The following is a 288,358-nucleotide window of genomic DNA, read 5'->3' on the forward strand; positions in this document are numbered from 1 at the left end:
GTGTTAGGTTTGGGTCCGGGGCTCCTCTAAATTCTAGACTTCTTTAAATTCAAATTCCCCTCACCCAAACCCCCACTGGGGCAGCTTCCGCATTAAACATCTTCCTCACCCCACCTCCCCTCCCCTTAAGCAACTCCCCCCACCCTGGGAAGGTTCTGGGAAGTGTCCTTGGGACAAGGCCATCAGGAGGGACTCAAGGATTGGGAAAGGGAGACAGACAGTCTGTGACCAAGACCACAAACCAGGATATGCTAATCTGGGCATGTCCAGGTGCACCAACCCCTCACGTCAGCAAATGCCTGCAGCAATCCCTATATCAGACATCCCTTCCTGTAGCTCTCCGCTGATGCCACTAGGGTCTCAGCCCACTAGGGTCCCAGCCCATCTGTTTGCAGATGCATAATACTTCTTATAAAACTCATAAGGCCTCATGAATCCCTCCTTTGGCCGACCTAACACAGAGAAAGATAAATACCGTATGATTTCACTTGTATGTGTAATCTAATGAACACAGTAAAAAAACAAAGCAGAAGCAGATTCATAGATACAGAGAATAAACCAAGGGTCGCCAGATGGGAGTGGGGTTGTAGGGCATGGATGAAAAAAATGTAAGGATTAAGAAGTACAAACTGGTAGTTACAAAACAGTCACGAGGATGCAGAGCACAGCATAAAGATTATAGTCAAGAATAGTGCAATAACTATGTATGGTGCCAGGTGGGTACTAGAATTATCTGGGACTGCTTTGTAAATGATATGATTGCCTAACAAGTATGATACACACCTGAAACTAATATAAAATAATATTGAAAGTCAATTGTAATAGAAAATTATTTTTAAAAAAACAATTAAATTAAAAAAAAATTTTCATCTCTGCAGCAATTATGCAATGATAACAACTTGCAGCCTCCGTTTAATGAGTAGCCACTGTGGGTTGGGCAGTATCATATACTCTCAACAACCCCACAGGAATTATCTCCAGGTCGCAGACCAGGAAACGGACACTTCCGCATTCTCCTGCCATCCTCTCTTTAGCTACACTGCAATTTCCTCAGTCTTTCCATTTCCCCTGCTCTCTCTGCCATCTTTTTTGTTCTTGCTGTTCCTTCTGTCTATAATGCTCTTCTCCCAATCTACCTAAAAGTATAATACAGTTTAGAAATGATATAAGTGTGTATTATGCATTTACTGTTGTTTTTAAATAATATAATCTCCCACTTGATACTCTGAGGTCCACAAGAGCAGGGATTATTCGTGCCTTTGCTCACTGTTGAATCATCAGAAATTCGTGCAACACCAGGAACTCAATAAGATAGGTTGCATGAATTAATCTTCCCTAACTGTCAGAGCTACAAATAAGACCACGTTCTGCCAGGCTCCAATTGTACTGTGCTGCCTCGAACATATTCATGACATTTTAGGAAAAGAAATAAACCTTAAATTAATAAACCGCTAAAGAGAGCCAAAGAAATGGAGCTTGGCAAACGACAGAAGCACAGTTGTAAAACTTAAGTCGTAGGCTGAATGACATTACAATGTCTTTCATATTTGGAATTCGTGAAGATACCCTGCCTTTCCACCAGTCTTCTCTCCCAGTTCTCTCTCCATCTATCTATCTAGAAATTGGTGGTTTCAGTTTGCACCACTTTCTCTACTCCTCCTACCCAGACAATTTTACTGTCCTCAGTCTAAGTTTGTCACTTAGATAGATATAGATTTAGATATAGCTATATATATATAGACAGACACGTCTATAATCTTTCTGGAAAAGATTAAAATGGGCACCTGAGTCACAATGGAAAATAAAAACTTCAAAATTTTTTTCTTTGTCCACAGTCTGCTTTCATTTTTTTCTTAATTATATCCCTCGGTTATAATTTGAAACGTTAGTCTTGGGAACATCATTCTGTCACTTTTTGAGATCTTCGCCCTTTCCTGCTCACAATAACCACTGATATTTATTGAGCAACTACGACGTGCAAGGCACATAGCACTTCACTTACATCTCCCTATACAATATGACTGCCGTCTAAGGTCTCTATCAAGGTCCTCATTTTACAGATGGGAAAACTAAGGCTCCAAGAAGTTAACTGCCTGAGATGACACATCCAGAATGGAGCAGGACCAGAGAATTCCAATCACATCTGATCCTAATGTCTCTATGTTCTTTCTGATGCACTTTCAGATGGCTAGAACGTTTAAGCCCAATTTGAAAGAACTAATAAAACCCCCAGCAGCAGGGGCAGCTTGAACTTCCTGAATGCAGAAAGGGCAGACGCCAAGCTACACTCACCTTTCCAATCACTGTCTCGGTCAAACTTTCTCTCCCCCCGTCATCCTCCTCTCCTCCCTCTCCTACATAAAGAAAACTAAGAGCACCTGACTAAACAGTCACTTGAAAAATGGCTGAGACACTAATTCTATATTATCTCTCAGAAGAAAGATAAAAACTAAACACCATTTGAGTGTCTCCTCTGTGCCCAGTGCATTCCAAATGCTAACCCATTTGCAACAAAGCACAGAATGTTACTCCCATGTCGTAGATGAGGGAGACTTGGGCAGGTCAGGAAACTAAATCTTGGGATTAGTGATGAGTTTTTTATTTTTTCATCATGAACGTTTTCTGGGTAATTTAATCCACAGGACCTTTAAACCACCAGCTAAAGGCCGATTACTCCCAAATCTAACACTTCAGGTCCTACCCACATATCTCTTTGTTCGCAAACAGCAATTCTCAATTTTTTCAGTGGCTGCACCCCCATTACACCTTTCAAAATCATCGAGGACCCCAAAGAACTTTTGCTTAATGTAGATTATATATTTACCATGTTAGAAATTAAAACTAAGAAAAAAATTTCAACTTACTTGTTAATTTATTTTTTTTAAAAATCATCTAACTCATTACATGTTAATCATATAACATATTTTATGAAAAATAACTATATTTTCCAAAATAAAAAATACTGGAAAGCACCATTTCCAAATTTATACTTTGCAAACTTATTTTCTATATAGCTTAATAAAAATCATCTGGATTCTCATATCTGTTTCTGCATTCCATCTATTTAATATTGACGAAACTGGTGCCATACACATAGAAAGTTGGAAAAAGAAGTGTTCTAGCCTGACCAGGTGGTGGTACAGTGGATAGAGTGTCAAACTGGGACATGAAGGACACAGGTTTGAAACCCTAAGGTCGCCAGCTTCAGCACGGGCTCGCCAGCTTGAGCACGGGGTAGGTGGCTTGAGCGTGGGATCGTAGACATGACCCCATGGTCGTTGGCTTGAGCCCAAAGGTCACTGGCTTGAGCAAGGGGTCACCTGCTCTGATGAAGCCCCTGGTCAAGGCACATATGAGAAAGTAGTCAGTGATCAACTAAGGTGCTGCAACAAAGAATTAATGCTTCTCATCTTTCTCCCTTCCTGTCTGTCTGTTCCTAACTGTCCCTCTCTCTGACTCTCTCTCTGTCTCTGTTAAAAGAAAAATGTTCTAAAAGTTTCTCCTGTTTAAAATTTTTTTGGTAGTTGTAGCTATTCTTTATTGCTATTACCCCAAAACTCAAGTGGTAATTTCTTTTTCTTTTCTTTTCTTTTTTTTTTTTTTTTGTATTTTTCTGAAGTGAGCAGTAGGGGGGGGGGTGGAGGCAGACAGACAGACTCCCACATGTGCCTGACCAGGATCCACCTGGCAAGTCCACCAGGAGGCAATGCTCTGCCTTTCTGAGGCATTGCTCCATTGCAACTGGAGCCATTCTAGCACCTGAGACAGAAACCATGGAGCCATCCTCAGTGCCCAGGCCAACTTTGCTCCAATGGAGTCTTGGCTGCAGGAGGGGAAGAGAGAGACAGAGAGAAAGGAGAGGAGGAAGGGTGGAGAAGCAGATGGGCGCTTCTCCTGTGTGCCTTGGCTGGGAATCAAACCCTGGACTTTCACACTCTGGGCTGACGCTCTACCACTGAGTCGACCAGCCAAGGCCTCAAGTGGTAATTTCTTAAAGATTAGTTGCAATGTGAAATCTGAAACTATATCAATGGACTTTTTATACTGTTATATCTACTAGTCTATTGTGAATTTTTTTTTTTTTTTGTATTTTCCTGAAGCTGGAAACGGGGAGAGACAGTCAGACAGACTCCTGCATGCGCCCGACCGGGATCCGCCCGGCACGCCCGCCAGGGGGCAACGCTCTGCCCACCAGGGGGTGTCACTCTGTTGCGACCAGAGCCATCCCCAGCGCCCGGGCCATCTTTGCTCCAATGGAGCCTCGGCTGCGGGAGGGGAAGAGAGAGACAGAGAGAAAAGAGAGGGGGAGGGGTAGAGAAGCAGATGGGCGCTTCTCTTGTGTGCCCTGGCCGGGAATCAAACCTGGGAATTCTGCACGCCAGGCCGACGCTCTACCACTGAGCCAACCGGCCAGGGCCTATTGTGAATTTTGAATGGATCTTTTACTCATGCATGATTTTGTTGAAATTTTGTATTGGTCATTTGGAAAATATTCATTTACTGAGTTATGCAGATCATCTAAATGTTAACACATTTTATTACATAATATTAAAAAATCATGCTTATCACTATCACCACTGGTCTCATCAAAAAACTGTGAAATATAAGAAAATTTCTTCTAAATAATCATAAAAACATAATCAAATAACACATAACACATACTCAACATCATTAGTCATTAAGGTATTAAAACCACAATAAGATAACAACACACATCTAACACAATGGTTAAAATTTAAAAATTGAAGTCCTGGACGTTTGGTTCAGTGATAGATTGTCGGCCTGGTGTGTGGATGTCTCAGGTTCAATTCCTAGTCAGGGCACACAGGAGAAGAGACCATCCCTCTCCCTCCTCCTCCTTTTCCTCCTCCTCCTCCTCCTTTTCTTCTTCTTCTTCTTCTTCTTCTTCTTCTTCTTCTTCTTCTTCTTCTCCTCCTCCTCCTCCTCCTCCTCATCCTCCTCCTCCTCCTTCTTCTTCTCCTTCTCCTTCTTCTTCTTCTTCTTCTTCTTCTTTTCTCTCTCTCTCTCTCTCTCTCTCTCTCTCTCCCTCCCTTCCTCCCTCCCTCCCTCCCCTCCCCTCCTGCAACCATGGCTCAATTGGATCGAGCATATTGACCCCAGGTGCTGAGGATGACTCCATGGAGCCTCCACCTCAGGCACTAAAAATAGCCCACATGGCCCAGATGGTCAGAGAATCGGTCCCAAACAGGGGGTGTGGGGTGGATCCTGGTTGGGGCACATGCAGGGGACTGTCTCACTGCCTCCCATCCTCTCACTTGGGAATAAGTAAGTAAGTAAGTAAGTAAATAAATAAATAAATAAATAAGAAAAAAATCATATTAAGTGTTGGCAAAGATGTGGAACAATTACAATTTTCACATGGACAGAATGGGGGGAATGATCATAAAACTATTTCTAAGGATGATGGACATGTTCATTATCTTGAGTGTGATAATGATTTCATGGGGTATACATATGTCAAAACTTGTTTAATTTTATGCTTTAAATATGTGCAGTTTATTATATATCAATTATGCTTAATAAAAGTCAATATTCAATATAAAATGCAATGGTCCAACCTGGAAATTAAAGAAACATACTCAGGCCTGACCAGGTGGTGGTGCCGTAGATAGAACATCAGACTGGGATGCAGAGGACCCAAGTTCAAAACCCCGAGATCACCAGCTTGAGCACGGGCTCATGCAGTTTGAGTGGGGGCTCACCAGCTTGAGCATGGGGTTGCTGGCTTACGCATGGGAACATAGACATGACCCCATGGTCGCTGGCTTAAGCCCAAAGGTTGCTGGCTGAAGCTCAAGGTCACTGGTTTGAGCCCAAGGTCACTGGTTTGAGCAAGGGGTCATTTGCTCTGCTGTAGCCACTGCCCCCCACTCCATCAAGGCACATATGAGAAAGAAATCAATGAACAACAACTAAGGTGCCACAATGAAGAATTGATGCTTTTCATCTCTAATCCTTCCTTTCTGTCTATCCTATCTGTCGCTCTCTATGTCTGTCTCTCTCTGTCTCTGTCACACACACAAAAAAAGAAACATACTTAGAATATTTCTTTCTCTTATCTTCCATACTGCATATTGACAAGTAATATAAATTATAGCTATGAAATATAGTTATAAATTATCTCCATTAGTACTATCATCACCTGCAAAGACAAGACAATTGGTGAACAATGGCTGGTACCTGATAGAGGATCAATAAATATTTGTTAAATAAAAGAATCAATTTTCATCAGAACCCTTAGCAATTTTAAGTAAATGAATGAACTAAGTAAAATCACTATGGTTACTTAGAGCGTCCGCCTGGTGTGTGGAAGTCCCGAGTTTGATTCCCAGCCAGTACACACAGGTAAAGCATCCATCTGCTTCTCCACCCTTCCCCCTCTCCTTTCTATCTCTCTCTTCCCCTCCTGCAGCCAAGGCTCCATTGGAGTAAAGTTGGTCTGGGTGCTGAGGGTGGCTCCATGGCCTCCACCTCGGGCGCTAGAATGGCTCCTCAATTGCAGTGGAGCAACACCCCAGAGGGGCCGAGCATCTCCCCCTGATGGGCATGCTGGGTGGATCCCAGTCAGGAGCATGCGGGAGTCTATCTGCCTCCCCCTGCCTTCTGCTTCTCACTTCAGAAAAATTTTTAAAAATTAAAAGATCACCGTGGTTACTATACAATTGCAGTTTCAAGACAGACAGAATATAGTAAGAAGGGACAGATTAGTAGCTGCCTGTGGGTAGGGTAGGAGTGAGGGAATACAAAGGGGCCTAATGAACAATGTGGGGCGATGGGTATATTCTTCATCTTGGTTGCAGTGGTACAGGGTATACACGTTCAATAAAACTCAAAATCATACACTTAAAATGGGTGCATTGTATTATGTATGAATTGTGCCTCAATTTATTTAAACAGAAAAACTAGGTCATAATACAGAAGAAATTTGGGAACAATATTAGGTTTTAAAAATTGTTGCACTAACAAAAAATACCTGCAACAAAACTATAGAACATTAAATATTAAAAGCAAAGATTATCTGTAGAAATTAGAAAAAAAAAATTCATAGCTTAATGAAAGTGGTTCACACAAAAATTTACCCCAGGAAGGAGCCCTTAGTCCAAATAAGGTTTGCTCCAGGGGTTGCATGTTGTGGTTGTAACATAAGCTCAACTATATCTTGTTTCTAAAATTATATAAGTGCCTATGCTTGGACTACATAACCCACATGTAGCTGCAGTTATTAAGGGTGAGTTAGAAAGCAATTGTGGATTCTTCTAAGAAAAACAATAGTTGACAGTTTATAACATTTTTAAAAGTTTACCATTGTAAACTTTTACAATGAAAATATAAATTTAAAAAACACCACTTTGTTACTACTGAGCCAAGTGTATGCTGTAAGCAATAGGATGGTTGGCAAAAACATGAGGGTGGGAGCTGTCAATAACGTGGTCCTTCAGCAACGGGACGAACATGAAGGGGCGAGTACAGAGCTCATCATCTACAGGCAGCATTCATGGAAATGAAGTTACTTGTTTCACATTCATATGTCCATAATTTCCCAGTAAATTCGAATTTCACATATTCCGTCTAGGAATCCGACCATTTTGCTTTTTTGTTTAGAAACCTTACATCTCTTACCTCTTAAAATCTATCGAAATACCATAAAGTACTGTGTTTCTTTGTCACTGAATTGTGAAAGTACATGTGTTTTTAAATCTCTTCTCTCCTGTGGCAGGGACACCTAATAGAGTCCATCTTAAAGCGGAAGGGTTTATCTCCTGGAGGGCAGAGGTTGTCTTACTCCTCTTTGCACGGCCATCTGCACCTACCCGGCACACAGTAACTTTGCATTTTTCTTTTTTTTCTAAAAAAGGCAGACTGCCACATGTAGTGCCTCATTTCAACATGTCTGGAGTCTTAGAATTTGCCAAAAATGGACCTTGAGAGTTTATTAGGTAGCTTTAGGAGGAGAGCCCAAAGCCACTCTTATACCCTTGATTGAAGAAAAGTCCTCCTCTATCTCAGAAGGTAGTCCTCTTTGACCAAGAGGAGTGAGTAGCTTTTGGAGGGATGGACATGGAGTGGTGAGGGAGGAAGGAATACAAACCAGCCAGCCAGATTAGCAGGGTCCACCCTGGTGACCAATGCAATGAGAGAGGTCTTCACACAGATTTCAATCATGTTCCAGAAAATTTTCAGTGACTAAGCTAAATTATTTCCACTGGCCATTACACTATTGAAAAACAATCCATATTTCAGATAAACTGCCTCTTAGAGGAGAAAAAAATGCATTAGAAATAGAAATTATTCCATCACTTCTCAACCAATATAACTATTTTTCATTGTTCAAGCCTGAAAATTAGTTGTGTGACATCTTTCTCCATCATTAGGACAAAGCATAGCTCGAGTTCAAAGCCAGTATAAATACAGAATATACAATAACCACAGAAAGATGAAGCTTTTATTTATTGATTTTAGAGAGAAAAGAGAGAGAGAAAGAGAAGGTGGGGGATACGCAGGAAGCATCAGCGCATAGTAGTTGCATCTCATATGTGCCTTGACCAGGCAAGTCTGGGTTTCAAACCAGCAACCTCAGCATTCCAGGTCAACACAGTACCCACTGCACCACCACAGGTCAAGTTAAAGGCAAAGCTTTTAAAAAAAATTCTGCAACTACCTAAAAGTTTTTTAAATTACCTGTAACAGCATTGTTTTAGTTAAAGTTTTGGGGAAATTTTAAAAAGGAATTTCTCATTCCTTAGTTTATTTTTCTTACAAAGAATCTTTTTTTTTTTAAATCAAAGTTTTAACATCTTTGTTTTTATAGGAAAGAAATTACATGTTCCTTAATTTAAACAGGAAATGACAGTTGATTCTACAAGCTCAAGATAAATGTTGGGACTTTTCCCCAATTAATCTTATAATTGTTGCAATTTATTAAGATTTCTACAGCAAAATTCCCAATTGTAAAATATATATATTTATTTTAAACTTTGCGTATTGGAAAAGTAATTTATCATGTTGCCTGGCTTCCTTCTTAAGTCAATTTCCAGTGATGTTTTCATTGGGAGTCCCCTCAGTGTTTAGAGCTACTCTGCTTCCTTCGACTCCACTCAGTACATAGCCTGGCTGCAAGTACAGCCTCAGATGTAAAGTCAGAACAGGCCTTGAAACAAACCGCTATGAGTGGGCCACAGCACTTTTTTTTTTTTTAATTTTATTTATTTATTTATTTTTGAGAGAGGCAGGGAGAGAAAGACCGTGACATTGAGCTGTACCTGTTATGTACCCTGACCGGGAAATTGAACTGGCAACCTCCCTCCACCATCTAGAATGATGCTCCAACCAACCGAGCCATCCGGCCAGGGCTTAAATTATTTTTTAATTGATTGATTTTTAGAGACAGAGAGAGGAAAAGAGAGAGAGGGATAGGGGAAAGAGAAGCATTCTTTGGTTGCTTCCCATGTGTGCCCTGACAGGGATTGAACCTGTAACCTTGTCATTTGGGGATGAAACTTTTTTTTTTAAGTGAGAGGAGGGGCAACAGAGAGACAGACCCCCACATGCACCCGGACTGGAGACCCTACTGGCAAGCCTCCTATGGGGTGATGCTATGCCCACATAGTGCTAGAATCAGACAATTTCTTTTACTCCATGTTTTTTCTTCAGGTTATAATCATCTCTAAATATTTTTCAGGAGTGATTTAATGATCTGTGGAAATGACCCAATCTCAAGGTAACACAATTTTTTTTCCTTTTATTTTTTTCTCCTGCTTTTCCATTCCGTTTCTATGCATCATTGCCTCCCTGAAGCAGAATTCTGGTAGAAACACATTGTGATACACATATTTTTCTTTTTTTTCCAATTCACAACATATTGGTATGTACTCACATTTGTGTATGCTCACACGTGTTTGTGAGAAAAACACACTAGCTGTATCAGTTAGCCTGTGCTCTAAGTGTAAAACACACATACCAAAATTTAGTGGCTTAACACAACTAATGATGCAACTCATAGTTCTGTGGATTGTCACTTTGGACTGGGCTCAGCAGGGCAGTTCTGCTGCTCTCAGATGGACTCATTTAAGGGTCTTCCTTCGCTGCAGCTTAGCTTAGTAGCTGTGCTTTTAGGCTGTTAGCTGGAGCAAAGGGGCAACTGGGCCAAGGTCTCACCCTCCCAAAGGCTAGCCCGGGCTTGTCTGTGCAGTGGTTCAGGGCTGTAAGAGCAACAAGAGGGTAAGCCCAGTGCACAGTTGATTTTAAAGCCTCTGCTTATATCACCCATTGACCAAAGCATGTCACATGGCCAAGCCCAGAAGCAGTGTAGGGAAGTTCTTCCAAGGAATCCAGGGAGACATGAGCAATCAGAGCCTTTACTGCAGTCAATCCAGCACTCACTTCAATGCACTGAAAAAAGTCATGAAGCAAGAAAAACATTAATTTTCTTCTCTGGACATGAGGTCATCAATTACTGATGTGGATTCACCTGCTGGCCTAGAAAATCTCTAATGACAATCATGAATGTTGAAAATACCAAATATAAACAAAATCCTTATGATCCTAGAGTGAGCAGCTATCTATGGCATTACAAGGCTAGAATAATCAAGAAAAGTTTATACGTGGTACTCGATAAAAGTGTTCTTTCAAATCATCAAAAAGTATGGTCTGTATTTATCTACTCAACACACATTTATGAAGCCACCATTCATGAACCCATGTTGCCTAATCCTCTTACAGGGGCGTGGCGTTGCTAGAGCAGAACCGAGAAGTCAAGGCCCTCTTCTAGTATGTTTTTTTTTTCTTTTTTTTCCAAGTGAGAAAAGGGGAGATAGGGAGACAGACTCCAGAAGGAGATGTACAATACATGGATCATCCAAAGCAATAAATATGCATTTAATAACAAATGAAACAGTAAAATAAGTTTAGATAGTGATAATTGCCTAAGTACGAGAAAACAGACGACTATGATAGAGGAAGACTGGAGACCTTATTTGGATCACTCATGGAAAGCCTCTCTGAGGAGGTACTATTTGAGAGAAAAAAAACACAAAAAAATGAAAAGAAATCAGCTGAGCCAAGAGCAGAGCTTTCTCAGCAAAGGCAACACCAAGTAGAAAGGCAGTGAAGCAGGGACCAGCTTGGTCTGTTCCAGGAATAGAACTCAATCCGGGGCAGCAGTACTAAACCAGGAAGTAAGGTCAAAGGGGTGGGAAGGGGCAAGGTCACATGGACTTGGAGGCCATGGGGCGGAGTTCAGATTTAGATTTTTATCCCAGCTGGGGTGAGGGGGGTATGGGTGTGGTCAATCAGCAGTAAGGTTTTCAGCAAAAGAAATCAGAAATGCTATTGTGGTCTGATGTTTATTTGTAGAGATTACACTGGCTATAGGTGAAGAATGGACTGTTAGTAGGGCAAGAACGGAGGTAGAAGCCAGTTAGGAGGCCATCTGAGATATGTGAGCAAGAAGGGGTAGTGGAGATGCAGAGACTAAGGCAGAAGAACATCAGGACTTGCTGGGAATGGAAGGAGGAAGCAAGGGAGCAAAAGGAATCAAGAGTGGCCGACATTTGGCCTGAGACAACAATGGGCCTGCCAGACTTAGTACTTGCAGGTGAAGTTTGTGATTTATAATTACTTAATAAATGCTACTTGGTTAATGGACTAGTAATTTAGTAAAATTAAGTTAGAGTTTGATATCCCAGTTTTTTAACAATATAAAAGTCCAGGTAGGTTGAACTGCTAAATTTAATAAATAAATAATAGCTAAATAAATAAATTAGAAGGAAAAGGAAAATGTAAGTATATATATGTACAATATATATATATATATACTAAAAATAGGAAAGCTTTTTTAACATTGTGGTGTAAATAATAAAGAAAAATACTAATGAATTCACTATTTAAATGTTTAAACTTTTAAATGTCAAAATCTATGCCATAAACAAAACTAAAAGACAAAAAATACTGGAAAATATAATCACAACATATATGATGAAGAGTTGATGTGCTTAATATATAAAGAGGTCTCATAAATCAATAAAGAAAAAAATGAACAAAGAGTATAATAAACAGAAAGTAAAAACACAGGTAAGTCTAAAGAAAGAGTTTACTATTACAAGTAATCAATGATATACATATTTAAATAGAATATGAGCATTTTTTGACATGCCTATTGGCCATCTGTATGTCCGCTTTGAAGAAGTGTCTATTTAGGTTCTTTGCCCATTTTAAATTGAATTATATTCCCGGTGTTGAGTTTTATAAATTCTTTAGAAATTTTGGTTATTAACCCCATATTAAATGTATGATGTATCAGCAAATATGTCTTCCCATTGTATGAGTTGTCTTTTCATTTTGTTGATGGTTCTTTTTTTTTTTTTTTTCTGTGCTATAGCTTTTTAGGTTGATATATTCCCATTTGTTTATTTATCCTTTATTTAACTTGCCTGAGGAGATGTTGTGGCAAAAATATTGTTATGAGAGATTTCTGAGAGTCTCCTGCTTATGTTTTCTTCTAGAATTTTTATGGTTTCATGACTTTCATTTAAGTCTTTTATCCATTTTGAGTTTATTTTTGTGAATAGTATAAGTTGGTGGTCTAGTTTGATTTTTTTGCATGTCCCTGTTCAATTTTTCCAACACCATTTATTAAAGAGACTGTCTTTACTCCATTGTATGTTCTTGTCTCCTGTATCAAATATTAGTTGACCATAAAGGCTCAACATCACTAATCATCAGAGAAATACAAATTAAAACTACAATGAGATATCACCTCACATCTTTCAGATTGGCTTTCATTAAGAAATCAATACACAACAAGTGCTGGCGAGGATGTGGAGAAAAGGGAACCCTTCTGCACTGCTGGTGGGCATGCACACTCATGCAGCCACTGTGGAAAACAGTATGGAGATTCCTCAAAAAATTAAAAATGGAACTACCTTATTATCGAGCTATCCCACATGTAGAAATATGTACTAAGAATCCTAAAACATTAATTTAAAAAAAGATATGCACCCCATGTTTATTGCAACATTATTTATAATAGCCAAGATCTGGAAAGAGCTCATTAGTGTCTATCAGTGGACAATTGGATAAAATGCTGTGACACATTTTCACAATGGAATACTACTTGACCATAAAAAGAAGAAAATCTTACCCTTAGGGATAGCATGGATGGACTGAGAGATTATTATGCTAAGTGAAATAAGCCAGGCAGAGTAAGACAAGTATCATATGATCTCACATATATGTGGAATCCAATGAACACAATAAACTGAGGAATAAAATAGAAACAGAGGCAGGGTCACAGGGAACAGATGGACAGCTGTCAGAAGGAAGGGAGAAGAGGGAACTGGATCAAACAAGGTGAAGGAATTAGCCAAAAAAACATATAACACATAGATACAGACCACAGGGTAACAATAGCCAGGGGCAGGGGTGGGGGATAGGGGCGGAAAGAGACTTTGCATGGGGTATGGGGGCATGATGAGGTGTGCAGATGCTGTTATATTGAGTGGGACACTTGAAACCATGTCAACACAATGAATTAAAACAATTAAAAATTGTCCCTGGCCAGTTTCCTCAGTGGATAGAGCATCAAACTGCTATACAGATATTCTGGGTTTTGATAGATATGTGTATTCCAAACTGCCCTCTTGATGTTTTGCTTATTTGTCAGACCTCACCCTACTGGACTATCGCCCTTGAGACAGAGGAATTCCAGAAAGCTGATCAACCTGCCCCAAGAAGGAGCATTCCAGAAAGCTGAAATCCTAAAACCATAAAAGAGAACATACCAGAACCCTTGACCCAGTATCCCCTCAGGCTTTCCCAAACACTATATAACTCAACCATAGTCTGTAACCAGCGCTTTTCTTCCCCAGAAAAGTGCCGGGGCAGGGTTCTTTTCTTCCTTTCAATAAAGCTTGTTACTCTGGTCTTTCAGACTCCCATGGATTCCAACAGGTTTGATCCCCAGTCAAGGCACACATGAAAAGTGGCTGCTTCATTTCCCCTCCCACTACCCCTTCTTTTCTTCTTCCTCTGCTGTAGCTAGTTGCTCAATAGGTTTGCGTATCAGCCCCAGGCACTGAGGATAGCTTGGTTGATTCAAGTATGGGCCGCAGATGGGGGTTGCCAGGTGGATCCTGGTCTGGGCGCATGTGGAAATCTGTCTGTCTGCTCTCTTCTTACTTAAAAAAAATTTTTTTTAAAGAATATGATTTTTTTTTTACTTTTTACATTTGTAAATATTCAAAAGAATAACCTTTTATTCATACCATAAGAGTATAAAATTGACACTTTTTTGAGAGAAATTTTTTAAAACATATTTCCTTTCATCTGCCAACTTTATTTTTTTGAAATGTAGTTAAAAGGCATAATCAGGGTTGTGTGAAGTTACATATAAACATTTATTGGCGTATTGTTTATAGTAATATAAATTTCCACAATAAGGAACTAATTAAATAAATAATGGTATATCCATATGGTATAACATAGTGTAGCTAGTTAAAAATCACACTTCAGAAAAAAATTATGACTGACATATGGTAAATTGTTCATAATAAGTTTTATGTGATAAAAGCAGGTCATAAAACAATAAGCCAAATGTAGTAGCAGTTTGGTAAATACCCATAAAAGAACTATGTCAATGAAGACATTCACCAAATTGTTTCTAGCAACTACACTTGAGAAATAAAATTGTAAGTGATAGTTTTTCCTCTACACGTCTGTGTGTTTCAGAATTTCCACTTTGCATAGGTATAATGATGTATTTTTATATTACAAAATAAACATTACATTTACAAAAGGGTTAGTACTCAAAAACAAAAGGAGTCATTGAGACTCTAAGGGAAACCAGTTGCAAATCAGAATAAAGGTTTCCAGGATGTTTGCATAAAAAATGCAAAACAAAGTTGCCCTGATACTGATAGTAAACAAATGATCCCCACAGAGTGCAGACACTGGAAGGGAGCCCGGATTTGAACGATGATGTCCTGGAGCCTACGTGCTGAAGACACTGCGGGTCCTGTTCGTCATCATTCAAAGGTCAGCCCACAGCAGCAGTGGTTGTGATGCCAACATAGCAATCAAACCAATACTCACAAGTAACACCAGGTCACACTGTCTTCATAAATGAGGTGGTACAAGTTTTGATTGTGACCCAATAAATCCATTTGCCTGCTTTTACTAAAATTACCCAAAGAATGATAAATCTGATTGTTTCTGATCTCTATGTACCATAAGTTAACTAGATAAACTGACTGACTTTTTGAAATGCTGTATCTAGCAAACATGTGACCTGAAAATCTTGAGTGACAATCAATCTGTACATTTAACAATTGAACATTCAGGGCACAAGATATCAACTCTGCCTACTAAATTCATTGCAGGAATTATATTTAATTCCTTTTGACGGCTCCAAGGTTTATCCTTAAGAAACAACTTTTTTTAAAGATTTTATTTCTTGATTTGAGAAAGAGAGAGAGAGAGAGAGAGAGAGAGAGAGGAGAAGGAAGCATCAACTCATAGAAGTTGCTTCTTTTATGTGCCTTTACCGGGCAAGCCCAGAGTTTTGAACTGGTGACCTCAGCATTCCAGGTCGCCACTTTATCCACTGAGCCACCACACATCAGGCAAAAAATAATAATAATAATAATATATAATAACTTTTAAAAAAATTATTAAAGTTGCTTTACATAGGAAATGGGTAAAGCACCAATGATATAAAAAGCATTTTGTATTTCCTCAGCCTCTGTCATATGAGTGTCTCTAAGTTTGTGATGCCCTCCTGTTCTCCGGACTGTTCTTATTTAATTTTAAATAAAAATAAAAAGCTTTGGCATTTTGGTAGTTTTCAAGAGGGAACTCGTTTTTGGTTTTTTTTTTCCTGTCATTGTCTTTATCCATTTCTTTTTTTAAATTGAGGTGTAATTGACATATAACATTATGTTAATTTCAGGTATACAGTCTCATGATTCAATATGTGTATATACTATAAAATCATCACCATAATAAGTCTAGTTAACTAAACCTTGATGAGCCTTTTTGAAATTGAAGATACTGAGGAAAATCCCAAAACCCAATTAAATAGGTAAAGACTAAATTATTATTAATTTCCTCTTTTATACTTTATTACAATGGTTTTCAAATTTTGATGTCTACCTGATTCTTCTGAGAAATTTATAAATTTCCCTATAGTCTGGATAGACTTAGAGATTAGAATCAGTTTAATTCGGTGGTTAAAGCATTCATCAGAATGTCAATTCACTTTTCAAAATATATGACAAGGAGCTAGGAGAGTTTCTATCAGCTGATCCTAAGGGGAAAAAAGTAAACACTCCCAACATGCACTGAGGCACAGGGAGTGGCTCAGGTTTCTGACACTTCCCTGCGGTGGTGAAAAGAAGTAATAATTAACAAACAGCTTCTTGGGCTTGATGACCTTGTGCGGAGGAGGACTGCTGGGAGCGGAGCCCAAGCCGCGCTCAGGTGAGCGGTGGCGCCCCTCCTCCAGCGCTTGGCACGGACCTCCGGGACAGGTGAGCGAGCTCCGACTGTCCCGCAATCAGTTTGTGAGCGAGCGGAGAAGCAAACTCTCCGAAGCAAGTTCAGCCCAACAACTAAGGTAAAAAGGACTTTCTGCTCACAGTATGAATAACAAGTGAAAATGAGGGTAGGGAAAAGCGGAGTCAACAGGCAGCCACGTTGATGTGTTAGAGCAACTTGAAATCCGGACATTACTTTTCCTATTGATTTTTTCCGAATGCTCTTTCCTGACCTAAGTGAGGACGGGGAAAGGAGGGAGGGTGTGGGGCCAGGCGTGGAGGTCAGTGTGGCCACTGTGCCCCTCCTCCTCTTCTCCAGGGAAATAGTCCAGTGAGCACTTGACCTGGAATTGTGCTTACTCCCCGGAGGTACTCAACTCCTGCATGACATCCTCCTTTCTCTGAGTGTTCTTAGGGTTACAATATTGTATTGAATCAGCAGGCATGAAAGGTCTTTTTAACTGAGGCTTCAGCTAAACTTTTATTCATTTCCACAAAGCTGCAGAGACGTCTCCCCAAACCCCTCAAAATTTTTTTGAAAAGAATGTCTCATATAATTTAAGACTGCACCAAACAATGAAAGAATAATTGTAACTAATTCAATGGAAGGCCATGAGTTAAGGATAAAATTCTGAGGTAGCACAGCCACAGGTTCAAGTCTTCACTTTGCCACTTAGTATTTTGTCCCTTAGCAAGTTACTGAACTTATCCAAACCTCAGTTTCTCCTCTATAAACATGAGCATCCTGACAGCATCTACCAATAGGGCTTCAGTGGAAATTAAACACTTAGCAAGTGAAACCATATGATATAGAACCATATGGTATATAGAACCATATGGTATAAAACACTTACTAAGTGTTCTGTAAGTGGTACCTTCCACTAGCATTAAAAAAATTAGCTGCTCTGCTAAAGGGGTCAGATCAGGAAGCATAAGCCAAGCAGCGGAGACTAGTAGAGTTAAACTGGTTTCCAGAGAGCGGGTCCAGGACTTGGGAGCAGATCACAAGTAGGAAAAACATTACCTTTCATAGTAGCAATGAAATTATCTGGCTTCTTGCCATTGAATAGTGTAGATGGTGGCAAATTCCAATTTATTTGCTACTCAGTCGCTTTAACTTTAGAAAAGTCACATTTATATTCACTTGTTGTTTCTAAAAATAAATTATAATTTAAATAAGAGTTACATACAATCCCATATCGTGAACCCATGATGTTTGAGTTTAATATTATTAGAGAGATAGCTGGTTGAATAGCTTGGAGATAATCAGACCATAGAGTCCATGTCCTTACATTGTAGCATATATTGTATTATATTGAAGGGATGTAGATTCTCATTTGTGTTGATGGTCAAGAAATAAAAAATGATACCTGTTTTTTGTTGGTCCTTGCCTCTTAAACTTAAATTGTAGGCACCTGACCTTATTTTATGAAATTTCATTTAAAGGGCATTTTTGTTATTACTGCTGTTAATTTTATTAATGCTGATGACTTAGAAGAAGAGACAAGCTTGGTAGCTGTGACTAGCAAAGCGTTTCCATTGATGAAATTTTATCTTTTTATTTTATATAAAACGTTTAAGTGATGCAGTTAATCCTAGCTTAATAGCATCATTTTTGGAACACTGATACTACCTGATGTTTTTTACTTTATTTTTTTATTTTAAAATAGTTGGTATACAATCTTATATTGGTTATATTAATTTCAGTTGTACAATATAGTGGTTTGACATTTTTATACCTTACAATGTGATCACCCCACTAATTCTAATAATCATCTGTCACCATGTAAACTTATCATAATACTATTGACTGAAGTCTGACCTGTGGTGGCACAGTAGATCAAGTAATGACCCGGAACGCTGAGGTGGCCAGTTTAAAACCCTGAGCTTGCCCAGTCAAGTCACATATGGGAGTTGATGCTTCTAGCTCCTCTGCCTTTCTCTCTCTCTCTCTCTCTCTCTCTCTTTCTTCTCTAAAATAAATAAATAACTAAAAATAATTAAAGTTAAAATGTGTTTATAATATTATTGACTATATTCCCCTTCCCTTTTCACCCATCCTTCCCACCCCTTCCCTTGTGGTAACTATCTCTTTGGTCTTTGTTTTTATGATTCTGCTTTTGTTTTGTTTCATTCTGGATTCCATATATAAGTGTAACTATACAGTATTTATCTTTCTCTGCCTGACTTATTTCACTCAGCATAATACTCTCTAAATCCATTTATTTATCATAATAGGCAAGATTTCATTCTTTTTTTTTTTTTGCTGTATAATATTCATTGCATATACTGCGGAGAGCAAATGTAGGCTTACAGCTGTTTGTATGAAAAAAGACATGCAGGTTATGATGATCATGATAGTGAGTAAACTCTGTTTCGCGTATTCACAACTGTAAACCTACTTTTGCCCATTGCTGCATATACCATATTTTTATCCATTTATCTATCAATGGACATGATTCTTTATTCAAATTATAGAATTAAAATTCTTCAATGCACTTATAATTGGATATTGACTGGGGAATTGTGGATAGAATTCTAAAGCCAGCCAAGCTGAACTTTACTATATTATTGTCCTTTAGAGTCTGATTGCATTTTATGTGGTTTTAGTTAAAAACTTATAAAAGAACCAAATTCACTTAAAGTAAATTTTAATACCGGTACTTACTAAACATTTTTCAAAGAGAAAATATGCTTTTATATCAAATAGATATTGTTAGAACTTCTTAAACCAAGTTATTTTATTTATTTTATTTTATTTTTAGTGAGAGAGACAGACAGACAAGAAGGGAGAGAGATGAGAAGCATCAACTCATAGTTGTGGCACCTTAGTTGTTCATTGATGGCTTTCTCATATATGCCTTGACCTGGGGGTCTTCAATTGAGCCAGTGACCATTTGCTCAAGCCAGCAACCTTGGGCTGCAAACCAGTGACCATGGGGTCATATCTATGATTCCACACTTAAGCCGGTGGCCTTATGCTCAAGCTAGATGAGGCTGTGCTCAAGCCAGTGACCTCAGGGTTTTGAACCTGGGTCCTCAGCATCCCAGGTTGACACTCTATCCATTGCATCACTGCCTGGTCAGGCTGATTTATTTCTTAATAGGCATATGTCTCAACAATGTACAGTAGCCTTAATTGAGGTAGATCTACTTAACCATATTAGAGATTAATTTGAAGTTAATTTATTTAACCACATAACTGGGGATAAATCTTCCTAGTTAAAATCTGTTTTAGTATACATAAGTTTTTCTTCTATTTCTAATGCATATAACATTTTGTGATCAACTATTAAATGTTGAGAGAGAGAAAGAGAAATGACCAACAGGGATTAAGAAAAAAAATCACTTTTCAAATACATTCAAAATAATATAATGTATATAACATATCTTTTTAACGTATAATTAGAATACTTATAGCTGATATTTGTTTTAACTTTCTAGAATGAGAGGCATACTTTACTTTTAATTGAAATGGAAATCTAATACTAACAGTCAATAACTTGTATAGATTCATTGGTTACAATGCAGATAGAAAATTTAGAATTGTTAGAGATATATGGGCTTCATATAAAAGTTTAGGTTTTTAAAAAAATTCAATTATGGGTAAATTGAAAACACAACCTCTGAGAAAGAACATCTTCTGAATGTTCTCTCTTTGTAGTCAAGTCTAGGGTTAGAGAAGGTTAAGTTCTATTACAAACATGAATCTTATGTCTTTCAAAGCTATAAAGTATGGTGATTTCATCAGTTCATAACATCATCTCAAGTACCAAACTAATACTACTGCTTCTCGTAGTTGAACATGAAAGTGTGTTATTTTAAGTGATGCGGATGCTATTTTAGTAGTTGAAAGGGTTGAAGGACAACTTCTTTATCATCATTATCCTGACCCTAGTAAATTGAGCTCTAGACAAGAGAATCCCAATTCTTTTGCAGCCAACATATGAACAGGAAAGATGCTTGTGAAGCCAACCTTAGAATCTCCTCTTGGAAACTTAGGTGAAGTAGAAAATCCTTTAGCTGTACCACAGCAGCAATTTCAAAAGATGCATTCGCAAACTGACAGCTCCCTTCCAGACTGTGTGCTGGTGAGATGCTCTGAGTCCTGACATGGCTTAAAGCTAGCTTGCTTCTTCTACGGGTCTTGTTTCCCTCGCTTCCCTGAGGGAATTCTGGGGAGAACAAAGCACATGGCCTTAGCACCGTGTAAATATGCAATGGAATATTAAAGGCTTGGCACTTCAGATCAGATCCTACTGAAATTGAGAGCAATGGCATGCTCACTTGGAAGTCTGGTTGTTTAATCCACATCCTGTTTAGTCCTGTCTTAAATTCAAGCACTATAATACATTTTTGTTTATTTTTTTATCTCAAAACAAACATTTCCTAACTGCAATCAATATCACTTAATAAAATGATAGGTTTTATACTCCAACTCTTAACTTTTACCATCTCTGAAAATGAGACACATTCTTTAGAAAAGCTATGGAGCCAAATGTTTTCCCCAAACCATAATTCTCTTGACTCTTTTGGATAATGCATAGAATTATATATTTTTTTCCTCATTTCCTTTAAGTGAAATATATATCTAGATCTTTTCTTCTCAACTTCAAGATTCCAGGTCAGAGCTTAAAGAAAACTTAATTTTTTTAGAGCTCTATTTTGGAGCTGAATATATATTTGTAATTTTCCATTGCTTCTTCAAGCCAAAACATTATTTTTTAAAAAGAACTTCATGTATTCAGCCCTGAATATAATCTTACTTCATAATTGAAATATGTACTTGCTATTCCAATGTATTACTTTCTTCTTTTTTAGTTTTATGGTGTATATGTTCTTTGTATATGATTTTTAATATACCTTCCCACCCATGTATTGAATATATTCATTATTTTATATGTATTACCTATGTATTATATATATATGTATATATATATTCACTCTAGGTAATACAAAACTGAAATAAGCAATAATTCTAAAGGAATCAGTCAAATTCAGTAAAAGATACTAGTTAGAAAGAGAAATCAGTAAGTAATTAGAAAGCTACAGATATTTTCCTATGAAAGTTCAGTGGCAGGAAAAATTCTCTTTGGCTGGAGAACCTAGGGAAGTTAGCAACTGTTTTTTTTTTTTTTTTCTTTTAGCTTATTGTAAAATTATGACCACATTGATACTGCATACACCCCCGGCCTCAGGAACAGTGGTTGCAGATAGAGATATAGGCTACACTTCCTGTGGTTAGCATGGGAGTCGGCTCAGAAAAGGAACTCATGAAATATTTGTTGACTATACAAAGGAGTGAACCAAATTTTCTACTTTTAAATAAGTAACCATTTAATTAATCCATGCTTAGGCATAGAAAGGTACTTTAAATGACTGGCCCATTTGCGTTAATTGCAGCTTGGATTCCCCTTCCATTTTCTGGTTTCCTTCTGGTAACTGGCCAGTGAGGGCAAGCCCACATCTAGACAGAATACAGAACAGGGGGAGGTGAACTGCTGATTCTCTCGGATGCTCTCAGGTCTCGCAGTGATACCCACACCCAGCATTCCCATTCTGCCTTCTCAGGCTTCTGCTCTGTCTGCCTGCTCAGCCCTGCTCCACCTGCCTGGTCTCCTTCCTTCCCTGCCGAGCCACCTGGGCCTGTGTGATCCTAGAGCAACCTAGTACTCTCAGAACTGTTTCTTTCTCCAGAACTTAATTGCTGACCTATTTAATTATTATCTCTTGAGCTCCATTCTGTCTGGAAAAAATGGAAAAATAAATAACCGCACTTAATTAAATAAGTAATCTTATTTCATACACAATCTAATTCAATAAGCTCTGGCCCCAGGACTGAAGAGCTCTCCCAATAAAGTACATAGATTTGTAACACTGCCCTCCTCCTCAAGTCATAGTTTATTATAGTCTATCAAAATAATTGTGACTATCCAAAGTAAGAACTCTAGTCTTCTATATCTATAATTTGTGTTCGTAAATCCTTCATCTCTGCTAATTATGACCTCTGTTCTTCTCCTCTTAAGCTTTTTGAGGAAACCAGTTCAGACACTTAAATCCACCAAGTCTTTATAATTTAAAAAATAGGCACAAAGGCCCAATCAGGTTCTAATATGCAATGAATCAAAGGCTGATGGGAATGGAGAGGGAAAACTATTTGAATTCATAGATTTATTTATCACTTCAGCAATTATTATAAAATGAGACTTTTGCCAAATCACATTTTTGCTTTTCAGGCATTTAGACTTTCTGCATACTTTGCTTAGCTAATTTTTAGATCCAGCCACGCTCAACATTATTTTCTATTCAGTTAGGGTATACTGCTTATGAACAAAAATTTTATCCTGTTTTTATATTCTTCCCCAAATTCCATTCAATTGTCTTTCCCCTGAGGTCTAAGAATAATGTCAGAGCTTTGGAAATCCTTTCACCCCAGCTGAAATCTGCTTTGCTTCAGCATAGAACACGAGTTTCCCAAGCTGTTGTCTGTCATCTTTAATGATCTTAGCTCTTTTATGAATACAAATAGGAGGCTAATCAGGAAGCCTCTGTAGTGATCAGGAGCCCATCACTGTCAGTTTGCCCTTTGTGATGGTAAGAGGCTTCCATTGCTGGTTCTTCAGTTCCAACAGTTCCAAATACCTTCAACCTCTAGCCTCAGCTTAAATATCATTTAAACTAGGAGGTCTAGAAAACTTGTATAAATTATTTTTAATCCTTTGGGGCATATGTGCAACTTTACATTTAGTCAGTCACTCAGCAAATATTAATTGAATTTCTTCTATGTTCCAGGCAAAATTCTAACAGCTGGATGTGCACATATGTGCATACATTTTTAAAAACCCCTATTGTAAGAAATTAATGTTATAGTTAAGGAAGACGGACAATGTAAATAAATAAGATCCTTTCAGATACTGATATTAACTAGATGACAATAATATGAGAGTGACAGGGACTTGCTAGGGAAAGCCTCTGAGAGAAAGGTACGTGGGCTGAGATCTGCGTGATGGGAACCAGGCAGTTGTGTGACAACCAGGGGAGGGGCATAGAGGGAGGAGGTGTGTGCTCCATCTAGTACGAGCAGCCAGTATAAATCCCTGAGACAGGAATGAGCTTAGTGGGTGATTAAGAAAACGAGGGAAGACCAATGTATATGAAATGGAATCAATGAAGGAAATGATGAAGACAGTGAATAGTGAAGAGATTGACAGAGCCTTGTGAGTCGTCGTAAGGAGGTTGTATTTTATTCTAGTTCATTCTTGGAAGCCTTTGCAAGATTTTAATTATGGAATGACAAAATTCGATTCAATCTTTAAAATTATCATTCTAGATACTATGTGAAGAATGGAATGCTGGTCACAGTGTGGATGTAGGGAGACCAATCAGGAGGCTGATGAAATCATCCAGGAGAAAGATGATTGTGGCTTGGCTCAAAGTGGTAGCTTTAGAAATAACAGCTCTTGAGTTCAAGTTGCATATGGAGCTACAGTCAATATAACTTACTTCTGGATTGGAATCTGATTATGATGAAAGAAGGAAAAATAAGATTGAGTCTTAGTTTTGGTGCTCAATTGGGCAGACAGAGAAGAATGGTGCAGGTGGGAATTCTGGAGCATGGGAGGGAGAAAGTCAGAGGTCTGGTTCAGCCATGTTGATATTGAGATGGCTGTTAGACATCCAAAGAAATGAAATATGCAGTGATATGAGTCTGGAGCTCAGGAGAGAGGCTGGACTGGAGACGGATTAGATGATCTGGGATGGAGTATTGATAGAGAGGATGGTCAAGGACAGAACAAGACAGCATTTTGTATCTTTTTTTAAATTGATTTGATTTTTAAGAGAGAAACAGGAAGAGAGAGAGAAAGAAACACACAGAGAGAGAGAGATAGAGAAAGAAATGGGGGAAGGAGCAGGAAGCATCAACTCGTAGAACAGGCAAGCCCAGGGTTTTGAACAGGCAATCTCAGCATTCCAGATCAATGCTTTATCCACTGTGCCATCACAGGTCAGGCAGCATTCTGTGATTGTTAGAGAAGTCTACAAAGGAGACTAAAATGTTGAGGCCTATCAAGGAGCAAGAAAATAAGGCAGGTATTTTCTTATATGGTGATTGCTTTAAAAAGCCTTAAGGAAAAGAGTATTCCAGAAAGAGGCAACAATCAACCTTGTCAACCTGAGATCTGGGTGACTGTCAAATGTTGCTTAGGGACAGAGGAAGCAATGAGAGAAAACGGACAGTTGGAATGTAGGAGGAGAGGTACAAGGATGAGTAAATTTTAAAAATACATGGTAAATAATCTGGATTCAGGAAGGAGAATGTGATGTTTGGACAGCAAGGTGACCACTGGGGAAATCTTACCAGGTTACCTCTTTTTTTGTGGGCAGTTAAAATAACAAATATAGGGGCAAAATTTAGGGTTTAGAAACAAGAACAAGAGCTGTGTAACCAAACAACCCAGACTAATTCCTGTGAAAGAGTAACTGGGCTTTGCTGGGTTCACAGAGCATGCTGTGTCTCTGTCCCAAGGAGCCTAACATGCTCATGTAACTTCTGACATACAGAGTTAATGAGCTCAGTTTGCTGAACATTTGACCCTTCTGGCTTGAGTCCTCTGCATGACATCCCCTTCCTCCAAATGATGTGCTATGAAAGGAGATGATATTCCCAACCAGAGGAGCACATTCTTTCTTTGAGCAAGGTGATATGAGTAGAAAAGACATAAATCAATAGTAACCATGTGAGGTGGAATGCAGAAGACGGCATCACCACAGTGTAAATAACAGATAGGAGGTTGGATAAGGTCTCACCTGAGCAGGGATGAGAAGAAGCAGAAATCTGGACCTGCAGTGACAAGGGCCCTCTTGTGCAAGGGACTTGGTGGTTTGAGATTTCATTAGACTAGAAGGTCTGATGTTAAAGATAAGCTTCCATTTTGAGTTTGAAAAGGTAGACGGGTGGAATTGCAGAAAACCTTAATGTCAGCTTGAGGGGTGTAATGGTGTATTGCTAAGAATGAGATCCCAAGAAGGGTGTGAACAAGAAGATGAGGTGAGATCACAATGGTAAAAGCATAATGGGAAACTCAAGTATTCAGCTGAGAGAGTATTAGGATATGCCTGGTGAGATGTGCTCATAGCTTCCAACTAGATGACAGCATTCCACACTTACAATGTGCTATGAGGAAAAATATGCATCATAAATTTTGTGAAAATAGCTTTTCCTTATCCTTTTCTTTATTTTTGATTGTTTTATTTTATTATTTTATTTTGTTTTGGACTGCTGTTATCCTGGAGAATAAAGATACTTTACATCTGTTAACCTTACCCCAACCACAATAATTTGATTTAGAAGAGAGAGGAGGAAATTCTACTCCCCCTTGTTTAAAAAATAAAAAATTGATCTTTTCTCTCCAGCCTACCTTTTTATTCTGGCTATATCCCTTATGATTCCATAGGCTTGAAGCAATGGTAATTAAATATTTAATTTCTGCAAGATCAAATGACTAGAAATTATTATACCTAAAATCTCTGGTCATACCTTAATGCCATTTATGTGAAGACCTAAAGGAGGATAAGGAGGATATTATTCATGTCTGACCACAGTTTCCAGAGCCTGAAGGAGACTTCAAAGATGTTATACTACACTTAGTCAAGACTGCGAGTCCGAGCTTGATCTTAGCTGCTTGAAAACTGAAAATTGTGTTTGTGGGAATGGGTAGGGCTCAGCCAGTTTGGATTGTTGAATTTCTGTAATAGAAGGAATATGTTTCCGTGAACTGACTTTTACAAGAGAAAATTCTTTCCAGTTACACTCCGAAAACATTTACCAAATTGGCCTATCCTTCCTTGCGTTGGACCACAGATGCTGTAGTTTTTCAGTTGATGTAGTATATAGCTTTCCCTGGTCTTCACACCTCCAAACACCGCCCTAGAATCTCTTCCCTGCTGTAGTTATGTGGCATTCTCATTTTGCCACAAAAATTTCAATGATTGCAAAATACCTCTTTGGATCATAGAAGGCTTTGGGATTTAGTATCTTAAAAAAAAATAACCCTGAGCTGCTAAGTAAGCAGAAGTTTAAAATGGACTGAATTTTCTACAAGTTTCTGAAATTTTTCTTTTACAATACAGTAACAACAAGACATCTAAGTTTTTTCCATAAGTTTCTGGAAATTTTACTGTAGAATATAACCTGCAAGGCTTCAGAAACATTATTCCAGCACTGCAGAAGTCTTTGTGTGGCTTCTTTTTAAACTTCTCAATAAACATTGCTCTGCCCTGTCTGCGTTTCTCTCTGCCTCTCTGTCTCACAGTTGTCAGCCACTCAAATTGATTACCAAGGGAAAGGCCACTTGTGAAGTTATATATTTGTGGCTTACCTAATATTTATTCGTATATCTTCTTTATCATCTTTCATTAGAGATCATCAAAATTAAAGTATAAGTTTCTCTTCCTTTATTACTCTTTTCCCCAAATTATATAAAGAATATAATTTTAAGATTAAATTTTTCTCAAAAGCATATATTGAATAATAAAAACAAAGGGAAATACCTAAGCATCTTAAAACTTAAATGGATTGGGGCTGTGTAGGGGGAGACAGAGGAAACAACATATTATTACTTCTCCCAAAACAAATTATCTCATGACAATCATGAAAAAGAGGTTTGGAAGATGCCATTTAGAAACTCACTCAAAGTGAGTTGGAGTTAAAAACTCTGAACTCTTAAGCTTATTTTCTTACAACTGAAGAGTTTGGAGAACATCTCATTTGCCCTCAATATTTATTCCCTCGGACATAGAAAAACAAACCCTTTAAAAAGAATTTCAGGCCCTGGTCGGTTGGCTCAGCAGTAGAGCGTCGGCCTGACGTGCAGGAGACCCGGGTTCGATTCCCGACCAGGGCACATAGGAGAAGCGCCCATTTGCTTCTCCACTCCCCCCCCCCTTTCTCTCTGTCTTTCTCTTCCCCTCCCGCAGCCAAGGCTCCATTGGAGCAAAGATGGCCTGGGCGCTGGGGATGGCTCCTTGGCCTCTGCCCCAGGCACTAGAGTGGCTCTGGTCACAGCAGAGCGATGCCCTGGAGGGGCAGAGCATCGCCCCCTGGAGGGCAGAGCCTCGCCCCTGGTGGGCGTGCCGGGTGGATCCCGGTCGCGCGCATGCGGGAGTCTGTCTGACTGTCTCTCCCCGTTTCCAGCTTCAGAAAAATACAAAATAATAATAATAATAATAATAATAATAAAATAAATTTAAAAAAAAGAATTTTAGCATGGACTGATTTATAGAAAAATAAAAAAATTTAAATCTGTATAACCTTTTCCACATTACAAAAACAACATTGGTGAAAAGGAAAAAAGTAGAGGCCTTCAAGATATTCAAGTCTTGCCTCAATGACCCGTCCCACTACTTACTAAGTGTTTGAAATGGAGGCAGTAACATCCATCCCTTGCTGGGATGGTCTGAGGGTAAATGAGATGAGGTCCATCAAATGGCTCACATTCGGGGTGTAAGATCCATAGCGGGCACATGATAAAAATCTTCTTCCTTTACTCCCCCAACCCAACCCTCATGCCTGTACGTGCAAAACTACGTAAACACTCCCCCCGAATACTTTCACATACTAGGGACACAACAAAAAGGTTCAATTTAAGTCAGAAACTAATTTTAAATGCATCACAGGAACATACCATTAATATTATTCTAATATTTCAGGAAATCTTTACATGACCTCAGAAAAAGGGAAAAGGTGACCAGGATGGCTGACCCGTGCTCCTCTTGGATCTTCATCAACGAGAGGACATTCCTTACCGGGTAACTATACCCTGTCTTATATGTTACTCCAGACACCAACCATTCATAGATTATACCCCAGCACTATATCATTCTAAGCTTGATAGATGATCGATAAAATTAATAATATGAATCACCGTTTGAAACATTAAATAAGAAGTTAAGTGAATAGGCTCTTGAAGACTGCTAAGCCATAGCTTTTTATAAAACAGTCACTCATATTTCATAAAGGGTGGTCTAATTTCACTAAAGGCTAAATTTCTATTTTAGCAGTTGGTACAGTTCTGAGGAGCAGCATTGAATTAAAGGATCTAAGTCCACTCATAGATGATTTATCCAAAGAATTAGCCCAGGAGCCCAGCACAAACTTTCCTGTCCTCCTCTCTCTCCCTTGTCCTCAGGACACACTTCATTTTTATTGTCTCCCTCTAAACATTAGGTTATGCAATATATGGCCAACATCCAGCAGGTTTCTTATACACAGCAAAGAGCATCTTATGTTGCTTTGGGAATAATAGAGTAGGGATTTAAAAATTACAAGCGAAAAGATGAGAAGTGAACTTTGCTGAGCTAAAGCAGAAGCCGAGGAAGGGAAAGATGAGGTGGTGAGAGAAAAAGAGTGGCTCTGGAAGAAAACAAGGCCAGATAAACGAGAGAGACAAGTGATGGCAATGAAGCCGGACTGGGAAATGGGAAAGCAGGGGGAACAAACAGGGTCAGACACGGAATTAAAGCCATGGTTGGAGGAGAGTGCAAAGTATAAGAAGTAGGGAGAAGACGTAAAGTGAAAGACCATGGATTCATTTATTCACTCATCAAATACTTATTAATTGCTCCCTATGGACAGTTACGCTCTTGATCCTGAGCATTCAGCAGTAAACCAAACAAAGCTTTTACCCTCAAGGGTTTGCCTTCTAAAAGGGAAGTAGAGTGCTCCCTCCTTCCCCACAGCTTCACTTTCTGCAGTTACCTGCAGTCTGAAAATATTAAATGTAAACTTCCATAAATAATTCATAATGTTTAAATTGTGCATCATTCTGAGTAGTGTGATGAAATCTCACCATCCCACTCTACCCTCCCTGAGATAGGACTCATCCCTTTGTCCAGCATATCTAGGCTATAGAGATAGGCTCCCTACCCTTTGATCACTTAGTAGCTGTCTCAGTTATCAGACTGACAGTACCACAGTGTTTGTGTTCAAGTAGACCTTATTTTACTTAATAATGGCCCTCAAATGCTATATTGCAGTTCTGGGAATTCAGATATGCCAAGGAGAAGCTGTCTATGCTTCCTTTAAATGTAAATGTTTCCAATAAGAAAACAAAGAAATTTTTATGCTGAGATTGCTAAGATCTATGGTAAGAATAGATTTCCTATCCATGAAATTACCTAATTTATAAATTAAACTTTACCATACATATATTATGTATAGGAAAAACATAGTATATATATATAGAGAGAGAGTTTGACACTGTCCACAGTTTTAGGTATCCACTGGGGGTCTTTGGAATGTATACCCCATCAATAAGGGAGACTAATGTACAGTCAATCTGTTAACATAAATGAGTAACAATATATATTATCAGATGCTGAAAGGTATGAAGAATAAAAATAAAGCAGGAAAGGGGAGTATGAATGCTGGGAGTGGAGACCAGGCAGGTTGAGATTTTATGTAAGAAAGTCAGGGAGTCTTCAGTAAGGGCGTAACATTAGAATAAAAGCCTGAAGGGGTGAATGAGCAAGCTGTGCAGGTGTCTGTCTGTCTGTCTGGGGTTATCCAGGCAAAAGTTCACAGACCTGAGGCAGGCACTGCTTGTAAGGGCAGAGGAAGCCCGTGGAAGAAGGGAAGTAGGAAAGACTGTAGAAGTTGACAGAGACATAATGGGGCCAGACGTGGAGGGTCTCATAAGCAATTGTGAGACTTCGTCTTTCCTACTTACATGATGGGAAGCCATTGAAGGATATTGAGTACGTGGGGGACTGGATCAGTCTGGCTGTTAAGTTACAAGAGGAAGAGACAAGAGGAGAAGCAGAGAAACTATTGAGGAGCTGACAGTCCAAGTAGATGTGGTAGTGCCTTGGACCAGGTAGCAGCACGGGATATAGGGAAATAAAAGGTCAGATTCTGAACATATATATTTTAAAGGAAGAGACAAGGGGATCCCCTGAAGGTTTAAATGTGTGTTGTGAGAGAGAGAATAATCAAGAATGATTCCAAGAGTTTTGGTCTGGAAGAATGGAGTTAGAATTTTCTGATGTTATAAAAACTATAGGAGGAGTGGGTTTGGGGTAGAAGACCAGGAGTTTATTCCTGGACATGTTACAATTGAGAACGAGTAAGATCAGTAATGGAATAAGTGTAAACAGAGAAGATGCAAGATACAAGGCTAGAAAAGAGTGCGATAAAGTAGGAAAAATAGGAAATAAGAAGACAAGGCAGAAGTATGTTGGGTGAAAAGTAAGCAGAGTGACTGTGGAGACTGAACAGAGAGGTGAGCAGTTCTGTGGTGGGAAATATAGTATATATTATATATACCCCACTATATGTCTCATTCATAACATATACATATACACGTATGTATGTGTATATATGTGTATGTATATGTTATATATATATGTATATGTTATGAATGACATTACTCTGAGGTGTCAGGGTAACTGAATGAATGAGACCACTTCAGGATATCAAGATAACTAAAGCATTGATGGAGATACAAGGAGAAGAGGGAAGTTGAGGAGTTGGTTAACTGAAATGAAAAACTGAGAAATTTATTTTTTTTAAATATTAGGTACGGATGACTGACAATGAAGGTCAGAGAAGGTAGCCTCCCCATAAAAAAAGGGACAGAAAGGTCCAAGAGACTGGTCAGAGATGGGCGTGGTAACAAGCTGAGCATTACTGAGAGGACCTCAACATTGTTGACAGGAGAGATGGCAGTTTGGGGAGAGAAAAAGGGAACAGAAAAGATGAGAAAAGAACCGAATGATCTGCAAAAGAAGCAGGAGGCAAAGGAAGTTTGAGGTAGATAGATGATGGAGAAGACAGGAGAGCTTGCGAATAAGAAGTAAGAGGCTCCCGAGAGAGTGACAGAAGGTGAAGAATGGTGTAGGAGCCCAGGGAAACTCCCAAGAAGGTTTCCTTACCACATTTGCCTCCTCCCAGAGAAAATTACAGAAGGAATTGAGGTGTTTCCATGGCGATATCTCTGGGTCCACCACAGTGTTCCTATTTGCCTATATGTTTTTTTTAATTTTTTTATTTTTTGTATTTTTCTGAAGCTGGAAACGGGGAGAGACAGACAGACTCCCGCATGTGCCTGACCGGGATCCACCCGGCACGCCCACCAGGGGGCGAAGCTCTGCCCACCAGGGGGTGATGCTCTGTCCCTCCGGAGCGTCGCTCTGTTGCGACCAGAGCCACTCCAGCGCCTGGGGCAGCGGCCAAGGAGCCATCCCCAGCACCCGGGCCACCTTTGCTCCAATGGAGCCTCGCTGCGGGAGGGAAAGAGAGAGAGAGAGGAAGGAGAGGGGGAGGGGTGGAGAGGCAGATGGGTGCCTCTCCTGTGTGCCCTGGCCGGGAATTGAACCCGGGACTTCTGCATGCCAGGCCGACGCTCTACCACTGAGCCAACCGGCCAGGGCCCTATATGCTTTCTGTGCAGTGTAAGTTTACCCAACCAGAAAAACAAATTACCACACCAGGAGGGAAGTTCAGGGAAGGAAAAGTGCAGAGCATAAGAGAAGAATGTACAAACCTATAGATCTATTCTCCTGTTATTCAGCTCTGCATGACTCAGCTCAGCTCATGAAATCATGACTCCCATCTGCCCAGGCCAGTAGATTGCTAAACTACCCCTGGGGCCCTGCTTCTCAGATTACAACCTCTGAGGTGACAACCGTTGTCCCTTAGTCTACTTCAGCTGTGACACAGCAGCTCTACCTCTGAATTCCTGAGAAAGCAAGAACCTTTCTCACTCAAACCTTTAGACTTACCGTTATGATCAGATTAAAATATACTCTGAACAAAGATCAGGTAACCTCAATCCACAGTCCCCTGTCTGCAGGCCCTGGCATCAATCCCTCCTCCCTGACAAGATCTCAAGGCCAATGTCGTAGAGCAGTGGTCCCCAACCTTTTTTGGGCCACGGACCAGTTTACTGTCAGAAAATATTTTCACAGACCAGCCTTTAGGGTGGGACGGATAAATGTATCACGTGACCGAGACAAGCGTCAAGAGTGAGTCTTAGACGGATGTAACAGAGGGAATCTGGTCCTTTAAAAAAAATAAAACATCGTTCAGACTTAAATATAAATAAAATGGAAATAATGTAAGTTATTTATTCTTTCTCTATGGACCGGTACCAAATGGCCCATGGACCGGTACCAGTCCGCAGCCCGGGGGTTGGGGACCACTGTTGTAGAGAATCTGTTGTGCCCTTCCTCACTCCTGTCTGCTCTTAGGAGTATTATGCTCTGGCTAACTCCCACCGTTTGTATGCGTGCATTTTCTCTTTACTCCCTAGGTGCTTTATTCTCCTGGTCCTTTCTGGAGGACAGTTTCCTTCCACCTTTATAGAGCCCTCAGTTCAGTTCTAAGAACATTTATGTCAGTGTCACTGGAGCCATGCTCAGCCAAGGGAAGCTTCTAGCCGAACTCACCACGTTCTCTTCTTTTGTTCATCTGTGTAATCACAGTATGAAAATCATTAGTGTTCACTCACATAGATGCGTATTCCAAACAATGGTAGTTACCAAGTCAACTTCTGTTTCTTTTGTAATATTTTATTGTTTTCCAGTCTCAGCTTTTCACTTTATCCATGAAATCACCCCTGAACTGCAGTAAGATTTTTATTAGCCTGTGTTAATTACTTGTGTATTTGTTCTTTTAAACTACTTATTTCCTAATAATGAAATCTGATTATTTTGATAAATTATTATATTTTGTATATTTTTATTTTATATAATTATAAAAGCTGAAACAATATAGGAATATACAGATTGAAAAAATAAATATCATCCATAATCTCACTACCGAGGAAACATATATACCGTTTAATTTTGTTATATCCTCCATATTATAAGGATTCTATTTGCCATAGTTAAGATCATACTTTATTTTGTTTTGCACACTTGTGTAAAACACACTTATGTTAGAAATATTTTATATACCTTTCCAAAATATTAAAAAAACCTTTCCAAAAATGATTTTAATGACATTGTAGCAATCAATGACACAGAAGTTTCATAATATAATATAATCATTCTTTTAACTTTAACCTTTAAGATGACTCCAGTATTTGGCTGCACAAGGAATAGTTCATAGAAGTGTAATTACTGGATTAAGGAATACAAATAAATCTAATGTTATTGCTACCAAAATTAGCTTTCTAAAAATGTTTGATGAGTTTTCTCTCTCATCGACAGCTTAAGTCTCCTGACTCATCTTGACTGTCTCGTAACAGATGCTTGGCTTCCCGAGATAGGCTGTAGGCCCCTTGAGGGGAAGCACTAAGCATCTTTTGCATCCTTTTTCCCAAGCTTTGGTTCCTGTATGATTTTAGATGAAACACAGATAATTGATTTTTATTTGAACACTTATGGAAAATATTAGAAAAATATAATTAGCACGTGAAAATTTTTATTTCACAAACATTATTGCTCATGAAAATGAAAAATTACTTAAAAGAGGAGTCAATTAGAGAAACATTGACAACAGATGATACTTGGAGTTAGCCAAAATTCATGACAGCAGTACGTGAATAATTAGCCTGAACAGCAGAGCCACAGCTCCAAGCCAGAATGTTTTAATCACTTTTCTACAAAATAGCCTTAAAGTCTCTGTAATATTTTTTACCTTTGAAAATAATTTTTTGTAAATACTGTCTAATAATTCTAATAACCAGGCATATAAGCGGAGAAAGAAAACTAACAAAATTTGAAAATCTATATGCCTTACCATTTTATAATTGACCTGTAGTAATAATGAATGTCACAATGGAACAATTAGGGGAACAGGAGCAAGGAGACCTTGATTCTTATATTTTTGAGAGAAAGAATTTGATTAGGAGACAAAGTACATCAAGTAAAGGAAGAAATTACTTGCTGTGCAGGAAGAAAGTCAGAGAAAAGGGGAACTTGGAGTGAGGTTCAGGGGGTTAGCCCAGGATGAGCTGCTGCCACCCACTGCTCCCTTTGTTGTAAGTCTTGTGGGGTCCCTTCGAGCTTCGAAGAAAGAGAGGGGCAAAAAATGTGCCTTGTGGGGAGAAGAGAAAGAGGAGTGGAAAGACTTGGGAGTGCTCCTGGAAGGGAGAGCACCCTGGGCCCTCAGTCCTAAGGGATTTTTAGGGTGGGGATTTTAGGGGAGCTCTTAGGGGAGGATCTCAATAGACTATTCAACAGCTCTCCAGGTGTGTCGTTTAGGGTCATGGTCTTCATTGACTGGTAGGTGCCAAGGCAGGGAGGGGGTCAGTAGTCAGTGCAGCTGGTCCTGAGGTCAGCCTGGCTTTCCTTTGTCTGGTTTTGCTGTTTCTCTGGGCCTGGAGCTGAATGCTTAATCTGTATTCTCCTGCTTTCTTGTTTATTCTTCCTCTAAGGGGGTCTAAAACCACATGACTAGTGATATGCCAGGGCAGAAAAGGTCAGGGGAGGATCCAAACCCAATGACCAGTGATATAAATCAGAGATCTCTGCTGCATGGCCACCTAAGGGGGGACAGGTCCCCCTGGGGGCGAGATCCTTGGTTTCCCAGTTTGGCCCAATGCTAGGCACCTGGAGGTTTCCACCCTGGTGATCTTCTGTTCCTGGCCCACCGTGCTTGCTAGGCACCTGGAGGTTTCTACCCTGGTGGTCTTCTGTACCTGGCCCACAGTGCTTGCTCTGCTCCTGTCTAACTGCCTACCACAAAACTACATGTTTTGGGTGAGGATATTTCCAAAGAAGGATCCGTGATTCTAGTGGCCGTTTTTTTGTGTGTCGTATTTTTAACTGACTGAATTGAGGCCTTGCAGGGGTCTCAAACTCGCAGCCTGCGGGCCGCATGCGGCCCGCCCACCAATTTTGTGCGGCCCGCAGATTAATCTACGAAGTTTGATTAGTCTGCGGGCCGCACAAAATTGGTGGGCGGGCCACACGGCCGCGAGTTTGAGACCCCTGTATAGTTTTTCTTCTCTAACCCAAAGGCTCTTTCAGGCCTTACAATTCATGTGTTAATTAGAACCCCAGAAGGTAAAATAAAATATGATCGTGTTTATACAAATATACATGGCTTGAAGATAATACCTCTTGAAATATGGTCCATGAATTACCTGCCTCCCAATTAGATTTTTTGTTAAAAAATGAGGATCCTGGGTTCCACCCAAGACTATGTCAGTGATTCTGATGCATAGTGAAGTCCAAGAACCACTGACTAGAGTGGGAAAGGATTAAAGTCTGAGGGTGTCAGACCACCTGAAATAAACAAAATTCCTGGAGCCTGGGGAAATCTTTACAAAGTAATAGCCAGAAATGACAGTGTCACTGACCACCTATGATATCCAGCGGGCAACAAATCTGGTAAACACCTCCATCCATTTATTCACTTAACAAGTAATTACTCAGCTTCCACGCTCGACTAGTCACTGTTTTAGCAAACAGGATAGAATTACCAACTTATTAAGGGATTTTTATTTTTCTGCACAGAAATAATGGAAATTAATAGGACAACAGAATCTGCTTGATAGAAAATTTGGATTTAGCAGATTTCACGAGCTTAACATATGATCAATAAATAAGAGGTTTTAATATTAATAGCACAGCAATCAATATGAAATTTACGTCTTCCTACTGGATGAGAATTCCCTGAGTTGAGAAATTTCCCCAGGTGAAAGGTGTTGGCGTTAGTTAGCTTCATGCTTAGATGACTAAGTTTCCAGTGGCTGTTTCATTGCCTGGGGTCATCACTACTTTGTGGATTCGCATTGTAAATATTCTAAGTGAGCTAAGTTAAAAATGAAAAAAAAAAAAATGATTCCACATGGTTGCTTTTGAAGTACTTTGATTTCGGGTCTCAGACTGAAATAGGGCAGTTTAGAGGTGAGTAAATGCCAACCCTCTGCTTGAAAAAAGTGCGAATTCAGTTTTAGAATGCAGATCAGATTTCACTCTCTCGGAACTCTCCTACCTAGGAACCTAATCTAAACCCTTGCGGCTGCAGCTCTTCCAACAGCAGCCCACAAGGCACGTGTACATTCCTGTCCTTAGTAAATAACTTTAATTAGTATGATGTAATAAATTTGAGCAGAAACTGCATTATTCCAAACAGTTTCTTTTTCCAAGCTTGTCGGCTAGCACCCTTTGCTGAAACAAAGGAGCCAGCCACCTGCGCCTCTAAGCAGCAAGTCAGCACAAAGAAACCAGTGTTCAGAGGCTGCTCCTACCTGGCCGGCGAAGCCGGAGGGCAGTATTTGCCCAAGTTCACAGCCAGGGCCTTCTCTTGAGCAGAGGAACTGGAGCGAACACTGCGTGCCCCAGCATGCCCTGCAGGCAGGCTTATCAAGAGAGGGCACCATTTTCCTGACGTCCACTGGGCTCTCGTCTTTGATACAGGATAAGGGAGCCCATGCTCTCTGACAGATTTTTATAAGGAGTTGGGATTCTAAAATAAGCCAGGGACAAAACATTTGAGGCATGTTTAGGACCTTTTTTTTTTTTTTTTTTTTAAGAATGAGAACTTTTTTCTATGTGGAGATTGTTCTTAAAAATTTATTTTAAAATTCTTATTTTTGTTTGGTGAACTAGCAAAAACAGAAGAAAATTTTCATTAGGGTAAATTGCGTATCTTATCTGTTACTATGTCACAAAAATGTCAATTATATGTGAAAATGGTCATTTAAAGCTTTACTTATAGCAAGTTGTTTTCAATGAGCATATATTGTCAACAGTCATTAAACATTTCAAGATGTCTATTATTTCCAATAAAATGTATTTAGTCCACATTTACCCATTTTATTACTTCAATCCATTAATAAACAATAAGATCATCTATCTGTCCAAAATACAGTGAAAATATATTAATAGAAAGTCTGCTAAAATAAAAATCCAAATATTCTAGAAATATAGTAATTTATGGAGTTTACTTGAATTTCTGGATATTTTTAGCTATACTGGTGGAAGATTTTTTTTTCCCCTCTAAAATAGGTGAGGGATATGGAAAATAAAATTTTCCATATTTTATTTCCTAAACAAGTAAGTACTGAAAGAGTACTTCAAGCCAGAAGCTGTCCTAGAAGCTGGGGTGTGAGATTTTGAGCAACAACAGACAAGGGTCGTCTCAAGCTACAGATCTCCGACTTAAGCCTTCATCAGAATCACTCGGAGAGCTTCTTAAAGACTGATGGACCGCAGTCCCCGAGTTTCTGATTCAGTTGGTCTAGGTTGGAGTGGATCATTTGCATATCTAACAAGTTCCCAGGTGGTAGGGATGCTACTGGTCTGGGAATCACACTCTGAGAACCACATGTCCAAAGGCCTGATAACAAACTGAGGGTAAGTGTTCATAAGGAAAGGAACCCAGTTTTAGGAGAGAATAAGCACCAAGCTTAAACAGGGGTGTTTCAGAGTATGAAGGAAGAGGGAGCTAACAAGTTTAAGAGCGTGAATAGGAGAGCATTCCTGATACTGAGAGTCAGCCCAAATCTTGATGGGCAAGAGGAGCATAGTTCCAGCAAGTGAAAGGTACCCAGTGTGGCTGAGGTGCAGGACACAGGGGAAAGCATCGTTTGAAAGGAGGCTAAAGAGAGAGACCAAGCAGGACTTTACATATTGTGATAAGGATTAGGGGCTTTATCCCAAGAGAAATGGGAAACATTTAAGGATGTTAAACAAAGCGATACTGTAATGAGATGTATTCTATATACTCTGTATAGACTAGAGTGTGGAGAATAGTTGAATGATGCCCAGAAGAGAAACAAGGAGTTTGCTTAATGTATTCTTTTCAAATGTAAGAAAGATCAGTGGTGGCCCTGGCCAGCTGGCTCAGTGGTAGAGCGTAGGCCTGGCGTGCAAGGGGTCCCGGGTTCGATTCCCGGCCAGGGCATACAGGAGAGGCGCCCATCTGCTTCTCTACCCCTCCCCCTCTCCTTCCTCCCTGTCTCTCTCTTCCCCTCCCGCAGCCAAGGCTCCATTGGAGCAAAGATGGCCCGGGCACTGGGGATGGCTCCTTGGCCTCTGCCCCAGGCGCTAGAGTGGCTCTGGTCGAGGCAGAGCGACACCCCGGAGGGGCAGAGCATTGCCCCCTGGTGGGCAGAGCGTCGCCCCCTGGTGGGCGTGCCAGGTGGATCCTGGTAGGGCGCATGCGGGAGTCTGTCTGACTGTCTCTCCCCGATTCCAGCTTCGGAAAAATACAAAAAAAAAAAAAAAAGAAAGATCAGTGGTCAAAGTCAGGGCAGCATTACAGAAGGGGGGAGTGAGGAAAGCCCTGTCTTTAGCTCACAGTCACAAGGACGACCTGGAAGATCACTGACCACCTGTTGTGTTTTGGGCACTCTTGTAACAATCCCAAAAGTCCAAGGGGCTGGAAAGCTTTATCAGTAAAACAACCGAGACTTCATTAACAGAATGGATAGATAACATCTCCCTGTCCCAAAGGAACAAGTGGCATCAGACTCTGAAGTCCATGCAGGCATCCTAACAAGCACAACCCCCCCAGCTGTTCATAACCAAGGGATGTTATTTTACAGCCAGCCTGCATCTGTTCTAATAATGACAGGTGTTGCACAGCTCAACTGTGTGTAGTTTTCAATTAGCTTGAAAAAAATCAATAAGGCATGTATTAGAAAAACCTGAAGTGAAAGTTTAACTCATGGAAAAATGAGAAGCAAGACCCCAAAAGAAGTTAGATACCAATCTTATTGCTCCATTCCCTCATTTCCATATCCAGCCCCGCAGCAAGTCCAATCAGCTCCACCTCCAAAATCCAACCACTTCTCACCATCTAGTCTGAGCCACCAGGATCTCTTGGCTGGACAACTGGAACAGCCTCATATTTGGTCTCCCTGCATCCATTCCCTCCCAGCAGCTAGACGTTTCCTTTACAGTGGAAGTCACAGCATCTTGCTTGAACCCTTACAGGTTTGTAGTGCAGAATCCTTACCATAAGGAGTTTCTAAGGCTCCACATGAGCTGGCCTGGAGGACCTTTTGAACATCATCTTGAACCACTCTTGCTCTTTTTTCCTTCAAACCTGCCAAGCTCAGTCCTGCATATAGGATGTGGCACTGCATCCCTCACTCGGAACACTATCCTTGACTCTTCATGGCTGACTCCATCACTGAAGTTTCAGGTTCATATTTCAGGCCTTCTGGTCAACCTTTCTATAATGTCCTCTTCCATGCACCACATCACATAATGTTGTGTTATTGGTCTCACAGCACTTATAATTATGTAAAATTTGTGGGTGGAGCGCAGAGCGCATTCCTAGCAGCTGCGGCTGATGCAATGCTGTGAGAATACTACAGCTCCCAGAATCCTCCTGGGCATACCCAGGAAGGAAGCTCGCCTGCTATAAGGAGGTGACTTAGCACCAACCACACAGCTTCCTGACCTTTTCAGCCATTGGCTTTGAGGAACACACTGTAACACCCTCTAGGCTGAACCTGTGTGTATAAGCTAGCTTGCTTACTGAATAAAGTGGATCTGCGTCACTGAACCTGGTCCCCGTTGTCGGGTCTTTGCACCTCCGTCATCCTCACACCTGGCAGGACTTGTCCACAAAAAATTAGCATATTTCTTTATTTACTCTTCTTTTTTCTTCCATTGCTTCCACCAGAGAGTAAGTCCTATCTCTGCAGGTGCCTCGATTGGTTGTATATATCGCAGTCCCCCTAACATCTATTATGTTGTGTGTTCCGTAGTAATTCCTCAATAAATTTTGAGTGGTTATGAATGAGTGTGGGGATAATCTACCTAAAAAAAACTAAATCAAGAAGTTGTATTTGGATTTGACATGTGTTACCCTTAAATACTGATTCATATCTAAAAGCAAGGTGATTATCTACATTAGGGCTTCTCTCTACGTTTGTGTACATGCAAATTTCCTTAGGATCTTCATTAAAATACAGACTCTATTTCTAACAAGATGTCTCCCAGGAATTCTGACACTATTTGGGTAGGAATCACTCTTAAATCATATGATAAGCAGGACAATGGCCTCTCAAAGATGTTTACATCCTGATCCTCCAACAATGAATATTTTACATGACATGGCAAAAGGGAATTAAGATTGCCAATGAAATGAAGGTTGCTAATCAACTGAGATTAAAATAAGGAAATTATCCGGATGGGACCAGTGTAATAATAAGGGTCCTTAAATGTAGATAGGGGAGCTATCTGAGAAGAGTCAATGTCAGAGTTTTTCCTGGTGAAAATGACTCAGTGGCCATGGCTAGCTTTGAAGGTGGAAAAGGGAGCTGGAGCCAAGGAATTGGGCAGGCCCTGGAAACTGAGCCACTGAGTGTGTAGTCATTTCTAACAGCAATAATAGGAAACTAGAACAAACCTTCTGCCAGGAATGTCTGAAGGAACAGTGTTCTCCCGCCCTTCAGAAATATAGGGGGAGGAGCAGAAGTGTTAGTGGGCCGGTTACATGTAACTACCCTAGTTTAAACTGGAATGACCATCCATTTCAACCTGCAATCTGCCAGTAGAAAAAAATAATATTACATTGATTCTCAGTACTCTAAGATCTAAAAGAATAGATTTCCAAGTGCGATTCCCTAGCCTAGCAGCATCAGAATCATCCAGGAACATGTTAGAAATGAAAATGATCAGAACCTATCCCAGACTTAATCAAAAACTTTGAGGTGCCACTCACAGCCTGTGTTTCAACAGGCCCTCAGGTAATTCTGATGCTAGCTCCCGTGTTAGAACCACTGACCTAACATAAGTGTGTTCACCATGTGTTTTATGTTACCCACATGTACAGGGACACACATTTTTTTTTTGTAGCTTTCACAAGTTATTGAAATGTTTACCTATTCTCTCCAAAATAATCAGCAACTATAAGAAACAGATTCTGTTGCATCAAAGCGGAGGGAGTTTCAAGTCCTTACTGTGGATTAGAATAGAAATATAGAAAAAATGGTACTGATGTGTATATGGTGTTAGGGTTGTGAACCAGAGACCATAATTCTCTGTGTTTCACGCCAGACAAGGAGATTATCAAACACAGGCTTCCCTCATCCTTCTTCCCTGTTTGCAGGCTTCTTGGCCTGCTCCTAGAAAGTCAGCCGCAGGTGATAACAGAAACCAAGGTCTGATATGGAAGCAGCTCACTGAAGCCACCAACAAGGATAATAGAGTTTTTTTTAAATCTCTTTCTTAAAAATCTTTAGAAGCCAGACTATATAGAGAGAAAGGGAATCGATAAGTGTCTTCCCTCATCTGAGGTTGCTGGAAACATGCTAGTGTGTTAAAATATCAAATACTGAAATTTACCCTGATAAAGAGATTCTCTTAGGAAATCAGCTATCAGATCTAAAGCACATTCCTGTGTTCTTCAGAAAACTAGCACTTTAATAAATGATAGAATACTCCTTTGCCTCTCCCTTTTCATCCCCCCTTCCATGTCTTATCAACAGCTAATGACATTGTTCTGGGTAGCTAAAGCTTCTCTCTTAAACAGTGGAGTTTTCATATTTGGGTGTTTTCTTTCTTTTGTGCCTACTGACTAGCCATCACTTCAAGTTTCTTCTTAAATACTGTAAAATTATTCCTTAATCTTTCATCTTGTTGCTTGAGTCTGGTTCTAGAGGACCTGAGAAAAGCTGACACTTCTGTCCACAGTGGCTACTGGGCCACATTTTACAGGGGTGACCTTGAGAAGGTGAATGGCCACAAGAAGATGAAAGCTACAAAAATCGCCAAAAGCAGCCAGAGGGTGGTTGTGTGGTGGCGGCAAAATATCTCTGGTCATGTTACCTTATTGATTCGTTTCCTAATGAATTTCATGAAACTCCCAGATCCTTCTCTTCTCTCTCTCTCTCTCTCTCTCTCTCTCTCTCTCTCTCTCTCTCTCTGTTTTCCCTTCTAATTTTAAAATTATTAGTTGTCAATACTGAAGAGGAAGTTAGAGTCTTAAATAGAACTGCTTGGAAAAACAAAGCAAACAAATGACAGGCGCCCTCACCTCAACCAGCGGCGGTAATTAATGGTACCTTCGCAAAGTTGCTAAAAATGTTAGAACTTTTCCCTTCAGAGGAAGTCAGGAAGATTTAGGCACATTTGGAGCTCCCTGATCATTGAGAGTCTGCGTTTTTACCTCAGTCAAGATAGTCTTCCACTTTCCAACGTCTCAGTTTTCAAACTGTGGCACCCAACCCCTTCATTTGCAATGGAAATGTGAGTAACCTACTTTGCTAGCTGGGGAAGGGCTCCAAGCTAAGGTTGAAAGGTGTTCCTTCCTCATCATCTGAGCCAGGAGACGAGGCCAAAGGCAAAAATGACCTGGGGTTGTGGCTGCTTCTGGAAGAGGGGCTGCAGAAGTCTGCGCTCTTAATTTCAGGATTCGAGTTGACAGTAATGGAGGATAAAGTGGGTTAAGAGAATTCTGCTCCTGCCTGCAGACATCAGGAATATGGAATGATGGTTTGACTTGGCAGGTATCAATGATAAGCCTATATTTATTCTGTTACCCTATTTCCTGGTTCCACGCTCCCCAATCATAGAGGCATTTATGCTATGTTTTTATGGAAGTAAAATTATAAAAACATTATTAATGTATTATGCTCTTACAGAAAGTTTGAAAGGTATACAGAACTACAACACATAAAATAAAAAATCAAAACCTTAATTCCCAGCAAATGATCAATTTCTTACTTTTACATGTTCAATTCATATTTTATAAAAATATACAATAAATTTAAATGAGGTGTTGTGTGTTTTTTTTTTTTTTTTTGAACCTGACATGAACTTGTTAATCTCATTACTAAAATTTAACATTATGAACAAAATCATCAGGGGAGACCTTTTTAAGAGTAAAGCAACTGTATAAGAGAGCAAGTTAGCATTTTTATTCTGCCTCAGTTTTTTGTAGCTTTGAAAAGACTCAAATGTTTTAGGTTCTTTCTCTTAAATAAGGCAACACACGCAGTAGACTTTTGTGCTAGTGCTGCTGTCACAATGCAATCCAGTGGCTGCCGGGATTGGAGCGTGATCATTTTTCAGCAGGACTCCAGGAGACAAGGGAGCAGACCCAGGAAGCCTAGTCCTGGCCAAATATGCCTTTGGTAGCTACTCTGCATTGTAGTTTCCACCAAAGTTTATTTTGTGTCATGTGGCTGTCTCTGAAATTTGTGTTAGAATACAGCATCCAACACTATTTCCTGTTTGCCTTCAGTGAATCCAAACTGTCAGAATCACTTAGTAAAGAATGGGGCAGGGCTTTTTGGTTTCCAAGAAAGTAATCTGACATCCACCTAATCATGCCATAAGTCATTAGGAAAACAAGAGAGAGAATTCTTATTACAACTAATATTTGACATTCATTCTATCTATGCAGAGCACAACTCATTTCCGCACATCATGCTGTCCAATGTTCATACATATTACAGTTTTATAAAATAAAATTTGTTTGTCCTGGGCAGCTAAATAGCATGATGAGAGTGAGAAACTCATTTCTTGCTAAGTCTATTATTCATGACAAACATCAGACTGTGGGTAATTCCCATCTGCCGAGCAGCTGTAATTCAGGCCACAGAGTGCAAAGTGCATCTAAGCATTTTACACTGAACGCTGGGTCCGCTATTACTCATGAAAACTGCGCTGGGAGCCTTAAAGGAACAGGAGCCTTGGGTGCTCCTCTGCGCCTCCCTCTATACCTGTCACCTCCATGTTAAGTCTCTCCCTGGCTAGCACTCTTCCAGGAGCTGTGATGACTCATTCTGGGTGTCCATCAGCATCTACCGGTGTTCTTTCTCTGCACTGCCAGTGCACAGTGCTGGTCTCTGTCCTGGGGAAGCTTAGGATTCTGTGTTCATTTAGTCAGATGTCCAGCTTACATGGTAACTTGCCATTCCTTAGTTTTGTAAAAACACTATCCAGATTATATACTGTGTCATGTTTTCTAAAAAACATTCATATCTTAGAAAATCAATTTCTTATGTATCACATGTAACGTGTACAGGCTGTTTGAACCTTTCATGTACTTCTGGGGTATCCCAGTGGCTTCTGTATCGTGAGAAGATTAGATATAAACTCCCTTTTTTTATCAGCCATGTTACAGCTTTGTTAGGGCAAATAAACAGTTGCTAAGCAGTCTGGTTTTGCCTGGGTGAATTCTTTGGGGGCTGGGGTGGAAGGGTGCTCTCTCATCTTTTTGGGAGGTTCAATATAACATTTGAGTGTACCCTAAAAGTCTATAACAGTTACCATTGACAAGTCACAGTGTATATTATATCAGTGTCCTCTTTCCTGACTAGGGACTGCCTAGATAACAGTTTGGTGATTACCTTTGGATTTTCTAAACTACATAATCTCTATACTTATTTTAGATCCCTTTCATACTTTAGACCAGTGGTAGTCAATCTGGTTACTACTGCCCACTAGTGGGTGTTCCCAGCTTTCATGGTGGGCAGTAGCAGAGCAACCAAAGTATAAATAAAAAGGTAGATTTAATTAGAGTAAGTTGTTTTATAAAGATTTATTCTGCCAAATAGCGAAAATCTAACATAAAGTACTTGGTAAGTAATTATTATTATATGCTTTAACTTGCTGTACTTCTGCTTTATAAATTTTATAAAGTAAAGTTACTTCCCTACTTTATAAATCACCATTACTGTGGAACCAGTGGGCGGTTAGAAAATTTTACTACTAACAGAGATACAAAAGTGGGCGGTAGGTATAAAAAGGTTGACTACCCCTGATTTAGATCCATCCATACACGTGGGACATCTGATCACCTTTGTGTGAAACAAAGCCTTGCTCTACCCCAATACTGTTGTGAGGGTCCCACTCATCTTGTTGCATCTTGTCCTATCTTGAAATATGTTTCCATAAGTTCCTTAGTGGCCCTTAGCATCATCATGACTTTTTCTCACCAAGAACCTTCTGTAGCCGCCCATTGACGGTGGGGTTAATTCTAAGCTTCTTAAAATGGTTCACAAAGTTCCTGTCTGCTTCTTCAGCTCATTGTTCACCACTTCCCATTTTACATGTTATACTCTTAGAATCCCGACCTTGAACTTTCTCCACAACTATAGTAAAAGCTACACGTCCTTGCTAGTATTTAGTTTGCCTGGTAAGCCCTCACACTCTTCTGGTTTAATTCTTACCCTCCAAAGTTTGCTGTAGCTCTATTCCTCTAAGTTCTAGGCCTCTAACCCACCCTCAGACTATGACTGAGGCCTCTTGATTGTGCTCACACAGTGTATGTATGAATGAATGACTGTTAGCACAGGTCTTCTGATCAGAGGACATAATTTGTATCAGTCAGTGATCAGTTTGATGATAACACTTCAACTTCTTGTGCCCCTAATATCTACAAGTCAAGTTAGAATGTTACAGGCTACATTTTATTTCATGTTGTATTAGACCCATTTTTTCATCGGCTGTATAAACGAATCATCTTCAAAGTTCCTCTGGTCAGGTGCATACAATTAAAATGTGATGATCTTTTAATATTTGGATTGCACTCACCACTGCTAGCGTTGTTCACCTAACTTCTGAATTCTCTTTGCTAATTCCTCACTTTATTGCACCCTTAACTTACCTAATTTTATCTCAACATTATTTTACTGAACTCTTCTTCCACATGCCAACATCCTTCAAAGTGCCTTAACAGTCAGAAAGATCCTGCCTGTGGTGAAAGAAATATGGAAGACTTCTGTGGTATTCAGTTACCCTGTGTTACACATGGTTACAGGTTGGCCGACTTTCTCTGTACAGGGCCAGATGATACAGAATTTAGGCTTTGCGGGCCATCTGGTTTCTGTCACAACAACTCAACTCTGCAGCAATATCAGGAAAGCAGCCATAGACAATAAGCCAACAAATTAGTGAGGCTGTATTCCAATAAAATTTTATTTACAATAAAAACAGATGGCCCGAGACCACAGTTTTGCCAATTCCTTGGTCATTTGGAAGCTTGTTTCTGTGGAGGAAGCTATAATCAGGTTTTGTTCAGACAGAAACATTTTACAAATAGTTTGTTCCCAGAGAATAATCTTTCTAATTACACATAATCCTGAGGTAAATACTTTGAAGGATACTTGTACTATACCTTATTGTGCAGTTTTATCAGAAACAGAAGCTGAGGAGATAAGATTATGTAAAAGTTCATTTGCTCTAATAACAACTCTCCCAGCTCAGCATATCAGGAGTTGCATCCCAAGTGAACCAGAAATTTCTGTATGATGCCCTGGTACTTAATAATGAGAGCTATAAAAATGTTTATGAACTTTATTGGTATTATAATTTTTAGAAAATATCCCACAGCAGTGATTCCAAGGAAACAAAATCAGTGTGCTCAGTGATATTTAGAACAGAAATATGTATTAGCACTAAAATCCTAAGGTAATCCAGTTAGGAAGTGGAGCGATAGCATGCAGGAATTCTGTAGATATTTTTTATGTGGTGATTGTGTGAAGTGTATTGATCATCGGAAACATGCGCATGAAGAATGACAAGGGAAAAAAGTGAAATAGAAAAAGAATGTTTACATAATCTTACACATGTGAAAAATAATATACATGAATCTTGTCATTCAATATTCAGTATTTATTTATTTATTTTTAAATTTTCCCATTGATTTAAGAGAGAGAGAGAAGGGAGAGAAAAAAAGGCATCAACTTGTTGTCCATTTAGTTGTTCCACTTAGTTGTGTACTCATGATTACTTCTCCTATGTGCCCTGACTGGGGATCAAACCCAGTATCTCGGTGTTCCAGGACTATGCTTTATCCACTAACTCACTGAGGCCATGTTCAGTATTTATTGAATAGCAACCTACTCTGAGCAAGTCTCTGTTCTAAGCACTGCAAAGACAGCAATGAATAAAACATCAAAATTTCTGCCATCATGGAGCCAAGATTCTTATGGAAGAGAGACAGATTGAGGATCAAAGGGATTTTAGTGATTGATATATTTGGAAATTTAGTATCATGAGATTTCTCCCTTATAAAACATTATATTAAAGAAAAAAGACTTTTCCACTTTCTTTGGTATATTTTGTTTTCTTAGCAATAAGATTTTCTCTGAATACTTCATTTAACCAGCATTTGCTGAGTTCTTACTATGTGCTGGGTTCTTTTCCAGCCACATGAAACATGGTGTGACCAGAACATACAAACATGCCCATTCTCAGGGACCTATAGCCTAGAGAGGGAGACAGACTGCAAGACAATATTATATACATAAGATTATATATGCTTATGTATATTATATTATATTATAATATTTTTTAGAATATATAATTATGTATATTACAAGAATATAATATAAGTAAAATATATACAAGGTTAAATGGTGACTAAGGGGCAAAAGCAAGGAGGAAATCAGAGTTTGAATGTTTGAGAAAGCTGAGTTCTAGAATGAATGATCAAGAAGGACTCCTTGAGAAGATGACTTTTTGAGTCAATATTTATATATATATATATATATATATATATATATATATATATATTTTTTTTTTTTTTGTATTTTTCTGGAGCTGGAAATGGGGAGAGACAGTCAGACAGACTCCCGCATGCGCCCGACCGAGATCCACCCGGCACGCCCACCAGGGGGCAACGCTCTGCCCACCACGGGGCGATGCTCTGCCCCTCTGGGGGTCGCTCTGTTGCGGCCAGAGCCACTCCAGTGCCTGGGGCAGAGGCCAAGGAGCCATCCCCAACGCCCGGGGCATCTTTGCTCCAATGGAGCCTCGGCTGCGGGAGGGGAAGAGAGAGACAGAGAGGAAGGAGAGGGGAGGGGTGGAGAAGCAGACAGGCGCTTCTCCTGTGTGCCCTGGCCAGGAATCGAACCCGGGACTTCTGCACGCCAGGCCGACGCTCTACCACTGAGCCAACCGGCCAGGGCCTGAGTCAATATTTTTAAAAAGAGGGAATGTGCTAACATTGCAATGGTGCTGGCTGGGGGAAGATCATTCTGTTCAATGGATGGGCAAGGGCGAGGGCCCTGAGGTGACTGTTCCTACAGTGCTCAAGGTACTTCAAGGAGGCCAGTGCTTGGGGTGTAGTGAGTGGAGGACAGAAAAGTAGGAAATGAGATCAAAGATGTGACTGCAGACCAGATCCCATCTGGCTTTTGAAGGAAGGATATTGGGATTTATTTTATAATGGGAAGTTCTGAGCAAAAGAGAGATGTTGAAACCATAAATATTGGTGTTGGTGCTGCCTGTCACAACTCAGCCAAGTAAGTAGAGACAGGGATTTAATCTTTATGGGTGCTTTATTCAGATGGCTGACAATCTGAGGAGATAGGGTTATGAACCCTAAAAAGCCATCTCACTCTTCTCATCTCAGCCCACCTTTTTTATAAGGAGAAATAAAGATAGGTAAGGGGTTGTGGAAATCAAGGGGAAAATGATTAAATAAAAGTTGCATTCCAGAAATATGTTAGTAATTTTTTATCTGCCTGTTAGTCCGTGGGCAGGTGTTCAGTTCCTAGAGTACAAAGTCTCTGCTTGCAGGCCCCTGGGGCACAGAGGTGGATTGCTTGCAGTCCTCTGGGGCACAGCTAAGTTCCTGTGGGCCAGTTCAGGTATCCCAATTCCTGGAACGAAGCTTTTATTTGCATTAACCTTTAAGCCAGTTGGTTATAACTAGAGCTACTGTTATTTAGCTAAAATTTTAATTCTTGAGTTCCCCCATCAATAATGATCAAGTGTGCGTTAAAATAACGCCTGCTGTTGAGAGTAGACAACAGATACAAGAGGCTTTAGGAGACTGTTGCAATAATTCAGGTGAGAGACGATAGCTTGGACCAACAGAGTAGGTAAGATAGGCATTTTGAGCTGCAGCGGCACAAAGGAAGGATGGAGGTGTGGCAGGAAAGAGAATATTACACACACACACACACACACACACACACACACACACACCCGTCACAGCCCACCTGCACCTGCACAGAAGAGGAGGAGCAGATACTCCGGAGCAGTGACACTCCGGAACCGTTGCTCTATCCACCGTGGGAAGCACAATGTCAGGCAATTTCTAAGTGCTTCCCTTAGGTTGGTTAAGTGTAGCAAAACAGGAAAGGATATAAAACCAACTATCTATTTCATCGCTGCCTTCTGCTGTAGCACACTCTCTTCACTACTTTTATCTTCAGTTATTTTCCCTTCTTTGGAATTTATTTACAGATTATCACCTTTAATGTGTATTTCTGTCTTAAGAAGCCTTGAAGTTTCAATGACCTTCAAGTTTTATGTTAAAATAACAGAACAGTAAAGATTCCATTGCACCATTTCCTTTTATCTCATACCTTTATGAGCTGGAAAGAGCATTATTGCCTTTCACCATTAAAGAGCCTAAGTCTGATTGTAACTGAACGTACTTTTTTTTTTTTAGGGAACAACTTAATTCTTTATTGAAGACCTATAACACTTTTTATGCAAACCAGGAAAATCTGCACATTTCATATGGACAGGTAAGTCCATCAAAGAAATGAAATACAATTGATTCACGAAAAAAAATTCCATAGAGGTACCGAAGAGTCAGGATGAGTTAGAGTCCATAAAACAGCAGCACAAACGGTCTGTGAAAAACAGTTTAATCTTTAACTTGATCCTAATTTTTTCTGTATCACAAAAATCCCAATCCTGGGACATCTATGATTTCCTAAGCACTTTTGGGAGGATAGGAAAACATTTAAAAAATAATTCTAATGAGATATTTTCTTTCTACTTTTAAAAGAGTGTATGAATATATTTTGAACAGCCATTCTACTAGAAATCTATGCTAATACTTTCTTACAAATGCACCAGGATATGTACAGAAGGATGTTCACAGTAATATCATTTGTAAAGGAAAAATTTTGAAGGTATCTTAAGTCTCTACCCATGGAGAATTGCACAAATAAATCATAACATATCTATAAATTTGATTTGGTTGTTAAAATGAATGAGTATTAAAATGAATGTACCATGTCATAATAATACATTTTAAAATGCTAAAGAAACAATTCAGGAAAGTCCTGAAGCTAGAAAGCATTTTTAGGGATGCAGCTGGCAGACCTCTCTACACACTGACCTTGATCTCTTCCTCCCTCCTTCCTTCCTTCCTTCCTTCCTTCCTTCCTTCCTTCCTTCCTTCCTTCCTTCCTTCCTTCCTTCTTCCCTCCCTCCCTCCCTCCCTCCCTCCTTTCTTTCTTTCTTTCTTTCTTTCTTTCTTTCTTTCTTTCTTTCTTTCTCCTCACTCAATCTGGTATTCTGATGCTGCTTGCTTCCCATCTTTATATTAAATTCTTGGTCCCAGAGAACATTATAGTTTTCTAATATCTGTTTTAAATATTCAAATTTGATGGTAGAGCATTGACTTCAGGCCACCATGATTTGGCTAAAATCTGCAGTTGGCACAGAAAAATATTTACAAACCACTCTGATGTGTACTAGGGAGCTGAAATAATTTAATTCAAGTGAATATTTGAATTACCTTCCCAAATGTAATAAAATACAGAAGAATAACTAATCCTTTAAAAAGAAATAGACCAAAATTTAAATTATTTTAATATTGACCTATATCTTAGATCTCTAATATCTGTAATTATAAAAGTATAAAATTTAGGAAAAGACCTAAACTTTAAAGAAAAATGATTTATATTTTAATTCAATAGTTTCCACAAAATCCATGATAATAAGAAGTTTTCTTTAGGAACATGTTTGAATTTTGATGTTATGAACATGAACATACCAGTTGAGGCAGGCCCTTTCCAAATTGTAGATCAGGATATAATTTGCAATATAAAAGTCATTTAATTTTTTTTTTCTCTGAAGCTGGAAACAGGGAGAGACAGTCAGACAGACTCCCGCATGCGCCCGACTGGGATCCACCAGGCACGCCCACCAGGGGGTGACGCTCTGCCCACCAGGGGGCGATGCTCTGCCCCTCCGGGGCGTCGCTCTGTCGCGACCAGAGCCACTCCAGTGCCTGGGGCAGAGGCCACAGAGCCATCCCCAGCGCCCGGGGCATCTTTGCTCCAATGGAGCCTTGGCTACAGGAGGGGAAGAGAGAGACAGAGAGGAAGGAGAGGGGGAGGGGTGGAGAAGCAGATGGGCGCTTCTCCTGTGTGCCCTGGCCAGGAATCGAACCCGGGACTTCTGCACGCCAGGCCGACGCTCTACCACTGAGCCAACCGGCCAGGGCCTTATTTAATTTTTAAATAAGATCATGTATCATATAATTTTTAAAAATTATATGAAGTAAATATACAGTGAGAATATCAGATTTCCATCTTTACCTATACTGGTCAACAAAATTAGAATCCAGTATTTTCTAAATCATCTGACTTACAATGATGGACACTGTGAAAAGGGGCAGTTAATGGAGGATAACATGTAGCTTTCTTAATCTCCAGTCAATTAATTAAACAAATATATTATATATTGTCTACCAGGTGCCTGACACTGTTCCATAAGCTGGGGATACAGTGATGAAAAAAACTAGATAGAATGTGTTGCCTTCATGCTGTTTATATTCTAGTGGGCAGACAAGAAACCGAAGTAAGATGTAAAGTCTGTCCGATGGTGACAATGGCTGTGGAGAATATCAAAGTGGGGGGAGAAGCAGGCTCTGGAATCTAAGTGGCGTGGGGAGGAGGAGCATTTGACTAAAGACTCTGAAAGGGAACAAACTTTGCAGAACTCTGTGGGACACACATTTCAGCAAAAAGAACAGTCCGAATAAAAGTTCTGAGTCTGGCGAGTGTAATTTAGGTACAGCAGGAAGCCAGTACCGCAGGAACCCTGTAAGAATGGGAATTAGTAGACAATGAAGTTAGAGAAATAACTGAGAAAGGAAAGGCCCAAGAAGGTGTAGGGTCTTGTAGATCATTGTGAAGACTTTAAATTCTACTTGGAATGCGATGGCAAGCCACTAGTGAGTTATGAGTAGAACAGTTTCATTATCTATAAGATCATTTTAAAAGGATCTCTCAGGCTACTGAGAATATATGGAAGAGCAAGACAAGAATGAGGTAGATCAGAAAGAAACTTTAAATAATCTAGGTCATCAATGACAATGGCATGGAAAAGAACCATGCTACTGGATGTGGTGAATGTGGCCATTTTAGGGATACATTTTTCAGGTGGAGTTAATAGGATTTGCATTGAATGTTGAGTATGAATGAAAGATAGACAGTGACTGTAAACCTCTTAGCCTGAGCAACTAGAAGGATGGAAGTGCTATTTACCAAGCTGGGAAAGACCGAGAGAGGAAAATTTATATGGAAGAACTATCAAGAGTTAGTTAGGAACAAATTAATTTTGATGTCAAATGACAACTGAAGTTCAGGGCAGAGGTTTGGGCTGGAGATACAAAGTTGGCAGCTATTTGTTGAGAGATGGCATATAAGGGGCCTTGAAATCATCAAGGATATTTGTGTTGATGGAGAAGAGAGAAGTCTAATAATTGGGACAGAAAATTATGTAAGTGTAAATAAGCCTTCAGGGTGAATTATTTAATTAATCTGCAAAAGAGATGTTTTCTGTAATTAGAAAATATTCTGATATTCTTTCCATGATAGTTGGAGTATTTCTTCTTAAAAGCAAGATTTATATAACCTCAGAAGAGCAGTTAGTCTTTGAATGTTTAAAGTAAGGGATTAACTGAATTACAATTAAGCAAAGAAAGGATGCTATACATCAATAATTGAAATGTGGTATCTGCATCATGTACTACCATTTCAAAGAAAAAAAATTGTTTGGTTGTTAAAAACAACTGATTGGTAACCTGACCTCTCAGCAATCTGAAATATGACCTCAAAAGTGCGGAAAGGGGCAAAACTGTTTCAGGAGTGACTCCGAAGTAAGTTTACCAGCCAAAGGAATAATAAGGAATAATATTCATTGATCATTTATTACATATCAGGTCCTATGACTTAAGGACTACTGTGATGTTCATTCTTCCAGAGAAGCAGCCCAGGTTTAAAGGTTTCATCAACTTGTTCAAAGTCACACAGCTAAGAAGCAGCAGACTCAGTGTTCAAACACAGGTCTGTCTGATTCCAGAGTCTGGAGTGTTCACTACACTTTCAAATAAGAATTGAGTCATTTATGTTTTCTAATAATTTATTTTTCATAATAACAGTAGTTATTGGGATGGTTGGAATATGACTCTTAGTTTCTATATTTTCCAAATTGCCTATAATACTAACACATTACTTTAATAACACAAAGACGTATATATACAAGAGAAAAATAGATTAATAAGTTCTATGGGAATGCGCTTTGGTATTAATACATATTTACATCCACTAAGTAAGTAAATATTTAATAGATCTTTGCATGGAGTTTCCGTCTTCTGTTATAATATTTCCAACTTAAAATAAATTATTCAAATGCTATTGGTTTTTTTCAAAATGACATTTCTGTCTTATGTTTTTACACTGTTTTCATTTACATTATTTTACATATTTTGCATAATAACTTTGTGAGTTAATATTTTCCTATTCAGAAATGAGAAAAGAACCATTAAATCTCTCAACAGTTTTTCTGATTTCCAGATTAGTACAGTTTTTAATTCTAGTTAAATGTTAAGTCAAACAGAATTAGAGAATTAAAATTCCACTGAATTGAATAATCATAGAGTTCAGAAAGCATTTTAACACACCATGCCTTCTGATGGGTATGTCATTACTATTATGACTTACTTTGCTGGTTATAGCTATTTTCAAATATAAAAGAATGTTTTAAAAATAGAATTATTTTGTAGACAAAATTAAAAAGCCAAACAAGCCCACTTGAAAATTTATGTTTTAATTTATTAAGATGTCTTATTTAATTTCTACATCTTCAGTTAAAATATTTACCTTCTACAAATTACAAAAACAATATTTGAGATGATTGGTTTCTTCCCTAGACTGAAGATGGAAAACTAATTGTTGAAGGAATGTTGGACATTTTCTGGGGAGTAAAACGGCCTATACAGCTGAAAATACAAGATGAGAAACAAATCTCTTCTTTTACTGTGAAGTCACCAGATGTTTTTTCCAAAGTGTAAGCTATCATTCATGTTTTTAACTCTTTAGATAATCTTTACATTTACCTTTATTTATGCACTCTTAAAGATGGGAGCTCCACTAAATGCTTGGATACAATCTCGTTTAATCCCTCAGCAACTTTATGAAGTAGGTTCAGAAACCAGAGCTCTGAGAGGTTAGGTAATTATGCAAGATCTTCAATCACTATGTAGCAGAACTGGACTGAACCTCTGGTGTACAGGCTTGAGAGCCTGTGCTCTTGACCTTTCTGTTATATTGCTTCTCTCCTGGAAAACTGAATTTCTTCATTAAAAAATAAAATGTAAAGGCAAGATTTCATTAGCTCTAGTCTGATCTCTCTCTCTCTCTCTCTCTCTCTCTCTCACACACACACACACACACACACACACACATACACAAGAGATGATAAAATTTACATTTCTCTTCTAACAAAACTCTTTCTGCTTTCTGGAAAGGAGTCTTAATTATACTCCCCCAGTTGTTCTGATTCTGTTCAAGGTACAGCGAAGTATGTCTGAAGCTAAATAAATGCACAAAACATTTCTCTGTGTGGGCTTATGCAACTGTACTTTGACTAAATTGGGCTGATTTTCTCAATATCTTTTACAATCTTTAGAAAAACTCATAGTCTCAGAAGAAATCATATGTATACATTTTTTTGCATTTTTTTTCCATTTTCTTCCTCCCTCTCTTCCTCTCTTCTTTTTAAATTATTTTTTAATTAAAGTATAATTGGTATACAATGTATTAGTCTCAAATGTACAACATAGTGATTTGACATTTATATATCCTACTGTGTGAACATTACACTAAGTCTAGTAACAATCTGTCACTGTGCAAGCTTATAATACTGTTATTGACTGTATTCTCCTTCACCCTTTTCACCTATTCCTCCATCCCCCTCCCTGCCCGGCAACCATCAGTTTTTTCTTTGTTTCCATGAGTCTGTTTTTGTTTTGTTTGTTCATTTCTTTTGATTTTTTTTGAAATTCTATTTCTGACTAGTCTTCCAAACAAGCTGAGGATTGCCAGTGGGCAAAGGATCCAGGACTTAGGAAGGGTAGAAGACGAGACCACAGGTTTAGGCAGCCTAATGAAGCCCTGTATCTTTCACCTTCAGGGATGACGGATGGGGCTGTTGATTCTGAGTGAGTAGCAGCATCACTGAAACGGAGAAATTTCCCATGAGTCCTACTTTTAGAAAACCGTACAAGATATGAATTTGGCAAAATTAGCTATCATTCTTCATATTACCTAAGAACTCACTGCAAAGTTCTCTGAGCAGTCAGTTCCTCTTGACGCATTTTAATGATTTGATTCATAAAAACTTGATAAGTACAGAACATTATGGGAAGATGTCAAGGGAATGCAGTAAGATATTGTGTTATCACATTAAGTCATCATTGTTTTGAATATCCCAAGATATTTTTTAATGTCTCAATTTAAAATATAAGAAACTTGTTCCTAGAAGTTCTGAATTTTGGGATAAGTGTCAAGAGCCCAAGTAGACAAGGTAATAATGATGCCTCTCCATATACTGTGGCAGATTATAAATTAATATCCTCATAATGTATTCCCACGGGCTCCATTTCCATTTTTCATCGTTTATCAGAACATTGCTGTGAATCTAACAGGAATTATCTCCTTTGGTTTAAGATTGAAAAAGAATTCCCTAGAAAACTGTGCTTGATTTTTACCATAGTAATGAGACCTGTGGGAGAATGTCTGAGGGCACACTCGCTGTGTATCAGATCTTTCTGGTGGATAAGAATTATCAGAAAAAGATTCCACCCCTCTCTTTCACCCACACAAGAGCAAGATTAGATTCAGCTGTGATTAATTAGCCAAGAATCTTTCTTGGGAATCAACTGAACACTCATCAGAAAGGTACAGCATAATTAGGAGTGTCTATTCTCTGGCCTCTAGTTTCCTAGTTGGGTTCATAGCTATCTAAGGTACTAGTCTTTTTTCAGTCCAATCCCAGACACCCTCATTCATTTAAATACTGAGCCTCAAATGAAATTGTGAAAAGAAATGGACTATTCTCAGTCTGTAAAATTTCTCTCATTTTCCCTTCCCCATACTGGGTTTCTATGAACAGGACTTACATCTCTACTGTCACAGGATCACAGATTTGATATCTCCAGTAGGTAATGTGGAGTAAAGAAAGTGGAAGTTGTGTAATCAGCTGCAGGAAGAGCTGCCATCTTGTCTTTCAGTTCACCCTTTGAGAGAATCATCAGTTTGTCATGCTTGTTTGTTTCAATTATGTTTGCAATGAGTCACACTGAGTCAGCGTCATGGGAGTGGTGGAAGCATAAAATAAATCCGTTTGATTGCTTGTAATCTTTTATGGAATAAATTCCATGAATAGTACTTTGATCTCTCATATCTGGTCCAAGTATTTTCTTTCAGAAATTTTTATTTAAAAAAGACAGCCTTATTATGTTTGCTTGTATTAGTTTTTATTTCTGCTTTTCTTACTTTTCCAAAGTTAGCTTTGGCACATTTTGGACAAGTCATGGTGGATGAAATAAAGAGCAGAAACTGAACAGGTATACATTTGAATAATATCAATAGTGTTTTTTCTTTTTTACAATATGAGTGGGAAGTGACTGCATTCTATTTGTTTATCAAATTTCTACCGCTTTTTTATTTTGCAACTCATTAGAAAAGCTCCCACAGTTTAAATTTGCTAATAGCACACATTCTGAAGCTCGTTCAGAGCTATGCAAACAGTCTCATACTGGGGCAAGTTAAACTACAGTATTTGATATTTTGTAAAGCTCTAATCAGTTTTCTTTGGAAAGCTCTGGGGAACTGCCCTCAAACTTAGTCTGCATAGTTGTATATGGTGACACTTCAAATTGCATAACGCAGAGCTAAAATTGGTGTAGTCTCCCAGGATGGTAAGAAGGAAAAGCGATTAAGCACTGCATATATTGAGCTATCCTGTCTCCCTGTAGTAGTGTGACACCACTAAGCAATAAGAAGTGAGGACAGGCCCTGGCCGGTTGGCTCAGCGGTAGAGCGTCGGCCTGGCGTGCGGGGGACCCGGGTTCGATTCCCGGCCAGGGCACATAGGAGAAGCGCCCATTTGCTTCTCCACCCCCCCCCCCCTCCTTCCTCTCTGTCTCTCTCTTCCCCTCCCGCAGCCAAGGCTCCATTGGAGCAAAGATGGCCCGGGCGCTGGGGATGGCTTCTTGGCCTCTGCCCCAGGCGCTAGAATGGCTCTGGTCACGGCAGAGCGACGCCCCAGAGGGGCAGAGCATCACCCCTGGTGGGCAGAGCGTCGCCCCTGGTGGGCGTGCCGGGTGGATCCCGGACGGGCGCATGCGGGAGTCTGTCTGACTGTCTCTCCCCGTTTCCAGCTTCAGAAAAATACAAAAAAAAAAAAATACAAAAAAAAAAAAAAATAATAAGTGAGGACAGGTGTCAAGTCAGCCAGGGTTTCTAAGAATTTATAGTACATCACTGGGCCCGCATTCTCGGCCATTTTCATCTCCCCCATATGAAATAACATCAGGTTGCTTTGCCTGTTTAGTTTCTGCTTTTCTTTGGTATTCTGTTTTTTCAATTACTACCCCTTTTTCTATAATAATTATATCTGAGTCCTTTGTTTATTAATCATTTATAGATTGGAGAAAATAAATAATCTCATCTATCATAAGAACAACTGGAAGATTCTGACTCGGGACCTAAATACTTCTCCTCTGAGTTAAGTTTACTACCTATTGTTCTTGGACATTATAACATTTGCTTTGACTGGCTACATGCTAGATAGTAGAGTTCACTGAGAAATTAATTAAATATATTCATATTTTTTTCTCTCCTTCATAAGGCTATTTGAGGCTCAAATAATATAAAAATTGTAAAAAGACTTCAAAAAATTCAAAGATCAAGGGAAAAAAAGAACTACATTTATTTATATTCACCACCACTAGTATTTTTAAATTTTTATTGAATTGGGGTGACATTGGTTAATAAACTATATAGATTTCAGGTGTACACTTCTATAATACATTATCTATATATTATATTACGTGTTCAATACCCAAAGTCAAGTCTCATTTCATCCCCATTTATCCTCTCCTTTATCCTCTTCTACCGTGCCCCAACCCCTGGTAATCACCATATTGTTTTCTGGGTCTATGAGTTTTTGATTTTTGGTGGGGTTTTTGGGATGGTTTTTATTTTTTTGCTTAATCTCTTCACCTTTTCACTCAGCCCTGTAATCCCCTCCTCTCTAACAGCTATCAGTTTGTTTTCTGTTATCTATGAGTCTGTTTCTATTTTGTATGTTAGTTTATTTAGCTCATTAGAGTCTACGTATAAGCGAAATCATATGATGCTTGTTTTTCTCTGACTGGAGTATTTCACTTAGCATAATACTCTCCAGATCCATATATACTGGTACAAATGGTAAGAATTTTTCATTTTTTTATAGCCCAGTAGTATTCCACTGTGTAAATGTACCACATCTTATTTATCCACTCATCTCCTGATGGGCACTTGGGCTGCTTCTAAATCTTGGTTATTGTATACGACACTGCAGTGAACATAGGGGTGCATGTATTCTCTCAAATTAGTGTTTCAGGTTTTTTGGATATATTCACAGAGTTGGAATCACTGGGTCATAAAGCAGTTTCATTTTAAAATTTTTGAGGTAACTCCATACTGCTTTCTACAGTCGCTGCACCAGTCTGCATTCCCACCAACAGAGTATGAGGATTCTCTTTTCTCCACACCCTCACCAGCACTTGTTGTTTGTTGATTTATTGATGATGGCCATTCTGACAGGTGTGAGGTGATATCTCATTGTGGTTTTAATTTGCATTTCTCTGATGATTAGTGACATTGAGAATCTTTTCATATGTCTGTTAGCCATCTGTATGTTCTCTTTGGAGAAATGTTTATTCAGCCCTTTATAAACGTATCATTGGCAAAAATGTTCTCCCATTCAGTGAGTTGTATTTCAATTTTGTTGATGGTTTACTTTGCTGTGCAAGAACTTTTTAGTTTAATGTACACCCATCTGTTTAAGTTTTCTTTTGTTTCCCTTGTCCAAGGAGACATAGGAGAAAAAAATATTGTTATGAAAAATGTCTGAGATTTTACTGTTTATGTTTTCTTCTATGATTTTTATGGTTTTGAGTCTAACATTTGAGTCTTTAATCCATTTTGAATTTAACTTGGATATAGTATAAGAAGGTAGTCTGGTTTTATATTTTTGCATGTATATGTTCAATTTTTCTAACACCATTTATTGAATAGACTGTATTTATTTCATTGTATGTTTTTTCCTTCTTTGTCAAGTATTAATTGACCATAAAAACATGGGTATATTTCTGGGATTTCTTTCATTGTTGAGATGTCTATTTTTATGCCAGTACCATGCTGTTTTGACTACTATAGCTTTGTAGTATAGTTTGACATCAGGTAGCATGATTCCTCCAACTTTATTCTCCTTTCTCAAGAACACTGTGGCTATTTGGGGTCTTTTGTGGTTCCATTTAGATTTTTGGAATATTTGTTATACTAATGTAAAATACACCATTGGTATCTTGATATGAATTGTGTTGAATTTATAGATTCCTTGGGTAGCATGAACATTTTATTGATATTAATTCTTACCCATGAATATGGTCTATTTTTGCACTTATTTGTATCTTCTTCAATTTTTTTCTCCAGTTTCTTATACTTTTCCAAGTACAGGTCAGTCTTTTACATCCTTAGTTAAATTTATTCCAAGGAATTTTATTTATTTTTAATGCAGTTATAAATGGAATTAAATTATTATTTTTTCTTTTTAAAAATTTATTTATTGATTTTAGAGAGAGAGGAAGGGAGAGAAAAACAAAAACATTGATCTGTCCCTACATAAGCCCTGACCAGGGATTGAACCCACAATGTTTGTGTTATAGGACAATGTTCTCATCAACTAAGCTATCTGGTCAGGGCTTAGTTTTACTTACTGATAGTTTACTATTGGTGTATAAAGATACAACTGATTTCTGGATATTTATTTTGTATCCTGCTACTTTACTGAATTTATTCATCAGTTCTAGTGGGTCTCTGGTGGAATCATTATGGTTCTCCATATAAAGTACCATGTCATCTGCAAATAATGACAATTTTACTTCTTCCTTTCCAGTTTGGATACCTTTTTTTTATTTTTTTTATTTTTATTTTTATTTTTTTCTGAAGCTGGAAACAGGGAGAGACAGTCAGACAGACTCCCGCATGTGCCCGACCGGGATCCACCCAGCACGCCCACCAGGGGCGACGCTCTGCCCACCAGGGGGCAATGCTCTACCCATCCTGGGCATCGCCATGTTGCAACCAGAGCCACTCTAGCGCCTGAGGCAGAGGCCACAGAGCCATCCCCAGCGCCCAGGCCATCTTAGCTCCAGTGGAGCCTTGGCTGCGGGAGGGGAAGAGAGAGACAGAGAGGAAGGTGCGGCGGAGGGGTGGAGAAGCAAATGGGTGCTTCTCCTGTGTGCCCTGGCTGGGAATCGAACCCGGGTCCTCCGCACGCTAGGCCGACGCTCTACCGCTGAGCCAACCGGCCAGGGCTGGATACCTTTTATATTTTATTTTTGTCTGATTGCTGTGACTAGGAGTTTCAGTACCATGTTGAATAAGAGTGATGAAAGCCGACATCCTTGTCTTGTGCCTAATCTTAAGGAAAATGTTTTTCTTTTTTCATTGAGTATGATGTTGGATGTTGGTTTGTAATACATTACCTTTATTATGTTAAGGTATGTTCATTCTATAATCAAGTGAGAGGCAGGGAGGCAGAGAAACAGACTCCTGCATGAGCCCTGACCACATCCACCTGGCAACCCCCATCTGGAGCTGCAGCTCTGTTGCTAGCAATGGGACAACTCTAGTGCCTGAGGTGAGGCCAGGGAGCCATCCTCAGCACCTGAGGCCAACTTGCTCATTTGAGCCATGGCTGCAGAAGAGGAAGAGAGAGAAAAGAGAAAGAGAGAGAGAGAGAGGAGGGGTGGAGAAGCAGGTGGTTGCTTTTCCTGTATGCCCTGATGGAAATCGAACCTGGGACTTCCACACGGAAATTGAACATTATGACTTCCTTTTGGTCATAAGGAAAACAGACATTATGAAAGAGAATCATAATAGGACTAAGACTGGTCTTATCAATGATAGCATATGTTAACCTAGAGTGATCCAGGAATATCTTAGATATGTAATGGTCCCCAGGCCATCATGAAGTAGATATAGTACTTGTGATTATGATGATGATGATAGTGAAGATGAAGATGATTATGATCATTTAACACATACTGAGTGCTTACTATGTGTTGGGCACTGTTTTAAAAATTTCATGCAAATTAACTCAATCTTCTCAACCACCTTATCCTAGCTCATACTGTTATCATCTTCACTTTATAGAAAAGACACAGAGAAAATAGTAACTTATCTAAAGCCAGATAAACAAAATAAAGATGAGAGTTGGCCCACCTGGAAAAAATAAGCAGTTGCCTGGTTTTATTTATCCTGGACTTTAGAATGCATTGACAATTGTTAGTATCCCTTGTCAATTATAATTTTCTAGAAAAGAAGTTTCTGTACATTTTCCTCCTTTTAAATTGCACTCATCATAGTAAGTAGTCAAGGCCTTAAAGATAGGCATCAAATGTTATTATTTTAGAACCACTTTCCTAATAAAATGCTTTGAAAAAGGAAATATAGGAACTCAGTGCAAATTGAACGAATGAACACTTTTATACCTAAACTGTCTTAAGTGCATTATGAGATCTCTGTATCACAATGGATTATGTTGTTTTCTCCTAATTCTATTTGTACATATGTTTTACAGAATCTATACTTCCTTGTGTTCCAGTGTGTAACTGATTTATTGTGTCAAAATATGATCAAAATAAGTAAAGTATTTAAAACACATGATGACCACTCTGGTATAAATATTATTGCAATAATGTAATATTGTCATAAATTAGGGTGATATATGAACCTACAGAGGCCCGCAGTGCTGACATAAATACTGTAAGTCTGAAAACCATCATAGAACTCATTATGAATGGAGTTGATGTCACTTACAAGGTTTATTATTTTTCAGGGGAATGACACGCTGGGGAGAATTTGATGATCTTTATCATATTGGTGACCTGGACAGGACCCAGATTCCAGAGTCGGAAACAATGAATTCCCAGGAAGGTCAGTGTCAAACTGTTATTAATGAGGAGACTTTAAAGGATGAATCACAAATGTTTCTCTGAAATGTAACGTTTTATACACTGCTACATAATAAACCCGTTTTTTTGTTTTGTTTTGTTTTGTTTTTAAAGGGTCTTAAGCACACAGTAACTTAAATTACTACAGTTCTGGTATGATGTTTAAGAATGTTACTTGGCTATATAAAAATATGATGATTTTTAAAAATTACATCAAGTAACTTACATTTATTAGGGTAGGAGATCTAATGGTTTGAATAAAGTTTGTGTTCATAAAATTGTTCAATACTTTCCCTAAAAATTAGGATAATTTATTATACTCAGTAGCTTTTTATGTTAAGCTATGCCTCTCAGAGTGAACTCCACATTTTCTTACAAGTTGAACATTTTAGTTATAGATATTTACATAGTATTACTTCTCAGAAAAAAAAGCAGATACAGTATACTAAGGTCAATATTTATATTGATGTAGTTGTTTCAAGCATTTGTTTTAAAAAGAGAAAAATATACCTGAACATCAAATGAGTTTCTATCAACTACCCAAACCAATGGAAAATGCTAGCTCCTAACAAGTGATGTCAGTAGTCATAATAATAATTATGTGATAGTAATGATATTAATGGCTATCATTTACCAAGATTCTACCGTGTCAGATGTGATATCTTATATTTTACATGGATTTTGCATTTTATATGTAATATATAGAGATCTACAAAAGAGGATGACTGAGGTGTGGGTTATATTGCTGGGTGGTGATAGTACCAAACTGGCTTTAGACTGAACAAGGATTTTTATTGGCTTTACCTTCCTGAGTTGACCAACAACTTCCAATGTTGCTTTAAAACAAACAAACAAACAAACAAACAAACAAAAAACCCTTAAATTCATATTCCTCTGCTGTCACTGTAACAAACCATATTTTATAATATACATGATATTTCTTCTAGGATTCCCTAATCCTTGTTTTATAGCCTCTGGACATCTTTTAGATAAAAATCTTTTCAATTAGCCCCTTTAAAAAAAATTCTCATCTAAACCCAGGGGAATCTCAATATTTTGACACCAATGATACCATAATGATTTATTTGTATTTGAGGACCAGTACTAAAGAAAGGTGAACTATCTCTGGCCTATTTCATCATACTCTAATTACAATAGGACATTATTTAAAATCTCAAGGTAAAATGGAACACAAATGCCACAAGCAGGTCTTATTCTTACACAAAAACATTGCTACTTCCCTGCTATTTAAAAGCATTAGAGTCCATTGCCTCGGTACTTATTAAATATATATATATATATACAAATCCACCTAGGATGCAATGAGGTGGGCGGCTAAATGATATGGGTTTATCATCTTTATTCTTCCCAGATTATTTATCTCATCACAGCAGCACTCTGAAACCTCATGCAGATGAAGAGCCAATATCTCCATTGCTCTATAGAACCATGAGTGAAGCAACCCTGGTGAGAAAAAGGATGAAGCCTCTAGTGATGGACAGAAGAGACAGACAGAAACAAAGAGCCTCTATTAACGGACACTGTTATAACCATGAAGTGAGTTACAATTCTATTGGTGTCATTAAAATAGCATTGTCAGCCTTGACTGGGTGGCTTAGTGGATAAAGCATCCATCCACCCGGCACACCACCAGAGCTATTGATTTGACCCCCAGTCAAGACTTATATGAGAAGCAATCAATGAATACACAACTAAATGGAACAACTAAGTGAAACAATTTGTTCATCTCTCTCTCAAATCAATGAAAAATTTAAAATAGTGTTTTCATTTATGCTAACAATACCATTCAATTCTTTTTAAATGGTGATAAAAAGAGTAGTATACTTAACATTTATGGAGTACTCTCAGATATTAAACTGTTTTAAATTGATTTTTGATGAATTATCTTATTAATCATTATGACAATGATGAATTGGGTACCACTATTTCCCCTACTTTACATATTTAAAGTTAATTGAGGTTCACGGAGGTTAAACAGTTTCTCTTAGGTCATTCCGCTTCTAAGTAGTAACTTTGAACTTTCACCCAGCTCTGTCTGACTTCAGAACCCACATTGTTAGTCACGGTGATAGATGAACCCTAAGTGGCAGGTACTGTGTCTAGCACTGGAAATATAAAAATGAATCAGTCGATACCTGTGCCAGAAAGGAGAGCAGGACAGGTCCAAGAAACCAATACGTTGACAAATGGCATTGGAATAATGTAAGTGCTAGAATAAAGTTTGATTTAAAGTACATTTGAACATTAACATTTAAATAACATTTACTTTTTTTAAGTCCTATTTACAACAATAAATCAAATTTCTCATTGTGTGGGTTCCCTTCCTGGTCTTGTATAAATACACGTCATTTTTTATACAAGTATAGCTGTAGTTTAGATATACTGAATATGTTTTAAATTTACATGCGCCTTTTCATGCTTTTTGTAAGACATTTCACTTTACTGAAGGTAGAAAATGCGTCATTTTTCTAAAATAAGTATTTTTCTGTTCATATATTTTAGCAATTATCCATCTACTTGTTGAATAAATATTTCAAAAGCACTTACTCTGAGCCCAGCACCATTCTAAGCCCTTTAATACAAAATATGAACTCATTTCTCTTAAGCTTTTTCCTATAGGGCTTTTTACCTTATTTCTTCTTCCGTCCTTGTGAGGGTATCATTGTTGTGCCTTTGGTACTGATGAGAATAAACCTTTCTTTTGAACTTTTTGTTCAAGTTAGATATTTTGGGGGGTTCAAGAATTACCATCCTGGCCACAAAATAATTTTGACAGTCCCCAACAGATGTGCGACTGTGGATTGCCCTGGTTTCTTCTCCTTGGAATTATGCTGTGTGTGATTGTCCTGTGGGGTGACTTGTGTTATAGAAGGCTAGGAAAGCCACATTGTACAAAATGATTGACTTCTAGATGGGATCCCCTGTGCTAAGAATAAAATGACACTAAGTTGGCTACATAGCATAGTGGTTAAAGGATTCAGTTCTTCTTCTGTGATACAGCTTGATGACCTGAGCTCAAATTCTTGCTGAGCAAAATCAAAACTCTTAGCCTTAGTTCTTTCATTCTTCCTACTTTAAAAGTTGTTGATGGGATTAAATGAAATAAGGTGAGTTAAGCACAGGGCCTAACACAAATGAAAGAACTTAATTGACTTTGGCTTTATTGTCGATTAATAGAGATCAAGCTGAAACTACAGATATTTCATACAGATGTCATTCACTGCAACTCAATAACTAGAAAAACAAACAAACCAAAACCCAATGCACTCTATAAGTAAGTTGCAATTATGAGCATGTATAAACTTAAATTGATACCATCTTTAAATATGTTTTTATACCATGAGATCTCTTAATAATGCCAGTATTGTTAGGCTGTAGATAACACGCACATTAGAGGTTTACATTGTGATATATGTAGATAAGTTATGAGTATGACTTGACCTGTGGTATATCTCTGTCCATGCAATTAGAAATGATTTTATAAGAGGGTTGCATTATGTGTTTTGGCCAACAAGATTGATATAGTGCCGGATGCACATGTAGTTCTCCAAGGCTTCATTGAACTCATAAGTACTGCTTATAAGTGTCACAGTGACTCATTCATGCCTTACAATGTCCACAAACATTGAATTTTCTCATGCTTAACAAAAGTTTATTTCAAACAGCTTCCATATATATTCTCTGAAAACATAGTTCCATTTCTAGATTTTTATTTACACAAATGCCATGCAGATAAATACTTTGATGTTTATTAACTCATCTCCCAATATAGCACTCATCTATCTAACACTCCATTAAACCACACCAAAACCCATTCATGTCCATTTCTGTTGAGCACACCCCATTTCTACAGTCTTGGAATACTTTGAAACTGCACATATAAATGAGATATGTGGAAATAAGCCTTTGCTTAGTGTTCCTTTTTATTTTAAAGTATACATTTTATGCCATTCTCCTTACATTCTGTTACCTAATGAGTAAGAATTTTTTTTATTTTTTATTCTGTGGCACACATGGAGTCATATTTCCTTTGGGTGTCATAAGTTATACATATATTATTAATTACCTAATTTGTGAGTTTTTACACACTATATTTTTAAATTTGAACACATATTTGTATAAATCGAATTTACAAATTTAATTTTGCCTATTTATGGTTGTTATAAAGACTAAATTTGTATTTACAAAAGGCTTAGATTAGATCTTGGAGCATGGTCATGATTATGTTAAATTAATAACTACTTGAGAATTCTATGTCATTCTTTCGAATAATATTCCTTTTAGGGAGTACATATTCTGCCTAATAACCACTAGTTTGCTTACATATTGCCTTACTTACCTAAATACTACATCAGCTCTTGCCTAAGTACAAACACAGCTTAATACCTGTGCACATATGTAACCAGGAAACCTGTACAAGTTAGGGAAGTACTAGCTGAAATTATTCACCAGGATTTCCCAAAGTATATTTCATTGACTATTAAAAGGTATATTTACAAGGGATATTATTTATAATAAAATAGGAATAATAATCAAATTAAGAGTGAACAATCTACTGACCAGGCAGTGGCGCAGTGGATAGAGCATCAGTCTGGGACTCGGAGGACCCAGGTTTGAAACCCCGAGGTTGCCAGCTTGAGTGCCAGCTCATCTGGCTTGAGTGTAGGTTCACCAGCTTGAGTGCAGGGTCACTGGCTTGAGCGTGGGATCATAGACATGACTCCATGGTTGCTGGCTTGAGCCCAAAGGTCACTAGCTTGAAGCCCAAGGTCACTGGCTTGAGCCCAAGGTCTCTGGCTTGAGCAAGAGGTCACTTGCTTTGCTGTAGCCCCCTGGTTAGGGCACATATGAGAAAGCAATCAAGACTATACTTTCAGGGATCATTTCTATAGTTTATTACTTGAGAAAGCAATCAGTGAACAACTAAAGAGACTAAGGAGCCGCAACAAAGAATTGATGCTTCTCATCTCTCTCCCTTCCTGTCTGTCCCTATCTGTCCCTCTCTCTCACTCTCTCTGAAAAAGAAAAAGTGAACAATCTGTGGTTATATTTGTTATAACATGTTTTGTAGCACATTACTAACCCCCAAGAGGTATGTCTCAGACTTATCTGATAGCAGAAACCTCCACCAAATATCATCTGGAAGGCAGACTCTTGATTAGAGCAATATGTGGGAAATATTGTTCTAAAGTTTCAACTGGTAGCACTTTTACCCCAACCCTCAGTTGAGATATAGGCTGAACCATATGAAATGGCCAATGTTGGATCATTTCTGACCAATCAAAAGGGTTCAAACTAAAAACAATTTAGAAAAATTATTTCTTAGTAGGAGGAAGCTGTAGCATGTAAGTTTAAAATGCTTGTTCATGTTATTTTTTGTGTGTTTAGTTATAATAGTTAATTTATTATTTGTTTTGTTTTGTTTTAGTGAGGGAGAAAGAAAGAGACAGAGACAGACAGGAAAGGAGAAAGATCAGAAGCATCAACTCATAGTTGTGGCACCTTAGTTGTTTATTAATTGCTTTCTCATACATGGCTTGACTAGGGGGCTCCAGCTGAGCCAGTGCCCCCTTGCTCAAGCCAGCAACATTTGGGCTCAAGCCAGCAACCATGGGATCATGTCTATGATACCACGCTCAAGTTGATGAACCCATGCTCAAGCTGGATGAGCCTGTGTTCAAGCCGGCGACCTTGGAGTTTCAAACTTGGGTCCTCAGCATCCCAGGTCAACACTTTATCTGCTGTGCCACCACCTGGTCAGGCAATATAACAGTTAATTTCTTTTAAAATCTTAAATTATACAAAAGAATGGTGTGATTATCCAGTGAAAATATTTTGGACATTTAAAAATTATTTTTACCTAATTTACTCTAGAAACAACAGAAGGCTTCTTAAAAGAAGACACAATATTCAACAACAGCAAAGAAAGCAGAAAGAAAGAGAAAGAAGGAAGGAAGGAAGGAAGGAAGGAAGGAAGGAAGGAAGGAAGGAAGGAAGGAAGGAAGGAAGGAAGGAAAAAAGTTTTTACCGGGGATCTTGTTTGTTTGTTTTTTCCCAAAAACCCAGCTTCAAACTGACTTATGTTAATTTTAAAGATTTACATAACAATCTTTTCTTTCTTTTTTTTTTAGACATCAATTTTTACTCCAGCCTTTGGATCAGAAACTAAGGTCAGAATAAACAGTAACATGAATACTGAAGAAGTAATAAAGCAACTTCTTCAAAAATTTAAGGTAATTTTAATCACTGAACTGAAGTTTAAATATTGTCGTGGCCCAGCCACAATGAGTCTATTACAGGGTCCTTGAATGGGAAAAGGTATGGAATTAAATAAATAATAGAGAATTAAAGATATATACATAAAGATGAGTTCGGGAGGACAGCACAGTGAACAGTCACTACTGTTCTTAAGCCGATGCAATGGTGGCTCCCATAAGCACATCCATATTTATTTAGGGAAAAAATGTGGTCCATTAGCAATTCAATTGTTTCCAAGACCACTCAAAGACAACCCCCACCATACCATTTAGATCTAACTTTACACCAATAAGAAACTAGCTTCCAGCCTCTTTCGGAGAACATGGGTGGGATGAGTGAGAATCAGGTAACTAGGCAGGTGAGGTGGAGGGTTAGGCCCAGCACCTCTGTGCCCTGGATATCCAGATTGTAAAAACACCCTGTTTATATTTCAGTCCCCAACAAAATATCATGTATATGATTTAACTGCAAATACATAAATGCTCTTTTCTGAAAAAGACCTATGAACAGGGAAATCTAAATCAATGTTCAGGTCTGAAGGATTCTTTCCTACCTATGACACCTTTTATTAATTGTTGACAGCATTATTCCTAGGAAGCAGAGAAGGTTTATGTCTAAAAGTAAAAACTGAAAGTTAGAAAATGTATACGTAATTTGGGTCTAGTTGGCTTAGAAAACATCATATGACAACAAAGAATTTATGTCTGTTCATTTTTTTCCACTGATAGATTGAAAACAGTGCCCAGGATTTTGCACTTTACATTATATTTTCAACAGGAGGTAAGAAAGCATGATCTCTCTTCTTAATGTCTCCATGTGTTACAGGTTTTTTGCCCATAGAGAAGACAGAAGAGCAGCTTACCTCATTGTGGGGAAAAAAGGGAGAAGAGGAAGAAAGGAGGGGAGGGTGTTTTAGAAGAACCAAGACTAAGGTTCCCTAGATGAGTTTTTTGGGGGGTTGTTGTTATTTATTTTATTTGTTTTTTTAACAGAGACAGAGAGAGAGAGTCAGAGAGAGGGACAGATAGGGACAGTCAGACAGGAACGGAGAGAGATGAGAAGCATCAATTGTTTGTTGTGGCACCTTAGTTGTTCATTGATTGCGTTCTCATATGTGCTTTACCAGGGGGCTACAGCAGAGCGAGTGACCCCTTGCTCAAGCCAGCAACCTTGGGCTCAAGTCAGCGACCTTGGGCTTCAAGCCAGCAACCTTTGGGCTCAAGCTAGCAACCATGCGGTCATGTCTATGATCTTACGCTCAAGCCAGTGACCCCGTGTTCAAGCTGGTGATCCTGCGCTCAAGCAGGTGACCTCGGGGTTTTGAACTTGGGTCCTCCATGTCCCAGTTCGACACTCTATAAACTGTGCCAGGCTCAAGCCCTAGACGAGTTTTAATAAAAAAGAGTTTGCTTGTTGCTCATTCAGTTATCTGAATGGTGATCAGAGCCCTCAAGAATCCATGAAGTTTCCCCAAGAATTGTTAAGCTATATAATAAGTTATTGTTGTTCTCTGTTCTCCTTTCTTTTTGTCTTTCCTTTCTCACTGTAACTCTTACTGGAGTCATCATTGCATATCATTTTTCTCCAGTCTTGTTACTATATCTCTTAGCAGAGTGTCTGGCACATTATAGGCATGTTACCTTTCCTCCGTAGAGAATCATGTTCAGAAGTTGGTTGTAGGGGGTAAAATGTTAGAACCAGGGCATTAGGAAGGTACTTTTTGTGGGATGCCAGGAGCAGTGAGAGAGATTAGAGAAAATCTAAAGTAGCACTTAAATTTTTTAAAACTTCTAAATTGAAAAACTTAAATGGTATTATATAACTATTCCAGATTACAAATTAAATGCTAGAATATGTAAGCCAGAAATGAATAAAATAAAATAATACATTCTGATGTCAGAGTAACTATAACAGAATAACTAAAACAAAAACTAAAGGAAAATTATCTCCAAACATATATAAAATTAAAGCTCTTATAATTTGAAAGCTTAAATATAAAAAATATATAAATTTTTGATTATTTTAAGGATATATATACATATTCTAGTTTAAGAAAAAATGTATAAAGGGGTACAAACATGTAAAAATATAAACAGTATATTATGAAGAATATTAGAAAAAAATCAGTACCTAAAATAACAAGGTCTTGCAACCAAAGAAAAGTATGATAAAACAATTCAAAGAATAAAAAGTTAATTAACTAGTAAATATTTTTAGAAAAAATCTTAAATTCAAGGAAATACAAGTATTTAAGGAATGGAGTAGTCAAGGAAAGGCAAGTTCAATCCACAATGCAATGTTATCTTGCATTTATAAGATTGGTAAAACATTTTTATTTTGACAGAGACAGAGAGAGAATCAGCGAGGGACAGACGAACAGGAAGGAAGAGAGATGAGAAACATCTATTCTTTGGCACCTTAGATGTTCAATGATTGCTTTCTCATATGTGCCTTGACCAGGGGGTTACAGCAGAGAGAGTGACCCCTTGCTCAAGCCAGTGACCTTGGGCTTCAAGCCAATGATCTTTGGGCTCAAGCCAGTGACCATGGGGTCATGTCTATGATCCCATGCTCAAGCCGGATGAGCCTGTGCTCAAGCCAGCAACCTCAGAGTTTTAAACCTGGGTCCTCCACGTCCCAGTCTGATGTTCTATTTACTGTGCCACTGCCTGGTCAGGCTGGTAAAACATTTTTAAATGATTCTACCTCTGGCTAGTGTAGATAAAGGTAAAGGGTACTTTTCATGCCATTCTGGTGAAAATATGACTGTCTTTGCTTTTTCAGAACTCATTATAGCAATATTTATTAAATTTATAGTATATATATATATTCTTTATTAAAACAATCCTACTGGTGAGAATTTATTTCACCAAAATAAAAAGACTAGCCTGACCAGGTGGTGGCAGAGTGGATAGAGTGTCGGCCTAGGATGCTAAGGACCTAGGTTTGAAACCTGAGGTCACCAGTTTGACCACAGGCTCATCCAACTTGAGTGCAAGTTCACCAGCTTGAGCATGGAGTCACTGGCCTGAGCATGGGATCATAGATATGACCCCATGGTCGCTGGCTTAAAGCCCAAGGTCATTGCCTTGAGTCCAAGGTCACTGGCTTGAGCAAGAGGTCACTGGCTCAGCTGAAGCCTTTCAGTCAAGGCACATATGAGAAAGCAATCAATGAACAACTAGTGTGATATAACTATGAGTTGTTGCTTCTCATATCTCTCCCTTCCTGTCTGTCTGTCCCTCTGTCCCTGCTGTTCCCTTCCCCTGCCACTAAAATAAATGAATAATATAAAATAAATAATATAAAAATATTAAAAAGACTAACACCTACAGATTTATGTACAAGGCTGTTTATAATGATAAAAAGCTAAAGACAAAGTTACTTATCATAGGAGTATGATTAAATGTGATTATTTTCCACCATTAAATAGAATGAGTTAGATTTATACCAGTTGAATGAAGGGAATTCTGTAATATACATTAAATGAAAAATGCAAGATGCCTAAAAATGTATATCTATGACCCCATTTTTGTAAAAGAATTATATATCCCTATTTAAATATGTGGTATTTATGATCATATGATCAGGGAAAAAGGAATGGAATGATAAATACCATGACTTTTAAAAAATATGTCTATAGTAAAAATAGGAGTATATATAGTACCATCTTTATAGAGTGTGTTTGTGTGCATAAAGAGATAAGTGAAGGGATGGTCACTCAAATAATGATGCTAAGTGTCTCTAATGTCTGGAATTCTGGTCATTTTACTTTCTGCCTTATACTTCTACCCATAGTTTCAGTTATGAGTATGTGTGTATGTATATGTTTTGTGTTTTGATTTTATTAATCCCTAGTTAGGAATAATTGACAAATATAATTGTATTTTGAACTGTACAACACAATGATTTGATATATATATATACACACATATATTGTGGAATGATCATCAATATCAAGATAATTGACACGTCACTTCATATAAACTCTTTTTTTCTTGTGGTAACAATGTTCTCAGCAACTTTCAAGCATAAAATACCATATTACTAACTATAGTCACCATGCTGCACATTAGAGCCTTAAAACTCATTTTCTGATAACTGAAAATTCGTACCATCTTTTCCTTCCTCAATAGCACATGTTAGTTTTATAATCAGGAAAAAAGTATTTTTACCCTAAAGTGTAGGTCTTTAAAATTTTATCTATGAATAGCATGTTTTCATTTATATTTTGTGTCAAACTTTTTTATGCATAAAATCAAGAACTGAAGATAATCATTAAGAGAGACCTTTTAGGAACCAGAAACAGAGGAAAGAAAGTAGCATGTAGCACCTGCCTGAATGGAAACTGGAAAATAAAGATAGGTGCATTTTAACACCTTTAACTATTAAGCCCATAATCTATTGTTATAGTAGTAGTGCACTTCAGAATTGCCTGGAGAGTTTATTTAAAATACAGTTTGCCAAGTTCCTCTGATCTGGGGACAGTTGAGAATATGTAGTTCTAATAATTATTACAGGTAACCATGAAGCAAAAGCATGAAGCAAGAACCCTTGCTCTGTGGTATCAAGAATTGAACAAATTAAATTGCAAAATCATGTTAACATAAGATATTGAGGTCAAAAGAGGATTCTAGTGGGTTATTGAGAGAAGCTAAATTATGTGTCCATTGTTGCTTCAGAAATGGTAGAGGAATTAAAGCAATGAACCCTGACTTTGTGGAAACAGGAATAGAAAACATCACTTCAAGTGTGGGATTCTGTGACCCTCTCTTGACTTTTTTCCTAGGGTAAGTCCAGCCAAAGGGATGAGAAGAGTTCTAACTATTGAAACTTTTAAAAGCCCAAGAGCATTTATTTTATACAATAGATAGATGATAGTTTAAAAATGACTAACTTGGACTACCTTTTCCCCTTGAGTCTATTTCAACATGGCAGACAGGTTGCTTATAAATCAGACCATGAGATGTGAACCTCTTCTCAAATCTGCCAATGTTCTCTCTTCCCACAGTAAAGCCAGAGTGTTTACAGTGGCCCCATTATTTCTCTTCATCTTTTGCTAACACCCCGCCCTTTCATCTTCTCCATGCCAGCTACCCTGGTCCCTTGCAGGTCTTTGAAGGTGTTAGGCATGCCCTGGCCTCAGGGATGCTTTACTTATTTTCTTTCTCTACCTAGAACACACTTCCTCCAAATAGCTTCATGATTTCACCCCCATCTCTTTTAGGTCTTTATTCAAATGATACTTGTTAGCTCAGGACTTCCCCAGCCATCCTATCAATAATTGCAAACTTCTCCTCTGTAAACATATATTTACACCCACACACACACTTTCTATCCCTTCCTGTCCTTGCTTAATCTTTCTTGTGAATATTTATCTTAACATATGACATGTTTTATTGTTTTATTTTCCTGATATTTGTCTCTTCCACTAGATGTAAGGTTCATTAGGGAAGTGAATTTATTCTATTTTCTTCTGTAGTGTACCCAGCACTATACAGTAATGCCTGACACATAGTGGGAACTTAAAAATATGTAGAGAAGGAAGGAGGGAGAAAATAGAAGAATATAAGAAGCACTATGTTCTATTCATGCTTCATTCTGATCAAAATGAAATCATAAATGTAAAAGCTACTGTGACAAAAAGCTAGAAGTGCTTCTGTGGCATTTATATAACATTTGGAAATTAGCAGTTCTTATAATATACCAGATTGGAAGTTATTTTCTTTCTTATCTCATTAGCATGGCTGAATAGATGAAGTCCACAAATGAATGAAATAATATCAAAAAATTCTAAATACATTTTTAAGGAAGAGCCAAAGATTAAATGTGAAGTAAGAGAGGAAGGAAGAATTGAAGATAATTACAAAGTATTGGACCTAAATAACTACAAAGATGAAATTACATTAACTGAAATAAGAAAGACTCAATAAATACTTGTTAAATGAATGAATGAGTGAATGAGTGAATGAAAAATTATAAAGAATTTTTTCAGTGTGTTGTTTGTTAAAAGGAATAAATGGAACTGGAGATTTGTCTACCATTCTAACAAAGTCAAGACTGAATTCTCTGAGTCAAACTTTGAGGGATAACAAGAAAAAGAAGTTCATTTAATTCATTTAAAGATTTTAATTTTATTTTAACTCTTTTGAGTGAGTGCCTCCTATTGTAAATGTTTTGGGGGGTTTTATTGTTGTTTTTGTATGTTTGTTTGGTCTTCTTTCAAAGTGAGCAAAAGAAAGTAAGTAAATGGTCAAATTATCTTCCTTTTTTTCTGTAGTATGGACTCTTTTTTTATTAAATTTAATGCAGTGACATTGATAAATCAGGGTACATACGTTGAGAGAAAATATCTCTAGATTATTTTGACATTAACTATAGTTGGTTCTTGTTTTCATTTGCAGAAAGGAGACGACTAAAAAAGGCAGACATTCCACTACTGCATAGGCTTCTACAGGGACCCTCTAAAAAGAATGCTCGCATTTTCCTCATGGATAAAGACACAGAAGAAATTAGCAGTGATGTATGAATGCCATCACCCTGAGTCTGTCTTTGCTTCCTCCTGACTCAGCACCTCTCACATAAATGCTCTGCTTTATTTTTTGTGTATGTTTTTTTCAGGTGGCTCAATACATTAACTTTCATTTCTCTCTCCTGGAATCCATCCTTCAAAGATTAAATGAAGAAGAGAAAAGAGAGATTCAAAGAACTATAACAAAGTAAGTTAAGTGCATACATGCTGAGTGCTTGCTCCTTTAATGGGTTCATTGCACAAAATGTGTCCAAATTTTAATACTCTTTTTCTCCTTTTCATTTTCAGATTCAGAACAGAAAAGGCTATTATACTAAAATATCTTCAAAGTAAACAGGTAGTAAAAACAGAGACAACAGTTTAGTGGCTGCTATTGCTAAAACACTTCAACAAAATCAGAATATTACTATCTGATGAGTACATACCTCCTATAGTTGCATTCATATAGATATATATGAACTTCAATCTGTAGAAAATTGAATATTGAAAAAGCTTGTCGCTCTTTGAGGTGATGAGGTTTAGTAGGGTTCACAGTTGGACTGAAATGAGCTTGAATTTATTAGTTTCAGTAACTGAAATAAGCTTGGATACTATGTATTCCAAATAGCTTTTATAGTGAAACACTGAATGAACTAGAATTTAAATGGCATCTTCAATATCATACAGTTTAAACATCTTTTAGCTTGAATTGTGGAAAGAGCCAGAATAACAACCAATTCTCAGAAATGATTCAGGAATAAAAGCTACCAGCTCTTGAAATAAAACAGAAGTATATTCTTACTCCCACCAAGAAATCTGTTCGTGACAGTGTCTTATAGCTCCTCGAAAACTCTAGTATTTTCTTAAAATATAAGGCTGTCTTTATATGGGTAGAAAATATATGGATAGATGACTTTTAACTATCTGTAACATAGAGCTATTTATTGTTCCTCTGGGAAGGACAGATTGTGGACTCTGTTAAGAAATCCAAATCGTAATTTTTCTCAACCTGAGTGCTTTTTTTCCCCCTTCGTTTTGCTCTGTTTTACTGGTGACTTTCAAAAGGAATTTTAAGGATATTTTTAAGGTCAGTTGAACTAATTTTTTTTTCCGAACATATATATCACAGAGACTTAACATACTTAATCGGCTAGACTTAGCCCACAACTAACTATTGTTACTGAATTCAAAGCTACAGTAGCTGAGAGTGAGGCAAAGAATCTGAAGTGCTGCCTTTTTTCTCCAACACATCTCATTCCAAAAAAAGAGTGTTTAAGGTATTTACAAGTTGTTAAACCAATTTGAAAGAGGAAAAAAAAAAAACCACTGAGAATGCCCCATGTCTCATCTATGTTTTTATTTATGAACTCTGTATTAAAATGCAGTTGTATGCAGCTTTCCTCCATTCTGTAAGCTACTTCCATTTGCATCGCGCTGCTGGGGGTAAATTTGTCTGTACTACACCCAGTTGGTCTATGATACATTTTTAAGACAAAAGTAGTACTTCTCAGTGTCACCAGAAGCTAAACTGGATGAAAGGAAAAGTGTGCAATGACTTTTTCAGGCCTAGTCAGTCTCCTTTATAGTCTTCTTTTTCTTGTTATCCCTCAAAGTTTGACTCAGAGAATTCAGTCTTGACTTTGTTAGAATGGTAGACAAATCTCCAGTTCCATTTATTCCTTTTAACAAGTAAAACAGAGGCTTGCATTTTATCCTTTAATCTATCAATTAATAAGAAAGTAGGCAAAAGTAACAGTTAAAATTCAGTGTACTAAAAAAAATTTAAAGTAGCATCAAGTATCCGCCATAAATATGACAAAAGATTTGTCTTTGCTATACTGAACGTCTGCAGAATGCATAAGAAAAATACCAGTTTTTGGATAGGAAAAAAAAAAAAGGCAGATGACACGTGAAGTAAAATCACAGAAGAGGAAATGCAAATGGTGGCTAAGCAGATGAAAAACGTGTATCTCAACAGTGATCAACTGCATTAGTCTGTGTCCAGTCAGGAGACAGAAACAACACAGTCATTTAAACAGGAGGTGTTTAGTATAAAGAATTATTAAACTGTGACAAGAGAATAGCTAAAAGATGGAAAGGGAACTCTAACAGGTAGCTTAAAGTGAAGGAAGAGTGCTCCAAAAGGGACAAGCTTGGGCCGAGGGGTTCCGAGTCCACAGGGCTTGCAGACCCCTGGATAGAGGAGAAGTTGGCTGGGTGCCCAGGCCAGAGCAGGGCCACAGCCACAGGGCAAGAAGAAACAACTGCTGGGAGGCAGGCCAGCTGGGGCAGGTGGGCAGGTGGGCAGGTGTGCAGAGAGACTTAGGACCTCATTCCAGGTGCAAGTCTCAGATGACACAGGGTCTGTGTCTGGAGGTCCCCAGGAAACAGTTTGGAGAACAGTAAGCTGAGGAGGCTGCAGGGTAGGCACGGAGAAAGAGTCAGGTGTGCTGCTAGGTCTGGGAGCGGGAGGAACCTCCTTTGAAGGAACCTAGTACAACTCTGTGTGTAACTTGGTTCTGCGGCATCTTTAAGGTTGCATGTGACAAAGGTTGAGCAAGAGGCTCACTAGATGGCCAGCCTCACAGGGCTCTCTCTGGGAGCATGCACCCAGTTGAGAAGAAGGTACAGAGAACAATGATTTGAGCTAGGACACAGTCCTGCACCGGGGCTCCACACTATGCCACCACAAATCCAATCAAAAATTGGAAAAAGGGTTGGGGGAATAACTGCTAGAGGAAGCTTCACCCTACTAGCAACAAGCAAGCAGAAACCACTCTCTGGGTGGAGCAATGGAAGAAAAAGTCAGCTTCCCAGGGGCCTGGCAGACAGCCGTTAAGAATCAGGAAAGAGCAACTTCATCCTACAATGTTTTTCCAGTGCCCTCTACTGACAAAGCATGGCATGCCAGCTGGGAAGAAAACATTAAAAGGTCTGCAGCCATTTCACAAAGATGAGAGCAAAGAAGGAATCTGAAACAGAGAGGCAATAAAATAACTGGCCTGTTAACAAAACACAAAGTAAAGAAAAGTGAAATACACTTTTTGGTCTATTAAATTAGTAAAGATTAAGAAATGATAATATTAAGTACCCAACAAGTTACAAAGAGATTTGGGCTCTCAAACTACTGGTAGATATACAAATATACATAACTTTTTTTTAAAGCAACTGAACAATAAGTTCATATTATAATTCTACTTTTAGAATCTTATATTAATAATCAGACATACAAAGGCATTATGCAAATATACTTACTGTATTCCTATTTATTGTGGTGAAAGGAAGAAAGTAGCCTAATGTCAAAAATAGAAAAGAAAATGAAAAAAAGAAATATTTACCCAAAAGATATAATGCAGTTATTAAAATTATTTTCAAATAAATTTTAATTATAGAAGTAAATTATGCTTATGTATTTAAAAAATATATACATATAAATATTCTAAAATATTTACTATCTAAAAAATGTTTACATGTGTGTGTGAACACATATATACACATATAATTCACAAACCAAAACAACATGTTAAATGTAATTATGTCTGGATTATAGAAATATGGGTGAGTCCCTTTTTAAAATTTTCTTATGCTTATTAAATATTTTATAAAGAGCATATCTTATTTTTTAAATCAGGAAATAGAAAAACAATCATTAAAAAGTTACCAACAAAAAGTAGCAAGTACATGCAGAATTCTACTGGATGCAAAATAGTTCAAATAAATTATTTATATGAGACATACACATCACTTCTGTTATAGTTTTACAATATATTTGTAGTGTCTTTGATACCCCTTCTTTCAAGAAGTATAGCTTAATTCTGCTCATCTTGAAAATAGATTAATTTGGTGACTCAATTCTAATGAATAGAAGAAAGCGGAAGTGACAGCATGTAACTTTGTAGACTAGGTCATAAAATCACTGCGGCATCCTCTTTGCTCACTCTCATGGATCACTAGCTCTGGGGGAAGGCAGCTGCTGTGTTCAGAGCAGCCTAGGAGAAAGACCTACATGATGAGAACAGAGACCTTTTACCAAAAGCCAATAAGGAATTGAGGTCTTCCATCCAGAGGCATATGAATGGGCCATGTGTTAGCCCTAGTCAAGCCTTCAGATAATTACAGCCCTGTGTAATAGCTATAATCTCATGAGATACCCTGACCCAGAAAACTCAACTAAACTACTCCTACTCCTGAATTCCTGATCCTCAGATGTGTGAGATAAAGAATGTGTGTGTAGTACACTGCTGCTAAATTTCAGAATAATTTGTTCATTCACAATAGATAACTAATACAATTTCTGAGACAAATATCAGTTCACTTCAGAGTTATCCTTGCAAAATAGAAGAATATAAGTATTTGTCACAGAACTACTTATCCTTGTTTTAATGGTCCAGATATTTCCCTACCAGTTTTACACAATAGTTCAAATTGAATTCCAGAGAATGTAATACTTATTAATGGTAGAGGGCCTGTCACATTCATCTTTGTATACTGTGCTGTATACTTAATGTTGTGTCTTGTGTATGGGATGTGCTCAGTAAAAACCAACTGAATAAAGGACTGAATGAATTAGTGACTGAGTGAATAAATTATCTAAATTAGCTTTTTGTAAATTTCCTGTATGTATGCCTCCTTTTCCACAGATACGATCCAGCTGCTGAAAGACTACATAGAGAATATTTTCTATATAATTTTTTTCTAATATGATGGTATAGTTTATTACCTCTTGGCTTTATGAAATATTCAGATAGGCAGTGTTATTATGGCATTTTGTTTAGTGCTGTTCAGATTGGTTTCAGGAACTTAACAGGAAAGAAGTCCATTTGCAAGGCAGTTGATGAGATGGCAAAGCTGGCAGGTGTACTATTATGTTGGTGGATCTACATGTGAAAGAAAAAAAAGGAAGAGAGTGCAATTAGAGAGGGCAGAAGACTTCAATGGCACCCATTTGTCTTCTAAAATATTTAATAATAATAGCTGGCATCTATTAGATTGAGCCATTTGAAATTGTTAATATTTGACCTACAAAAAGAGCAATTTCATTTTGTTCAAACTAAGCACATACCATTTGCCAAGCACTATATTAAATCATATATATATATATATATATTATCAACTCATTTAATGTTCATTCCAATCCTATGAGGAAATTACTCCAACTCAATTTTATAGATGAAGAAAGAAAGCCATGAAGAGTTTAGGAGATTTGTTAAACTCTTTAGTAGAATAGCTAGGTAAGAATTGAATCTATGACTCCAACATCCACCCTTTTAAACCACCATAAACTATAGCTTCACCCTAAATCACACTCCCACAACTGGCATTCTTTATATGTCCTCATTAGTAAAATGGGAATAATAGTATCACCCTCATTAGATAGTTATAGTAGTTATAAGAATAATACATGTGATAATACAATCAAAATATATGGTTGACACTTTGCACAGAAGTGTGTAATAAATATTAGCTGCTATAATTAAATTATGATCTATCCTCACCCATTATTGTAGTCCTATCTTCCACTAACTCTTATGTCCAAAACAACTTCACTTTTGTCTTAAAACTAGCCAAGCAAACTAACTCATCATTGCTTTAAACACCTCACACTCTACCACATCTCTCTCTGTTGAAACTATGCCCATTTGCTAGTACTTGACCATGACCTTTCCTGGTTTCACTGACAATGTGTGATCAAAAACTCCTATGCGTCATATTACCAGTTAGCTCTGCTCCTATGACACCAGAAATTTGAAACTTGCCCTTTATTTTAATTCCTAATGAGTTTATATCTTGTATGAATTCATTAGTGATCTGGTCTTATCATCTCCATGTTATTCTCGGTAGCACCTAGCACAGCATATTGAACGCAATAGTTACTTAACTAATGTTTATTGGCTTTAAATTGCTTGTGTATATAAATGTGGAAATTACTAGAGTAGGGGAAAGTATTTAAAATCAAGTAAAGAGCACTATAATGAGAATTACATTTTTCTCTAACAAAAATAATTCATTTATTTAAGTAAGCACTAAAAATTACTGCTTATTTTTTTATTAACACAAAAATATCTGGAAAAGTGAAAAGTCCATGATAAGTTCTTTATGTCATATGTGTCAGAATCTCTGGAAGAAAGACTATTACAAATTATCACTGAAAGCTCAATTTAATGTAAATATATGAAGACCCTTTGGTTCCAGTGTCAGCATCACACACTGCTCACAAAAATTAGGGGATTTTTCAAAATGAATATGAAGCTATAAAATATCCCCTAATTTTTGTAAGCAGTATATATAGGGTAAAGATGAAAGGCAAAATAATTATGATAGTAACTTTATTATAAATCCCATTTCATTCAGTTCTTCAATAACCAATTTTAGAAGTGGTATAGCCCTGGCCAGTTGGCTCAGTAGTAGAGCATTGGCCTGGTGTGTGGAAGTCCTGGGTTCCATTCCCGGCCAGGGCACACAGCAGAAGCGCCCATCTGCTTCTCCACCCCTTCCCCTCTCCTTCCTCTCTGTCTCTCTCTTCCCCTCCCGTAGCCAAGGCTCCATTGGAGCAAAGATGGCCCGGGCGCTGGGGATGGCTCTGTGGCCTCTGCCCCAGGCACTAGAATGGCTCTGGTCGCAACAGAGCGAAGCCCCAGATGGGCAGAGCATCACCCCCTGGTGGGCGTGCCAGGTGGATCCCGGTCAGCTGTATGTGGGAGTCTGACTGCCTCCCTCCCCGTTTCCAGCTTCAGAAAAAAAAAAAAAAAAAGAAGAAGAAGTGGTATAGACAGAAATTCCAGTTGCATCAGGGAACTTTTTTACTCTAAAAACCCAGAAGTCCATTTCCACTTGATCTGGCAGCCCATGATATCTCCTGATGCTTTTCAAAGACCCTTTGGTTTCATAATTCTATTGCCATTTCTGTGAAGCAGAAAGCTTATGTGGAGAAGGGAGAATAAAAATAGGTTGTATAGGGGTTACAATAAGTAGATTTCTTTACTGAGTAGGAAAGGAGAAATTTAGTGTAGACTGGCTAGTGTTCTTGAGTAACATTGCAAGCAGCTGAAAAATAACTTTGCTGAGTATTGTGTTTGGGGGGATATTAGACCTGGGTTTCATTATTCATGAAAAATATAAATGCAGATCTCAGCAAAAATCCTACATTGACACTTTCTGGAATCATTTAGCGTCCCAAGAGAGACTGGCACTTTTCGATCAGTTTGGACTCCTAAGGAAAAACGCAGATAGGCACATCTATGAGAGAAAGAAAACAAACAAAACATCTTTCAGACTTCCCACCTGTATGCCTAAGATAGGCTCCGAAGTGCTTGTTTCTCAGTATCTCAGAATTTCTCACAGGCCTAGTCCCTTAGCTTGAAGTTCATTAACTGCGATGCCTCTCTCACTTTCAGGACCCCAGACTTGGAGTAAATAAAAATTTGCTGCCTCCTCACACAAAAAAAGAAACACTTTACTGCAGGACAGAAATGGACAATCAACATCAGCTTCTCACTGAATTTTAAAACTGCTCTAGGCTAACTTCATGCTAAGTCATCACATAGTCAAGTACAGGGATTCAAGAGAAACAAACCACGAACGTAGATCAGGGTATCTCTACCCACTTTGCATATATTGCTATCGACTTCTATAAAAATCCCAGCCATTTTCCCCAATTTTTACTTGTCTAGTTGTTATTTAAATAAAAACCATTTGTAGAAGCCCAGATAGATAGATAAAAGTGAGATATTTAGGAAAGTGGAATGGACCCCCAGATACTCCACTGCTAAGATATGGACACCCACGTTCTGGAGGATAGGCAGCTTACATTCCAAAGAGCCCCAGGATCCTGTGGAAAATGATTAGAAGTTTATTCATTTCTTCCTCTTGTTCTCAAACAGTACCACCCCTAAGTCATTCAGAGAGCCTGGAATCTATTTAGGCTTTTTAAAAATATCTCTAGAGTGTAAGTATCATCCTTTCTTTGGTAACCTATGACCTTTACAATCAATCTTCATGGGAAACTGACCCACAAACAACCTCAAGATCTTCATATTTAATCATGTTCATATTCTCTGAACCTAACAATAGAGGGGCAACTCATATGTCTCCATATCAGTGCTTCCTGACATTGTTTATTCCATAGTCTCTTGGTAAATTTCTAATTTTTTATGATTTTTAAAAAATGCTGGGGGGGGGGGAAGAGTTTTTGGTAAAGCTAGGGTGGCAAAAAGGCATTAGAAAAGACCACCATAATTATAGCTCATGCCCTGAATAAGATAAGAAGTAATCCTAACTCTACCTCTTGAGGTAAGACCCAAGCAAGATTTTGAAATACAAAACACGAACTCATCTGATAGAATGTAGATAACAGAGAAAAGAGAGAAAAAACATCTTCCTTATGCTAAGACCAAATCAGTCACTCTTTGACTTCCCGTAGTCCTGGACACACTGGGAGACTGCTAACATGTCACCTAGCCTAAGACGTTGGAATAAACATTACCAGTCTATTTCTCCATATCGTTTCCTTAGAGTAGGTAGCTAATTAGACATGAGCCGGGAAAGGGGAACAGAATAGGGAAGAGAATATCAACCTTAAACATAACCATCAGCTGATAACCAGATGGCTGACCACAGTTCTCAATCCTCTGATACAGCCCAAGGCAGTTACACACCCATGGAGAGCATGTGCAATGGAACTGACAAGGCAATGGGCGATATGTGACCTTCCACTGGGGATGCTAGACGTGAAAGAGCAAAATGATATAAACAAACAAACAAGAGCATATGCATGGCCTCAAAATACAAGCAGCACAAGCAAACGACCATCCACTACAGACCAAGATGTGTGCATGCATGTGGTGGGAGGGAATGAACCTGCCCGGGAGGAGGACTCAAGAGATGGGGGCAGTGCCCAGTTGAGCACAAAAACCTGACTATGTTAACCAAGCACGGCATTCAAATAGGTCTGAGTTGCCCACTTAGAACTCTCCCAAGTATATTTTCTCTTTGCTAAATAAACTGCTACCTGCTTTGCTATTCACATTTCTCCTCTGAAATCTTTCTCTCAAGAAGGTAAGAGCCAGGAAACTCAGAAAAATACTACAGAACCGGTAACACATTACGACATGGTTTTTTATTCTTTTTCCATTCTGGATAATTTTTGGACATACTTTGCCAATACCCTTTTAAAATGTGTTGTCTCTCATCTCTTCCAAAATTCCAAATCAATAACAGTAAAAATATACAAAAATAAAGAAGAGTAAAGTCCTATCAATACTTAAAAAAAAAGAATGCTTACATTGATAAACTTGGTATGACATTAAGCAATGTATCAAAGTACAGAAATAGGAGCTCAGAATAGTAACATGAAGAGATGTACCAGAACTAGAAGACCAGAAAGTCATTGATTCTGAGCTGCTCTGGTTCTTGTCTGCTGCCTAGCCCACTTTTCAAACTTCCTAAAGATTCCTTAAGCCACTACTCTCCTTTCAATAAACTAATTTTTACTTAGGCTAGCTAGAATTCAGTCCTATTATTTACAACTAGAGAATTTCAACTGACATTGTAGCAAAAATACTGTACAGATATATGGACAAAATATTTAAAAATACAAGGACCAGAAAGTTTATTTTCCATGTGACTATTTGTAAAAATACATATATACATACACACATGACTACAACCCACCAAAACTTAAAAGAATATAAAATAAAAACCATAAATTGGATTTTAGAAATGATCAAATTTATCCAAGATTACACTGAAAAGAAATCCCATGTGGACAGTCACAAATCAATCTTAGAAATACAAGATTCAAAATGAGAGGTTGTCAGAGCACTTTTTGAAATACATCTTTAAGATGATAGAATATTCTATTACAAAAACTGTCTGATTAAGAAGCTAAAATTTTTCAGTAGGGTTATGAAAGTAGGTGCTTTGTCAACATAGAAAAAGGAAACCAATTAGAAACTCTCAAGAAAGAAGGATATACTAATAGAAAACCACAGTCCAAATTTGCAAACTGAATAAATGTAGCATGATTTTCTGCAGTTGACAGTAGGCAAGAAAAGAGGATTCGTTTAATCTAGACACCTTTTAGGGCATATAGGATAAATCATTAATCTATTGGTGAATTCATTCACAGTATTGTTGTAAATAATATTTTAAGTAAACACACTACTGAATATACTATTTAATGGTTTACAGTTTTTAGCATTAACCTATTAACAAAATATATAGAGCTTATATTTACAGAGCAAGATGAATAAATCCAGACATTGCAGAAGTTATGTCATAGCTTTTTAAAAAAAACTGGCACAGAAATCAAAGGAAATTTAGAGATGTTAATTATGTTTTAGAGAACGATCAGATGCTTACTGAAGTTGAGTGCCATGGACCAGCATGGCTGGTAATTTTGGGACTTGAGTGAGAACAGTGCAGAATTAAGAAAACAGACTCATTAGGGAAAAAGGATGGGATCAGGAGGTCTCCTCGATGCTAATGGCAATATCCGAGTGCCCCATAGTTTCAGTTTGCTTTATTATATAGCCATATGCAAATCAAGAAAGTCCTTGATACAAAGTTACACATTTGAGGCAAAAACAGGAACTCTCTGAAGGCATAAATAGGAATCCCCCCACCATGCATAAGCGAAACCAACCAACATCTGAACAAACAAAGAGGAAGAGGAAGGGCATGTAAATTGCTTCCAACAACTTAAGCAAGCAAGTGAAGTGGACGCAAAAACTCAGCATCATAGCCAATACGGAGATTGAGGGGGAAGAACTTAGCCTTTTGCTAAGCCTCGAATTTACAAAGGCTTTTTGCGACTTGCAGTCTACAACAGTTGAGAAACCAAGAAATAGAATATAACCAATATAAGAACTAAAAATACTTTTTAAAATAACTGAGAAAGAGTCTGCAGGAAGAGTTGTTGAAGAGAGTATAAGTACACTATATTCTTTAAGGATGGTAATAGTTTAAGAAACAAAGTGATGACAGTAATCACTAGGAAAGCTAAAAAATAAAAATTTTACATTGGTTACCTTTTGGGAATGGGAAATGTTCTCTGCTTTTCTGTTTGAACTTTTATCATGTTTGTGTATTACTTACATTGTTTTCAAAACTTGTGCAATGTATCATAAGAAACTAAGCATAGTAACATAGCATTCTGTGTCACCTGTGTAAGGTATCTTTCCCCCACCAGAAGGAAGGAACGGGGCTCAGAGCCACGAAGTGTGGAATAACAAAAGGCTTTATTGAGTACAGAGCACACATCCTGCCCGGCGAGGTTCCCTGGCCCCCGAGGAAAGATAGAGGCCAAGGAAGTCGCAAGGATTAAACTGCATGGGAGATATTTAAAGGGGTCCCTCTAGGGAAGCCAGGCTAATATGACATGGTGAAATCCCACTGGCTGGCAGACAGTTGCTTTTTTCCAAAGGGTTCCTGTGAAGCCTCTTTTGGTGCGCTTGGTTGTGGGCAGTCCTAGCCAAAATTCACAGGCCTGGGTTCCCCACGTGACTATCCCCCATTATCCACTGACCTTACAACCTGACCATATAAAATGGGATTATCACGTTCCTTAATCTGATTCTTATTTGTTTGTTTGTTTCTAGAAAAACATCACAAAATTGCAGTTGTTTTGATAGTAGCCCTATCAAGTTTAAGTATAGACTATTCAAACCAATAGGTCTTTTCGCATGAACTTGTGTTAAGTCACATCTAAAAGCAGAACTTTGTTGTTTTTTATTGTTAAATATCATAAATTATTTTTAAACCATCATTTCAACTGCCCAAACTTCTGCTACTTCATGTTAACTTTCTTCTGTGTTATATTCTCTCATTTGCTAGATAAATATCTCAAGCTGTAATTATCACTCTCCCCTGAACTAGAAGAAAGAATTTTCTCTTTGAACCTGTTTGTGTCTACAATTCACATTATTATTTCACGAAATGTGACAAGCCTTTTCTTTGGGCCTTCCAAATTCACTCCGTATAGCTGAGTTTCTTACTTTATTCCTTCCTTATGTTTCATTCTTACTCATCAATATTTCAACATGGACTTTATTCTCCTTTTTTTCTCTTTAGAGTTTTCCTTCATTCTGGCTTACTACCCACTATGTGACTTCCATCTTGTTTAAAAATGCTTCATCCTGCCAATAGCCATGCCTAAAAAGTCATATTTCAAATCTGTTCACTTTCTCATTTAACAGGCAGAATGGGTTTGTTTACGTATCTGACTACTATAACCTCAGAAGAGAAAACAAATGTCTATAATTCCTTGGAGTAGTCAATCTTTTAGCCTAACTTGGAACATCTACAGACTGACAACAGGCTACACCTCTTAGCTTCTGAGACTATGGTTCCACAGGGACTCCCAAAGCCACTAGGTATTATTCCTTGATACTAGAGTCAAACCTAGACTTCTTCCACAAACAGAAGCCCAAATTCTTGATGATAAGATTCCAAAATATTTTGATCATCTATTCCCACATTTTTCTAAACCTATTTCTTTATTATAGTTATTTTTAATATTATATCCTAATCTTTATATTTAATATACCCAAATTCTTTCATTTTTTCTTTCACAAACCAATTGTTTTATTATCTGTTACTATCCTTAATTCCAATATCTCACTAATACAGGGGTCAGGAACCTTTTTAGCTGAGACAGCCATGAACGCCACATATTTTAAATGTAATTCCATGAGAGCCATACAATGACCCATGTACGTTATGCATTATCCAATAAAAATTTGATGTTGTCCCAGAGGACAACTGTGATTGGCTCCAGCCACCCACAACCATGAACATGAGCAGTAGAAAATGAATGGATTGTAATACATGAGAATTTTTTTAATTTTAATGTTATTTTTTTATTAAAGATTTGTTTGCAAGCCAGATGCAGCCATCAAAAGAGCCACATCTGGCTTACGAGCCATAGGTTCCTGACCCCTGCACTAATAGATCAATATACAGAAATATTGGGAGAAAATGGGAAACTGGTTTTGATGATCTACCTTCACCTTAGAAAAGTGGTTCTATTTTTGTGTGTGTGACAGAGAAAAAGAGAAATAGAGAGAGGGACAGATAAGGACAGACAGTCAGGAAAGGAGAGAGATGAGATGCATCAACTCTTCATTGCTGCACCCTAGTTGCTCATTGACTGCTTTCTCATATATGCCTTAACCAGGGAGTGCCAGCCAAGCCTGTGACCCCTTGCTCAAGCCAACGACCTTGGGCTCAAACCAGCAACCTTTGGGCTCAAGATAGTGACTATGGGGTCATATCTATGATCCCAAGCTCAAGCCAGCAACCCCACACTCAGCTGGTGAACTTGCACTCAAGCTGGCAAGCGCAGGGTTTTCAAACCTGGGTCTGCTGCATCCCAGTCTGATGCTCTATCCCAGGGGTCCCCAAACTGCGCCCCCCTGAGAACATTTATCCTGCCCCCGCTGCACTTCTGGAAGGGGCACCTCTTTCATTGGTGGTCAGTGAGAGGAGCACATTGACCATCTCATTAGCCAAAAGCAGGCCCATAGTTCCTATTTCAATGGGAAAAAGAGAAATACTGGTCAATTCATTGATTTAAATTTACTTGTTCTTTATTTTAAATATTGTATTTGTTCCCGTTTTTTTTACTTTAAAATAAGATATGTGCAGTGTGCATAGGGATTTGTTCATAGTTTTTTTTATAGTCCGGCCCTCCAACAGTCTGAGGGACAGTGAACTGGCCCCTGTGTAAAAAGTTTGGGGACCCCTATTCTATCCCCTGTGCCACTGCCTGGTCAGGCCATAAAAGTGGTTCATAAAGTGGTCTCCAAACAGCTGTATCAGCAGTACCAGAAATTGTTAGAAATCCAGATGATCAGTCCCCATTCTAGATGTACTGGATTTGATCTCCATTGTTGAAAACATTGATTTTGTTTTTTTTATTTGTTTGTTTGTTTTGGGGTTTTTTTTTGTACTTTTCTGAAATTGGAAACGGGGAGGCAGTCAGACAGACTCCCGCATGCACCTAACCAGGATCCACCCAGCATGCCCACCAGGGGGCAATGCTCTGCCCATCTGGGGCATCGCTCTGTTGCAACCAGAGCCATTTTAGCGCCTGAGGCAGAGGCCATAGAGCCACCCCCAGTGCCTGGGCCAACTTTGCTCCAATGGAGCCTTGGCTGCGGGAAGGGAAGAGAGAGACAGAGAGGAAGGAGAGGGGGAAGGGTGGAGAAGCAAATGGGCGCTTCTCCTGTGTGCCCTGGCTGGGAATCAAACCCAGGACTCCTGCACGCCAGGCTGACACTCTACCACTGAGCCAACCGGCCAGGGCCAACATTGATTTTGTTTTAACAAACCCTACAAGTGATTCTGATGCACATTAAAATTTCAGAATCACTGCTTTAGACTAATCATATAAAAATAAACTTGACCGGCCCTGGCCAGTTGGCTCAGCGGTAGAGCATCGGCCTGGCGTGCGGGGGACCCGGGTTCGATTCCCGGCCAGGGCACATAGGAGAAGCGCCCATTTGCTTCTCCACCCCCACCCCCTCCTTCCTCTCTGTCTCTCTCTTCCCCTCCCGCAGCCATTGGAGCAAAGATGGCCCAGGCGCTGGGGATGGCTCCTTGGCCTCTGCCCCAGGCACTAGAGTGGCTCTGGTCACCGCAGCAGAGCGACGCCCCGGAGGGGCAGAGCATCGCCCCCCTGGTGGGCAGAGCATCGCCCCTGGTGGGCGTGCCGGGTGGATCCCGGTCGGGCGCATGCGGGAGTCTGTCTGACTGTCTCTCCCCGTTTCCAGCTTCAGAAAAATACAAAAATACAAAATAAATAAATAAATAAATAAAATAAAATAAAATAAACTTGACCAAACTTTTAAGATGATGTATTATTACATATAATAAGCATTTTTATCTGAAAAAGTAATTCTAGCAAACTTTAATTAACATAATATATTTTTCAGATAACTTCTATTATCTTCTTTCATTTGAGAAGAAACCCTAAAAGAAAATAGAAAAGGAAGATGAGAAGAAAACTATTTGGGCTCTTCAACCATTAAGTTGTAATTACTATTAGGTAAAAAGTGTGGGGAAATGCACACAGAAATCTTTCTATCATGTTATTGATGGAATACTTCGTGCAGCTAGTATTCATACTCAAGAGCAAGAACACTTCAAGAAAACTCTCTGAGGAACTCCCAGATACCTACCCTTCTGCAAAGGTATTTATTTGTGTGGCTATGGGGTTGTTACTCAGGTAAAGACATGTTTTCTGACTGCTTAACAAAAAAAGTAAAAAGGCTCTAAATAAATAAATAAATTCTAGTATACATGATTATTTTCATTTTGTGTATCAGCTAGTCTGAGAGTCAGCAAGTTTTTCTGTAAACATCCAGATAGTTAATATTGCGGGCTTTGCAGTTCATCCAGTCTCCGTCACAACTTCTTCAGTTCTGCAACTATTCTATTCTACTGTTGTAGACAGAAAGCAGCGGTAGACATTATGTAAATAAATGGGCATGCTATGTCCCAATACAATTTATTTACACAAACAGGAAGTAGAACCAATTTAGCCTGAGGGCTATAATTTGCCTACTCTTTACAAGACTGTGGATATATGACTTTTAATATAATGCACATGTACAATCTAGATGAATCGGTAGAAAAGAGCTACTGAGGTAATTAAGGCGTTCATGAAAATTGTTACCTGTAAAAACATTTTCCTGGGTCATTGCTAAACTTAGCCCCAACCTTAACCAGCCCAAGCCTGTTTTGACTATAAAGGCTGCTTTTCTTTTTTTAACTATACCCTTGCATTTCTGTACTTAGATATTGTTACCTACTGTACTTGTTTCTGCTCCCCACGTCACGTCCCTGGGAAAGCAATCTTCTCAAGTCCTCTCCATTCATTTATAAGGATATTCTGTGCCACCATGACAGTCTTTGAAATTTAAGTCATACAACTTGACCATGTCAGGAGAAATCATTTACCTGTCAACTATATACAATTAGATTAATTACAAAATGCAGTCTCCTGGTCGCGCGGCGTGTATGCACAGATACATACTCTTTTCTGGCCATTGTTCTTTCCTCTCTGTTTTCTAACCACTAACCTGGTGATCTTCTGGCTACTGAGATAATAAAAATCTTAGGTTCTCTAGTTAAGCCCCACACTACATTTGGTGACTCTTCCTGATTGTGCCCTCAAAAATTTCTAGAACAAAACTAGTGTGCTCAGACAGATCTTTAAACTGTTATTTCTCTACAATTTCTCTATATTTCCAAGGACACCGTTTTTCTACAATTACCCAAGTCTTCACTTCATCCTTCTTCCTTTCACCTCCAATCCTAAACATCCCCAGTCATCTAGGGACATGACTCTTGTATTCAACTCTAGTCATGTATATAACATGCCTAGTCTCCTCAAGTAAACATAAATATAAACACATCCTAAATCCAAATATAATCAATTATACCACAATCCATCTAGACCAGCTATTTTCAACCAGTGTACCACAAGAATCTTTTTAAAATGCAATGGCTGACTATTTAGTCCAGGGCACTGTCCTTTTTCCCTTAGATTGTCAAGTGAAAAAATGACAATAACCAATACAACAATAGCCATTTGGTGTAAATGCTCTGTCTTGAACCATAAATACATAGGTTATAAAATATAGTTGCATCTTATTGGTCATGTTGTATAATAAGATTGTGTCTAATTGGTTAATTCTTAGTAACAGAAATCCTTCTATACAAGTATAGGTACCTGATTTTTTAAAAAAGTCACTTTGGAGAACAAAGTTTAAGTAATTACTGTTTTTCTTTGTAAATCAATAAAAATTATACCTATTATTTCTGTCACAAAAAAGTAATATATTTTTTGTTGTGCCACAGAATTTTAGTAATTAGTTTACATGTTCCATGAGATGAAAAGGATGAAAATCGCTGATCTAGATTATGATTTTCTTCTAATCCACTAAAGATTGGAATGGAGAAAACAGTTTTTAAAATTTTAATAAGCCCTAAGAGTGCTAAGAGAATAGACAAGGAAATAGGAGTACCTCTTCTTGGAAACACATTTCAGGTTTTTCTGCTTGGCAGCATACCTTCACCAGGTGAAATCCACAATAATTGGTTGGAACTGCATCTCTGTTGCATATGGTTTCTGCTTCACAAGGTTCCTGAGATGCCTGAATCAGAAATGAGTAGAAAAAATAAAAGCACCCTTGAGTCCTAGAAGGCTAGTTTGCAGAGCTGCCTTACTTTTTTAAAGCTGCACACCACCCATGCCTTTTCATCACTCCTACTTCTAAGTTTAAAGGCCCTCAAAGTGCTCATAGTTTTCACAATGTCCAATTCCACCTTCATGTGTTATCAACACAATTTTCTTCAAGCGTATCTCTTTAATATAATTTTATATTAAATTTAATTATCTTTATATAATTATTACTAGAGTAAGCATGTTTCTTTTTATTTTCATTGCATTGGATGATAAATAGGTTATGTAGTAAGTTAAATAGTTTTTTTTCTATAATATTTATTATGAACAACATTTATTTTAAACAGCTAGCTTCCAAAGAAATATTACAAGTATAACACATCTGGAAGTTGAGGACCCCTCAGATGTGGTTAATAATAAAATGATAAAACCAATAAACAAATTTAAAACTTCATGGCTTCACAATCATCACAGATTTTTCTCACAGCATGAAATTCCCCAACAACTGTATAATAAGTGTTTCAACCAATTTGAATACTTAGAATTGTAATCTACTTTCTGTCTATTTAATAAAATAGTATTTTAAATCTTCCAATGTTATCTTTCTTTATTTTTTACTGTTCTAAACCAATATATATTTAACGACAAAGGAAACAAAGCACAAAGTGTGGGGAAAATGTGCATTAATTAGTACTTTACTGCTTACTAAACATTTATGGCACCCCAAACAATTACAATAGTAACATCTAACTGAGAGCACTAAATCTTAACCACTAGATTGCCTATCAGAAAGAGAAACTAAGAAAAATCCCATTTACAATTGCATCAAATAATAAAATAAAATAAAATACTGGGTATATATCTAACCAAGTTAGTACTCAGAAATTTATAAGACACTGAAAAAAGAAATTGAAGAAAATACAAATAAATAGAAGCATATTCTGTGCTCATGGATAGAAAGAATTAGCATCCTTAAAATGTCCGTACTACCCAAAGTAATCTATAGAACAAATGCAGTTCTCATCAAAATATTAATGGTGTTTTTCACAGAATTAGAATAAATATTCCAAAAATTTATATGGAATCACAAAAGACCCCAAATAACCACAGCAATATTGAGAGAAAGAAAAAAAGCAAGGTGGGAGTTATTACACTACCTGATATCAAACTGTACTACAAGGCAATAGTAATCAAAAAAGAATAATACTGGCATAAAGCAGACATATAGGTCAAAGAAACAGAATAGAGAGACCAGAAATACACCCATGCCTATATAATCAGTTAATATTTAACAAAGGAGGCAAGAACATACAATGGAATAAACAATAAATGGTGTTGGGAAAATTGAACATATACATGCAATATATAAAACTAGATCACCTTCTTACACCATATACAAGAATAAACCCAAAATGGATTAAAGACTTAAATGTAAGCCTTGAAACTAGAAAACTAGAGAAAAATATCGGTAATAAATATTTTAAATATAGTTTTAATTTATTTATTGATTTTAGCCAGAGAGGAAAGGGGAGGGGGAGAGAGAGAGAGAGAGAGAGAGAGAAGAACAACAATCTGTCCCTGCATGTGCCCTGACGGGGGATCAAACCAGCAACCTCTGTGCTTCAGGATGCTGCTAACTAACCGAGCTATCTGGCCAGGGCCGGTAATAAATTTTTTGACATTTCTCTTAACAATATTTTTTCCAACATCTCCTCAGACAAGTGAGAATAAACAAATAAAAAAATTAAGCATATGGGACTATACCAAACTAAAAAGATTTTTCATAGAAAAGGAAACCATCAACAAAATAAAAAGATAACCCACTGATTGGACAAGGACATTTGTTTACACACCAATAAGGGCGTTACTAATCCAATATTTACAAAGAACTCAGAGAATCAACATCAAAATAACAAACAATCCAATTAGAAAGTGAATTTTGAAATATCTTCAGAGGGGACATACAAATAACCAACAGACTTATGAAAAGATGCTCAACATCACTAATCATCAGAGAAATGTAAATTAAAACTACAATGGGATATTACTTCATACTTATCAGAATGGCTATCATCAATCAATCAACAAACAACAAGTGTTGGAGAGGATGTGGAGAAAAGGGAACCCTCCTGCACTGCTGGTGGGAATGCAGACTGGTGCAGCCACTGTGGAAAACAGTATGGAGTTTCCCAAAAAAATTAAAGACGGAAGTGCCTTATGACCCAGCAATTCCACTTTTGGGTATATTTCTGAAGAAATCCAAAACATTAATTTGGAAAAAAATATATGCACTCTTACATATATTGCAGCATTAGTTACAACAGCCAAGCTATGGAATCAACCCAGGTGCCCAGCCACGGACAAGTGGACAATAAAAGAGTAGTACATATATACAAGGAAATACTACTCAGCCATTAGAACAAATGAAATCTTACCATTCTGCATCAGCATGGACGAACCTAGTGGGTATTATTATAAGTGAAATAAGAAACAGAAAGGAAGGCAAATATGATATAATTTTACTTATATGTGGAATCTAAAGAATAAGACAAACAAAATTGAAACACACTCCTAGACCCAGAGAGCAGACTTGTGGTTGCCAGAGGGGAGGGGTTGGGGGGCTGGGTGAAAGAGGTGAAGGGATTAAGAAGTGCAAATTGGTAGTTACAGAATAGTCATGAGGATATAAAGTACAGCATAGAGAATATAGTCACTTTTTAAGTTATATGATTTTAAAGGGTATCACTTTGTAAATTATATGATTGTCTAACCACTATGTTTACACCTGAAACTAATATAAATTAATATTTAATGTAAAGTGTAATTGAAAGTTAAAATTTAGTTATTTTTTAAAAAAGTGATATATACTTATAACTAAAGAATTATGTATAATTTTACAAAATAATAAAGGAATCTATTTACCATAAAAAATAAAATAATGTCACAAGCCAAAGATATTGAAGAACTCCAATTATCTATGGGCACTAAATAATTAAACTGCCTTATTGTCTTGAAAGAAAAAAAGAAAAGAAGGCAGAAGGTCTAGGAACGAGACGCAGAGCGGGGGTGTCAGGGTGTCATGTTAGCTCTCCCTGGCACTTCAGATGTAAAAGCTGCTACTTCTACAACTGGGAACTTTGTCCCAGCTGGAAAGTGGACCTTCTGCCAACAACTATGTCACATACTAGTCACAAGCTTAGCTGGCAGTTAATTTACCTCTCCTGCCCTTTTCTTTTCAGTCTCCCCCATGCTGGTCTTTCTACTTACCAATCAGACTGCTTTTATTTAAAAATATTTCCCCTATTATAATACTTTCCATTACTTTGGTTTAATATTTTTAAACTTACCTTTTTAAATCTTAATTTTTTAAAAAATTCTCAATGCTATATAACTTATTCTCAGTTTTTCATTTCTGTGGTATTAATCTTTTATTTTCTTCAAATTTATGCACCATTTTATTTAAAGTACATTATAGTCATTATATATACTGTTTCAAATATTCACATTTCAACTCAGTATTGGTTAAAAGTGGATTCAAAATTCTTTTACTTTGAACTTCTATGCCTTTCTTATTTTTTCTATCTTATTCCATGACTTCAGCTTTTACTCTTTTGGTTATTATCCTGTTGAATATATTTTTTTACCCTCCAGGAGCCCCTTTACGTGTGTGTGTGTGTGTGTGTGTGTGTGTGTGTGTGTATGTATTTCTGCTGTGATGGCCAGACAGAATTATATAGGGATGAATGCCATGGAGAAAGCCCTTGACACTATTATACCAGGAAGTTTTAGGGGCTTTTTCCAGCCTGGCCTTTGACTCCCAGTATGGATACCACCAGAATATTCCAGCTTAACAATAACCCACCACCTTCGGACCAACTTAGAATATTCCAGAAACCTCCATAATAACTGTCCTTATACTACTATTCAGAAAACACAATGAGTTTTCTAGAACAGGGATGTTTCCTAATATTTCACACTTATTATCTAGCCCCCATATGAAGAGCTCCATGTTTTACAAATAAACCAGTATTATAAACCTCTGGTTAGGGCACACTAACAGCTAGATGTTGGCAGTTAAGCATATGCTGTTGAACCCAGACTGTTTGAGTGCAAATTCCGGCTCAACAACCTGTCTGTCTATCTGTTGCATAATCTCATATCAGGCTTTCTTCCTTTCCTTCACAGCCTCAGTTTCTTCATAATTAAAATGGGGTAACAACATTACCTAGCTCATATTTTTGAGGGTGAGAATTCAGTGAAATACACACATTAAGTGGTGCCTATCTATGCCTAGAAGACTTCCTTAAGAGAGGGCAAAGCCTGCACTCTAGAAGTAAAATAGAATTCTTTCCCTATATTTTTACATCAAGCCTGGGTTAAAGAAAGAATGATTAAATGTTATAATGTTCTTTTTGTGCTTATTGGAAAGTTTTAAAGCCTAATTTGTGATCAGGTCCCCTTGGGAAATAAAGAAAGGATGTCAAGGGTCAGATGGTTAATAAATTGCAAGTGCTGTGATAAAAAAAAAGTGACAATTTCAACACATTCTTGTGCAACAATTACAAAGTTGTCATTTTGTATGGGTCTCTAGTATCACAAATGGGCCTCTAGTATCACATCCATTGGCAGCAAAATTCATTCCAAGAGAGAATGCCTGGACCACGGGAATATCTTGGTTCTAGGCTCAGGTGTAGGGTGGGGTAAAGAGATGAGGGGAGAGGAGTCAAGAAAGACAAATATACAGTGACAGAAAATTATTTGACTTTGGGTGATGCACACATAACACATTCAACAGTCCAAATGCTATAGAAATGTTTACCTGAAGCCTATGTACTCTTATTGATCAATGTTACCCCATTAAATTTAATTTTCTAAATTAAATTTAAAAAGAAGTAAAGACTATTTCCACATCACTTTAATCTGGGCCTTACAGCAGAATTGGCATTGCATTGTTCCAAACCTGGGCCTCATGAAGCCTCCACATGTCCCCTTTTCTCCCAGCTACCATACAGAAAAACCTGAGTTAGTTTTCTGGACAAGACCATGTGTAATAGAAACAAGCCATCTGAGCTGAGGCTGCCAGCTCCCAGCTGATGCAGCATCTGACTATACACCGTTGAGAATGGGTGAGGCTGGCCCAGGTCAACAGACACATCCAAACAACCCATAATCACTTGAGCAATAATAACATACATCTTGGTGTGATTTGGTTTGCAACAAAAGTAACTAACATATCATATGAAGAAAGGATGAGGGAAAGGAGATTTTACAATGTGCTGCAATAGCAGGAAAGCAAGAGGGTGAAAAACATAGTGGAATGACTAAATATTCTAATAGATGCTGTGACAGCAAGAGTAGAAAAGAGCACTGATTGAATCCTATGGCTGATTTTATGCAGAAACCCTTTCCACATTGCAGAACACACATTGTAAAAAACCCTGATGAAATTTAAAGACACTGTATTCTGCTGACAATATTTCTGACCAAGTGTCTTCAGTATCAGTAACAGTCACCAAATTAGAATAGCACTTTGAAAAGTAATAAGGCGAATACTGATCATTTATAAATGTTTTTATATATACGTATATCATATGTAAAATGTACCATACACACACACATGCATTTCCATGGTCATATATAAGTTTAGAAAACATTCATGGCACACCATTACGCTAACCTTTGCCTGGAGGTCCATCTTCAGATTAAGAGTATAACAACCCTACATCCTCTTTAATGGTAGTCAAATAATATGGATTATACTTACTCAGCAATATAGAAATTTGTAAAGTATTTCTTTTGTAATTTCAGAAGTAGAAAGTTGGTTGGAAGTGACAAGAAAACAGATTTCTATTTAGTAAAAAAATAATATGAGTTTTTTAGTTAAGCATATCTAAAAATAAATAGGTTGCTTTAGGTAAACGCTTGTCCCATCACTGGAAATATTTGTGGGGGAACTTCACAATGTGTTCTGGAAGAATTTCTTAAACTTGGGTACAGGCAATGAATTAATATCTAAATTTCCGTTCATTTTCAGTATTCTTTGGTGTTGGTCAAATAAGTTTGTAAATATAATGTATATGTTTGCTCGCTTATAGTTTGCATTGGGTGTGGGGGACAGGCTGTAAGCAGGCAGCTTCATTATAGCCTAAGGCTTAGTTTTAAGACTAAGCTTTTCCCCACACCCTTGACTGTTGCATGATAGGGAGTGGTGCACTCTCATAAGGAATCCCATTATGCCTCAGATAAGTGACTTTGTATCAGAGACTTCCTTTTTTGTATATTGGATTAAAGGTTTTGATTTCTACACTATAAAATGGGACAGACCATGAGCTTGCTCTCTCTCCATTCCTGAGATTAGCATTAGAAAGGAGAGCAGTGAAAGGCCATGAGGAGGGAGGAGAGGCAGCCAAGATGGCAGAGTGCTGAAGGAGAAGCCAGTTTGTGCAGAGAGAAGAAGATGGGCAACAGAGGTGAATAAGGCTGGTGAGCTAGAAACATTTGATTCTAGGAAACTCAGATAAGTCAGTAGCTTTGTGAGCACTGAATGAGTGGGTTTTGGAACCCAGTGTTGTTTTTACTTGCCCACCAGATGCAAGCTAGGATTAAAGGTAATGGCCCACCAGTTCTTGGCTTCATTGTTTCACTATTGTCTGTCCGAATCTAAAGCAAACCTGCATGGGCCAGGCAGCTGTGATGGTGGCCGTGGGTACTGGCTTTACATTTGGTATTACATGTTCATAGAAAATATATATATGGAATTTAAATATAAAAAATATAAATAGTATTGTGAGATTCTAGTGATATTCTGTTATATTCTGACAGGTTATTACAAAGCCTTATCTAGTGCTAGAAGCTGCATTACAGGGGGTGGGGTAGTGAGAGGAGATAGAAATTAAGGATTCAGGGAGTTGAATTCACAGGCATTATTACATTATCACCAGCTGCCAACCACTAGTAATCATTCAAATACCATTCTTCCAAACATAGACAACAGCCATGCCTCGTAACAGTAGTAGAAATCATAGTAAAAGTAATGACATACTATAAGGTGATACACATCACTCTAATGGAATGTTCCAAAGCACTTTCTCAGCATACTGGTCCTGCAGAACCTTAGTAGTTTTTATGGCCCAAATGACACTAAATTAGAACAAGCTAAAGACTTGTTCTAATTACAGGGCTTCTCCAACCTCCATTGTTAATAGGAGGTATACATTTCTGAAAACAGCAAGAAAATACAGTATTCCCAAAATTATTTAATCATGAAAACCTATTTGTATGAGACCTCTTATAAAACTAATATCCAAACTTCACATTTTAGGACAAATACATTAACATACTTCTATGTCAATATTGAAGTCCGATCAACAGACTTCAATCTCATTAACTGATCAAGTTGCAGTTACACTCATGATAGCCACAATGGAAAAATTGCATAATATTCTCAATTCTACTTGACCTCCAACATAACATTCAGCTGTTCCATTCATTATGCAGTAGTACTTATATCTGTGCCTATTTTTATGGTTCACTAAACCTGCTACTTTGTTAACAGTAAAGATTCTCACTTTTGTTTTTCAGCTCGGAATTCCTCCTCCTGAGCTTTGCGTAAGTCCTCTTTAAGGCTGATAACTTGGTCACAGGAGAAAGGTGGAGAAATGTAACTTTTATTGACTTGCAGATCTTCAAAGCGTTGCTCCTAGAAGGCGTAAGAATCATCACAACAGTAGCCCATGCCAGCACTGATAGGCCATGCCTCCTGTCTTCTGCATAAAGCTCCAAGAATTAGCTTGGCCTTTCCCAGAAGAAAATTAAAATAAAAGCTGTTAGCCTTGCAGTTATTTTCTTATTCATAGAAAATAAAATTATTTATAAGTATTCTCAAATTCTAGTTTCTGCTAGTTCAGCCCGCATTTCACTATCTGGGGGAAAAGAAGCATGTCAGGTACAGCCTGGTTCTGAGACTTGTCCTCCCACTTCCTATCATCCTCAAGTTGAGTCCACCCTTATATATCTCTTCGTCTGGCTGACTATCTGCATCTTTTAGCATACCCTTTAATCAACTGGTAAACATAGGTATGCATTTCCCTTAGTTCTGTGAGCCACTCTATAGCAAATTAGTCAAATCCTAGAAAAGAGTTGTAGAAACCTCTGCTGTACAGCTAGAAGCTAGAAGCACAGGTTAATGACCTAGACTTGCTATTGTCATCTAAAAGGGGTAGGAAGTAATCCTGTAGAACTTGGCCCGTAACCTGTGATATCTGAGGTTATCTCCAAGTAGATAGTGTCAGGACTGATTGAAATTGTAGGACATTAAGCCAAATAGCGCGGTTGGTTGGAACATCATCCCAAGGTGCAGAGGCTGCCAGTTCAACCCCCAATCAGGGCACATACAGGAATAGATCAATGTGCCTGTCTCTCTGTTACTCTCTCTCTCTGCCTCTCTCAAAAATAAATAAATAATAAGTATTATGATACTTAGGACATAATAATTGTAGGACAACCAGCTGATGTCACAGAGAATTGCTTGTCGTGGGGAAAAACCCGCACACCTCTGGTTGTTATAAGTGTTGTGAATGTGGTAGCCATGTGAGAGTGAAGATAAAACTTTCTTCCGAGGACAGAATTATTAGGGTCCATTGACAGTTCATAGACATGTCCACTGATGTGAGATTGCTGAGTATTAGAAATGAGAACTTCAAGAACAGGCAAACGTGAAGTCACATATGTGCTTACTGCATCCTCCATGCAGACAATCTGTTGCTCATCACTCAGAGGGCAACACTTGGTGGCAGCAGCTGTTGTGTCCTTCATGAACATAACCAACTCTTGAGCAGATAGTTTGGAGGCTTTCTTAGTATAAAGGACCAGGAGTCTGAAAGACTAATTTCTTCTTACTCCTGGCAATGATTATGTGACTAAAATGAACAGTTCTAGAGCTTTCCTCAATATCTGACATTGTCTCTGATTTAGGTTTAACAAGGCATTAAATTGAGTTTCACTCTATCCTTTTAGTACTTGTTCCAATGGCCCAATGGCTTATTCAAAATACCTGGCATTCTCTTCCAACCTCACACATTGTAATGTGAACCACATTGCTTCAAAGAAACACAACAATGAAACTTTGGGTGTTTTCTCTCTTGCTTCCATGTGATCTTATTTACGTGAAAGATTAATACTTCCCCTAATTAAACTATTATTTAGTAAAATCCTGTATCTGTTCCTGCTTACTAGGAAGATTCAGCTAGATAGATTTTCTTTTGCTTTCAATTGGGAACATTTTGAAGAATATCAATCTCTTTCTTGTACAGTATACAGACATATCACTATTTGTAATGTTACCAGGCCATTTCTGCACACAGTGGGGCAGGGGGAAGCTGGCCCTGTCCCAAAGGGGTTTGGGACTTTTCATATGTCAGGAGATCCCCAGATTCTTGAATCATGTGGGAAAAATTTCAAGGACAAGTCAGAGTGAGAACAAGCAAGATTTATTCAGGTAGAGAAAAAGAAAGAAGCCAAGGCACAGGCATCACTATGAAAGAAACAAAAGTACACATCTAAGTGGACTGGACCAATTCACAAGTGAGTTGTACACATGGTCAGTTAGTTCTTCGGGTTTTGTGTTTCTAAGGGATGGGGAAAGGGTTTGTCTCCAAGCTCTGTGGCGCCAAAATCTGACTCCACCTTCTGATTGGGAAGGGGTCTTTTCTTAAGATGATCTCCTTTGGAAGTGTCATGGCTTCATGCTCTAGCCCCTCCTTCTACTTGTGGTGTCAATTTTCATTATCATGATGGTATAATAAGCTTTGGGGTCATTCTCTGGTTAGTTTCACCTCTATCTTGGGTTAGTTTGGCTCTAATTGGTTTTTGTTATCTACTTCCCTTACTATGGTGATTTAAGCCACCTGCTCTTCAGCATCTTCAGTTAGGGAGGGTACGGTCTTGTGATTTATTAGCTGGCTGTTAACAGCTCAGCCAATCTGGCTATTTTCAGTCTCAGTTTCCTCACTCCATCTGCCAGGGAATTTTCCTAGTTCCTTACTAACCGGCCTTAATAACAGTTTTCAACTTGTTTCTGTTAAAACTGTCTCTTTAGAAATAATATTTGAATAACTTGGTCTTGTCAGACTTTGAAAACTTTAAAAATGATTGCCTTCAGGGAAAATTAATCTACACAAAATTTGCTCCAACCTGATCCATCTTTCGCTGCTTATAAGGATAACTATGATAGCTAATTTGGATGACTGCAAAATCAGACTTAAAAAGTCTCCTAAATAAATATATGCAGAGGCCGTTAAAGCTGTTATTGGCGCCTTACAATGTATAGGAATAGGGACTACAGCAATGACCAGGAAACAACCCCTTTTCTCGTGGTGCTCACACCCTCGTGGGGGAGACAGACAAGTGCACTCGGCCGAGTAAGAGGAGTACAGAACAGAGTGCTGTGGGTGCCCATGGGGTGGCATCAAATCCCATCCCTGGGAAATCAGGCAAGCCTCCTGGAGGAAATGGCATGTGAGCTGAGATCTGACAATAACTAAAAATGAGCTAGGTAGAGGGGAGTGAAAGTGAGGGGCGTACCTCGGAAGTCATTGAATGTAATTTTTGTTTTCTTGATCTGAAAGGGGGGTTAATTAGAGAGAGGAGAAGGAAGGAAACTTAGTTACAGTATTAAATTTACATTGTTTTTAAGTTAATTATGGTGGCTGTATACAGAATAGATTGGAGGTGGGCACAAGGCAATGTGAGTGAAGAAAAAGTCTGAAAGCCATTCTAGTAATATAGGTGAGAGATGGTGGTAGCCTGAATCAGGAGAGTGATGGTGGGGTTGAGGGATAGGAGGAGAGGTTTTAGAGTAAGACTTTACAGAGTCTTGGATCTAAGGACAACAAAAAATAAGAGTGAATTCTTGCATTTATATTATAATAGAGTTGGGGGAAGAATTTAACTATAATATCCAATGAAACAGTCAACCCAATCCAGTGGTTCTCAAATTGTGACTTCTGGACCACCAGCAGTATCCACACTTCTGGGAACTTATTAGAAGTGCAACTTTTTAGACTCCATCCCAGATTTAAGAATCAGAAACACTTGCAGTGAGGCCATATTTTAACAAATCCTCCAAGTAATTAAGTTTAAGAACTGTAGATCTAATCATTGAACTACACATTAGCAGCTGACTATAACATAAAAGAAAAGTAATAAACCAAATATTCTCTCTGAAACATGAATACTTTCTCTGGATCTATTATTCTGGACATTTAATTACTCTTTCTAAATAGACTATTACGGTGTGATCTTAAAGATTCCCAAAACTTGGCTTTTGTTTTTTGATGAATTTATATCTTTGAAATACAGTGGCACTTACCAGTCTCTCTGCACACAAGAAGTTGAATGTGTTCCCTCTGGCAAACTAAAGTATCTATTTATTTCTGCTCTCAGTGGCAAGCATACTAAATTTTCTATATGGATCTGACATGAAACAGACAAAGGGACTCTACATTAGACCTCTGTTGCAGATCTGACTCAAGATTGCAGGCAAAGCCTTACACTAAATGTCCAGGTATGAGGGAGGGGGGCCGTGTGAGATTACAGGAAAGCAGGTAGAACCTGCTTTGCTCCCTACTCTGGATACTGACTGATGCCTGGAATCTGGCCCGGAAAGCAGTGTAATAACACCCAGCGTTATGTGGACACCTATCTTATTGAGGCAAAGATAGGTTGATTCTGAACTGATTTTTTTCCTTGGCCTTTGAGATTGTAAGGTTGGGGGTAGACTCTTAGCAACTTTCAGCATTAGAAGTTAACAAAACTCACTAAACAAGTATACATCTGGACAATACCTTACGAGCATACCTGTTATGGAAGTTACTATCTTTTAATTTCTCACGTAAATTGCAGTGATTTTTAATAGGCTCCTGGCTTTCACAGAACACTCTTTGGAACATCCCTTTCTGAAAAAGAAAGATAATCAATGTTTATCTATCACTGCAACAATATATCTTGAGGTAAGATTGCAAAGCTATCTTCTGTAAGAGTTTAAGGTAGCTGTTTTCCTAAACCCAGGGCTTTATTTACTTACTGAGTTAACAAGTCTTGGAAAACACATTATTCTAAAACAGAAATGGCCATGTATTTTGTGGAGAAAAAAGTGGGATAGCAAGATTGATATTCAATTTCCTGTGATAAAACTCATTTGGGATTAAATAGCATATTTTACAAGTATAAGGCAAATCATTCATCAAGCCAAAGAGAGTCATTAAAAATAGCTTATAGATAAGTGTGATTGGCCATTGTGTATGTATGTATGTTTATTGGTTATTTTTAATAATACTGATATTTATACCAATAGCAAATATAGAGATAAAAATATACTGTATTTCCCCGTGTATAAGACGCACCTTTCCCCAAAAAATTTGGGGTCTAACAACTGGGTGCATCTTATACACTGGTTGTGGCATTTCAAATGCCATGGATGGAACTGAGGATGAGGCAATATATGAAGATAGTGATTCGTCATCAGACACAGATGAGGACAAGCAAATGAATGGAAATTTTGACAGCGATGAGGAGTTGTATGAATTTTATGATGAATAAAACTTGAGTTCAATAACTTTAAATAATACATTTTGTTTTCAAATTTCAGACCCCAAAATTAAGGTGCATCTTATACATGGGAGCATCTTACACATGGGGTAGATATAGAAGTGTAAATGTGTATTAAAAAGTCATGGTGTAGCCTGACTAGGTGGTGGCACAGTGGATAGAGCGTCCGACTGTGACATGGAGGACCCAGGTTCGAGACCCCGAGGTCGTCAGCTTGAATGCGGGCTCATCTGGTTTGAGCAAGGCTCACCAGCTTGAGCCCAAAGTCACTGGCTCAAGCAGGGGGTCACTCAGTCTGCTGTAGCCCCCCGGTCAAGGCACATATAAGAAATCAATCAATGAACAACTAAGGAACTGCAACAAAGAATTAATGTTTCTCATCTCTCTCCCTTCCTATCTGTCTGTCCCTATCTGTCCCTCTCTCTGACTCTCTCTGTCTCTGCCACACACACACACACACACAAAAAAAAAAAATCATGGTGTAATAAAAATATGTACCAGCCTTGAATCTAGTAAAACACATTACAAATACAAATTGAATGAACCAAATGGAGATCTAAGAGCTAATGCAATTTCAAAGATTTCTAGAACCACACAATTCCAGTGGGAAGATGCAGATGACCTTGCAGGCTTAGCACTATGGTAGGAGCCCCAAATCCATTCCACCTGATCCTAATAAGCAGTATTTGTTATAGCAAAATTTTTACCATGCATGCAAACTATTTACCTGGGTTTAACTCTTAGCCTTGTTCTTACGCCTATGTGAATTGAACTTCTGAAGTCATTTAAACCTTCTGAAGTTCAATGCTCTTATCTGTAAATTGTTGTTAGTAATTCTGGCATTACCTATGTTACCAAGTCATTATGAGGATCAAATAGAATACTGATTGTAAAGTTGCTTTGTTAACTCTAAGAAACATCTATTCTCCTGTAAAGAGCTATTATCATAATGGTTATTGCAGAGGCTGCTGCTGATGCCATGAGAGGGCGCTCACCTACTGGAGACTCAGTCACCTTCATCTCTCCTCTCCAGGAACACCAGAATGCTAGGTGTACCTGCTTGAGCCCAGACAGGTCAAGAGATTCTCTTCACTCTCCACCCCCACCCCACCTCACCTCACCTTCTATAAATATGTAAGCTATTGGTTAAAATAACAAAAATCTAGGGCAACCTGGTTCCTGGTAACCCATGAATAACCAATCATCCAGTCAGATTGTAAGGCCACCTGCATTTTTCATGTCAAATGCGAAGTAGTAGCTGCTGCCTCTGAACAGTATGATTTCTAGCCTGAAACATGGGCCATTACCAGGCCTCTTTGGTAGATATAGTCGACCTTCCCATACTCTAATAGGCTGTGCTGTCAACTATCTGCTACTGTGCAGAACAGACATTCACTTTGAAGAGGAGATTACATAGCGAGGCTTCCATGAAGCCCAGACTCTATAATGACCTTTACGGAGATGATGTGGCCTTTGGCTTAGATGGCAGTGATATTTCATGTGTAGTGCTTGCAATTAGCAAGAGCATGCTTAATCATCTTATGAAAGGATGGCACTACTAGGAGCACTATAATTTTTCTGTTTGTAATCACTTATGAGTAGCAGGTTAAAAAATAAAAAAGCACTTACCCCATGGCTGTCCAGAGAATTTTCTAATTCACAGCATTTTCCCAGTAAATTTTGATACACTGTCTTCACTCTTAAAATCACTGAAACTGGCAACACTGGATGTCTTCTTGAATATTCATTAAGAAACCTGTATCCATATGAAACATATTGAAAAGTAAACAGTAAATTTCAAAGGCTAAGAGTTTTCTTTAAAATGCCAATTATAATAAAATGTATTCATTATTTTAACTGATCTTAAGACATTTGAGGCTGCCAGGGTGGTTTTAGTGACTACATTGTGATTAAGGAAACTAAATCAATAGATAATGTGATTTTTCTAGAGTCACACAGGAGCGAGTGGCACGTCCAGAACGTGAACCTGAGGTATCCTGATTAGCTGATGGCTCTTGGCGCAGGATCTACTTACTTTTACCAGAAATCAATTTTAAGTATTTGGGTGAGAACACATTTTTATCAATGATCTTTGAGGTTAGCTTTTATAAGTGTTATAATTTTTTTGAAAGAAAGTGCAGGCTATGTATTAAATCACTGTCTCCCTCTCTTTTCTTTTTTGTTTTCTTTTTCTTTTTTTTTTTTTTTGTATTTTTCTGAAGTTGGAAACGGGGAGGCAGTCAGACAGACTCCCTTATGCACCTGACTGGGATCCACCTGGCATGCCCACCAGGGGGCGATGCTCTGCCCATCTGGGATGTTGCTCTGTTGCAACCAGAGCCATTCTAGCACCTGAGGCAGAGGCCATGCAGCCATCCTCAGCACCCGGGCCAACTTTGCTCCAGTGGAGCCTTGGCTGCGGGAGGGGAAGAGAGAGACAGAGAGGAGGGAGAGGGGGAGGGGTGGAGAAGCAGATGGGCGCTTCTTCTGTGTGTCCTGTCCAGGAATCCAACCCGGGACTCCTGCACGCCAGACCAACGCTCCTCCCTCTCTTTTCCATAGAGAGTATACCTTCAAGCATGAGTAGTTTGTGCATAATCTATACATTTTTCTGGGTGACAAGAAAAGAAATTTGGACTTTAGATTATTTTCAAAGGAATCATGGACTAACAGGAGGCATCTTAGAAGTCATTTTATCCAACCACCTTAGTTTATAGTTTGAACACAAAAGCCTGGAGAAATTTAGTGGCTTGGCCTATGTTACAAAACTTATATATGACAAAACGAGACTGGAACTCAAATCTCCCAACTTACAGTCTAACATGAATTCTGCTAGAAAGCTGTGCCTATCAGCTTTTTCAGTACCAAATGCATGTTTAAGAATAAGTAGGTTTAGAAAATGACATTTACTTTTTAAGCCAGTATCAAATGTAATTTCAGAAAAATAGCTATGATTCCTCTACAAAGACTTTAAAGAAAACTCAAATTCTTATACTTAGTTAGAATTTAGTTGCTCCATATAATGACCATAGAATATTTAACAACATAGGGATATTATCTTAATATTATATATTGAAATATTTCCATCTTATACACAAATTAATATACACTTCTGAATAGACATCAGAGATATTAATACTCCACCCATATTTCTAATCTTGAAATGCCACACCATGACTTTGGTAGTATTACATTAATTAAAATAAAAAAGCTGACCAGATATATAAACTGAAGCTCTTTCTTAAGCATGACTCTTTGTTAGAGAAAAGCTTGCAAACATTTGACCTCCACTGGATTTTTTAAAATTCCAACTTCTCTCTAAATGCAGTAGACCCAAACACCCAAAGTCTGCATTGCAATATGGTAACAAGTAACTGGAGCTATACAGTAGCTGCCAACTTGGGACTCCGCGAAACATCTCCTTTTAGCCACAGTTTCCATTTGTCATTTATTTATATCATTGGCTAACCTCTGTCATCTTTTAAGTTTACAACTCAATATAATATTCCAAAGAATCGATAAATACAATATTCCACAATTAAGATTTTACAAAAGTCTATATCACTCATGTAGGAAATCTTCCTGCTTGTCAGTGGATGGTTTGCATACAAATCGGTCCTCCATTAACCTGCTGAGTGACAAGGATGAAAGATCAGCTTTACTGTCATTTTCTGAGTTGATAATGCATTCCCCTCGGAATGGCACAGGCAGTGCACAGCATGGAGTGATCTTGCTGGTTGGCATTACCTGTCTAGAGCAGGTGTAGTTCATAAGCCGGTTCTACAACAGGAGAGAAAGCAGTTATTTTTTATGACTTTATTCTACACTGATTTATTTATTTGTTTGCTATTAGGAGAAAAACAGTAAAAAAAGAGAATTGCATCTTTCATTGCTCTATCCTGGCAAACTAACAGACCAAAAAAAGTTATTTGTAGTAATATATTCTAATAAAAGCTTCTCTATTTGACCTTACTCAAGTGTCACAATATTTTAATATCTCTTAAAGAACATAAAGGGAGACAGACCATATTATTATTTTTATGTTTATCTCAACAAAATACAAAGGAGAGTTTTATTGTCTTGCTATTGTTATTACAGTTTTCAGATATCAATTTAAGAAACATTTGTCTCTGTCATTTATTATATAAATTACAATAATATTACTATTATACTTCTGTATTTAACATTTCTCTATCCATAAATATGTACACACAAATAATTGTGTGTTTATGAATAAGGTAGTCTTTCTGCTTGAGGGACTCACAATCTAGTTAGAGAGTCAAATAATGAAATAATAATAATGCATTATAACAGAAGTTGTAAGAGAAGTATATATATGATGCTTTTGAGGAAGTTAGTTGGAAACAAATGAAGAGGAAGAGCATTGTAGAATTATTGATTTTCATATGTACAGAATCTTAGAGGTGAGAGAGAATGACATATTTTGAAAATGATATTAAGATATTTGAAGGTTAGCCTGACCAGGTGCTGATGCAGTAGATAGAGCATCAAACTAGAATGCAGAGGACCCAGGTTTGAAACCCCAAAGCCACCAGCTTGAGCGCATGGTTGTTGGTTTGAGCATAGGATCATAGATGTGACCACATGGTCACTGGCTTGAGCCCAAAAGTTGCTGGCTTGAGCCTAAGGTCACTGGCTTCAGCAAGGGGTCTCTCGCTCTGCTGTGGCCCTGGGTCAAGGTACATATGAGAAAGCAATCAATGAACAACTAAGGTGCTGCAACCTAGAACTGATGCTTATCATCTCTCTCCTTTCTGCCTGTCTGTCCCTATCTGTTCCCCTCTCTGTCTCTATCTCTCTCTGTCTCTGTCACAAAAAAAATTGGAGATTATCAAAAATTTTAGTTAGTAAATAAAGAGGCTTGACCAAATGAGTGGTTTTGTAGATTTAAGAGCTACTGAGATTTAAAATTGACATGATTTTTAAAAAGTAATTAGATTAGAGGCAGGGGCTAAGATGAGACAAAGAATCTAGAATGATATAAAACACTGGGTTGATGATAGGACCATTTACTGAAATTGATAATCAGGAGAACAAAAATACAAGTTTGAAGAGGGCAGCTGAAACAGGAAATCAAAGATTTCAGTGATGAATTAAGACAACTATTAGGGATCCTCATGAAGCTTTTCTCTAAGCAGTTGGCACTAAAGATTAAGGACGGACTTGGGAAAGAAGAAGAATGAATGGAGGATAGAGAGCTCAGTGGTAAGTTGAAGCTGTATTATAGCATCAGGTTGAGACTGGTAAGAAAGAGTGTGTACCCTAGTTAAGTACCTAGCAGGTTCTCAGTGGCTTAATAAAGTCTTTCTCAATAAAGTCCTATTGAGAAGAGAAGATTATTGCCTCTAAGCAGTAATTTTAGAAACTAGGCTGACAGAGGCTTTGTCATCTTCAACCTATGGCTTTGAACATTGTCTTTGGACTAGGAGTGCTTTGGCCAGAAGATTTTTATGAGTCAGGCCTAGAAATAGCATAAATCACTTCTGACCAGAACTCTATAAGATGGCCCTACCTAGTTGCAAGAGAGACAAAAAATGTAATTCATGACCCAGCAACTAATCTACACTATGGAAGAGGAGAGTGATTTCTTGCTGGATGGTTAACCAGCTCTAAGAGTATGTGTGAAATAAGAAAGGAAAAGGCCAAGAATAGATTTATTGGGAATATCAATTTTCAAAGGGCAGTAAAAAAGAAGAAAATTGATGAAAGAAAGTATAAAAATACAGGTATTTCAGGTAGATGAAAAACTTTTCCTACTATTTATTGTCTTCTACACAGCGCCACTGCAGTCATCACTGGACGGTATCATACAACGAGCAATTATAAAAGCAGAAAACTTTCTAGGACGCACAACTCAAATGTATACAATCTATACACCATTCTTGAAAGCATTAGGAGAATTACTCAAAAGAGAATTAAATCAATATAAAAACAAAGAATGAATTATAGTATATAAAAGAAGTGATAGTTCAAATAAAATAATTATTGTAAACCAATTTATTTTAAAAGAATGAGTATAAACTAAGAAGTCAACTAAAATAATTGAGATAAAAGCAACTAAACAAACTTGAAAGGATTAATAAAATTAAAAGCAGAAACACAGTAGAATTGATAAATAAGCCCAAGAATTTTGTTTTGGAAAAGACCAATAATAGTCCTTTTCAAAACTAATTAATTAAAGAAGAAAGCACAAATACATGGGGAAAAGGAAGTATAATTATATAGCTGATGTTTTTAATTATAAAATAATATTATCATGTAGAATTCTATATTCCTAAATGAGACAGTGCTGATGAAGGAGACTTTTTAAAGAAAAGTGTATGCTTAAAACCTTGACAAAAAATAAGTACATTTTCATTATTCACAGTTGTTATATAAAACTGTGAATACTGCATCATGGGCTCCAGGGGAAACGCAGAGTTCAGCTCCTTCTAGTCTCTTGGCACATTTTTGTCAATAGATCAAGACATAAGCTAGTTTTATGTATCTTTCTGTTTAAAGACACTTTACTTAATATATATTGGTGATTTATTCACATTGAATTCACAGCCACCAGCACTGTCACTCATGCATGAACAAAGCTTATCCAACAAACGTGTATTCTCCTTAGGGTACATCACAGTCTTCTTATGCTTAGAACACTAGACAGCACTTCAGCACTACCCTTGGGGACATTTCAAACAGCTAATAAATCATCAACAAAAAGTACAAAAATGTGGCGCTAAATAGCCCATAAAATGAGCACTTTTTTTTTTTTTTACAGCATGAGAACTAACACAAGGCAGAGCTCCACTTGGTTCTACCTCCGCTGGGACCATGCACATCAGGCAGCTCCCATGGCCCCCTGCTCTGAGCATGCCCAAGGCTGAGCATGACCATGGAAGTGCCATGAGTATTGGTTTGGGGGTTAAAAGTACGTTTTAGCAAGTATAGAATTCACGAGTAATAAGAATTGACTGCAAAAATGTTCAAAGAAATCCATGGAAAAACTGTCACATGTTTCTGTCTTCATCTCTGCTCACTTCACAGACAAGTTCTTTCAAACCTCCACAGAACAGTAAGTGCCAATATTATTCAATATATTTCAGAAAATTTAAAAGGAAAAAAATTCTAATTCATTTTTTAGATGTTAGCATAACTGAATACCAAAACTTGATAAATGATCATTACTTTCTTAGATTCATTATATGCCACAATCACCTTTATTTAAGAATTACAAGATTTTTAAAAATTAAATTTACTGGGGATGATATTGGTTAATAACATTATATAAGTTACAAGTGTATATTTCTATGATACATCATTGCATTGTATGCTCACCACCCAAAGTTCTTTCCTTCCATCACCACATATTTGAGCCCATTTACTTTCTTTTTCCTTCCCTCATTTTTCTTCCCCCATGGTAAGATCACGTACTTTAAAGGCTGAGGTGGCCTGACCTGTGGTGGCACAGTGGATAAAGCGTCGACCTGGAAATGCTGACCTGGAAACCCGCCTGTTCGAAACACTGGGCTTGCCTGGTCAAGGCACATATAGGAGTTGATGCTTCCTGCTCCTCCCCCCTTCTCCTTCTGTCTGTCTCTCTCTCTCTCTCCTTTCCAAAATGAATAAATAAATAAATTAAATAAAAAAATAAAGGCTGAGGTGGGTTTTAAGGAAACAGAGGCTCTTACCCTGCCCAGCATACATGCTACTTCATTTCCTTCTCAACAGGTCTGATGCCGATTTTTTATGTCAACAGCCAGTTTGGCAAATTTCAGAAAAGTTGGCTTTAGGTTGTTTTTTAGTCAACAGAACCAATTCCCTGAAATAAAAGAAAAAGTAAATTTTAAACAATATTGTGAATTCAGTCTCTTTTTTTTTAACATTAACTCTAGTTCATTAAGTAACTAAAAGGATAGCAACACACTTGCAAATGTAGGGTAAAGAGAATGTATTCTAAATGCTCTCCGTCTCTTCAGTGATAGCACCCAGAACCATACAAGATCTAAGTCACAAAACAAACGTGATTCAATTCATAATCATAGAAAATATAGTTATTTTAACCATTTAAATTATTGCTTAAAGAACTGAGTTGCTTAGCGAGGTAATTTGGATATTTATTTGACCTGACTTTCCAAGTAAAATTCTTCATCATAAAGACAGTAATTACAGGACGCTTGGGTCTCCCTTGCCTCTCTCTGTTGAAAACTGAGCAACATCCTCGAAATTTCTCAGATAAATAGGGAATATCGGCCTGCCTTACAAGGAGAGCTCAGTATTGTCCAAAATTGGGGAAGAAGGTGATATAAGGAAGATGCATGTCTTCAGGGGTCAACATGGACAGAAACACAATCTGTTCCAGGAAGGAGGTAATTTAAATAACATCAAATTCTTCCACTTCATCCTCCTCCATCCCCATTCTCCCAAAACACCCCTGGCTTTCTCTGTGCTGTATAACATCAGAGCCAAAAAACTTCCCTATATTCCCAGGGAAAAGAACAGAATTGTCCTCCAGCCTTTACCATGCAGAACAATTAAGTGTCTGCTTCTGAATGGATGGGATTCATTTGTGCACTGAGAGAGAGACTAAAGGATTTGAGCAGATGGAAGAAATTGAGGCAGGAGATAGTGGGTGGAGATGAGGATTGTGAATTTTCATGTGCAGCCCTATGTATCCAATGGATAGGCAAGTAGCATATGTGTAGAGAAAGGAAGCTGGTTTGTACTGAGAGACATTACTAAATGAAAGACGACAAATGGTTTTTCAAATGAGTTTAATCAACAGGGGTGATGCAGCAACAACAAAAAAAATCCACAAATCTAAATAAGTAACTTACACTGCTTTTGCTACTTTGTGGTTGAATTTAATCCCAATTTCACATAAGTGGTGATGCCTCAAAGATATTTCTCTAGTATATTTTCTGATGGGTTCTAGCTATAATTAGAAAAACAACTCATCAAAGACATATGGTAGTAACAGAAAAAGTTAATTCAGTCATTAGTAAAGAAGAGAGAAAAACAAAAATTGTGTATCTCTTCAAAATTAAAAAGATTTTAGTGTCTTAAATAGGCCAAATGCAACAGCATAATTTGCTTTTTTTTCTTTGTTTTTTTTTTCTTTTTAAATAACATCTCTCTTCCCCAGAGATCACTTGTTCCAGTGATCAAACATTTGGAATACAAATGAGTACAAGAAACTGAACAAAAGAAAAGTCCAGAGAGTTACTAGAATATATTCAATATATCTGACAGTTATGTTTTGGTTTTATTCAACTTACTGTCATCTTGGACATGTCTCCTAGTGTTACCTACCATATATGTATCAGTTTTGCAATATATATTAATAAAATTTCCTTCTCTAAAAAATATGTTCATATTTTTTAACTGAGGATATTTGCTTTTGAAACAATTGCAAATAAATTTTCTAAATAAAAAACTTAATTATGCAAAAGAAAACATGTATGTTTTGGGAGACAAAATGTTTGAACAGCAGAGAGGGGTAGTAAGTAAATAATAGTTTTTGAAAAGATGTATATTTCTAATAAAAAGATGTTTAAATCACTAATCAAAACTCTATATTCACTGTGATGACAACAATGTACAAAATAAAATCTGCAAATAGGGCCCTGGCCGGTTGGCTCAGTGGTAGAGCATCGGCCTGGTGTGCAGGAGTTCTGGGTTCAATTCCCGGCCAGGGCACACAGGAGAGGCACCCATCTACTTCTCCACCCCTCCCCCTCTCCTTCCTCTCTGTCTCTCTCTTCCCCTCCTGCAGCCAAGGCTCAATTGGAGCAAAGATGGCCCGGGCGCTGAGGATGGCTCTGTGGCCTCTGCCTCAGGCACTAGAGTGGCTCTGGTTGCAACAGAGCGATGGCCCAGATGGGCAGAGCATCGCCCCCTGGTGGCCATGCCGGGTGGATCCCGGTCAGGCGCATGTAGGAGTCTGTCTGACTGCCTCCCCGTTTCCAACTTCAGAAAAAATACAAAAAAAAAAATCTGCAAATAGAAAAAAGACAATAAAAAGAATGATACCAAAGTTGATATCTTTAGGTAGGGGGAATATAAGTAATATTTTAAAATCTCACAAGAGCTCTATATTTTCACTTAAAAAGTTATTGTGACTATATAATATTTTACTTTGGGCAACTGTACCTTCCAGAAATATTTTTAATAAGTTAGAAAATGTATGAAAAGGGAATATTTAAACCACAAAACTGGCACAATAATCATAAGTATATTTTTATAATCAGTTATAAATATAGGTAATTTTTTTATCCTTATAATGTATGGTATTCATTTAAATTAAGTACAAGCAAGTGTATCCATTTTTTCATAGTTTCTGATGACAACTCAAAGTTGTGTCTGATCATACACACAATTTTTGCACAATTGGTTATGTAATATTTTGAGATTGATTATAAATATCACAAAGTGAAGTAGAGGAGGATAGAGATCTTAGCTAACTTAAAAACATTTACTTATGTTTAACATTACAGAGACATATTATACAGGGAGGAAAATATTCCACTGACAAGGGATTAGGGTTAAGAAAACTTTGTAACTTAAAATAGTAAGCACTAAGTTACCTACAAAACTCTTCTTTATGAAAAAGTTCACTCTTCAGAAATGTCAGGTAATGAGATGTATGTAATTCTGCATGATCATTTACTTTAGTTTTAATTACTATAAAATAAAAAGAAAAAAAATGTCCTGCTAGGAATTCAAAACTGCCTTCTGAAAGAATTGAAGTTCACTAAGGGAAAGACTGGAGAAGGAAGTACAAAATATATATGTTATAAATAAATATATATTAATGATAATATATACATTTTGCTTATTTAGCATGTGCCAGAAACTCTTATAATACATTATTTAATTTCTTGCATAAATTAGACAATGAGAATAGGAGAAATAGGTTTAAAGAAATAGAGAAATAGCCATTTAGAAGAATACAAATAAAATCTCCCTGAAAAGATTGAAGAAAACAGCAAGGAAGAAGTGGCACTGCATTTAGCCTTGAGGAAGTCATAAAAATGATTATCAAACAACTACTCATTTCAGCACAACCTTTGGAAAATATATACTATCTGGTACTCTGTGGGAGACTGCAAGTGGCAAAGCTCTTGTAAATTTGAGGCTTAGCAAAAGGCTAAGTTCTCCCCCACACTCCTCCATATTGGTTATGAAACAGTATTTGCACTCATCCCAAACCCCTACCTCCTTTGCTTGGTTAAGTTGCTAAAGGCTGTTTTTCTCCACACCTCCATGTTAGCTGTGGTGCAGGATTGTTTGTACTTGTCCAATCCTCCATGTCCCTCAGAGAGACTAGAGGCTGTTTTCTTTTTATCCTTTGTTTCGTGAAGTTAAAATGTTATATATAGTGGGGGTTTTCTGCACTTGAGAGAATTCCTGGAAATGTGACTTTGTTTTAATGATCTTTTTGATTTGCTAATGACCTCACTTTGCCCTATAAATAAAGCAAGTAGGGGCATGGAGGCATGCCTTTTGCAAGCTCTGTTCTGCATTGCAAAGAGTTCTCCCGAGCTTACCTTTTTTTCTCTTTAAGCCTATTTTCTTAATTCCACGCTGTCCCCACTCAGGACCTGGAATTACTAGCTGCGCTGGTTCACGGCAGTGCTCCCTCTAGTAAAAAATGGTTATTTTATGTTGATATTTAGAATCTTTAATGAGCACACATAAAACGTACTTTTATCATGGAACAAATCACTTTTACAACTATTTATTTCTATACTGTTCACAAAAATTAGGGAATATCTTATTGCTTCATGTTCATTTTGAAATATCTCCTCATTTTTGTAAGCAGTATATTTAAAAGAAAAAGAAAAGGCCACATGGTTTTAATTAAATGTGGCAGCCTGTATTTCAGAGATTGCTGCAATGATATCTTCTGTCCTCAGCTTTCTTAAAATGAGACATTGGCAGTTCTTGTATCAAGGTGTATAGTCTATATATTGTGCTCTTCAAACTGGTGATTTTCATGGTGTTTCAACCAGCTGAGTATAGCAGAAGTAACTTCTGAGTCATAAAAGGCCATACAGTTTCTGCTTTATTCACTAGAATACTCATTCTTGACAACTTTGGCCATAGATAAACAGTCCAACTGCCTTGAGGCTATTGTAAGGACCAAGAAAAGATCAAATTGTTAGATTCAGGAAAGTGTGCTGGGATTGCCAGAGTGTAGAAGCAGAGACAGGGAGGTAATGATAGGGACCCTGTAAGGCTGAGAACAAAGGAACAAAGGAAGACAAACGTTTGCATTCCATTGGTCAGAGACCCTTATCAGAAGTTTATGTTTGAAATTCGCCAATGAGCTAGACCCAACCCCTGTTGCTATGCTGTGTGTGAACCCCTTAGTGAATAGGTAACTACCACATTTGCTTCTGTATAATGCTTGCTTACTTAGGATATATAAGGACCGAGCTGTAAGCGCTGGGGGCGATTCCCGTTTGTAGCTCCTTGTGGGTATGGTGTCTCCGGACACCTGGGAATTCACCCCTGCGCAGGTTAAACTGGCCAATAAAAAAACATCTATACTCCTGAAAGTCTCCGACGTTTGTTCTCGTACCCGGTGCATGCTAAATCCTTCATGCTGTAAGGAAGTCCAAACTGGTGTAGGCAGTATGGACAAAAAAGGGATGTTGTAATAAATCTAACCAAAAGTAACCTCTCAGGGTGATCTGATCATAAATTCCTAACTGGGTACATTATGGTGAGCAGTCATGCCCCAGGCATATAACTTCTTTAGGAAAAAGTTTATCTTTGTCTTAAGCAAGCCCTGTCCATTGTTCCTGTGCATCTGTGTTAACACCTTTGAAATGCTTCTTTTTTAGGTCTTTCAGAAGTCTCAAGAGACTACATAATATTGTTAACTACCCATAATTCAATACCCACCTTGCTTTCTCCTACTTTCATGTAATCTTCATTATATACTTCCTTAATTTCAAATGCATAAAAGAAACAGCAAAACTGCCTTTTTCCCAAGCATTTGAGATTTTTGTTCTTGGTATCATTATCAATTGGGCTTAAATAAATCCTTTTAAAAGTTCTCAGTTTTGGCTGGTTGACTCAGCAGTAGAGCATCAGCCCTGGCCTGTGGAAGTCCCGGGTTCGATTCCCGGCCAGGGCACACAGGAGAAGAGCCCATCTGCTTCTCCACCCTTTCCCCTCTCCTTTCTCTCTATCTCTCTTTTCTCCTCCATTGGAGCAAAGTTGGCCTGGGTGCTGAGGACGGCTCCGTGGCCTCTGCCTCAAATGCTACAATGGCTCCAGCCACAACAGAGCAATGCCCTGTTAAACCTAATCTGGAGGGACTCGAAACATTGAAGACATGAACAAAATCCATTGATTCCACACCAAAGCTTTATTGTCTAGTTTGGCCAAGCAGCGGCAACTTTGACAGAAATCTGAGGGAGAGCACGCCAGCCCTTTGTTCCACTTAGTTTTTATAGTTTTGTAAGAAGGAAGTATAGAAGCAAAAATTGCAATTAGGTGCCCTTTACCACTATTGGTTATAGTCATATGCCCTTTAACATGATAGGACCATGTTCAATTTGCAAGCCATACATCATTTTGGAGAAAACAAGATTTACAAGTCAACACAATGATAGAAAGATGTCTCTTTACATATTAAAAGATATTCCTATATTTTCCAATGTTTATCCGCCATCTCTCTGTCCAGAGTCACACACATTAACTATATGCATTTATATGGGAGAGGTAGTTTCCATGGGGACATATGCCCGCAAATGGCTCATCACTATAAGAAAAGGTTTATTTTGGCTTTTCTCTTCCCGCACCTGGCTAGCCATTCACCCCTTTCCCCACAGGTGTGGTGGAATGTCAGGGAATCCATGTTTTCCTTCCCTTTGCATTTACAATACAATGCCAAGGGCCATCCTGGTTTTAGGCCAATCACACAGTATAGAAATTATTCACAAAATTTCTCTGCACACCTTACCCCAAATTAATAAAGTGTTCTTTAAGCCTCTTAAAATATTAGTATCAATTCTGTAGCTTTTGATAATTTACAACACCTGCGGGTGAGGTGGCGCAGTGGCTCCTCAGGGCTCCTCAGCCCCAGATGGGCAGATCATCACCCCCTGCTGGGCATGCCGGGTGTATCCCAGTCGGGCGCACGCAGGAGTCTATCTGCCTCCCCACTTCTAACTTCAGAAAAATACAAATAAATAAATACATTTAAAAAAATAAAAATTCTCTATGAATTTTTTACATTCTTATGTCAACAGCAGAGAGACTGCTTGGAGAGGCACTGAGGTGGTGTGAGAATAAAGAGATGTTGAGTGAGTCCCCTGATGTTTCAGCCCTTTAGAGTTCCAGATCCAACCATTGTTGGACTATTACCACATGAAGGATCATGAGACAGAACTGCCCAGTTGAGTCCTTCTTAAATTTCTGACCCACAGAAATCATGAGATAATAAAATGATTGTTGTTTTGAGTCACTAAATTTTGGGGTGCTCTGTTGTTTAACAAGAGTAATTGAAATATTAAATATTTATTATGAAGTAATATCTATGCTAAATCATGCTTCTCAAATTTAAATGACTATATAAATGCCTGGGTGTCTTGTAAAAATAAAGTCTTGTTTAACAGGTCTGGGAAGGAGCTCCAGATTCTGCATTTCTGACAAGCTGCCAGTTTGTGCTATTCTGCTGGTCCACAGAGCACAGCTGCACAGCAAGGCCCTAAGCATCAGTTGACATGTGAGTATCTTACCTTTATATGGAAGCATTCAATCTTATTTTCTTCTTGGCAACATGACTGAATAGCTGTTTCATAGCAAGTAGACATGATCAGAACAGTGGGTCTGTACAAGAATGGATGCTTTCTAGAAGTTTCATAAGTGTACCTATAATTTGACAAACCCAAAGTTGTATAATTTGGAATTCAAGGATATGTGCTGTATTGTTTCTTAAAAACTTAGGGTTCATTTATTTTGTGGACCTGTAACATGTAGAATATCATGGTGAGAGGGATGAGATAGCATTATACTTAAAGGCATCAAATGTTCATGATGGGTAGATTACTGTGACGTTAGTCAGACACTCCAAGTGCCTGTGAAGTGACCAACTATACTGCTGGGCCAGTGGGGAAGGAAAATCAGTAGTCAAAACTTTTCAGTCTTATATAAATAGGAGAAGTTAGAAAATTTAATAGTGTAAACTGAATTGTAGGTGCAGGATTGCACATGAGTGCAAAGGAGTTAATTTTAGAAGGTATTGGTGGGTGTACAAGATCATCCAAAAGTTCTTTCTCAATTAAGAAAGGTGCTATGCTATCTTTTTTTTGTGTGTGTGTGTGTGTGTGTGTGTGACAGAGACAGAGAGAGAGACAGATAGGAATGGACAGACAGAAAGGGAGAGAGATGAGAAGCATCAATTCTTTGTTGTGGCTCCATAGTTGTTCATTGATTGCTTTCCCATATGTCCCTTGACCCAGGGAACTACAGCAGAGTGAGTGACCTCTTGTTTAAGCCAGTGACCTTGGACTCAAGCCAGTGCCTATGGGGTCATGTCTATGATCCCACACTCAAGCCAGCGACCCTGCACTCAAAATGAATGAGCCCACACTTAAGCCAGCGACCTTAGGGTTTTGAACCTGGTTCCTCTGCATTCCAGTTCAACGCTCTATCCACTGTGCCATGGGAAAGGTAGTATGCTATCTTTTAAGCTTTTAAGTCTTTTTCTCCAGCTTTGATAAATTATTGTTTCTTTAGTTGAGAATCAAATAAAGTTTTTGGTTTATGATTATGAAGCAAGTAGTTAGAAAATTATTTTTCCCTACAATATTTTATAATTGGATAAATGTAAGTTATAATTTAGCATGTAAAGTAACTCCATAATTGACTTTATTGTAAATGTTCAAGAAGAGGTTAAATTCACCACCTGAGTATTGGTTAGATTTTCAAATCTCTGAATGTTCGACCCAAATCTGATTCTATAATTCTCATCCATAGTGGATAACACTACAGTAAAGAGGTAGCCAAGCTCACATTTCAGTTTCCATTTGGTTGCTCCTAAGGTTAGATAAATTGAGAACCAGCCCAACTGCTGCCCCTTAGTCCTTTCTCCCTAAGTAGTTGAGGCTGCTTAATATTTCCTTGAAGCTCTGTAATTATGAGGGCAATTCTGTCTGTTTATGGGTGAATGAAAAGAATTTACATTAGTCACCATGGCTGCTCATTCATCTCTCGTCTAAAGCTTCATGATTAAAATCCGAAATCAATTCTTCACCAAGCTCTGCACTCTAGATCCAGCATCAGATCTTTGCCTTATTCCTGGTATCTGAGTCTGTATTGATAAGATATCAAGAACTGGATTCCTTGAGACTGAAGCTTTATATTTCTCTTCTCATTTCTACCTCTCTGGATATTGATTTCTCACCCCTAAACCCCAGCCACTTGCTAGCATCCCACTCTCAACGTATAAACTTCTCCTGTGTTAACTAGAAAACCAAAATATGAGCTTGCCTATCCATTTGCTGCAAAGCTTTCCACTCCGGAGAGAATTATAGAATCTGAATTCTTAAGTAGAAAACTCATCTCTGAGATCTATCATTGTTACTTATTCCTAGTTTCCCAATGACAGACTATGTTCACACCTATCAGATACCCTCCCTAATAGCCCTGATGAACACCCAAATGCCATCCTCATGCCTGAGCTATTACCTGCTCTCTGTCTCCAGTGCTCTCTGTTTATTATGCTTTGCTTACTTGACTGTGCATTTCAATGCCATTTACTACTGGTCTAACTAATCTAACCCTGAAGAAGGTGAGTCATTAACATTTCATGGCACTGACATTTCCATACCGTGATGGGTTCACTGAGACCATAATTGTCACTCAGATGGATAAAAAAATATTTTGTAATTCAAGTATTCACTTTAATTTCATGTAATAAAACATTGTGTTTTCAGAGGATGTTTTGTTAGAAAGGCCTGTCTTCAAAATTGGAAAATACTCTTCTTCAAAGACAATGGCAAGGAGAAATGACTTACCTCTTATTCATTGCCACTGGATTCTCTGTATTCTTTGCACAGATCTGCTCAGGATTTGAAATATGGATTATAACATTGTAATCTGCACCATCTTTTTTTGTTTAATATGAAGCACTTGTGTCTTGCTGTGTTATTTATATATATTACAAGAGTCAGAAAATCCATGTTTGTCAGCCATTCCTTGGTTATTACAAATAAGCTCTAAGAACATAGTCCTCTGTAGGAGGAAATAATAACTTAAAGGGAAAGCATGTGTGCTCTGTATTCCTAACAACAAGAAAGATAAGAAATTATTATTTTTTTAAAGGCAACTGAGTGCAGAATGTTCCACTTTGTATTCAATAGTTCCTGGACATGGTTCTTTGTAGCAAAAGCCTTTTAAGATTTTTAAGTCTAAATTCCCACATGTTGGACATACATTTTTCATTCTTCCCTGTCCTATGTGATTGCTTCGGTATCATAAAATTCATAGGTATTAAAATAAACATAAACCAGAATGTCCAGGGCCTAAAGAAATCAAGGTAATTTTAATGAGAATTATCTACCAATAAATAGATAGTTTGTTTTCCTTGATCTTTAATTGTTTTTAGTTTTGTTTCCATGGTAACTTATTTTAAGAATTGAGCTCTGAAGAAATGCCTCTTCAGTGTCAAATATTCAGATGGAAATGTAACAATTCAGCTAGTTTTCAAATATCTTTGGGTGGCAGTAAATGTGTGGGATGCTGTAAACTTAATATAACATGTTTTCAGATTTGGGAATAAAATTTTTATCTTTTGAAATAGAAATAAGAAAAAATCATTATAAAATGAGACTAGCCACTGAAAGAAGTATTTTATTTAAAATCTGTTTCTAATAAGACTAATAATTTTCTATATCTACACAGTCTAATAAAAGGTTGGTTTTTCGGCCCTGGCCGGTTTGCTCAGTGGTAGAGCGTCGGCCTGGCGTGCATAAGTCCCGGGTTCGATTCCCGGCCAGGGCGCACAGGAGAAGCGCCCATCTGCTTCTCCACCCCTCCCCCCTCTCCTTCCTCTCTGTCTCTCTTCCCCTCCCGCAGCGAGGCTCCATTGGAGCAAAGATGGCCCGGGCGCTGGGGATGGCTCCTTGGCCTCTGCCCCAGGCGCTAGAGTGGCTCTGGTCGCAACAGAAGCAACACCCCGGAGGGGCAGAGCATCGCCCCCTGGTGGGCAGAGCGTCACCCCCTGGTGGGCGTGCCGGGTGGATCCCGGTCGGGTGCATGCCGGAGTCTGACTGTCTCTCCCCGTTTCCAGCTTCAGAAAAATACAAAAAAAAAAAAAAGGTTGGTTTTAACCCCAAGAAGATGGAGTAAAAATATTATAAATAAAGAAGAAAAACTAACTCATTTGTATTTTAAATTGTTTGGCATGAGAATAATTCATCAAGTAGTTACCTAGATAGATAGATAGATAGATAGATAGATAGATAGATAGATAGATAGATAGATAGATAGATAGATAGATGATAGATAGATAGATATAGGTAGAGAGAAAGATTATGTTAGTGTTTTTCAAGAATTTGCTAAATCACAAGACAGACATACTTTATAAGACACACTAGTAATTCCCAAAATTATCTACTAACTGGGAAAAGGGCCCATAATAATATTTACTTCTTTCTTCTTTTACACATTCTCTAAGAAACTTTTTAAAATTAGTGCTTTAATTTCTCAGGAACTTTTATAAAAAGATGTCAGAGAATAGTATCATAGTGACAAAAGCAGAGCAACCAACTGAAGTTAACAAATTGACTATACCCTGCTCTAGGCTATAAAATTTATTCTCTTTGAAAGGCCCCAGAGATGAACTGATAAACTGTAAATTTATAAATGTGTAAAGATTACATCTGAATATGAATCATGTACATATTACTGCTTTATATTCTATAAATTTTTATATTCTACTAATTTATTTAATAACCCATCCTTATAACATCTTTTGTTTGCAATTTAGTTTAAAAGAGAGAGAGAAGATTCACATTCCAACTGGCAAAAGCATTTTGAAGGTGACTCATGTAGCTTGAAGCTCTTGTACTTCTCTGTATAATCCAGTAACTGTTTAACTATGGTTTGTACTTCTTCATAAGTGGTTTTCTGAAGAAACTGAGCAATCATACTGCTAATGCTGAAACATGACACTGTGTTAAAGATAGAATTGAACCCTTATCTTCCATCATTCTTATTGTATCATTGCCCCACTAGCCTCCCTCCAAGTAATTAATGTGATTTTGTTTCAGACAAAAGAATACTGATAATACAACTCACAATGCTCTCAAATTCTCCTCCAGATAATTCTGACTATGAGAGTGTTGCATGGCTGGACAAAAAAAAGAAAAGAGAGAGAGAGAGAGAGACTTTATATGCATAAGAAGAAATTTTGCAAATTGAAAACCCCTTTTACAATCTGAAACCTATATTTATTCACTCATAAATTTCCAGATATATTTTGATTATCATAATAAATTATAAAAATTACCAGAATACATCTTTACTTATATTTAAACTGTATTCTGTGAATGACTTATTTTTCTATTTAGATATATTGTGTAGTTGAACTCTATTATTGCCTACAATAATTACACGTACTTATGTTGACACTTCTCAATTAAACTTCATGATTTGGTTATTTAACTCTTTACATTAAAAGAGTTAAGTACCACACTGAAGAAATATTAAGAAAATTAGAGTTTGCTTAATTTGACAAAAAGCAGTATCTCAAACATCTTGGATTTGTTCATTATCTTCATCTTCTTCATTACTTCCACTCACCATATACACAGACACATGTTTTGTATTAAAAAATGTCTTCTTCTTATACTAATAGCTCTTATAATGCTTAGCAGCTATCTATTAAATAAAGCAGCCATTATTATTTGCTATATTAACATAGGAAAGGCTATAGAGACAGTTATTTTGAGTTAACTTCAAGCTCTGTGTTTCATGTGGCCTAGGGCTGTCAGAGTTTCTGTTTCTATGAAATGTAAGTTCTATTACACTGGATGATTTTTCAAATTAAATTAAATCATATAAATCATAATGACTACTAAAAAACAGTGTTATTCCTGCTACTATAAACACTTTTCCTTTATCAGAAACCATTTATCATATTTCAAGTACTCATTTGAAATGTGTCATTCTCTCACCTATAGTAAAAGTTAAGGCTAAAATGAGGTCTTCCTGTGAGTTGCCTCAATATATGAGCTCTCTTCTTTATTCATTCCACAAGTTAGTTTCCAGCAATTTTCAATGACTCTGTTGACCGTAAGGATAAGTCTTTCCATATGCACTTTAGTAGTCATTGAATCTTAATCGTGGCACTGGACTGCATAGATTGAAAATAAGATTTCCTACCTGCATCTAGTAAACTTCTCTGAAGAGTTTGACATTTAATGTAGCTGAAGAAAAGAAGAAAAGATATGAGTCTAACAGTCTTCATGTTATTTCAGAACTCTTACAGAAGGTGTTCTATCATTTGAGAGAATGGAAAATTATTTTATTGTCTTTTCAAGTAATTAATATTAATCATTAAACATTTTTTCTGGTATTTTTTCTAGGCCACTATGACCCTGATAAAATCAAAGAATTTGTGGCAGTGAAGAAATGTTGATAGCTAGCCATTCGTTAATGAATACTAGATTTTAAAGTGACTCATGTCAATGTACTTATTTTTTCAAGATTACACCATGTAGGCCTTGCAATGAGGTAATCAATAACACTTTGGTAAATATCACATTTCCTGGAAGTAAGTGTCTGTTGACATGTACAAAATTCAGAAGTGGCAGGGGCGAAGACAAACATGCACTACCTCAGGTCCAAATAAATGGTCAAGGCCCCAGTTTCAACGTTAGGCACGTTTTCAAACCCCTGAAAAGAGTAGGGAGTACAGGTTTTTGGATAAAACCCAAGATAAAGGGACCAAATTTACTGAGTGCTTACTCTGAGTCTGACTATGTAATAGTGATACTGTTTGTCTTTTCTTAATAAGGAATTAAGACTCAAAGTCATATTATTTGCTCATGGTCGCATAGGAAGAAATTAAAGTTTTCTGACTTCAGAGCTCATACAAACCAACACCTAGACCTAGTATCAAAAGCTGAGGTCCCAATATTCCTCACTTATTGTGTGCTTTCCCTGTAATTCAGTTCTTGGGTCTAGGGCAGGAAAGAGATAATTACTAATTAAATAAAAAGTCTAAAATAGGTCTGGCCTGTGGTGGCTCAGTGGATAAAGCGTCGACCTGGAAATGCTGAGGTCACCGGTTCGAAACCCTGGGCTTGCCTGGTCAAGGCACATATGGGAGTTGATGCTTCCAGCTCCTCTCCCTGTCTCTCTCCTCTCTCTCTCTCTCTATCTCCCTCTCTCTCTCTCTCTCTCTCTGTCTCTCTCTCTCTCCTTTCTAAAATGAATAAATAAAATAAAAATTTTTAAAAAGTTTAAAATAAATGGAATGTCCAAAATTTTTGGAAATAGGAGATTACTGGTTACTGCTTTAACTATTTCTGTCCTTAGTTTCCTCATTTATGGATGGAGGGTTTGGACAGGATCATCTGTAAGGCTGGCAGTCTATTGCTTGATTCTGTTACACACATATTCTCATTTCTGGTCCTCTAGTCAAAGAAATTTCACAAGTAAGAGAGATGTATTCACCTGAAAAACAAGAATGTTATTATTTAAATTAGGGATACATTGGCTAATCTAAAAAATATTGATGACCATGTGTGATAAAAAGCCAGGGTCAACAAACAGAAGAGTATCTTTGGCAAATTTTTATAATCCTTTTCAGGGTCTTCTAAGCAGTCCAAATGCACATTTCTTTTGTTGTGCTTTCTTAGAGCCATTTCCTTGAGATTTTAATCTCACATCCTGGAACTATCAGAAATGGACCTATTACTCTAGATATAGCAGATTCATTGATTAAATTCACTGGGGTGACAATGGTTAATAAAATTATATAGTAGCTCTGACTGGTTGGCTCAGTGGTAGATCATCAGCCCAGCGTGTGGATGTCCTGGGTTTGATTCCTTGTCAGGGAACACAGGAGGGGCTATCATCTGCTTTTCTATCCCTCCCCCTCTCCTTTCTCTCTATGTCTCTCTTCCCATCCTTCAGCCATGGCTCAGTTGGAGCAAGTTGGCCCCAGGCACTGAGAATGTCTCCATGGCCTGCCTCAGATGCTAAAATAGTTCAGCTGCCAAACAACGGTGCAATGGCCCCAAATAGGTAAAGCATTGCCCCACAGGGAGTCTGCTAGGTAGATTCTGGTTAGGTCATATGAAGAAGTCTTTCTGCCTCCCCACTTTTCACTTAAGAAAAAAATTTTAAGAAATTATATAGTTTTCAAGTATGCAATTCTATAATACATCATCTGTATGTTGTATTGTGTGTTCCCAACCTCAAGTCAAGTTTCCTTCTATGAATGCTATCACTGTCATCCATTGTAGACATTACTAATTGATGACTGCATTCTTTTTCTCAGAACTGAGACTCAGCCTTAAAATCATTCACATCATAATGCTACCAGACAGCCACTATTAATTGATTAGAGTTGGCACTCAAGGAAAAAAATGTTGTATGTGCATTAAATTAATTCCTCTTTTTAAATAATTGGACAAAATTAAGTTCTCAGGGGAACCATCCTTTTAAAGTAAGACTCTTGAAAACAGAAAAATGTTAATTAAATCCTTTATTAGTGCCTAATGGTGGAATTTCATATCAGAGGAAAGATAAATAGTGAAGATTATTTAAGCAAAGGCAGGGAATAAATTTTGTGATAGAATTCAAAAGACAGCAAAGAATATGTTCTCAAAGAGAATAAGATCTTCATGCTGAACTTTAATATAAAAAATAGAAGGTATACAAGTACAAGACATATCAATGATTTTTAGGAAATATTATTTGCACAGCAAACTTAATTCTTGTTCAAATCATAGAAACAGAGTTCAAAAGAACTTTATGAAAACCACAACTGGATGCCTAGATTCCACCAAAAACCTGGGTGGTGACTGTTCATGCAATCATTAGTATTGATACTAGTGCACCACAAGGCTTATCACATTTGCAAGCATCTCTAGTACTAGAAAATTCTTCATGCATCAAGTTTTGGTACATTTTATTTATTGGTATTAGTTTTGTCTGAGCAATACAGAGTAAATTGTTCTGAATCCTTTCTTCTCCATGCAAAATATGTGTTTTGAATAAACCATTCTTCTCTCTCCTCACGTTGCAATGGTTACTATTAGTTTGTTTTCTGGTACATCTGTAGAGAGTTATATGGCAGTTTCCTCTGTGACAAAAAGTCTTGTGATGGGAACAGTTAGCTGCTGCTCTTAGCACAGTATTGGAAGCATGGTAGGACCCACCATTAGATATGAGATTGAATTAGCTGATTGTGTTCTGTTTCACTTATTTGCTGAATTTATCCATTATTTAAGTAAAATGTGGCCCTGGCCGGTTGGCTCAGCGGTAGAGCGTCGGCCTGGCATGCAGGGGACCCGGGTTCAATTCCCAGCCAGGGCACATAGGAGAAGCGCCCATTTGCTTCTCCACACCCCCTCCTTCCTCTCTGTCTCTCTCTTCCCCTCCCGCAGCCAGGGCTCCATTGGAGCAAAGATGGCCCGGGCACTGGGGATGGCTCCTTGGCCTCTGCCCCAGGCGCTAGAGTGGCTCTGGTCGCAGCAAAGCGATGCCCTGGAGGGGCAGAGCATCGCCCCCTGGTGGGCAGAGCATCACCCCTGGTGGGCGTGCCGGGTGGATCCTGGTCGGGCGCATGCAGGAGTCTGTCTGACTGTCTCTCCCCATTTCCAGCTTCAGAAAAATACAAAAAAAAAAAAAAAAAGTAAAATGTTCTTCCTTGTTATCCTCATTAGTAAATGACAGTGTTTAGGAAAATGGTAAAAGGACAAAATAACTTCATGAATTAAATACTTATTCTCTGCTGGCAATTGTATTGAGTACTTTATATTATAGTAATTTAATTTAATATGTCCTTTGAAGCCTTTGTGATGTGCAGATTATTCTTCTATCCTACACAAAGAAATGAACGTCTTAGGTTGTAAGGAATTTATCTGAAGCCATACAACAAGTTAATGGCAGTAGGAATTTGAAATTACCCACTCTTTTCTCACCCTGCATCTTCAGCTTAGACTAAGTGCCTGTGCAGTATGCACCCACAACAGGGTCTTTTTTCTATCCCTGCACCTACGGCATCATAACTTATTGCTTGTTTGTGCTCCTTGTCCCTTGCCCAGCAAGACACAAGAACCATGTCTAATAGGCTCACATTTGTATCCACAATGTCTGATACACAATAAGAATCTAATAAATATTTGTGAATAAATGAATAAAAATCCCAAAGACTATACTCAAAATGCTATACCAAAAGAACTCTGTGAATATTCTCAAGTATTATTTATTAAGTGATCATCATGTTTAATTTCAGATATTGAAACAGTAAAAGCCTTAAAAGTATAGAGACTGGTAAGGATGATCAGACCCTGAGCCCATAACCAACCTTCATTTCTTGGCTTCCCAGCTCCTCCTACTTCCCCTCCTTAGACATCACTGCCATGCACTCACATCTCCAACATAACAACAATTCTGGCTTAGAATGGAGGGGCAGAAGAGTCACTGTCACTCTTCCTTCTCTCTAAATACATGTTTTATATATAAGGCACTTCACATAGTCATACCTAAGAGATAGTGTGTACAGGGGTTAAGAATATTCTTCTGGAATTGGAGGCACACCACAGTTCTGCCAATTTGTTAGTCATATGACACTGAACAAATCAGTTGACTTCTGCAAGTACCAGATTCCCTGTTTGTAAAATGGGAATAGAAATACTGTCTATTTGATAGCATCATTAAGATTAAATGAGATAATGCATGAAAAGTACCTAGGATAGTGTTTGGTACATGGGAATATTCATGGCCAGCTAGTGGTAGTAGTAGTAGTAACAGTGGTAGCAATGCAGATGCCCTCAACTGCCCTTCTTCCCAGTAGCAGCAAGAACAGGATCTGTGGGGATTCTGCCCATGCAAATGCTATTTCGAGTCCTGCCTTCCACAGAATAGATTTAGCCAGTAAGCCAGAGATGCTGATGGGGTAAATAAATCGTGGTTGTTTTATTTTGCTATCAGTCTTTAAGAAATAGCTGTATAATTTTGTTGTTTATTGCTTGCTGCAATAACACAATTTCAGGTAAAGGTTCCAGAAGAATCTTTTTCCTGTGTTCTTTTCAGAGAATGAAATTTACCACAGGGTATCTGGAAGTAGGTAAGCTGGTCTTCCTCATTTTCTCCACAACCTGGAAAGAAAAAATAGTATGCAGCAAAGGAGTACAAAATAGTATCATTTGGGTGATTGAAACTCCTGTATATAAAAATAGTTAATGGTAACTATGTTTTGTCTCCTGTACATAGAAACCTACTCTCTGTGGTGGTCCAGATCTCTCCGCCCAGGCATTGAACATCATTGCTATGTCTACACAACATCTTGTTCCTAAAGTTTGTATATGAGCCTTACCTAAATTGAAAGAGAATCTTTGATGTATCTTTTTGAAGTTGCAAACATTGCTTTTATGTAAATGCTGCAGCAAGACTCTTAGAACAAGCTTAATGAAGCATGTCTGTCATCCTAACCCTTCCTCTCTGTATCAATATTCAGACATTCATTTGCCTCCCTTTCTGGTCTAGAGTTGAGTGCAACAGCAGAGAGGCAGAGGAGAGCGTGTCTTTGGGCTGTTTGAAAACTGCTTGAACAGTAAGAAGTGCCAGCTATGCAGCAGTGTCAGCCCACGAAGAGTTATAGGAAATGTCACAGGATCAATATTGGGGTCTGCTGGGTACAAGGCATGTGGGATGAACCAGAAATAGACTTTGAAGCACACGAGGGGAAAAACCATGGTGACCAAAGCAGCTATAAATACATCTGGCATTGGACTAAGATAGAAAGGATTACCTGTGGTGGTTTTTACTTTATGTTTCTCAGGAAGCCTGGCTTTTGGCTGCCAATTTTGGACCCTGACAGAGAAAAATATAAATAAGTAAATAAACAAATAATATATAGAAATTAAAATTTAAGGCCTGATTTAAATTTAGAGGGACATGTTGCCTTGAATTTTGGAAAGAAAAAATAAGCTATTCATATATTGTACAGGGAGAAGTAAATACTCTTTCTTCAAGTGAACTTGAGTTCAGACACATCAAGCCTTTTATGAACCACCAGCAAATGTATCCATCCCTTTACGTGGCCTCAGGTACACAGTCAATCAGGTAAGTGCTAGATATTGATTAAGGCCTCTAATTACATTAAGCATATTTTTTTTAAAAACTAACGATTTGTTCCAAAAAAATTTTCTTACAGATTAAGCTCTCAGTTGGAAAAGTAGAGGGCTCTCAACCATAATGAAGCGGTGTGTGAGGGCATGTACCTGTGAGAATGCGTGAAGTATTGAGTGTGCACAAAGAACACGTGTGTGCATGACTCAGGAGGGAGTCTGGAGTGGAGTGGATGTTGCTAGGAATGAAACTGCGAAAAAGAATGTTGGAAAATGGGAAGGGGTACTTCCAAGGAGCCATACACCGGGGCTAATCTTCACAGGTACCTGAGGACCCTGGAACACTACAGTGAGTTCATCACAGACTCCAGTCATGGGAGTGAGAACAAGCAAGACACGTGTCCTCTCTCCCCTCTCCCTCCAATATGCATACCTCCCACTTCCTTACTTCACACATGTGTATTCTCAACCTAGGGATGTTGTGACCAGGCACAGGAAGGTGAGACAGCTGCCCCCTAAGAGACTTTACATACAAATATCCTTTCTTCTCCTCTCCCCTTGAAGCTGATCAATTTCCTCCTCAAGTCAGTTTGACTATTTGTTTTATTAAAATAATGGGCAATTCAAAGCAGAAATGAACCAATGGTGTATTTCAGGGGCAATGATCACCATCCTCATTTACAGATGGTGAACTGCAGTTCAGTTTAAGTTCATGGCCAAGACTGGTAGCATCAGAGCCCAGGGTTTCCTGACATCGTTTTTTATACCACGTTGTCACCAAGGAGACAATGCCAAAACCCTATTAAAGACAGGCTGCATAACAGCTGTGTAGCAATTGTACTCTCAAGCATCAGCCTCAGAAATATTGCGGGGAAGAAGCAGGATCCTGTGAGGAGTTTTGTTGTATTTGATTTGACGGGAAATACCAGCAGAATTTCAGTGGGAAATAAATATAACTACCTCTTCACTGAAGCAAGCTTCGGGCGCCTCCACTTTGCAGCATTTGTCCACCACGTTACTGAACCCTGTAAACGATGACCGCAGCTCCTCGTCTGTGAGCTCAGGCTTTAGCTTCACTAAGTTGACAAGAAACCTGTGACCCAAGTATGCCGAAGAGAATTAATTAAATATTTCTTTTTTAAGCTTCTTTTCTCTAAAATGCCTGTTACAGTTTCACATATCTTGGGGAGTCTTCATTTGGGTGACTAAAAAAAGTTAAAAGATTCCACTTTTGAAAGGGTCTCTTGAAATTTTCCTCTTACACCTATGGGATGGATTTTGTAGGGTTATGCAACTATAAACAAGATAGTATAAAAAAATGAACATATATGAGGTATGAATTATCACAGTATGTAGAATATGTAACTTCCTTTGATCTTTCCAGAAAATTTATTCCCACTCCACTTGATACAGACACTGTCTAAATCTAAAAAAAAAAAAAAAAATAGGTCTTATTCCTTGGCAGTGATAATATTGCCTTAAAAAATAAAAATAAAATTCCGGTCTCTTTTGAATCTCTTTTTTCTTCAAACACTGAAATTCTTGGGGCAGACATCTAGGAAGATTCTCTCAAGAAAATCTTATTCATTTTTATCCTGTCTATGAGTCTTTCTGCTGGCTACTTTAACTCACTTCTTCAAATCAGTCTACTGGACACTCTACATCCTTAGCAAAGAAAAAGGCTAGCTAAGTTTTTCAGATATAAACAATTCAATCAACAGGCTCTGGTGTTTTTCAGCCCTGGCCAGATGGTTCAGTGGACAGAGCCTCCTGGTGCACTGAGGTCACGTGTTTGACCACCAATCAGGGCATATACCAGAAGAAACCAATTAGTGCACAACTAAATGGAACAAATAACTAGAATAATAAATTGATGCTTCTCTCTCTCTCTCTCTCTCTCTCTCTTTCTCTCTCTCTTTCTCTGTCTCTCTCCCCCACATATTCTTCCTCTCTCCCTCTCAAATCAATGGGGGGAAAAACATTTTAAAAAGGCTTTGGTGGTTTTCTGAGTTAGAGAGACAGGATAATTTGATGGAAGAAACAAAATTGTAGCCCCAAAATCACATCCCCATTGCGACAAATCTTGTGTCTTCATGCTGCAGAAAATGATGAATGAAAAAGAATGTTAGTACCTGTCTTTCTTTCTCTGGAGCTCCTCATGGTGAGCCTGACATAAGTCTATGTGAAAGTTAAATAAACTTTGAGAGGCAGATGGAGGCACATATGTTTTATCGGCTTCCAAGGTCGCAAAGCAGAGCCTTCTAAAGGCAAAGCTGGCTTTACAACAGTGGTCCACAGCAGGGTTGATGGTTCGGTTTTCATTTACTCCACATATCTCTCCAAGAACTAAATCCACCTGTACCAATGAAAGTTGGAATTCAGATAAGACCTTAAAATTTGAATGGAGTTTTGAAATATGGCTAGGTAAATAGGTTGTCCTAAGTTTACTGTTTGCTTAGAAAACCCATGCACTTATTATTGATATATGGCATTGTTTACAAAGAAAAGTAGAAGCTGGAGTCCTAAGTGGCATTACATATAACAAAATTTTGAGCCATAGCAATTTAAATACCTAGAGATTAATTTCTAGTCACCATATACAAACATTTGTATATAGTTGCTACCTGCAAACAACTAAATGAATGTGGCAGCCAAATACTGTGGCCCTTAGATTTATTCCTGACCTGAGATAACTCTCAGGATACTGTTCACTCCAGCCCCAGAGAAATAACTCTCAACTTGCATTTGGGTGGGAAGCAGCAATTCCCTTACTGACCTGGTGGGGCAAGAGGGAGAATTCGCAATATTACTTAAAATTATAAAGGTTTCTATCTGATCCTAAAACATCATTTTGATTCCTAAAACATCAGCCCTAACAAATTACTTCTAATATAAATAAGCAGAAGTAAAAAAGATGATTTAGAAGCTCCACGAAAATATTTAAGACATTCTCTTTATCTTCTTAAGATTTTGATTCACTGAGCCGAAAAGAATGCTTGACATTCTTTACTTAACGATGTTGGAAACAATGACGAGGGGAAGACAGATTAATTGCTATAAAGCAATAAGGGTATAAAAATAAATTCTTTAAGAATAGTCGGGTACATGCTCACCAAATTATCAACGCAGGCAAACTCCTCACTCAGCGTGCAGCAGGTGGTCAGAGCTGTCACCATTTCCTCGCCAAGAAAGATCACTTCATCAGTGGAGAGCTGAGGGGCTGTCTTTGTGAGTTTGATAAAGTAGCTGAAAGGACATTTGTCGGTTTGGTTCTGAATGAAGCAGATACCCATTGTCCCTTGTCTAACTACTTGAAGTCTTATCCTTTTAAAGTTACAATCAATGTAAGGACAATGGGAGCCTCAGCTGTGTCATAAGAAGGTAGAGAACTGTCTCTTCACTCCCTGTTGTCCATCACCCTGCCTCCAAGATTTCTATATTTTTACTTCCTTCTAATTTCATGGTGATCTCAAAAACTCTCAGATTTGTTCATCCTATTTTACCTGTGAGATTAGGAGCTCCTTGGCAGCAAATATCTTGGCTATTATGTAAAAATTTGCTTGAAATTTCTTGCATAGGTAATAAATATTTCAAAGAGAGAATTTAATTAATGCATGTTGGAAAAGGATAATCTAAAATAAAGGAAACTAAGATCTTTAATTGGCTGAGTGACTCTTCAGCAAACAACTAGATTGCAGAAATAATTAAATTGTATTTTTAAACTGTATTTTGTTTTGATTTGAAGATGTTTGGTTTCAACACATGCTATATTAGTAAGGTAATTAATTAAGGAAATCCAGAATAAAATGCATATTACTCATGAATGCTCAGGAGAGCACTAAAAAATAAATAACGTATTGAGCAAATCCAGAATTATTTCTATAAACTCAGTAAGATGGACTTGAATCTTGGGCAAACCATTCTTTCCTTTGGAAATTGTAACAACCTAAAGTTTGTTTCACCCCGGCCCTCACCCCTAAATGGGAAAAAAGTCCAGAAATTCTTGGTTGAGAGTAAGAAAGGCAAGTCTAAACAAAAACTAAAGCATTATAGAATCAATTTTTCCAGGATCTTATATTTCTTTAATTTCTAGCCTCCTTCCTAGTAAGGGCTTAATATAGCAGCTCAATGTATGTTGACTTTTATGGCTTTATTCTTTTTCAGAGTTTATGAATTTACCAGGGCTGAATGACTGAGCTACAATATTGATAGTTGGTAGCTCTCTTTATTTTATCTTGATAACAAGTATTAACCTACTTGTGCAAACAACTTACTGGTATTTCAAGTCATCCATTCCCAAATTCTGTAAATATTCACATTCTTGTTGCACTATTTTGAGGCTTTTATCAGTTGTCTCACTGAATTTGCTTTCCTGAAAATAAGAGCAATCATATTTATGAATATTTTTATCTAAACTTTAACCATCAACCTCACTTTCACTTGTCAGATAGCTTTTTTATTTACATTTTTTCTATCATTATTATACATTACTCACTAAATTGAGGGTATTTTGCTTTATCTCTCTGTATAAAATTATGAATCTCATCAATTATAAATAAATATGTTTTTGATTAAATATGGAAGTCCAAATTTTTCAGAATCATTATTTTGTATATATTTTTTGAAGCCTTCCAGTTTACAAAGTACAGTAGAATTTTAATCTTATGGTGACAATCATCATATTCAAGTCTCACTTTGAAGTGGCTAGAGCAGTTGTTTAGCTGTTTTTACATAAAGGAAATTGGCCTTGTGAAGTAGTGAGTTGCCTAGAATTACCCAGATAGTAAGCAGCATTGCTACATAATATTTTAAATCCCATTTACTTTTATTTTATGCCATTTTTTATTATTAAGAATTGGAAATCAAAACCTCTAATAATTGTCTTCAAATATTTGGCAAACTCTCTTTCTCATGAGACATGAACTTGGACACCGTCTGAGCAGACACCAGAGCGAAAACTACACACCAGCGGGCAGATGTTGTGGACAAACGGTGTCTCCGTGTAAAAAATAAGTTTTTTTATAGTGGTATGATTTATTTAAGGATCAGAAAACCTCCTCATTAAGGACAGCAGCAGAATTTTACTGAAACTCCAGTCTTCTTACTTCCTTGCTCAAATATGAATGTGTGTAAACTGGTTTTTTAAGGCAGGTGGAAGAAATTTTTTAAATAAATCAAAAGCAATGCATATCACATAAATGAGAAATCAGAAATGTCAAGTCATTTCTATAATACATAAGAGGTATATATGAATTGATATTAAAAACACCAATTTCAATTGGAAAATGAGTAAGACATAAACAAATTGTTTATAGAAAACTTCTAGCTATTATATCTAAAGTTACATGGAAAAAGTTTAAATTTCATTTTTAAAAAGTATTTGCTTAAAACATGCTAATTGTTTACATATAAAACTAGTAAAGTTAATCTCCATGTGCAATGCTAGTGAAGGTAGGAGTAAAATGAGCATCTTCATACTTTGTTATAGGACTATATGGTGGTAAAAATAGTCTAGAAATTACTTGGCCATTTGTATTAAATGTTTTCCTTCTCATAATCTATTTTAAGAAAATAATTAACAACAAATATTAATACGAATGAATGAAGAGATATTTCAGGGTCATATAGAAAATAAAAAACAACCTAACTAAACATCCAGAATGCCCAACACAGTAGAAAATCACTTAAATAAATTATTATTATGGTATACTATTATTTAAACCAAAGTACATTTTGAAGTCCATTTAATGATAAGAAGTTGACTATGACACTAAATAAAAAAGGTATCTAAAAATTCCTTAAGAAATATTATTCCAGCTTGACCAGGCAGTGGCACAGTGGATAGAGCATCGGACTGGGAAGCGGAAGACCCAGGTTTGAGACTCCAAGGTCACCAGCTTCAGCAAGGGCTCAACTGGCTTGAGCAAAGCTCACCAGCCTGGACCCAAGGTCGCTGGCTCGAGCAAGGGGCTACTCATTCGACTGAAGGACCGTGGTCAAGGCAAATATGAGAAAGCAAGCAATGAACAACTAAAGTGTCGCAACGAAAAACTGATGATTGATGCTTCTCATCTCTCTCTGTTCCTGTCTGTCTGTTCCTATCTATCCCTCTCTCTGATTCTTTCTCTGTCTCTGAAAAAAAAATAGAAATATTATTCCAATCTTATTTTTGAACATATACATGTACGTATGTGCATATTTTCACTGAAAAGATAAAAATGTTAATTATAGCTATTTTTGGGTGATGGAATTAGAAAGTTTTTATTTTTTGTAACTCTGGTACTTTTTGAATCACCTTTCATAATCATTTATTACTTTTACAATCATAAAAATACCCAATATGGCTCAATAAAATGCAGAGTGCATAAAAAATATATAAACGTTTAATGGGAACAGTTTTTTTGCATCAACACACAAGATTAGTAGTTTAAATTATTATGCAGAACCCAAACTAAGGATTTTGGTCTTCCCAATGGTTAGTTTGCATTGAATTTAAAGTAAACTCAGACTGGTCAATCACATTTCCACCCCCAGACTAAAGTAAAACTTTGTATCAATTTTTTTGTGTTTGTTTTGTTGACTTATTTTCTTGTTTATTTCTCTGAGCCTACAGGATGGAACCTACCGCATCCCTGTAACAGTGTGGAGGGTTTTCTGTGCTGCAACACTCTTTCAGGAGATCGTCGTACACTCGAGCAATTCTTAAAAGCTCTGGAGTTGACAGTTCCGGATGTCTCCTTGAGTATTCGTAAAGAAACCTGTGATGTGTAAAACATTTTGTATATTACAACTTAGAGAAAGAGCGAAGCACCAAATCCTGCTATCTTTTAGTTTGGTCAGAGTTAATTCTGAGTCTGCCCTCAAATGCTCCTCTGGTTTGGTCAGGGAGTGATTTAAGAGGGCATTTTGACTACAAGCAATCTTTTTACCTAGACTCTCATTTATATTATATTTTAAACTAATGATGTTATTACTTAGAGTATAGCATTGCTAGAGTTATTTAGAATGAATATGATGACTTAATCCATAAAGCATCAGAAACAGTATATCATATCACCAAAACTTTAGAAAAGGCGTATCCAGTATAACTCTGCCGGGAAAATGCATTCAGATTTATAACTTGAGACGGTGAAAATAGGTCTTTCTCCCCACTCCCAGTGCTACCTTGGTGAGAGATTGTGGAGCAAGTTTTGTCCATGATGTCATCCTATCACTTGTTAAATATGGGAGTCATCACCCCTGCAGCTCTGAATTATTGGCAGTTGTTTCCACGGCCTTAGTGAGAAGCCCCAAGGGCATACATAGGTGGGTGTGATTTGGGGAGAAAGTGGGAAAGGGAGAGCAGAGAGGCTAGCACTGAAGCTCAAGCAGGTGGTAAGACACTGGACAACCTTTGGAGGTAAGAGATAAAGATACGCTTCCTGGCCCCTATAAATACTTTCTCATTTAGATTTGCTTAGTCCTCAAGATAACGACTGTTTTATAACTGAGGAAATTAAGTCCCTGACAGTTGAGCACCTTGCTCTTAACGGAAGTATGGAAATTGAACCTAGGTTCCATGGGATGCCTACTCCATCCTTTTTTAAACTATAAAACTCTCTTCTTAAGACTCTTCTCTGGTAAAGCAGAGCATGGGCCCAACATGTGGATGTCCCAGGTTCAATTCCCTGTCAGGACACACAGAAGAGGTACCATCTGCTTCTCTACCCCTCCTCTTGTCTCTCTCTCTCTCTCTCTCTCTCTCTCTCTCTCAACCATGGCTTGGTTGCAGCAAGTTGCCTGTTGCCAAGCAGAGCAAGCCCTATGGGAAGAACATTGCCCCCATAGAGGGCTTGCCAGATGACTCCCCATCGGGGAGCTATCAGGAGTCTGTCTCTGCCTCCTCATCTCCCACATAATAAAAAATAAAAATTTAAAAAATAATAAAAAGCTTTTCTCTAAGTACCACAGCTGTGCTGTTTAGGTGTTTACAATCTTCTCCATAAAAGAATCTTATCAATTCAAAATAAATCCAAATGTTCTTCCATGTTTTGTGAGAGCAATACCTCACAAGAGCCTTTGAAGTCTAGGGAACTCTTTTTAACCTTTTTGTTTTGCAGCCTTTGACTGTCTTGACTGATCTTAGTTTTTCTAACATCGTCTCTCTTTCTTCTCCATCTACTTTCTCAGTCCCTTTTGCAGAATATATCCCCATGCCCTAACGTCGAGGTGTTTAACCTTCAGAGAATGAAAAGGCTCCTCTCAATGTCTGAAGTAACTCATGGACCTTTCCTCAAGAATAAAATTATACCTAAACTGCAGCACCAAAATGTAGCGAACAAAAACCCTGGGAACCCTACGCTAGCTTGGCAGATCTGTTGAGGTCCTGCATCAAACATTCACATCAAGAAAGACTGCTCCTTAAAACTCTGTTTCTGACTTAACATGCTCATTCTTGCTCTATCATTTCACCCCACACTTCAAACACTATCTATGATTCTATGTTGTAATAGCGATGATGATGAGATAATGATGATGATGATAAAAATTGCTTTCATTTGGTAAGCACATGTGCCAGGTTCAAATGGAATGCATTCCACCTATCATTTGGTTTACTTTCATTTGACCTAGTATCAATGACTTGTGAGAAGCAATAGATCACAATGAGTATAAGAACAGGAGTCTGGAGTCAGACTGCTTGCATTTGAATCCTGGTTTTACCATATATTTGTTCTGTGACTTTGGCACAAGTTATTTAACCTCTGTGCTTCAGTTTTCTTGCTTATAAAATGAAAATAATAAACATGTTCTGACTTCAGATGGTTGATTTGAAAATTAAACTTGTTAGTGAATGAGAAACACTTAAAATTTGGTAAGTATTCAATAGACTTAATCTTTAGTCTAGGCCTCCTTCCAGAGCTCCAGGTTGTTATATAAAATTGTCTCATGACAATCCCAATAGTATTTTACAAGCATCCCAAAATCAATGTGTGTAGATCCAAACATACTATTTTACCCCAAAACCTGCTTCTTCACCCATACTTCCCATCTCATTGAATCTGAAAACTACTTACCCAACCACCTAACCCCCATACTGGAATTCATTCCAGATGAAATTTCTAAAAAACAAAAGTGATTTTGTCCTTCTTTATTCTTCAGTGAAAACCCTACAGCAGCATCTTGTTACTTAGCATGCCTGTGTGATCTGACCCTTTATGCCTCTCACTACCCTGTCTGTCACTGCTGATAACCTTCTTATAGTCACATATACACTTTGACCCATGCTCTACTGCCTGTGTCTCGAGTACCAAAATTTCCTCAAGAACTTCCTCCTGATCAAGCCTTTGGTAAGGCTCCAGGTAAAATTGACCACTTCCTCCTTTGCCCTCACATTACTTAACACATAGTGCTGTCAGAAAGAAAAGAACATTTTCTGCTCTCATTTATACATGTTTATCTCTCTCATGTTACACTCCCTATCCATGAAAGCTTACTGGGTATAGAAGCCCTGTCTAAGCCGGGAAAGTTCCTGGATTATATTGCATTACCAATAAACTTTGAGTGAATGAATGAATAGTCCATGAATTTTATATATGATGAATTAAAACACAGAGAAGTTAACTTGTCTCAGTGACTCAACTAGGATTCGAATTTTATTCCTTTGGTTCTAAGACCACTAATCTTCCCCTGAACAGCTATAGAGTGACATAGCATGGTAGTTAAGCCTACAGCCTCTTAGGTCAAAATTTCTAAGGTCAAACCCTTTGTCATTTTTTAGCTGTGAACTTTGAACAGTTACTCAGCTTCTCTGCTTGCTCATCTGAAAAATTGGGAGAAATTACTTTTTTTTTACATGACCTCTTAAGAATTGAAATAGATAATCTATATAAAGCATTTGACCTATTTTCTGGGACATAGGAGGTACTTAATAAATGTTAGCCATAACTATAATAACAGTTGCATTTTCTAAGTTCTGTAAAACTACATAATCTATAACCATGATTTGTTTTTAAATTATGTAATACCCAATGATTTACATGGTTCCCACTTCTTCTACTCAAGTTAGCCAAGATAGGCCAAGTCATAAGTTTCTGTTCGCCTTATAAATTTCAATATAGAGTTATATTACTCAGCCATGAAGATATCTTGGTCAGCATTTCGTTCTTCACACACATTTTCACTTTCCGTAAATTTTGCTTCTCTCAGAGAAAGATCCTTTGGTCTGTCATCTTTATTTGAATAAATTATGCACTCGCCACGCTCTGGTATTGTCTTTTCACAGCATTGTTTAATTTTGTTGGAAATGAAATCTTGTTTTGAACAAATATGGCTCATAACTTGGCTCTGTTCCAAGTAAGAATGAGAAATGAATTTATTTTCACAATTTTGCTAGGGCTGGATTTTCCTTCATAATGGAATGCAAAGCCAACCATGAAATCTGAAATTGCTTCATTTTGATGTACAAAATTTATTTAAATTTTGTATTAATTTAATACACATAAAGTTTTATATTAAAACAAGCTTTATTATTCAAGATATTAGATGATAATAGACTTTTTATAAATTTACATTTATTGTTAAAGATTCATTTTTTAAATACTTTACTCCTACTTCCTTGATATACTGGCATTTTAAATTCTACATGTTGCTTCCTTCCCATGAGTTTTCTTTTGCTTCAATGAGGTCCACCAAAAACATGTTACCTCAATGTCTATATTCCTAGATTTCTTCACTTGTGGCCTGAAACTACATTGCCAAGAACATAGTAGGAACTCAGTAAATATTTGATAAGTAAAAGAAAGAATGGTAAGCATATGAACCACTAACAGCAACTACAAGATAAAGACTTCTGAAATATAAGAAGTTACTCTACTCGGTGTCATTTTCCAATGGATATTATTAATTAGAAGCTGTTCAAATTATCAAACAATGTACAAAATAAAAAATATTACCCTATCCCTTCTCCTATCCCTCATCCTGATCTCCACATAAAGTTGTGAGAATAAGATAGAGGGTGAAGTTATCTTATTTACATATTAGTTGGATAATTTTTAAAAAGCTGATCTGGCCCCTAGTTTCTTCTGTAGACTCTCAGAATGAGGCTACGCATTCTTCTTACTCTGTGCTCCATCTCCACATGAACTATATTGAGTTCCATCAAAACACCAGGCTATTCCAGGCCCTTCTGACTTTGCTCAAGCTGTTTCTCCCACCTAGAATCTTTTTCTGGGGTGCGCTGAGGGTGAAGAATGGAATGAAACTCTGGGTTGAGATAAAAAGTGTAATGGGAGTTGGCACCAAGTTTTCAATAAACCACAGAGAGCCAGTCTTTGCAAACATATACTGTACACATCTCACCCAAGGCCATTATCATCCAAGGCAACACATATCTTATTGTCTGGAATTCATTTTTATTTTGAATAAACTACAATTCAATTCCTCTTATTTCTCTATAAAGGTATCAAATAAGATATTAAGGATATAATAGAATCTCTTTCTCTCAGCTTCAAACTCTATAAAAAAATCTTCAATTTTATTCTAATTCAGTACATTGTATGTAATATTAAAAACCATATTGCTATACATAAACAATACAAAAATAAATAGTAGTGATGGTGCTTTTAATTGGAGTTTGGTTAGGAACAAAATATTTTGGGGGACATCTGTTGTCCATTGCTTGAAATGAATATACATATTTTCATTTTCTAAAATCTAAGTTATTTAACTAGCACATTTTTTCACTGTAAGTTTAAAATGGGAAAACTAATTAAAAATCACTAAGAAAAAGTTGACTTTTCAACTACAACATCAGATAATTGTTAATGAAATTGGTTACTTTGCACATATAAACAACTTGAACTAGGTCAATATATTTACAGTATACACCTTTAAAGAACAATTTTAAAAATAGAGTAAAAGTTATTTAAATTAACATATCCACTTATTCTGAAAGACTATTTCTAAATAACCTGAGGAAACTCAGAGAAAGCAGCTCTTAAAAACATAATGGGAACAAATTATTCTCTGAGCTTTACTATTAATTTCTAATCTCTAAAAGAGGTTTTGCAATATTAAAGAATACTTCAATCTAGCCTAAATAAATATTCACAAATTCAAAATTTTTGAAGTCTTATATCAAGAACATTTAGCCATATGAAATAAAGTCCACTGAATAATCTAAAAACGATCCCATGTATTAAGAAAACCCCAAAGTTTTATTTGGGCTTATCTGTTAACATTTTACTTTTTAGTATATTTATTTTATGTTTTATTTATTTTATTATTTACATGTATTATTTATTTATTTTATGTATTATTTAATAATCTATTTGCATTCTCATTTCATTGTGGTAAAGTAACCATGCATTAGTGCAACTTCCTAATAAAAAATGGAGTCAAATCACCATTATAGTTGGTTGTAGAGAATATTTACCCTGCCACGAATGCACTGCACAGCATCCCCTTCACAGCACACATCATACTTGGAAGAAACTTCTTCTAGGAGGGAGGTAAGTTCCTTAAATTCAATCTTGGGGAATTTTTGACTAAGTATAGCAATGTATCTGGAAAGAGAATTGACACACCACTAAAACAACTTGAAGAGCAGGTAGGACAAGAGAAAGTTATTTGATGTTACAGTGTAAGTAGCTGCAAAAAGCATTAGTACCCTTGTTTTTTCACAGATGTCTTTACCAAATAGCTGTTAATACATTGCATGACCTTCATGATCACTTTGAAAATCCTGGCTGATAGTTTGAATCCTAAGTTAGGACTAGGGGGAAAAGGTCTAAAAAATGTGTTCTCTTCCATAATTTTTATAGCAAAGCACATCCTTTAAAGACCTCTACCTCTTGTTGTGAACCCATGGCCAGGATAGGTAATCCATCATGGAGCTCTTTTCTGCTGATCTATTTGAAATCTCAGAATTTTTCTCAAAACATTTCACTAGCACTGTTACTGATGGATTAAGGTGAGCAATTGAGATAAAATTTATCTTAGTCATTAAGGTCAAAGATGGATAGATTTGTTATATTAAAGTACTTGGAGAAATTCTTTTCTAATTGGGAATTCCCAAACTAATTCAGATTCCCAATTAACCAAAAGATGTCTCAGAAGTAGCTCTCTTTCTCTCTGGGCTTCCCCACCTCCCATCCTTTTCTCACCCAGACATTATGTCCTGGTCCTGAGCTATCCACATAGACTGAGGAACTGAGGAGAATATAAATAAAAAATACAACAATGGAACACAGACAAGAAAATACAAGTAGAGGCAAATACACATATTCTAAAACTCACATAGATTTTAAAACTTGCGGTCCAAATTTCCAAAGTGCCCCACAGACATTTTTTTGATAAGAAGACAATGCTTTTAAATATTGTACGACATGGAACGCCTGAGAAAGAGAAAATTCTGTTGAAGAGAGGGCAAAATTCCACCTCTCTTATTTCTTAACTACATGTCAACCAAGCAATACCAAAACTTGGAATTTTTACTGTAGTAAATTTATATATCAGAAGAAATATGCATTTATGGCACATTATAAAAGTGGGGCCACCTGGCCGTTTGGCTCAGCAGTAGAGCGTCGGCCTGGCATGCGGGGGACCGGGGTTCGATTCCCGGCCAGGGCACACAGGAGAAGCGCCCATTTGCTTCTCCACCCCCCACCCCCCCCTTCCTCTCTGTCTCTCTCTTCCCCTCCCGCAGCCAAGGCTCCATTGGAGCAAAGATGGCCCGGGCACTGGGGATGGCTCCTTGGCCTCTGCCCCAGGCGCTAGAGTGGCTCTGGTCGCGGCAGAGTGACACCCCGGAGGGGCAGAACATCGCCCCCTGGTGGGCAGAGCGTTGCCCCTGGTGGGCGTGCCCGTGGATCCCGGTTGGGCACATGCGGGAGTCTGTCTGACTGTCTCTCCCCGTTTCCAGCTTCAGAAAAATACAAAAAAAAAAAAAGAAGTGGGGCCAGTCTTTCTGGTAGTTGAATTGGACTTGGTGGGAAAGGTAGTCATACAGTTGTGAGCTCCTTCATTTCTACTGGATAATTCCATTTCATGGTAAGCCAAAAAGAAGATTTGTCAATGATAGAAGATAAAATGTAAAATTTAACCCTGAATATTTATTCACTAGAGGTTTTTTTTCCGTTCACAAGGAAGACAAAGCCAGAGAGAGACCCTGGAAATGGGTAATAGTCTTTTAAGGGTCTCAGGCAATAAAAACTTTTAGATCAGCAGCAGGTGGCCAATGGATTTAAAATCTGCTGTGTTGGGTGACTCCTTATCCTTATCCATTAAATAAGCATAAAACCCACCTTTGCGCGAAAGCAGTTAGCTTTGTCTTTTGCCTCGCAACACATTTTAGTCATTTCCTCAAAACGACCTGTAACTGTTAGGAGTGTCGGGGCGAAAACAAAGGGGTTCCTTCTGGAAACTTCATAGATATAACTATAAAAGAAAAAGAAGGTTGAGAAGGAGGGGAAGGAAGGAAAGAAAAAAGAAATGAAGAAACAGTAGACAAGGGAGAGGAAGAAAACGGAAAAGAAAGAAAACAGGAAAAGGCAAGGAGATCAAGTTGTGAAAAGAAAGTACAAGGAAGAAGTATTTTCCATTAGAGAAGTCTTCAATATAAAGCAGCATTTTCCAGGATCCAGTAAAAGTCTTTTAGAGTCTTATCACTCAATTGCCAACTCCAAAATAAGAATGATGATTGCAGTTCTCACCCTGAACACTGGGATATGGTTCTTGTCCTTCCCTCCCCATGCGCCAGAAGGTCAGCAGCCCTCTCTTCCGTGTTTAAAGAGCAGCTACCTAGACACACTCCATCTGAGATTCAGGGATCATCTTCACTTATGTTCAGATAGACTTGTGATTTAGGTTTCAATGAGTACATCAGCTTCCAGTAAAGGTCTCAGATTCTGCTGTTAACGCACTACTGAAAACAGAGTTTTGCTAAACATTTATTAATTTCATGTTTACCCTCTATAAAAGCTGCACCTTCCCTTTGAGAAATCAATATTATTTCCTCCACTAGCAATTTGTCACCATAGACACACTTCTATTCTGAGGCTTATCATGTTAGAAAATACACATCGTTAATGAAAGGATTTTGAAAGCAAGTTTTATATCTCATTAATGTTGGTATTCTCAACACCGGACACAGAATCTGACCACAATAATACTGAATGAATTAATTACTCAGTGAACAACACTATGTTCCTTTCGAATAGATATTAGGTATTCCTTAGCATAAGAATAATTCTTCAAGTAGATTGTTTTCCTATTAAAATTAAACTTACTTGCTTAGAAAAGATCCACTGTTATTTTTATAAGCCTCACATTTCACTTCAGGATCCAAAGTAGGGAGAGGAGGCAGAAATCCTACATCAGCTTTCTTATTGCGGAAGAAGCAGAGTCTTCTTTCAAAGTCAGTCTTACTGCAGCAGTGTGAAAAATTATGCTTTTGCGGAAGCCCCTCCATAGCACATATTTTTTCCATGAAAACATCATTCTGAACAACAGAGAAGTAAAAGACACTTTTCATTCATTGTAAATTTCCTCAACCTTCTCAGATGATACAATGCTTAGCAAGTAGCACCCTTTGGGAAAAGATTGCAATTTTCCCAATATTAGCAACAGAGCATCTTGACACACACCCTTGGCAACCATTCCATACTTTGGGAAACTTTCTCCCATCCTGAGGCTTTTTAACCTCTTACTTTTTCTTTGATGCTTATATTTCCCTTACATAAAAACTTTTCCCTCCTCTCCTAAGGTGACAAGGTCAAAGTGTGGATGTGCTGGTAAAGTGCTTAGTAGTGGTGTTCAGTAATACTTTTCTGAAGATGTATGTGGTGGCTATGTGGGAAAGACCAAGAAAAGAAGGTGTGATAGAGTAGATACTGAGGGAGGCAGCTAAGGAGAGGAACTGTACTTCTGTGTACTCTGCCAGGCTTATGGCTGTCCTATGCCTTTATACAATACATATGGCATGGACTGAAAGGTCATGGGCAAATACTCTTGTGCATCATAATACAGAATTGCTTCTCTCCTAGGAAACTACCTTATCCTAAATACGGAAGCCAGGCAAAATAAAAATGAGGGGCACAGAGTATCTCTCTTTCTAGATTTTCAAATCAAAAATTCTCAAATTTGCTCAGTGTTGACAAATAAATTTGTTTGTGTAAAAAATGCAAACAATTTACTTACAGGAAATTTTGAACACATAGGAAGTGTCATGTTGGCTAAGCATTCATCTTTATATTCCGTCATGGATTTTGCCAACATTTCTACTTCCTCAAAGGATGCCTCCTGAATATACTGAGCAAAGGTAATGATGGTTCTGAAACAGCCCACACAGAGTATACAGTGATTACCTGCAGAATTTCCAGATATGTCCAACAAACTCATAGGGATATTCACTCGTGGACTAGCCTCAGGAAATTATCAAAATGTGAGGCTATAAATTGTACAACTTCCTGACAATTCAATTAACTCACTTGAATATGTTGATTAATACTGTATTTACTTTTTTTGATATAGTTTCATTTAAATTAAATTCTTTTTGAGAAGCACTAATCATTCTGGGATATATCAAGTAAGATTATGATAAATACCACCATCATCAAAAAGAGTTTAGAGAAACTCACATATATCCAAGATTCTGCTCTATAAATTTCTGGGTGGTACCAAAATTATCTGAAAATCAAAGATATTTAAATTATTATATAGCCTGGTATTTTAACATTTTGCCAATAAATATCTATAAAGATGTCTAAATTTATAAAGTATAAAGTAGAGAACTAATGGTAGAAAATAATTTGATATATTTAACACGAAGGAAATAAGTCATGTGAACCAAAGATAGGATCTTAATCACAGCTGATGACGTGCACAAAATGTATTCATTAAGTTGAATTGACTTGAATTAATCTCAAACTGACTACACTTTAGATTTGTTATTGATGGCTTCCCAGCCACAAATATCAAACACAAACACCATCTCCATGTTAAGTATTTACCATGTATGACCATGAAAGTAATGTGAAGTTAAACTGATAGGTGATGTAATGCTACAACAGAACCAAGCAAGAGCTGCTGTGCATGCTGGTGCTCAGTATAATTTCCAATGCTGGCTGGACACATGTATTTAGGTGATCTCTGGACTAATCTCAGATCATTGATTCCCTCCCAATGAGCATTATTTGAGAACATTTACATTTATCCATATAGACTACTTATACGGAGTCCTTACTTTTGCAAAGTTTGTGCTGCACATTATGCAGCAATCAATGATGACTAAGACATCTCCCTTGGACCTCAGCTTCCTAAGTCCTATCACAGTGCAAATGACTCAGAAATATGATTATCTCTAATCCAATTTAAAATGTATATGACATCATAGAGGTTAGACAATCATATACTGTACTTTACAAAGTATCATATTTCCCCCCAATATTTCCAGTTCCCACATAGCACCATACATAGTTATTTCAACATTATTGATTACAGTTCATCCATATGTTGTACTTTACATCCTCTTAATTGTTTTTAACTTCTAATTTGTATTTCTTACTCCCACTATGCTGTATACGTGAAACTAATAGAAATAGTATTAAATGTAAGCTGTAATTGAAAAATAAAAAATGAAATGTATATGACATTCTCAAATAATGTAGGTAAGTATCTGACAGGAATGCTTTGTGATCCCTGGGTGAAGACTAGATATGGAACATAGGAGGAGATGGCATATGAGTTGAATCTGAAGAAATGTTCAAGGTCTCAACTAACAGAAATATAAAGAGCCTCATTATTCTGGGTGGATAGAACAATGTAAGTAAAAGCGCAAAGTTGAAAAATCTTGGGATATTTTTAAGGAAAGCCAGTTAATCCACTATGATGAGAATTTGGGTCAAAAAGAAGTATAGTGGAACCTGAGATAAGAAGGATATGTGTTCAGATTATGGGGGTCTTGCAAGGAAAACTGAGAGTTTGGGTTTCAATTAGAAGCCATAAAGAGCGAATGAAATGTTTATATAAAATTATTATTTTTATATGCTAAGAAATACCAGCGAGGTAGTAGTATATCTAATAATATGTTGAGATTTCCACAGTGCCTGATAAATAAAAAGTGACAAAAACTATTTGTCAAATAGAGTGATGTAAGAATGAGTGAATGGATGGAAAAAAGTGGAAATCTATCAGGAGACATTTGCAATTGTTTAATTAAGAAGTCAGCAAGACATGGATTTTGGTAGAACAATGGAAATGCAAAGAAAAACATAGATGCAAAATATATCAGAGACAAAAATCAGTAGAATTTTTAACAGGTTGTTAAAAGGGGCAACTGAGAAGGAAAACTGCAGAGTGACTTCTCTTATTCAAGCACTGTGACTGGGTCTCCCTCGCAGGTACTGTGGGGTATCAGATTGAGTAAGACACATTCTTCATCTTCAGGGACACCATGACATGACACTTATGTTGCCTTTGTGTAAGTTAAAATTGATGCTCTTTCCAGGCCAGAGAGATTACAAAAAGACACCTCCTCTGATAAGATGAAGGACAAAATACTCCCCATTTGGGTAGAAGAAATATAAAAGTCCCCTTTTCCTCCAGATTGACATTGCCTTGGCCAGGCTTGCAGGCAGGGGATGTATAGGACTTGGAAGAAATTTATTTTTAATTGAATTTATTGAGATAACACTGGTTAACAAAATTATAAGGTTTCAGGTGCACAATTCTACAACACATCTTCTGTACACCATACTGTGTGCTCACCCCCAACTCATGTCTCCCTCCATCACCATTTATTCCCCCATACCCTCCCCACCCTCTCCCCTACCCCAGCAGTCACTGCACTGTTTCCATGTTCATGAGTTCTCTCTCTCTCTCTCTCTCTCTCTCTCTCTCTCTCTCTCTCTTTTGGCTTTCTTTGCTCAACTCATCCACCCCTCACCTCAGGCTTAGGGAGATTTATAAACTGAACAGTTGCAGGAAGCACATTCCTGCATAAGCAAAAGGTATTTTCTACCCAGTTGGAAGATATGTTGAACAACTAAAGGTTCCAGAAGAATTCCAACTCAAATCTAGTGTTCCACTGTTATCACACACTATACACATTAGCAACAAATAGGAGTATTTTCAAATCCAAATTCTATCTTCTAGTAAAACTTTTTTATACTGACATAAGACTGGTGACCATTTGCTGGGTATGATAACTGTCTCTGACTATAGAATGGGTAATATGACCACCAAAACACAAAATCTGGGATAGTTCAGAATATCTGATCAGCACATAGAAACTAGCAGGGGTGAGGGAGAGAAAAATAAAAATGAAAAATGAAATTGAAAGAATACAAGTTAAAAAAAAAAACAGAAATTATCCCAATTTAGTCATTCCTTAGCTGATACACAAGTAAATTTCTTACCTACATCTTGAGGCTTTGTGGGCAAGGTTAGGGATTCAGGCAAAAAGAACAAGAAAATAACAAAACCTGTAAGTTTTAACTGTTTCATTTCTTTAGAAATCACATTCACAATGGAAGGTAAAGTGATTAAGGAAAATCAAGTTTTTAAATTATTCTTTGACACTGCTAGTAAAAAAGTAACCTGTTTAACCTATTTCCTACAAACCTCATATTTGATTGTTATTTGATCACACTACAGAATTTTTGCTAATTATTAACTGGGAGAAAATTATCTCTGTGTTTTACTGGAAAAGTCTATTGAGTTAGAAAAAAAGTCCACAGGTTAAGTATGCACAATACCTAATCAAATAGACAATCAAAAAGCAAAAATCTTGAAATATTGCAAACCCTAGGAGAAAAAGGACTAATAAAAATAATTCACCAATGATAAAACACAACTAGAAAGATGTTAAATTTTACTGGTACTTAAAGGAAGTTAAATCTAGAAATAATAACTTTTAATACCTGATAAAATCAGGGAAAAATAAACAATTACAATATCTTATTTTGGTAAACATATAGCAAAACAGGTACCTTATATTTAAAGCTTTTGGAAAACAAGTTTATAATAAAGCTCAGTATTCAGTCTTAAAAATATTCATGTTATTTGATCCAATCACCCAATTTTTGAACCTATACTAAAAACATGGTCCCAAATATGCAAATATTTTTAAGTACATAATAAAAGAAAAAGAGGCCCTGAGTAGTTGGTTCAGTGAATAGAGCATCGGCCCAGCGTTTGGGCATCCCAGGTTTGATTTCCAGTTAGGTCACTCAGGAGAAGCAAGCATCTGCTTCCCCCCTCCTCCCTCTTCTCTCTCTTTCCCTCTTTCCCTCCTGCAGCCAGTGGCTCCATTGGTTCAAGTATGGTCCCAGGGCACTTAGGATAGCACAGTTGGTCCAAGTGCATCAGCCACAGGTGCTTAAAATAGCTTGGTTGATTCAAGCATCAGCCCCAGACAGAGTTGCTGGGTGGATTCCAGTCTGGGTGAATGCAGGAATTTGTCTCACTATCTCCCCTCTTCTCACTTAAAAAAAAAAAAGAAGAAAAAGAGAAAAGAAAAGTTAAGGGTGCAGGTGTTAATGAGAAGAGTAACTGGATGTATTCTGACTGGGAACTGTCTAAGCAGTGGAAGACCCCCTAAAATCGTCCCACCAGAGAATTGGAAAGTTGGGGCACTTACTCACCCATTAAGGTCTACATGAGCAAGAAAGTCATGAAAACCCTGAGAAGAAGAAAAGAAGCTACTGGGGTGAGGGGTTGTGCAAAGCAGCACTACTAGATAGCAATTCAATTCTAAAACATTTTAATTAAAAGAGTATGGCATTGGCAATCAAGATAAGGACAAATAATACAAACTAAAAATCTAAAATTATTTCAAATGCCTACCCATACACTAGAATGATCCAAATAGATCAGAAATCCAAATGTAAAAAAGTAAAAGAAACATAAAAGTACTAGAAAAAAACAAAAGGAATTTAGGGAGAATTTCTTTTAACTATGATGCAAAAATCCAGTAAAAGTAATAAATTCAGCTACATAATTTTTTTTTTGCTAAGACTTTATATAGAAAAATACTATTGGCAAAGTCCAAAACCCAGAAGAAAAACTGATAGATAGCTGCACTCTATCTCATAATATACAAAGAACTCCTGGAAATTGAAGGGAAAAAGAAAAAAGGCCAATAATCTAATAGAAAAATAATAAAATGATATAAGAATAGTACACAAAAAGAAACAAAAGTAATGGGCCTTAACCATGAAAAAGGATGCTTATAATAAGAGAAATGCACATCTAAACAACACCACAGAACCATTTCTCACCTATCTGATTGACAAAAATCTAAAAGTTTAATGACATATTTTGAGGATAACACTGTTGGGAAATAGATCCTCTCTTTCATTGCTGATTTGAATGCAACATGGTGATGCGATATCTATAAAGGGTAATTTGGCAATATTTAAAAAATATGCATTTGTTGTGCCTGACCAGGCGGTGGCGCAGTGGATAGAGCGTCAGACTGGGATGCGGAAGACCCAGGTTCACGACCCCGAGGTCGCCTGCTTGAGCGTGGGCTCATCTGATTTGAGCAAAAATTCACCAGCTTGGACCCAAGGTCACTGGCTCAAGGAAGGAGTTACTCAGTCTGCTGCAGGCCCATGGTCAAGGCACATATGAGAAAGCAATCAACGAACAACTAAGATATCGGAATGCGCAACAAAAAACTAATGATTGATGTTTCTCATCTCTCGGTTCCTGTCTGTCTGTCCCTGTCTATGCCTCACTCTGACTCTCTCTCTCTGTCTCTGTAAAATATATATATATATATATACACACACACACACACACATTTGTCCTTTGAGCCAATAAGTTTTCTAATATGTACATATCCTAAAAAGACACTGCCACTATTACTAAATGACTAAAGCACTAGGTTATTCACTGTGGCATTATTAGCAGCAGTAGATGATTGGAAATAATCCAAATGCCCACCAGAAGAAGGTTGGTTAATAAACCACAGCGTATCCACACAAAGAAATTCTATGCAGCTGTTTTTAAAAATTTAGAAAAAAATTATCCATAATATTGAGTGATTGTCAGGATTACATTTTTAAGAGAAAAAAGCAAGGCATAGACCAACATTTTTAATATGTAACCCCTGTGTACTAAATATAGAATGTTGTAATAGGGACATATTTATATACATATTTGCTTAGATATAAAAAATAAAGAACAGATGGGTAAGCCAAAAACTAAGAAGGCTGTCATCTGTAGAAGAAAAGGAGAACAGGATAGAAAGGATAATGTCTGAGTCAGTTCAGGCAACTTGAACAAAATGCCGTAAACTTGGTGGCTTATAAACCGCAGAACTGGACTTCTCACAGTCTGGAAGCTGGAAGTCTGAGGCCACCCCTCCAGCATGGTCAGATCCTGAAAGAGCTCTCTTCCAGGTTGCTGACTGTTGACTTATGGTGTGTCTTCATAAGGCAGAAAAAGGGTGGCAGGGTAATGTCATAAAATGAGTTGGCAACTATTTCCTTTTCTTCAATTTTTAAAAAGAGTTTATAGTATTATTTCTTCTTAAAATGTTAAGTAGATTCATCAGTTAAGCTTGAAGTTTTCTTGTGGAAATGACCTTAACTAAATTTTTCATTTCTTGAATAGATCAGAAGTAATTGTCTTTCAAGGTATTTGCCCATTTGATCTGTGTTGTCAAGTTATTTGGCGAAATGCTTTTTAAAATATTTCCTTATTATTGTTTTAATGTTTATAGTGATATTACCTCTCTCACTCTTAATATTGGTAATTTGACTTTTATTTCTTTTTTTCCATTGATAAATCTGGCTGGAGGTTTATCAATATTACTGATCCCAAAACCAAACATTTGGTTGCATTGACTTTTATCTATTGCTTTTTCTGTTTTCTATTTTATTTGTTTTTGCTTTTTTTAAATTATTTCTTTTCTATGCTTACTGTATTTTAACTTGGGTTTTTTCTTTTTCTTTTTTTAGTTTCTTAAGGTAAAAGTTGAGCTAATTGTTTGAGAGCTTCCTTCTTTGTAGTGTATGTTATCTGAGGATAACAGAGGGCAATAAATTATAAATGAGTGCCTTAGTGCTATAAATTTTAATACTGTCTTAGTGGCATCCCACAAATTTAGATATGTTGTATGTTCATTTTAATTTAGTTCAAAATATTTTTAAATGCCCTTTTTGTTTCTTTGATTCATGTGTTCTTGAGAAATGAATGATTTAGTTCAGGAACATTTGAAGATTTTCAGAAACCCCACTATTATCTATTACCAATTTAATTCCACTATCCAGCAATTCTCTAGAATCTCACTTAAGCTTCTTTGGGATAGAAAAATTCCTAATGGGATTCATGATGGGGCAGGACAAGTGAGGGTAAGGGAAAGTTTGAAAGTTAATTCTTAGGAGCAGCTGCTCTGTGATCAATTGTTTTCAATAGTTTGTCACCGCCATGGGAGTTTTTATTTTTAATTTTTTACATTTAGAAATTAAATTTAATAGAATGACATTGGTCAATAAGAATGCATTGGTTTCAGGTAAACATCTCTATTTGAACTGTTGATTGTGTTGTGTGCCTATCACCTAAAATCAAATCATTTTCCATCACCGAATATTTGTCTTTCTCTAGTCCCCTCCCCTTAAATTGGAAAAAGCTAAAAGACGATAGGATTTCACACATAAGTGGAACATAAAAATGAGACGCATGGACACAGCCACGGGAGTTTTTAGTTTGCCAATACATATAAGGCATGAGAGAGGTGACATCACCATAGATATTAAAATGATAAGGGAATACTGTGAAAAATATCCTGTCAGTAAATTTGGCAATATAGATGAAATGGGCAAATGCCTTGAAACACACAAACTACCAAAGCTCACTCCAGAAAAGAAAAAATAGATAATTTAATCATGTGGCCACCAGGCAATGTACGCTGCTGTTTCTAATTTATATTTCACAGTGGCAATTGGTCAAGTGGCAGTATTATTTGCAAATTTGGTGTAAAGACAAGAGCACAAGTTACATTGTATCCCCCTCCACCTATTCATCCTTTTTAATTTTTTTTTTTTTTTTTTTTTTTTTTTTTACAGAGACAGAGAGTCAGAGAGAGGGATAGACAGGGACAGACAGACAGGAATGGAGAGAGATGAGAAGCATCAATCATTAGTTTTTCGTTGCAGGTTGCAACACCTTGGTTGTTCATTGATTGCTTTCTCATATGTACCTTGACCACGGGCCTTCAGCAGACTGAGTAACCCCTTGCTCGAGCCAGCGACGTTGGACTCAAGCTGGTGAGCTTTTGCTCAAACCAGATGAGCCCACATTCAAACTAGCGACCTTGGGGTCTCGAACCTGGGTCTTCCGCATCCCAGTCCGATGCTCTATCCACTGCGCCACCGCCTGGTTAGGCTATTCATCCTTTTTAAAGCCAGTCACCCTAGACTGTCACTACTCTCAAACCCCCTTCTCTCACACACACACACACACACACACACACACACACACCCCAGATCTTTAACTTCCTCATGGAGGAGGAGAACCGTGTTTTCTCCTGTTTTTTAATGTTAGTTTTTAGACCCATGCTTCTTCCTCTCCCTAGTGTTTCATTTAGATAATAAAGCTAGCAACCTCTCTAATTCACCGCTTTATAAGATTGTACAGCCATTCATCCACATATCCAACACATATTTATAGAATGCTATTATGTCTCAGGCACTGCTCTGGATGCTGAGGATAAGAGAAATGGATGGAAATAGCTATCCTCCTGGGGCTTATACTAGTGGGGTTAGGCAAAAACTAACAAACAAGTGAAATCTGGTGTTTGTCTGATGGTTGTCAATGACGTGGGTGGGGATAAGGTTAGGGATATGGTGTAAATTAGAATTACATATAAAGACATTGTCACCCAGTAGATGATAATGAGTAGGCATGTGAGAAGGTGATGGAGTGAGCCCACATGTCTGAGGGCAGTTTTCCAAGCAAAAAGAATCACAAAGACAAAACTCTGAGCAGGGAATTAATTGGTAACTTGAGAAACAAGGAGGCCAAGAGCCTGAACAAAGAGACCCAATGAGAGAGGAGAAATAGAAGAGGGCACAAAGGGACCACCACGTAGGGACATTGACAGATTTTACATTTTACTTTGAGTGAGATGGGAAGTCACTAGGGGTTTCAAGTAAAAATGTGGTATAATGTGTGTGTTACATGTTATTGAGACACGTTTAAGTCCTGGTGAACTTAAGTGATTCCACAATGTCCTGCCCTCAATGCCTTAATTATAGATTCCTGCCTATGGGTTCTTTTATGGAGTCAATCCCTGTCATATTGGTCTTCCTTTTTTCCTGTTGCCTACTACTTTTCCCAGCATCATTATTTTTCCCAAGAACCCTGCCTTTTCATGACGTGCTCAAAGGAAAAGAGCTTCAATTTTATCATTTTTGCCTCCGGGGATATTTCAGGCTTAATTTGCTGTAAGATCCTCTTGTTCATCTTTCCGGAAGTCCAGGGTTTCTATAAAGTTCTCCTCCAACAGCATCTTTCAAATGAATCCATTTTTATTTTATTGTCGCTCTTTACTGTTTAACTTTTGCATTCATACACAGTAATTGGGAATTCGAGGATGTGGATGAGCTTAGCCTTGGTTTCTAATGAAATATCTTTACACTAGGTGATCTTTCCTAATTCTTTCATTGTTGTTTCTCTGAGTCTCAACCTTCTCTTGAATTTTGGGCTGCAGGCAATATGCACTTAAATGTAAAAAAAAATCACTTCACAGCTAAGGGTGAGGCAAGAGTACTTGAAAGGAAACCCATTAAGAAACTGCTATATTGCAATAATCCACGTGGAGTATGATTGTGGCTTGTGTTATAGGTATTGAAAAGGGGTCAAATTCTGAATATACTTTGAAGGTAGAACCAACAGGTTTTGCTCATAGATTAAATGTAGAGGTGATATGGAAGAGAAGGACAATAAAGGACTCTAAGGCCTGTGGCTTGGGAAACTAGAATTGACAACACAGATGGAAACAGAAGTTCGGGACAGGGCACAGTTCAGTTTGGAATGTGTTAAGTTTGAGTCCTTTCTGCATTATCAACATAGAAACAGGAGAGAAGCTTACACGTGAGCCTGGAAATTAAGGAAGAAATCCAGACTGTATATATATCATAAATATGTGCTATCAACATCTAGCTAGTACTAATGCAGTAAGGCTAGATAAGGTCTCCTAGACGTCAAACAGTTGCAGAAATTTTAACAAAGAAGACTCAGGAGATGCAGCCATAAGACTGGAGGAAAATCCAAAAGCCAAGTAGAAAAAGGTTTCAAGGGAAAAGGAGTGATAAATTGTGCCACATTCTACTGAGAGAAATCCAGTTTGCTAAGGACTAAGAAACAACTACTTGATTTTGCAACATGGGGGTCTTTGGCAACCTTGACTAAAAGTTAGCCTGAATCTTTGTTTAACTTGTTTTTTCAAAGTAAAAACCATTTAAAATCTTCACTTTACTATTGTATTGATGTCAATTTGTTGTTGTGTTTTCAATCATTTTTCTTCTTTATATATTTTCATAAAACATCATTTGGCTCATAAATTTTTCTAACAAATTATCTTCATTGAACTTTCTTTTTTTTTTTTTTCTTTTTTCTTTTTTTTTTCATTTTTCCGAAGCTGGAAACGGGGAGGCAGTCAGACAAACTCCCGCATGCGCCCGGCCGGGATCCACCCAGCATACCAACCAGGGGGCGATGCTCTGCCCCTCTGGGGCGTCTCTCTGTTGCAACCAGAGCCATCCTAGCGCCTGAGGCAGAGGCCACAGAGCCTCTTAACCCCCCGGGCCATCTTTGCTCCAATGGAGCCTCGGCTGCGGGAGGGGAAGAGAGAGACAGAGAAGAAGGAGAGGGGGAGGGGTGGAGAAGCAGATGGGCGCTTCTCCTGTGTGCCCTGGCCGGGAATCGAACCCGGGACTCCTGCACGCCAGGCCGACGCTCTACCGCTGAGCCAACAGGCCAGGGCCTGAACTTTCTTTTTAACATATGTAATAATTTACATTTTTTGTTTAATGCTTTCATATTAGATACTACTTTATCTTACTGTGATTTCTACGTTAATACCTTTCAGAATTACAACAAAATCCGACAAAGTCCACAGATGTTGCAACAGAATTGAAAGAAAAATATGTATAAAGTACAGAGCACTTGAGATAAAACTGAAAGCTTATTGTATTGCTCTGGAGCGATTGTTTTCCCTGGAGGAGAAGCCAAAGTATGAATGCCATTTTTAGATTTCTATTCAAAGCTAATACAAAAAACAGCTTCCCTTTGGTGCCTAATCTTTGTGTCACCATCTGCTGACCTCTTTACTCTTTCCTCTACCTCTACTCCCCATCCTCTCTATCACACAAGTTATCCTTCTAAAAGCTAATTACTGATTACATAGCACTTTAATTCCTGTTACCTAAGATATTGTCCAAACCCTTTGTAATAATGCTTCTGAGAATCTGGTTTAACCCCACATAGCTTCTCTACCTATACTCTTCCTGCCCACCCTGTCCTCTCCCAGAACCACTGAGCATGTTTTATAGGTTGTTTTACTCTTTCATGATTTCGGCTTCTCTTTTACTTGAACTGATAAATGTCCACTCATCTCTAAGACTCTTCTTAAATTATTGTCTCTTCCAGTGTGAAACTTTGACCGGTCAGAATTTGTCTCACCCATCCTTTGATTCTCACAACAATTTGCCATCACACCTATAATAGCCATAATATTTTTACATTGTTATTAGCTGCTTCCTTCTTTACTAGAGCAACCAAAGGACAGTGACTGTACCCAGAACAGCAGCTGGTACCCACTGAGTGCTCAATAAAATTTTTGGGATAAAAATTAGTTAATTAGATATTAATTACACTCCATTAAAACAACTGCAGTGCAATTAACACACGTTTCAAAATATCTGTGATAAAAGAACTGAACAAGATTGAGAAAAATGATGTTAAACTTTGAGTAGCATCCTTCTTGATGGGTTCTATAAAAACAGTCTCTTCTCTCCAGCTTATCTGTTAGAATACTGAAGTGGTTATTTCATGAATGAAGTGTCCTGACAGCACCAAACAGTGCTTAACTTGGGAATATTTTTTTCTTTTTGGTTCACCAAGTTCTCTAGACGTTTGTATTAAAAATTTATTCTTCCTTGCATTTAACTTCCTACCTTAATCAATACTTAATGCTTTTTGACCAGAATCTGCTTCAGACAATGATACACAAAACCATTTAAAGAAATTATCATTAGGTTTTCATAAATAAGAAGATAGGAAAAAGGCAACTTTAAAGATTCTTTATTTGTATGATAAGGAAATCTCACATAAAAGTCTTCATCATTTTATTAATTCATAAAATGTACTGAAGTCATTTAAGATTAAAGAGAAAAGTTCACACCAAATCATAAAGATACATTTTGTCTTCCTCTCTTCACCCTATAACATAAACAAAAATATATTAAGTACTAATTAAATAAGTTCAAAAGGCAATTGGTGTATTATTTTTATATCAGAGAAATATTAGATAGATAAGAAACTTTTTCTGCTGGCATTCTCCAAAGCCTTAGAAACAACTTCAAAGAATTTTGAGTTAGTTAAGTCACTAATTTAAAGCTGTGGGTATAATCAATGTCTTTAAAATAAAGTTGTTTTTCATTTCAATTGCATTTTTAAAAGCATTTAATGGTAGTTCTTAGGATATAGTTTTTTAAAGATTGACATTATTTAGCCTTGTCTAAATTTTTTGTTACCTGAAGTAATTTAAACTCCCAAAGCAGCACGAGTTTTTGAAATCAGCTTTGGACCCTGCAAATTAAGAATCAATAAGATTCATTAGATAAAGAAATGGATGACAGTACCAATCATACAGTTATTTCATCCTTCTCTATCCAAAGGTGAATTCACAGGTTTATAGATCAACCAAGTTAAAAATAGATATACATTTCTCATGTCAACAAGTTGAGACAACGGAGCCAGAGACAGAAAACAAATCCATTCATATCAATAGTAGGTTTTGTTCTTCCTACATCAATCTCTGACATAGAGCCGCATACTGATCAGTACACACATGTGAGCACACTTAATTATATTATCTATTGAAAAACTCAACATTTGGCCCTGGCCAGTTGGCTCAGTGGTAGATTTCTGGTCAGGGCACACATGAGAAGAGACCATCTGCTTCTCCACCCCTACCCCTCCTCTTTTTCTCTCCCCCCTCCCACAGCCATGACTCAATTGGCTCTTTTGAGTTGGCCCCAAGGCACTGAGGATGGCTCCAAGGCTCTGTGGCCTCAGCTTCAGGCACTACAATTAGCAATGCCCCAGATGGACAGAGCATTGCCCCCTAGTGGGCTTGCCAGGTGGATCCTGGTCAAGGAGCATGCAGGAGTCTATTTCTCTGCCTTCTCTGCTCTCAATTAAAAAAAAAAAAGCTCAATATTTATAAATATTATTTATCTTTGGAATTTGTATAAAAATATCTAAATTTTTATATTATGAAATAGATACAATTGGAAGAAAGGCTAAATTATAAAGTATATTTTTTAAATATAGTAATGCTATATTTAAATATGTTTAATAATACCAACTAAAGGCTTAAAAATGTAGCCAATTACAAATTCAGCTAATATTGCTAAATAATTAGATTAATATAATTCCTAATTACTATTCTGCTGATATTCAAAAGTATGCTTCCAGATGAGTTCAAATATATTTTCTATAAATTTTAGTTCATAAACTGTCTAAATTATTATCAGTTAATTATATATTCATATTATCATTTTTTCTAAGAAATAAATCAAAATTACTAATTCTTTAAATATATATTTTAAGATTATAATTCTTCCTAATATTTAGTGAGAACACTGTGATTCTTTTTTAAATATAATATAATTCTTCTTCAATTTATTTCTAAATAAAATTTAAATCTCTCTGGCACTATTTTTAAAGTTACAGATTCATGAGGTGTTCTTTTAATTATTCACTGAAAGTTCTGTACCAAATACAGTGCCTTGAGTATGACAATGAGTTGCACATACCTCTTCTGCAAGGCAGACTTCCTGTTCTTGACCTTCGCAGCACTTTGCCAGTAGGCCAGAGAAATCTGCAATGACAGCCTCAAGTTGTTCCTCTGTTATTTGTGGCTTTTGCTTCACAAGGTTAATGAGAAACCTATGATTTAAAACAAAACAAAATACAAGAGAAGTCTGTTATGCAATAATATTTTATAAAGTCTTCCTTGTAGAGAATTGTCAAAGCCTTAGCAACCTTTGCCATAAACTATCTTTCCATCAACCCATAACCAAACTTAACACTTAAACCTTGTCTAATATTTTTATTAGAAATATGGGCTAGGAACAAGCTAAGTGTTTCATTGGTCTGCACTTGTGCAGATTATAGAGGAAACATTATTTCATAGTTCCACCATACTTCTATATAGTCAAAGTCTTTTTTTTTACCTACCTAGACTATCCTTTCCTATTTTCTCTTCTAAATTATTTTACCCATACTTAAAGACCCAGATTTTCCAACATCTGCCATCCATAATTTTGACACCCTTATCTGAGCACAGGTGATACTAATTGTCTGCTCTACTCAGTTAGCAATATTTTCATGTTGGAATTGATGCTAAATGGAACAGAAAGGGCTTGCCAGAGGAGTGCATTCTTACAGTAGCTTGAAATGTGTTACAGATTTTAACAGAGGAAAAAGGAAGAACAAGCTTCCAATGTGAAGAAAGACCATTTACTAAGCAAGTTAGAATTAAAACGCATGGTAATTTGGAGACCACGAGTTGTCTTGGCTTGTATTACCATTATATTACAGAATGCCTCACACAATGAATTGAAATGTGCATTCTCCATTTCTTAATACCCACACCTCATGGTTGAATCAAATATTATAATTATTCTCTTCAAAGAGTAAATAACATGAAAAAAGGATTTAGTTGTGTTTTGGAATAAAAGTTCCCAGACTTACTGCAGAGGTATATTCTAATTACCCAAAATAGATTGCCCCTTTTCCTCAATCCCAAAATAAGATGATCACAACAGTTACAATGGAGACAATTTTTAACCATCCAGCAACTGTCTGCCTTACTGAATTTTCCCAAACTTAAGTACTAGTGAAGACACAGGGAGAAAACTATTCTGAAAGCCACTTTAACTGCTGAGCCCAAGAGTGTTGGGTGTGCAGCACAGAAATATCAACTGCTATTCAGCGTTGCCAGCCTTCTCTGTGTTAGCAAATATCAACTTCTTACTGTTGCTTCATTGTTTGCAGTGCTACACCCTGAGCTTGGCACAGCTCCTTATGGAAGATGAACTTGTCCTCAGAGAATGGTGGAGGGACATAGGTTTCATCCACCACCAAACTGCTGAAACATGGCCTCCTGTTGGCATACGAAGAAGTGCAGCACTGGCCCACAGCAGGATTTATAGGAGTCTCTCCATGCCTGATGCATAACTGTCCAAGAATAAGGTCAGCCTGGTTAAGAGAATGAGAAAAAAGAAAGCAAGGAGGTAATTGATTCAGGTTTCCAGAAAAATATTACAATTATTTTTAATTACTGTTACAAGAAAATTTGCTGTCTTTGGAGGATCATGTGTTGCTACATTGTAGATTCTTGTTTACCCATTAGTTTGGGATGAGCCTCAGCATTTAGTGGTGACAGATGGTCTATAGCTGTTGTTGAAGATAGTCCCTTCAACTATTTGTGTCAGCTATTTGAAACATGCTTCCACAGTGGAGAAAAAGTCTCTGCCTTAATCTAGGAAACCAATACATGGCTTACATTTTAGATGTATATCTGGTTGAGTTTTCTATTTTACTTTCGGGATGCAGAGAATACTTTCTAAAGGTAAAAATAGCACAAACTTAGTCATTTTATATATAAAGTCACGAACAAAAATAGAGTCCTAATTGAAAAAAAATAGAGTGCGTGTGTATATGTGTGTGTGTGCCTTTAAGACTTTCCTAATGTAGAATCCTCCTACCTTCTACACTTTGAAGCTATTTCTTAAGCACCTACTAATAACTTGTAATAAAGGTCAACATATTTGGTGTGCAAGCTAGGTATTAGACTAGTCCTGAATGAATTAGACATATTATCTCGTGATAGCCATTTTATGAGGGTGACATAATTTCTATTCTCAAATGTCAGATGAAAAAGCTCAAGCTGAGTGAAATAACCAGCTTCCCTAGTGTGACATGACTAACAAGTGTAGAAAGTGAGAAAGGACTGCAGGCAAGAGCCCTCCAGAACACAGTCCTGAGTCATTACACCATCCTGCGTCCCTGCATCCTTCCAGTGTGTGGGATTCGATAAATGACAAAGATGATGCTGAATCACAGGAAATGTTCCTTTTCTTTCCAATCTTTGGTGAAAAGTCTCAAAACATGAAGGCTAACTAGCAAATCACTCACTCCCTATCATCAAAAAGAGGGAAAAAATTTATACAATTGTGACTTTAAGGGAAAAATAATAATAAATTAAAAAAAAAAAAAGAACAACCTGTAATCATACAATATGTAGGACACTAGGAACATTTTACTGCTGAGAACATGAGACTTACCCTGTTCCATACCCTATACCCTGTCAAAGGGAACAAATTATACCTAAGATCATAATGAGAATGCTACAAAGGGTAAAAATAAACATACAGCTAAAAATAAAATGACTAATTTTAACCTATCAAAAATGAAGCTTTTATTTTCTTTTTTAACCTTAAAATAAGTGTTTAGTGAACCCAAAAAAGAAATAAATCATGAATTGAATGGTGTGTAGGTCATTCTCGCTTCCCTTGACATGAAGCTTGCTCATACGTTGTTGAATGAACTGTTGCACTTCCGCCAGCCACCCTGGAGGACAGGAAGCCTGGCCACATGCTAACCATTCAGAGCTGAGTTCTCACACCCCCTCCAACTGCAACTGACTGAACGAGCCTAATAAAGTCACCACCATATTTGTTTTTACCATTTTCCCTAATCGGGAATTGTGAGGCCATTTCAATCAAACAGGGCAAAAACAAGATGAGACTAAACAAAACACTCACCGCTCCCTCCCCGCAGGCCAGGTGCTTCTCCTCACTGAGCTGGCAACACGTGGCTGCTGCGATTGCCATTCTCCTGGAGGAAGCCATCAGCTCAGTGGCGGACAGCTGAGGGGCTTTCTTTGTGTAAGCAACAAGAAATCTGAAAGGCAATTTTCACCAAATCCTGCTGAGTCATTCACTAGTTTTGGGGCTCAGTTATTCTCAAAGACACTCTTTTAAGTATCAGAAGACATGAACTCAGCTCATTTTATTATCCACATGGTTTTTGGACCAACTTTGGAGATGTGATTACTCCAAGAACCACTTCTTATACTCCCATGGTATCAACATATCACAATGGGAAAATAAAGCTCTGGGCACATGGTTGGCTCCAATTTCCAACCTCAGAAGCTTCATTGATTTTAACTTTGGTCTTTAGGTGTATTAACTGTAACAGACTAGGACAGAATGGATATCTGCACTGTAAAAATCAGCATGATTTGGGGGAACCCAAAGCCTGTGCCATAAATCAGATTTCACAGGCCGTTTTTGTTGCTTTCTAAACTAGGGAAATGGGGAAAGCCACCTTTTCTCAGGGTAAATTGGGTGATTACATTACATTGACTTCCCATCTGAAATAGGAGCTGAAAGTAGAGTAGCCATGAGTGACTATTATAGATGTATATTTCTCTCACCCATTCATAATTTTAAATCATGAAAAATATTGCTTTAAAAAAACATACGCATTTTGTAAATAATATTCTCCTAGTTTCTGGAAAAGGCCACAGCTTTGCTTTGCCAATCCTTGGCTTTCCTGGATGTGTTTCTCTAGTTCTTGTTCCTGAAAATACAAGCATTATTATGTACATTTTTTTTCTCTTCTTGGATACATAACTTTGTATATAAAAATTGTCCAACAATATTTTATTCTATGAGGATACGATTAGAAAAGGCAATTTTAGAGGGATTTTCTAAATATTAAAGATGGCAAAATTTGAATTATGAGAATGAAAGCAAATGGTCTTTGGGAAGATTAGGTTTAAAACTTTGTGAATCTTCAAGTTGTTTATGAAACAATTCAATCTTTGAGTAAAGGATTATAGTTCTACACAAATTCTTGCTTTTCTGGAGCTGTTAAATATAAGTTATTATTTTTATTCTGTGTGTCAAAGAACTTTTGGTTAACATTTTTATTTCCAAAGTAGGTCACTAGTTGTTGTAGTTGGTTAATAACTACTTAATATTTAGAAGACAAGTTAATATATATATAAGGTCTACTGGAAATTTCTGTCTGTTTCTATCACAACAAGTTTCGACACGTAAGCACGTTTATTTGGCGCATGTGTGCCTCTCTATTTTTATCACTTAATGTATACATACTGAAGTAGCAAATTAACTGAAACAAAGTTGATTCACGTTAGTCTTATGTGTGAAGCGATAGTGTACCCATGGCTACTGATAAAGTTTATTTACGCCACTGTATTGTATACAAATCTCAACAAGGAAGAAATGCTACAGAAGCATGTAGAAATTTATTGAAAGTGTTTGGTGAAGGTACAGTTTCTGATAGGACATGCAGAAGATGGTTCAAAAAATTCAGAACAGGTGATTTCAACCTTTCTGATAAGCCATGTTCTGGGCGACCATCTTTGATCAATGACAATGTTGTTAAGACCATGTTGGAGCAAGATCCTTTTCTGACAACATCGGAGATCGCAGAAAGGCTTAATTCAGCTTAGCAAACCATTTCGGACCATATTCAGAAGATAGGATTGGTGTGGAAACATATTATTTAATAAAGTTTATTGACGGTAAGAAAAATTTGTTTTTGTTTTATTCCAAAAACGGACAGAACTTTCCGGTAGACCTTATATATATAACTAGCTAACTATTGGTTAATAACTAGATACTTTCAAACTAACAGCATTTTTTAGTGAATGATGTCAATCCAGTATTTCAGATTCTCCCTAAAAAGCTAGAGCAACTTACCCCTTTATCCTGGCATTCAAGAGAGTTTGGAGACTGGGAACACTTCTCTACTAACTCCTGATATCCTTTAACAACTCTTAGAATTACTGGAACAGCAAATTTAGTATGCCTTCTTGAATATTCATATGTAAATCTGAAATATGTGTAAAAAATCATGTTATTAGAATTAAGAGAAAAATTCTTCGTTCTATGGCAAGCAGAGTTAAAGTTCAAATAACAATAGAAATCAAATATATTTTAAACTATGTGCATGGCAAAACTTAATACAAATTAGAATTCTTCAAATTGTTTTAAAATGGTATGTTTTGTCTTCTTTCAGAGCCTTCATTTTGGCTTAATTGTAGGCTTTATATTCATTTATTCAAAAAATATTTTTCCATTGCCAACTCTATGCAAGCATTTCTTTAATCAGCAAATTTTCAATAATGTAAAAGATAAAATGCCTGACCTCTCATAAGCATAGGGGGCAGAAACAAACGCAAAATAGGTCATCTAATTCTTAGTAGTGATAAATCAATAAAGAGAAATAAAGGAAGTTAGAAAAGAGGGAGAGATAACATCTAAGTTAGAGTGTGGCCACAAAAATCCCCTTTGGCTAGCTGTTTCAGACCAGATAATCTGGCTGAAGAGAGCCACCCAAGCATTTGAGGAAAGATTATTCTCAGTTGAGAAAATTTCTACTGCAAAGAACCTGTCCAATTGAAGAACTGCTTCTATAATATAAACAATAAGCTGTGAATGTGTGTGGATATGTAAATTTAAAGATAATGCATGAATTTACTAATGGTATTCCTAGTTTATAGAAACAGGTTATGTTAGTTCTGCCTCCAATAAATTGTCAATATGGGTTCTTAAATCCTGACTTTGTTCTTATTTGCATAATTTTATTTAGCTGTGCAAACAATGCATGAATGTCTCATTTTAATGTAACAATTGAGTAATATCCTGAGGGAATATTAAAAAGAAAATTAGGGCATTATTTTCATTACTATATTAGAAGCAGACTCTTAAATTTAGAAAGACCCATGGAGATCATTAAGTATAATGTCCTAAGAGCTGCACAAATCCCTCCTCCAATAGTGTCCATAGATACCACTGTACAATAAAAGAAAATGTATTAACTGCTTGCTTCCCTTAAAGGCAAGCAGAAGGAGAGCATGTCATATCAATTACATTCTAACAAGTTACTATACTGCAAATGTCTCTAAACACCTTTTTATTTTCTTACAAAAAGAAAACATGAATTCAATATATAGCAAATAAACTGTTTCAATAAAAGCCCTTTTTATCTAGCATTATCTATTGAGTTGTACTTGGGGAGGGACATTAAAACTTGCACGGGGAAAAGAACACATTCTTAATTATGAGCTCTTTTTATTACAAGTATATTCATATCCTACGTAGAAGTTCAATGGTGATCTCCATATGAGTAACTCACACAGGGGTGACAATGCTTCAGATTCCAGATAAATTCATACAAAACAAAATACAGCCTAAAAAGCAAGCCAGTTAATAATAGTAATGGTGAAAGTCTCATCAGTCTAAGGTAGATTTTATTCTTTCTTCCCTAGTTAACTGCTTAAATACATTTTGGCTCAGGACATTCTAGAATTATTCTCACACACACCAAGCTCAAACACCATAGCCTTCACTTCCCATTTCAGCAACACAAAGCTGTCAGCCACATAATCTTTACTTGTGTGAACATACATTTACAGAGTGTATTTACCTTGCTATAAAGAGATCTTTTTCCCTTGAAGAAAATTGGTTGAAATCTCTCTCTCCTAAAAACCTATTTAGAGTTGGAGATAAGCCTTCAGGTCTTTCATCATTTTCTGCATGAATTATGCATTGACCAAGTTCAAGTGTGGGTAATTTGCAACATTCTGCTATTTTGCTTGGCAAAGTATCTTGTTGAGAACAGACATAGGACATAATTTTTTCCTGTAATAGAAAAATAAAGTATAAAATTATAAAGCTTATTCTTTAATGCAGGACCCCAGAGCCAGTTCTAGGAAGAAAGGAAGGAGGGAAAAGAAGGAAGGGAGGAAGGGAGGGAGGGAGGGAGAAGGGAAAGGAGGGAGAAAAGGGGAAAGAGAGGGATAAAAAAAAGGAAACAAAGAAGACATTTTACCCTGCCTCCTATTTTAGTGCTTTCTCTGATTTTGCCTTTCCTCACTCCTTTGTACCTACCCCTATTTGTTCAATTCTTTGTTTTGTTAGCTAAAATCTACTCATTTATTTTAATAGGAAGCTTTTAAAAACAAGAGAGAAATATACTCTTCAAACCAAATGGCAGACACATTGATTTATTTCTTTCTATTAATAGTGAAAGTTGCTACTATACATTTGCTGTTAACATCGTAACATGGAAAGCAAACTTTCCCGTCCATCTTTAACAAAACAATCCGCAGTAACCCACTATGACCTCCAGAGGGCAGTCTATAGATAATGAAATGACGGCACCTAACTGGCCAGAAAGGAGCAGTATTTACACATTCTTGAGATAGGATTGGCATTCTGTGCAATCTCAGCAGGGAGAATTAGAATCATTAAAATCCAACTTGCATACCATATTGAAATTAATGTTTCCATTTTAAAAGAAAAAGTGGTTATGAGCTCTAAAAATGGAAAAACCAATTTAAAAAAATGATTACGCAAATTAATGAAGTTAATACCAAGAAAACTGATGTCAAAAACAGGTAAAATAGTTCTTGTTACTGTCCCTTATATGCAAGTAAATACTTTGAAAAGGAAAAATAAATGAGGTAAAAAAAAAAAAAAAAAGATCTGCTTTTGTGGCAGCCTCCTCTCAGCTCATGTTCCCCGACTTCCTACCCCAGGACCTCTGCTTGTGCTCAGAGACTGTCATCCCTGGGCCTTTCTGCAGCCTCGGCTCCTTGCTGACTTCCAAGACAATCTCAGCCAAATTGCCACTGAAATGAACATTTTATCCTCACTTTCAACCAAAATAGACCAATAATCACACTGCTTGAATTGCCATTGACCATATGGCATGCTCAAAGGATTCCTTTGTGGTAGTGGTTTGATTTTTGTTTTCAATCCTCCTTTATTTGAACCTCTCTTTGGGATGGTTAGCTTTACCTTGTAGAATAATTTCTTGAGTTATTTTTGTTGTTTCTTGTATTACATTGTTATATTCATATACTAGGTATGAATATATAATAACATGCCTTCCCAGTGTCAGGCGTTGTGCAGGCAGCCTATGGGGATAGCAATGAACAAAGGACAGTCCCTCACCCACAAGTGACAGGATGTCACCTGTCTTATCTCTTCTATCAGCCTATAAATGCCTTGAGGTCAGCTTGTGCCTTGCTAACAAATGTTCCTCACAGTGGCTATTGCATAGGAATTATTTAGTATATATTTGTCAAATAAAAAAAAAAACAAATGGATGAAGAAACAAACACATCAAAAGTAGAGTCTGTCTTCAACATGGATGGACCTGGAAACTATTATGCTAAGTGAAATAAGCCAGGCAGAGAAAGAAAAATAGCATATGACCTCACTCATTTGAGGAGTGCTATCCTCAAATATGAATCTAGGTAAACACAATAAATTAAAATCAATAAAAATTAAAAAAAATAGAATCTGCCTTTCAAAATCTGATGTGGAAGCCTTCTGAAAGGTTCTCATCTCCTTTAGAAGTAAGAATGAGGGGACACTGGTCTCACAAGAGGAGAGTATCCCTTAAAGTGAAAGGCAGGGTCAACAAAAGGTGTTTTTTTTCCCACTAGCATGAAGTCTGTAGCTTCACTGAGTCAGCTTAGTTACCATAACCTGTGACCAACTCAAGTCAGATCGCCTTCTCCCGTTTCTCATGAGAGCAAAAGAAAGGAAAGGGTGTGGAAATATCTCTTTTTAGGAAGCGAGATTCTTCACCCCATCCTGCAGACACTCCAGCACGTTTCCTTGGCAACATTCCTCGTGTGTGTGAGCCGCATCCAGGACCAGTTTCTGAATTTCAGTAAAGTTAGCTTTGGGAAACTTCTGACTCATTTTTGTTATGGTTCTACAGGGGGGAAAAAATTATAAATCAATGTTGGTTATCTATCAAAATTAAATAACATTTATAGAGTAGTGATATAGTTGCATCTCCAAAGACAAAAGAACTAATCTTGTCTTTTATGAAGGAAAGAAAAAGTGCTATAAGTCTTGTTGATTGCAGCCAAATCTCTCAAGGCTGTGGCTCTGTATATGATGAGCTGGCCACACCAATGGTTTGGAAATTATTTTTACCTAAGACCTCTCCTTGTGTATTAATATGAAATCTATTGTTTTTGCTGTTCATCCCTGATACTGAGCACCTAGGATCTGTGTAGTGAGTGAGGTGAAAAAAGTTTAAAAGGATAAGCAATTAAGAAATGGAAAATTCCATGAGAATGATAATCATCTTTTCCTTGGGAGGAAAAAAAAATACTTTTGAGAGTACAAGGAAGGGTGCATATGTGTAAATCGATGAAATGGGACAAGAAAATGGAGCAGACTAAACATTCAAATGTGTCATGATGCCCAGACATGTAGTGTGGCCCCAAAAGGAAATAAGAAAGAAATAAAAATTCTTGTTTCTTCTGCATATCTCATTAAATTTAGGAGATGTTTAGGTGAAACCCCTACTCCCTAGAGCAGCTAGTGTTGCTACTACAAATCAAGGTGGATTTTCTTCAAAAATTTACAATATTTAAGTCTAATCAGTTATAGATATCAAATAATAAAATCATTATAACAATATATAATTTATATTTTTGTGTTCATGAATCAATCTTTAAGTTTAATAGCGTGAAAGGGGAAAACATAGTTCTGACCTATTCCAAGAAGAAATTTCAGTCAGTCTTGGACCTAGCTCCATGACTAAACACTTTAATCTACGCTTCTACTGTGTTCGATATCTTTAAGTGTGTCATTTAACAAAGAAATAAAATGTGAATGCATATAATTAATATTCTTTGATTAATAGCTCAGATGTTTTCCTATGTTAGAAACATTTATTTTTTTTTTCTTTTTTTTTTTTTTTTTTTTTTATTCATTATAGAGAGGAGAGAGAAAGGGAGAGAGAGAGAGATAGGGAGGGAGAGAGAGAGAAGAGAGAGACAGAGAGAGAAGGTGAGGAGGAGCTGGAAGCATCAACTCCCATATGTGCCTTGACCAGGCAAGCCCAGGGTTTCGAACCGGCAACATCAGCATTTCCAGGTCAACGCTTTATCCACTGCGCCACCACAGGTCAGGCATGTTAGAAACATTTAGTCATAAGATCCCAAGAGTATTTAAACCAGTTATGTAATTTAAAAATTTTTAGTAGGTACATTAAAAAGTAAAATAAAACAGGTTAAATTCACTTCAATAATATATTTTCACATCACATATCAAAAATATTTCATCACAGAGAACAGATTGATGACTCCCAGAGGGGAGGGGAGTTTGGAAGACTGGGTGAAAAAAGTGAAGAAATTAAGAAGTACAAATTGGCAGTTACAGAACAGTCACAGGGATGTAAAGTACAACATAGAGATTATAGTCAATAATATTGTAATAATTACGTATGGTTCTAGGTGGGTACTTGAAATATCCAGGGAATCAATTTAGAAAGTATATTATTGTCTAACCAATATTCTGTACACCTGGAACTTATACAAACTAATATTAAATGTAAACTGTAATTAAAAATAAAAATTTTAAAAGATATATTATTTTTTAATATTTTTTCTTTTAATTAGATTTATTGGGTGACATCAATTAATAGTTATATAGGTTTCAGATGTACTATTCTATAATACATTATCTGTATATTGTACTGTGTGTTCACTACCCCAAATCAAGTCTCCTTCCATCAGTAATTATCTGCCTTTTACCCTCTTCTACCTCTCTTCACCCCCCTTCCCCTCTAATAATCACCATATTGTTGACTGTATCTATGAGTTTGTTTGTCTTGCTTAATCATTGTAATATGTAATCAACATAAAAAATTATAAATGAGATATTGTACATTCTCTTCTCAGTGCTAAGTCTGAAATCTAGTGTATATTTTACACTTAGAGCACGGTTCCCCATTTGCACTAGTAACCTCTCAAATGCTCAGGAGCTACATATGGCCAGTGGCTGCCATATTGGATAGCACAGCTCCAAACCATTGGTAGTTATGATTTTTATATCTGATTCAATGTCTCATTGTCAGGATACAGACAATGAGAGATCACTGGCACAATAGACAAATAGGTATAATTAAAGTAAATCATGACAAGGGCCTAGAAAAACTGCCTTCTGATGTCTAGCAGTATAGCCTTGGGTAAAGTACTTTAATTTTTCTGAACTATAGGTTATTCATGTGTAAAAATGAAGAAGTTAGACTAAATGATTTAACTGGGTTTATATTATTTTCTTCTTCATTGTAACAATGTATCTTTCTATAAAGATAGAAAATAAAATAGGGGCAGGATGGATGCATGAATAGATGATAGATAGATAGATAGATAGATAGATAGATAGATAGATAGATATGGTAGATAGATATGGTAGATTGATAGATAAGGAAAATCAAGGAAAAAAGGAAAAATAAGTATGCTAAGTGTAAATTAATAATGGTCAATTAAAAATTCCAAATTTACTGTTCCACTTTATAGCAGCTGGGACAAGAAAGTAAACTTCAGGAAGTTACCTTGCTTTCATCATCTAAGAAAATACATCCTAGTTCTTCAAAAACATTTTTTTTTTCGCCTGACACTAGATTTAACATTATTGACTCAAGTGAATATTTTCAGAGAAAGCAATAATTGACATAATGGATTTTATAGCAGACTAGTAAGCAAAACTTATATATATATATCTTATTCTTAAGCCAAAAATATACTTTGCACATCTGTGAAGACTAATCTATGTTGAAGAGAATCTAGGAAAACATAGCTTAACTATGAGGTATAATTTGATTGAAGACCAAGAACTTAAAAGTAACTAGAATAAATCAATAATATAAATATCAGAAGTCTTCTCAAGTATTTCTCTTCTAGGTTAATAAATGTGAAACATCAGATTGATCTGTTAACTTCCTCCCAATCCTAAAATTTCATAATTCGTAATTACATTAGCTCTCATTAAAAGAAGCTTCATTCCCTACAACAGTGACAAAATAAATGTAAACTTAAATTACAAAACGGTTGCTCTCCAGACCTCACCTTCCCTAGATAGAACCTAAACTTACATGGCTGCAAAGGTTCGGGGTCCAAAATTTCTCATTACTGCACAGACGTGTTGATTTAACAAGCTGCTTTCTCTTAATTCTTTTGTAATTGATGCTGCCTACAATTTGAAAAAACAAGGCATTAAAAAAGTATCTATTTTCTTTTACAGGGGTTAATAATTACAAAAACAACAGATATAGGTAAAATGTGAAACTCTATAAAGTAACATTTTTACTAAAAATTATAAGTGCAATACATTTTTGTAAAACTATTCATTTATTCATTAGTTTCGGTTGGTTTATGCCAGATAGATTTTTTAAAAAATACCTTGAAACAAAAACCTTATAACTTTCATATCTGGGAAAAAATATAAACAAGTTTAAGACAGGTTTAAGCCTGATACTTTATTAAAGGCTTGCTCAGTCGCAAGAACATAAGATTGAATCACAGCCTGACATCCTGGGAATAGTCGTAATTCTTCAAAAATGTTTGTTGTAGGGCTCTGGTGGCAAGTAATTAATTGTGGATATTATTCTAGCTCTTTGAACCTAAGAAAACCATTCACTTCTTTAAACCTAAATTGTTTTGATAAATAAGAATAACATAGTTGACCCTTGAACAACTTGAGTTTGAACTGTGCAGGTCTACTTATATGGAGATTTCATCAATAAATACCTGTACTATCTTTGATCTATGCTTAGGGGTCTGGTGGAGAGCTAATTGTATGCATTGACCTATGCCATTTTACATAGGGGACCTGAGCATCTGCTGATTTTGGTATCCTGGGGGACCTGGAACCTATTCCCCATGAACACTAGGGTAGTTAAGTTTTAGGAGGAGTCAAAAGTTATACATAGATTTTTGAAGGCATAGGAGTTGACACCCTAAACCCCTGTATTGGTTAAGTGTCAACTGTACTTACACCTTAAATTTGTTCTAAGGATTAAAAGAAATCATGAATATAAAGCATTTATCATAGTTTTCACTGTTTTCTCTCTTTATCTGCTCTTGTTCTATTCCTACTCCATCTTCTTTCACTTCCTTCTTTTACCTTTTTCTTTTTCATTTATCACCTCTGCATTTGTCTTCCTTATTCTCACCAGATTCACTTCCTTAACAATAAAATAAGTTTTGCTGAATGAATGAATAAGTGATGAATAAAAACAAAGGAAATCCAGGTATTTTAGCCCAAAGAGTATCAGACTGCTCAAATATGCTCTATTCTAAAATGCTAGAAATGATATTCCACGTACAAAACATATTTCCATTTTTAACTTTGGTTTTAATGAGTCATAGCCAGATGAGAGTATTGGTTCAGATATTCACACAAGTATAATACCTTCGTTTGGAAGCATTCAACTGCATTTTCAGCTTTGCAACAAAGTGGAATTATTTTGTCATAGTGTGCAGCCAAATAAAGAAGTGTAGGAGCGTACAGAAAGGGATGCCTCCTTGCTATCTCGTAGATGTATCTGTGAAATAAAATAGAACTGTAAGATTTACAAGCACATAAAACAAGATTACCACTGCTTGAAACTGGAATGTGTTTAAAGATTCAGAAAACCATCATATTTTTCCCCATGTGCTATCAAAAATTTTCCTCACTGAAAATCCCCAGGGGAAAGAACTCTAACAACTGATACCATATTTCAATCTGAGAACAAAATAGGCAGAGATGCTGACTATGGTTCCTATTAAAGTGTCCTTTTCAATAAGCCTACTCAGACATGTTTCAAGGGTCAGCAATGCCAGACCACCACTAAGTAAAACAGAATGGTAGATTTCCCTTCTCCCAATCCATCAGTGCAGAATGGAATTATCCATTTTGGCAGTCTCCAGAGCAGAGATATTCAATGGGCAGGTTTCTCAGTTTCCTCATTTAGGCAGCAACATAGGAGACACAAGTGATTAAGAGTTTGCCAGGCTTTCCTAACAGAGAACCTGGGGTCAAACTCCAGCTTGGGATGCGCTAACAATGTGCCCTCAACCAATAGTTCTAACTTCTAAACTTTAAACTCTTAATCTGCAAAATGAGAAGAGGAAAAAAATGCAGAGGAAAAGGACAAGGAGACTTCAGGGCTGCTGTGAGCATGCATCTTATCATATGTGCAAAGCACACACAATCTTATCCTAAGTGCGCAATGAGTGTTAGCCATGTTAGTGCATCCTAAACATTCCTGGATCACTAACATTTCTTTTTTCAGAACATTTGTTCAACACAAACCAAATATTTGGCTCCACATGGAGTCATTTTGTGAGGTACTAATACATCCTTGGGCAAACGGAAATTGAGAGATTAGAAAGGGAAAAGCAAGGTGATGGCAAGAGGCTCAAGGGACACTGGTGGGTGTGGTGTGTGGCCTCTGCTGCCCCTACCCGGCAGGCTGTGGAAACAGAGGTACTCAAAGTTGCTCACTTAATTTCCTAGTGCAAAACCTCAGTAGATCAAATGCTGAACTTTATTTCTATCTCTCCATGTTTTAGAGTACATCATCATTTGCAGAAAGACAAGATCCTGCTTGGAACTGCTCCCTCTCTGAGGTTTCAATCTACCTCTAAATTGGATCCTTACCGGTTCATGACCGTCTCCCTGTTTTCTTCGTATTCCTTACAGCTGGTGGCAGGCTCTAGATGTTGGAAAGGTGGGATGGATGCTGGAGCAGCCTTTTTGCGTGCTAGGAGACAGTTATGTCTTTCCTCTTCACGTTGGCTGCAGCAGTCTGAAAGGCCGTACTTTTCATGAATTTCCTTCTCATGGCAAATTTCTTCCAGAAAGGTAGGTAGCTATAAGAAAGATTTATTTTTAATGAAATACAACAACTTTACTTTTAAAAATCTCTAAGACACATTAGAAAATTTGTAATATCCAAAATCAGGACTATAGATTAAGAAAATAATTCTCCATATGAATTTGAACATATTTTAGTTTTAGCCAGATGAAATAACTTTTTTTTTAATTGAATTTATTGGCACTGGTTAACATAACTGTACAGGTTTCAGGTGCTCAATTCTACAACCCGTCTCTCTACACCGTATTGTGTGTTCACATTCCTCCAAGTCAAGTCATTGTTCATCAACATTCACCACCCATACACCCTCCTTCACCTCGCCCCTTCCTGCAATCACCACACTATTGTCCATGTCCATGAGTTTTCCTCTTTTTCTGTCCTTTTCTTTTTTAAATTTATTCATTTTAGAGAGAGGAGAGAAAGAGTCAGAGAGAGAAGGGGGAGGAGCAGGAAGCATCAACTCCCATATGTGCCTCGACTGGGCGAGCCCAGGGTTTCGAACCGGCGACCTCAGCGTTCTAGGTCGACGCTTTATCCGCTGCGCCACCACAGGTCAGGCCTCTGTCCTTTTTTGATTGAATCCCTCCACCCCCCTTACCCAGCCCCACCCCTCAGACAGCTGTCAGCCTGCTCTCTAACTGTGGGTCTGTCTCTAGTTTACTTCTTAGTTCATTTTGTTTTCTGAAATAGCTTTTCTTAATGCCTTCTGGGAAATGGAATTTTAGTTTTTAATCATGAGTAAGTAATGATTATTAAAGTTTTTTTTTAATTTTAAAAAGAAATAAAGGCAATGCAGTATTTTGCTTCCCCTCAAAAAAATTCTGAAATATTTTACTTTTCCCTTTTATGTTATCAACAATTTGGCCCTGTGCTATATATAAGCTCTCCTCTTTTCTATAAGCTATTTTTCAGATGTAGATACTCATTCCTCATGACATTTTTATGATGAGACATTGATCTACAGTTGGATATTATTTTTAGCTAAAAATAAAAATAATTTGAAATCGAATAAAATATTTTTCATGAGCCATAATTATAGATTTAGCTAAAATATTTTAAAATGTATGTTTTAAATGTTTAAAATCCTTTTTTGTTGCCTTAATTTTACCAACGTTCGATGATGATGCCAATATTCTAAAAAATGATTGTGAAGAATAATACTGTGTTTTATTTATTTCAGGAAAATTTTAATTTAGCTTTTATAACTGCTAATATTTAGAGAATGGATATCTTAAGTAAGACTTTCAGTTCCTACTCTACATAAAAATCATGTCTTTAAGTTTATAAACATAATTTACCAATCTGTAAAATTATCTTGAATTTCTCTTCTGAGGTAAAATTGCAATATGGAGTGTATGGTGTTTAATTTATACACATCTTTAGAAGATTATTGGAATGAGTAATAAATAGAGATGCATAACAGGGATTTTTATTAAACCATCAGATTCATAGTTAGAAAGTACTTTTTTTTTCTTTTTTTTTTAAGTGGGAGAGAGAGACAGACAGGAACAGACAGACAGGAAAAGAGAGAGATGAGAAGCATCAACTGATAGTTACAGCATCTTGTTTTCTCATACATGCCTTGACTGGAGGGCTTCAGCCTAGCCAGTGACCCCCCCTTGCTCAAGCAAATGACCTTGGGCTCAAGCCTGTGACCCTGGGCTTCAAGTCAGCAACCTTTGGGCTTAAGCCAGTGACCATGAGGTCATGTCTATGATCCCATACTCAAGCCAGCTCCCTTGGGGTTTCAACCTGGGTCCTCAGCATCCCAGGCCAACACTCGATCCACTGCACCACTGCATGATCAGGCAGTACTTCATATCTTTAAACACATTAAAAATTTTGTAATATCCAAAATCAGGACTATGTATCTATCTCCACATACATTGTCTTTTGGCCACTTTATCAACCCATCATGCCAAAGAATTCTCTGGGAAGTTTGTTCCATAATTAGGTAGCTCTAGTCTCTATAAAATTCTTTTCTATATTGAGATAATATAACACTATTACTTACTGATCTTCTACATTAGGCTGTCCTTATACTAGAAAAAGTATTCACGGTTTATCTGAAATTCAAATTTAAGTGGGCTTTATGTTTTGCTATTGTTGTTTATTTGCAAAATGTGGTAGCCCTTTGGGTTATGCACCTCACACTCACTATGGTGAGGTACAGTGTAATGAAGCCTACAGGGATATTCATTCTGGAGCTGTGTGGCTTAGTTTAAACCTTGGTTTGGTCTGGGCTTTCTTAAGCAAATCACGTAACCTCTCTATGACTCAGCTTCCTCAACTGCAACATAGATTCACATCTATCTTTTGAATTATCATGAAGATTTCATTAATTTATATTTGTAAGCAAAGTTGATATTCTGCTAATCAACCCCAGCCAGGATCTCTTGGCTCACTGGACATCCATTCTGATTCATCGGTGCTATGCTCTATCTCATAAAATATTTTGATTATCAATGTGTATGCAACACTCCCTAGAATAATGCCTGTCACTATGTCTTAATAAAAATTAATTTCTACTACTATTATTATATCAATTTCCATGATGATTTTAAAATGGAAGTTATTTTTATTCCTTATTTGTATAGATGAGGAAACTAAAGCTCAAAGTTAAGAAATATGCCTATGGTCTCCCAGATACTCTTATTTGAGAACCTTAGCTCTTAGTCACCATATTTATATTGTCTTTTTACAATAAGAACTCATTTTCTCTTCTACCCTCTTTAGCAGTTCAGAATTAATCTAAAGCCTCTTTCATACAACAGTTCTTCAAATGTATTTCTCATGCTATCCCTGTATCTTCTCTTCTGCATGTTAATTTTTGGTCGGTTATCACAGTATTACTATTATTATTATAATTATTATTATCATCATCATTATTATTATTCACTCACCTGGTTTTCTAGACACTTTGCTGGCTGCTCATTTCCAGAGGATTTCCCAATTACAGTCAATACATCTTTTACCATTTTGTTTACTTCCTGATAAGTGGCTTCTTGAACAAACTGGGCAAAAAATATGGTAGCTCTGAAACAAAAATATACATAAATGCTTAAGGAGCAGACTTAATATCAAGCTTCTTTTTCTCAACTTTAGTTTTCATATTCTTTTGTAACCTATTTAGAAGGCAATATTTATTAAGAATTTATGTGGAAATAGGTTCTAGCCATCCAGGAAGAATATCAATTTTCTTCTTATCTCCTTAATATGATATACCCATAAATACACATCTATCTGTTAAAAATCAACATAAGTGAACTTCCTATAAGAGTGGTTCCTCCTTTTAGCAATGAACTTATAATTGAGGGTATTTATATTCTTTACAGTTTCTTTTAAATTTAAGCAAAGAATTGGTCATCAGACTTCTGCCTGTGTCTACTCTCAGCATGATCAAGGTCTTATCAAGACTATGGTGCTAGTGGACTGACCGAAAGCATTTTCTTAATAGGTTTCCGTGTGCAAACAGTATTAGTAACATATTCCTTTAAATTCCTTATTAGAAACTCCAGAAGATTTAAATAGAAAGATAGCATTCAAAAGAACAACCTAACCTCTACAAAAAAAAATGGAAAATGGAATATTTTGCCTCTTCCTTTTTGTTATGAGGAATAAAGTAGTATTCAAAATAGACAATATTGCAATATCATCTTATTGGTACTGATGAGAAAAATTCCTGAATTCTTTTCAGTTGCCACTGATCAGATACTAATCCTCAGTTTCTAAAATCTGATTTGATTTGTCCCATGGAATTACAAAGATTCTAGAGATTAATATCTAAGGCAAGGCCAAGGTCTCAACCTTTTCAATATTAACTTGATATTAAATATAAATTACTGTTCTTGGCATGGCCTAGATTTCTTTTACACTTTAAAAACTTCATTGGAATAACCAATTTTATTTAATTATTTGATTAAAATTATCATTGCTGTGCATGTTTAAAGTGAAATTTATATGAGCAAAACTTACAAGTCAATCAGATTCACCTCTGCAGAGCATTGGGAAGAATTCAATACGGAAGCTGGGAAGCAAAATAAACTTCATAAGAAATGGTATTTTCAACTGCAACCAGGAAAGTAATCATCATTACATTGTAAATGTTTGTATTTAAGTTGGAAGTATACAATTCTAATAATGAGAAGACATCAGGGATCATCTATCCAAAAATCTTAATTTTGTATTTGAGAAAACTGGAAAACTAAGAAATAAAGTTAAGATTAATTTATAGTATACTTAGCACTAAAACCCATATATTTTATATTTTCCAACTGTTTGTTTCTCCCCTGTATTGTGATGCTCTAATAGGCTTGGAAATCAAGTTATAAAAATCATTAATTTTAGTGATACTTTTGGACATGTTTACACCACATTTTGCTTGCCTATTTGTATCCCAGTTGCATTGTTTCTTCTTCAGATGGCCAAATAATGACCCATTTTTTTCTAAAGTAAAGAATAAAGATTTTACTTATATCACTTACTTTACCAGTCTGGGAGGGTTTTTCATGTAATAGAACCAGGATTATGGTCTGATATATATATATCAAAGTAAGATATATATCAATTAAATAAATACTGTACAAAAATTAATTCAATGTGAAGAATATAAATCATTCATAGGTAATGTCTAGCACTGCCATAATTTTATAGACCTCTTATAAAGTTACAAGTTTATCATGCATTTATAGGTACTTAGCTAATGAAATATTTTTCCCTTGTGTGGAACAATAAGTATGATAAACAAACCAAGACAAATGAGTAAATGCAAATTTAAGAACTTTGATACAGAGAAAAGGCATAAAAGAAAAACACTAAATATCTTACCTATTCCATATGGATTGTTATGCATCGTTCTGGATTCAGTAACATTTAGTAGGAAAATTAAAAAAATTGATACCACCCACTTCATAGTTATTAGTTATTTCTTTGTTGTTGGCAAAGGTCAGTACAGACTATTGAAAAACATGCTGAAATTCTTTTATACCCTTCTCAAGCAATGCCTGTTAACTAGTAAACTTTTATTGGTATATGTGTTACTTTATTTCCTTAGGTTGAAATGGACAACTTGCCAATAATTAACTGCACAGGGATTATTTGTATTTAATGTTCAAGGACACAGGCCTCTTTTGGGTGGAAAAAGAGAAAGAATTGCAAATTCATTCCATGTTGTTCATATAATAACTATTCTTCTCAAATTACAGAGCATTCAAAGAGATGATTTTTCACTAAATTGTACAATAATTAATTCTTTTCAAATCAAAAATTTAATGCGACTACAAAGAAAAGAGACCAGACTTTGTATGAAATTCAGCTGAATACATTAATTCATTAAAAAGTATTAATTGAATGCCTACCACATGCCATGCTCTGGACACATTGACCAGCTCAGGCTTTCACTGAAGAATTCACTAATGGTTGTCATATTGTTTAGATCAAAAATCCTTTTCACCTGACTTGTATGTCAATAAGGTTCATTTTTAAGTTTTCAATATACTGTGTTTTGCTTAACATACACAACTTTGAGAATAAACTCTGGTCAACCAAATTCTGTTATCATTATATCTGTTACAAAATAATTTTGTATGTGTGTCAAACTTTGAAATGGGACAGCTTCACTCTTCATTTAACAACTGAAGATGATTATGTTAGTACTAAATAAAGGGCATTTAAAAATGTCATCTAGTTCTAGAAGTTCAATGGACATCTTCCATATGTATGAAGGTTCTCATTGTTGGCTGCACATTAAAATCACTAAAGGAGTTTTTTTAAATTCTTAGTGCTTAGACTGCAGCCTAGGCAAATTAAATCAGAATCTTTAGGAGTTGGGACCTACACATTAGTATTTTCTGAAGCTTCACATATGATTCACTATTCTACAGTCACTATTTAAAAATCAAATGAACAAGCCCTGGCCGGTTGGCTCAGCGGTAGAGCGTCGGCCTAGCGTGCGGAGGACCCGGGTTCGATTCCCGGCCAGGGCACACAGGAGAAGCGCCCAATTGCTTCTCCACCCCTCCGCCGCGCTTTCCTCTCTGTCTCTCTCTTCCCCTCCCGCAGCCAAGGCTCCATTGGAGCAAAGATGGCCCGGGCGCTGGGGATGGCTCTGTGGCCTCTGCCTCAGGCGCTAGAGTGGCTCTGGTCGCCAACATGGCGACGCCCCGGAGGGGCAGAGCATCGCCCCCTGGTGGGCAGAGCGTCGCCCCATGGTGGGCGTGCCGGGTGGATCCCGGTCGGGCGCATGCGGGAGTCTGTCTGACTGTCTCTCCCTGTTTCCAGCTTCAGAAAAATGAAAAAAAAAAAAAAAAAAAATCAAATGAACTATGGTAGGAAGTAAATATGACACATTTATAAGATGGAATAATATGCATCCCTAAAAAATAATTTTGTGGAATAATATTTTATGATATGGATATATGCTCAAGACTGAACAATTCATTTTGTGAAAAATTATTTCATCAAAAGATTAAAGGGGACATATGTAAAAAGCCTGCCTGGGAAAGAATAGACATATGCAAAATTGTGATCTTTTAATATTATAGCTATAGGTATAAATAGATACATAACTATAAATAACATGTGCACATCAAGCTAGAGGCATATTGTGACAGTCACCAGTCCAGTCTCATTTATCGAGACGCTGATGAGACTAAATCAGGAGGAACAACTTTACTGTTATTATAGATTCTTGGTGGATCTTTTCTCTGATTTTGTGCTGATTTTGTGTTTTCCTTTAATCTCCTTCTATATTCTCCCTTACCAAGCAGACCTCTGCAGTTTTCTGCCCTAAGGTCAGAAAGGCAGGGCAGTGTCGTGGTTAAATATGTGGGCTCAAGGCCAGGTCTGAATTTTTGCCCCGCCACTTATTTGCTACGTGACTTTGGGTGACTTATTTAATTGATCTGGGCTTTTTTTTCTTTTTTTGAAAAATTTTATTTAGAAAATTAACTTTAACAGGGTGACATTGATCAATAAGAGTATATAGGCTTCAGGTGAACATTTCTATAGTATTGGAACTGTTCATAATGTAAAGAGGGACAAATATAAGATTATGGAAAATGATTTGACTTTGAGTGATGGGTATACAACATAATGGGTTTTTTCTCATCATTGATAAAATAAAAGATGACAATGGAGCTCCTTCATGAATGAATGAGGATTAAATAAATTAATGAGCATAAGTGGCTCAGAATAAGGCCTTGCACAGAGTAGCACTTAATTAGATGAGACTTTTATTTATTCATTCAACAGAAAGATGAAGTCTGCATACCAGGCATTGCAATTTGGTGGAAATAATCAGTAACAAGAAAAATCCACTGTTTCACTCGTGTTGCCTTTACAATCTCCTGGGAAAGACAGTTATGTCAACAATCACAAAACGATGTGATAAATGCAGTGATAAGAACAAAAAAAAAATCCACCTGGCATTTTTGCAAGGTGTCAGGTAAGCCTTCCTGGAGTAAGAATTGTCTTACTGAGAACGGAAGAAAAATTGGAGGTGAGCTAAATAAAAAAAATGAGGAAAAAGTGTCCAGGCAAAACTAGGAAATTGTGGCAGCATCCTTTGGTGAGGAAGAGCATGGTGAACTTGAAGAAATGCATTTTCAATAAAATACAAAGTTTAAATATGAGGGAACTTAATCCAAAAAGAAAATATTCTGCAAAGTTGGGAGAGGCCACATCTCAAAGACCTTTTAGACCAAGTTTACACCTCATCCTAAGATAATGGGATAGTATACAAAGAAGCTAATAAAAAATCATATTTGTGCTTTGAAATCATCTCTCTAGGTATAGCGGGAGACAAGAATGTGACAAGCAGATGGGTTGGGAAGTTTTTGCAATAATATGATCTAATAAGCAGGCTGGATGAAAGTAGTACTAATGGGAAATGAGAGTATGGCTAAAGTTAAGTGGTACGAATGAGAAAAATCTAAAGAGCTTACTGAATACGTGTTCAGTTTTGGAGTTTCGAGCTCAAGACGGAGTGACCAGTTTACTCAAACAGACCAGGTTTATTCCTCTTGACCTAGTATAGTTGTTAAGCAGACCATCTTGGTTTGCATGTTGGCATATCTTAAAGACCTTGAAATTGAGAAGCTGATAGGCAGTTCAATAGTGCTTCTTACCCTCTGAAACAAGATCGAGGCTGGAGATGGAAATCATCATTTTGTAGAGGGTTATTGTAACTATGTGATTGGGAGAGAAAAAGAGATTGTAGAGGAAAAAAGGTACCCGGAGGAACCACCAAATTTTAAGAGTGATAAAGAGAGCTTTGACCAGTTTGTCTACTAACTGCAAACAATCCTTGATCTATATGTCATTGCTCAAAGTTTGGTCTAAGTACATAGTCCACATCAAATACTTATCTGTTGCTTAAATTCTGACTCTGTTTACTTTTTCATAAATCTGTGAAACTGCTCAGAAGCAACAAAGCACAGTAAACTGGACTTCGGTTTCAGACAGATTCCAATCTTGGCTGTGTCAATTATTAGCCATGTGACATTAGGCCAATAATTTAATCTTTGCAATTCTTAGTTTTCTCATATATATAATGAAAATGATATTTCCCCCAAAGTATTTTTTTAGCTACAATGGAATAATGTATTTAAAGTATCTGATGCCTAAGAGATCATTTTAAAGATAACAATTACTTTTGTGATTAACATTGCTCTCCATGTTAAATATTATAGGTACTCTACTTCAAAGCTGGTAAGTTATACATGTGATTGCTAGAAAATGACTTCTCTTCAGACAATACTGGACTATTTATTCTTTCTGGGATCCATTTTGGTTCCTGTTTGTTGGTTTGAGTGGTTGGGTGTTTTCTTAATGGTACTTTTCATTTGGCCTTATAGCCCAGTCATTTCAAGCTATGCAATTCTTCTGAGATGTGACTTCTTGGATTCAAGGATTCATCTTTGTGAGTCCTGCCATGCTTAGCACAGTATCTGGCACAAAGCAGAGCCATGGTGATATATTGAGTCGTACGCTTGAGATCTGTATGATTTAGCAAACCATGTCAACTCAATAAATTTTAAAATAAATAATAAAAATCCAATTAAAAAAAAAAGCGGCCCTGAATCAAATTGTTGCGGTCAGAATCTATTCATTCATGTTACACTAACACCCATCAAACTACAGAGCATTACTGAAGCATTTGCATTTGTATTTTCTCTGATATCCAGGATCTAGAGGCCCTGGAATGGAGCTGAGAAGAAAACAGTGTCTAGAGTCTTGGAAGAAAGCTGATGAGTCTGTTTGCAAGAGCTTAAAACAAACTCTATAGAGCAGATATAGTTTGCCTTCTAGGAAGATGAGTGTCCCCAGAGTCCTCCAGCCCATAGTGTACTCTTGTCCCTTTAGATTTAGTGCCTTTACCCCCATGCTGATCCTACCTATGGAGAGCAATCAGAATCACCACCACCACCACCCTCAACTGGTTTCTAAAATCATGAGTCAGGGAGGAGTGCTTACATTTATCCTTGATACCTCTGGCTTGTTTTCCTGGTGCTGTTAACGTATATTTTTACCTATTCTTTATCTTCTCTATTATACGTACTCTCTCTTCTTTGTCCTGAACCCTACATTGGTTACTCCTTAAACGTTTTTTCAAAGAACCCATAAACAAGCTTGTATCAAGAAACTTGAAATCAAACATGAAGAGGCCTTTCATCTTGCCCTGGCTGGATGGCTCAGTTCGTTAGAGTATCGTCCCAAAGCACAGAGGTTGTTGGTTCAGTCCTCAGTCAGGACATACAGGAGCAGCTTGATGTTTCTGTCTCTGTATCTCTTCCTCTTTCTCTAAAATCAATAAAATAAACACTAAAAATACATAAAAGGCCTTTCATCTAATATCAAGACTGGTTCACTCTTTTTACATTGAGCCCTAACCAAACACCTTTTTGGTTCTCTACCCCTCTTTTTATACCTTTTGTCATCTAGTCTTGGCTTCTACATTCCCTTGCTATTACTGTTGTTCGGAGCAAAGCATCTCTGTCTTTGTTTAATTTGAGCCTATCTGAACCATGCTCTAGAAGGAGGAGACAGCCTTTTACACTTGCTGCTTTCCAAAGGCTGTAAAAGTACTTTGTTCAGATAAAGAGAGAGATGTTTTCCTTTATCAGGGATTTTGCCTCTGTCTTGTTTTGAGGTTTTATTAGGGAGGGGAATTTTTTCTTCTTTCTACAACAGTATCAGGGTGATAGGTATCAGAGTCAGGAAAAGCAACCAATTTGCCCATCTAACTTAAAAGGATAGAAGTACAGCGAGATCAACAAAATGAAGTAAGACATCAAAGTAGGTAAGTCAAGCAGACATAGAGCAAAGTAAGTCAAGGGTGAATCAGAAATAAATTCACAAAAATCTATAACTCATTAACAGCATTTCTTCTTACATAGGTTGGCTGCTCCTGCTAAACAAGGCATGGGTCCTTAAAATAACTGAACTGGTCCACAGACTCAAATAGATTAAAAACTGCTTGAGGAAAACAATCGTATTTTGAAACCATTTCCTAGAAGTCTTAGAACAATAATATGTATAGGGAAAACCTTTTTTAAATACTTTTTTTAATGATACATAATTTTTCTGATGAAGAAATATTATGACCCCTCTCTTTCCAGCTTCTATAGCAATGACAGGGTATGACAAATAACAAAGGTATTTTCTGATCTTGTGCCACTATCTGCATAATTGCTAGATACTCCATTTCCTCAGCAACGTTGAAAGAAGGCTGATTGTCAGAAAAAATCCCTTACATGGACCAGAGATTTCACACATTATTATGAACTAAATGTTTATGTCCTCTAAATATTTATATGTTAAAGCCATAATCCCAAAATGTGAACCCTGCCAGCATCCAGAACTGTGAGAAAATAAATCTATGTATTTATGCCACACAAGTCTATGGTTTTTGTTTTAGCAGCCTAAGGAGACAAAGACATACACACACACATATCTATATAAATATACATTGTAAATATACATTCTTCTTCTCATGGGAAATATATTCTAGTATATTCTAGGGAATAAGAATCTAGAATTATTATCTATTGTCCTTAAGAAATTCATGCTGTTTCCAGAACATAGACTATATATTTCTAAGCAATTCTTCTTTATTTAGAGAAATGTCCCCTGTTTTTGATGTCTTTATAAAATAATAATAAATGTGTTTGCCAGTATTCTGTGGTAGAGAAAATATTTGTGAGTGGATGACATTGTGCTTGCACAATTTCTGTCATGAAAACAGTAATAAAATGAGTTAGAGCACATATCCATTTCCATACTCGATACATTCCAATTATATTTGCAGTGAGTTTTGTCTCAAACAATGCATTTATTGTCCACTCCATCACAAAGTTAGAGGCCAGCTCTATCATCCAATCCTGTTCTAAATAGAGATGGGCTAATCCTTCAGCACTGGAAAGAAGCAATGAAATGAATACCTGGATGTTGTTTGTGATGTTTTATATTTTTTTTCTATTGCAATTTTTTAAAATGTCATCTTTCTCATAGCATGGAGGCATCTTAATTTTGGCACATTTTTTTCAACAGCCAATAGAGCTAACTCTACACTCTATTTCCTTATAGCCTCTTGCACCAGTACCAACCCCAAAGACATAGGCATGGTTGTCTGAAATTTTAGAATATATCTGCCTTACTGATGTCTCCTTCCATTACTGAAAGATGTCTATGACTCCTGATACTCAACACTGTCACTCCTCAAACAAATTACTCCATTTGAGGTGGGTAAGGGGCTTCATGCATCCAAATAAGATGAACTTTTGCCCTCTGTCACTTATGTCACCCCAGAAATACTATCCTCTACTCCCCAATAATACTTCTCCTTAATTTAATTTTTTCCTTGAGATTCATAAGACCAGTTCAATAAGGACTCAGTCTTTAAGGTCTGGCTATCAAGAGACTCAGTGAATAAATGAAGAAGTTCACAACCAACCCAACTAAGACATGAATGATATAAAGAGTAAATACGAAAAATTTATCTGTTCATTTGTATGCAATATTTTTTAAATATTATCCAGGTATTGGCTTATAGAATAGTACTGAAGAAATTATAGTAGGGTCACATAAATTAAATTAAATGGAAAAATGGCAACTTATCCACCTATGTATCAATCATCATGTATAACATTTTATTAACATAAAAAGATGTATCTTAAAATGCTAAAGCACTTTTTTGGATGTCATGCAGATATTCATGTATTTATTCATCAGTTAATCATACAGGAGAGATAATTAGGAAGATCTTATATCAGTGGAATGGATGCAAAACTGACACTATTATGTGCAACAGTACTAGAGCTATCAGTTTGAATATGTAGTTCTTGATACATTTTAATTCAAGAGAATTTTCATTATTTCACATTTTAAAATAGAATTTATCATTATTATTATTATTTTAAAGTACAAATTTGCATGATTCAAGTTTGCAAATTCATTAATTTTATAATTTGTAGTTTAGAATATTTATAGTCCACAATGTAAATTAATTTATTCATCTAATTTTTATTTATTTATTTATTTATTTATTTATTTATTTTTTGTATTTTTCTGAAGCTGGAAATGGGGAGGCAGTCAGACAGACTCCCGCATGCACCTGACCAGGATCCACCCGGCACGCCCACCAGGGGGCGATGCTCTGCCCATCCGGGGCGTCGCTCTGTCGCGACCAGAGCCACTCTAGCGCCTGGGGCAGAGGCCAAGGAGCCATCCCCAGCGCCCGGGCCATCTTTTGCTCCAGTGGAGCCTCAGCTGTGGGAGGGGAAGAGAGAGAGACAGAGAGGAAGGAGAGGGGAAGGGGTGGAGAAGCAGATGGGCGCCTCCCCTGTGTGCCCTGGCCGGGAATCAAACCCTGGACTTCCGCACGCCAGGCCAACGCTCTACCACTGAGCCAACTGGCCAGGGCCCATCTAATTTTTATTAAACACCATTATGTACCAGGTTATGCTAAGTGCCAAGGGAGACACATGGACTTTTAATTCATGATACTTTCTTATGAGAAACATTATATAGTTGAACAAAAGATATATAAATGAACTGATACTATCAGTTGGCTTCATTCTCAGGACTCAGAGCTACATGTGTTCAAATTATAGCTTTAGAATTCAAGATTTTACATATTTAAAATGTACAGAAAGTCTACCATTATTATAATAAAATGTGAAAGCTGTAATAAGTCAAGCTCAAAGGGAGAAGGGTTATCGGTGAAGAAAGTGCCTAATTCTATACAGGGACATTTCCTCAGAGACAGTGACCTTTGAAGTGAATTAAAAAGATATAAAGAATAGAGAGAAAGATATCCCAGGTAGAAGGAAAAAGCATACATGAAAAAGCCTGGTGTGTTCATGAATAGTATGAAGTTCAAACTGATTAGAGTATTAAATAAAGGATGAAGAAGAGATTGCAAAGACAATGAGTCTTTTTATTAAGTGAATAAAAGGAGCAAAGAGATTTGCTAAGTGAGAAGGAAAGAGTAGAAATGATGTGGTCGTGGGTAATATATTCAACACATCTGTTATAAAACAGGAGTCTTATCACACTCTCAGCTGTCTCTTCATAAACCAAATGCCTAAAATTGTTAACAAGTGTAATAAAAGTAACTAAGCACTTGTTACTTAACTCCAGGGAGCACCTTTCACATTTTATTCTACATTAATGGAGTAATCTGGATTTATGGACCACCAGCATGGGCCAGTGTGAAGTATACCCATTTATCAATTAAGAGTTTGAAGTGATAATTACATACTTGTTTATTGTTCAATCTAAGCACATAAAGATTCCTCCTAATGTCCAGGGAACATATCTTCCCATTTATCCTAGACTGTTACATTTCTTCTAGGATCAGTGTTTTTTTCCCCATCCAGTTAACTGTCCTTACAATCATCTCCGTTGACTTTATCCCTCACATTTCTTAGAGTTTCAGTAGTAAGGACAAGCCATGTTTTATATACCTACCTGGGCCATAATCTTTATTCTTTTATTCAAAATTATTATAATGTTAAAATAGTACTTCAAATGTTTATAATCCACAGCATAGAGGAGTATCCATGCTTTTTGTACTTAATTAGCCTATTAGGAACTAGAAATCTTCCACTGATGTGGGGAAAGAGAGAATAGTGGGACTTTTCACAGAACCCCCCAAATTTTTAGGACAGCCACTATTCTTCAAAAAATAACAGTCTTGACCCATTTATTAGATTTTTTTTTATTTTTTAATTAATTGCAGTACAGAGAAAGGAGGCAAAATATTTAAAGAAATTTATGTTCTTTAGGTAGGTTGTTGGTTTTACACCAAACAAAAGGAAAAACAGATGAATAAACTTTGGATCTTCATTTCTCTTTCTTCCTCTCAGTGTAAGCTGAAAAACAAAAGGGCAAATATAAGTACTGTTTGTAAAATGGTATGTGTATTTTAAATCTACTTAAATGAATGTCAAGTTGCTTAGACTTTCTGCAATTTCTAATTTTCACCAATAAAAATAATTCAGTTTGCCCTAGATTCATGACAGCTGAATTCTTCTGTTGAGCTAGGACACTCTAGTAACTATTATAAAGTCCTCACTTCATCACTGATGTTTTTATACTACTCAACCTTCAAAGTCACAAGCTTTCATCATCATTCCTCAGTCATCTATTTAACACTTATTTCTTACCTATGTCAATTATAAACCAATGAGGCATCTTCTCTAAGTTAGACCTCTAGGAAGAAAATCTTACCATTTAGAACTAAAACAAACTACATTTTGAAACTACTAAATTTGCAGAGATATGAAGTTGCTTCCTTGCCTGAATGCACAATATGTAGTTATTATCGTGTGGGCAAAGGGTAAGTTAAAGCCTAGTAGTGGGATTAGCCTCACAATCACTTTGGAAAATATGAAAGTAATTCATACTAAAAATAGTTGGATAACTTGTTTTTAAAATAAAGTTTATGCCTGACCAGGTGGGTTGTACAGTAGATAGAGCATTGACCTGGAATACTGAAGACACAGGTTTAAACCATGAGGTTGCTGGCTTGAGCGTGGGCTCATCTGGCTTGAGCGTGGGCTCACCAGCTTGAGCACCAGGGCACCGGTTTGAGCATGGTATCATAGACATGATCCCATGGTCATTGGTTTGAGCCCAAAGGTCACTAGTTTGAGTCCAAGTTTGCTGGCTTGAGCAAGAGGTCACTGGCTCAGCTAGAGCCCCCCTGTCAATCCCCCCTGTACCCTGTCAAGGTACGTATGAGAAAGCAATCAATAAACAACTAAAGTGCCACAACTACAAATTGATGTTTCTCATCTCTCTCCCTTCCTGTCTGTTTGTCTCTCTCAACAACAAAAAAATTTTAAAATAAGGTTCATTATAGTTTTTAGGACCAAAATAGATAAAACATGTTTATGGTCAAACATCTAAATTTTAAAGTGGGCCTTGTTATCCTAAGAAGAGAAATCTATTACAACTCAGTATGTTGGCACACAGGAAATTTAGCAACATATTATTTATTATTAAGGAGGAGTTCATATAAAGTAGATCTATCATATTCTCCAAAGACATAAATTTGTTATTGAGCTATTAGGTTGAGTCTTGTGAAATCAACTGTATTTATAACCTACAAAAATGTATATCATCCAGTTTAAAACCTAAAATAATCCACTGCTCATTGCTTGGCTAAATGGCTCTGTTTATTGTATCACATTAGGTCAGAACAGGACAGTGATTAACTGTCAAGCTCTGGTTCAAATTTTTAATTGTGGCTCCACCTCTCACCAGCTGGGTGGTCCTTGGATTAACTACTTAGTCTGTCCTTTGATCTGTGCTTTATTGTCTCATCTGAAATATGGGAATAATAATGAAACTCAACTAGGGCTACTATTCTGAGAATTAAATAAGAATATATACAAAGAGCTTAAAACAGTGATTGGCACTAGTTCATATGATTCTCAACAAATGGTCAGTTAATCTTTGATATATTTTTAAAAATTTATTTAGAAAATTAAATTTAATAGGGTGACATTGGTTAATAAGAGTACATAGGTTTCAGGTAAACATTTCTATAGCATTTGAACTGTTGAGGGTGCTGTATACCTATCACCCAGAGTCAAATCACTTTCTGTCACCACGTATTTGTCCCTCCTTACTCCCCTCTTTGCAATCCTCAACTCAAGCCCCCTCCTCCTTATAACCACTTCACTTTTATCTATGTCCATGAGTCTCAGTTTTATATCCTGCCTATGTGTGAAATCATATAGTTCTTAGCTTTTTCTGATTTACTTATTTCACTCAGTATAATGTTATCAAGGTTCATCCATGTTGTTATAAATAGCAATATGTCATATTTTTGCTATTTTAATATAAACTATTATAACTACATTTTAAAAAGAATATAGAGTATAGTTACCTGATATGCTTGTGTTGTTTTTAGGCTAATGCAGCTTGACTTGAAGCAACAAGTTTTGGACCCTGAAAACAAAGAAATGATATATTTGAGGAAAGTATTAGCATCGTTGTTAGGATAAAAATTGACATTTATAATCATTGATGATTAAAAAGTAATTTTCCATGTTTCAGATCTTTTAATTCCAGCTTAGTACTAGAATCTCTAGAAGGAAACTTACTAACACCCATTGTCCCCACAGGAATAAAAACATTACTGTCAAATCATGGCAAAAAATATTGAATGACTCAGACATTTAAATATAAACTTCTTCACTTATCTGTAAAATCAAGCACTAAGATTCAACCAAATCACAAACCAGCACTCTTTTTAAAAATGCTTAAATAAATTAGCATTTTGGTTTAATAATATCTCTACCAAAAGATTTTAGAACTTTCAAATATTTCTATCTGCATTCATAAATGTCCCAGCTTCAGAAAAAAAACAAATGCTATGAACACTTAATAACATGCATTAGTACAGCAGGAGATAAAAAAGCAAGAGCTTATTTAAATTACTTTGTTTTCAGATGACTGTATGTAGCATAAGATTCCTGTCCCCCATGTATAAAGTGTCCTTCAGATATATAAACCCCTAGCCCTGCCCTGTTTAAACGCAACACAAAGGAAATGAGGTCTATTAAAATAAAGACAGCTCCAGCACCTCCTCAGCAAAGCAGGCCTCCTTGTCAGCAGCTGCGCAGCACTTCTGTACAAAGGTTGAGAAATCTCCCATAACAGTTTTAAGTTGTTCCTCAGTTGCTTTTGGCTTGTGTTTTAACAGCTCAACAAGTGCACTGCATTTAAATGAAAACAAACAGAAAAAAGTTTACTCAGATAACGAAAAATGGAGATGGTAAAGACAGTAGTGCTATTGTTTGAGATCATAAATCTTGGACCTAGCAACTCTGTGGTTGAGACCCAGGCTTACCACTATAGACTTCAATATTCTCATGTGCATAATGAGGAAAATGAAATCTACCTTCTTAGAGTTGGTGGAAATATCAAATAAAATCATTGATATAAATTGTTCAATATCTATAGTGTCAATAAATCAATACATCTCTTTTTAGTTAGTACTTTAGAAAGAATCATACCATTGCATTAAAAATTATTCCGATTTAGTAAATTTTTCCATATTGAAGTTTATAGCAATTTAAGAGTTAAAACTGATCTTTGAAAACTTAATTGTCTTGGACTCCATTTAAAAGTTGCTAATCCAAGAATCTTTACATTTGGTCTTTGAAATTGGGTCTATTCAAAGTGAATAGTGGGGGTGGGGAGAGCATAAGAAACAAGACTACCCAAACTCATGGGAGCTGGTGGTCCTCTCTCACTGACATCTGCACATATATTATTGCTATAGAGAGTCATGTGAGTACAATAAGTTCTGCAATATTACTCTTAAGTCTTTGGCCATGATCGGAATTCACCAGAGACGACAGCAACTTTATGTTGCATTTCTAACCCCTGTGACAGGAGTAGGGAGTCAAGCCTCAGAAGTCACATTTCTAGATGTTTTTCATTAAAATTCCATCCTCAAAAGTTACATCTTATAGGTTTGCCTTGCCTATGAGTTGCCATCGACCAAACTTAAAATAATCATTCAATGCTAGAAATAAATTCGAATTTGCTATCTGCACAAATGAATCACTTCATTGTTTATCTTTTTCAACTGGACTTGTCCTAAGACATTATTCTACTGTAGCCTTTATCCACATGATTATTCTGAATGATTTCTAGGCAAGATTATAATATCGTTTTGGTGTTGTTTGTTTTGCTAAGAAAACAAAAACCTATCCATTTTATTTTTGACACTTTTATTACCCAACAAGGCTAATACCTAAACACTCTTCTAAGGAATGTAATCACTACTTCAGAAAACAGTTATGCATTCAATTCACAATTCACACTATCAAAATTACAAACATATGCAGTAATGAAATACTCCTCACGTTTGTTTCTTGACTTGTTGCTCCGCCTCGGGAAGTGTGCACATATCTGCATGGAAGGTGAAGGTTTCAGCATTAAATTCTTTGGGAACATAGGTTTCATCAACATCCAGAGCAGAAAAGCATGGCCGTCTGTTCACCAATGACTCTGTGCAGCATTTGGTAACTCTCTCGCTCACTGGTGTCTTCTCGTGTGCCACGCACAACCCGTTGAGTACCACGGACAGCTGAAGAACAGAGAGTAGAGCAGAAATTTTTTAAAAGCGTAACTTAAATTTTTTTTCATGAACTCCTGTTTTCCAATGAACCAAAAGAAGTGATACATTCTAACTAGTAACACTGGGTCTAAGGGTGATTTGAGACAGCGATTTGCTTATCTCTAACACACACATGTTTAACACACACACACATTAGCTCTCTCCTGCTTCTAAAAGTTAACTTTGTGAATATTTAAAGGCAAAAATTTATCATTATTGGCTTATTATATTTTAAAAGACTCACGTAGTTTTCAACACAAGCCATTCTTTGTGCTTCAGGAAGCTTGCAACACCTGGTGCCCACTTGTCCGAGTTTTCTTGAGACCTCCACAAGAGTTGGAGTTGACACTTGGGGTGCTTTCTTGGTGTAACGAACTAAGAGCCTATAACAAAATAGTCCATGTTTTTCAGCCAGACAAGAAACTATTTTTTTTTCTAACACAGTAGGTGGAGCATAGAACACTTAGACAAAATCAATTAAAATGATTTTCTATTCATAAAATTATCTCTATGTCCAGGTTAGTAGGGTGGTGAGGGGGAAGACTTTGTCCTAAGCAACTAGTTGAGCTTAACTTTGAAACTCATCAGTGCTATATAATCTTAGGAAAGTGACTTGACCTACTATATAATACAGTTACAGTAATATATTTATCAATTGCTTCTTTCTTTGAATAAGAATTACTAAGAGCTTAATATACAAGGGTAGGTAAAAATAGGTTTACAGTTGTTCATATGGGAAAAAAATGCAGGTATGGTTATTCCAATAACTTTATTCTTGTTTCATATACTTACAACTGTAAACCTACTTTTACCCATCCCTATAAATTAACACTGTGCTAAATTTGAAAGATATGGATTAATTTTCTCATATATAAAATGGGAGGAAATGGCCCTGGCCAGTTGGCTCAGCAGTGGAGCATCAATACAGCGTGTGGAAGTCCGGGCTCAATTCCTGGTCAAGGCACACAGTAGAAGTAATCATCTACTTCTCCACCCTTTCCTCTCCTCTCCTCCTCCTCCTTCTCTCTCTCTCTCTCCTCCCGCTCTCTCCTCTCCTCCTGCATCCATGGCTCAAATGCTTCAAGCAATTTGGTCAGGGGCTCTGAGGATAGCTCCAACGCCTCACCTCAGACATTGAAATAGCTTGGTTGCCAAGCAACAGAGCAGCAGCTCCAAATGGGCAGAGAATTGCGCTGTAGAGGGTTTGCCCAGCGAATCTCAGTTGAGGTGCATATGGGAATCTGTCTCTTTGTCTCTCTGCCTCCCTGCCTCTCACTTAATAATAAAAAAAAAGAAAAAAGAAAAAATGGCAGGAAATGTATCTGACTCAATAGGGATGGTATAAGGATTAAATGAAAAGAAATAAAGTATGCAATCAACCTGGCATGAGATCTAGCATGCAACAATCATTTATTAAGAATTTTAATCACCATTGAAAGTCAATGTATAACTATAATCTACTCAAGGAAAGAGGCTTGTTCATTGTTGTTATCCCTAGCACCCACAGTTAGAAGAGTGCTGACATGTGTAAGTTGAACAATAGATGTCTACCTGACGATATGTCCCTTCTTGTCTTTAGCTCCACAGGTAAGATAATAATCAGGACATTAGTCTATCAACTTATATATTGCAGTACTTCCTGAGCTACTGCTTTTCAAGCCCAACTATTTCTTGCTCTTGTAAAGCATTACTGTTTTTTGTTTGTTCATAAACTATTCTTTAACCTCAAAATGCATCAATTCCTCTATCCCAAAATTTAGTATTTTCCTTCCTAGTCTCAAGAGGCTAATTTTTTTAACTACACTCAGATATATGTCTCTTCACCCCATCAGCTGTTTTATCTCTCCTGTTCCAGTCTTTCTCGATGGAGAGGGAATAGAAATACATATTGTATTTTCGTGATTGAAAGTTCTATGACAGGTCATATATATATTAAGTCTTAAGAAATTACAAATTGCTCAAGAAAATATAAAAAAATACATACAGATTTTGGAAGCCATACTCTCCGTGTTTTTCGAAAACTTCACAATTTTTTTTGACTAAATCCTGAGGCTCATCCACAAGAGTCTTAAAGTCATCAAACTAAAAGATAAAAATATATATATATATGTTTACAGGATTCCACCTAAGGACCAGATGCAGGCTGTTTCTTACCCATATAGGCAGAATGAGATCCTTCTTCCTTTCTGCCCAAAGCCATGGAAATGGATCTTTGATGCCAAATTTGCTAGAGGAGATCAAACTGAATAGTCTAAGTGATTAAAAATCTTTAGGCTTTAGAGTGGGACTGCTGGTATTTGAACCAGCTCATCTGACTCATTTTCTAGTTGGGGAACTTTAGTTCCAGTCACCAAGTTTTAGAAACCTCACCTCTAAGATACCACAGAAAATTTATCTGTAAAATTTCTCTGAACTAATTTCATTAGTTCACCTGAACTAATGAAATTAAAATAGGGCCTGGAACATAATAAAAGCTCAGTAAATTATAGCGATGATAATAAGCATTATTATTACTAAACCATCTCTCCAGTTAGATCCTGAGCTCTCTGAAATAAGATATTCCACCTTGGTTATCAGATCCAGTATGGTGTCTGGGATACAGTAAGTTCTTGGTAGAGGAAAAAACTACTTCCTTCTGATTTTAAAATTTGTAAACCACTATATATGTTAAAAGTGCTAAATATCCTAAACATGCTAAATTCCCATTTTTAGCAGAGCTAAATGGGATTAAACTTTCCAGAACGGATTTCCTCTCCTTACTTAATTTCTTATAAAACCATTCTTAAACATTATTAAAAATATTTGAAAATATTCTAAGTGAACAGATTGCACAATCTTTCTTAAGACACCAATTCTTGGCCCTGGCCAGTTCATTCAGTGGATAGAGTATCACCTCAGCATGTGGATGGCCTAGGTTTGATCCTCAGTCAGGGTACACAGGAGAAGCAATCATTTGCTTTTCTTCCCCTCCCTCTCCACCTCTTGCAGCCAGGGCTCAATTGGTTCAAGCATCAACCCTGGGTGCTGAGGATAGCTCAGCTGACTCGAGCATTGGCTCCAGACAGAGGTTGCTGGGTGGATCCCGGTCAGGGCGCATGTAGGAGTCTACCTCACTATTTCACCTCCTCTCACTTAAAAAAAAAAAAGATACTAATTCTTGATACATGGTAATTCTTAAAACCAGGTTACCTTTCTTCATATCTAAGTTATATCTCTTTTAATTAACATTTAAATTTACATTATTTTATATTGTTCTCAGGAGTGTAAAAAAGAGAAAAGGCATAGTCAAGATTTTGTAACATTAGAGACTGCTCTCTTCAGATCCTTTTTCTTTATTCTTTTTTGTTTTAGACTATTCTAGATTTTATTAACCATTCTATTAAGGCCACTTTTTTTTCTAAAATGTTTAAGAACACAAAATTGAAACCATCTCAAGAAAATGTCTCAATTGCACTACATAATATTTTGCATTCTGGCATTCTTCTTCTTTCTTATTATTGGAACCCCTCGTGAGAGTTACATTTGTTTTCTTTGAGAAACCTACCACTTTGGAATAGCATGCATGAGGGTCATCGGTGGCACAGCACTTCTCCAGAGTAGCTTCATATTTCTTGGCAAGTCTCAGGAGCAATGAGATGGAGTATTCAGGATGCCTTCTTGAGTACTCATACAAAAACCTAATTAAGATGAAAATAAAATAGACTTAGTTGAACAAATAGGCAAGAAAAATCACATAACTAACCACAAGAGTAACTCATATCCCGAAGATCTCCATTGGACTAAACCCCATACATTAAAGCTTGGTAACTAAAGACTTGAGGTTCAGAGTTAGAGCTACCTTCATTCAAATCTTGATAAATGATAGATAATAGATAGATACATAGATAGATAAGGAAATATAAAGATGTATTGCATATATCCACACATATATGTCATGGTAGATTCAAGAAATAATCTTTGAATAAAAAGTGAGTAGTATGTGTATCATTTATGTATACATAAAATGTTTCTAAGAAGTATTTCCAGAAATATTCCTAAGGAGTAAAGAATGTGGTGGGGGAATTATAGAAACTTTTATTTATTACTCCTTTCTATTGATTGAGCTTTTGGCATGAGCATGTATTATCTTATGATAATTTTTTTAAACTTAATTTTTTCCAAAAAATTTTAAAGGCTTGGAGAAAGAAGGATAAATAAGCATTGTAGATAACAATTGTAACAACTCCAAAAGAAATCTAGAACTGTTTTCTAAATCCTCAAACCATATAAAAGCTACGAAAAGATCATTCCTTATCCACTTACGTGCCCAGGAAGGCGTCTTTTGCCTCCTTATAGTTTGTACAAACATCCTTATCATCAACATAAACAGCATTCAGTGGGGACAGGTCATCAGGCATATCATCATTTTCCACCTCAGCGAGGCAGTGGGATTTTTCCAACAAAGGCTTAGTACAGCAATCCTTCAATTTACTGGAGAGTGAATCTTGATTGTCACATAAATACTTGGCAAGATCAGCCTAGATGCAAGTTGATGAAAGTTGTTCAGTGTAAATTGATATCGCTATACTTTCTCTCCAGACTTTTGTTATGTTGGCAGAACACATTCATTGTGTTCTATACCACATACATACCAACCTGCCTTCTATGAATATGTTCAGTCTGTGCTCTTAAGACTAGAAACTCAAAACTCCTATAACATTTCCACTTGATTCAAAACTAGTCAGTAACAGGGGCCCATATTAGTTTATTTCTTAATTTTATATTTCTACTGTTAAGGCATTTAAGTGTTTCAACTAAAACCCAGTATTAAGGGGGCTGAATGAAAAAGATGAAGAGATTAATAAGTACAAATTTGTAATTACAGAATAATCAGAGATAAATCTTACAGCATTGGAAATATAGTCAAATTAAATTATATATTACATATAAAAATTATATATATATGTATATATCTCCCAGTAATGTTTTTTCAGTGTTCCCCAACATTAAGTGCAGACATTTTGAAACCAAATAAGTAAATAAGGTGTGAGGGATTTTAGAAAAATTAGTCAATATCATAATCACAGGCTCTGCTTACACATGTAAAATTCTGCCTTCAATTTTCCATAAAGTGTTCTAAGAGATTAGGATTCTGGTATTTGGTCATATATTTAAGTTTATGGGAAAGAGATACCATGCTAAATATTTGAAATATTATATAATTTCCAAAGGTCTCTTCAGATACCTGCTCTTCTCCAACTCTACGCACCTCCCCCCAAAAATCTTAGAAATCTACCTTTGCAGCTGTCCTACTTCAGTTTAAGGCTTTGTTCTCAGAATATGACTGAAAGGGATTACAAATGAGTGAATGTGTTTATCAGATCATTTAGTGAGTGGGATAGCCATGTTTACAAAAAAAAATACCACAAGGCAGGGAAGAAATTGAGCATATTAGGCATAGAAGATCATTTCAATTCACTGTCAACTGCCTCCAATTATACTAAACAAATTCATTATACTAACTAGGTATGTTACCAACACAAAGTTACTAAAGAGAATACTGAGGATTCTTTACCCTGTCATCTGCACATTCAAGCAGGTCACCTTCACAGCATTCCTTGTGGACTTTGGTAAGATCTTTCACCACATTGGAAATCTCCATAAAGTCAGCTTTGGGGAATTTCTGGCTCAGGCGAGCTACAGACCTAAAAGAATAATAATAATTCCCCCATCAAGACTTTATTAACCCTGGGCTTGCCTGGTCAAGGCACATATGGGAGTTGATACTTCCAGCTCCTCCCCCCTTCTCTCTCTCTGTCTCTCTCTCCTCTCTCTCCCTCTCTGTCTCTCTCTCCTCTCTAAAAATGAATAAATAAAATTTAAAAAAAAATTAAAAAAAAGACTTTATTAACATGCAATACTTTATGGGAGAGCACTAGGAAAATTCAGGACAAATTGAAATAGAGAAATAATTTGTAAAATTCATTAGTTCTTATTTTAGTGCTAGTTCTGAACCAAATTGCTATCTTAGATCAAAATGTTTCCTTTGACAAAAGTACCCCTTGTAAGAGTGTGTGAAGGTTAGGAAGAAGTCAACGACTCATAAAATCAGAACTCAAGGAGAGGTTCTAAAAGAGGTGATATCTGAGAGGCATCAGGTTTGGAGCTGGTATCTGACTTCCAGATCTGACTGTTGCTTATTAGCAGTGTGATCCCAAGCGTATGACTTGGACTCCCTGAGCTTAGCCCCTGCAGAGTCATGACAGCATGCTAAATCTAAGGATTGTCATGAGAATCAAATTAGATAATGCATACGAAAGCATTTTTTCACTTGGAGAGGACCATACAATCTTCAGTTATCTCTTTTTTTTTACCAACTAAAAATCCTTCATCCTGACTTTTAAGGGACTCTGAGAAAAGAAATTTTATAACTTTTCAAAATTAGGGCATTTTGATTAGGCGTATTTTTACTAAGAAATGGACACAGGACCATCTCTAAGCCCGCTGACAGAATGTAAATGGCTAACTAATACCCACATGCTTTCACAAATCATTTCAGAATTGCCTACATCTGATAAAAAAACACTTCTTCCCCCAAACCAGTCAGCCTGTTTATGTATTGTCACATTAGGGTTGTTCTGTTTATTTATTTGTTTGAGTTTGGTAGTGTAGATGATAGGGATGACAGGCAAAGATAGTTCCAGTGATGGTGTCTAAAGACCTTGCAAAGTGTCTATTATCTTCATTTTATCTTCTGTTCATGTTGATTAATTTTTGACTAACAAGTGAAGGACTGAGGACCGGGCAAGGGGTTCTTGGCGCAGGTGCTAAAGGATATACTCCTAGAACCAGGTAAGTAATATAAAAGTAGAGGCCAGGCAAAAATAAACAATTAAGAGCAGAGCTGGAGCTATGAGAAAATGAGAAGTACCCTTCATAACTGAATTTAATTATCAGAACATAAAAGGAGAGTAGATAGTTTCAGATAATTGCAAGGGCTGGGAGGGAGATAGCATTAATAAAAAGACCTTGACTACAACTGTATAAATAGTGGACCACTAGAATAAGATCCCTATGATAAAGATAAAGGGTTAAGAAGTACAGATGGGTAGTTATAGAATAGTCAGAGGGTTGTAAAGTACAGCATAGGGAATTTAGTCAATAATATTCTAATAACTATGTAGGGTGTCAGATGGGTGCGAGATTTATATAAGATGATCACTTAGTCAGTTATGTATCACTGGAATGTATACCTGAAACTAATGTAATATGTCAACAGTAATTGAGAAATAAAAAATGATTTAAAAATATAAGATACCTAGTCTGTATAAACAGGAGTCTAAATATTTGTCCTAGCATGACAAAAACAATATTCTATAATTTGATACATTTGTTGAAAATGCATCATAAAAAATGACAACTTGTCATTTATGCTCTGATTTTTCACTTCTGTTAAATTTCTACCTTTTATACAACTGGAAAAATGTATGCAAAAGCACGGTTTTGTCAACTGAACCATCGTCCTTTACATCATTACAAAGCACAAAACTAAATTAAAAATACCATGCTTTGAAAGCTCTCTCTCCGAATTTCTGGAGACTGGAGCACTTCAGTCTATCCTTGGCAGCTGCTGTCAATACTTTTTCCTTCAAAGCATCCATCTGCAAAAAGAAATAATTTTGAAAAAATTTTTTAAAGTCTACATGAAACACCCCTTCCTAAGCTCAGATGAGACTATGACAAATTAAACTTTAAACATAAAATGTACACCTAGATTCCCAAGTACTCACTCTTGGCAAATAATTATATTGCTATGTAGTTAGAGGAAAGACCAGTCGGGTCATAGCAGAAGCCCCTACGTAGTTAAGAGCCAGTATGCAGGCATTGCCAGGGAAAAGGGAACTGAACGGAGAGGTAGAACAGAGCACTCTAATATCTCAGGAAATATACTTTTGCTGACTTTTTAATCTTGCATAAATTCATTTCACTCTCTCCTTCACCAATTCTCATATCAATAAACTCCCTAGAAAAGATGATTTCGCACATAATAAATATTTATGGACTGAATAAATAGACCCAGGCTCCTAGAAGCAAGGAAATTCTCCACTTTGAATCCCCGCCCCCAATAAGGAGGGTTCGTGAAAAGATAAACAGAAACTAGGGCCTTTTGCTGTGCAGATTTACCAATGAGTTTCTGTATTTCACTATAAAAAGAGGCGGAATATTTAGAAACATACACAGATTCCCTTTATTAGATCCACTTTGGCAAAACTTGGAAGAATGAGGATGTCACAGGCCTTCAAAGAAGGTAAAAGATCTTTAGGGTAGATAAGAGTAAGGAAGCCTTTTTGTCCAGTAAAGAAGTGTACGTCAGAGACTTCGGTTCCCTAAATCTAGCTATAACACATCCCGTGTCTGAGGTTTGAGTCTGAACTGGCTCTATCTCCTTCTGGGGCATACCTTTGGTGTCAGGCAGGCACCTTTATCAGCAGCTTGGCAGCATTCTGTCAAAACATCTTTATACTCATGAGCATAGTAAAGGAGTTCTGGGGCATAAAAGAAAGGATGTCTTCTGGCAACTTCGTACAAGTATCTAAATTTTCAAAAAGAAAATCAGGAAGTCATCTTTCTGTAGCAGACAGTATTATAGGAACAATTATTATCAACATTTTTCCTATAAACTCCAAAACGCCAAAGACATCTAACTTACCAATTAAACTCAAGTTAAGTTACACATGATGGCTTTGCCTTTGTCATTTCTTCAGTCAATGAAAAGGTTAAATTTATATGTATATAAAGTATATACACACATATAAAATAGTTAAATATTGGTTAGATAAGGTTATTGACTAAAATAAAATCAATAATCAATTTTGAGATAACTAAATATATATCTTCATAATATTTTAATATGTATAATTTTTAGGTGGGTCATATCCTGTTTTAATGAATTCCAAAAGATTTGTGATCAAAATTTTTTATTGTGTAAAATTTTAGAGTATTAAATGATATTTCTTTGAAAATCATCATCAGAACAAAAGCTTCTTAGTCTTAATGTTGAAAATATTTTTGCCATAATAACTGTTGTAATGAGTAATTGTTATAATAAGAATGTCGAAGCAGAAAAATCTGATTACTTACGTTCCCAAGAACTTCTTTTCATTTTCGTTAAAGCTAGCACACAGAACATCGGGCTCTGGTCTCACCAAGGCAGGGAGGTTCGGGTTATCATCTTTGTGTTTCAGGAAGCATTCATTTCTCTCGGGTTCTTGTTTTTCACAGCAGTCAGCCAAGTCACCATAGGTGGCACGGAGAGATGCCACTGTACACAGTTTATCTCCAAAAAGGGTGTGCTAAGTGGAAGAGAGAAGGCTTCACATTGCTGGGCAGTGTTTTATTTTCTTTATTCCCGAAGAACAGTATGAAAAATCTAATCTATTGGTAAGCCTTGGTGAGGAAATCATATAAAAGACCCACTTTTTTCTCAGGTTTAGAAAGTTTCCCTTGATTTGACCATCTATATGTCATAGTTTAAGAAGTAACTGTCACACTTTAGTTACACTGGATAAAACAGAAGAGCAAAATGATAGTCAATCGCTTAAAGAATGAATGTTACTTCAATTTCTACCTGAGGCTAAAGACTAGGGGCAATTAAAATAAAAGTCAAAGAGAAATAATCCTTTATGTAGCAAGCAAATTCACAGTAGAGCAGGAAGTGTTAGCATAGTTTCTCAGTTGACCTACTCCTGTGAGAGGTCCAACTTTTTAGTAGATAACATTCAAAAACTGGGAATGTTAACTGTTATTGCATTAAAATATGAATCTATTTATTCTACAAATATTTGCCTCAAAACACATTCCACTAAATGAGTTCTTTGCATTTCCATTAATTTTTAATATAAAAATAATTGTAAGTTCAGGGATAATATACTGCTCAAGACAGAAATTAATTTTCAAAAAATGTATTTTTTAAAATCTCATTTAGAGCCATTCTATTGTGTGAAGTTAAGGTACAGATTCCGACTTGAGAGTGAGATATATATAAAAAGAAATAGGACGAGGAAAGCTTCAGTGATAAATAAAAAATGGACTTGCCATCCAGAAAAGTATATATAGGTGAGTGATGAGAGAAACATTAACCTCTCTTGCATTGAAGACCTATTGTGGAAATATAAAATGCTCCAAGTCCTTTAAAAGATATGAATGCCCCAATATAAATGTAAATGTTCTTAAAATGAGGATTATATAAATGTACTACAACTTTACACAGGTGACAAAATTAGCACAAAAATCAGCTGAGGGCTTCCTAAGATTAAAAAACACGCCATCACTATTAGCCTCTATGAAAACAAATCAAACATTAGATTTTAAAAAGAGCTCTCCAAAAATGGTAAATTTCCATTTAAATACACTGTGACCATTGAATATGGTCTCAAAAAGAAATGCTTTTAAAATGGTGGGCATGGCTAGTCTCCATCATAGAAGAAATGATGGCTCTACCCATATTTTAGTGCTGCTTACAAATATGGTCATTTAGTAACAATTGAGAGGAGTCCAAATGGGAATTTTTTTCTCTTTGAAGTGCTCAGGATTACTTAAAATAAGAAGAAATAACATTCAAAATTACAATGTATTTACCAGTGACTTGCCACAATTTTCAGCTGACTCATCAGCAACACATGTTTTTGCAAACTCAGTTACTTCGGTTGTTAATTTTAAATGCTCTTCAAATGGGCACTGCTGGAGATACTGAGAAAAGGCAACCAGCACCCTGTAACACAGGACATAGAAAAATGTAGTATGATAGAACTTTCAAGTAGGTTGCTACACTAACGAACAAGTTGTATTGCCAATATATGTTCTTTAGTGTTTTACACATCTTTCTATTATCCAGAAAGCTTAGTCACATCAGCAATTATCTGAGGCCTAACCAGTTACATATGGTTTTCTAAGCAAAGAAGGATATGTTTTTCCACCATGTTTAAATAAATCTGTGTGCATGTGAGTAGATGCACACATATAGATCTAATTGTTCAGATGAGGGGAATTATAGGTCCTTTGACTATTTAAAATAAAAACCAGACACACACCTCCTTTAATAAGGTTATAGAATGAAACTAACCTTTAGAAAATAAGCTATTTTCTCATTCTTTACTAGGTTATAAAAATATTGAAATGCTCTTAAGAAACAACAGATGTTTTTGCTAGAGGAAGTTAGTAAGTGTGCTGGAAAGGAACCATATTTTTAAGTCTTTCCCATAATTCAGAGCTACAGTAGCCATCAGCCACATGTGACTCTATAGAGTTAAATATATTAAAATTAAGTGCAATTTAAATTTTTGATCCTCAGTTGCACTTGCCGTATTTAAAGTACTCAATAACCGCATTTGATCAGTAGCTACTATATTGAACAGCACAGATATTGAATATTTTCATCAATACAGAAAATTCTTTTTGACAGTAGAGTCTGGATTCTGATGACAGGGAAATATAGGAGCTTCAGAATAATAACCAATGCTGTTAAAAACATTAAGTTTGACACTTTAATATTTTAACTTACAGGCCTTTGAAATGTTCTTCTCCCAAATCCTTGTACCGATGAGCAATCTCGCTCTTGTCTGAAGAGGAAAAAAATTTGTTTTCAGTCTGAAGAAAACAGCTGGTTAGGATATCATTTCTTATGTTTCTCTTTATTTGGCTTAGGTATTCATTTGCTCCAAAATATTAGATCCTGATTCGATTTTAGTATGATGGCAAACTATTTCTTCTGCTTTTAAGGAAAAGAGTTATTCAATGACCAATGGTACTATTTTAAAATTATTAAAGTCATTAAATATTTATAGCTTTATATTCAAACTTTGATAAGATCTAATGCTGTTAGTATTTATTAAGAGCTCTTGATATTACAGTATGAAAGAAAAAAATATAAATGCCAGTTCTATTTATAAGATTAACAAAACAGGTTTTGTTATTGTTGTTAATATTTATATATCAATGAGGGGCAGTGGATAGGGCTTGGGAATTTGGAGTTATAAATTCTCTCTTCAATTATACTCTGTAAAGTTTAAGTCACTTTAAGTTCCTTCATATGCAAAAGGAAATTATAGTTATTAAACAATTCTCACCTTTTCTTTTTCACTTAGGATGTTAGAAATATATTAAGCTACCTTCCTAAAGATTCACAAATACAAAATATCATCACAGTCTAGAAATTAATGCGAAAGGAAAACTTACTTGTTTAAAGATGCAGGGTTTACTAAAGCTTTCCTTTGCTAGAATAATAAAATAAATTTGAGCAATAAAAAGAAAATAGAATTCTTACGTGCATCTCGACGGACCACACCCCTGGAGTAAGCAGAGCTGAAAAGAAGGAGAAGGGAAGTAAAGGTTATCCACTTCATTGTGCCAAAGGCTTGTGGATTTGAAAACAGGGAAAAGTGGGATGAATAGAGGGAAATTAGCACTAATATACTCCTTTAACCAATCATTGTAGATGATTAACTAGACTCATCTTTGTATTTCATTGGCTCTCAACTGATTACAAAATTCATAATGTTCTTGCCAAAAAAATGTTTGACTAAATCCGTTGCGTATGTTTGCCATCTGGAACTTTTTTCTCCACAAGACCTTGTCAATTCATTAAAGTTATGTAAAATATCTTATCAAATTTTACCTCCTAAGAGTTTAAACGATCTGTGCCTATTATTCATTACCATGTTCTTTGTGATTTAGCATTTGAACATTATAGCTTTTAATATTTGCAAAAACTTAGCCAACCTAATGGTTTAGCTTGGAAATAAAACATACTAAAAGAGCTAAACTCTGAACTGTATAGATGACTAATTCCAAGTATGCTTTTATCATGAATAATGGAGCCAGATTTATCTTTCAGACCACAGATGAACAGAAATTAAAGAATGTCTTCCTAGAATTATTTCTGTTGGAGGAAACTATTCTTTAAAGCCAGAAAACTTAAATTAGAAATGAAAAAAGGAAGCCATTCTAACTTCCTAAATAGAGAAATAATTTCCTGTTGTATGAACTATATAAGTTTTTCTTTAGCTTCCAAGAAAGTATACACACCTCTAATCCTAGCCCTTTTTTTTATGTCTCCTGGGAAGACTGGATCGAGCGTGCAGCCCTTACAACTGGATATAATGGTATTACTAATTCTCAAAATTAGGCCTTTGTCATGCACACATATACTTTGTGCATAGCTTTTATTTAATAAGTGAAAAGAATAACATTTGTTTCTCCATCTACTTTATACTGAAATATCATATTTAATATAATAGTAAATATAAAAAACAAAAAAATCAAATTCTTTATGATTTTAGAAGCTGAGAATTAATTTTTCTATATTTCATGAAGTTCCCATGACTTTCAAATATAAGCATGAAAAATACTTGAATCTTTTCCTACAGTACCAATAAGGTGTTTTTCATGTGTATATTCTTATTAAAGATTAGTAAATTGTTGAAAATTAAAATATTTCATTTTCAACACTATCTACATGCCTAAAATCTACCTTAATTAAACAACCCTTTAACATTTACATTTTGTGATTCTCAAAGGTAGAATTCCAACTTTTTTTTATTAATTTTGTACACACATTCTATACTGAAGAATAAAACCACATAAATGTTGGTTATTTCTAGATACTCTGTTCTTCAAGCTTTTAAACTTACGTGTTATCAAAAGACTCTGGTTTAAATGTATGCATTTACATACATTTAACCAAGAGTTACAAATATGGCTTACAGAATCTTGTTTCTAAGTAAATAGGAAATGAACACTATATTTCAACTGTTTTCTATTTTATAAGAAAGTTTCAAAAGAGAGACTAGTGAAGAAAATTACTTCAGATGGAAATAGTAGTATACTGACCATTTAGAAGAGAAGAAAATACACAATTGAACTATAAATATAACTGGAAATTAAACCTTAGTCTTTATCCTTTTTGTCCTTTGCTTTCCCTTCATTTTGATAGGCTAGAAAAGGCACATTTTTGAAGCAGATGAAATATCTCTTTGGACTAGTCCCCCACTTCTTTGTTATCTGAATCATAAACTTGAACATACACACTCTTGCTACCCTCCGAATACCTGAAGCTTCTCACCAAGATATTCAAACCAAGTTTCTCTCCATCTGGCCATCTTCTTGGACCATTCCTTATGCCATTTCCCTCAATGATACACAACTACTTCTGAGTCACCTCCTCTTAGAAATAAAGTGAAACATATGCATAAAAATGTGACAACAATGTCTAATAGTAAACACAGTATTTTAACAGAGACTTTCTAGTGACAACCACTTAACCAAAAAATCATTCCAAAATATGGGAAATTTTATTGCATTCGGAGAGAAAATTAAAAACAGGAAATTGTTTTCTTAACATTCTTTCTACTATACTATGGACATATGTAGATCTTGTATATTATGAAGGGCCTGGACTGTTTTCTAAAAAATACAGAAGGTAGAAAAGTAAAAGATTATTAAGCATTAAACTAATTAATTGAAACATGGTAAGTAATTTAATTTCTTATTTATTTGTGAAGATATATTTCTCATTAAACAAGTTTGTAATGAATTTTTCAAAATGTTTGAACTTACATAAGCATTTCTAATGCAAATAAAAATTACAGTGTAATCAAATATCAGTTGTCTTCTCATCTCCCTCCATAAACTATTCCCCCCATTAGAGAGCAACTTGCATTAGTAAGAAATATAAAATTTGCTGAAGATTTCATAGCGACAAAAAGAAGGTTTACATTATAAAATCCATACTAGATCACCAGCCACGGCTTATCCCATCTCTTGAGTCTGTTTCTCTCCAGACCATCCATGGCAGAAAGGTCCCTTTTTCTAATTTTTTCCTTTTTATTTATTTGTTTATTTAATTAATTGTGTTTACATAGATTCTAGAAAGGTCCCTTTTTCTGCCTTTCCTCATGTTCACTGGGCCTCTGGGATTTCCATCTACCTCCTCTCAGGTATCCTAACCAATTATCAATACTTCAAATTCCTCAACTCTTTTCTCTGTAGTTTAATTCATCTCAATATTGATTTCTAGCTCCAAACTCAAGCATGCAGGTCTGTATATATCTCCATGCCATATGAGTCAAGTTGGATTAAATTATTCTTAAGGACCTTTCTACCTGCAACATTCTATAACTCCCTATTTCCAATATAACAGTCTTATATAATGAAAAGAGAACCTGGCTTGTAGAATGACTATCCAGGTGTCTCTCACCTTTCAAAGTCCACATGACCCCACTCGCTTTCACAAATGACCTATATTAGTACATGTTTTTTATAACTGAAAGAAATCTGATAAGATTTTTGCATTTACAAAAAAAATAGGATGAAAACAAAAATAGCATTTGTTTTGCAGCAAGCACTATAGGGGTAGCACATAACTTCAGGAAAGAGAGTAGTGCTGGCAAAGCTTCCCCAGGAACTACAATCACCATCTCAGCATCAAGCCACCAGGGCTCTGAACCGGATCTGGGAGCATCCGTGCTTTAGCTAGACTTTTTTGTGTGCATCTGATAGCAAGATGTGTTCTAAGGTATCAGAAAAGCCTAAGAGAGCTGGTAAGGGTGTTATGCTTAGCAAAAACTGGATGTAATTAAACATTTCAATTTTGGTGAGCAAAGTAAAGACATTGTGCATGTGTAGAATTTTGGGTCTGGGACCATTCAAAAAAAATTTTTTATATAAATTCATGGTACCTGCTTCTTTGCTTTACACCATTTTGGCTTACAGAAGAAGACTTCATGGGAACAGTCGACTTTTGGATAGCAAGGGGAAAGCCTTGAGTTAGGGAATTGGGATCCACTTTTGCAAATTTGTTCATTGCTGAACTATCCAGTGGCTTTTGAAGCATTACTTTCTATCCAGTTCAGGTTAACATTTTTTTTTAAAATTAAAAGGTTATTTAAAACTTGTCTAAACTACATAAATAAAATTATACTTTCCCTTATCATTTTATAGTTTTTTAATATAAAAGTGACTATTGCCTAGAATCCATAATTATCCATTCTTCATAAAAGTTAGCAAAAAATAGCATTTATAAACATATGCATTCAAATTAATGCTAGTAACTCCTTTCTCATAATAGTAGCTACAGATGGAAATCAAACAAAAATAAATATAGTGCTCAGAGTTTAATAGTTCTTAGTCTATTCTTACTCTATATTTTTTTCAAAAATAATTCAAAAGACTTACTACTTAAAAGGAGGTTAAAATGACAAAATTCAACTTTTTAAACCTTCTTGCAAAGCAATAAAGTTTGTGTAACTAAAATATTCCTATGTTAAATTTCAGTGGATCAAGTTTGGAGAGTTTTCTTTCATTAGAGGATAATATTATTTTTCTTCTGATGTCTTTTAAATTAAAATTTATTTACTGTTTTTGTAAACTTCTAGTGCCAGAGTTTAGCTAAAAATTCTCTGGCTTGCGACCCAACTGAGCTTTGGAAGGTAAGCCTTGAAATTTTTGTCAGTTTTTCAAGCATCTATGCATGAGCTAACATCAAGAAATTAGTTATTTCATTCAAAAGACTTATAACTTCAAGAGCTATATTGAATAAATAATTGAACTATGTTTTCTGTTTTTGAAATTTATCTCTAGCAAAATTATAATGATCTATATAATGTAAATGTTTTCAAAATGAACTTCAAATATTAGTACTGAATATATATATGAACTGAGTATTTTAAAATTAGTATTTCATTATATGCATATTGAAAAGAACAAAATTCTATTGAAATAATATTTATAGGTTTAAAAGTTTTGTTTGCAAAAATAGTTCATTTAATAATAATGTGTTGCAACAAAAATATCCATTCAAACGACATAAAGAAGTACTTTGAGAAACATGATGTTGACAATAGCACTTTCCAAGATGCTTCTGATTCGCAATTGTGAGATAGTCGGTATATTTAACATCAACGAGCTAATGTACTAGATGAAATATACATAATCACTATTTCATTTCAATTTTAATTTTTATATTTACATTAGACAATTATTCATTCATTAAAATTTTATAAATTAGCCTTTAGCATATAATGGCTTGGAAGTAAATAACTATTATTGATGAGTCCAAATTTCTCTGCTGTTACATGGAAAATTGGCCCAAAATACACATCAAGAATGATGCTATCTAAAAGCAAACATTGTCTTGGCATCAACAAACCCACTGTTTATTTAAGAACTCCAGCATTCTTGCTGACAGGGCACAATCCAGAAAACAGTGTATTATGCTTATTTTAAGTAGCACCACGTAGTTGTCATTTATGCTCAAAATGTATTGAGTTCCCACTAAATGCCAAGCATGTTAGGCAATGAGGAGCACAAAAGATTAACAAGACACAGTCTCTGACTTCAATAAGCCCACAGTCTATTAGGGGAGATGGACATATGGAAAGATAAGTATAATGCAATATTTAAATTACTATGCACATAGAATACAAGGTATTCCTGGGGTGATAAGGAAGTAATAGTGGAGAAGCTTTAAATCAAGACCAGTCTAAACATAAATGTGAGGGCTCTAACCTCTTTAGCTACCTATACAACTTAACAGATGGTAAAACTTCAAATTTGCATTCTCTGCGTTCATTTTTGCTTGTGAAGGAACTTTGTTCGGAGAAGTAGAATGAACAGGTAGAGGACTGAGGAAGTACACATATGAAGATATGTAATTTCTAAATATTTGATAAAAGACCAGAAGGAAAGAGGCATTGTTTAAAAGATACTGGAACTTCCTTTAGGTGTAAGAAAGAAAAGAAAGATAAGCTGACTGGCAGAAAAGAAAAGCAGGAAGAAATCATTTATATTTTCAAGCAAAACTAAGAATTTGAATTGTCATTTTAATATTATAAGCCCCAAAGAAGGATACTGTCCTTGTAGAAAGCCACCAAACTTCCATGACAAAATACTTTATTTAAGATGATTAACAAAGTGGGTAGACCCCTCAAGTAATTAGTGATGAAACAGTGCTCCTGATTCAAGCTGCATTTATTTAAAACACCATGTGCCTAGTAGTCTGGGAAGGCTTTCCTGGGGACATGACTTTTAAACTGCAAATTTTTTAAATGGGCATGAGTAACAAGGAAAGCAAATAGCTTCCCAGTCATGGGCGAGAGCATGTACAAATGCTTGAAGCAAGAAAGAGCATGAAGGAAAAAAGAACTAGACAAAGATTTGGGGGGAAACAGACCATGACATGAAATATGACAGTAAATGGCATTGCCTGTCATCTTAGCTACATTGTATTTTTGGTCTTTATTCCATAAACAATAAGAAGAAGTTCAATGACTTTTATTAGCTCAATAATGTAATCTAAATTATGCTTCAGAAAGATTCTCTGGCTGCAGTGTGGTGAAGACACTCAAGAGGGCAAGAATATATATAAGAAAGACTAGTCAGAGAACTAATGCAATAGTCCTAGCAAGAGATGGTGAAATCTTGAACAACATCCATGGTATATAGAAAGGGAGAGAAGTGGGTAGATTAGAGAGATATTTAGGACTAGTACTAAGCATGTACCAAATAAGAAAACTTCTCTAAAATCCATGCTTTAGAAGGCTTTCTGTGGCCTCTTCCAGCTATGCTGTACCCCAGAGGGCAAAAAATCCACAAACCCAAGGGTGTATATGCCCACCAAACATTTCCTCCCTTTCTAGATCTTGATTCAGGCACCCTGACCCTAGAAGCCCTGCTCAAACAGCCTTGAAGCTCTTCTAGGGCCTGAGAGGGCCTCTCACATGAGTCTATGTTCCCATGGGCAGCCCATGTCACTGATGTATTTACCCCTTACCCTGAGGAAAGGCCAAGAGGCAACTGTTTGGAGGAGCTAGGCAGCGGTGGGATTCAAATAATTTGACAACCAGTTCTTTGACATAATGACAGTTTTAAGTATAAAAAAAACGATATATCAAAAAGTGGTTTATTATTTCATGCATTTATACTTAAATAAGGACAATAAAAGAGGTATAACAAACTGGATTATGTTATAAGAAGGAGTTTTAAAATATTAATGAAAAAATATTAAGTAATACCTGACAAAAATAAATAAAACTGTTATTTAAGAGATTTCCAATGACAGCTTGTCACTCTCTGGTTGTTTGGCACTTTTTCTCTTTACGTTATGTTTGTTTACTGAAGTAACAAATGCGAGGGGATTAAAATATAGTATTTCATCAAAGATATAATGAGTTTTATAAAGTGAATAAATAAATATTATGAGCATAGTTCCTTCAAGGTTTGTTCACCTATGGACAGAATGCACATTATTACTGGCATTTAGAATACGCTGTTGTGCAGATGAATGTTAAAAAAAAGTAAGGAATGTAAATTTGTGATTTCCACATTGCCTGGGCAGCCTCTCACCTTAGAGAAGACTCTGATTACTAGTGCCATTTTAACAACTGGTTTGCCAAACTCAACAAAAAATTAAGTATTGGTTCTGCCGAACCAGTGTGAACAGGTTGAATCCCACCACTGGAGCAAGAACCTGAGGAGTGGTTTCCATAAGCACATAAATGAGACCCTTTCATCATACAGGATGAACCCACCGGTGGCCAGAGAGAAGAGGAGGACGAGTGGTGGTAGGGACCGGATGTCCTCAGCACGAACTCCAGGAAGATTAAGTTAGCAGTACTTAAAGATTGAAAAAATAAGTGCTAAGAGAAATAAAGGTGTCGTGATGATTTCTAACTTTTTGCCTTACATAATTCAATAATTGTGGTGTGATAAAAAACCAGACCTATATAGGAAGATCATTAGTATGATTTAGACATGTTTGATTGCAGGCATCTTTGAGACATCTAAGAAGAAATGTCAAGTAGATAGTTATTGATACATACTCTAGAGGTCAGAGGTGAAGCTTAAGATTAGAATATTATTTGGGAGTCATCAAGCAGTGCCAGACGGAGAGAACCCAAGGAGGGAGCAATGTAAGACAAGGAGAGACCCACTATAGAGTATAGAGGAAGATCCAAAGACAAAGAACAGGTGGCCAGAGAAGAGGGAAAATATCAAGGTAGTGTTATACCAGGGAACATAAGAGAAGAGAATGTTTTAGGTGGAATAGGTAAAGAGTTACAGATATACTGACAGAAATAGAAGATATTAAAAAAAACTGTTGCATAGAGAATACTGATGTCCTTACTAGAGCTGCTTTGATAGAATGATGAGACCCCAAACCAGATTATAGTGGCAAGAGATTGAATGGGAGGCAATGCATAACCTCGGTATAGATATCTCTTCCATGAAATGTGGATGTGAAGAGGGGCAGCTAAGGAAGGGGAGCAGGTAGAAGGTGATGAGAAGGGCTCCACTAACGGCGATCCTGTTTTCTCTGCAAAGGACATGGGAGGGGGATGCTAAGACTGAAAAGAGCTTGGAGTTCAATAATTGAGGAAAATGGTAAAAGTTGAAATAGTCCTTTAAAAATGAGGGCATACACTGAGCAGTGAGACTCTGCCGTGGGCTGAACTGAAAAGTGAGAACCTCTCTCTGTGGCAATCACCTCCCCCTTCAGCCCTTCCCTGGGCATCCTGGTAATCCTTCTCATTCCACTGCCCTGTGCACACTTCAAACACAAGTCTCAGACTCACCCCAGCACTATTCTTGGGCGAAAACTGTCATTTCATAAGTTGTAGGTAAATTCAGGTAGGTGTCACTGTATTTCCTTCACGGGCAACACCTAGCCTTACTAGAAATAGAGGCATTTTATTCGGGGGGTTTTTTTTTTGTTTTATTTTATTTTTTAGTTCTTAGATTTTATATATTCATTTTAGAGAGAGGAGACAGAGAGAGAGAGAGAGAGAGAAGGGAGGGAGGGAGGAGCAGAAAGCATCAACTCCCATATGTGCCTTGACCAAGAAGGCCTGGGTTTTGAACCGGTGACCTCAGTGTTCCAGGTCGACACTTTTACCCACTGCGCCACCGCAGGTCAGGCGAAATAGAGGCATTTTAGAGGGGACTGCTCTCCTGTTAGTGAACTCCTAATAGGTGGGTTCTCAGATAACAAAATGAAGAGAAAATTCTGAGGCAGTGGCTCTAAGACTCTTCAAATCTTACCACGTAGGTTCCATCCCACTAGGGCAGAGGTTAACCGACCATTGTAAATAGCCATTAGGGCCTGAACTTTGGTGCTTGAACTTTGGAATCTCTAGCTGGTTGTTCAGAAACTTTTTCTCTTTTCTTTTTTTTTTTTTTTTTGATTATTTTTAAATAAATGTTTACATTGAAATATTGCAATTTATGTTTCACATGCTTGATATAATAATCTCCTAAAGGCATAAACTATTCTTATGTTTATTATACCTAATGCCAGATCCATTGAATACCTTTAATATAGGAGCCATTCAAAACTTTAATTGACTGTCAGTTTAATTTGATTTATTATGAGGCAGCTACACCCATGCAGCTTATTAGAGGTCATAAGTAACTTGATATTGTGTGTCCTTCCACATTTACTTTTCTCATTGGAATGCAGTCTGGGAATTAGTTTAATTAGAGGTATAAAGTGAATGTAAAGGGCTTCACAGAAGCTGACTTCCTTCAATTCTGATCAGCTGAAGAAGCTGAAAATCTTACAGCCATTAGGCATTAGGAATCTGTTTAAGTAGCTCAGTGATATATCCCAGTGCCCCAGCAGCCATAGCCATTGCCCAGAATATTACTCAATTCTTAGCAGGTGCCATACAGCTGGCACTTCTTTCTTCTCCCCATCTAAATTCAAGTTCCAAGCCAATACAAATTCCCATTTATATTCCTTTGTATTCAGGTTAGGTAAATAAGCAGAGGAAGAGGTTAAGGAGATAAAATATAAAAATCTTTCTAATGACTCAACCGCACAGGGAAAAGGTCCTCTGTAGAAAGAGTTGCTCACAGCTACTAACCACATAGGTACCACTGCTTCCTCTTCAGCCAAATCAAATTGACAACTACAATAACCTAAATCAGTCCATTCAGAGGTTATTATTTGGTTCATCCTGAGTATACTTTAAAATTGTGAACATATCCCTGGAAAGTATCAAATATGAAATGTGTTTGCAAGGATGGGGAAGGGAAAGTATGGATAACATTACTCAAATGAGAAAACTCTGGTGCAATCTAGCATCAACACAAATACTGTACTCTTCCTTTTAAAACTAAAACAGGTTTTTATAGGAAAAAATAACAATTGGATTGCATATTGTTACTAATGGTTTTTGGTTTGCTATACCCTGACATATGTCTAGCTAACTTACTCGTGTATTGGAATTTTTCTGTAGTTATAATCATCTAGAAAGAATTTCTATACCCTGTGAACTGGAACTAACTTCCTAATGCCATATGGCACAATCCAAAATCTGTATTGGCTTTGACTTTTCTCTACAATAAGCTCCTTTTCTGCCAGAAATCTACTATAGTAAGATCCTAATTTTCAACTATTTTTAGATAGGTTGCTCATCAGTATCATGAAGTCATGTGTCATGGCTAGTTTTTTTAGTAAAATTAAGTGAACTGAATTGATCAGGGTACATCACATATGAGTATGAGTATCATTTTGTCAAATTTTTGTGACCATATAATAGTATCAGGAAAAGAGTTTTGCAAAGTGATCATCTTCTGGGAGAAGTCTAAGAGGGTTATCATATAAAATGTACTTCTTACTATACTCACTATCAAAAAACTTGAATATCCATTTCTTCCCTTAAAATCCAGTTGCCATAAGCTCAGTATGTCAGTATGTTCAAAATCAATTTGTCACCTTCTCACCATGACTCACATCTAATTCTTTTTCTCAAATTTACCCATTTAGCTTATAATACCACGATTATCCTTGCCACTCATTTTCATAACCTTACAGTAATTTCATTTTAATTGAATTTATTAGGGTAACACTGGTTAATACAATTATAAAGGTTTCAGGTGTCCAATTTTACAACACACCTCCATACATTGTATTCTGTGTTCATCACCCCTTCCAAGTCAAGTCTTCATTTTCTTTCTCCTTAAACTCATGTGTCCAATTTGTCCTTAGTTTTAATCCTTTCTTTAAAATCTCACATTTATTCTTACCTTCTAGGACATTGACATCATTCTGGTTTGGGTTCTCACCAGGTCATGCCTGAGTTATTAGAATAAACTCTTAATTAATGTTCAGACCTCTCTATAATTAATCCTAGACTTGCCTTTCTTTACAATCTTTTAATGTTTCCCCATTGCATTTTAAATAAATCCCAAGCTCCTTATAATGCTATTCAATATGTTCAACAATCTAATTCCATTAGTATATGATTCACAGAGCAGAGGCTCTATCTTTCTCCATCACTGCAATATTCCTTGTGAATAACACATGACTGCTATATAATACATGTTCAATAATATATCTTGAATGGAACAGGAAGTGAATATACAAATAAAACGAAGAAATGGTCACAGTAGCATAATCTTCTTTCTATTTCACATATAAGTTCCCTCCATCAAGTGGGTAATATTTATTGTGGCATTTTTGTGACATTTTTGAAAGCCTACAAAGTATAAAACACCACTATAGGTGAGTAGGCTGAGCAAAGTGCTGTGAGGCCATGTTCACGCTTCCCAGCATGCCACGCTCATTTCCAGACCAAAGTTTTTTATCTATTAGGTTGTCTCCCGCCATGATGATTCCCTCTCGCTTTCTATCTATATAAACCCTCTTCTTCTTGAAAGCACATTTCAGAAACTTTTCTCCCCTAGTCTTATATTTTTCTCACTCTTTTTCAATTATCTCTATCACTTTGTTTTAGTTATTAGTCATATCTCTTAGATGTTATGGTTTAATAAATTACAAATATTGTATGAGAGCATTGATTTGTCTTATTCATTATATTCTTCAGAAAAATATCATTTCAGTACTAGACACTTAATAAATAGACATTAAACCATGAATAAAATCAAATAAATAGAAACTTGCAAAGTTATTGTATTGTGGAAAATTTTAATAAAGGTTATTAGGTATTCATCCCTATCAAATTTAAGATTAATGTAAGTAACCATATACATTCTTGTCATGTAATAGGTGCTCCATAAATATAAGTTGATTGAGTGAATGAATAAACAAACAAACAGTTTTCAGTCCAGTGTTCATCAACACCTTGATATCCATGAAAGCATAAAGTCCATAAGCTTATTGTCAATATTGCAAAAATAATTATAGAAAATTTACTTTTATTCATGATAAGGCTGCGAACACTCACTCAAGTGCCTTTACATTAGGTTAGAACTATATCAACTCTACTAAGTGTTTCAGGAGGCAAGTGACAGCAGTATTTAACAGACATTTATAAAGTATCTACAATGCACCAATCCCTGTTCTCAGCCATGCTCAGCATTAGCTCATTTATTCCTCAAACCAACCTTATGAGGGCAGCACTGTTATTCTCTCTATTTTACACCTGAGGAAACTGAGGTTAAGGTAAAGTAACTGAAATTGCCCAAGGTCAATAGTTAGTGAGCAATAGAGCAAGGATTATGAACAGTCTTGGATCAGTAGGGTATCTATATAATTTACAGGTAGATCTAATTTATGTTGACTTCCAAAAAATCAGGGCAGTTATTTTTCTACTGAAAGTCCCCCAAAATTTCCTTATATTCAAAAAATTGTATCCATTAAAATTGGTAGTAGAAATACACTTCTCACAAAAATTAGGGGATATTTCAAAATGAATATGAAGTGATAAAAAAAGCATTTGATTTTTTTATTAAACAAGAACATCAGAAAAGCAAACAACAAGTCAAAGAAAGTTGTTCAATCATGCAAATGAGATTCAAAATCAATTATTGTGATTGAGTTGCAAGTGACCTATTGGTGGGAGTGAACAGAAGCATGTCAAACTGGACAAGAGTGTCACACATTGACTGTCCAGTACAGTGTATGGCCACCCAAGACTGCCAAAACACACTGACAGCGATGGGGCTTGGACAGGATCAGACTGTCCAGCAGTTCTCGTGGGATCCTCTGTCACTCTTGCTCCAGGGCAACTTCCAGCTCAAGAAGTGTTGTGGGAGGCATTGAACAGTCTGCTAGACATCTTCCCAGTGCATCCCAAGCATGTTCAATGGAATTCAGGTCTGGAGAATGTGAAGGCCATGTGTTCGATTCCTGCCTCCTGTAGCATGTTGTTGACGAGATGCGCACAGTGGGGTCTTGCATTATTATCCATGTTTCCAACTGCTCCAGCATAGGATACCACTAGAGGGTTCCGGACCTCATCTCAACATCTGACAGCAGTCAAGAGATCTGTTTCTGATGATGTGGAGGTCGGTACAACCACCAATGCTGATGCCAACCCACACCATGATTCCACCGCCACCAAAGTAGTCCCTTTCTCACATGAAACACGGATTCTCCCATGTTCCTCATTCACATCAGATCAGGACACGATGATTGTCAGGCTGCAGACTGAACCGTGACAGAGAAGAGGACAGTTGACCACTCATCACGGGTCCAATGAAGTTCTACGGGTTCTACGGTGTTCATCAGATAATGGAATGCATACCATTGGTCTTCTAGCACATAGTACACCACGGTGGAGCCGATTTCATATGGTCTGGATGCATATCCATCTATCCTTCATCTAGTGGCAGCAAGAAACTGTCCTCGCAGCTCTGTTGCATTGCTGTGCCTGTTCCTTCTTGCCAATAAGGTCAAGTAGCGTCATCTATTGTCGTTGTGGCAGATGGGCAACCCTGCCCTCATCTTCTTAGTACTGTGCCAGTCTCTTGAAAGCGATTCCAGAGCCTGCTAATCACACTTTGGGATGTTCCAAGTGCTGTTGCTTCATATTCATTTTGAAATATCCCCTAATTTTTATGAGCAGTATATTTTTCCTCAGATTTGAGTTGCAGAACATGATTTGAAGATTAATTCTTTTTATCTTTTTTATTATTATAAATTGATTTTAGAGACAGAGAGAGAGAAACATTATTTTGCTGGCCCATTTATTTATTCATTTATTGGTTGATTCTTTTATGTGCACTGATCAGGGATCAAAGCCTCGACCTTGGTGTATTGGGATAATAATGCTTTAACCAACTGAGCTACCCGGCAGAGCTGATCCTTTTTGTCTTATGCTTTATTCTTTGTTCTCCTGAAATAAGATCTCCAAGTGTCATAGAGGCCTTGCTTTTTACCTCTCCTGTAACAATCCCAGTGGGTATAGCAATAAGATAGACAGTTGGTAGAGGTGGCAGTGGAAGCTGAAGAGGAAAACAGGCACTGGCAATCATCTGGGGATGAGGCACTAACGCACCCATGAATAGTCTGATTTCAGACAATCAAACAGTAAGTTAAAGCTATAATCCATTATTTTATATTATCTCGTTCTACTATTTAAAAGTCATACAAAGTTTTATTTAAAAGTATTTTAATTTTAAAATATTCTTTTTAATGGTGGTTTTGTCACTTCTAGAAGACATGTAGAGAGAATACTCTTTCGTAACTCTAAAAGCAAAGTCCTCTACCCCACACAAAGACCTGCTGTTCCTCGGAAGATGTGGTCTGAGTTTGTTTTCGGTTTAGTTGTACTGATAATTGCCCTTTGATGCTAAGTAGGTTACAAGAGGCATCTGTGGAATTTGTTTGAAGACAGATAAGTGCTCAGATACAAGCTGCTGAATTAAGCAGAGGCAGAGTGGACTATAATAATAAATAAAAAGGCAAGAAAGACTCGTGAAGGCAGCAATCAGAAAAACAAGGTATTCACGGTAATATGCATTCCTTTGGCAATAATTATCTAGGCGTTTCCTAGGTGATATACAGCTACTCCATAGAACTGCCACTACATATTTTCCTTTCTTATTCAGCCATTCAATTCTTCTGAATGAATATCTAGTATCTGTTATATTTCTAGTGTCCATAGTAGATCTACAAGAGGCATTATCATTCTTTAAGAGCACAGATTTGGGAACAGAATTCTGAAGTTTAAACATCAGGCCCAGTTCTGGCTGTAAAAAAATTGGACAAGTTATTTTAATTCTTTTTGCCTTTTCTCCCCTCTATATTAGAAATAATATTATTGCACGGGGTCACTATGAGGATTAAATTATTCAATGTGTGTCTAGTATGAACAATAATAGCACATAGTAGCACTCAATGAATTTTAGCTAACATAATCATTGTTACCACAAGAAGAAGCAGCGAGGGACCAGCACGGGCTTTTACCACCAGACTGTTCAAATGAAATTCTACCTATAGACATGCATGCAAAAGCACTTAACCAAAGCGTCAAAATGACTTATGGCTAACCACAGACTGGCTGTAGAGACTCTAAAGTCATCCACTAGGAAGGGCTGGAGAGGTCACTACGGAGCAGGGTGGTCACAGGTCACAGGTGAGACTTAATCTAGATCTTAGGACATGGGTGCAATATGGATATTTTGCCATCTTCATTATTCAAACCAATTAAATGTTAAGAAACTAAAGTAAAATTTTAGGACTTGGAAAGTTCTTAGAGATAATTAGTTCCAAGCCCTTTGTTTTATAGATGAGAACATAAAGTCCAGTTAGTCAAGCCATAAACAAAATTGTTTTGATAACCCACTATGTGCCAGCATCTGTTTTGGAGGTACTAGTGGTTTAGCACTGAGCAAAACATATACATTCCTTGACCTCATGAAGTTTAGTTTCCAGTGGAAAAAACAGCAATAAACAAGTGAATGTAAATAAATGAATAAAGAGCTTATTTCATGTACTGATACGTTGAGGATAATAAAATCAGGTGCTATGAGAGAGTGTGACTAGTGAAAGGCTGCAGCTTTAGAAAGGAGTATCAAAGAAGGCCTGTCTGAGAAGGTGACATTTCAGTTGAGATCTGAAAGATAATAAAGAAACAGGCACGATGAGATTGGAGCAAGGGCAAAGGTCACTTATAGGAAAAGACACGGTAAGTAAAAAGGCTCTAAGGGGGATGAAAAGAAGTCCGGGGAAGCAGTGTGTTCACTGCACAGAGGAGAGTAGAAAAAGATGAAAGCTAGAGGGAGGCAGAAACTGAGCTTTCTAGAGCTCAGGAAAGAGGTTGAACTTTATCCTGGTTGATGTGTAAAATCTAGGTTAATTCTTAAGTCTGATTCAAGCTTCAGAAAAATCACTGTCTGGGCAAGAATGGACATAGGAAATCCAGTAGACTTTGGCAGTGCCAGTAGCCCAGGCAAGAGATAATGGTGGTTTAGATTAGAATTATAGTAAAGGAAATGATGATCAGTGGTCAGATTCGGAAAATATAATGAGGGTAGTTCAGTGCTGTCAGCTCTTACTGATACATTAAACATGAGGTATGAGGAGGGAAAAGAATTCAACAATGACTCAAATTTTGACCTATGCTGGTGCCATTTATTAGCAGGGGTACAAGAAAGGAAGGTGAGAGATAATATACCAGATTTAAGGAAGATGATTAATAGTCTGTTTGGCCTTGTTAAGCTTAAAATATGTTATATATTTGATAGAAATGTCATGTGGTTCAATAGATGAATCTAGAACTCAGGAGAGAAGACCTAGCTTTGGATAAAAATATTGAAAAAATAGTGTAGATGTATTTTACATAGATGTATTTAAACATAAGATGTGTTAAAGTCATGCATTTCAATGAGGAAGTCTAATCACCTAGGAAGAGAGTGTAGACAGAGAAGAGATGGATGCCAAGGACAGAACCGTCAATACTACAACATGCAGGGAGGGTTCATGAGGGTGCAGGAAAAGCCACAGAAAGCTAATGAGAAGGAGCTGCTGTGAATTCAGAGGAAAAACCAAGATTATCTGTGATGCAGAAATCTAGAGAAGAAGTAATACAAAGTAGTTCAAAATCTTCCTTGAGAATATACATTGTATCAGAAACAATTTGAATCCTTTATCAAATGCACAAAAATGTGAATATGCACAATTTCTTCCAAGGACTTTACAAGTTAAAAATCAAAGACAGGCCAAAAACACCAAAAAAAACCCCACAAAACTATAATACAAGATATTAGGCTATGACTTGCTAAATAAAGATACAAGCAATATGCACTTTTATTCATTCATAGTACTTTTAAATTTTAATGTATAAAGATAGCCAATCTTTATACTTTATAACCACCTGTGATCATAGTTAATTCCTATTACATACAAAAAAAAACCCTACAGAAATCCTTCAACATAGTAAAGCACGAACCCTCTAAAGATGGTTGAACTATAATATCAGACCATCTACCACATTAAAGGCCAATGACCCAGTGTTTGACACTTTAACCCTTTACCACAGATAATTTGCAAAACTCAAGGAGACAGCAAATACTTTACAATGCTAATCAACAAAGAGTGAACTATGTCCACGGAAAAGTATACTCTGGGCAAATGAGTTACAGAAAGTCCACACACAAAATGACCTCTGGGGAATATCTAGATATGGAGAGAAAGAGAAATGCTGAATCCGGCATTTGTGTTATCAACCAGGGAGATCTCATGGGCAAAGATGCAGTAAATAAGTCCCATCTTTCTATAATGTGGGTGACAAGCAAGAGCTCTGAAAAGCCCCAGTAATAAATATATACAATGAAACAATCACTGACTTAAATATGATGATGATCTAATTCGGGGAAATACTAAAAATATTTGTTGAGTCTCATATGTTCTGCTGAGCCTGTGCTACCACCCGGCAGAGACATTTGTAAGGGAACAATGTGGTGAATGAAGTAAAACTAAGGATTACGATGTCAGTTTTCTACAACACATGTGAGGATGGCTTTACCTCTTTCAACGTCAATAACCCTAAAAATATTACAGTGAGTGCCACACTACACGCAAATTAGAAAAATGATTCCAGAAACATTAAATGTATTTTGTAGAAGTTCTTTCTCCTTCTAACCTGTTGTCAAAAACCCACGACAGACGAGAGGAACCTGCAGCTCTTGTTCTGCCACTTTCATATTCAGATAGAGAAGCGACTGAGCACGCGGACTGCCTGCATGCAATCCTCCTTCTGCACGCATCAGTATGAACCATGGGACAAGTTGCTTAACCTCTGTATGCCTCAACCTCCTCAACTATAAATTGGAGATGTGAGTTTGTTTAAAAGAGTCAGTGATTTAACACATATAAAGTGCCTAAATAGTACCAGGCACATAACAAATACTAAATAAATGTTGGCTATTATTATTATATCTATTATTGTTATTATATGTTATAAGAACACAAGTATATGTTTATGTGGAAATTATGGTGTCTCAAAAAAGTAAGTCAACAAATGGGATTGAAGAATTAATAAGATATGCTTTAACTAGAAAGAGAATACACACTACCCGCTCAGTTATATCCAGTTCTTCTTGATATGTGCATGGGTAACTCTAGAAAATATTTGCAAGGCTAACCTGTACACTCTTTGTGAAGAACCTTTCATTTTTCTTGTTTCAAAGTCTTTTAATATTACAGTGAAGAGCAGCCAAAATTAACCTGGAACCCTTAAAGTAAAAAACATAAAATAAAATAAAAAACACTAGAAAATTTTATTTTATTTCTTACCTGCATGTGAAGCCAGACATCTTGCAGAATTCTGATGTGAGTATTTAAAAAGGAGCTGGAGTCAGTTCTAAACTCTGCCACTAACATGCTGTGACCCTGGAGTGAATTACTTCTATCTCCGCTTTACAGCTACCAGTGCAAGAGATAATAGTTACTGTGTATTATTCAATAAGTTTCCTCTGGTATTCAGAACTATATTTAAAATCTTTTTAAATGAATTAAGCCTCATTGTTATTGGTCCTACTTTATCATTTTCCAAAACATCACAAGAAAGATCATTTCTCTAAAGACTCTTGCCTTCTAATCTTAATTCAATAATAAAGAATGCATTAGGATTTCCTTACTTTATATAAGGATTCCCAAAATCTCTGAGGTTGATACTACAGTCCCGGGATAAACACCAAATACTCATAAACTGAAGATGACTTGTCCCCACAAAAGAAAATATCACTACCTATGTGGTGGGATAACATTTCTTGATCCAGAAAATTCTCTTTCTTTCTTCGGTAAAAATGTTGATTTTTGCCATCAAGTACAATAGTTAGGCCATTCTGTGTTAAATGCTTTGGAGGGGGGATGTAAAATGATGAAAAGCATGGACAAAGGGCTCCTTTGGACATTGGCATTTAAAACTTAAGCTCTTAAAGGAGTGAAAGTAGTCCTGAAATAGACAAAAATGGGAGAAATGCTTGGGGAAGAGCAAAGAACGTGAGAAGGGACTAGAAGTAATCCTTCAGACTGAGAGAGGACAGACATGGAGGAAAGCAGTAAGAATATGGCTCCTGGGTGTCAGAGAGAAAGGCTTGTTTGACAGGCTCCTTTTTTCTTGAATAGCATAGGAAAGGTAAAGAAAAAATCATTATCTTGAGATGGGGTGGACCCCAAGTTCTATTCCAAGAAGGGCTTTGGGAGGGGTCAAGACTCCAGAGAAGAAATGACCGTGTGGCACATCTTAAGCAGCCCCAACCTTGGCAGGTTTACAGAGATAGGGAGAACAAACCAATAATTCCAATATCTCCAAGCTTGGTATAAGAGAAACAGAGGACTTGAACAGAACTAAAGGGCTGCCTACATGATGGAGGGGCACCTCAGGGAAAGCTAGGAGACCCGGAACTGATGAAGATGACAAATTCTCAACTTCAGCAGCTTCAAAATTAAAATGAAATTGACTAACAAAATATTGAGGAAAGTTACATTCTTACAAAGCTATTTTATTTACAAAATATGCATGTATACCCACACCTACATGTATTTAAGTATATTAAAACTAATTTTGCTTTGAAACTATGTCTTTATTCCACCAAGATTTTAGCAAATGCCAGAGGTTTCACAAATGCATGATACATGTAAGAATGCAAGATAGCACATAAATTAAGATGAAAACAAGAAATCATTTAGGTAGATTAATTATTCAGGCTCATTTTACTGTTATTTATAAGTCATATAATTTATGAAAATAAATCATATGCAAATGTTCACAGAAGAAACAAGATATAAGTGCCAAGATCAAAAGTTTACTCATTTTGGTTACATTATCAGTATCTCAAAATCAACATTTGTCCAATATGTAGCCACAATATTATATATATGAACACATTTAATGACTACATATAAAATTTATCAGTAACTGTTACTAATGATTGACTTTAAACAATGGAAATAATTTCAGAGTAAATCTGACAACTTGGATTTGCTCCGTTTATTTTTATTTCACTGTTAATTATATTCATACAATTTAATCATATTCACAAGTAAATAATTTAAAAGAAATATTGAGGTTATTTTGACATATGTTATGCCCTTTGGAAGTATTCATTGTTTTAGTCAGTCTTTCCACAAATATTTTCTGAGTGCCTAGAGAGTATCAGAAATACTAAAGGTGCAAACAAAATGTCTTTTTTACAGACATTTTACACCTTTGTTGAATAAATAGACAGTAAATTTTTCAACATGTACTTTTTAACATGTCTTCACAAAATTCATTGTGGGAGTTAAGATTATAGTGACATGTGATTACACTACTAGAATTCTGTAGTTTGCAAAAATCTTGGGAAATTAAAAATACTAGTGAAATTTTATTAATTTGAAAACTCCATAGGAATAGCTGCTTAAATTATTTCTTTTGAATTATTCTGTTTCATTAAATTGAAATGAAACAAATATTGGTAATCTCAAATTCCATTCAACTCACATTATCCATCTATTTTAATATGCTGTCAGTTTTAGATATAATTAATATTAAATAATAATTTAATTTAATAATAACTGGGGAAGGGAGGAAAGAAAAAAAAAGTCCATTAAAAATACATATCAATTGCAAGATGCTTCTTAATTTCAGAAATGTTACAATGATAAAACAAGTGTTCATCTGAGATTAAGAACTATGGTATTTTAAAGGACATATTTTGAAGTATTTTATTTCAATCTAGCAGGATTATTTGTACTATTAAATTGAGTGTATAAATCGAAATGGCCCTATTCCTTGGAAATCAATAGACTTACATTTGTCAGGGAAAAATCCAGCAATGTAGGAAGCTTTGCTGCTTCAAATAACAAACCTATTTGAAGCTATCAATTACTATCAGAATTGATCAGCTGATTTTAAATACTAAGAGAGCACACATACCTTCTCATACCTTCTATTGATTCTGAATAGACATTAAATTCATGTATCAGTGTAGTATCTGAAGTTCTTGTCTAAATTTAAGGACTGTTTCAAATAAATTGTAGCAAATGTTATGTTTATAAGCACATTCCGTATGTGCTATGCCAACAGAGAAACTATGGAATATAATTCTATAAATATAACTAATGAATTATGAATATGTTTTAAGAGAATTTAATTCAATTTGATTTAAAATAACACTAAAGATGGTATTCTGGGTACTAGCACAAATAAACAAAGGGATTTGTGATTTTAATCAAATAATCAGAGAGTCTAGCCAAGTAGAAATAGTAAATCATCAGGCCTGTTTATCAGACCCTTTCATATTAACTATTCTTTTAAAGGTTAAAATATATGATAGGATATAAAGTAAATTAAAATTATCTTCTTAACTCTGAATTTGCTAATGCAACAGTAATGAGTTACTGGACAAAGCCATAAAAAATAAAAGCCCACAAAGCAATATTAAAATGCATATGAGACTGGCTAGAGTCCACCATGTAGGTGATTGACTGGCATATGGTAAATGCAAAATAAATATTTGTACAGTGAGTAAAAGAATAAATGAGTGGCTCACTCTATATCCAAATATCCCCAAGAAACAAGTCCCCAAGATATAAGACTGGGTATCATCATGCAGGAAAAATGAGTATTTACTCCCAAAACGAAGCTCTTAAATAGAACTTAGGATAGACCAGTCCCTGATCCAAGCACTTGACATATATGCATGCATTTAATTCTCACAACGGAGACAGGTACTATTATAATACTCATTTAACAGATGAAGAGCTTGAAGTATCAGGTTAAGTAAGTTGGCTTATTTAAGGATGCATAGCTAATTAGTAGTGGGGTCAGGATGGAAAGCCAGGCAGCTTGGCTTCAGAATCAGTTCTGTTAACTACTCCACTCTGCTGCATACCTAAGATTCACTGAGCCCGTGGGCTTTATCCATATGGTTAACACTGATCATTACAGACTCTAGAACTCCTCCAGGTTCCCTACACACCTAACTAAGGTCAGGGCCAGGGCTGACCATATGTGTGTTGTTGGAGCTCTGGAAGGAACTATGACTAAAAGCTCCCGATGTTGCAAATTTGACCCAACCTTGGTTAAAAGTAACCTATCCTTGAAAAAAAATTATCACCCTGAAATTCCACTCAATATTATATAGGCGGTCCTCAGGTTATGACACAGTTCCATTCTTATGACAGTGATGTAACCCAAATTTTGGTGTAAGTCAAAACACACCCTAGCCTAACACAGATGGAACACTTGTACTTTTAACAGACCAAAATGGCATAGGTGAGTATACTGGAGGACGCCAATTCCCTCACTCATACGCCTGTTACTGCGTATTCTTCCCCTGAGTGCAACCAAACTAGTTCACCCACATAGTGCATAAGTGCAACTCCAACGGCATAAGTTGAAACACTCCCATCTCCATTTTTGAAAGTTTTTATGGGCATGAGCGTGGTAAACTCGAAATGTCCTAGTCAAGACTGTTGTAACCTGAGGACCCCCTGTAATGATATTTACCATTACAGTTGAAAAAATAGAGTTTCCCTGAGGAATTCAAATCTATTGCCCATCCTTTTTCTTATTCTTAATTTCATCTGAATTTTTATCCTGCCTTGGGAAGGCTATCTGACTCCTCACTATTAATTACAAAACAACTCTCTGTTGATTATAAGCTCCTTGAGATCTGAGACAATCAATCTTCTCATTCTATTCTCAGTGAGTAGAACACTGGACAATTAATAAATATTTGTCAAATAGTGAACAGATAGATGTTCAATAATATTTAATGAATTAGTAATATAAAACATGTAAAATTCTCTTTTAAACAAGTAACCAATTTTCTTCTGTATATTCTTAAGACAAAACAAATAAATTTAATAGAGAACAATATTATCCCCAGTATTTTATTGATCAATTTACTGCTTTCAGAACCAAATTTATTTGATCCTTGTATATGGTAAACCACTACTTGAATTTTTTGAGCTAAATTGATTTTTTAATTAAATATACTTTAATAAAGTGTATTGGTATACAATATTATAGTTTCAGGTATACAAGATAATGATTTGACATTTGTAGATATATCTTGCTATGTGAACACCACACTAAGTCTAGTAACCATCTGTCACCATATAAAGTTATAACGCTGCTATTAATTATATTCCCCTTCATCCTTTTCACTCATCCCTATACCTCCTTCCCTTCTGGCAAACATAGTTTGATCTTTGTTTCTAAGAGTCTGTTTTTGTTTTGTTTTATTTTTATTATTTTAGTTAGTTTTCATTTGTTTTGATTTTTTTAATTCCACATATAAGTGAAATCATGCAGTAATTGTTTTTTTCTGTCTGACTTATTTCACTTGGCATAATACCTTCTCGGTCAGTCTATGTTGTGGAAAATGAAAATATTTTATGCTTTTTGTGCTGAGTAATATTCCATTATATATCACATCTTCTTTAACCACTCATCTACTGATGGATACCTAGGTTACTTCCATATCTTGGCTATTGTAAATAATGCTGCAATGAACATAAAGGTACATATATCTTTCCAAATTGGTGTTTTTGTTTTCTACAGATAAATACCCAGAAGTGAAAATGCTGGGTCATATAGTAGTTCTATTTTTAGTTTTTTGAGTAATCTCCATAGTCTTTTTCATAGTGACTATAACAATTTTTTTTAAATAAATTTTTATTAATGTTAATGGGATGACATTAATAATTCAGGGTACATATATTCAAAGAAAACATGTCTAGGTTATCTTGTCATTAAATTATGTTGCATACCCCTCACCCAGAGTCAGATTGTCCTCCATCACCCTCTGTCTAGTTTTCTCTGTGCCCCTCCCCCTCCCCCTAACTCTCTCCCTCCCTCCCTCCTGCGTCCTCCCTCCCCCCACCCCTGGTAACCACCACTCTCTTGTCCATGTCTCTTAGTCTCGTTTTTATGTTCCACCAATGTATGGAATCATGTAGTTCTTGTTTTTTTCTGATTTACTTATTTCACTCCATATAATGTTATCAAGATCCCACCATTTTGCTGTAAATGATCTGATGTCATCATTTCTTATGGCTGAGTAGTATTCCATAGTGTATATGTGCCACATCTTCTTTATCCAGTCTTCTATTGAAGGGCTTTTTGGTTGTTTCCATAGTGACTATAACAATTTTCAGCCACACAAGCAGTGCAAGAGGGTGTTGTTCTTTCCTTCACATCGTTGCCAAAACTTGTCATTTGTTAGTTTTTTTATAATAGCCATTCTAACTATTGTGAAGTGGTATATTATTGTGTTTTTGAATTGCATTTCCCTAATCAATGATGTTTTACATTTTTTCATATGACTGTTGGCCATCTGTATATGTCCTTTGAAGAAATGTCTCTTCATGTCCTCTGCTCATTTATTGACTGGATTGGTTTTAATTGTTGTTATTTTCATATATCTGTTGCAGCCCCATGTTCATTGCAGCATTATTCACAGTGGCCAAGACATGGAAACAACCAAAAAAGCCCTTCAATAGATGACTGGATAAAGAAGATGTGGTACATATATACTATGGAATACTACTCAGCCATAAGAAATGATGACATCGGATCATTTACAAGAAAATGGATGGGTTTTGATAACATTATACGTAGTGAAATAAGTAAATCAGAAAAAACTAAGAACTGCATGATTCCATACATAGGTGGGACATAAAAACGAGACTAAGAGACATGGATAAGAGTGTGGTGGTTACCAGGAGGGGGAAGGAGGGAGGAGTGGCAGGGAGAGGAAGGAGGGGAGGAGCACAAAGAAAACCAGATAGAAGGTGACAAAGGACAATTTCACTTTGGGTGATGGGTATGCAACATAATTGAATGACAAGATAACCTGGAGATGTTTTCTTTGAACATATGTACCCTGATTTATTAATGTCACCTCATTAAAATTAATAAAATTATTAAAAAATTGTTGTTGTTATTGACTCATATGAGTTCCCTATATATTTTGGATACCAACCCCTTACCTTTTATCATTTGCAATGATCTTCTCTCAGTAAGTTATCTTTTCATTTTGTTGATGGTTTTCTTCAATGTGCAGAAGTCTTCAGTCTGATATAGTCCCATATGGTTTTTTTTCTTTTACAGCCCTTGCTCAAGGGGACAAATCCAAAAAGATACTATTAAGAATGATGTCAAATGGTTTGCTATCTATGTCTTCTAGGAGTTTTATGGTTTGAGGTCTTACATTTAAGTCTTTAATTCATTTTGAGTTTATTTTGTAGATGGTAAAAGAGCCAGTTTCAATTTTTGCATGAATCTGTCCAATTTTTCCAACACCACTTGAAGGGATTGTCATTTACTTTTTTATTTTTTTAAACAGAATAGTGCTTCCTTTTTTTTTTTTGTATATAAAGGTGATTGGAAAAAATAGAAGCAAAATGTTAATAGCAGCAGTTGCTGTTATATTTTCTACAGTTCTGCAAAAACATGTAATATTGTTATAATCATTTTTAAGGAGAGAGAAATCCCAGCATACACAACAGGTGGTAATTAATATCATCATTAATGGTGCCAAGACTACACAACAGGTGGTAATTAATATCATCATTAAAGGTGCTAAGACTGTCATTTCTCCATTGTATAATCTTTGTCTTTTACTTCTTAGATTAATTTACTATATAAGTGAGGGTTTATATCTGAGCTCTCTATTCTGTTCCAAAATTATTTGTATCTCATTTTATACTGTACAATATTATCTTTAGTTAAAAGCTTAACTGAATATTATTTAATTTTATATATTTTAAGACTAGCCATTTAAACTAAGAAATTACTTGTTAAACCTTGAATATTTATTTTTAGTTCAAAATATAATCCACATGATTTAATTGAATAGGCACTAGTCTTTCATTCTAGTACCTATGATTGCAATAATGATATATAACAACACAACATAATATCCTATATCATGTTAAATATAATTCTTCCAACATCACTGGGAGACAATAAAAATACTCCAGAGAGAAGAACAAACTTGTCTAACATTAAAATGTGAATAATTGGCACACCCAAGAACAAAAAAAGCTGGTTCTTCTTAGTTAGAGTCCAGTAGCTTTCCATTATCTTCATCTTCATTTAAAATACCTAAAATAAACAATCTCTGAAAGAAGAGAAAGATTTACCAACTAACCAACTACTAATACAAATATCCAAGAAAAAAATGACTTATTTTTGTGGCAGGTAAAAGAATAAAGTCAGGAGATAACAACAATTGTGGGTTGGTTATACCTTGTAAAGTAGAAAGGCAGGCTTGGTGTTTAGAAATTTCAAAAGGAAACTGAGAACCTATCACACTAAACTGGGAAATCCAAATGAGCATTAAGATGGTCTCACTGAGTAAATGGGCTTGCACACTGAACACCTCGTAGATGAGCTCTGAGAAGGTTTAACCTCAACCAATTAGTGTTGACATGTTTTCACTAAAATATTCATCTTTGTTAAGCAGCGAGATTTTGGTTAAAAGTGAGATATCTGGTTTATAGAATAAAATTGAGGGCTATTTTTATTTTAGTAACTAAGAAACTAATCACAAAAAAGCATGAACTTCTTGCTTTTGATTTAGCAATCAAGTTGCAATCCTGTTATTTGCATAGAGATCACTGTAGATCTCTAATAACTATTAAGCCACCTGACAGTGAGTTGAGTAAATTGAGTTAAAATTATATTCCATAACAATTTAAAATGGCAAGGCATGGGAAAAAGCAAACAGAATATATAGTCATTCAGCTGTAAGAACCAAGTATCTATAGTGGAATATGACTACCTAAATCTTGAGAGAAAAAAGTAATAATTTAAATATGGATGATGGGTCTTAGATTAATAAATTTGTACTTCCACTGAGGGTCAAGGTTATCATGGGTTCTCTAAACAAATTCTAAAGCCCACGCATGGAAACCTTTGAAATTTTAACAGAGCATCACCAGGCTTGCACTGATTGCTTCAGTTTACATGCCACTGGTCATAGAACTTTGAACTGACTATTCTTGTTTGGAAAACTTGGAGATAATGTATCCCTTTAAGTTAAACAAACATTTGGATATACACACATGCTGTTTAATGAGTGTTGTCCCCTACAAATGGAAAATTACATTGGTAAGGAATTGAATGGGACAGTACAAACCAAATCTAATAGTCCCTGGACTGGGGAGTGGGGGTGAAACTTGTTATTTTCTAACTTTCCTTTCACGTAAGCCGTATATAAAAAGATGTCTCTCCCCTTCTGTGTTATTCTTCAAGACAATGATCCTACAGGGTTGGAATTATATCTATTGGAAATTAATATTAAAATATCTTATGATAATATAAATATTATAAAACTTTATCTTTTGTTTTAAAAATTCTTTATTGAAATACAGAGGAATTTATAAGCAAATAGCTGACAGTGCAATTCTATTCTATTTTTTAGTTAAAGTTCATGAAAATATTATCATCATGTTTTTATAAGAAAAAATGTGAACCCTTTATAAACTAAAGCCATACTTAATTCTATAATAAAGCTTGTTTTTTTCTTGTCTTTTCTGATGGGTAGTTTTTATTTTTATTTACTTTACAAAAAGATCATTTTTTAAATAATTTTAATTTATTGTGTTAACACGGATTCAAGTGTCGCACTTGATATAACTCCCTCAACTCCCATTCCATGTCCCCCATTATTCCTTTGCCCCACTCTGTCTAACTCCCTCCTCCCCTTCCCACTGGGATTTCCTGTCCTGTTATCTGTATCTGTAAGTTTTTTGTATATAATTTCACTAAAACCTTCACCTTCTCTGATCCCATCCCCTTATCCCTCTTCTTTCTGACAGCTGTCTCTCTGCTCCCTGTGACCCCACCTCTGCCTTTATTCCATTCCTCAATTTACTTTGTTCATTAGATTCCACTGTGAGATCATATGATATTTGTCTTTCTCTGTCTGGCTTATTTCACTTAGTATAATAATCTCCAGATCCATCCATGCCATTGCAAAAGGTAAGATTTCCTTCTTTTTCACGGTCACGTAGTATTCTATTGTGTATACATACCACTGCTTTTTAATCTACTTATCCACCTATGGACACTTGGGCTGTTTACAGACCTTGGCTTTTGTAAACATTGCTGCAATAAACATGGGGGTGCATGTCTTCTTTTGAATCAGTGATTTGGTATTCTTAGGATATATTCCTAAAAGTAAAATAGGCAGATCCATTTTTAATTTTTTGAGGAATCTCCATACTGTTTTCCACAGTGGCTGCACCAGTCTGCATTCCCACCAGCAGTACAGGAGGGATACCTTTTCTCCATATCCTCACCAGCACTTAATGTGTGTTGATTTGCATTTCTCTGATAATTAGTGATGTTGAACATTTTTTTATATGCCTATTGGCCATCTGAATGTCCTCTTTGGAGAAATGTCTATTCAGTTCCTTTGCCCATTTTTTTCCCCAAAGTTAGAAGCAGAGAGGCAGTCAGATTCCCACATGTGCCCGACTGGGATCCACCCGGCAAGCCCACCAGGGGATGATGATCTACTCATCTGGGATATTGCTCCGTTTCGGCTGAAGCCATTCTAGCACCTGAGGCAGAGGCCATGGAGCCATCCTCAGCGCCTGGGCCAACTTTGCTCCAATGGAGCCTTGGCTGTGGGATGGGAAGAGAGAGACAGAGAGGAAGGAGAGGGGGAGGGTGGAGAAGCAGATGGGCACTTCTCCTGTGTGCCCTGGCCAGGAATCGAACCCAGGACTTCCACACAACAGGTCAACATTCTACCACTGAGCCAACCAGCCAGGGCTCCATTGCCAATTTTTTAATTGAATTGTTTACCTTCTTGGTGTTGAGTTTTAGTCTGTAACGAAGTTTAAATCATTTAATTAAATAAATAAAATTAATTTCCCATAAGCATTGAAAGTAATGTTCAGAACTTTAATTCTATTATTGGCCTATAAGTACTATGTCTTGGAATGAAAATACTAATGAGAAAATAAACAGCCATGTTAAATTCTGACAGTATTCATTTGTTTTATATTGAGGTTTTAAACTCATTAGCTTTTGCTTTTTTTCTAAGCTTTTCACTGCTTGACACTTGTGTATAAGTGTGTGAAGATTAGAATAAATTCTAGTACTAACAATGCAAAAATTGACCTATTCCAGGCCCTAGGATAACACTGTGGCCAATCATATTGACAATTCAGTGAACTACACTTATTGTTTTTTAATTACCTAACTTTTAACTCAATTATGAGCAAAATATATAATATAAAATCTGAGGTTCAATTTGTACGTTCATTTTGATATAGGGCAAGTTGTATAACTAGCACATAATATGACAACAACAGAAACTCAGTGGGAGGTCCTTCTCAAGTTAACATAAGCTTCTTTAAAACAGATGATTCCATGTCGTTAACTTGTATTCAATTTGTGTACCTTGCAGTAAAGAGGGTTTTAAAAGCATTTTTAACTTGCAAGTTATTGGGTGGTGCACCCTGTTCAGTTTAATAAAGGGAGTCACTCACAATAGTTTACACCTAATTCACACATTTGTGTCACAGCTGCCTGGTCTTGGTAGACAGTTGATTTTCTAACTCTTGTTTCTAGCTGATTGATATTCCATCAGAGCAAAGAGGATTTGAGAAAAATCCTCTTTCATCAGGACAACTAAGGAGAAATTCTTTTAAAATCTAGAAATATTTATAAATTTTATAATTCCCTCAATTAAAAAAAATAGTCCCAGCCAATCAGGGGAGTGTCTGGAAGCCTGGAGCTCTTCTGCAAGCCTCCCCCGCTGTGGCAAAGGAGTCCTGGAGCCCAGGATCCTGTGCAGGAGCTGAGGCAGGCTTCCTAAGAACAACAACATGCAAAAGCAGGAAGCCCTGAGGCGCACAAACAACATACAGAGCTCAGTTCTTTTTTAATTTCTTTATTGATTGATTTTAGCACAGAGAGAGGAAGGGAAAGAGAGAGAAAGACAGGAACGTCGATCTGTTTCTGTATGTGCCCTCACCGGGGATTGAACCAGCAACCTCTATGCTTTGGGTCAACCAACCGAGCTAGCCGGCCAGGGTCAGATCTCAGTTCTTAACTGGAATTTTCAATTGATTTTGTGGTGAGATCCTACCAAAAACAAGGTGTGTCATAGCCTTGGGCCCTACATGACCAATTAGCTGACAACTTCCTTCTTCAATTTTCTCCAAATAACTTCCATCTTTACCACTGCTCTGAAACTGCAGCTCAAGTGTTCAATCTCCAAAAAGAGAAGATTACACATAATTGGTGTCTAATAAATGCTTGCCAATGAACTGGAGAGCCAGGTTCCAATTGGGGTAAGGAAATATATAAAAGAGATAATAGGCTTGGAATGAAAAGACTGGGGGTCCAACATGCTTAATGGATAAACAAGGTAGACAAGAGGATATAGTGAATTTAGGGAAGGCATGAGCTAGATGAAGGTAAAAGAATAAATATCCATAAAAATCTGGGTACCAGTACTGATCCATAAGGATCTATTAGAGATAGGAAGAAGAGAACCTTTGAGTTCACAATTACTTCTGAAGCAAATATTAAGGAGTAAAGCTAATTTACTGAATGCAAGAAGAGAGAGGCAGATAAATGGACATAGGCATGAAAATATATACATATTTAACAAAAATAACATTTTTTGAATATGTCTTTGACTTCTTTGTATATGCTTTCCCCATTCAATGCCTTGGGGAGGATTAAACTGTTACAGCAGGAATGCAAAGAAAAGATTCAGTTATCATTATAGAATTTTCTGACAATAATTTTGAGAGATTTTTGTTCAAAGAGAAAGATTTACTCTTTAATCTTGTTCATCCACATGTGAAAAATTAAATGGATGCAACCAACATTGTCTTCTTTTTCTCTTGTAGGCTTTAGATAGAACTCTGAATGTGAGGAAGAAACATTCCATTCTATCTAGGCATGAATGAAGATGCTTTCCAGAGGAAGAATACAGGAGCAGAAAGGAAATTGAAAAGGAAAGGAAATAGGATGAATACATGGCTCATGTCACTCTGAGATCTATTATCCCCAAAAAGGAAAGTAAGAAGATTTGAAATGTTGAAAAAGAAGAAAAAAGCAGTTGCTACTGCTTCCATTTGGAACCCTTAGAAAAAAACATTCCTTACACAATGTTCATCTGAGCCAATGTGAGAGCAGACATTAACACCATTGCATAGGACAGAAAAATAATTTATATGATCTACAACACTGTGTCTTGTTAATTTATAATCACATTCTACATAAATGAATGAGAGGTATGTATAGTAAGTTCACATGCCCAGCTCATGGATTTGAAGTTGTGGGCAGGACAACTTTACTTGGTGAATTCATCTGCTGTTATATTGGAGTGTAGCCAAATTTGATCCTCACAGAACTTTACTTTAAGTACAGAGCATTAAATTTAGCATTTTCTCCTCTGTGTAGATACTACATGAATCTTGTGGAATAGAAGAATTAAATGTAGGCACACTGGAAAAAAAGATTAAAAGTACTACAAAGAAGTAAAGCTTGAACAAGTACACACTTATCAGATTTGGAAAGCTAAATCCTAATCATTCATACATTAGTTCCAAATATGAAAAGAAATAGAACCTTGAAAGTAACATCATACTATCCTTCTTGGACTCCCTTGTGATAGGAACATGATGTTCTGAAAAAGTCTCAGAGCAAGCAGCCCAAACCATTAGGGGATAACAGTCCCTTTGGCAATAGTTTATTCAGTAAGTCCAATGTCACATGGAAAAGTAATCTAGAATGTTTACAATGTGCCTTATTCCAGAGAACTCGCCCACACACATTTGTCTACTATGTGTTCTCCACAAAATTTTATCACTCCTACCAAAAGCCTATTGGCTCAGGTCATGAAATACTAACCATGGGATTAGAGGTCACATCTTACCAAGATAGAGCTCATTCTCGCAACAGGAAAAAACAGCAAAACAAAACAAATAAACTGATACAGGCATCCCTTGTTTCTATTCTTCCCACTCTTATTCCCATAATTTTCTCATCACTCTGAACAAAGTGCCATGTCTCCTTTATCTCAAACAGGCCTTTAACATGTTAAAGAAGAGAAAAGCAGAAGCCCAAAATGGAATCACTTGTGCTAAATCTCATGACCCAAACCTAATTGTAGTTTCAACCTTCTCCAGGAATATAATTTTAATCAGTCAGTCTGGAATTGTCTGGTAAATACCAATGTCACATGAGCCCTCTTCACCCCCAAAGGAAGCTGAGGCAATCTGCCTGATAAGACACTCACCTTCGCCTAAGGAAGGTAACCTCGAAAACAATCTTTTCTGTTCTTTTACTAATAATTTTCTTGTCATGCCCAGTTTCTGCCTACAAAAGTCTGCCACACTGTACAGCTTCTCAGAGCACTTTTCTGCTTACTAGATAAAATGCTGCCTGATTCATGAATTGTTCAATAAAGCCAATTAGATCTTCAAATTGACTTCACTAAATTTTTATTCTTTAACAGGCATTTCATTCCAGACAAGCTACAAGAGTTGTGTGTGTGTGCGTGTGTGTGCGTGCGTGTGTGTGTGTATACACACACACACGCACGCACACACAAATATATATATATATATATATGAATCTCCTTTTTTCACTTGCATGAAGATAATTTCCTCTCTCTGACCTTTAATTACTTCTAAGTTTGATATTCAATGGAATTTTAAAATATCTGGCCTTATAGGAAAGAGTATAAAAGTAAAATAACCAATATTATTTGTCATTCTAAAGCCACTAGGTGAACACGAACCAAAGGAATACATGTGTGATCCTATTACTATTCTCCTGGAGTGGGTCTCAGTCTTTTATGTGTCTACAACTATCAATGGGATAATAGAGTATCTTAGTAAAAATCATATTCTTTCAACAACATTTCACATGGGAATGATTTAATACTGATTTTAAAGTGATCTTCCACATTTAAATGTAATAGGGCATCAGTTCAGTGCAACACTATGCCCTGTACAAAAAAGAAAAAAGCCCTTATAAACACATATGAAATGTTCTTTAAGGTATATACCTTAGGGAAAAAAGCAAAGTGTATAATAAAATAAGAACAGAATGTATAATATGCTATCACTTAAGTTTTAAAAAAGGGTGTTTCAAGTAAAATATAAGTATCAACTAATTGGAGACTTTGGAAAAAATGAAAACATTAACTTTTATGGCCAGTGCAACTCCTTTTTATACAAATCTAGAAAAAATCCTCTCTGTGCATATATTTGAACTTCTTGAAAGTGTTAATGTTTAAGAAGGTTAAAACTTTGTGATTATGTTTTTCTAAAATTCATAACAACATTTCCAAGCATATAAAATTCTATGTAAAGGACTCATTCTGCTCTACTGGCTGGGTAGGCTATTTCAAACTGATTCTATTTAGTCCCCCTTGGATCAAGGAAAAGTTTTGACTTCAAGTCACCATTACCTCTTAAAATGGCTAAACTTTTCACCCTTTTGGGAGTGTGGGCATTACAAGTGTCCTAGGCCACTGTCAGGCAGAAGATTATTTGATGGGGAAGGGGTGAGGGAGCTGAGTAGATCCTGAAGATACAGAGGAGAGGATGTCATTCTCAGCTGGGCAAATAATGGAGAAGGGACTGAATTCTGGCGACTGGCTCTGACATGTGACAACAATAAAAACAACATGAAACTCACTGACTTCTATCCAGATTTCTGGTGTTTGGAACACCCGATGGAGGTCATTGCTTTGGCTAGTTGTTGGAAGGGGACAGTGTACATCAATCCTTCTTTTTCCTCTTCTCTTAAATGTAAGGAAATTTGTTCTTCAATTACGCATCCAAATTTTTCTATATGCCTCTCCATACCCCCTCCAAATTCTAAATATAATATACTGATAGAAAGCATAATATTCTTAGTTGTGAATGAAAGAATTTTATTAGCCCTGGTTGAGGGATTTGAGGGGAAGGAAAATACAAAAAATACTTAGAAATGTAGGTGCTATCCTCAAGTAAACATCAATCAAGCTTTAGGTTTATTTGTCCAGTACACACTTTTCTCAAATTATAATAATCACATGTGCAAAGACAAGTAAACTTCCAAAAGTAGCATCATGAGAGTATTAAAGTTTAATTGCTTACAGTAAATTTGGGATATTTCTTTTTTGACATATTTATGATAAGTAATGTAAATGATTATTTTATATCAATGATGTAGTTATAAAATAAAATTATTCTATTATTCTTATTAATCACATTATTTTAAGATTACAAGTCATGCTGTTTTTCCTTTTGTTTATTTTTATTTTTATTTTTTTAATTTTAATTCTTTTTTTTTCTTCTTTTTATTTATTCATTTTAGAGAGGGAGGAGACAGAGAGAGAGAGAGAGAGAGAGAGAGAGAGAGAGAGAGAGAAGGGGGGGAGGAGCAGGAAGCATCAACTCCCATATGTGCCTTGACCAGGCAAGTGCAGGGTTTCGAACTGGCGACCTCAGCGTTCCAGGTCGATGCTTTATCCACTGCGCCACCACAGGTCAGGTTCCTTTTGTTTATTTTTAACTATTAACATTTGCAACTATTTTTCCAGCTTTATTGAAGTATAATTGATAAAATGTAATATACTTAAAGTATATAACATGATGATTTAATATATTATACAAATATACAAATTTAACATATACAAAAGGATTTCTGCAAAAAGTTAATTAACACATCTATCATCTCACACAGTTATTTTTGTTCTTTTTTGGTAGGTATGCTTACAATTCACTCTTTTAGCAAATTTCAATTATACTATATAGTGTTATCAACTATTACCAGTATTATGTTATCATGCTATATATTAGATACTCAAAACTTATTTTAGCAACTATGGATGAACAGAAAGAACTTTATTTATGTAGAGGTTAGCTATGATAATCATATCATAAATAATAGTCTTACTTATTTTTATTTGCCCTAATGTTTCTCCAAATTTGGTAGAACATATTTTACTATTTTTATTTTTATTATTATTATTTAAATTAAGTAAGAGAAGGGGAGGCAGAGAGACAGACTTCTGCATGCACCCCTACTTGGATCCAGGCAAGTCCCCTATGGGGCAATGCTTTGCCCATTGGGGGTGTTGCTCCATTGCTTGGCCACTGAGCTAATTTTGTGCCTAAGGAGAAGGCCATGGAGTCATTTTCAGCACCTAAGGCCAACTCGTTTAAATCAATTGAGTCATGGCTGTGGGAGGGGGGAGAGGGAGATAGAGAGAGAGGAGGAGGAGGAGGAGGGGTGAAGAAGCAAATGATTGCTTCCCTTGTATGCCCTGACGAAGACTCAAACCCGTAACATCCACACATGGGGCCAAAGCTCTACCACAGGGCCATATTTTACTATTTTTAAATAAATGGCATTTATTTATAAATAAATAAATATTCAAATGTGGTCTTAAACTGAGCTCTACAAATTCTGAATACGACACAGAGGAAATTTCTTTCTCAGTTTATTTTCCATCTGTAATTCATTCAACAAATATTGACTGCCTATTAAGAAAAAAACAAATATTCTTACCATCATGGAATTAATATTTTAGCACAGGTAGACAAACAATATTAGCACAATAGCCTGATCTGTGGTGGCACAGTGGATAAAGTGTCGACCTGGAACGCTGAGGTCACCAGTTCAAAACCCTGCGCTTGCCCGGTCAAGGCACATATGGGAGTTGATGCTTCTTGCTCCTCCCTCTTTCTCTCTCTCTCTCTCTCTCTCTCTCTCTCTCTCTCCCCACCTCTCTCTAAAATGAATAAGTAAAATCTAAATATATATAGATGTACAATAAATAAGTAAATTTTGTAATACTTTAAAGAGTGCATAGTACTATGGAGAAAAAAAATAGAGCAAGTTAGAGAGATTGGGAGTGTAGGCAGCAGAGATTGGTTGCAATATTAAATAAGACAAAATCTCACTGAGAATGTGATAGTTGAGCAAAGATTTGGAAGAGATAAGGTAGCTGCCATGTACATATATAGGAAAAGAGTGTTCGAGGCAAAGGGAACAACAACTGCAGGGATCCTGAGATAGGAGCACACCTGATGTGTTAGAGGAACATTAAGAAAGTTAGTATGTCTGAAACAGAGTGAACAAGAAAGGAGAAGATAGGAGAAGTGAGAAAATTAAGGACACTAGATCATATAGCATCCTATGGGCCATTAAGTTTTTTTTACTTCTACCTTGAGGGAAAAAGAAAGCCAATATAGGGTATTGAGCCAAAAGTAGATCAAATTTAATATTACTCTTTCAGAATAATACTACACGTTGCCTGACCAGGTGGTGGCACATTGGATAGAGCGTCAAACTGGTCTGCAGAGTTCCAGTTTCTAAACTCCAAGGTTGCCAGCTTGAGCATGGGCTCATCCAGCTTGAGCATGGGCTCACTAGCTTGAGCGCAAAGTTGATGGCTTCAGTGTGGGATCATAGACATGACCCCGTGGTCACTAGCTTGAGCCCAAAGGTCATTAGCTTGAAGCCCAAGGTCGCTGGCTTGAGCAAGGGGTCACTCTACTATAGCCCCCTGTCAAAGTATATATGAGAAAGCAGTCAGTGAACATCTAAGGTGCCGCAACAAAGAATTGATGCTTCTCATCTCTCTCCCTTCCTGTCTGTCTGTCCCTGTCTGTCCCTCTCTCTCTCTGTCTGTGTCAGAAAGAAAGAAAGAAAGAAAGAAAGAAAGAAAGAAAGAAAGAAAGAAAGAAAGAAAGAAAGAAAGAAAGAAGGAAGGAAAGAAAGAGAGAAAGAGAGAGAGAGAGAAAGAAAGAGAGAAAGAGAGAGAGAAAGAGAGAGAGAAAGAGAGAGAGAAGGAGAGAGAGAGAGAGGAAGAAAGAAAGAAAGACTACATGTAGTATATACAACAGCAACTTATGAGGTTCTGTATGAATAAAATGTATAATAAAATTGTTCCTCTAAGTCTGGGAAGCTTATACTTTAAGACACTCATATAAAAAGCATTTATGGAGTAACCACTATGTGCCAGGTATTATTCATTAACTAATTTATCAAATATTTATTAAGTCCCTATTGTGTGCCAGGTACTGTCTTGACAGAGATAGGTACCCTGAACACAAAAATAAAAGAGTATCAATATATGGGGGGATGGGGAAGAAAATGTTTTAAAAAATCACTGAGGTTCAAATTTTACTTTCATTATTTGTTAGCTGTGTGACCTTGGACAAATGCCTTACCCACTTGAAGCCCAAGTTTTCTCATCTTTAAAAGGGAGTAATAAAAATGTTACTTACACTGTATGGTTTATGAATATTATTCTGGTTGTTACATGGAGAGTATATAGTAGGGAGGTAATAAAGAAGGAAGGGAGAATAGTTAGGGAGCTATTGCAATTGTTTAGTGCGGTGATTTTCAACCTTTGTTTCTCATGCACTCATAAACTAATTACTAAAGAAAAAGGGGCCCTGACCTCTTCTTCCTTAGTAACTAATTTATTTGTGCCATAAGATGAGAATGGTTGTATTTAGGGGCACTGATGCCAATAACAATGTGTTGACATGTGGGTTACTACTGGAAGCATCTGGGGCTTAATCCCACTGGAGATACCCTGAGAGATTATGTAGAACACACTTCAAAATTGTCACCAACTCTTTCCCTCATTGAATGAAGCTTATTTCTTGAGACTTTAATCCTTAGCCTGCCTCCATATATTATCACAGCAGGTACTTAAGGATACAGAACATAATAGGCTCCTGATAAACATTTATTGAATAAATAAATAAGATGTGTAGAATTTTATGGATACACTAGATAGACTAAGTTAAAAAAATCCAAAAATATTTTCAAAGCATATTAATGATTTTAAAACATAAAACAAGATATGAAATAGTGTCAGAGTGTACTCCTGATTGTTTTCCTTTTTTAAAGACGTGTGTATAATATTTTTTAGCATACTAATCTTCTGTAACAAAAATACCTCAAAATATAGTGGCTTAAATAAAATACAAACTTTATTTCTCTGTAAAGTAACATCCAGGTATAAGCAGTCTGGGGCTGAGGGTAGGCACCCTTGATATGATGTCACTCATCTCTGGACTCAAGGTAGCTGTTTCATTCTTTCCCCAAGCTAGTGGAAGAAGGGAAAGAGGTGGGGGGAATAGGCTCATTCCTTTAAAAGACATACTCTGCCGTGTTGTACACCTGAAACTAATAATATATTGTATGTCAATTATAATTAAAAATAAATGTTAGGCCCTTGCCTGTTGTCTCCATGGTAAAGCATCAACCCAGCATGTGGATGTCCCAGTTCGATTCCCAGCCAGGGCACACAGGAGAAGTGCCCATCTGCTTCTCCACACCCCCCACCTCATTTCTCTCTCTCTCTCCCTCTTCTCCTCCCTTCCTGTAGCTATGGCTTAACTGGAGAGATTTGGCTTTAGGCACTGAGGATGGCTCCATGGCCTCCACCTCAGGTGCTAAAACAGCTTCAGTTGCAATGGAGCAAGAGCCACAGAAGGGCAGAATATCAGATTCTAGTGTGCTTGCTGGGTGATTCCTGTCAGGGCGCATGTGGGAGTCCGTCTCTGCCCTTCCTCCTCTCATTAAAATTAAATAAATAAATAAATATATTTTAAAAATAAAATAAATATAAATGTTCCCAGGGGGTAAAAAAAAAGAAAGTCAACTAAAATGGTTTCCACTTTTAAATTTATCTTAAATCATTCTCCAAAATCAGACAGGGCATACTCTTCTTTGAAAAGTATACTTGTCGCCCTGGCCAGTTGGCTCAGCGGTAGAGCATCGGCCTAGCGTGCGGAGGACCCGGGTTCGATTCCCGGCCAGGGCACACAGGAGAAGCGCCCATTTGCTTCTCCACCCCTCCGCCGCGCTTTCCTCTCTGTCTCTCTCTTCCCCTCCCGCAGCCAAGGCTCCATTGGAGCAAAGATGGCCCGGGCGCTGGGGATGGCTCTGTGGCCTCTGCCTCAGGCGCTAGAGTGGCTCTGGTCGCAACATGGCGACGCCCAGGATGGGCAGAGCAACGCCCCCTGGTGGACAGAGCGTTGCCCCTGGTGGGCGTGCCGGGTGGATCCCGGTCGGGCGCATGCGGGAGTCTGTCTGACTGTCTCTCCCTGTTTCCAGCTTCAGAAAAATGAAAAAAAAAAAAAAAAAGAAAAGAAAAGTATACTTGTCTACTGGTTAGGAGGATTTTTTTTTTTTTTTTGAGAGAGAGAGAGGAAAGGGAAGAGAAAGGGAGGAACATTGGTTCATTTCTGTATGTGCCCTGACCTTGGATTGAACCAGCAACCTTTGAGTACTGGGACGACACTCTAACCAACCAAGCTATCTAGCCAAGGCTAGGAGGTTTTTATATATAAGTTATAGACTATAGAAATCCCCCTTTATCTGTGGTTTTGTTTTCTGAGATTTCAGTTACCCGAAGTAACTACAGTCCAAAAACATTAAATAGAAAATTCTATAAATAAAAAACTAATTAAAAAACATACCCAGAAAAGGCACACATCATTTTTTACTCACATTGTATTGGAAAGAACATAGTCACACAACCAAACCTAGTCCCAACGTAGGCTGGAGACCCATTAGATAGTTGTGCCCAGCTAAACTTGGGAATCTATTATCAAAGAAAAAGAGATAGTGGGTATTGGTGAACAAATGGCACTCTCCCACAGATAAACATACATATGAACAGAATACTTTTGGAAAAATAGTCATTTCTGGGGCGGTGGAATGAAATCCCAGACATTAGGGTTAGAGAATAGCTTGCTTATTTGTTAAAACATTTTGCATTGTTTGAAATAATTATCACATATATGTAATTAATATAAGAAGTATATTAATATGTTAATATGCCATATATTAACATATTAATATAGAATAAAAATTATTCTCATTATTCTCAGATGCAGACAAAGGTATAGCTTTTTTTATTTTCCATAGTGGTCATGAGTACTTTCCCAGTGACTAGTAGGAAAAGGAATAAATTTTTAATCTTTGAACTACAGTATCTGTATTAGTTTGCTCAGGCTGCTGTAATAGAACACCATAAATGGGGTGGCTTAAAGAACAAAAATCTATATAATTTTATTAACCAATGTCACCCCAATATATTCAATACAATAATTTAATTTAATTTAATTTAATTTTAAAATATCATAAATCTATTTTCTCATGGTTCTGGAGGCTGGCAATCCAAGATCAAGCTCCAGCATGGTCAGGTTCTGTTGAGAATTCTCTTTCTGGCTTGGAGATGGTCACCTTTTCCATGTTTTCACATGGCAGAGAGAGATATAAAGAGACAGAGAAAGAGAGAAAAGCTCTGGTGTCCATTCTTTTTTTTTTTTTTTTTTTTTTTGTATTTTTCTGAAGTTGGAAACGGGGAGGCAGTCAGACAGACTCCCACATGCGCCCAACGAGGATCCACCTGGCATGCCCACCAGGGGGCGATGCTCTGCCCATCTGGGGCGTTGCTCTGTTGCAACCAGAGCCATTCTAGCACCTGAGACAGAGGCCATGGAACCATCCTCAGTGCCCGGGCCAACTTTCCTCCAATGGAGCCTTGGCTGCAGGAGGGGTAGAGAGAGACAGAGAGGAAGGAGAGGGGAAGGGGTGGAGAAGCAGATGGGCTCTTCTCCTGTGTGCCCTGGCCGGGAATTGAACCCAGGACTCCTGCACGCCAGGCTGACACTCTACCACTGAGCCAACCAGCCAGGGCCTCAGGTGTCTATTCTTATAAGGTCATTTTCCAATTATGAGAGTTGTACCTTCCTGATCTCATCTAAACTTAATTGCCTCCCAAAAGTTCATCTACAAATACCAGCACATTGAATGTTAGGGCTTCGTGTGGAACGTTGTTCAGTCTGTAGCAGTATATTTATCTCACCTACTCTAAATTATCTGGTTCATAACTGTCTACTCTTCAAGTTGTCTCCACCCCCAGCATCTTTCCCTGAATGGTATTAAACAGTAGAAATTGAGAAGGTTTATGTGCTGTCATGGAATTGAGGAAAGTGAGAAGCCTGCTCTTGTCAGATGTGCACTGTCCTTGTGGTGTGGTTTGTAAAGGTCCATTTCTGAACACTTTGCTGTCTGTCCCTGAGTCTAATCTTGTAGACAGAGAGAACACAGAGGGTAGAGTGAGAGGAAAAAAGAGGTGTATGAAACACATTATGGCTCTGCCCAGCCACACTGCTCTATCCTTTAATCTGTTTGAGTTGCCTCATGATGGAGCAGGGCCTCCCTGCAGAAACATAGACACCCTGCAGAGCCGCAGAATGGGACAAAACCCCCTCTGCTCTCAACCTCCACTCACCAGAACAAATGCACCCATGCTTTCAATTAATCTAATCCTTCTCCTCTCTAGAATATCAGCCTCACGAGAGGAGAGTAGGACATGTGTATCTCATAGCTCTTTTGCTCTTTCTACTCCCCACAATCTGCCCCCATCAAAACAGAAGAAGCAGATTCAGGCTTTTCTCTTTTTTCAGTTCCCTCTTTTGCCCTAAAGTAGCTAGTTTCATGGCCTAGCCATCATCATTAGAGGTAGTACCTTCACAAAGCTGAGGAAAACCTCAATGATCTAAATCCCACAGATATGGTTATTAATATTAATGGGGATTAGGTAATTTGAAAAACTATTTTTTATCCTCCACAAAACCTAGATTTCAAAGACATTATAAGAATTTTTGCCCTGCACAGTGGCTTAGGGCAGTGTTTTTCAACCAGTGTGCTGCGGCACACTAGTGTGCTGTGAGACATGGTTAGGTGTGAGTATAAATACATTTAGAAACTATATTATTAACTATATGTATAATATGTACTGTGATAGAGTGTCATTTTGTGTCATTTTGGTAGGTGGTGTGCCCCAGGATTTTGTAAATGTAAAAAATGTGCCCCGGCTCCAAAAAGGTTGAAAATCACTGGAGGGGATAGAGTGTCAGCCTGGTGTATCCAAGTTTAATCCCTGGTCAGGGCACACAGGAGAAGTAACCATCTGCTTCTCCCCCTCTCCTCTTCCCTTTCTCCTTCTCTTCCCCTCCCCCAGCCAGTGGCTCAACTGGTTCAAACATTGGCTCCAAGTGCTGAGTTAGCTCTGTTGGAGCTCTTTAGACACAGGTGCTAAAAATAACTCAGTACTTGAGCATCGGCCCTAAATGGGGTTACCAGCTGGATCCTGGTCGAGGTGCATGAGTGAGTTTGCCTCACTATCTCCCCTCCTCTCACCTAAAAAAAAAAAAAATTCTTTTTGGCGCTGGCCAGTTGACTCCATGGATAAAATATGGAGATCCCAGGTTTGATCCCTGATCAAGGCACACATGAGAAATGACAATCTGCTTCTCTCTTCCTCACTCTCCCCTTTCGCTCTCTCTTCCCCTCTTTCAGCCAATGGTTAGATTGGTTTCATCGTCAGCCCTGGGTGCTGAGGATAGCTTGGTTGGTCTGAGCCTCAGCCTCAGGTGCTGAGGACAGCTCAATTGATTTGAGCATTGGCTACAGACAGACGCTGCCCAGTGGATCCCGATTGGGGTGCGTGCAGGAATCTGTCTATCTCCCCTCCTCTCACTTAAAAATAATAAATAAATATTTCTGGCCAACCTCTCTATTGTTTTTATTATCTATTCAGAGTTTGCAAAGTTACACAAAAAGAATTTAATAAAATGTATGCATCACCCACATTTAGAAATATCAACATTTTGTGATGTTGTTTCAGCTATTACTCCTCTTTGTTTCTAATGTGCAACTTTAAAACAAATTGCAGATAGCATACCATTTTTGTTTTCCTTTTATATTCCTTCCATAAGTCAAAATTCCACCAACTCCCAAAAAATAGCTGTTAGGGGCCTTAGGGTAAATAGGAAGAAAATTTTGAGCATGGAAATGCACACACACAAACTTTCGTAGAAAATTTGAGAATAGTCAAACTAAAAGATCCATGTTTTTCATTGTTACATAAAAATATACTTTTTATTTTATTTATTTTTTTTATAATAATTTTTATTAATGGTAATGGGATGACATTAATAAATCAGGGTACATATATTCAAAGAAAACATGTCTAGGTTATTTTGTCATTAAATTATGTTGCAAACCCCTCGCCCAAAGTCAGATAGTCCTCCGCCACCCTCTATCTAGTTCTCTGTGCCCCTCCCCCTCCCCCTAACTCTCTCCCTCCCTCCCTCCCATGTCCTCCCTCCCCCCACCCTTGGTAACCACCACACTCTTGTCCATGTCTCTTAGTCTCATTTTTATGTTCCACCAATGTATGGAATCATGTAGTTCTTGTTTTTTTCTGATTTACTTATTTCACTCCTTATAATGTTATCAAGATCCCACCATTTTGCTGTAAATGATCTGATGTCATCATTTCTTATGGCTGAGTAGTATTCCATAGTGTATATGTGCCACATCTTTTTTATCCAGTCTTCTATTGAAGGGCTTTTTGGTTGTTTCCATGTCTTGGCCACTGTGAACAGTGCTGCAATGAACATGGGGCTACATGTGTCTTCACGTATCAATGTTTCTGAGGTTTTGGGGTATATACCCAGTAGAGGGATTGCTGGGTCATAAGGTAGTTCTATTTGCAGTTTTTTGAGGAACCACCATACTTTCCTCCATAATGGTTGTACTACTTTACAGTCCCACCAACAGTGAATGAGGGTTCCTTTTTCTCCACAGCCTCTCCAACATTTGCTATTACCCGTCTTGTTGATAATAGCTAATCTAACAGGAGTGAGGTGGTATCTCATTGTAGTTTTGATTTGCATTTCTCTAATAACTAATGAAGCTGAGCATCTTTTCATATATCTGTTGGCCATTTGTATCTCTTCCTGGGAGAAGTGTCTGTTCATGTCCTCTTCCCATTTTTTAATTGGATTGTTTGTTTGTTTGTTGTTGAGTTTTATGAGTTCTTTGTAAATTTTGGATATTAGGCCCTTATCTGAGCTGTTGTTTGAAAATATCATTTCCCATTTAGTTGGCTGTCTTTTATTTTTATATCAGTTTCTCTTGCTGAGCAAAAACTTTTTATTCTGATGTAGTCCCATTCATTTATCTTTGCCTTCACTTCTCTTGCCATTGGAGTCAAGTTCATAAAATGTTCTTTAAAACCCAGGTCCATGATTTTAGTACCTATGTCTTTTTCTATGTACTTTATTGTTTCAGGTCTTATATTTAGGTCTTTGATCCATTTTGAATTAATTTTAGTACACGGGGACAGGCTGTAGTCGAGTTTCATTCTTTTGCATGTGGCTTTCCAGTTTTCCCAACACCATTTGTTGAAGAGGCTTTCTTTTCTCCATTGTGTGTTGTTGGCCCCTTTATCAAAGATTATTTGACCATATATATGTGGTTTTATTTCTGGGCTTTCTATTCTGTTCCATTGGTCTGAGTTTCTATTTTTCTGCCAATACCATGCTGTTTTGATTATCGTGGCCCTATAGTATAGTTTAAAGTCAGGTATTGTAATGCCCCCAGCTTCATTCTTTTTCCTTAGGATTGTTTTGGCTATTCGGGGTTTTTTATAGTTCCATATAAATCTGATGATTTTTTGTTCCATTTCTTTAAAAAATCTCATAGGGATTTTGATGGGAATTGCATTAAATTTGTATATTGCTTTGGGTAATATGGCCATTTTGATTATATTTATTCTTCCTATCCAAGAACAAGAAATATTTTTCCATCTCATTGTATCTTTTTCGATTTCCCTTAACAATGCTTTGTAATTTTCATTATTATAGGTCCTTTACGTTCTTTGTTATGTTTATTCCTAGGTATTTTATTTTTTTTGTTGCAATCGTGAAGGGGATTATTTTTTTGAGTTCGTTTTCTAATATTTCATTGTTGGCATATAGAAAGGCTAAGGACTTTTGTATGTTAATTTTGTATCCTGCGACCTTACTGTATTGGTTTATTGTTTCTAATAATCTTTTTGTGGAGTCCTTCGGGTTTTCGATGTATAGGATCATATCATCAGCAAAAAGTGATAGCTTTACTTCTTCTTTTCCGATATGGATGCCTTTTATTTCTTTGTCTTGTCTGATTGCTCTGGCCAGAACTTCTAGCACCACGTTAAATAAGAGTGGAGAGAGTGGACAACCCTGTCTTGTTCCTGATTTAAGGTAGAAAGTCCTCAGTTTTATGCCGTTTAATAGGATGTTGGCTGATGGTTTATCATATATGGCCTTTATCATGTTGAGATATTTTCCTTCTATACCCATTTTGTTGAGAGTCTTAAACATAAAATTGTGTTGCATTTTATCAAAAGCCTTTTCTGCATCTATTGATAAGATCATGTGGTTTTTGTTCTTTGTTTTGTTGATATGGTGTATTACGTTAACCGTTTTGTGTATGTTGAACCATCCTTGAGATTCTGGGATGAATCCCACTTGATCATGATGTATTATTTTTTTAATATGTTGTTGTATTCGGTTTGCCAGTATTTTGTTTAGTATTTTAGCATCTGTATTCATTAGAGATATTGGTCTGTAGTTTTCTTTCTTTGTGCCATCCTTGCCAGGTTTTGGTATGAGGTTTATGTTGGCCTCATAAAATGTGTTTGGAAGTATTGCTTCTTCTTCAATTTTTTGGAAGACTTTGAGTAGAATAGGAACCAAGTCTTCTTTGAATGTTTGATAGAATTCACTAGTATAACCGTCTGGGCCTGGACTTTTATTTTTGGGGAGATTTTTAATAGTTTTTTCTATTTCCTCCCTGCTGATTGGTCTGTTTAGGCTTTCTGCTTCTTCATGACTCAGTCTAGGAAGGTTGTATTGTTCTAGGAATTTATCCATTTCTTCTAGATTATTGTATTTGGTGGCATATAATTTTTCATAGTATTCTACAATAATTCTTTGTATATCTATGATGTCTGTGGTGATCTCTCCTCTTTCATTTTGGATTTTATTTATTTGAGTCCTGTGCCTTTTTTCCTTGGTGAGTCTTGCCAAGGGTTTGTCAATTTTGTTGATCTTTTCAAAGAACGAGCTCCTTGTTTTATTGATTTTTTCTATGGTTTTTCTGTTCTCTATTTCATTTATTTCTGCTCTGATTTTTATTATCTCCTTTCTTCGGCTGGTTTTGGGTTGTCTTTGTTCTTCTTCTTCTAGTTCCTTAAGGTGTGAAGTTAAGTGGTTTACTTCGGCTCTCTCTTGTTTGTTCATATAGGCCTGAAGTGATATGAGCTTTCCTCTTATTACTGCTTTTGCTGCATCCCAGAGATTCTGATATGTCGTATTTTCATTTTCATTTGTCTGTATATATCTTTTGATCTCTGCGCTTATTTCTTCTTTGACCCATTCATTTTTTAGAAGTATGTTGTTTAGTTTCCACATTTTTGTGGGTTTTTCCCCCTCTTTTTTGCAGTTGAATTCTAGTTTCAAGGCTTTATGATCAGAAAATATGCTTGGTACAATTTCAATTTTTCTAAATTTGCTGATATTGTCTTTGTGGCTCAACATATGGTCAATTCTTGAGAATGTTCCATGTACACTAGAGAAAAATGTATACTCTGTCGCTTTGGGATGAAGTGTCCTGTAGATGTCTATCATATCCAGGTGTTCTAGTATTTTGTTTAAGGCCACTATGTCTTTGTTGATTCTCTGTTTGGATGACCGATCCAGAGCCGTCAGCAGTGTATTGAGGTCTCCAAGTATGATTGTATTTTTGTTAGTTTTTGTTTTAAGGTCAATAAGTAGCTGTCTTATATATTTTGGTGCTCCTTGGTTTGGTGCATATATATTAAGGATTGTTATGTCTTCTTGATTCAACTTCCCCTTAATCATTATGAAATGACCATTTTTGTATCTGAGTACTTTTTCTGTCTTGTAGTCAGCATTATTAGATATGAGAATTGCTACACCTGCTTTTTTTTGGGTGTTGTTTGCTTGGAGTATTGTTTTCCAGCCTTTCACTTTGAATTTGTTTTTATCCTTGTTGCTTAGATGTGTTTCTTGTAGGCAGCATATAGTTGGATTTTCTTTTTTAATCCATTCTGCTACTCTGTGTCTTTTTATTGGTAAGTTTAATCCATTTACATTTAGTGTAATTATTGACACTTGTGGGTTCCCTACTGCCATTTTATAAATTGCTTTCTGTTAGTTTTGTATCTATTTTGAATCTTCTCTTTTGTTTTTCTATCATTTGTTTTTGTTTGTTTGTGTTCCATACTTCTTTCCTCTGTTGCTACCTTTTTTAAGTCAAGTGTTTTTGTGGTGGTTTTTTCAAGGGTGGTTACCATTAAGTAATGAAAAGGGTACCTACCATATTCATTGTAGTACCCTATCTTATAAGTATTTCTGCACTTCATCGTCCTTTGCTACTGTTAATCTCCATCCTCTCCCCCCTTTTTTTCCTTTGTTGTCACAGTTTAAGTTTGGTTTTATTGTGTTCTTGGTGGAGCTGTTACTTGTGGTGTTGTTTTCTTTTGTTCTTTGAATCTGGTTGGAAAACCCCCTTTAGTATTTCCTGGAGTGGGGGCTTTCTGTTGATAAATTCTCTCATCTTTTCTGTATTTGTGAATGTTTTTATATCTCCTTCATACTTGAAGGATAGCTTTGATGGGTATAGTATCCTTGGCTGAAAGTTCCTCTCTTTCAGGGCTTTAAATATTGAGGTGCACTCTCTTCTAGCTTATAGAGTTTCTGCTGAGAAATCTGATGATAATCTAATAGGCCTTCCTTTATATGTTGTACTCTTCTTTTCCCTGGCTGCCTTGAAAATTTTTTCTTTGTCATTGGTTTGTGTCATCTTTATTATGATGTGCCTTGGAGTGGGTTTGTTGGGGTTAAGAAAACTCGGTGTTCTGTTTGCTTCTTGAATTTGAGGCTTTAGTTCTTTCCACAGGCTTGGGAAGTTCTCGTCTATTATTTGTTTGAGTATATTCTCCATTCCATTTTCTTTCTCTTCTCCCTCTGATATACCTATTATTCTTATGTTATTCTTTCTGATGGAGTCAGACAATTCCTGTAGGGCTTTCTCGTTTTTTATTATTTTTGAGTCTCTTTCTTCTTCTCTCTGTTGTGCCTCAAGTTGTTTGTCTTCTATTTCACTAATCCTATCTTCAATCTGGGCTGTTCTGTTAGCTAAGCTTGTTACCTCGTTTTTCAGCTCGTGAATTGAGTTTTTCATCTCTGTTTGATTTGTTTTTATAGTTTCAATTTCCTTGGTAATATATTCTTTGTGTTCATTGAGTTGTTTTCTGATCTCCCTATATTGCCTTTCTGTGTTTTCTTGTATATCTCTGAGTTTTTTAAGATTTCTATTTTAAATTCTCTGTCATTTAGCTCCAAGGCTTCCAATATGTTAAGTCTTTTCTCCATAGATTTTTGCACATCTATTTGTGTTACCTCTCTTTCTTTTGTATCCATAATATTCGATTTCCTCTTTCTTATCGGCATCTGAGGGTGGTCTTGTTGATAGCACTAATTAGAATTAATAATGAGTAAAAAGTAAAAAAAAAAAAAAAAAAAGGTAAAACACCCCACAAAAAAAAAAACAGTAATAATTTATTATTTCCCCCTTTTTTCTTTCTTCTCTTTCCCTCCTCTTCCCTCCTCAGGGAAATATCGTGCCTATAATGGAGGGCCTGATTTGGGGTGAAGAGTTCAAGGGGCAAAAAATGGGAGTAGGGACCTACTAAATGCAAAAAAAAAAAAAAAAGAAAAGGAAGAAAATCTTAGACAAGCATAAGATGATTTGCTTGTAAGTGATGGTCAACTAAGAGAAATAATGAGAGGGATAAGAGGGAACCAGAAAAAAGGAACAAAAGAATAATAAAGAAGAAAAAAATAAAAATAATAAGTAAAAATCTGTTGTATTAAGTGGAGCGAAGATTAAATACAATGGAGACCTTGGGTTGGGAGGACCCAAAATGCCACAAAAATAAACAAACAAGAAAAAAAATAAAAACAAAAGCAAAAAAGAGAAATAAAGCCAAAAAAAAGCCTTGAGTCCCAAATTAACTAATTTGTTCGTGATTGAGGATTATATGGGAGGAAAGTAAAATGAGAAAAGAAAAAACGAATAGAAAGGAAAAAATAAGAAAAAGAGAAAAACGAAGGAAGAAATAAAATAGGAAGTGAAAAAAACAAAATAAAGCAAGACAAAAAAAAAAACAAAAGAGGAGAGAGTGAGAGTTAAGTGTTTTGGAGTATAACCTTAAAGGAGGGTGAGGATGAAGAAGAGAAATAAAATGCAACACTCATGGGTAGTGTAGTTCAAGAAAGGGGAAGCATAAGATGGGCAGAGAATAGAAGGACCGAGGTGGAGGAAATAAAGGCAATAAGATAGAAGAAACAAACAACAACAACAAAAAAATTAGTGGATCAAGTTGTAAAGTCTGTGGATTTTTCTTGATTTTGAGAGGTTAACTTCTTCCTTTTTCTTTTCTCTCCCTCTTCCTGGTCGGTGACTCTGTACCCCAGGCTCTGCCCCTGTGTCACACTTAGGTAGGGATTTGCAGTTGATGGGATTCTATGGCAATGTCATATAATTGGCTTTAGTCTTGCTGGTAGTCAAGGCTTGTTGGCGTTTGCAGGGTCCAACGATGAGAGAGTTTGCTTTCCTGGATTCTCTCTCCTAGTCCCCCCTTTCTGAATTAGCAGCCTGGTGATCCAGCTATAAGGCTGCAACTGCTTCTGCCTGGGGAGTAAGAGGCTCAAAGAGCTGGGAAATCCCCACTCTATCCCCACTCAGTGCATGGCTTTGGGAAAGGCTCTGACAGTCAGGGCCTCCAGATTAATCAGGCAGGGGTGGGAGTCAATTGTTGTCAAGGTGACTGTTCAGCGCCTATCATTTAGTTGGACCTCTCAACCCAGGCTTTCCACACTTTGTAGCCTGTTTTTGCAGGGAAGAAGAGGCACTAGTCTCTGCTTGCGACTAGTGTAGTATAGATCTTATTATCTGCCAAGTCCTTCTTGTTAGCGTTTATCCCTGAATATGGAGGCTCTATCAATCAGAAGTTGCCCCCGCCCCTTTAGCGAGAGGCACTAAAAAATATCACGCCTCTTGTCTTGGATCGCTGAACTGAGAGAGATCTTATCAATTAGAACCGAGGGTGCGCAGATTTCATGGGTTAAGCTAATTTCAGTGATTGGGTCGCAGCTGTGCTTCTGAAGGTATTTTAGGCTGCCTGCGCGCGCCCCTCCCCCAACGCTTGATTGTTAGCTTGAATGGCTGGGTGGGGTGCCCCGCCCACGGAGAGAATCTCCCAAGCCTCTCCCGCTGGCCCCGCCGCTGGCGGCTGGACCGCACCAGGCGCAGGATAATGGAGCCCCCTGGGTGTGCGGGCCAGCAGGGCGCCCTGGGCGCGTGGAATGCCCAAGGCACGCGCGAATGGAGTGCTCCGGGCACCGGTGGCTGGCGACTCTCACTCGCAGTGTGTGGGCCGCTGGGAACGTTAGCGGTGCCCAACCGGACCGGGCGCGCGCGGCTGCTCGCGGCGGCTCGCGGCGGCTGCTCGTGGCAGCTCGCGGCGGCGGCTCGCGGCTCCCAAGTGTGGGTTGACTCACCACAGGCGCACTTCCTCGCGGCTTGAATGAACGTCCCTGCAGTAGATTTCTGCACACCCTCCTCTCTCAGATTCAAGTGATAACAGTCCTTTCGCTATCAGTTTGTGTGGAACTCCGGAATGCTCCGAGGATAAATTTTTCTGTTTCTAGTTGATAAATTTGTTGTGATTTAGGGGAGAGCTGTCGGACGCGCTGCTCACGGCGCCATTTCCGTGACGTCACCGATTTTATTTTTAATAGTGCTATTTTATAGATATGTTCCCACTTTGGTTTAACAAGTTTCACTCAAAAGTCTTTCATATTAAAAATATCAGCCTTTCAATGATCATTTTATAATTGACTCCCATTTAAACAAAAGTATTTGCAAAGTTAACTTTTCCTTTTGAATTTTCTCATTTAAAAATATAGTGTTCATTACATTATGATATGAAGTAAAGGGAAGTCAACTGAACATTATATGTGTACTGTGAGTATAATTATGTTTTCTAAAATATAAATATATGGAGGAGAGAGTGTAAACTAGAAAGCAAAATAGTGATGAGATTACATTTCTAGAACTGAACTAGAATTTTCCTCCCACTGAGTTTCCAGATATTCTATAATGTAGCTATAGCACTTCTATAGAGAAGTATTATTTTAAAAATCAAAAAAAAAGAGATTCTAAGGATTTTCTTAATGTAATTTCCTAATCTCTTTGTTTTTCATTTCATCTGGTGCTTCATTACAAATGATTTCATGTTTATCATTACACATTGTATACCAAGAGCTCCAGATGGCTTCTTACAACAAAGTTAGAGGATTCTTGCTTCTATCAAACACACTCTAGGAAAAATTTCAAAAGATAAATAATGCAAATATATTTTGACAAGGAGACCAAACACTTTAGAATATCAAAATCTCTTGTTTGCTCTCTGGGATATTTGGGAAGGCACTATTACATTATTCAAATGGTGAAAAAATTCTGTTGAGTATACAAAAGGGATTAAACAATGAGTTGCGGAGCCTGAGTTTTAATTTCTGTTCTGCTCTCAAATACTCTGCAGTTTTAGGCATTTATGACCTATCTGAGCCTCACTCAGCTGAAGGTTATCATCAGCCTCTTCCATACCACAGTGCTGGTAGGCAGACAAAGTTAGAATGCATTAATGTCATTTTAACACTATTGGCTGGAATCAAAATTCAAAGGCAACTGAAATGATAATTCTGGAAAGTTTCTGATTAGTAGCAATTCCACCAGCTTAATGGAAATCACAGTTAGAGAGAAAAACAGGAAGTTTAACAATGAAGTGATAAGAAAATACCACAGCCTGACCTGTGGTGGCGCAGTGGATAAAGCATTGACCTGGAAATGCTGAGGTCGCCGGTTCGAAACCCTGGGCTTGCCTGGTCAAGGCACATATGGGAGTTGATGCTTCCAGCTCCTCCCCCCATCTCTCCTCTCTCTCTCTTTCTCTCTCTCTCTCTCTCTCTCTGTCTCTCCCTCTCCTCTCTAAAATGAATAAATAAATAAAAAATTAAAAAAAGAAAATACCACAGAGGATCAAAAGAAAGACATGGAATTTTCAAAATATTAGCATTCATTAACCAAAAAGGTTTACATTAATTACCTACTAGTAAATTATGTTTGCCCAGATAATCCCTAAGGATTTGCAAATTAATTTTATGAAATTCATGCATTCAAATAACTCATCTTTTATAAAAATTATAAAAATAATGCCTCAAAGTTTTCCTTGAGTCACTTCGAGTATTATAAAAACAAAATATTATTTTGCCACTATAACCAGATTAAAAACGTGTTTTGGAAATTACACTCTTGTCATTCTTTTACTAAAATGATACTGTTAATGGCAGTTTAAATTCATGTGCTGTTTTTTTCCAGCAATACATGTGCATCTAGCTTTTTGGTTCATAGATATTAGTCCTGCTCACAAAGTGCTTTGGCCTGTTTTAGGTGCTCAGACCATATCTGTGGAATGGAATTGAATTCATTATACAGATCTTTGACTGCCAATTAGTATGTAGGCATGTGCAAAGAAGGCTTCCCAGTTTTGACAGAGGCCAAGAATCCAGGAGAATTGCTGCTGTTTCTTGTAAATAATTATTTAAATGTCTAATACAATTCAAGTGGTACAAAAAATTATAAGGCAAGAAATTTACAAGCAATGTAATTTATATAAAAGAACATACTGTAGGCCCTGGCAGGTTGGCTCAGCGGTAGAGCGTCGGCCCCGCGTGTGGAAGTCCTGAGTTTCACTGCTGGCCAAGGAACACAGGAGAAGCTCCCATCTGCTTCTCCACCCCTCCCCCTCTCCTTCCTCTCTGTCTCTCTCTTCCCCTCCCGCAGCCAAAGCTCCATTGGAGCAAAGCTGGCCTGGGCACTGAGGATGACTCCATGGTCTTCACCTCAGGCGCCAGAATGGGTCTGGTCCTCAAGGAGCAATGCTCCAAATGGCTAGAGCATCACCACCTAGGGGGCATGCCGGGTGGGTCCCAGTTGGGCACTTGTGGAAGACTGTCTGCCTCCCTGCTTCTCACTTCAGAAAAATACAAAAAAAAAAAATATTGTAAAAAATTTTTTACTTTTAGGAAACAAAAATTCCCTAAAGGTGAGTACAACCCATATATTTATGATATAAAAATGTCTTATTTCCCCAATTCTTAGCTACCTAAGGAAAACTTAAAGGTGACAATATTACATATCTAAAGAGACTGTTATGCATTGCCTTTATGAACCATTAAGCAACTCAAATTACATTGTCACCCAGTCAATATTTCAAACACCTCTCGCTTTCTTGGTGTTTATCCAAATATTTGTTTTCTCATGTAATGTCCATTCCATGGCCATGGTAGCTTTTGAACATTAAGTTCTTCTACCTTTGGACTTCAGGTTATTAATAGATGATCAGCATTTTTACAATGTTTTATATGAGAAAAAATATATTCCATAGAGATTGGCTTTGTGTAATTACAGTAAAAACCAGCACTTACTGAGCACTAATCATGTGCCCAGATTGACTTCTGCAGTACTTTTTCACTTTGACCCTCACAGAATATCAGGAAGTTGATGTTTGGAGAAGTTAGGTAACTCACCCAAGGTCATAGACCTAGTTGGAAAGTAAGTCAAGATACAAACCCACATTTGATTAAGCACCTGTCTCTTAGCATTCAGCATGCTGTTAGTGAAAGAGCAGTTCATTAATGTCTGCAGCAGAAGCAGTGTTTCAAGAATGCAGTGTTTACTGAAAAAGACTTAGATAGCATAATCTTTTCAATTCTTCTATAGATAACCATTACTTTACCTGTGTCAGGAGCCAAAGCAAAAGAAAGAGAAGGAGAGAGGAAAAAGGGGAAAAGAAATAAATTTTTTATTTTTCTTTGCTGCAAAATAAAAGTTAAATTCCAAAAATATATTATTATTTGAACCATATTAGTTGGTTCTTAAGTGATCATCTCTCAGATCCAAACCCATTCTTCTTTCCTGTATTTTATAAAGCTGGGACTGGGGTTCTGAAAATTACATTTCTTTCTATGTCAACTAATACCTGTTAAAATCTGTCAGGGGGCGTTAGAAAGAAATTAGAAGAAAAAAGGTGGACTAATAAATATAAAAAAGAAACAATGTAGAAAAGAACAGAAGTTAGTGGAATAAGAAAGATAAAAGAGAGAAATTCATTACACACAAAATTCAGTTCTTAAAAACATTAATAAAATTTTCAAACCTCTGGCACAGTTGATCAAGCAAAAAATAAAGAAAGTGCAGAAATTTGAATTGAAAAAAGAACACAGAACTAAAGTTACAACAGAGATGAAAAGAAATAATAATATTGGGGATTTCTGTTTCTAGTATGACAGGGTAGATGATTTAGCTCTTATAAATCAATAAAACTAACGCCAATGGAAAATGGACCACAAACAAAGAAAAAAATGTGAGATTATCAGAACATATGTTAGTAAGCGTCAAACATACACAAAAGGAGAATAACACAATCTTGGGAGAAGCAAGGACCCAGATATCTGAGAAGGGTACTACATATTTCTAAGGCAGCATAGTAAGGCTAGCTCATGGATAATACAAAGACAGCAGAAACTGGAACCAGTTGCTGTTTCCAGGGTAAAAGGCCATTGCAAAAGCTAAGCTGACATGACAGCCAGCTAACAAGAAGCAGAAAATAAAAATCAGAATACATCGAAAATACATCATTCATGGTGATAGTGAAAGCATGTGACAGTTGTGTATAATAGTATACAATCTTTCTGAAGACAATGTGGCAATATGGATCAAGAACCATAAAAATGTTCAGACCATTTGACATGGTAATTCATACTTCGTAGCTTAACCAAAGACAGGGTTTAGAGGGGTACCCAAACATTTCTGTCCATGGTGGTTCATGAGAGTATTAAAATTTAACTGTGCATAAACATGTGCTATGCAGACAGGGTTCTCCTTTTCACCCTAGTTTCTTGAGTACTTGCATTAAGTAAATATTACCTACCTAGAATGTCTTTAGTTTAGCTCCTAATTAAGCAATTCCAAAAACACTAAAGTTTTACTCAAAAAAAATCAGTCAAAAAATAAAACAGACCTGAAAATGGATCAAAAAACAATAAATACACATGAATAAATAAATGAAAATAATGGTATGTAAAAACACTAAAATAATTGATCTTGAATGACAATAGTAGATTCCATTTGTTACCATGCTGTTTCATACACTTCAATCTTCACACTCCTGCCCAGTGGAGGTGATCAAAGAAGGCTTGCAAGAGGAAGTGACATCTGTGTTGACTTAGAAAGAGGAGCAGGAATCATCTTCAAAGATGAAAGGATAAAGAAAGGTTCACGTAGAATACAACCATACAAATTAAGTAGATGCAAGAGAGCAAGATGCAGTTCAGGAACTTCGGACACTTCAATAATGAAGACAAGGGGAAGGCTGGTGGTCGATGAAGCAGAATTTTATCCTGAAAACCATGGGGAACCATTATTTCTACATAGAAATGTCACTATCTAATAATTATTTTAAGCATGTGCATTGAGCAGCAGTCAAAAGATGATTGTTATAAAGATTAAAGTAAATAATGAAGGTCACTATTAAGTGTGGTATGAAGTTTATTTAGCTATTTAAATTTTCAAGAAACTAGTTCTTATTTTTCTTAGGTGGTTGTTATATATGATTTTTACCTCCTGCTCCATGGTACCGTCTACTTTCTCAAGTACTCATATGGTTCTGTGCCAGGTTACTGTGCTATCTTCCAGGAAGACTCCCAAAGGTGTTCAGACCAACCACATCTTCTGAACTTGGGCTTCCTTTGTGAGGTATTGCTCTATATCACTCACTGGGACAAGATTGCCACCTTGTGTTGCATCTCTGACTGTTCACAATTCACAACATGCTTTCTTTTTACTTGGGCTACTTGTGGAAGAGGCCACTAAAGTTTCCTCCCAGGAGTAACTTAGAAAAGAAAATTGTTAACAAATGTTTTGCCAAGTACAACAGAACAGGAGCTCAGGACCTTTTTCAATGTAGTAATAGTGCTCCCGCCTGAGTTCGGTAGATTGGTTGTTATATGCTGGAAAATGTCCTCTGAACTCTTGCTGTTATTATTTTTAACAGATTTATGCATTTTTTAGACTTAAGTTTAAAAATACAACTGAAATTATGATCTGGGACTGAAATAAGTTAAGTAAAAACTTACCCCGTTCTCTCTCTTAGAGACTCATCTCAATAATAAGTTCTGAGAAAGGATTCCAGAGGTTATTTGAAAGTACATTCCTTGATGTCTGCAAAAGAGACGGTAAGCCTTTGCAGACAGACCAACTATTTAAACTATTTTAAAAGAATTATTGAAGAAATAAATTTCTTTCAATTCCTGGAGAGGAATCCTGCATGGATTCCTTCTGCCTCCTCCTCCTCACACTTTTCCACGGGCAGTTGAGCTTTACTTTTCTCCTCTTCTGGCTTCATTCATTTTTTCATTTGTTGAAAAATAAGATTTCAATACCTGAAAATCTATTGCTATTTTCCTAATCAAATTATGATATAAGGTAATATACTATCACTGAACATCTAAAAATGCCACTGTGCACACATGGTGAGGAACATCTAATATAAAGTGATGTTCTGTACAAGAAAATAATACCTGTCTTTACTAAGCACTTTACATATATTAACTCATTTAATCCTCACAAAAATCTGCTAAGGCAAGTATTATTGTTCTCATTTTAAGATGGGAAACTGAAGTTCAGAAAGGATTTTACAAGTTCATGTATCTATGAAGTAGTAGAGTCATTTCAAATCGAAGTCTCTCTGATTCCTATAACTATTATGCTTTATTCCCTTTAACCATAAATTTTCATATTAAGGATATACTAGTACCAACTACTGATTAAGTACAATCAAAAGATAAATCATGTATAAATGTCAAAATTGATACAAATCTGAAAATAAGATGATCATTCAAAACGTACTGCAAAGCTACAGTAATCATGACAATATGTAATGGCACAAGGATAGACACAGAAGTTAACATAATAGAATTAAGAGTCCAGAACTAAACCTATACATCAATGGCTGACTGATTTTAGGCAAGAGTGCAAAAGCCATTCAATGGAGAAAGAACAGTCTTATCAACAAATGGTGCTTGAACAAATGAATAACCACATACAAAATAATAAAGTTGGACCCATACCTCATACCACATACAAAAATTAACTCAAATGGACTAAAGACCTAAATGTAAGAGTAAAAACTATTGAACTCTTAGGAAAAAATATAGCTATAAATCTTTGTGACCTTGGATTAGGTAATGGTCTCATATATGATACTAAAATCACAAACATCAAAAGAAAAAATAGATAAATTGTATACTTCCTCTAAATTTAAAACTTTTGATCTCCAAAGGATGCCATCAAGAAAATGAAAGTCACCCCAAAGGACGAGAGAAAATTTTTGCGAATCTTATACCTGATAAGAGACTTGTGCCTGACCAGGTGGTGGCGCAGTGGATGGAGCGTCGGACTGGGATGTGAGAGGACCCAGGTTCGAGACCCCGATGTTGCCAGCTTGAGCACGGGCTCATCTGGCTTGAGCCAAAAAAGGCTCACTAGCTTGGACCCAAGGTTGCTGGCTCCAGCAAGGGGTTACTCAGTCGGCTGGAGGCCCGCGGTCGGGGCACGTATGAAAAAGCAATCAATGAACAACTAAGGAGTCCCAGCAAAAAACTGATGATTGATGCTTCTCATTTCTCTCCGTTCCTGTCTGTCTGTCCCTGTCTGTCCCTCTCTCTGACTCTCTCTCTGTTCCTGTAAATAAATAAATAAATAAATAAATAAAAATTTTAAAAAGAGATACTTGTACCTAGAATATATAGATATAAAAACTCTTTACAACTCAATAATAAAGCAATAAATAACTCAATTTAAAAATGAGCAATGGAGCTGGATAGTTCTCCAAAAAGCTATAGAAACAGTCAATAATCATATGAAAAACAGCTCACTATTATTAGCCATCAGAGAAATGCAAGTCAAAACCACAATGTCATTTCATAATCACTAAGATGACTGTAATAAAAAAAAGAGACAGACAATAACAAGTGTTAACAAGAATGTGGAGAAGACAGAACCCACATACATTGTTCATAGGACTGTAAAGAGGAGGGGTCACTTTGGAAACAGTCTGGAAGTTGCTCAAATGGTTAAAAATAGCTACCACATGATCCAGTCATTCCATTTTTAGGCATAATCCAAGAGAAATGAAAGCATAGCCATATAAAAACATGTACACAAATGTTTATAGCAACATTATTCATGACAACCAAAATGTGGAAACAACCCAAAAGCCCATCAAATGATAAACGAATAAACTAAATGTGGTATATTTATACAATGGGATATTATTCAGTAATTAAAAAGAAATAAAGAATGATACATGCCACAACATGGGTGAACATTAAAAACATTATGCTAGCCCTGACCGATTGACTCAGTGATAGAGCATCAGCCCGCCATGCAGAAGCACTGGGTTTGATTCCCAGTCAGGGCACACAGGAGAAGTGACCACCTGCTTCTCCACTTCTTTCCCTCCTCTCCTTCTCTTTCTCTGTCTTCTCCTCCCGCAGTCATGGTTTGGTTTGAGCAATTAGGCCTCAGGCACTGAGGATGGCTCCATGGCCTTGCCTCAGGTACTAAAATAGCTCAGTTGCTGAGCAATGAAGCAGCAGTCCCAGATGGGCAGAGAATCGCTGAGTAGCAGGCTTGCCAGGTGGATCCCAGTCAGGGCGCATGCTAGAGTGTGTCTTGCTGCCTCTTGCTTAATAAGAAAGAAAGAAGGGAGGAAGGAAGGGAGGGAGAGGGAGGGAGGGAGGAAGGGAGGGAGGAAAGGAGGAAGGAAGGAAAGAAAAAGAGAAAGAAAGAAAGACAAGAAAGAAAGGGAAGGAAGGAAGGGAGGGAGGGAGGGAGGGAGGGAGGGAGGGAGGGAGGGAGGAAGAAAGAAAGAAAACATTGTGCTAACTGGAAAATATAGTTTCAAAGAACCACATACTATATAATTCCATTTATATAAATTGCCATGAATAGAAAAATAGATAGAAATAGAAAGTAGATTAACAGCTGCCTAGGGCTGGGGAAGATGAGGAGATTGAGGGGTGATGGTTAGGAGATGTTAGGGGGGGCGGTTCAGGGTAATGAAAATGTTTCAAAATTTATTTTTATAATGAATGCATAATTCCGTAAATATACTAAAAGCTTCTGCACTGTACACTTCAAATAAGTGAATTGTATCTCATGTGAATATGTCAATAAACCATTAAAAAAAGTTGTACATGATAGTCATTCAGGAATATTTAACCTTGAACACAGAAGCAGAGAATCACACACTGATCTTGAGAGGATGTTGTTAAGTTCGATGTGGATGTAAAAAACTACTCATGTAGCTTCTCTTCAGAAATGTATTAAAGACATTATTGGTTTCAAAAATAAAAAAATTAGTGAGCAGATGAAAGAAAAGTATTTAAAGTAGTGAAACTACTGCAAAGGTTACCCTGATGATATTGAAGACACAAGTTCATAAAGATAAGTCATTGACATAGACAATGGACTGTCAAGTTTCCTTTGCTATGAGGAGCGAGGATAAAAATGAGTCAGTATTCTTGTGCCAAAAATGAAGTACCAGTAAACTTGGAGATTATTAATTTTTTTAACCAGCCTTAAACTGACAATAGCATAAAGTCAAGAAATCATATTACTTCAGGAGAAGCCCTCTCTTGAGTTACATCTTTGGAAAAAATAAATTTCTAAAGAACATTGTCATACAGGGCAGACATTTGTAATAACTTAGTAATAAAAAATTGCTTTTGAAAAATATTCATTTTTACTTGGAAGAGTCATTCAAGGGCTCAAGGTAGAAAACACCAAGAATATTCTGAGTAGATATACATGTACATAGGTCAATTAATTTAATGTAAATGTTATACTTATGTTTTATTTTTAATCTTATAATTTACTTCTATAATGTATATATGCATATACACATACATATACATGTTTTTATAATTTTGTATTAAACTTTCATTATTTTAAATTTTAATTGTGAACTGATATGCAGTTATTTAATGAGTTAATATACCAATCATCCTTTGCTAAATTATGCTACAGTAACACAAATAGCAGTCTCTCAAGGGCCACAATACTTACAACAACAAAAATGTTGTTACTTTACTTGTCAACTGGGGGTTAACTATGTACTCCATATCCTCTTCCCTTCATGATCTGGGTAAAGGAGTAGCCTCTATGTGGAACTTTGTCATTGTTGTGGCAGAGAGAAAAGAGAGAAAGCAGAACCTAGCATGGTTCTTAGAGCTTCTGCCAGAAATGGTACACGTAACTTCTGCTTACATTCCCTTGGCCAACGTATGTCATGTGGCAATGCTTGACATCACTGAGCTAGGAAGTACAACAGGAAGAACACTGCTAGTCACATGGCTAAGCCTGACATCACAGGATGGGGAATTATCAACTTTTCACAGGAAGAAGCAGCAGATCTGTAAGAATAATAATCTGCACGACAAATCACAGAATCTGAAGGAAACCTTAGAGATCATCTCGTTCTTCTCATTCAATCTCATCTGTGGGGGAGAAATCAGAAGCCTAGAAAGGAAAAATGATTCCCTTAAGGTTATATAATTAGCTAGGGCTAAATCTCTCATAAAGAGTTCCCTCTCTCTCCTCATGGTAGAATTTACCTTTTTACACGAAAAATCTATAAATGAAAAAGCAATAGAGTAGGGCTACTTAGCTATGAATCTGCACAAAAGAAAAATATATGCCAAGAGTAACTATTTCAACCAAAAAATTCAAAGGTATGCTACTACTAATGAATATCCTTTATATTCAACAGGGTATTTAAAAAGAAACAAAAATTATTTCTATTTATTTTTATAAATATTAAAAATTAAGTCTTGATTTTTTGTTTTAATGTTAGATCTAAGAAAATTATGAAGACTATGTTAATGCAGATTAAACAAAGTATTATGTCATATCACATTGTAACAAAAATTGGAGAAATATTCTTTCATTATTTGAAAACTATTCGATTCAGAAATGAAGTCACACACAATTGACAAATAATTGAACTTTCAGCATTGATCTGGTTTTTCTTCCATTTTACTTGTTAAGGTAAACTTAAACCAATGTTTTTATCAACCAGCCTTAGGTTGGGACCATGCTTGTTCATCAACTGCAACTGTAGGGCAGCTTTGGACACTACAGTTTAGTAAAAATAAATAAATAAAACTCTGTGAGAATCAATTGGATATATGAGTCTAACATTTAAGTCTTTCATCTATCTTAGGTTTATTCTTTTTTTCTTTTTTTTTGTATGTGTGTGACAGAGACAGATAGAGACAGATAGGAACAGACAGGAATGGAGAGAGATGAAAGGCATCAATTCTTTGTTGCGGCACCTTAGTTGTTCATTGATTGCTTTCTTATATATGCCTTGACTGGGGGGCTACAGCAGAGAGAGTGACCCCTTGTTCAAGCTAGAGACCCTGGTTTCAAGCCAGTGACCATGGGGTCATGTCTATGATCCCATGCTCAAGCCAGTGACCCTCCACTCAAGTTGGTGAGCTGCTCTCAAGCCAGATGAGCCTATGCTCAAGCTGGTGACCTTGAGGTTTTGAACCTGGGTCCTCTGCATCCATGCCTGATGTTCTATCCACTGTGCCACTGCCTGGTCAGGCAGGTTTATTCTCGTGTATGGTGAAAGAAGATGGTCCAAGTTCCTTTTTTTTTTCATATATCTGTTCAATTTTCCCAACACCATTTATTGAATAGACTATCTTAATCCCATTGTACTTTCTTGCCTCCTTTGTCAAATATTAATTGACTATAAATGCAAGGGTTTATTTCTGGGCTTTTTATTCTGTTCTTTTTTTCCATAACAACAGCAAGAAAAGAACAGTCCCTTTTTTAAACCCAATCTTTGCCAGTCTTTCTCCCTCTACAGATCTTTATTTAATTTTATTTTTTCTCGTACATTTACCTTTGGTTCAATTTAAGACACATAAATTGATCATCTGCCATGCACGAAGCACTGTGATAAGTACTAATTCTAATTATTAGTTTGTAGTAAAACTTTGTTAATGCCTAGAATGTGTATAAGCATCATTTCTAATTCTAGATTTGAAGTTTCTCACAAAAGTGCATTAGAATATTGCTTCATTATTACCTTTTCTACTCCTTTTTGCTGCTTTGCAGTAGTTATATTTATGCCAATTTTAACCTCTTGGATTTTTAACTGAAGAGACTACACTTTTGTATTTAACATGGCAATTAGAAATAGACTCTTACACTTTGCAGGCATTTAATTATATAAACATAAAAGCATTTGATGAATATCAGAAGATTTCTCTATTTTAATGATTGCTGGTAAATGTTTAATAACCACCCTTTTGAAAAAATATGCATATATTTAACATGTTTACTATAAAGTTCATTGACATAAGGGATATATAGCAATTTACAAATAAGATAGTCAAAAACTCCATGCAACTATGGAGCTAACAAAAATGTGGCAGGTAGAAAAAACTGATCTGTGTCTTTTCTAGCTAAGTGCTCTCCACGTATATATACTCTACTTCAATTTATGGTACTGTGGCAGAAAGACCCTAAGGGTGGCCTTCATGATCCCACCCTTGTTATAATCTCCTCCTTTTGAGTGTGGGGAGAACCTATGACTCAGTTGTAGCCAATAGACTATGGGAAAGGTAATGGATGTCAATCCTGTTGCTACATTATATGGCAAAAGGTGATAGATATCATTCATGTGGTTACATCATGTTAAAAAAAAGTCTTCATCCTAACACACTGGACTGGAGACTCTCCTTACATATAAAACTAGCTATATAATTTGCAGTGCCAAGTGAAAAAGCAGATGTGAGATCTCTTCTTCAAAAATTATTAAGAATTTCAAGCCCTGGCCAGGTAACTCAGTTGGTTAGAGATTTGTTCCAATACGCCAATGTTGTGGGTTCAATCCCTGGTCAAGGCACATACAAGAATCAACCAATGAATGCTAAGTAAGTGGGACAGCAAATCGTTGTTTGTTTGTATTTTCTCTCTCTCCCTCCTTCTATCTCTCTTAAATAAAAAATATTTTTAAATTTTAAAAAAATTTTCAAAACAGCTACAGAAGTGCATTAAAGCAATGGCTTGTGGGTTTGAGGAAGTAAGCAGCCATGTTTAAGAAAACTACATGTCAAGAAAATTTGAACAGCCTCCAGACAATTGCCAGCAAAAAGCCATGGCCATCAGTCATATGGCCAATAACCTGAATGAGTTTAGAACTGGATTCTCCTCCAATCAAGCCTCCAAATGGGAATACAATCTGCCAACACTTTGATTGCAGCCTCACTAGATCTGAAGCAAAGGACTTGGCTAAGCCATGTGCAGACTTATGACCCATGGAAACTGTGAAATAATAAAATTGTGTTGTTTTAAGCTGCTAATTTGTGATATTTTCATGCAAAATAAAAACTAATGGATTTATCACATAAAAGGTTGAGGATAAGTTGCTGCTATTGCCAAACTAGGCATTCAGCAATTGTAAACAAATCAGCATTCAGGAGTAAACACTGAGTCAATACATAATCTCTATTCTTGCAAGATGGCTATTTTATTCATGAGCCTATTGAGAAAGAAATAATGTGGCCATGGAAAGAGCTCACTGACAGTTAAAGGAATTATCATCTCTGCATCTGATTATTAAGACCCTCTTCTATGGTACAAACCTTTTGATGAGCATTCATATGGGACAATATTCTCATGTTTTGGGGTCCATTAGAAGAGGTCTGTTCATGTATTTTACTTCCTGAACTCTCTGTCTTTAAGATTTCAATCTTATCTTCTTTCATACAATTCTATTAGCCAATGACCATGAATGAATGTGGATTTGTGACTCAGGCCACACCTTGCATGAAAACTGGAAAATTACCTGAAATACTTAAAATTCCACTCATTATGAGAAATTCCTTCTTATGGTACTTAAGGGCCTATCCCAAGTGAGGATGTAAAGCAGTGGCAGTTCAGTTCCACGTGGTACCAACAAGTCATGTAGATTTATCTGTTAACCAGAGTCAAATATTTAGAAAATAAGGAATTTCCCCTGAGGTCCTGAATGAGGCTGAGGGAGAAATAACACTGTGGTAGAAATAGAATGCTTAGAATGTGAGTCTTCTGTATGTGCAACTTACTTATGCCTCCAGATATTTTTATTTATTTTGATGCATACTACTTCCTTGAGGATGGAATACTAACAATCTTGAACATGACCAGCTTTTTGGTGATTTTGGTTTGATAGCATGTGGTTCACCATAGGCAGCTATGATCAAGAGTTACTTGGTCTCACAATCAGGAATTACTGCCTGCCATTATGGTAATCATACCAATTTGTCTCTATTAAGTGCTTCTAATTAGCTTGTGCCAATCGAAAATTTCTCATACTCACTGAAATAAAGGGAGTCCATAGTTGTTTGTATTCTCCTCTCCAATGTATTTCTCAAGGTCTTAGTGAAAAGGTTGCCTTCTGGAGAATATAGTTGAAGGAAGAAAGCAGATTGCATATAACAAATTAATCTAACATTTCTATGTTTCAAATGTTTTCATTCTTTTCTTTTTTCTTCCTTATGGTATGTCAATGTCTTTTCATGTGAGCTATTGTCTTGATTTGCCAATCACTAAAGAAAACAATTAAAACCACTTCCAGGTACATTAGAAGTCAAATTCTGATAACAGTACTTATGCAGGTAAATTCAGTTAAATCTCAAATTACATTCTTCCTTTTTGTTGGTCTAGAATGCTCAGATTCTGTTATCACACATATTGTTTAGATTTATTTTAGCTAGTTTTCAATCTATGCTCTAAGTTAAAAATTTGAGAATGTCATTCCTTGTTTAAGTACTCAACATATTTAGAAACAACACTCCCATAGTACTTTTTATGCTCATCTATATCAGTCACCATATTTAGTTGAAAATGAAAAATAAGCAAGTTCATTTGAGTTAAGAAAAATATAAAATTATTTAAAAATTTTTAAATAGCTCACAGAATCATTGGGAAACCTAAAAAGTTAGAGGCAGAGCTTTGCACCAAAAAAATCACACCATAAAAGTGGTCAAATAAGAACTATATTATGGCTCCCATCAAAGAACAGTTGTTGCAGCCTGAATTAAAAACAGAGCTGACTCTGTCTACTAAATGACATCAGTAATATTGGTGCCACTACTGCTACAAAATTTAATCTTGTTGCAATGAACTGCTCAGCTATCCAGAGTTTCTTTTATCTGAGGCACTAACTCCCAATTTCAGTACAGAGCCAAGATTACATGTCCACTTCCTAGGTGCAAGGGATGCTGAGAAAGCATTTGACATTTCCAGTGTTTATAATGATAAAAAGGCTCTGCCTCCCACCATATTTGTAAAATGGAAAGTTTCCAAAGCATAGGGAAGCAAACTGGTTGATGAGCAGCCACAATGGATGAAAAATGTCAACTATGATTAAACTTACATATACCATAGAAACTGTATGATCCACAAATTCTGCCTCTAAAATTTCTAAAAATAAATTGTCACACATGTTCATGAAAGGAAAAAGTATGCTTTTTGAAATGCTGTATGTAATAACAAAAATATGAAGAGATCTCAAATGCCATTGGTAGAGGATTCAATAAATAATTTGTGACATGTTAATACTGTATTTTTTTTATTCAGGTATTGAGAAAATACTGTGTCAGACATGGTGCTAAGCACAGCAGACAGAGACACAGATGGGATGGAGAAAGGATTACAAATAAAAATTTTATTTGTAAATGTCTTTGAGATGCTAACAATAGAACAGGAGGATAGACACATAAGTATATCAGTAGCATATATGTAATATATCAAAGCTTCAAATGAAATCATGTATATGCTGCTGTGAGGGTACACAAGAGAATAAGATGCAAAGGAGGAGAGATGCATTCCAGACAGTACCAATTTTACTTTCAAAGTCCTTTTACTTTCAAAGGTTGTTATAGTACAGTGTTTTTCAGAAATTTGTTTTTATAGTGTTTGCCTTGTTTGATATTAAACAAATAGTACTTTTTATCAGTATTATAGCCTTAGAGAAAACCTCCAGAAAAAAATATTAAGTTCAATAAAATCTCATCTTCAACCCAATACTAATATGAAACATAAAGTAAACAGAAAAAAAATGTAGCACTTCAATTCCTCTTCACATAGATCTCTGCTATAGCTATATAACAACATTGGAAAATTTTTCTACAAATAAAGCAATTTTAATTTGGCAAACCAAAGATAAATAATTCCTTCATAGAAAACCAATCAATAAGAAATTTGATGCCAACAAATTGTACAACCTAGAAAAAAATGAATAAATTTCTAGAAACATACAACCCATCAAAACTGAATCTTGAAGAAACAGAAAATCTAAACAGACTAATTACTGGTAAGGAGGTTGAATAATTACTCAAACCTTGCAATAAAGAAAAGTCCAGAACCAAATGGCTTCACTAGTGATTTCAACTAATCATTTAAAAAACTAACACCAATTCTTCTCAGTCTTCCAAAAAAGGAGAAGAGGCTGAAACACCTTCACACTCATTTTACAAGGCCAGCATTAATTACCTTGATACCAACACCAGACAAGGACACCACAAAAAAAGAAAATTACAGGCCAATATTCCTGATGAATATAAATGTAAAAATATTCAACAAATATTAACAAGTGAAATTCAACAGAACATTTAAAAAATCATACACTATGATCAAGTGGAACTTTTTCTTGGGATGTAAGAATGGCTCAACATACAGAATATGCATCAATCAATACAATATACTGCATAACAAAATGAAGGCTTAAAAATCATCTAATCATCTCAATAGATGCAGATAAGCTTTTGACAAAGTTCAACATCCATCCATGATAAAAATTCTCAACAAATTAGGTCCAGAGAGAAGGTGTTTCAACATAATAAAAACTATATGACAAGCTACTCAATGGTGAAAAGCTGAAAGCTTTTCCTCTAAGGTCAGGAAAAAACAAGAATGTCCATTCTTGCCTCCTATTCAACATAGTACTAAAAGTCCTAACCAGTTAGGTATAAAAAATAATTAAATAAAAGGCATCAAAAATTTTTTTAAAAAGCTTTTGTCTTTATTTGCAAATGATATGATTCTATATAAAGAGAACAATAAAGATAATACCAAACACAACTATTAAAACTTGTAAGCAAATTCACCTGACCAGGTGGTGGTGCAGTGGATGGAGCTTCCGACTGGGACCCTGGGTACCCAGGTTTGAAACTCTGAGGTCTCAGGCTTGAGTGTGGGCTCATCTGGTTAGAGCAAGGCTCACTAGCTTGAGCCCAATGTCACTGGCTTGAACAAGGGGTCACTCAGTCTGCTGTCACACACGGTCAAGGCATGTATGAGAAAGCAATCAATAAACAACTAAGGTGCTGCAATGAAGAATTGATGCTCCTTATCCCTCTCCCTTTCTGTCTGTCTGTTCTTATCTGTCCCTCTCTCTGTCTCTGTCTAAATAAATAAATAAATACAACTTATAAGCAAATTCAATAAAGCTGCATGATACAAAATAAATATACAAAAATCAGTTGCTTTGTTTACACTAACAATGAACTATCAGAAAAAGGAACTAAGAAAACAATTCTATTTACAATTGCATCATAAAGAACAAAATAGGGGAGCAGTGGCAAGATGGTGATGGAATTGGCAGACGTACCAACTTCCACTTCCCAGAACTAAAGAGGATTACTATTTAATTTTAAGAACCATCATCTGGAAAAACCAACTTTGAACTAAACTAAGAGGACTCTTTAACCAAGGATCACTGAAGAAGCCACACTGAGACTGGTAGGAAAAGCGGAAACATGGAGAGGGCTGCCCAGCTCCCGGGAGCAAGCGGTAGCCCAAAGAAACTTGTGTGGCAGGAAGTGAGTTTAGCAGATAGAGGAGGGTCCTGGGCCCCAGGAACAAAGCCCCAGCCTGCAGCCCCAGAGCCTAGAAGAGGTGTACAGACAATATTTAACTGCACAAAAAGCCAGGATACTGTTTGCAAAAAAGAGATAGATTTCTCAGACCCGGATTCGTTTTAAAGGGTCCATGCGAAAACATCTTTTACAACCACTCATCCGGGGCTTTGGGGGATGGGGAGATCTGAGAGGACTGGAGTAGCATGAAGAGAGTGTAATCTAGGAGGCACAGGGAGAAACATTTCGAGGGACAGCCACCCTAACCCCTGGACTGAGTCACTGTGAATATTTTTCCTGGAACCAGTAATATCAGCAAAGGAAAGCAGAGCACCAGCCAAACAGAAGCTCTCCTACTGCAGTCAGAGCAAAGAATTGCTTAGAAGCAGGGAGCCAACAGGGATACAGTACTGAGTGCTGAGGTCTGAGCTGCATTGCCACCCCCATACTGCTGAGTGCTCCCCAGAGGGTGGTCAGTGGTGGGATGCGGGAGAACAGTCCCATTGGTGAGGGAAAAAGCCAGAGGCCAGCCGCGTCTGCAGCCCAGGCATGAGTGTAATCCTGCCTGCGGGGGCAGAAGGCAGGGCTGGCTGTGACTGAGGCCTGGAGTGAGCACAGTCCTACCCAGCAGGGGCAGAAGTCAAGGGCAGCCATGGCAGTAGAAGGGGCACACAAAAATTGTTCAACACACGAATGCAAGCCGGATACACAAGAGCTTGGGTCCCGCCTGCAGTCCCACCCACAGGGGAAAGGTGAAAGCTGGGAAACTGGCTGAGACTTGCAGATGGGCACAAGAACACAGCTCTGCCTGCAGAGCCGAGGTTTGAGGTCCCAGCACGCAAGCACAGTCCCACCCATGGGGGCAGAGCAAAGGCTGGGGGCCAGCAAGGGTTTGCAGCCCAGGCACATGAGCGCAATCACACCTTTGGGAGCCACAGTGACTGCCTCAGTGGGCCAGTAGGTGCTGGAAACACCAGTGCCCACATGCCCAAGGTGGTGGCAGAAGGGGTGGCGGGTCTGCAGACAGACCACACCTAGAGAACACAGAAGCCACACCCATTTAACTCCTGTGGCCACATCCTTATTATACACAGACAAAATGGTAAGGCAGAGAAATAAAACACAAATGAATTAACAAGAGAAATCCCCAGAAAATGATTTGAATGAGACGAAAATAACTAAATTACCGGATGCAGTTTAAAATAATGATTGTTAGGATACTCAGAGATCATAGAGCAACAATAGATGGTCATAATAAGCATGTAAATAAAAAGATACCAAGTATAAAAAAGGACACTAAAATAATAAAAATAATTAGTCAGAAATTACAAATACAATATCAGAAATGAAGACTTCACTGGAAGTAATTAAAAGCAGGTTGGATGAAGCTAAGAATCAAATCAGCAAGTTAGAGGAAAGATAAACAAAAGCATGGAAGCAGAACAGCAAAAATAAAAGAGGCTCAAGAAGTCTAAGAGACTCTAAGAGAGCTCTGTGACAACATGAAAAGAAATAACATCTGCATCATAGGGGTTCCTGAAGGAAAAGAGAAAGAACAAGAGATAGAGAACCTGATTGAAGAAATCATAGCTTAAAACTTCCCTAAATTGATGAAGGAAATAGTCACACAAGTTCAAGAAGCACAAAGAATTCCATTAAGGATGAGCCGAAAATGCCAACACCAAGACAAATCATAATTAAAATACAAAAATGAAGAGATAAAGAAAAAATACTAAAAGCTGTAAGAGGAAAGCAGTTCATTAACTACAGAGGAGCCCCCATAAGGATGACATCTGACTTCTCAACAGAAACATTAGAGGCCACAAGGGAATGGCAAGAAATATTCAAAAGTACTGCAAAACAAGAGCCTACCATCAATACAGATAAAAAAAAAAAAACCTCAAAAAATTCATTACAACCAAACCAATACTACAAAAATGTGAAGGGGCCGGCTGTAAACAGAATAAAGGGGGAAAAATCTAGTAAAAGAGGAATGTAGATTTAGAGAATAAAATTGCAATAAACAACTACATATCAATAATAACCATAAAGAAAAATGGATTAAATGCTCCAATTAAAAGACACAGAGTAGATGCATGGATAAGAAAACAGAACATATACATATGCTGTCTACAAGAGACACACCTCAAAACAAAATATACACATAGACTGAAAGTAAAGGGATGGAAAAAAGTATTTCATGCAAATGAAAATTTTAAAAAGCTGAGGTAGCAATACTTATATCAGACAAAATAGACTTTAAAACAAAGGCTATAGTAAGGGATAAAGAAGGTCACTACACAATGACAAAGGGAGCAATCCAACAGGAAGATATAACAATTATAAATATCTATGCACTCAATATAGGAACACCTAAATACATAAAGCAGATTTTGATGGGCATAAGGGCAAGATCAACAGTAATACCCCACTCACCTCACTGGACAGCTCCTCAAGAAAGAAAATAACAAAGAAACAGCAGACTTAAAAGACATATTAGATCAACTGGATTTAATAGATATCTTCAGAATCTTTCACCCTAATGCAGCAGAACATACATTCTTTTCAAGTGCTCATGGTAAAATCGCTAGGATAGGCCACATGCTAGGACACAAAACAAGTTTCAACAAATTTAAGAAGATTGAAATCATATCAAGCATCTTATCAAATCAGAATGGCATGAAGCTAGAAATCAACAATAGAAAAACTGAAAAACACTCAAACACTTGGAAACTAAACAGCATGTTATTAAATAATGAATGGGTTAACAGTGAGATCAAGGAAGAAATCAAAAATTTTCTTGAAACAAATGAAAATGAACATACAACAACTCGAAATTTATGGGGCACAGCAAAAGCAGTCCTGAGAGGGAAGGTCATAGCACTACAGGCATACCTTAAAAAGCTAGAAAAAACTCAAATAAACAATTTAACCCTGCATCTAAAAGAACTTGAAAAAGAACAGCAAGTAAAACTCAGAGGAAGTAGAAGGAAGAAAATAATGAAGCTTAGAGTGGAAATAAATGACATGGGGCTAAAAAAAAAAAAAAAACAGAGGATAAATGAAACCAAAAGCTGGTTCTTTGAAAAGGTAAAAAAGATAGATGAACCTTTAACCAGACTCACAAAAAAAAAAAAAAAAAAAAGAGAGAGAGAGGACTCAAATAAATAAAATTAGAAATGAGAGAGGAGAAGTAACAACTGACACAGCAGAAATACAAAGATTGTAAGAAAATACTATAAAGAACTGAATGCCATAAAATTAGACACCTAGGCAAAATGGACAAATTCCTCAAAACATATACTCTTTCAAAAATCAATATAGAAGAATCAAAAAACCTAAACAGACCGATTACAGCAAATGAGATTGAAACAGTTATCAAAAAACTCCCAACAAACAAAAGTACTGGGCCAGATGGCTTCACATGTGAATTTTACCAAATATTCAAAAAAGAACTAATTCCTATCCATCACAAACTATTTCAGAAAATTCAAGAGGAGGGAAGACTTCCAAACTCCTTTTATGAGGTGAGCATAATACTGATTCCAAAACCATGCAAAGACACTACAAAGAAAGAAAACTATAGACCATATCCCTGATGAATGTAGATGCTAAAATTCTCAACAAAATATTAGCAATTCAGATCCAGCAATACATGAATAAAATAATACATCATGATCAGGTGGGATTTATTCTGGGGAAATAAGGCTGGTACAATATTTGCAAATCAATCAATGTGATTCATCACATAAACAAAAGGAAGAACAAAAATTACATGATAATATCAATAGATGCAGAAAAAGCATTTGATAAAATCCAGCACCCATTTATGATCAAAACTCTCAGCAAAGTGGGGATACAGGAATCATACTTCAACATGATAAAGGCCATCTAAGAAAAACCCAAATCCAACATCATAATCAATGGGCAAAAAATTAAAGAAATCCCCTTAAGATCAGGAACAAGGCAGGGGTGCCCCCTTTCACCACTCTTATTCAACATAGTTCTGCAAGTCCTAGCCACAGCAATCAGACAAGCAGAAGAGATAAAAGGCATCCAAATTGGAAAAGAAGAAATAAAACTATTATTATTTGCAGATGATATGATACTGTACAGAGAAAACCCTAAAGTCTCAGTCAGAAAACGACTGGACCTGATAAATGAATTCAGCAAAGTGGTAGGATATAAAGTCAATATTCAGAAATCTGTGGCATTTTTATACACCAACAATGAACCGTCTGAAAGAGAAATTAAGAAAACAATCCCCTTCACTATGGCAACAACAACAACAAAAAATAATAAAGTACTAAGTAAATTTAACCAAAGAGGTTAAAGACTTATACTTGGAAAATTATAAAACATTGATAAAGAAAATCAAGGAAGATACAAACAAATGGAAGCATATACTGTGTTCATAGATAGAAAGAATAAACATCATTAAAATGTCTATATTACCCAAAGCAATTTATAAATTCAATGCAGTTCCTATTAAAGTACCAATGACATACTTCAAATATATAGAACACATATTCTAAAAATTTATACGGAATCAAAAAAGAACACAAATAGCCTCAGCAATTCTGAAAAAGAAGAATAAAGTGGGGGTATCACACTTCCTGATATCATGTTATACTACAATTCCATTGTACTCAAATCAGCTTGGTATTGGCATAAGAACAGGATACAGATCAAAGGAACAGAACAGGGATCCCAGAAATAAACCCACACCTATATGGACAATTGATATTTGACAAAGGAGGTAGGAGCATACAATGGAGTAAAGACAGTCTCTTTAACAAATGATGTTGGGAAAATTGGACAGGTACTTGCAAAAAAATGAAACTGGACCACCAACTTACACCATTCACAAAAATAAAATCAAAATGGATAAAAGACTTAAAGGAAGTCGTGAAGCCATAAACATCATGGAAGAAAACATAGACAGTAAACTCTCTGATATCTCTCGCAGCAATATATTTGCTGATTTATCTCCACGGGCAAGTGAAATAAAGGACAGGATGAACAAATGGGACTATATGAAACTAAAAAGCTTTTGTACAGCAAAAGACACCATTAACAAAATAAAAAGACAGCCCACACAATGGGAGAATAGATTTGCCAATACATCTAATAAGGGGTTAATAACCAAAATTTATAAAGAACTTGTAAAACTCAACACCAGGATGATAAACAATCTAACCCAAAAATGGGCAAAAGAAATGAATAGACACTTCTCCAAAGAGGACATACAGTTGGCCAATAGGTATATGAAAAAATGCTCAACATCACTAATAATTAGAGAAATGCAAATTAATACCGCAAGAAGATACTACCTCACACCTGTCAGAATGGCACTTATTAACAAAACAACACATAATAAGTGCTGGAGAGGGTGCGGAGAAAAGGGAGCCCTCCTGCACTACTGAAGAAAATGCAGATTGGTGCAGCCACTCTGGAAAACAGTATGGAGATTCTCAAAAAATTAAAAATAGAACTGCCCTTTGACCCAGCCATCCCACTTTTAGGAATATATCCTATGAGTATCAAATCACTAATTCAAAAGAAGAAATGCACCCCCATGTTTATGGCAGCATTGTTTACAATAGACAAGATCTGGAAACAGCCCAAGTGTCCTTCAGTGGACAAGTGTATTAAAAAGCTATGATACATATACACAATGGAATACTACACAGTCGTGAGGAAGAAGAAAATCTTACCTTTCACAACAACATGGATGGACCTGGAAACTATTATGCTAAGTGAAATAAGCCAGGCAGAGAAAGAAAAATATTATATGACTTCACTCATTTGAGGAATCCAATGAACAATGTGAACTGAGCAATGGAACAGAGGAAGAGGCGGGATCAGAGGGACCAGAGAGAAAGCAGTCACAGGAAAAGTAGAAGAGAAGATGGGATCAGAGAAGGGAAAGAGATTAATGAAACTATATATACATAACACAGCATTATAGAGAACAGGACAGCAAATCCTGGAGGGAAGGGGGAAGGCATTGGTAGAAGGGAGCATGGGGGTGTACCTGAGGCGAATAAGGGGGTGGGGGTGATATATTCCGTGGGACATTTGAATCTATGTAAACACAAATTAAAATCATAAATAAAAAAAACAAAATACATAAAAATAAATTTAAATGAGGAGGTGAAAGGGCTGTACACTGAAAACTATGAGATTCATAAAGCATTTTAAAAAATACAAATGAATAGATAAGTATTTCATACTCATAAATTGGAAGAATTAATATTATTAAAATATTCATACTACCTAGAAGTCTGCATATTCAATACAATTCCTGTCAAATTTCAAATGGCATTATTCACAGAAATAGAAAAATAGCCCTAAAATTTGTCTGAAGACACAAAAGATCCTGAATAAGGGCGTTTGAGAAAGAACAAAGCTGGAGGCATCCTGCTTTCTGATTTCAAACTATGTTACAAAGCCAATGCATTGGCGTAAACATAACAGTATGGCATTAACATAAACACTTAGATCAATAGAACAGAATAGAGAGCCCAGAAATAAACCTCCACGTATATGGTCAACTCATTTATGACAAAGGAGCCAACAGTATACAAGGGGGGAAAATAGCTTTTTAATAAATTGTGTTGGGAAAACTGTACAGTCAAGTGCAAATAATAAAACTGTACCTCTATCTTATATTATAAACAAAAATTAACACAAAATGGATCAAAGACTTGAACATAATACCTGAAATATAAAATTCTTAGAAGAAAACATGGGTTTAGCAATGATTTCTTTTTATTTTAATTTTTTAAGTATAATTGATATGCAATATTATATTGGTTATATTAGTTTCAAGTGTACAATATAGTGATTCAAAATTTTTATACCTTACAATGTGAACACTCTACTAATTCTAGTAATCATCTGCCACCATAAAAACTTATCACAATATTATTGACTATATTTTGTTTGCCCCTTTCACCTGTCTCCCCACCACTTCCCTTCTGGTAGCCATTGCTTTGGTCTCTGTTTCTATGTGTCTGTTTTTGTTTTGTTTTGTTTGTTCATTTAGATTACATAAATAAGTGAAACTATACAGTATGTGTCTTTCTCTGCTGACTTATTTCACTTAATAATACCCTCTAGATTCACTTATGTTGTCACTGAAAATGATTTTCTTCTATTTGACACTAATGGTAAGGCAACAATAACAAAAGTAAACAAGTAAGACTAAATCAAACAAAAAATCTTCTGCACAGCAAAGAAGACATCAACAAAATTTAAAAAATGGGGAAAATATTTGCAAATCATGTATCTAATTAGTGGTTAATATCCAAAATATATAGAGAATTCATACAATAGCAAAAAAAAAAAATGACTGACTTTAAAATGAGAAGATCTGAATAGATATTTTTTCCAAAGAAGACACACAAATGACCAACAGTGCTTAACATCACTAATCATCACAGAAGTACAAATCAAAACTACAATGAGATAACACCTCACAGTTGTTGGAAAGGCTATCATCAAAAAAGATAAGAGATAACAAGGGTTAACAAGGATGAGGAGGAAAAAATCCCTTATTCAGTGTTTGTGGGAATGTAAAGTGATGTAGTCACTAAGGAAAACAGTATGCAAGTTTCTCAAAAAATTGAAAACAGAACTACTGTATGATCCAGCAAACCCACTTCTGTGTGCATATTAAAAAGAAATGAAGATAAGTATTGAAGAGATGTATGTACCACCATGTTCATTGCAGTATTATTTATAAAAGGCAAGCTATGTAAATACCTTAAGTGTCCATTGATGGACACACACACACTCACACACACACACACACAATTTAGTCATCAGAAAGAAGGAAAACCTGCCTGCCATTTGTGATAATATGGGTGGAACCTGAGGGTATTGTGCTAAGTGAAAAAAGCCAGATAGAGAAAGACAAATACTGCATGGTACCAGTGTATGTGGAATCTAAAAAAAAAAAAAAAGAAAGTCAAACTCTTAAAAACAGATAGTAGAAAAATGGTTGCCGGGGTGAGGGATAGGGCAAATGGAGAGAGGTTGATAAAAAGGAACAAACTTTCAACTATGAGATTAATGAACTGTGAAGATTTCATGTAAAACATGGAACTCTAGTTTATAACACTGTATAGTATAGTTGGTTTTTCTAAAAGGGTAAAACTGAAATGCCCTTACTAAAGAATTAATAGATAAATAAAGTGATGGATGTGTTAATTAACAAAATAGGAGAGTCTTATCACAATATATACATTTATCAAATCATCATGAGGTACACTATAAATATCTTATTGTCAATTGAACCTCAATAAAACTAAATTTTTAAAACAAAAATAAAATTGAGTTAGTTTTCCACCTTAGGTAATAAAAACTTTTGAAAATGATGCCATCTAGTGGCATCAACCTTTAAAATAAATAACCAGTAAATCAGTCAACCATGTTTCCTATGATAAGTTTCCTTAACAATTTAAATGAACAAATGTTACACTGTGCCTCTGTTTTAAGAGAAAACACTCTGCGTTTAGGCTGCTGGGTTTTAAAACTTGGCTTCATCATTTACTAGCTGACTGACCATAGGCAAGTTGCTCAATCTTTCTGTAAAATGCACATAAAAATAGCACCTACCTGTCAGAGTTGTTAAGAATTAATGAGAAAATCCATACAAAGTTGTTTAGCACAGCATTTGGCTCTTAGTACACACCCAGTAAGTAGTAATTATTATACTATTTCACGGGAAAATGATGCTGTCGGTGAAACTGAGGTTCAAGTGATGTATTGGTTAAACCATGGCACTTTATATTGTCAGTGAGTATTATACTATTTCCTTGAAGTAGCAGAAATGTTGCATTGGGAAATGCTTGCTATCTAGATGGTAGGTATTAGTGTCTGGTATTATATAATTTTGAATGACCACTGAATCAAACCATGATTGTGATTTATTGTCAAAAGATTTATAAAGTAGGCCCTGGCCGGTTGGCTCAGCGGTAGAGCATCGGCCTGGCGTGCAGAAGTCCCGGGTTCGATTCCCTGGCCAGGGCACATAGGAGAGGCGCCCATCTGCTTCTCCACCCCTCCCCCTCTCCTTCCTCTCTGTCTCTCTCTCTTCCCCTCCTGCAGCCGAGGCTCCATTGGAGCAAAGATGGCCCGGGCGCTGGGGATGGCTCCTTGGCCTGTGCCTCAGGCACTAGAGTGGCTCTGGTCGCAACACAGCCACGCCCCTGAGGGGCAGAGCATCGCCCCCTGGTGGGCATGCCGAGTGGATCCCAGTCGGGCGCATGCGGGGGTCTGTCTGACTGCCTCCCCGTTTCTAGCTTCAGGAAAATGAAAAAAAAAAAAAAGATTTATAAAGTATAATTTACCCCTGATTTGGTCTGTTGACTATTCTACAAGATAATATAAATCTCTCTATGACAGCATAAATGGAAGTGGAGTAAAAAAGTTTTACTAGTTGTTTTTTTAAATAATCTGGGACTATATATCTTAATATATAATCAGCCCTAAAACTGCCCTTCCTGAAGACAGGGATGAAACAGGTCCTCTCTGTTTCTGACATCCTTTGTGCTATAGCATTGGTATGACTTATTTTACAGCCTTTGAAGTTTATTTTAACTTGATCTCACCTGTCCAATGAAGCATAAGTAGTGTGATTTTTAACATATGTTTGACAAATATGTCTCCTAAGAGATCCAAGGACATGATGATAAAATGTAAGTCCAATGACAGCACTATTGAGAATTTACAGCTAGTCAACCAGCAATATTCATAATATTTTAGAGTGTATAGGAATCAATCTGTGGAGAGTGGAGGGGTGGGCATGCCATAACTCCATCATGAATGCTCTTTTTGCAATATTATTATCAAAAACTTAGATGAATAAAGCATGCTTAAGTTGCAGAAAATTCTAGATGGACTGATGCGGTAAACAGCCTCCAAGAAGGTCCCAATGATTTATGCCTCTAGTATTCACACCTTAGTATAATCCCCTTCCTTTTGTGTGAACTGATCCTAATGACTCACTTTTAATGAATATATTAAGCAAAAGTGATGAGAATCACTTTTGAAATTAGGTTGCAAAGAGACTATGGATTTTATTTTACATGTTCTTTCTTGCTTTCTCATGTGAACCCTCTGTGATAAAATCCAGTTGCTCTTATGGAGATGCCCACCTGGCAAGGAACTGATGGAGGCCTCTGGCTAACTACCAATGAGGAACCGAGGCCTTCAGTCCAACAGCTCACAAGGAACTGAATTTGCCAACAACCACATGAGTGAGCTCAGAAGCGGATCCTCCCTCATTTGAGACTTCAATGAGACCGCAGCCCTAGACAACATCTTCATTAGAGCCTAATGAGGCACCCAGAGATGCCATGCTCTGGATTCCTGACCCACCAATAAAAATGTGAGATAATGTTTGGTACTTCAAGTCCCTCAGTTGTGGGATAATTTGTTATCAGCAATCGATAGCCAATACAGTTGATCAGGGGTCAGCAAAGTATAGCCTGTAGGCCAAATCTGGTCTCAGGGCTGCCATTGTATGGCCATGGAGCTAAGAATGGTCTTAAGGCTTAAAAGAGTTTTTCCTTTAAATGAAAGAAAAAGTAAAATATATAACAAAGACCCATGGCCCACAAAACCTAAAATATCCAGTATTTAGCTTTTTACAGAAAAAGCTTGCCAACCCCTGCAGTAAATAATATAACCAATAAGAGAATCAAGATTCTAAATCAATTACTATAAAAAACTGAACTAAATATGATAAAACTTGGCATTCTTTAATTAAAAGTTCTGCTCTTAAATTCAAAAATGCAATCTCAGAAATACAGGGTAATGATCATGTGAAAAGATTACAGGATTTTAGTGGATCCCAGACTCACAAGAGTTAAAATATTATGTAGGTGCTTAAAAAGAACTAATATAATCCAAGTTGTATAAATATAGATACGAATCCAGTTTGTAGAGAAATGTAACCTCAGGACTACTCTAACTTAGTCATATCACATATGGTGCATTTTAACATGGATCATTTAACAACTTTCTAAAGATAACGGAAAAGGCTATTGTTTATTTCAATGGAAAAGGCTTTTAAATTTATTTTCTTATCTAGTCATAAGATAGATTTTTTTTACATCACATGATAGGTGGAACTGCTAGTATCTGAAACTATGCATTTTTTGTTTAATCCCTCTCCATATTTTTATGTGGTCTTCCTTTGATGTCTATTTGTATTTTCTACCACGTTTATGTTTTTCTTCCTGTTTTCTTTCCATGTATACCCAAAGGGAAGGGAAAGACACCCAAGCCCATAACAGTATTCGATTATGGAAGTGGGAAATAGTCCATGTATTAAAGAGTATTGTGTTCTACATCTCATCTCTAATTTCCTGAACTTGGGTCTGTTTCTATTTATCTATGTATGTTCACTTAAGCTGTACACATCTGTGTCTACAAAAATGTATTTTAGAGGTTTGAAGTAAAAGTCATTGCAGAAAAAAATGCACATAGAAACAAAAAGCAGATAATTTAAAACTAACTTTAAGTTCAGATTTATGCATGTTATGAATGACAAGCATAGAGACTAACCAAATGTTTCAACTTATTTGAATCGAAATGGATTAAATCGAAATGGATTAAAGACTTAAATGTAAGACTCAAAACCATAAAAATCCTAAAAGAAAGCATAAACAGTAAATATTTCTCATAGCAATGTTTTTTTTCTGATATATCTACTCATGCAAAAGAAAAAATAAACAAACAGGACTATATCGAACTAAAAAGTTTTTGTACAGCAAAGGAAGCCAACAAACAAAAAAAAAAGAAAAAGAAAAGAAAAGACAAGCCAGTATGGGAGAACATATTCACCAATGATATATTCAATAAGAGCTTAATAGACAAAATCTATAAAGAACTTATAAAACTCAACACATATACACAGAAAAAAAAATTCAATTAAAAAGTGAGCAATGAACCTGAAAAGACAATTCTCCAAAGAGGACTTACAGAATGGCCAATAAACATATGAAAAGTTGTTCAACATCACTAATCATCAGAAAAATGCAAATTAAAACCACAATGAGATATCACCTCATATCTGTCAGAAAGGCTATTATCAATAAGTCAACACACAAGTGTTGGCAGGGATGTGGAGAAAAGGGAACCCTCATGCAATGTTGGTGCAGCTACTGTGGAAAGCTGCATGGAGTTACCCCATTAATTAAAAATGGAACTGCCTTTGACTCAGCAATGCCATTTCTAAGAATATAACCGAAGAAACCTAAAACACTGATTTGAAAGAATATATGCACCCCTATGTTCATTGCATTGTTATTTACAAAGCCAGTATTTGTAAAGCAGCCCAAGTACCCATTAGTAGATGAGTGGACAAAAAGCTGTGGTACATTTACATAACGGAATACTGCTAGGTCGTAAAATAGAAGGAAATCTTACCCTTTGTGACAACATGGAAGGACCCAGAGAACATTATGCCAAGTAAAATAAGCCAGTCAGAGTAATTAAGGTAGCATATGACTTCACTTATATGTGGAATCTAATGAACAAAATAAACTAACAAAATAGAAACAGACTCATAGATACAGCGAGTATATGACAGCTATACTCGCTGTGGAAGTATAGCTGAGCAGTGGAAGTTTAGGAGACTGAGTGAAAAATGTGAAGGGAATAAGGAAGAAAAAAAAACACCTCATAGACACAGACAATAGTTTGGTGGTGATTACTAGAGGGTGGAGGAGGTAGGAGAGGCTAAAGGATAGATAAATGGTGACGGAGGGAGACTTGACTTGAGGTGGGG

At 36.8% G+C, this 288,358-nt stretch overlaps 4 protein-coding genes and 2 pseudogenes across 8 annotated transcripts; 2 read left to right on the forward strand and 4 right to left on the reverse strand.

Annotated features, from left to right (window-relative positions):
* The first annotated feature begins 16,388 nt into the window (after positions 1-16,388).
* RASSF6 (Ras association domain family member 6) lies at positions 16,389-78,980 on the forward strand. Of its 2 annotated transcripts, none has more exons than XM_066280362.1 (11): positions 16,389-16,630; positions 28,260-28,358; positions 49,876-49,954; positions 54,382-54,518; positions 62,625-62,722; positions 64,112-64,296; positions 68,892-68,993; positions 69,747-69,798; positions 75,423-75,541; positions 75,640-75,737; positions 75,839-78,980. In XM_066280362.1, exons 1-11 carry the CDS (start codon positions 16,443-16,445, stop codon positions 75,912-75,914), a joined length of 1,233 nt encoding a protein of 410 aa, XP_066136459.1. In that variant the 5' UTR covers positions 16,389-16,442; the 3' UTR covers positions 75,915-78,980. The 2 variants fall into 2 exon arrangements, with proteins under 2 accessions (XP_066136459.1, XP_066136460.1); XM_066280363.1 differs by having other exon boundaries at positions 16,414-16,544.
* On the forward strand, positions 67,622-67,747 carry LOC136307040 (small nucleolar RNA U3; annotated as a pseudogene).
* A 12,299-nt stretch (positions 78,981-91,279) lies between the features above and the next one.
* On the reverse strand, positions 91,280-122,373 carry LOC136306631 (alpha-fetoprotein-like; annotated as a pseudogene).
* Positions 122,374-128,046: 5,673 nt separating this feature from the next.
* On the reverse strand, positions 128,047-151,222 carry AFM (afamin). 4 transcript variants are annotated; one of them, XM_066232758.1, is made up of 15 exons: positions 151,051-151,222; positions 148,273-148,321; positions 147,833-147,965; positions 146,923-147,134; positions 145,939-146,071; positions 144,932-145,029; positions 144,069-144,198; positions 141,765-141,979; positions 138,282-138,414; positions 135,931-136,028; positions 134,770-134,902; positions 133,789-134,012; positions 132,617-132,749; positions 131,338-131,399; positions 128,047-130,684 (listed from the first exon to the last, which is right to left on the reverse strand). In XM_066232758.1, the coding sequence occupies exons 1-14, from the start codon at positions 151,136-151,138 to the stop codon at positions 131,364-131,366; spliced, it is 1,815 nt and encodes a 604-aa protein (XP_066088855.1). In that variant the 5' UTR covers positions 151,139-151,222; the 3' UTR covers positions 128,047-130,684; positions 131,338-131,363. The 4 variants fall into 4 exon arrangements, with proteins under 4 accessions (XP_066088855.1, XP_066088858.1, XP_066088856.1 ...); XM_066232761.1 differs by lacking the exon at positions 147,833-147,965 and having other exon boundaries at positions 151,051-151,105; XM_066232759.1 differs by lacking the exons at positions 147,833-147,965; positions 148,273-148,321 and having other exon boundaries at positions 151,055-151,222.
* A 9,189-nt stretch (positions 151,223-160,411) lies between these two features.
* Positions 160,412-181,565, reverse strand: AFP (alpha fetoprotein). Its single transcript, XM_066280423.1, has 14 exons — positions 181,481-181,565; positions 180,629-180,680; positions 179,557-179,689; positions 176,437-176,648; positions 175,204-175,336; positions 173,885-173,982; positions 170,575-170,704; positions 168,401-168,615; positions 166,672-166,804; positions 165,426-165,523; positions 164,704-164,842; positions 162,912-163,135; positions 161,689-161,821; positions 160,412-160,456 (listed from the first exon to the last, which is right to left on the reverse strand). The coding sequence occupies exons 1-14, from the start codon at positions 181,563-181,565 to the stop codon at positions 160,412-160,414; spliced, it is 1,830 nt and encodes a 609-aa protein (XP_066136520.1).
* A 9,293-nt stretch (positions 181,566-190,858) lies between these two features.
* Positions 190,859-207,756, reverse strand: ALB (albumin). The gene is made up of 15 exons (XM_066280123.1): positions 207,598-207,756; positions 206,836-206,893; positions 205,914-206,046; positions 204,417-204,628; positions 203,736-203,868; positions 202,839-202,936; positions 200,851-200,980; positions 199,599-199,813; positions 198,841-198,973; positions 197,281-197,378; positions 195,541-195,679; positions 195,043-195,266; positions 193,752-193,884; positions 193,053-193,114; positions 190,859-191,028 (listed from the first exon to the last, which is right to left on the reverse strand). The coding sequence occupies exons 1-14, from the start codon at positions 207,674-207,676 to the stop codon at positions 193,073-193,075; spliced, it is 1,827 nt and encodes a 608-aa protein (XP_066136220.1). The 5' UTR covers positions 207,677-207,756; the 3' UTR covers positions 190,859-191,028; positions 193,053-193,072.
* Positions 207,757-288,358: the final 80,602 nt, after the last annotated feature.

The sequence above is a fragment of the Saccopteryx bilineata genome, chromosome 5 (assembly GCF_036850765.1).
Source record: "Saccopteryx bilineata isolate mSacBil1 chromosome 5, mSacBil1_pri_phased_curated, whole genome shotgun sequence".
Taxonomy (NCBI): Eukaryota; Metazoa; Chordata; class Mammalia; order Chiroptera; family Emballonuridae; genus Saccopteryx; species Saccopteryx bilineata.

Excerpts from the sequence above, each read along its gene's own strand:
- RASSF6 (XM_066280362.1), top strand. The coding sequence starts at position 16,443 with ATGACCTTGTGCGGAGGAGGACTGCTGGGAGCGGAGCCCAAGCCGCGC. Across the intron at positions 54,519-62,624 it reads CCAGATGTTTTTTCCAAAGT|GGGAATGACACGCTGGGGAG; the intron begins GTAAGCTATCAT and ends ATTATTTTTCAG. Across the intron at positions 62,723-64,111 it reads AACAATGAATTCCCAGGAAG|ATTATTTATCTCATCACAGC; the intron begins GTCAGTGTCAAA and ends TATTCTTCCCAG.
- AFM (XM_066232758.1), bottom strand. The coding sequence starts at position 151,138 with ATGAAACAGTTAAAACTTACAGGTTTTGTTATTTTCTTGTTCTTTTTG. Across the intron at positions 147,135-147,832 it reads CTATGTGTTCAAAATTTCCT|AATGATGTTTTCATGGAAAA; the intron begins GTAAGTAAATTG and ends TCTGTTGTTCAG. Across the intron at positions 146,072-146,922 it reads AGTGGATCTTTTCTAAGCAA|TTATATCTATGAAGTTTCCA; the intron begins GTAAGTTTAATT and ends TTTCTTTTATAG.
- AFP (XM_066280423.1), bottom strand. The coding sequence starts at position 181,565 with ATGAAGTGGGTGGTATCAATTTTTTTAATTTTCCTACTAAATGTTACT. Across the intron at positions 175,337-176,436 it reads AGGGAGACGGTCATGAACCG|ATACATCTACGAGATAGCAA; the intron begins GTAAGGATCCAA and ends TTTATTTCACAG. Across the intron at positions 161,822-162,911 it reads CTGCAAACAATGAAGCAACA|GTTTCTCATTAACCTTGTGA; the intron begins GTAAGAAGTTGA and ends TTTAAATCATAG.
- ALB (XM_066280123.1), bottom strand. The coding sequence starts at position 207,676 with ATGAAGTGGATAACCTTTACTTCCCTTCTCCTTCTTTTCAGCTCTGCT. Across the intron at positions 206,894-207,597 it reads TGTGGTCCGTCGAGATGCAC|ACAAGAGCGAGATTGCTCAT; the intron begins GTAAGAATTCTA and ends TTTCCTCTTCAG. Across the intron at positions 195,267-195,540 it reads TGGCTTGTGTTGAAAACTAC|CTGTCCGTGGTACTCAACGG; the intron begins GTGAGTCTTTTA and ends TCTGTTCTTCAG.